The sequence below is a fragment of the Rhinoraja longicauda genome, chromosome 3, assembly GCF_053455715.1.
Source record: "Rhinoraja longicauda isolate Sanriku21f chromosome 3, sRhiLon1.1, whole genome shotgun sequence".
NCBI classification, from domain to species: domain Eukaryota; kingdom Metazoa; phylum Chordata; class Chondrichthyes; order Rajiformes; family Arhynchobatidae; genus Rhinoraja; species Rhinoraja longicauda.
Window position 1 is genome coordinate 89,958,814 of NC_135955.1, and position 211,765 is coordinate 90,170,578.

Sequence of the window (211,765 nt, forward strand, 5' to 3'; positions counted from 1 at the left end):
CTCTGTATCATCTGCAAACTGCTGTATCGTGACTCTTCCTTCATTATTAACGTGTAGTGTAAACCGTGACTCACCCTGAGAGCTTCCGATCGCATGTCAGTGTCAGCGTGGGAGACCCACCTGGCCAACAGCTCAGGCGCTTGCTGTGAAATGAATGTGCCTGGCTCTGCCAGACTAGGGCCGACTTAATGCAGGAGTTTATCTGATGTCTTTTTACAAGGACGTTTCCCCAGGACTAGAGGGCCTGAGCTATAGGGAGAGGTTGAGTAGGCTGGGACTCTATTCCCTGGAGCACAGGAGGATGAGGATTGACCTTATAGAGGTGTATAAAATCATGAGGGGAATAGATCGGGCAGATGCACAGAGTCTCTTGCATAGAGTAGGCAAATCGAGAACCAGAAGACATAGGTTCAAGGTGAAGGGGAAAAGATTTAATAGGAATCTGAGGGGTAACATTTTCCACACAAAGGGTGGTGGGTGCATGGAACAAGCTGCCAGAGGAGGTAGTTGGGGCTGGGACTATCGCAACGTTTAAGAAACTGTTAGACAGGTGGATGGATAGGACAGGTTTGGAGGGATATGGGCCAAACGCCGGCAGGTGGGACTAGTGTAACTGGGTTGTGTTGGCCGGTGTGGGCAAGTTGGGCCGAAGGGCCTGTTTCCACACCGTATCACTCTGTGACTCTATGACTCTCTGGCTAAAATAATACCAAAGTGCTGGCGAAACTCCAGTCTGAAGAAGGGTCCCAACCCAAAACGTCACCTATCCGTTTTCTCCCGAGATGCTGCCTGATCTACTGAGTTACTCCAGCATTCTGTGTCTATCACTGGAGGAGCTCAGCAGGTCAGGCAGCATCGGTGGAGGGAAGTGGACAGACATCATTTTGGGTCAGGATCCTTCTCCAGAGAGCTGAAGTAAGGGTGGAGTAAGGGTGATAACGAGAGTTTGGGGTGGGACAAAGCCTCCTTAAATTACCCCTAATCTGTAGGGAGTGGCTGCCATCCTTACAATCAGGGTGGTAAAGAAGGCTTATGGTATGCTTGCCTTCATTGCTTGGGGCTTTGCATTTAAAGTCAGGAAGTCAGGAACTCTAGAGGACTTTGGTTCGGCTGCATTTGGAGTATTGCGTGCAGTACTGGGTCACCCCATTACAGGAAGGATGTGGGGACGTTGGAGGGGGTATAGAGGTTTACAATAGGCAATAGACAATAGGTGCAGGAGGAGGCCATTCGGCCCTTCGAGCCAGCACCGCCATTCAATGTGATCATGGCTGATCATTCTCAATCAGTACCCCGTTCCTGCCTTCTCCCCATACCCCCTGACTCCGCTATCCTTAAGAGCTCTATCCAGCTCTCTCTTGAATGCATTCAGAGAATTGTCCTCCACTGCCTTCTGAGGCAGAGAATTCCACGGATTCACAACTCTCTGACTGAAAAAGTTTTTCCTCATCTCAGTTTACCAGAATGCTGCCCGGATTGGAGGGTGTTAGCTACAAGGAGAGGCTTGGATTGGTTTCTCTGAAGTGCCTGAGGTTGAAGGGTGACCTGATCGAAGTATATAAAATGATGAAAGGCATAGATAGGGTAGACAGTCAGTACCTTTTTCCCCAGGGTGGAAATGCTATGCCTTTCCAAGGGGGGCATAGCTAAAAATGAGAGGCGGTAAGTTTAATGGAGACGTGCAGCACGTTTTATACACTGTAGCGGGAGCCTGGAGCGCATTGCCAGGGATGGTGGTGGAGGCCGATACGACAGTGGCGTTTAAGGTGGGCACATGGAAGTGCAGGGGGTAGAGGGATATGGATCATGCCCAAGCAGGTGAGATCAGTTGAACTTGGCATCATGTTTGGCACTGACACGGCTTGGCATGTTCAGCACCGTTCTACGTTGAGATTTCCATCAGGATGTTAATACTTAAACCATTTTCGCACTGTGAGGATCAATGTACTGGTTTTAAAGGAAGGTGTTTAGTTCAACACAGTTCCATTTTAGTACAGGTCTTGCACGGGAATGCGCAAAACTCCACCCTAGCCATAAGTTATGACATTTAAAAAATCAGCGTGTACGAACAATGTAAACGCATGTACATTTGATTTATATGGTTGTGATAATTGGCAGAATATGGCAGAATGACTAGAACATGAAATCTGAACAAGACTTGGAATATACTTTTGCTACTCTACTGCCTAACATCCAGTACACAAAATTAACAGATGATTTTTCAACATTGGTGAGGCTTTCTTCCAAGTATTCAGAAAGATCATTATAATTGTAGGTAGAACAGTGTAAACTCTAGTGCAGGAACAGGGCCTTCTGCCAACAATATAAGTGCCAAACATGATGTGAAGATAAAGTGATATGGATTAATCTCATCTGCCTGCATGTGATCCATATCCCTCAATTCCCTGCATATCCATGTGCCTATCCAAAACACTCTTAAATCCCAATATCTTATCTGCCTATTCCAATCACTAAGGAAGACACAAACAATCTCCCAGATGTTCTAGGGGACAGAGGTCCTAGGGTGACGGAGGAACTGAAGGAGAAATTCACATTAGGCAGGAAATGGTGTTGAGTAGACTGATGGGACTGAAGGCTGATAAATCCCTAGGGCCCGATAGTCTGCATCCCAGGGTGCTTAAGGAGGTGGCTCTAGAAATCGTGGACGCATTGGTGATCAATGATCATTTTTCAATGTTCTATAGCTTCAGGATCAGTTCCTGTGGATTGGAGGGTAGCTAATGTTATGCCACTTTTTAAGAAAGGAGGGAGAGAGAAAACAAGAAATTATAGACCAGTTAGTCTGACATCAGTGGTGGGGAAGATGCTGGAGTCAATTATAAAAGACGAAATTGCGGAGCATTTAGATAGCAGTAACATGGTCGTTCCGAGTCAGCATGGATTTACGAAGGGGAAATCATGCTTGACTAATCTACTGGAGTTTTTTGAGGATGTAACTAGGAAAATGGACAGGGGAGAGCCGGTGGATGTAGTGTGCCTTGACTTTCAGAAAGCCTTCGACAAGGTCCCACATAGGAGATTAGTGGGCAAAATCAGAGCACATGGTATTGGGGTAGGGTACTGACATGGATAGAAAATTGGTTGGCAGACAGAAAGCAAAGAGTGGGGATAAATGGGTCCCTTTCAGAATGGCAGGCAGTGACTAGTGGGGTACCGCAAGGCTCGGTGCTGGGACCCCAGCTATTTACAATATACATTAATGACTTGGATGAAGGGATTAAAAGTACCATTAGCAAATTTGCAGATGACACAAAGCTGGGTGGCAGTGTGAACTGTGAGGAAGATGCTATGAGGTTGCAGGGTGACTTGGACAGGTTGTGTGAGTGGGCGGATGCATGGCAGATGCAGTTTAATGTGGATAAGTGTGAGGTTATCCACTTTGGTGGTAAGAATAATAAGGCAGATTATTATCTGAATGGTGTCAAGTTAGGAAAAGGGGACGTACAACGAGATTTGGGTGTCCTAGTGCATCAGTCACTGAAAGGAAGCATGCAGGTACAGCAGGCAGTGAAGAAACCCAATGGAATGTTGCCCTTCATAACAAGAGGAGTTGAGTATAGGAGCAAAGAGGTCCTTCTGCAGTTGTATAGGGCCCTAGTGAGACCGCACCTGGAGTACTGTGTGCAGTTTTGGTCTCCAAATTTGAGGAAATATATTTTTGCTATTGAGGGCGTGCAGTGTAGGTTTACTAGGTTAATTCCCGGAATGGCGGGACTGTCATATGTTGAAAGACTGGAGTGGCTAGGCTTGTATACACTGGAATTTAGAAGGATGAGAGGGGATCTTATCGAAACATATAAGATTATTAAGGGGCTGGACACGTTAGAGGCAGGAAACATGTTCCCAATGTTGGGTGAGTCCCGAACCAGGGGCCACAGTTTAAGAAAAAGGGGGTAGGCCATTTAAAAAGGAGATGAGGAAGAACTTTTCCACTCAGAGAGTTGTGAAGCTGTGGAATTCTCTGCCTCAGAAGGCAGTGGAGGCCAATTCTCTGGTTGCTTTCAAGAGAGAGTGAGATAGAGCTCTTAATGATAGCGGAGTCAGGGGATATGGGGAGAAGGCTGGAATGGGGTACTGATTGTGCATGATCAGCCATGATCACAGTGAATGGCGGTGCTGGCTCGAAGGGCCGAATGGCCTCCTCCTGCACCTATTGTCTATTGTCTATTGTCTAACACCCCTGGCAGTGCATGCCAGGCACCCACCACCATCTGTGTACCAAAATAAAACAACCTGCCCTGCACAATTCCTTTTTGTCTGTATCACCTTAAAGCTGTGCCCTCTTGCCTTTGACATTTCAATCCTGGGGAAAAAGATTCTGACTGTCTACCCTACCTATGCCTCTCATAATTTGATATACTTCTATCAGGTCTCCCCTCAACCTCCACTAATTTTGTATAGTCGTGATTTCGCCAGAAAACATCTCCCCTGCCCTTTAATGCTCCAATCTCTGTTAGAAAATAAGAACATAGTGGGTGGAAACGAGAGCATCACGGATAGATAGATAGAGTGGTTTAAAAAAGGCTTTTGGTACATTGGCCTTCATCAGTCAGGATTTTGTAGTTGGGGCATTATGGTACAGTTGTACGAGACGTCGATGAGGCCACATTTGGAGTATTGCGTTTAGTTTTGGTCACCCTCCTTATGGGAAGGATGTCATCGAACTGAAAAGGGCGCAGAGAATATTTACGAGGATGTTGCCAGGACCAGAGGGACCAAGCCATTGGGGACGGTTGGGCAGACTAGGACTTTATTCCTTGGAGTGCAGGAGGCTGAGGGGTGATCTGACCGAGGTGTATAAAATCGTGAGGGGAATAGAAAGGGTGAATGCACAGAATGTACCCTTTTACACTGGGTAGTGGAATCAAAAACCAGAGGACATAGGTTGAAGACAAGAGGAGCAAAATCTAATGTGAAGCTGAGGAGCAACTTTTTCACTCAGAGGGGTGGGTATATTGAACGATCTGCCAGAGGGGATAGTTGAGGCAGGTGCTGTAATGGCATTTAAAAGATGCTTGGACAGGTACATGGATAGGAAACATTGAGAGGGATATGGACCAAACACGCAAATGGAACTAGTTAAGATGGGGCATCTTGGACGGCGTGGATGGGGTGGGCTGAAGGGCCTGTTTCCAGACTCTGGAAGCATGAGTGGGTCTTAGCCATAATTCCGTATGTTCCCGGTTGATCCTACATAATACATAAGTTATAGAAGCAGAATGAGGCCACTCTGCCATTCAATCATGTAGTGTAAGAAAATAATTGCAGATGCTGGTACAAATCGAAGGTATTTATTCACAAGATGCTGGAGTAACTCAGCAGGTCAGGCAGCATCTCGGGAGAGAAGGAATGGGTGATGCTTCGGGTCGAGACCCTTCTTCAGTCTGATCTATCTTTCCCTCTCAACCCCCATTCTCCTGCCTTCTCCCCATAACCCCTGACTCCCGTACTAATCAAGAATGTGTTAATCCCCGCCTTAAAAATATCCATTGACTTGGCCTCCACAGCCTTCCACAGATTCACCACCCTCTAACTAAAGAGAATGCTCCTCATCTCCTTTATAAAGGTACGTCCTGTTATTCTGAGGCTATGGCTCCTGGTCCTAGACTCCCAGGCTAAGATCCAATTATAAAATGAATTGAAATTACATTCTCTGGAGTTTTGGTCTCTCAGATGATGCAGCCACTAATGTTGTTAGCTGTGGATCAGATTGACGTGCAGAACATGGAGGTCTGAAGGACGGTTTAGTTTACCAAAAAAAGCTTGCATTATTAGCAGTAATAAGCTGAATCTTGCAGAGCATGAATTATTCATCCCAGCTTTAATTTTTTTCAATGTATTGAAGGACTGCCAGAACACACGGTACCAAAAGATGATTAGCACACTACACAATTGTTTGGTTTTTTTTGTGCGATTTCTGCTGGTGAGTATTTCTGATCATTGTTGTGCAAGTTCTGTGTCATTACCCTCACCCACACTGCATGCACAATGTGCCACATCACCTGCCTACGCTCTGGCAAGAGCAACTTCCAAGATGACATCCTTTACCACATTGAAGGACGGAGACAGCAGGTACGAGGGAATGCTACCATTGTGGGTTGCCCTCCAGGTCACAGACTATTCATGTCCATAAGTGATGGCAGCAGAATGAGGCCATTCGGCCCATCAAGTCGACTCCGCCATTCAATCGTGGCTGATCTAACTCTCCCCCCTCAACCCCTTTCTCCTGCCTTCTCCACGTAACATCATATTTTGCATGGGCTGCTTACAACCCAGCGGTATGATTATTGATTTCTCTAATTTCGTTTAACCCTTGCTTTTTCCCTCTCTCTCCGCCCCGCCCCCACCCTAGTCCTCCGACTAGTTTCACTGTCCTCCTGATTAATTTTTCTGATTGTGTGTTGTCACCTTTCCCTCAGCCAACAATGATCCATTCTACATGTCCTTGATCAGCAGCTACTGTGATCTGTCATTTTCGCACCTTGCCCTTCCATATCTCTAGTCTCCCTCTTTCTCCTGACTCTCAGTCTGAAGAAGGGTCTCAACCCGAAATGTCACCAATTCCTTCTCCCCAGAGATGCTGCCTGTCCCGCTGAGTTACTCCGGCATTTTGCGTCTCTCTTCGATGTATACCAGAATCTGCAGTTCATTACTACACATCTTGATATGGAAACATATTATTTTTCCTGTTATCAGGCTTCTCACCGGCCCTTCCATAAGCTAAGGTACTATCCGAATCACCGCCACCCCATTGCTTATATTGGACTTTGCCTCTGGAACTGGTGAGGTACAATGCTGAGAACTATATTCATTGCAACACAGTGCACAGTAGTAGAGCTGCTGCTTTACAGTGCCAGAGACCTGGGTTTGATCCTGACTACGGGTGCTGTCTATATGGAGTTTGTCCATTCTCCCTGTGACCGTGTGGGGTTTTTCCGGGTCCTCCGGTTTCCCCCCACACTCCAAAGGTTTTAGGTTAATTGGCTATAAAATTATCCCTGGTGTGTAGCATTATCGCTGGTGTGTTTGTTGGTTGGTGCAGACTCGGTGGGCTGAAGGACCTGTTTTCAGCACTGTATCTCTAAAGTCTAAATATTCTGCACTCTGTATCTTCCCCTTTGCTCTGCTTTTTGAACTTGAGTTTGGCTTGATTGCATTTATGTATAGTATTACCTGATTGTATGGCATGCAAGACAAAGCTTTTCACTGTACCTCGGTACAGGTGACAATAATAAACCTCAACCTAAACTTAAGCACTGTCCACAGTTCTCTTTGTTTCGCATTGGTGATATGTTTATATTAAACAAAATAAGGGCTGCCTTCATCCTCGGGAAGGGCAGTTTAATTGAGTGGCCTTATGGAAACTGGACAAATGTATTTAAGGTTAGTTTAGTTTAAAGATACAGCGCGGTAAACAGGTCCTTCGGCCCACCGAGTCTACACCAACCAGAGATCCCCGCACATTAACACGATCCTACACACTAGGGACAATTTACATGTATACCAAGCCAATTAACCTCAAACCTACAAACCTGTACATCTTTGGAGTGTGGGAGGAAATCAAAATTCTCGGAGAAAACCCACGGTGTCACGGGGAGAACGTACAAAGGACGGCACGGTGGCGCAGCGGTAGAGTTGTTGCCTTGCAGCGCCGGAAACGCTGGTTCGACCTCGACTGCGGGTGCCGTCTGTACGCAGTTTGCACTTTCTCCCCGTGACCTGCGTGGGTTTTCTCCGAGATCTTCGGTTTCCTCCCGCACTCCAAAGACGTGCAGGAATGTAGGTAAATTGGCTTGGTATAAACGTAAACATTGTCCCGAGTGTGTGTAGGATAGTGTTAATGTGCGGGGATCGCTGGTCGGCATGGGCCGAAGGGCCTGCTTCCACCCTGATATCTCTAAACTAAACAACTAATAAAGAGCGACCCAAAACCCTGAACCGAGCCACCCCAAACGTCACCCATCCTTTTTCGCCAGAGATACTCCATGTCCTGCTGAGTTACTCCAGCAGCATGTGTCTATGAGCGATTATATAACACCAAGTGACAATACGAGAGTGATTATATAATACAAACTTGAGCGGGGAAGCTTTAAACGGGTCAATTGTCAACAGAAGTGCAAGTGAAGGAAGCACTCATTGAAGATGAACCTCCTGTTACAAACAATAGTCCACCTACGTGTATGAGCAATGGATGAGTTCTGTGCTGTTAAATGCCATTTTGGTGCAGACTGCTCATGGTTAATTACCAAGTCAGTAGGTGGAATTAGCGAGAAGGAGATGAAAAGAAAGTGAAAGAATAACAGCTGGCCCCTTTTGTGCTCAGTTTGAGGACATGTCCCCTTGCCTCCCACTCCTGAAGTAACTATAGTGCTGTTCTTTTGTAAGCTGTTCTTTTGAATAAAGATAGCTGGTGGAAGACTGTTATGATGCACAACATTGGTTCATCGGGTTTCAATCATAACTCGTGAATTTTTTCTTCCCCCTCCCCCTCCACTTGTACCGTTTACAATGGATGCACAATTCACAACTTTTCTCTCCCCATGCTTAACGATATGATACGATATGATACGATACAATAGGACTTTATTTATCCCATGAGGGAAATTGATCTGCCAACAGTCATAAAACACAAGATACATGAAACATGACATTAAAGTGACGAGTGGAAAGGATTGGGGATGTGCGAAGATTGGGGAGGCGGGAGGGGCGGGGGGGGGGGGGGGGGGGGAGGGGAGTCAGTCTACCCCACGACAGAAGGGGGAGGAGTTGTACAGTTTGATAGCCACAGGGAAGAAGGATCTCCTGTGTCGTTCTGTGCTGCATCTTGGTGGAACCAATCTGTTGCTGAAGGTGCTCCTCAGGTTGACCAGTGTGTCATGGAGGGGGTGAGCTGTATTGTCCAGGATGCTCCGCAGTTTGAGGAGCATCCTCCCCTCCAAGACCACCTCCCATGAATCCAACTCCGCCGCCAGGACGGAGCCAGCCTTCCTGATGAGTTTGTTGATCCTATTGGCGTGCGCAGCCTTCGCCCTGCTGCCCCAGCACACGGCAGCGAAGAAGATGGCACTGGCTACCACCGATTGGTAGAACATCTGCAGCATCTCACTGCAGACGTTGATGGAGCGGAGCCTTCTCAAAAAGTATAGACGGCTCAGTGCCTTCGTTACAGCTTGAGAACCAGAGGACATAGGTTTAAGGTAAGGGGTAACTTTTTCACAAAAAGGGTGGTGAGTTTATGGAATGAGCTGCCGGAGGAGATAGGTGAGACAGGTTGCACCGTTTAAGAGACATTTGGACAGTCACATGGATAGGACAGATTTGGAGGGATATGGGCTAAACACATGCAGGTGGGACGAGTGTAGATGGGGCATGCTGGTCGGCCTGGGCAAGTTGGGCCGAAGGCTCTCTGTCCACGCTGTATGACTCTATCACAGACAGCAGACGAGGTCTCGGGTTGATGTATTGTCTGAAAAGGCAGCACTTCCAATGGTGTTGCAAGTCCTTTTGTGTTTCACTGACGGGTGACAGTGTGGAAAAATATACCGGATGCTCAGCTGCTTTAGTGGAGATTGGGCAATAGAGTGGCTTGTCTCATTAATATATGATCTCTAACGGTGGCGCAGCGGTAGAGTTGCTGCCTTACAGCGAATGCAGCGCCGGAGACTCAGGTTCGATCCTGACTACGGGCGCCGTCTGTACGGAGTTTGTACGTTCTCCCCGTCACCTGCGTGGGTTTTCTCCGAGATCTTCGGTTTCCTCCCACACTCCAAAGACGTACAGGTATGTAGGTTAATTGGCTGGGCAAATGTAAAAATTGTCCCTAGTGGGTGTAGGACTAGTGTTATTGTGTGGGGATCGCTGGGCAGCGCAGAACCGGTGGGCCGAAGGGCCTGTTTCTGCGCTGTATCTCTAAAAAAAAAATTGTTCTTGCCATTAATATTGGACAATTATTTTAGTTTACTCTAGCATGGAAGCAGGCCCTTTGGCCCATCGGGCCTGCGTCAACCAGCGATCGCCCACACACTAGTCCTATCCTACACACGAGAGGGACAATTTGCAGGAGTCAACGAACCTACAAATTTGCACGCCTTTGGGATGTGGGAGGAACTCTGAGCCCCCAGAGAAAACCCACCCGGTCACAGGGAGAACATGCTAAGGCCGTAGAGACAGCACCTGTAGTCAGGATCGAACCGGGCGTTGTGAGGCAACAACTATACCACACTGTGACACTGTGCCGCCCTAACGAGGCAATAAGTGATCAATAAATAACACAACCATTGCACGAATGGACATGCCATAAGCATCAGAACGCAGCCATTATTTTTCAGGACCAGATATTTATATATTTAGAGTCCAGTTTCCAGATATTTTCATGCTATTGCCAAAATGGTTTTTGGCGTTATTCTGAGTAACTGGTGATTTTTTTCCCCAATGTTACTTTAAACACACGATTTATGATGGTGCGAAGAATTGGAGACACATTTGGCAAAGTTCTGCGCGGCAGAAGGTAATAGTATTTTCAATTAATGGAAATTAGTATCTTTATATGAATATCTTCTCTCCCGGGGCTGGAACCATCAAAAATGCTAATGTGCTTCAAGTCTTTAGATTTTGAATAATTGACAATAGGGAGTCATCCTTTAACCTTAATTAAGCTGCAAAATAAAACAGTTTGTTGTGTCCTCATCTTGTTCCTACGATTAGCACGTTGATTAAACATTTGTATCAATTGTTGCAGGAACTATTTTAATGTCGATTTTATTCTGTTTGCCATTGGAAAGCACAATGCCGAGCGATCTGACCTTTTTAGTTTAGTTTAGGGATACAGAGTGGAAACAGGCCCTTCGGCCCACCGGGTCCGCACCGACCAGCGATCCCCGCACACTGACGCTATCCTACACACACTAGGGACAGTTTACAATTTTTACCAAGCCAATTAGCCTTACACTCTAGGGTCAATTTACAGACGGCAATTAAACTACAAACCTGTGCACCTTTGGAATGTGGGAAGAAACTGGAGAACCCTGAGAAAACCCACTCAGGTCGTAGGGAGAACGTACAAACTCCATGCAGTCAGCACCCGTACACAGGATTGAACCTGGGTCTTTGGCGCTGTGAGGCAGCAACTCTACCACTGCTAAAGAATAGTACATTTTGGGAATTCTGGGCCCATCAGGGTTGCAGAGGCTCATACTTTTGAGTATATTCAAAAGTGATGAATATTTTATATATGAAGGGAATCGAGGGATGTGGGGTTAGAGAGAGAAGTGACAATGGGGTAACAGGTCAATTTGTACTCCCAAGCACCAAGAAGGATGAGGGGGGATTTCAATAGACAATAAACAATAGGTGCAGGAGTAGGCCATGCGGCTCTTTGAGCCAGCACCGCCATTCAATGTGATAATGGCTGATCATTCTCAATCAGTACCCCGTTCCAGCCTTCTCCCTATACCCCCTGACTCCACTATCCTTAAGAGCTCTATCTAGTTCTCTCTTGAATGCATTCAGAAATTGGCCCCCATTGCCTTCTGAGTCAGAGAATTCCACAGATTTACAACTCTCTGACTGAAAAAGTTTTTCCTCATCTCCGTTCTAAATGGCCTACCCCTTATTCTTAAACTGTGGCCCTTGGTTCTGGACTCCCCCAACATTGGGAACATGTTTCCTGCCTCTAACGTGTCCAACCCCTTAATAATCTGATGTTTCGATAAGATCCCCTCTCATCCTTCAAAATTCCAGTGTATACAAGCATAGTCGCTCCAGTCCCGCCATTCCGGGAATTAACCTAGTAAACCTACACTGCATGCCCTCAATAGCAAGAATATCCTTCCTCAAATTTGGAGACCAAAATTGCACACAGTACTCCAGGTGCGGCCTCACTAGGGCCCTGTACAACTGCAGAAGGACCTCTTTGCTCCTATACTCAACTGCTCTTGTTATGAAGGCCAACATTCCATTGGGTTTCTTCACTGCCTGCTGTACCTGCATGCTTCCTTTCAGTGACTGATGCACTAGGACACCCAGATCTCGTTGTACGTCCCCTTTTCCTAACTTGACACCATTCAGATAATACTCTGCCTTCCTATTCTTACCAACAAAGTGGATAACCTCACACTTATCCACATTAAACTGCATCTGCCATGCATCCGCCCACTCACACAACCTGTCCAAGTCATCCTGCAACCTCATAGCATCTTCCTCACAGTTCACACTGCCACCCAGCTTTGTATCATCTGCAAATTTGCTAATGGTACTTTTAATCCCTTCATCCAAGTCATTAATGTATATTGTAAATAGCTGCGGTCCCAGTATCGAGCCTTGCGGTACCCCACTAGTTACTGCCTGCCATTCTGAAAGGGATCCATTTATCCCCACTCTTTGCTTTCTGTCTGTCAACCAATTTTCTATCCATGTCAGTATCCTTCCCCCAATACCATGTGCTCTAATTTTGCCCACTAATCTCCTATGTGGGACCTTGTCGAAGGCTTTCTGAAAGTCAAGGTACACCACATCCACCGGCTCTCCCCTGTCAATTTTCCTAGTTACATCCTCAAAAAATTCCAGAAGATTAGTCAAGCATGATTTCCCCTTCGTAAGTCCATGCTGACTCAGAACGATCCTGTTACTGCTATCCAAATGCTCTGCAATTTTGTCTTTTATAATTGACTCCAGCATCTTCCCCACCACTGATGTCAGATTAACTGGTCTATAATTTCCCGTTTTCTCTCTCCCTCCTTTCTTAAAAAGTGGGATGACATTAGCTACCCTCCAATCCACAGGAACTGATCCTGAATCTATAGAACATTGGAAAATGATCACCAATGCGTCCACGATTTCTAGCGCCACCTCCTTAAGTACCCTGGGATGCAGACCATCAGTGCCTGGGGATTTATCAGCCTTCAGTCCCATCAGTCTACCCAACATCATTTCCTGCCTAATGTGAATTTCCTTCAGTTCCTCCGTCACCCTAGGATCTCTGGCCACTAGAACATCCGAAACATCATTGAAATCTACCGAATAATGAAGGGTCTGGATATGGAGAGTGGATTTGGAGAGGATGTTTCCAGTATCGGGAGAGTCTAGGACCAGAGGGCACAGCCTCAGAATAAAAGGACGTCCCGTTAGTTTGGAGATGTGGAGGTATTTCTTTAGCCAGTAGGTGGTGAATCTGTGAAATTCATTGCCACGGGCAACTGTGGAGGCCGGGACATTGGGTATTTTTAAAGCGGAGATTGATAGGTAACTTGATTAGTAAGGGCATCAAAGTTAATGGGGAGAAGGCAGAGGAATGGGGTTGAGAGTGGAAAATGGAACAGCCATAATTGAATGGCGGAGCAGACGCAATGGGCCGAATGGCCTGATTCTGCTCCTATGTCTTATGATCAACAAGGACATCATTGAACAAGTGTAGTAGGCGCGAGAGGGGCCGAATGCTGTATTCCTGTCTGAAGAAGGGTCTCGACCCGAAACGTCACCCATTCCTTCTCTCCAGAGATGCTGCCTGTCCCGCTGAGTTACCCCAGCGTTGTGTGTCTATCTTCCTACCTCCGCTGTCGTGTTTTCTTGCGTTGTTGTACTGTTCGATTTTTGCAGTAATACATTTCTAAACGTGCCTCAAGAAAGATTGCATTTCAAAATTGGAAAAAACTTTAATTGTCTTGGTTCCCTTTTCGGATCACAGAACCCTCACGAAGTACTCTCAGTGCAATGCTTTGGGGATCACCTGGGGCAATGGAAAGAATGAAATGCATACAAGTTATTTCTCTTCCTCCCTTGGTGTTCTGAGGTAACAGTAGCACGTGGTCTCGTGTGGGGGAATAAAATGACTTGATTCACAAGAACTCACAAACCTGGTCCAGGGCTTACTGTAATGCTAGCGGGCTAGAACTGTTTCACTTGCTGAAGTCTTGCAAGTGCAATCCGTGATGCAAATTAAAATCATGGAACCAAAACACAGGAGGAGGTCATAGAGACCGTTAAATCTGCGAAGACGTTTTGGAACTCTCCAATTATTCCTGCCACCGTCCTTGTCAAGTAACGTTAGTTTTATTTCTCTAGGTAGCAATTACAGGAATTTTCCAGCAGAGTTGAGATTGGCAGGTCGAGACTATCACTGTTGTTCGAGGGCTGGGTAAATAGCAACACCAGTTAAAGTCTGAAGAGCTTAAATACCAGAATGTGTAGGCAGGAACTGCAGATGCTGGTTTATACTGGAGATAGACACACAAAATGCTGGAGTAACTCAGCGGGTCAGGCAGTATCCCTGGAGCAAAGGAATTGGTGACGTTTCGGGGGGGGGAACCCTTCTTCAGACTCGGGTCTGACGTTAGGCCACTCTGCTAACTCTGCCCACATTAGAATTAGAAAAGATATCATCCTGAGAGAAGGCAGCAGAATCTCACTCCACACCCTCTTCTATCAGGGTGTCAGGGGTAATGGGGAGAAGGCAGGAGAATGAGGTTGAGATGGAAAAATGATTGAATGGCAGGGTAGACTAAATGGGCCAAATGTCCTAATTCTGCTCCTATACCTTATGAACTTTTGAAGGGCAACTCATCTGCGATCTGTTGGTGGACAACCTATTAGGCAGCTATAATACACCTTTGAACTCTTGATATCCAGAGTCATGCAGGAGTCACGTTAGAGTAATAGCCTGGAAACGGGCCCTTCAGCCCACCAAGCCCATGGCGGCCATCGATCAGCCGTTCACACTAGTTCCATGTTATCCCACTTTCTCACCCACTCCCTGCACACTTACTTGGCAATTTACAGAAGCCAACTAAGTCTGAAGAAGTTTCCCAACCCGAAGCATCACCCATCCTTTTTCTCCAGAGATGCTGCCAGGCCCGCTGAGTTACTCCAGCACTTTGTGTCTATATTTGGTATAAACCAGCATTGGCAGTTCCGTGTTTCGACATTTAACTTGCAAACCTGCACGTCTTTGGAATGTGGGAGGAAACCGGAACACCCGGAAAAACCCACGCGGTTGCACTGGGAGAACGTGCAAACTCCAGACAGACTCCCCCCCCCCCCAAGGTGAAGAGAACCTGGGTCACTGGCGCTGTGATGCTTGACAGTAATCCATGTGTTCAATACAGCGCAGAGACATTTTGAGTTGTTGCTGCAATTGATGCCACAGCAGGTGCGACATTAGTCACCAGATTTGTCCATCACTTCCATACTCCAAAAATAAGAGGTCAAACTCTCCGTACGGCGCTGAGCCAGCTTAGCGATCAATATTTCTATGCAGCTTGGCACTGAATACTGGCATTCTTACAATGCATCAAGCAGATCATCTTGTATTTACTTCAGTCTACGCCTAAAGGCTGCATATTGTAGTCTCTGTACTTGAACGGTGTGCAATCTTCCGATTAGGCAAAATGATGCCAGTTCCATCCTTATCCTTGTTCCATTGTTCGGCTTTAGTTTAGTCAAAAGAAACAGCATGGCCATTCAACCCAACGAGTCCACGCCAACCAGCGATCCCTGCACACTAACACTATCCTACACAGACCAGGAACAATTTACAATTTTACCAAACCAATTAGCCTGCAGACCTGTACGTCTTTGGAGTGTGGGAGGAAACCAGAGGTCCTGGAGAAACCCACACAGGTCACAGGGAGAACGTACAAACTCCGTACAGATGGCACCCGTAGCCAGGATCGAACCCGGGTCTCTGACGCTGTAAGGCAGCAACTCTACCGCTGCACCACCATACTGCCCTTGGTATCTTAGTTTAGTTTACAAATAGAGGGTGGAAACAGGCCCTTCAGCCCACGGAATCTGTGCTGGCCAGCTATCACCCTACACTGGTTCTATCCTACACAATAGACAATAAACAATAGACAATAGGTGCAGGAGGAGGCCATTCGGCCCTTCGAGCCAGCACCGCCATTCAATGTGATCATGGCTGATCATTGCACACTGGGGGACAATTTACAGAAACCATTTAACCTACAAGCCTGCATGACTTTGAGATGTGGGAGAAAACCGGAGAACCCAGGTCTCTGGCGCTGTAAGGCAGTAACGTTACCACTGCACCAATGAGCCACCCGTTTATCTTGATATGTTCTCAACATGTACAGATCCTTCTGTATGATAACCTCAATTCACAATGTCACAGTGTGAAACTGAGTGACGCGAATATCTTCATTACTGCTGCTTTTTTGATGTTTCTCCACTGCCTGGCTAGATTGCATTTGAATGAATGAATTAATTGATCTCAAAAGGATAAAAGCATGAACATAAGATTGGGCAGAAGGCTAGGTACATTGGAGGGAAAGAGGTACATGGTTCTGTTTTCACACTATCTGTCATTGTTAATCAGAAGAGACTGTGAGAAAAGATATGTGCGTAGAGTGTGAGAAGGTTTAAGTAAAACTAGACCGAAAGGACCCGTTGGGCCCAAACCTCTCCTGCATTGGTGCAGCACCCTCTCCTCTCCCCCTCCCCTCTCCCACCCTCCCCCTCCCTCCCTCTGCATGACCCTCCCTCCCCCTCCCTTCCCCTCTCCCCCCTCCCTTCCCCACCCCCTCCCCTCCCCCTTCCCCTCCCCACTCCATCTCCCGAAACCCCCTTATCCTCCCTCCCTCCCTCCCTCCCTCCCTCCCTCCCTCCCTCCCTCCCTCCCTCCCTCCCTCCCTCCCTCCCTCCCTCCCTCCCTCCCTCCCTCCCTCCCTCCCTCCCTCCCTCCCTCCCTCCCTCCCTCCCGAGTGTCTAGGATAGAACTAGTGTACTGGTGTCCGTGGTTGGAGTGGACTTCATGGGCTGAAGGGTCTGTTTCCACACTCTCACTCCAAACTAAACTAAACATATTGACTTTGATCCGAGGATTGGAAAAGGCAATAATAACCAGCACCACCTCCTGTGTGACACGGTGGTGCAGCGGTAGAGTTGCTGCCTTACAGCGCAGAGACCCAGGCTCGATCCTGACTGCGGTTACTGTCTGTACGGAGTTTGTACGTTCTCCCCGTGACCTGCGTGGATTTACTCCGAATCCTTCGGTATCCACCCACACTCCAAAGACGTTAAAAAAATTGTTGCTAACTAAAAGGCAGAGAGATAATGGCTAAAGGACCGGTGGTGACATTAAAGAATGGCCTCGACAAGCTGGGAAAGGTTCAAACCATGGGGAAGCCCACAATCCAGCAGAACATTGCCGATATCTTCCTCTGAATGGGGAGTCAGAGTGACTGAGGGCGGCACAGATGCACAGTGGTAGAGTTGCTGCCTTACAGCGTCAGAGACCCGGGTCTGATCCTGACTACGGGTGCTGTCTGTACGGGGTTTGAACATTCTCTCCGTGACCGCGTGGGGTTTCTCCGGGTGCTCCGGTTTCTTCCCACACTCCAAAGACGTGCAGGTTTGCAGGTTAATTTGCTTTGGTAAAATTGTAATTTGTTCCAAGTGTGCGTAGGGTAGTGCTAGTGTATGGGGTGGTCGGTGGTCGGCGCGGAGTCGGTGGGCCTAAGGGGGCTGTTTCCACTCTGTTGTATATCTCTGAAGTCTCTAAAGACTTTTCTCGTGAAAAAATTAATGACGGACCCGAGCTATCTCCAGCTCAAGCCTGGAAGACGTCAGGGCCTTAATGTTGCTTGTCACAGCCTTCATGTCTGCCAGTGGTAATGAGGTCCTTGCACTGCTCTGTAGCTGCTGGTGTGGCCACAGCAGGAGGCTAATGCTGGTAGGGGCATCCTTGTTATAGCATGCTGAACAGCAGAAGTGCTGTCACTTGCTAGGATCTAGCATCCTGTTGTGACCCTGCAGCCATCAGGCTGTACTCTGAACTACCTAAACTATTGTTGTTATTATTGCACTATTATTGTTGTTTGTTTTTAATTTGTGTGTGTGTGTGTGTGTGTGTGTGTGTGTGTGTGTGTGTATGTATGTATGTATGTCTGTCTATCTGTCTGTCTGTCTGTCTGTATGTATGTATGTATGTATGTATGTGCATGTGTATGTGTATGTGCATGTGTATGTGCGTGTGTATGTGCGTGTGTGTGTATGTATGTATGTATGTATGTATGTATGTATGTATGTATGTATGTATGTATGTATGTATGTATGTATGTATGTATGTATGTGTGTGTGTGTGTGTGTATGTGTGTTTGTATGTATGTACGTGTACATAAACACACATAACTTTTTTGTTGTTTATTATATTGATAAAAATGTACTATGTTTACGTGTTCTGTCATGCTGCTGCAAGTAAGAATTTCATTATTCTGTCTGGGACACATGACAATAAAACACTCTTGACCCTTGACACTTGACTCCGTTGCCGGCAGTGTGTTCTGCACATCATCCCTGTCACACTGTTTTCTGAAGGGAATATGCATTCACGCACCCTATTTCTTGACGTAACTACAGGTACATGTTGGGGTGCCACAGTGGTGAGGTGACAGAGTTGCTGCCTTACAGCGCCAGAGACCCGGGTTTGATCCTGACTATGGGGTGCTGTTTGTACGGAGTTTGAACGTTCTCCCTGCGACCGCATGGGTTTTCTCCCGGTTCCTTCAGTTTCCTCCCACACTCCAAAGATGTACAGGGTTTGTAAGTTATTTGGCTTCGGTAAAATTGTAAATTGTCCCTAGTGTGTAGGATGGTGTTAATGTACAGGGTGATCGCTGGTCGGCGCGGACACGCTGTAGTCTAAAGTCACTCCACGACTTGCAAAAGGGTTCTATTCTGTAAACCCTTACGCAAGTCAGATCTTGCAGAAGCCAGATTTGCCATCCCCATCCCCTGCCTGAAATAACTTGCTGAGAGTATTAACAGTCTCAGTGGCATCGGGTTGCATCCCGGGGCGCTTTCTGCAGTGAGCAGCCTTCTGGGCAAGTATGGCCGCCATTGCCAGCTTGAGTTCTGTCTCACTGTTGGGGGGCACTTTCAGCGCCGCTCGGCATTCTGCATAAGCACCGCCACCATTGCTGGTTTATTTCCCATGTAAACTTGAGCGATCGTACAATGCAGAAGCAAAGAACTGCAGATGCTGGTTAATACACAAAAGGACTCAATGTGCTGGAGAAACCCAGCAGGTCAATATGCGTAGGAAAATAACTGCAGATGCTGGTTCAAATCAGGCCTGTATACACTGGAATTTAGAAGGTTGAGAGGGGATCTTATCGAAACATATAAGCTTATTAAGGGGTTGGACACGTTAGAGGCAGGAAACATGTTCCCAATGTTGGGGAGTCCAGAACCAGGGGCCACAGTTTAAGAATAAGGGGTAGGCCATTTAGAACGGAGATGAGGAAAAACTTTTTCAGTCAGAGAGTTGTAAATGTGTGGAATTCTCTGCCTCAGAAGGCAATGGAGGCCAATTCTCTGAATGCTTTCAAGAGAGAGCTAGATAGAGCTCTTAAGGATAGCGGAGTCAGGGGGTATGGGGAGAAGGCAGGAATGGGGCACTGATTGAGAGTGATCAGCCATGATCACATTGAATGGTGGTGCTGGCTCGAAGGGCCGAATGGCCTCCTCCTGCACCTATTGTCCACACTTATTTGGTTCAGTTTTATTTGTTTAAGTGTTATTTATCGTTATTTATCTTCTTTTTTACATTTTTTGCTTTTTTGTTTTACAGAAATGTTTATATGTGTTATATATAAGATATTGTTTATTTTTGTTTATTTTTTGTGTTTATAGATATGGTTGATTTTTTTGTGTGAATGAAAATCTCCTTATGAGATTTCAGTTATTTTTTTTGCATTGTCAATAAACTTGAGAAAATCATAAGTTATTTTTTGCTTAAACCAGTTATCATAAAAATATATTATGTTTGCCTTATGAACTTTGTTTATGAAAGAGAAAGAAAGAGATTAATAAAGATATATAATAATTTATATGAGACATGACAATTATTTCAAGGGTTTCGCAAGGGTAAAACAGTGAGAAACGCTGCACTAGGGACTGAGTAGAGAATCGTTTAAGTAAGTGCGGGTGTACAGAGGTTACCTATTGCATAAGTCAGGGAGTGTCTGTCTTTTGTGCTCAAAGTGAGGAAACAAAATCCTGCCTCATGTACCATGTAATCCCAACAAATCATAACAAAAGGAGTTGAGTATAGGAGCAAAGAGGTCCTTCTGCAGTTGTACAGTGCCCTAGTGAGACCGCACCTGGAGTACTGTGCGCAGTTTTGGTCTCCAAATTTGAGGAAGGATATTCTTGCTATTGAGGGCGTGCAGCGTAGGTTTACTAGGTTAATTCCCGGAATGGCGGGACTGTCATATGTTGAAAGACTGGAGCGACTAGGCTTGTATACACTGGAATTTAGAAGGATGAGAGGGGATCTTATCGAAACGTATAAGATTATTAAGGGGTTGGACACGTTAGAGGCAGGAAACATGTTCCCAATGTTGGGGGGAGTCCAGAACAAGGGGCCACAGTTTAAGAATAAGGGGTAGGCCATTTAGAACTGTGATGAGGAAAAACTTTTTCAGTCAGAGAGTTGTGAATCTGTGGAATTCTCTGCCTCAGAAGGCAGTGGAGGCCAATTCTCTGAATGCATTCAAGAGAGAGCTAGATAGAGCTCTTAAGGATAGCGGAGTCAGGGGGTATGGGGAGAAGGCAGGAACGGGGTACTGATTGAGAATGATCAGCCATGATCACATTGAATGGCGGTGCTGGCTCGATGGGCTGAATGGCCTCCTCCTGCACCTATTGTCTATTGTCTATTGTCAAAGGTTTGCAATTTGAAACAACCATGGAAATTCCCACTGAGTTACTCCATCATTTAGTGTCTATGGAAATTATGAAATTGAATGTTATCTTCCATATCCCCCATCAGTCAAAGAATAGGTCCCCTCTTCACCCCTCCCCCCCCCCACCCCCTCCGTCTCCCCACCCCCGGGTCTCGCCAAACAAAACCTCAAATGAGTTGGATCATCAGTGTTTCGACTTCATATGAAAGCCTCCGAATGTTCTCTTGCCTCCAGCCCACCTGCTGAATCTCCATAGTGTTTTTCTAAAAATTCCCCGCGCACATTAACCATCGTGAGATACTGCAGGTTCTTAACAATTGACGTCAGTACTGGATTCTCACTTTTATATTCTGCCTAGGCAGCACTTTTCACACAAGTCATTGACAGAGCACGAGCTGACGAGGCGCTACTTGAGGTTGGCTTCTTCACAATCACAGTGAGAGTATGTCTTCCCTTTGGGTTTACACTCCTTATCAATCAGCGTGCCATGACATGTTGCCTCGGCAAGGCCAGCAGCATAATCAAGGACGGGTCACACCTTGGCCACTCCCTCTTCTCCCCTCTCCCATCGGGCAAAAAGGTATAGAAGTGTGAAAAGGCAGACCTCCAGATTCCGGGACAGTTTCTTCCCAGCTGTTATCTGGCAACTGAACCATCCTACCACAACCAGAGAGCAGTCATGAGCCACGATCTCCCTCATTGGTGACCCTCGGACTATCTTCGATCAGACTTTGCTGGCTTTATCTTGCATTAACTGTTATTCACTGTGTTCCCTTTATCATTTAGATTTTTATTTTTTTAGATTGAGAGATACAGCGCGGAAATAGGCCCTTCGGCCCACCGAGTCCGCGCCGCCCAGCGATCCCCGCACATTAACACTATCCTACACACACTAGGGACAATTTTAACATTTACCCAGCCAATTAACCTACATACCTGCACGTCTTTGGAGTGTGGGAGGAAACCGAAGATCTTGGAGAAAACCACGCAGGTCACGGGGAGAACGTACAAACTCCGTACAGACGGCGCCCGTAGTCAGGATCGAACCTGAGTCTCCGGCGCTGCATTCGCTGTAAGGCAGCAACTCTACCGCTGCGCCACCGTGCCACCGTCATGTATCTCTGCACTGTGAATGCAGAGTGTGCACTGTGAATGGCTCGATTGTAATCATATATCGTCTTTCCGCTGACTGATTAGCACACAACGAAAGCTTTTCGCTGTACCTCGGTACATGTGTCCATAAACTCAACTCAAACTCAAAAAGCAGGCTGTTCGGCCAATTGTGCTTGCAACGGTACTGCTATTGAGCGATCCATCTGGATTCTGATGACCCTCTTTCCCCACTGACCCGCAGATATTTTCTCCAAGTGTTCCCTTCCCGAAAGTACGATGGAATCCACCCTTTTAGTCAATGCATTCCAGGCACAGGTGAGTGTTAAAGCAAGCAAGTTTAGTAGATAGGACAGGCAGGGGCAAGGCAGGGAACGAGGAATGTCTGATAGATTAAACGATGAATTCAGATGAATTCAGGGCATGAATTGGCACATGGGAAGTTACAGCAGAACTTCCTTGATTTCAAACTTCATGCTTCTATTATTGAAGTCAAGGATCCCACATGCTTGACTTTCCTTCTCAGCTTCCCCTGCCACCTTCATTGATTTGTGGACAAGCAATCAAAGCGTCTTCTCTTTAATGTCTCCTTTCTTCACCCTTTAAACGAATATTGAACACATCATAATTCTCAGTGTTAAGTTGCACCTGACATTTTGCCAACTTGTGATTTCCTGCTGTTTATGAATATCTTCCAAAATACTGACAGTTTTTGTGTCACCTTTAAACTTTGAAACTATACCTCGGGCCGCTAACTCTGGTCCATATCTCTGAGTTGCGTCCATCCAGACGAGAGCGAAACCACTGCCCTCTGCCATGCGCAGGAAGGAACTGCAGATGCTGGTTTACACTGAAGATAGACACAAAATGCTGGAGTAACTCAGGCAGCATTTCTCTGGAAAAAAGGAAGAGGTGACGTTTTGGGCCGAGACCCTTCTTCAGACTGAGAGTCAGGAGAGAGGGAGTGAGTGAGGTATGAAAAGGTTCAAAACAAATCAGAGCCGGCACCGATGACCCAGGAAAGGTGGAGCCCACAATGGTCCATTGTTGGCCATGGAAGAGGTGATAATGAAATAATGATAATAATGATATATGGATGAGAACAGTGGGTTGTGGAAGAGATGATAACGAAGTGATACGGACAGTGAAACTAACGGGATGACTAGGGTGGGGTGGGGGACGGAGAGGGAGGGAATGCAAGGGCTACATGAAATTGGAGACATCAATATTCATACCGAAGGTATTTATTCACAAAATGCTGGAGTAACTCAGCAGGTCAGGCAGCATCTCAGGAGAGAAGGAATGGGCGACGTTTCGGGTCGAGACCCTTCTTCAGTCTGAAGAAGGGTCTCGACCCGATACGTCACCCATTCCTTCTCTCCTTAGAACGGCGCCCATTCCTTCTCTCCTGAGATGCTGCCTGACCTGCTGAGTCTACTTTAAAATGTCTACTTTAAAACGCATGTCTACTTTAAAATTTGCCCCTCTCACTGTAAAGCTATGCTCTCTAATGTTTGACCTTTCCGCCCTGGGGACAATGTTCTGACCATCTATGCCACTCATCATTTTATATATTATATAGGGAGGAACTGCAGATGCTGGTTTTCATGAAATGGAATCAAGGGATACGGGGAGAAAGCAGGAACAGGGTACTGATTTTGGATGATCAGCCATGATCATATTGAATGGCTGTGCTGACTCAAAAGGCCGAATGGCCTACTCCTGCACCTATTTTAGTTTTTTAGTTTTAGTTTTAGAGATACAGTGCGGAAACAGGCCCTTTCGGCCCACCGGGCCCGCGCCGCCTAGCGATCCCCGCACACTAACACTATCCCACACACACGAGGGACAATTTTTACATTTACCCAGCCAATTAACCTACAAACCTGTACGTCTTTGGAGTGTGGGAGGAAACCGAAGATCTCGGAGAAAACCCACGCAGGTCACGGGGAGAACGTACAAACTCTGTACAGACAGCGCCCGTAGTCGGGATTGAACCCGGGTCTCCGGCGCTGCATTCGCTGTAAGGCAGCAACTCTACCGCTGCGCCACCGTGCCGCCCTACTATGTTTCTATGTTTCTATCTTTCAATGTTAGACCGGAGATAGACGCAAAATGCTTGAGTAATTCAGCGGGTCAGGCAGGATCTCTGGAGAAAAGGAATAGATGATATTTCAGGTCGAGACTCATCCTCAGACTGACCCGAATTGTCACCTATTCCTTTTCTCCAGAGATGCTGAGTTTCTTCGTCATTTTCTATACTTCTCTCAGGTCTCCCCTCAACCTCTGACATTTTCGAACTTTATCATGACGGAAAACAGAAGTTGATGGTGAAAGTGAAGGGCAGCCTTAATTGTAGGTAGGGAGGCAATGACGAAGAGTCGTGCTGCCGATGCCCCGAAGCAAGACCACGGTAGTATACAACACCATATTGCGTCTGTTTAAAGTAGTGGCACACACGGTGAACTTGTCTGACCGTAGATTGTAGAACATAGGACAGCACAGAAACAGGTCTTTCCACCCACAAGGTCTGTGCTCCCCTTTTCCGGGGTTACGTCCGCGCCCGGGTGTTGCTGGAGAGGGACTTGGCGCTGTCCACGGGCACCCTGGAGTATCTCCGGGACTGCTGGGCACCGCGGGGGATTGGATGCATCCTGGATAGGGATTGTAATATAATTGTATAATAGTTTCATTTGGTATATTTGATAATAGACAATAGACAATAGGTGCAGGAGGAGGCCATACCGCCCTTCGAGCCAGCACCGCCATTCAATGTGATCATGGCTGATCATTCTCAATCAGTACCCTGTTTCTGCCCTCTCCCCGTACCCCCTGACTCCACTATCCTTAAGAGCTCTATCTAGCTCTCTTTTGAAAGCATCCAGAATTGGCCTCCACTGCCTTCTGAGGCAGAGAATTCCACAGATTTACAACTCTCTGACTGAAAGAGTTTTTCCTCATCTCCGTTCTAAATGGCCTACCCCTTATTCTTAAACTGTGGCCCCTTGGTCTGGACTCCCCCAACATTGGGAACATATTTCCTGCCTCTAACGTGTCCGACCCTTTAATAATCTTATATGATTCGATAAGATCCCCTCTCATATTTATTTGTGTTATATTCTGGTGATGGGTTCTGTTTAGTTTTACTGCATTGTAAATATTGTTTTTAAATAATTGAATACATTTTTTGATTAAAAACCAAAAACAAGGTCTCTGCTGAATGTGAACCCATGTTAAACTAATCTTCTCGGCCTACACGTTATCCATATCCTTCCATCCCCTGTATTTCCACGTGGCAATCTAAAAGCCTCTTAAATGTCACTGTCATCTCCTTCCACCATTGTCCCTGGAAGCTCCTTCCAGTCACCCACCACTCTGTGCAGCAAACAAAAAGCTTGCCCCACCCATTTCCTTTTAACAAAGCTGTGCCTTCGAGTCTTTGACATTTCCATCCTGGGAGAATGGTTCTGACTGTCGACGCTATCTGTGCCTCTCATACTTTTATATGGATCTATCAGTTATGGTATGGTACATTATTGTCACATGTAGATTCAAGATTCAAGATTCAATTTAATTGTCACATGTACCAGTGAAGGTACAGTGAAATTTGAGTTACCATACAGCCATAACTACGTGAAAAGCAACAAGACACACAGCCACGTAAAGTAAAATTTAACATAAACATCCACTACAGCGGGTTCCACATTTCTCACTGTGATGGAAGTGTAATAAAGTTCAATCAGCTTCCTCTTTGTTTACCCGCGGTCGGGGCTGTTGAACCCTCCGCAGTCGCCGCTGCCGACGGTCCGATGTCCGAGTCCTCGCGCCGGGATGACCGAACTCCGGCGTCGGGACGGTTGAAACTCTCTCCGCGGCATTGGAGCTCCCAAATCGGCCGCTTCTTACCAGAGACCACGGGCTTCACGATGTTAAAGTCCACAGGACCCATTTAAAAAAATGTTTTAATCAAAAATATTTATTCAAATATTAAAATAATATATACAATACAATAAAACCAAAACAGAACCCACCACCAGAATATTATACAAACAAATATACCAATTGAAACTATTATACAATTATATTACAATCCCCATCCAGGATACATCCAATCTCCCGCGGTGCCCAGCGGTCCCGGAAATCCCCCAGGGTGCCCGTGGACAGCGCGTAGTCTCTCTCAAGTACCACCCGGGCGCGGATGTAACCCCGGAAAAGGGGTAGGCAGCCGGCTCGGGCAGAGCCCTCTACCGCCTGGCGCCGTGACTCGCGGATGGCCAGCTTGGCCAGGCCCAGGAGCAACCCAACCAGGACATCCTCGGCCCCACCCTCTCCCCTACGCACAGGGTGTCCAAAGATGAGGATGGTGGGTGAGAAGTGCAGCCAGAAGGCAAGGAGCAGCCCCTTTAGATATTGGAACAGGGGCTGCAACCTCCACAGGCCCCATGGTTGGAGCTCTTCACAGACGATCCTCGGCAAAGGATCGCAGCTCCCGATGGTAAGTCCGTACCGAGCCCGCGGCTTGAAGCGCCGGGCCGGTCTCCAGGAAAGGCCGCGCCACTCCACAATGTTAGACCACAGAGGGGACGGAGATACGACACGCAGAAAAAAATACGCATCTCCGTTGAGAGCTACAGTGGAATTCATTTTTGTTCGATACAAGTATCACTATACATAAGCTCATAGATACGTCTTAGGTAAGCATCTCAGATACAGTAATCTTATTCATAATCATAATCAAAATCATAATCGTAATTTATTAGCAACATTCGAGGAATTTGATTTACCATTCAGTCATACCAAAAAAGCAACAAGACACTGTGAGGGAAGGCAGTAAAGTCTAATCTTCTTTCCTCCTTTTTCTCCCGCGGGGCAGTCGAACCATCCGCAGGCCGGCGATGGAAGCTCCCGCGTCGGGGCGGTCGAAGCTCCTGCGGCCTGAAGCTCCCAAAGTCGGCCCCTAACCAGGGACCGCGAGCTCCACGATGTTAAAGTCCGCAGGCTCCCGCGGTTGGAGCTCCCGATGTCGGTCCCCAGCAAGAGGCTGCCAGCTCCACGATGTTACGTCCGCAGGCTCCCACAGTTGAAGCTCCCGAGGTTGGTCCCCAGCAAGAGGCCGCCAGCTCCACAATGTTAGGCTGCAGCACGGATGGAGATACGACACGGAAAAAGTCGTATCTCCATCGAGGAAAGAGATTTTAAAAGTTTCCCCCAACCCCCCCCCCCCCAAACCACCACCACCCACTAAAAGTACAAGTGTATAGCAGAAGTACACTGAGGCAGTGTACAGCCGCCAGTTTGGCGCCATTTTCAAGTCCCAGTTGTAAGTGCAGGTCTTCCCTCAACCTCCAACCTCCAATGCTCCAGAGAAAACGATCCAAGTTTGTCCAACCTCTAGGGTCTGCTTGGTCTCACATCAGTAGCAATGAAGTATATGACACGGCTACACCAAGGTTTGAAACGTATCTATCCAGCAGTTTACATAGTGGAGTGGCATCTGTCAAAAATACTCTGCATTTTAAATTTGAATTATCTCTGGTTTGTTTAAAAATTAATGAATCAATTCCTAAGCCCTTTTTAGCATGGAATTCAGCTGAAAATAAAACTGGAAATTCAAACAAATTTATTTTAATGATTTCAACTTTGCTGCCAAGCAATCTTCTGTCCTCTTCAAAGTGGCAATGATGGGAATGGTGTTTGCTTCTTTAGAGTCATTGCAGCAATCACTCCCTGGTCAGCCATAAAAATGATGACTGATATTTAGATGGCACTTTATCACATTCGTCAGAAGTGTTTCACAAAGAGTAAATGACACTGAAATGCAGCAACTTGTGTACAAATCATGAGAGGAATAGATCGATCTGTTAGATGCACAGAGTCTCTTGCCCAGAGTAAGGGAATTGAGGACCAGAGGACATAGGTTCAAGGAGAAAGGGAAAAGATTTAATAGGAATCTGAGGGGCAACTTTTCCACGCAAAGTGTGGTGGGTGTATGGAACAAGATGCCAGAGGAGCGAATGGTATGTTGGCATTCATAGCGAGGGGATTTGAGTATAGGAGCAGGGAGGTTCTGCTGCAGTTGTATAGGGCATTGGTGAGACCACACCAGGAGTATTGCGTACAGTTTTGGTCTCCTAATCTGAGGAAAGACATTCTTGCCATAGGGGGAGTACAGAGAAGGTTCATCAGATTGATTCCTGGGATGGCAGGTCTTTCATATGAAGAAAGACTGGATAGACTCGGCTTGTACTCGCTGGAATTTAGAAGATTGAGGGGGGATCTTATAGAAACTTACAAAATTCTTAAGGGGTTGGACAGGCTAGATGCAGGAAGATTGTTCCCGATGTTGGGGAAGTCCAGAACAAGGGGTCACAGTTTAAGGATAAGGGGGAAGTCTTTTAGGACCGAGATGAGAACGTTTTTTTTCACACAGAGAGTGGTGAATCTGTGGAATTCTCTGCCACAGAAGGTAGTTGAGGCCAGTTCATTGGCTATATTTAAGAGGGAGTTAGATATGGCCCTTGTGGCTAAAGGGATCAGGGGGTATGGAGAGAAGGCAGGTACAGGATACTGAGTTGGATGATCAGCCATGATCATATTGAATGGCGTTGCAGGCTCGAAGGGCCGAATGGTCTACTCCTGCACCTATTTCCTATATTTCTAGGAGGTAGTCGAGGCAGGGACTATCCCAATATTTAAGAAACAGTTAGACAGGAACATGGATAGGACAGGTTTGGAGCGATATGGACCAAGCGCAGGCAGGTGGGACTAGTGTAGCTGGGCCGGTTGGCCGGTGTGGGCAAGATGGGCCGAAGGGCCTGCATCCACACTGTATCACTCGATGGCTCTATGACTCTAACTTTAGCAGGGTGAACCCAGGGGACAAATTTGCATGCTGCAAGATGAATGGCTGAGAATTTATTACCAATGCTCAAGAAAGTCCATTCAGTGGAAGCTAAAATTTACCATCAACTTTATTTGTACAGATCAAAGGCGTGCCCTTTATCCATGCAAGAACCAGTTGTTAGATACTTTACATGGAGCCAGAATTGGGGAGAACAAGATTTATATACACCAAGGGTTTCGACCCAAAACGTCACCTATTCCTTTTTTTTCCAGAGATGCTGCCTGTCCCGCTGAGTTACTCCAGCATTTTGTGTCTATCTTCAGGTTTTATATAGAGCTTGTAGAAACAACATTAACATTGAAGAAAGACACAAAATGCTGGGGTAGCTCAGCTTGTCAGGCAGCATCCCTGGGGAAAAGGTCCATTCAGGTTTGCAAAAGCCAAGTCAGGGTTGGTAGTGGTGTTCCACCTGCCAAAGTGGAAGCTGTCCGGTTGTTGTGGGTCAATAGACAATAGACAATAGACAATAGTTGCAGGAGTTGGCTATTCGGCCCTTCGAGCCAGCACCACCATTCAATGTGATCATGGCTGATCATTCTCAATCAGTACCCCGTTCCTGCCTTCTCCCCATACCCCCTGACTCCACTATCCTTATCGTACAGGAGTTGAACGCCGGTAGCTGAAGCCCAGTCTTCTAGTGCAGCGCCAGGAGGGGACGCTGCAATCGCTTTCCATTTTGCTGTGTTCCTTACAAAAGTGGCGATCCCGTGGGTGTCAGTCTCGGTGCAGGCAGCCAGGGTATAACCAGGGGTCTTCAGGTGGGAGCTGCCACTTTTGTGGGTCTCTTGGAGCAGGATTTGTGGGTCTGCAGCAGATGTTCAATGATGGTGGTTTTCGCCTTTGTCAGTCTGTCCTGTTCACTCACCTGCCAGCCACGCCCACCACGTTAAGCCAACTCCCCTCACCTGTTCACTCACCTGCTCCAGATCACCAATCAAGCCAGCATATAAACCCTTCCTGCACACGCATTCTTTGCCAGATTGTTCTTAGCCCTCATGCAAGACTCTCCAGCATTCTCTCTTGGACTGATTACCCGTTGCCGACCCTGCCTGCTCCCGGCCTTCATGCCTCGTCGTCGCCCTGGTGAAAGCCTCAGTCTTCTGTCCCCGACCACGAGCAGGTAGAAATAAAGCTCATTCTAAAACTACTTCCTTGGTTCCGTGTGCTGCATTTGGGTCTACCTGCGGTCCGTTACTGCCTTGGTGAGGCCTTCCGCATTCAGCTGCAGCAGGGTGATGCCACCCGGTTCGACATCCGTAGGTGCCCGCCCTAAGGAGGGTGCATGCTCCGGGTTGGCGCCAAGCTGCAGCGACTGGGGTTGCATTTGGGCTGCCAGCTGTTTTTTCTGCTTCTGCTGTCTCTGTTTGTTGTCGTTCGCCTGACTAAGGTCAGTTGACAGGGCTCACCACGCGGAGGTCGACCACATGAGCCCCAAATCGGCTTCACACACTCCAGTAGGGTGGCGTGGAAGACCTTCAATCGCCTCACCGGTCAAAGTACCCGCCCAAAGCATTGCCCTGTCACGGCCAACTCCATCGCCCACCAGTTCCTGGCCAATGGCCACTCCAAAGACGCGGACAAGAACCATACTCGTTCTGTCAAACAGGAATCCCCATATCTTTGGAAAGCTCCAGGAGCTGATGGGCCCCTGTGAGCACCCTTTTCCTCTGCAGAACTTTCTTCTGTCATCTCTCAACTGAAATGTGGAAAAGCCCAGGATCCTGATAACATCCCCTCAGAATTCCTGAAACACTGCGGTCCTAAATGCCTGGTCTGGCTCCGTGAGTTCTACTCCTCTTGCCTCGTTGGTCAGTCCATTCCGAAGATCTGGCGGAAAGCCACCGTCATTGCGCTACCAAAACCAAACAAGCCTGCGGACGACCCAAGGAACTATCGGCCCATCTCACTCCTCTGTGTCCCATACAAGCCCCTCAAACGGCTTCTCCTGGCCCGGCTCGATCCAATCGTCGACCCTCAACTACCCACTGAACAAGCCGGATGTCGGCGTGGACGCTGCACCACCCACCAAATAGTCAATGACATTGAAGACAGTTTCGAAAAGGGTGACAAACACTGGTGGACCTCACCGCCGCCTATGATACTGTGTGGCACCAGGGCCTGATCTTGAAGCTCCTCCGAACCATCCTTGACCGTCATTTAGTGCGGCTCCTAGCCAACATCCTTGCCAACCGCAGTTTTGTACTCGAGACCAGCGACGGACAATCTAGCCGACTGCGACGCCTAAGAAACGGAGTCCGCCAAGGCTCGGTACTGGCCCCCATGATCTTCAATCTCTATTAGCGATCTGCCACGCACGACCTCGCGCCAGTATGGATACGCAGATGACTTGGCCCTACTGCACTCGGACAGGGGTTGGTCAAATGTTGAGGATGTGCTCTCGGCGGATATAGAACTTGTCGCGGGCTACCTTAAGACCTGGAGACTAAAACTGAGTGTGGCAAAAACCACCACAACGGCCTTTCACCTGAACAACAAGGAAGTTCAACGCCAGCTAACCGTCACCTTCAATGAGTCACCCCTACCCTACAACCCATTTCCTACGTACCTCGGGGTGAAACTAGATCGGCAGCTGACCTGCAAGCAACACCTTGAAGCTCTCTGTGCTAAAGTCTCGGCACGGAATAACCTCCTGCGTTGCTTGGCCGGATCGTCATGGGGCGCCAGGACATCTTCTCTTCGAACCAGTGCTCTTGCACTCGTGTACAGCGCCGCTGAGTACGCCGCCCCAGCATGGTGCCGCAGCGCTCATACCAGCAAGCTAGACGCCACCCTCAACGACACCATGCGGATCATCACCGGCTGCCTACGCCCTACTCCCACGGATCTCCTGCCGGTGCTCGCAGGTATCGCACCCGCCAAGCTTCACAGAGAGTTCTTCACTCATAGGCTGGTGTGCAAGGCCCCATCGGATGCCAAACATCCTTTGCACCACCTCGCCCAGGATTCACAGCAACTGGGACCTCAACGCCTGTCATCCCGTCACCCTTTCTCCCGTCATGCAGCGACCCTCTGTGGCTCCGGTTTCAACATACTAGGAGCATGGAGAACCAGCTGGGAACAGTTCAACAGTTCAACAGTTCAACAGAGCTTTATTTGTCATTCGGTACCAAGGTACCGAACGAAACTACATAGCAGTCCCACACAAAAAAGAACACAAGACACATGACCCCAACACAAACGTCCATCACAGTGACTCCAAACACCCCCTCACTGTGATGGAGGCAACAAAACTTCCACTCTCTTCCCCACGCCCACGGACAGACAGCTCGTCCCCGACCGACCCGCACAGTCCCCGCAAGGGGATGGAAGTCCCCGCGGCCGAGTCGCACCGGGCGCTGAAACATCTCGCGGCCGAACCGTGCGATGGAAGGCCCCGCGACCGAGCCATGCGCAGCTAAGTCCCGCGGCCGAGCCGCACCGGGCGATGTTAGGCCCCGCGGCCGAGCCGCACCGGGCGATGGAAGGCCCCGTGGCCAAGCCGCACCGGGCGATGTTAAGTCCAGCGGCCGAGCCGCACCAGCGATGAAAAGTCCCGCGGCCGAGCCGCGCCGGGCGATGTTAGGCCCCGCGGCCCGGGCACTGTTAAGTCCAGCGGCCGAGCCACACCAGCGATGTTAGGCCCCGCGGCCGAGCCGCACCGGGCACTGTTAAGTCCAGCGGCCGAGCCGCACCAGCGATGTTAGGCCCCGCGGCCGAGCCGCACCGGGCACTGTTAAGTCCAGCGACCGAGCCGCACCAGCGATGTTAGGCCCCGCGGCCGAGCCGCACCGGGCGATGTTAGGCCCCGCGGCCAAGCCGCACCGGGCACTGTTAAGTCCAGCGGCCGAGCCGCACCGGGCGATGGAAGGCCCCGCGGCCGAGCCGCACCCGCGCCGTGAGGAAGAGACCTAAAAGAGAAAGGTTTCCCCCACCCCCCCCACCCACCCACACCACCACCCCCCACACCACCACCCCCCACACATACACAACCAAAAAAAAAAAAAAAACCATCCCAACACCGACACACAACAAAAAAAAGGAAAAAAGACGAACAGACTGCTAGCGAGCCGCAGCCGTTAGGCACCGCCACTTCGCCACCTCCTCAATTCACCGTCGCAACGAACACCACAGCCCCACCCGGCTCGGACATGCCCTGCAAAGAGTGGGTCACCCTGAACCGGCTCCACACAGGGGTCGGCCGGTCCAACGCCAACATGCATCGTTGGGGGTTGCGTCCATCAGCAGCCTGCGTGTGTGGAGCAGACAAGCAAACAGCGCAGCACGTCATTATCGACTGCACTGTCCTCCATCCCCCTGGTGGAGGGGTAGACCTCACGGCCCTCGACAACAGCACATTGCACTGGCTACAGTGCCTGGAGGGCGTTACATAACTTCTGCTGCCTCAAATGCAAGAAGAAGATGGAGAAAAGGAATAGGTGATGTTTCGGGTCGAGACCCTTCTTCAAACCGAAAGTCAGGGGAGAGGTTAACTAGAGGTATCAAAATGTACAGGACAGAGCAGAAGGCACCGATGGCCAAAGAGCCCACAATGGTCCATTGTTTGGCTGAGGAGGTGAAAATGAAGGGATGTGAACAGTGAAACCAGCAACACAACTAGGGTGGGGGAGGGGCGGAAACAGAGGGAATGCAAGAGTTACTTGAAATTAGAGGCGGCACGGTAGCGCAGCGGTAGAGTTGCTGCTTTACAGCGAATGCAGCGCCGGAGACTCAGGTTCGATCCTGACTACGGGTGCTGCACTGTAAGGAGTTTGTACGTTCTCCCCGTGACCTGCGTGGGTTTTCTCCGAGATCTTCGGTTTCCTCCCACACTCCAAAGACGTACAGGTATGTAGGTTAATTGGCTGGGTAAATGTAAATGTAAAAATTGTCCATAGTGAGTGTAGGATAGTGTTAATGTACGGGGATCGCTGGGCGGCACGGACTTGGTGGGCCGAAAAGGCCTGTTTCCGGCTGTATATATATGATGATGATATGATAGAGAAATCAATATTCATACCCCGTAGGGTTATAAGCTGCCCACTATAGAGCCAGAACTGGGAAGAACCAGGTTTATACATAGCTTGTAGAAACAACATTAACATTGAATTCTCTAACTTTATACTTCTAAATACAAACTGGTGGAGGAACTCCATGGTGGAAGGAACTTCTAACTTCTACTTGCACTGCCACTTCCATCCTACTGTGTCGTTTGACCAGTTCTACAGTTCCCCACATTGTGTCTCTCTTGAGATCACACCTTCCCAAGCCAACATTGGCCCTACCAGGCAACGCCCCGCCTGAAGTCATTTGTGGCCGGCCTAGTTTGTTCCTGATCTTTTCTCACCTCACCCCCCCCCCCCCCACTTTCCACATGAAGAAGGGTCCCGACCCGAAACATCAATCATTCCTTTTTCTCCAGCGATGCTGCCTGACCCGCTGAGTTACTCCAGCACTTTGTGAGTATCATTTATATGCAACTTGTACTGGACTAACACATTGGTGTAGCATTTCTTTCATTTTTTGTACTAAACCAGCATCTGCAGCGTATCTTTCATTAATTTGTTCAATATCACCCTCTATAACTCTCGTTTCCCTTTCCCCTGACTCTCAGTCTGAAGGGTCTTGACCCGAAACGTCACCTATTCCTTTTCTCCAGAGATGCTGTCTGACCCACTGTGTTACTCCAGCGTTTTTGTGTCTATCTTTGCTTTTGACCAGCATCTGCAGTTCCTTCCTGCACATTTTCCTTCACACAGAGAGTGGTGAATCTGTGGAATTCTCTGCCACAGAAGGTAGTTGAGGCCAGTTCATTGGCTATATTTAAGAGGGAGTTAGATGTGGCCCTTGTGGCTAAAGGGATCAGGGAGTATGGAGAGAAGGCAGGTACAGGTTACTGAGCTGGATGATCAGCCATGATCATTTTGAATGGCGGTGCAGGCTCGAAGGGCTGAATGGCCTACTCCTGCACCTATTTTCTATGTTTCTATTTCGTCTGCAGTTCCGTGATGTTTTGTAGACAGCTTACTGGGGATGCCCTGCTGGACTGCAACCAATGAGAATGTTTTCATTTAAAAAAAGCCTGATTGTGGGGCCAGAGATTCACAGTTGCTTTAAATAACACATACAAATTCTGGAGAGATCCAGAAAACAGCACCCTTGGAATCTTTGTAGACCATCAGGTTGGCTGGGTGTTATTCCAAGTACCGCCCAAACACAGCAAAACACAAAGTGCAGGAAGAACTCAGCAGCTCAGGCGGCATCTGTGGAGGGAAATGAGGGCCAGGCGTGGGGGAACCTCGGGGGGTGGGGGGGGGAATAAAGGTGGAGCTGGCGCGGGATGCTTTGTAACTTTGTCGGCGCCCTTTATGTGGTGACTCTTTGCATACCTTGGGTGTGCGAAACAAAGTATATCACTGTGGTTTGTCACACGTGACAATAAAGCATCATTCATTCAAGGAATGGACGGGTGACAATTCGGGCCAAGGCATAGATCTAGTAGACGGTCGGAACCTTTTATCCCTGGGTGGAAATGCCAATGACTATGGGGCACAGCTTTAAGGTGAATGGGGCAATGTTGAAAGGGAGAATCTGACTTTTTCAGTCAGAGAGTTGTAAATCTGTGGAATGCAGTGGAGGCCAATTCTCTGAATGCATTCAAGAGAGAGCTAGATAGAGCTCTTAAGGACAGCGGAGTCAGGGGGTATGGGGAGAAGGCAGGAACGGGGTACTGATTGAGAATGATCAGCCATAATCACATTGAATGGCGGTGCTGGCTCGAAGGGTCGAATGGCCTCCTCCTGCACCTATTGTCTATTGTCTATAAAAGACTTTGTGTATTCACCCTATCTAATCCCCATTGATGTTCAACTCGAGTTGAATGGAATTTCCAGGGATACCAGACGGTGGGGGTTGAAATTACAGACAGAAATCTCCCTACGCTTGGTTTGGGAACAGCTCCGTCCAAGACTACTAGAAATTGCAGCGAATTGTGGACACAGCCCAGACCATTACACTCACCGACATCCCTTTCACACCTCACGCTGCCTCGGCAAGGCCAGCAGCACAATCAAGGACCAGTCGCACCCCGGCCACTCCCTCTTCTCCCCTCTCCCATCAGGCAAGAGGTATAGAAGTGTAAAAACGCACACCTCCAGATTCTGGGACAATAGACAATAGGTGCAGGAGGAGGCCATTCGGCCCTTTGAGCCAGCACCGCCATTCAATGTGATCATGGCTGATCATTCTCAATCAGTACCCCGTTCCTGCCTTCTACCCATACCCCCTGACTCCGCTATCCTTAAGAGCTCTATCTAGCTCTCTCTTGAATACATTCAGAGAATTGGCCTCCACTGCCTTCTGAGGCAGAGAATTCAACAGATTCACAACTCTCTGACTGAAAAGGTTTTTCCTCATCTCAGTTCTAAATGGCCTGCCCCTTATTCTTAAACTGTGGCCCCTTGTTCTGGACTCCCCCAACATTGGGAACATGTTTCCTGCCTCTAATGTGTCCAACCCCTTAATAATCTTATACGTTTTGATAAGATCTCCTCTCATCCTTCTAAATTCCAGTGTATACAAACCTAGTCGCTCCATTCTTTCAACATATGACAGTCCCGCCATTCCAGGAATTAACCTAGTAAACCTATGCTGCACGCCCTCAATAGCAAGAATATCCTTCCTCAAATTTGGAGACCAAAACTGCACACAGTACTCCAGGTGCGGTCTCACTAGGGCCCTGGACAACTGCAGAAGGACCTCTTTGCTCCTATACTCAACTCCTCTTGTTATGAAGGCCAACATTCGCAGCTGTGAAGGCAACTAAATCATCCTACTGCAACCAGAGAGCAGTGCTGAACTACTATCTACCTCATTGGTGACCCTCGGACTGTCCTTGATCGGACTTTGCTGGCTTTACCTTGCACGAAAACGTTATTCCCTTATCATGTATCTATTCACTGTAAAAGCAATGTAAAATTAAAATACCGTGCCCGACCAAGCACTTACATTTTCTTATTTTGCCAAATAACTCAAAATGCGATTGCAAATAAAAACAGATTATTGTCCATTACGTTGAAGATAGACACAAAATGCTGGAGTAACTCAGCGGATTAAATGTGACACGGCGGTAGAGTTGCTGCCTCACAGCGCCAGAGACCCGGGTACAATCCTGACTGCAGGTGCCCGTCTGTACGGAGTTTGTACGTTCTCCCCGTGACCTGCGTGGGTTTTCTCCTCCGGGTGCTCCGGTTTCCTCCCACGCTCCAAAGACGGTTTATAGATTCGTTGGCTTCGGTAAAATTGTAAATTGTCCCCAGTGTGTAGGATAGTGCTAGTGTACGGGGTGACCGCTGGTCGGTGGGCCGAATGGTCTGTTTCCGTGCTGTGTCTCCAAAGGGTCAGGCAGCACCTAGTGTGAAAAGGAATATGTGAGGTTTCTGGGGCCGAGACCCTTTTACTCTCTATAACGCTGTCGTCTGAAGATTGTACACCACATTGTAAGATGTGTACGAAGGAACTGCAGATGCTGGTTTACACCGAAGATAGACACAAAATGCTGGAGTAACTCAGCGGGACAGGCAGCGTCTCTGGAGAGAAGGTCTCCGGGTCAGAAGAAGGGTCTCGACCCGAAAACATCCCCCATTCTGAGTACAAATTCGGCTTGTACTCGCTGGAATTTAGAAGATTGAGGGGGGGGATCTTATAGAAACTTACAAAATTCTTAAGGGGTTGGACAGGCTAGATGCAGGAAGATTGTTCCCGATGTTGGGGAAGTCCAGAACGAGGGGTCACAGTTTAAGGATAAGGGGGAAGTCTTTTAGGACCGAGATGAGAACGTTTTTTTTCACACAGAGAGTGGTGAATCTGTGGAATTCTCTGCCACAGAGGGTAGTTGAGGCCAGTTCATTGGCTATATTTAAGAGGGAGTTAGATGTGGCCCTTGTGGCTAAAGGGACCAGGGGGGTATGGAGAGAAGGCAGGTACGGGATACTGAGTTGGATGACCAGCCATGATCATATTGAATGGCGGTGCAGGCTCGAAGGGCCGAATGGCCTACTCCTGCACCTATTTTCTATGTTTCCATGTTTCTCTCCAGAGACGCTGCCTGTCCCGCTGAGTTACCCCCAAAATTTTGTGTCCTCCTTCGGTGTAAACCGGTATCTGCGGTTCTTTCCTACACATTGTGAACATGCCGTGTTTATCCGTGTCTCAAGATGTTTTGCAGAGTCGGAGGAGGAGGGGGGTGAATGCGGATTACTGCTTGTGCATGTTTTATGTTTCCCACCCCATGGTCGCTGGAGGCTGGACTGTTCCATTAGCTGGGATTGCCCACACGACTCTCTCAGGGCTGTGTTTATCGATCGTGCTCTCCCTCCCTCTCTCCCTCCCTCCCTCTCTTCTCCAGCACTGCAGTGGCGGAGCTGCAACGTCAAAAAACCCACCCACCCCACAGGCAGAAGCAATCTCACTTGCAGCCATTTTAGTGTGTGTGTGTGTGTGTGTGTGTGTGGGGAGACACCAGGGATAAGATAAACAAGGCAGGGGGAGAAGCAGCGAGCAGTCAGAGAGTCTGAATTTCGCCCGCCGCCTGCTGTGTCTCAAGACGTACCCTGAAGAAGCCAGCTTTAAAGTAAGTCAACCAGTGCCATCTTCACACGGTCAGTCCACCCGGCCGGGTTACCTGGCAGCGTTGCTTTAGCTGGGGCGGGTCAACGTTTCATTACATTGGATGCAGAGTCACATTTTTAAACTTTATCTGGCGATCTCTCTATCTCTCTCTGTCGCTACTAGTTCACGCCGTCGCTCGAACGCTCCGGTTAACAGGGACGCATCGTGCAGGTAGTTTATCTAAGTTTGTTTCGGCGCATCACTGTGATTTCTTGGTGAGTAAATGTTGCAGAGGGTCAACTTTGAACACGAGTGCGTGGTCGGTTGTAATGGATCTGGTTGTAATGTTCCCGGGAACTGCAGCGATCACTAAAACCCTGGGAGAGTGAAAACTGTTCCACTGTTCTAGCTGCGGGCTCGAAATAATTCCAAGACGATTTATCCCCTCTTCTGATCTGTTCAAAGCTCGTCCACGTCTCACAAGCGGTGGCCCGTTGCAAAAAGGCACCCGGTTGTTTGACCATGGTCTTGGTACAATGGTTCATGTCTGACACTGTAACTTGATGGAGTCGACCTTGTCAAATAATAGACACAAAATGCTGGAGTAACTCAGCGGGACAGGCAGCATCTCTGGGGGGGAAGGAATGGATAACCTTTCTTCAGACTGAGAGTTAGGGGGGGACACAGAGATAATGAATAGTAAGGTGTGAAAACGCTGGTCAAGAAAAATGTGGAGTAGAACATTGTTAGCTAGGGGAAGGTGCCAACGAGACACACAACGATAAAATGTAATCAGAGGTCCAGTGAAACCGGTCGGAGAACTAGGATGGGGGGAGGGATGGAGAGAGAGAGGGTTACTTGCTCAATGTGAACTTTCTAGATAAAGTTAATTCAGTTCGGAGATCCGATCTATCTATCGGAGATAGATAGGTTCTTGATCAGTACGGATGTCAGAGGTTGTGGGGAGAAGGCAGGAGAATGGGGTTAGGAGGGAGAGATAGATCAGCCATGATTGAATGGCGGACTGGACTTGATGGGCCGAATGGCCTAATTCTACTATTCCATATGACGTTATGACAAGCTTGGGGGGGGGGGGCAAAATATGGTTTTTTTTCAAAACGAACCAAGCAGCGAGTTGATTTGTAAATGTTCTTGTGTGATAGAGGCAATAGACAATAGGTGCAGGAGGAGGCCACTCGTCCCTTCGAACCAGCACCGCCATTCAATGTGATCATGGCTGATCATTCTCAATCAGTATAAGAAAATAACTGCAGATGCTGGTACAAATCGAAGGTATTTATTCACAAAATGCTGGAGTAACTCAGCAGGTCAGTCAGAAGAAGGGTCTCGACCCGAAACGTCACCCATTCCTTCTCTCCCGAGATGCTGCCTGACCTGCTGAGTTACTCCAGCACTTTGTGAATAAATACCTTCCATTCACAATCAGTACCCCGTTCCTGCCTTCTCCCCATACCCCCTGACTCCGCTATCCTTATGAGCTCTATCTAGCTCTCTCTTGAAAGCATCCAGCAGAATTAGGCCATTCGGCCCATCAGGTGTACTCGGCCATTCAATCGTGGCTGATCTATCTCTCCCTCCTGACCTCAATTCTCCTGCCTTCTCCCCATAACCCCCAGACACCCGAATGACACAGAATGTGCCGTGGTTATTGTGTGAATTGTCACCCGATCGTACTTCAGACTGATTGCGGTTGATCGGCTGTTGTCATAGAGCATCACGCCGGGGAAATGTCTTTGAGCCGATGGAAAGGGCGCTTGTGCAGTGTGGAAGGAGAAGTGTGTTTTAGGTACCCAACACACGTCCGATTGAGCCGAGGTCCGGGTTAGTCTTGTGTTAAGTTACTGCCGCAGAGAGACTGAGTCATCTCGGAGCTGTCATTTCAGCACCGCGCACAGCCAGACGCAGAATACCAGGAGCTCAGCGGGAAACACAACAAAATCCCCAAAAATCACACAAGTCTGCCTGCGTTTTTGAACGACTTTGCGATAGTGTAACTTCACGGGGTCTTAGAAAAGTTGACTTTTGTCTTTTGACTACAACGGTGCAAAAGGGAGGTGAAATTATCTTTTTTTTAAAAATCGCTCTCGTTTGACCGCGTTGCAGAAGTAAGTAGAACGCTATGCGTTTTCACTGAATGTTACAATTGCTAGTTCGCACACATGCCAGTTCAAGTATTGCTTGTTTCGGTAGGGGGCTGGTGCTGAGAGGAGGCTTCCAATGTTATTTGCAGGAGGGGGGAAATTGTGATTAGGTGCTGGCGATGTCAAAGAACGTCGTGAACTCTTTCATGGAAGTTCATTGATATAAAAATGAGTTGATTTCCCCCCCTCGCCCTCTCACTCAAAGGCAAATTGCATTATAAATGAAAGGTGTTGCTTTAAAAAAAATCCTCTCAAAACAACGCAACTCGGCTTCTTTCTATCAGCAATGGTCTTTGAGACCTCTGGATTGTTTAATTTAAACGTATGATGTATTAAAATGAAATTTGGTGTTCATCGGCTTGACAACACGTCCCATTATTGTGGCCAGTCTTCCAACGGTAGACTCCCCAATCTCCAAATTTTAACTCGATAAACTGAAGATATGTTTGGGAGGGATATTTATTTTCCGAAGAACCTCAGTAAAATGTTGAAATACCCACCCCCCCCCCCTCCCCCAAAAGCGTAAATATCTAACGGTTGCAGATTCCGTGTCAACTAATCTTATGATGGCCATTGATCGCCCGAAACCACACGTCAGTTCTATCACAAATCCGGCGAACAGAACGGATCATTTAATTTATTCCGTAAGATTTTATTAAAACTGTGCACTCTCAAGGTGATCCTTGTCAATGTTCTCAGAGGGAAGCCACTGTCTTTGAAAAGGAACCCCCGATGTACTTTGTGTACTTATTAGACGAAACTTCTAATTGTGAAAGTTTCCTTGGAGTGAAAGGAGTCGTCTTAATTATCACTGATTATGTGCCGTTAGCCTAAGGTAGAGGTTTTATTACGTCTTCTTGATCAGCCTTTAGCAGTGGCGGATGCTAAATTGTTAGTAAAATGCATTTAAATTCCACATATAATGATGGTGTCTGTATTTTGATGAATTTAAAATGCCTGTGTTCTTAGGTCAAGTCTCTGATTAATTTTTTTTTTAAACTAGTCTTTTAAAATATTTGATTGGAATTTAATTTTTCAAGGGCCATGTTTGCTTAGAATTGTCTGTAGATTCAGGTTTGAGTATTTGCTTCACGTTCTGATGAAATAATTTAATTTCATTGACCAGAAATCCCCACAGTAACACTGGGTAGTCGCAAGGTTATTTTCTCTTTCAGGGAGGTGTGTGCCTAATGCAGACTAACTTGTTACCTACAAGGGACTAGCTGCAGAATTCCTAACCCTGAAATTATAGTGACCTCTAATTTATCTGTAAGACTGCACCATTCCTAACAATCTTAGACTTGTACCGCTGCAAAGAGGTACAGATATATATATATTTTAATGCAGGACTTGCATCAAGGGCAGGTATTGCATTTAGTGAGTACTGACAATGGGATTATCCCTTTCCCAGCCATGTAGGAGTTAGCAGCATGACGACACAGAAAAAACATGGCGCTTGCAATAATAGGGCACATTCTATTCCATTGCCCTTCAAAACATTTTTTTTAAAAGGCCATCTTGAAGATAAGTATAGGTATAATCATTCCGTATATTTTGCAATTCTTGAATATCTAAATGGAGACTATGGACATCCAAGCGACACAGATAGCTTCCAGCCTGAGGATTTCTTCTATCTAATAATAATAATAATAATAATAATAATAATATTCATTTATTGTCATTGCAACGAGTACAACGAAATTACAACAGAGGTTAACAACGAGACTGTACCTTTCGTCCAAAATGTCGGAAAGAATTTAAAAATAATTTCACTTATCGTACCATCAGTTAGAATGTAGAACAGTTAGCACAACATTTGGGGTTCAAATTTTTCTGGATTAGTCAACCAGGCCACCGAATGTTCCTGACTGCACTTGGACCTGAATGGCATTTAGCAAGAAAGGAATAAGCAGTCAAAACACGAAGTTCTGAGTATTTCTGGCATCTGCACCAATTTGGATATCCGATCAGGGAAAAAAAAAGAAGAAATAAATGTATTTGTGACTCCTATTATAGTCATGTAGCCTGTGATTCCTTTGGGCTTTTGGGTCACAGACGTTTGTAGAACTATATTGCAACATGAGTTAGCATCTTCGAGTGGATGAAACATTCTGCGGGAGGAGAAATCACAACAGCGATGGGGCGTGGAAGACGAAAACCTTCCGGAGAAAATAACCAAATTTTCAGGATCTTTCGATTCCTGCCCTATTCATGACGGGGATGCCACACTGAAGAATGTAAATGGTTCGAAAAATAATAGAATCGTTTTTTAAAAAAAGATGGAGCGAAAAGATGCGTTCGTCATTGTTTGGTGCCTTAATTCATCTCTGGCACCTGAATGGCGATGAGCAGACAATGCTCCATGTTTAACCATTACTGTGCTGGCTAGTGAGCGCCTTGAAAGTCACCAGTCACGGGAGCCTCTGCACTTATAAGAATATTATGGTTTGTCGTTTGATATTCATTCATTTGAACGGTGTGATTTTAATGGGGGGGAAGTTATTTTTCCACACGGTGCTGTTGTCTGTACGATGCCATTGTAGTTACATTTCAGGCTCAGCTCTGTTGTGTAAAATGGAGTCAGGTCTTAGGAGTCTGCTGCAGAGCGTGAGTCAGAGCTGAACGCAGTCAGACTCTGCAGAGTAGACTCTCTTCAGCATCTGATGTCAACCACCTTCCGTGTAGAACGTGGACCTGCGCATTCTCATAGAGTTGAACATAGTCACACAGTGTGGAAGCAGGCCCTTCGGCCCAACTTGCCGACATGCAACTTATTTCGCTTTCTCCGTGCATGGTTTGCTCTCTGGACGATATTTTGCACTAAACGTTATTCCCTTTATCATGTATCTGTACGCTGAGGACGGCTTGATTGTAATCTCAACATAGTCTTTCCGCTGACTGGATAACACATAACAGAAAAGCTTTTCACTGTGCACGTGACAATAAACTAATGTAAGCTGAGAGGATTCGTTTAGGTTTAGTTTAGAGATATAGTGCAGAAACAGGCCTTTTGGCCCACCAAGCGATCCCCTGCACACGAGCACTATCCTGCACTATCCTACACTCTAGGGACAATTTACAATCTTTACTGAAGCAAATTAACCTACAAACCTGTATGTCTTTGGAGTGTGGGAAGTCAAGTCAAGTCAATTTTATTTGTAGAGCACATTTAAAAACAACCCACGTTGACCAAAGTGCTGTACATCAGTTCAGGTACTAAGAAACGAACATACAATGGCACACAAACATAACAGCACATACATAAACAGTTCACAGCGCCCCCTCAGAGGGCCTCAAACGCCAGAGAGTAGAAATAGGTTTTGAGCCTGGACTTAAAGGAGTCGATGGAGGGGGCAGTTCTGATGGGGAGAGGGATGCTGTTCCACAGTCTAGGAGCTGCAACCACAAAAGCGCGGTCACCCCTGAGCTTAAGCCTAGACCGCGGGATAGTGAGTAGCCCCAAATCGGCCGACCTGAGGGACCTGGAGATAGAGTGGGGGGTTAGAAGATTTTTGATATAAGGGGGGGGGGGGGGGGAATCATCCATAATGATTCAGCATTTTACGTCTCTCTTCTCTGCACAACCACCCAGCCCCCAAATGATATTTCACTCAGCTGACCTTGAAAATGTAATTTCATGTCCCATCAAAATCAAAATCCACATCATCACAAAATTATTGGAGAGTACATTGTGTTAGTTCCCCACGACTGAGTCGGTGAGTTATTTTCTGAATGGGGAGGGAATTCAGAAATCGGAGATGCAAATGGACTTGCGGGTGCTGATATAGGATTCCCAAACAGTTAGATTGCAAGTTGAATCGGTAGTAAGGAAGGCCAATGCAATGCCAGCATTTACTTTGAGAGGACTAGAATATAAAAACAGGGATGTAATGCTGAGGCTTTTGTAAGGCACTAGTCAGACCGCATTTGGAGTATTGTGAGCAGTGTTTGGGCCCCATATCTGAGGAAGGATGTGCTGGTGTTGGAAAGGGTCCAGAGGAGGTTTACGAGAATCATAAACCAGGAATGAGTGGGTTAACATATGATGAGCGTTTTACGGCACTGGGCCTGTACTCGGGGGGACCTCGTTGAAACTTACCAAACAGTGAAAGGCCTGGATAGAGTGGATGTGAAGAGAATGTTTCCACTAGTGGAAGAATCTAGGAACCAGAGGTCATGGCCTCAGAATTAAAGGACATTCCTGTAGGAAGGCGATGAGGAGGAATTTCTTTAGTCAGAGGGTGGTGAATCTGTGGAATTCACTGCCACAGAAGGCTGTGGAGGCCCTGTCAATGGATATTTTTAAGGAGGAGATTGACAGATTCTTGATTGGTGTGGGGAGTGGTGGTGGAGAGAAGGCAGGAGAATGGGGTAGGAGGGCGAGATAGATCAGCCATGATTGAATGGCGGAGTTGACATGATGGGCCGAATGGCCTAATTCTGCTCGTATAAATTATGAACTTTATGAGCTGTGCCATAAGGTTGATTTGCTTCAGAAACAATTAACGGGGGGCCATTTTCTAAAGTTGCAGAAGAAGCAGAGATCATTTCCAGCACAATATATTCTTATAACCTCCGAGGAAGGCAAAATCTTTACCTCACTCCTGCTTCAAGTCAGTTCAGATTTTCAGATGGGAGTTTATATGGGTTGTAAGAGAACAAACATTTTGATTTAAGAAATAAAGCAGTTGTGAAAAAATTCAAATTTGAAATCGCTTTAAAAAAAATTAATGTTGCCTTTAAAATCTTCATTCTTGAGACCTTCTATCACTGACACATAGGGGTCATTCCAAGTTGCCAAACCTCAGCTGCCAGAAGTCTAAAATAAAAATAGAAAATGCTGCAAATATTCAGCAGGTCAGGCAGCATCGATGGAGCCGTCAACAGATTGCATATTTTAGGTTGATAATCCATCATCTATGGCCTTTGGAAAGTTATACAGGGCCCTAGTGAGACCGCACCTGGAGTACTGTGTGCAGTTTTGGTCTCCAAATTTGAGGAAGGATATTCTTGCTATTGAGGGCGTGCAGCGTAGGTTTACTAGGTTAATTCCCGGAATGACAGGACTGTCATATGTTGAAAGACTGGAGCGACTAGGCTTGTATACACTGGAATTTAGAAGGATGAGAGGAGATCTTATCGAAACGTATAAGATTATTAAGCGGTTGGACATGTTAGAGGCAGGAAACATGTTCCCAATGTTGGGGGATTCCAGAACAAGGGGCCACAGTTTAAGAATAAGGGGTAGGCCATTTAGAACTGAGATGAGGAAAAACGTTTTCAGTCAGAGAGTTGTGAATCTGTGGACTTCTCTGCCTCAGAAGGCAGTGGAGGCCAATTCTCTGAATGCATTCAAGAGAGAGCTAGATAGAGCTCTTAAGCACAGCGGAGTCAGGGGGTATGGGGAGAAGGCAGGAACGGGGTACTGATTGAGAATGATCAGCCATGATCACATTGAATGGCGGTGCTGGCTCGAAGGGCCGAATGGCCTCCTCCTGCACCTATTGTTATCGAAAATAGACACAAAATGCTGGAGTGACTCCGTGGGACAGGCAGCATCTCTAGAGACATGGGTGGACGTTTCGGGTCAAGAAAGCTATTGACCTGTAATGTTGCTGAGGATAGCTGAGGGTTCCAGCACATTCTGCTCCATGCCCATGGGACATAGTTTGGGACTGAGGATACACAGAGACCCGACTAGATGCAAGGATTGGTAGGATATGGATCATGTACAGGTAGATGAGATCAGTTTATCTTGGCATGATGTTCGGCGCACACATTGTGGACCAAAGGGCCTGACCCTGTGCTGTATATAATTGCCTTTTATGCTATAGTAATACCAATGTGATAGTGGCACTTAAGAGGCTTCAAGACAGGCACATGGATATGCTGGGAACAAAGGATAAGCGTTGGTCGTGTCATCATGTTTGGCGCAGACGTCGTTGGCGGCACGGTGGTGCAGCGGTCGAGTTGCTGTCTTACAGCGAATGCGGCGCCGGAGACTCAGGTTCGATCCTGACTACGGGCGCTGTACCGTATGGAGTTTGTTCGTTCTCCCCGTGACCTGCGTGGGTTTTCTCCGAGATCTCCGGTTTCCTCCCACACTTCAAAGATGCACAGGTTTGTAGGTTAATTGGCTGGGCAAATGTAAAAATTGTCCCTAGTGGGTGTAGGATAGTGTTAGTGTGCGGGGATCGCTGGGCGGCACGGACCCGGTGGGCCGAAGGGCCTGTTTCTGCGCTGTATCTCTAAATCTAAATCTAAAAGGGCCTGTTCCTGTGCTGTACTATGTCCATGTAGATGGGTGTTGTAGATATCGTTCACTGGACATCGTTGTTTCTTATGCAATAATTCATCAGCACTGTTATTCCCATCATTAAGTCCTCCGATATAATGTTTTGCTTTCCCAACCACTCATCTGGAATTTGAACTCAAAATCTGAATTGCTGGGTGACACTTGAAAGAGCACTTCATCTTCCAACTTGGCTCAATCCTACTTTCCACTTTCAGTGCTGAATATAACACTTTCAGGTAATCAGCCATACCAGCCTTGAACCTTCCAAATCCAGTGGTTGTTCTCTCTTCTCTTCTGGTAAATTCAGAATATATTTGTTTAAACACTCCATCCCCACCCCTCCCCTCCCCCACCCCCACAACTCAGCTCAGCTCAGTTCAGTTCAGTTTAATTCCCTATCGCGTGTACCGAGGTACAGTCCTAACGAAGGGTCTCGACCAGAAATGTCACCCATTCCTCTCCAGAGATGCTGCCTGTCCCGCTGAGTTCTTCCGGCACTTTGTGTCCATCTTTGAGGTACAGTGAAAAGCTTTTGTTGCGTGCTAACCAGTCAGCAGAAAGACAATACGTGATTACAATCAATCCATTTACAGTTAAGGGAGTAAGATTTAGTGCAAGGTAGAGCCAGTAAAGTCCGATGAAGGTTAGTCTGAGGCTCACCAAAGAGTAGTTCAGCACTGCTCTCTGGATGTGGTAGGATGTTTCAGTTGCCTGATAACAGCTGGGAGTAAACTGTCCCTGAATCTGGGTGCCCTTTCACACTCCCACTCCCAAATATGTTCTACAACACTTATGGGCTGGTGTAAAAATAAGGAACTGCATATGCTGGTTTCGACATAAGGACACAAAGTGCTGGAGTAACTCAGTGGGTCAGGCAACATCTCGGGTGAACATGGATAGGAGGTTTCAGTTAGGGACTCTTCTTCAGACTCTAGCACTGTGTGTCCTTATGGGTGTTGCCACCTATAGCTAATTTTGAAGAATGGTTAGTGCATTGGACCAGGCTCTGCACACCAAAACATAAGCATGTTTTGAAGTGCTTGATTTCATGCCGGGCCAGATTTATCCCTGGGATGAAACCGGAGATCACGGGGGGAAACCCATGCGGTCACAGGGAGAACGTAAAACTCTGTTCAGACAGCACCCATAGTCAGAATCGAACCTGGGTCTCTTGCACTGTGAGGCAGAAACTCTATGGCTGCCTTGCTGCAGGTAGAGGATTTTGATGCTTGTTGGAGTTGGCTGTGTAGCCGACACCTGCTCCTATTCCCTCTGTTCTTTTTGAGGGTGATGTGGCTGAAGTGAGGCATGAGACTAGCAAAGAATATGTGCCAGGAGATAGCAGGGCAGCACAGTGTCACAGCTGGTAGAGCTGTTGCCTCACAGTGCCAGAGATATCCTCCCACATCCCAAAGACCTGCAGCCTTGTAGGTTACCAGGCCCATCAGCCCACGGAGACCACACCTGGTCACACTACTTCTGTGTTATCCAACTTTCTCATCCACTCCCTACACACGAGGGGCAGTTTAACTCATCCCAAAGACTTGCGGGTTTGTAGGTTAATTGGTCTCTGTAAATCCCAACAAGTGTATAGGGAGTGGATGAGAATGTTGGATACTATAGAACTAGTGTTGTTATTGAGGGAGTGCAGCGTAGGTTCACCAGGTTAATTCCCGGGATGGCGGGACTGATATTTGATGAAAGAATGGGTTGACTGAGCTTGTATTCACTGGAATTTAGAAGGATGAGAGGGTATCTTATAGAAACATATAAAATTCTTAAGGGATTGGACAGGATAGATGCAGGAAAAATGTTCCCGATATTGGGGGAATCCAGAACTAGGGGGGTCACAGTTTAAGAATAAGGGGTAGGCCATTTAGGACTGAGATGTATATAACTGACCATGTAACCTGATCAGCCAATCTTATTGCGTTTATCTTGCAAGGAAGGAATAGTCTAAATGACCACCTTGTTTACATGCACTTCTGAAGAAGGGTCCCGGCTCGAAAAGTCATTTGTCTCCACAGATGCTGCCTGACCCGCTGAGTTCCTCTAGTACTTTGTGCTTTGCTCAACATTCCAACATTTAGCTGTCTTTCTTTACTATCACTTAACTTATCTGCTTATGAATGTTGATAAGGGAGCCATTTAAACTCAGTTTGAAATTTTCATCTTTGGAATGGAGTTGCAAGATATACAATAGTTGGAGTTTCGCTTAGCGTAGTATAGAGATACAGTGCAGAAACAGGCTTTTCGGCCCACCGAATCCCCATCGACCAGTGATCCCCGCACATGAATACTACCCTACATGCACCAGGGACAACTTTACATTTGTACCAAGCCAATTAACCTACATACCTGTACGTCTTTTGGAATGTGGGAGGGAACCAAAGATCTCGGAGAAAACCCACGCAGATCACGGGGAGCACTTACAAACTCCGTACAGACAGTACCCGTGGTCAGGATCGAACCTGGATCTCTGGCGCTGTAAGGCAGCAGCTCTACCGCTGTGCTGCCCTCAGTTGAAAATAAAAGTTGGTAAAATGGAACAAACTGTGAAGTGATTGAGGCAGGTACTATGTCATGGTACACCAGTCATTGAAAGCAAGCGTGCAGGTGCAGCAGGCAGTGAAGAAAGCGAATGGTATGTTAGCATTCATAGCAAGAGGATTTGAGTATAGGAGCAGGGAGGTTCTGCTGCAGTTGTACAGGGCCTTGGTGAGACCGCACCTGGAGTATTGTGTACAGTTTTGGTCTCCTAATCTGAGGAAAGACATTCTTGCCATGGAGGGAGTACAGAGAAGGTTCACCAGATTGATCCCTGGGATGGCAGGACTTTCATATGAAGAAAGACTGGATAGACTAGGCTTATACTCGCTGTAATTTAGAAGACTGAGGGGGGATCTTATAGAAACATATAAAATTCTTAAGGGGTTGGAGAGGCTAGATGTGGGAAGATTGTTCCCGATGTTGGGGAAGTCCAGAACCAGGGGTCACAGTTTAAGGATAAGAGGGAAGTCTTTTAGGACCGAGATGAGAAAACATTTCTTCACACAGAGAGTGGTGAGTCTGTGGAATTCTCTGCCACAGAAGGTGGTTGAGGCCAGTTCATAGGCTATATTTAAGAAGGAGTTAGATGTGGCCCTTGTGGCTAAAGGGATCAGAGGGTATGGAGAGAAGGCAGGTACAGGTTACTGAGCTGGATGATCAGCCATGATCATATTGAATGGCGGTGCAGACTCGAAGGGCCGAATGGCCTACTCCTGCACCTATTTTCTATGTTTCTATGTCTATGTTTCTATAACAACACAAAACAAACCCCATTTGAACAGGTAAATGGGTAGGAAAGGTTTACAAATGGGTATCTTTCGCAGCACGGACTAATTGGGCCTGTTTCCATGCTGTGTGAATCTAAAAGTGGGGCGAATGCCATCCCATCACTTTTCACTGGGGTTGGTTAGATCAAGAAGTTCTGCATGGTTTCTGATTAACAGCTCCATCCAAGACCGCAAGAAATTGCAGAGAATTGTGGATGCAGCCCAGACCATCACACAAACCAACCTCCCTTCCATTGACTCCATCCGCATGACATGCTGCCTCGGCAAGGCCAGCAGCATAATCAAAGATGAGTCTCCCCTCTCCCATTAGGCAAGGGGTGCAGAATGGGTTAAACACATGCCTCCAGATTGAGGGACAGTTTCTTCCCAGCTGTTATCAGGCAACTGAACCATCCTACCAACAACTAGAGCTTGGTCATGAGTTACCATCTATCTCACTGGAGACCTTCGAACTATCTTTAACCAGACTTTACTGGATTATCCTGTGCCAGTACACTCTGGATGGCTTGATTGATCAGCCGTGATTGAATGGCGGAGTAGACGATGGGCCGATTGGCCTAATTCTCCTCCTATCACTTGTGAACTTGTGATTGTAATCACGCATTGTCTTTCCGCTGACTGGTTAGCACGCACCAAAAAAAAAGCTTTTCACTGAGGGGGTAACTTTTTCACACAAAGGGTGGTGGGTGTATGGAAAAAGCAGCCGGAGAAGATAGTTAAGGCTGGAACTATCCCAACGTTTAAGAAACATGGATCCGACTGGTTTGGAGGGATATGGACCAAAACGCGGGCAGGTGGGACTGGGGTAGCTGGGACATGTTGGCCGGTGTGGGCAAGTTGGGCCGAAGGACCTGTTTCCACGCTGTATCACTCTATGACTGTATGACTCTATGACTATGACTGTACCTCGGTACATGTGACAATAAACTATACTATCACCCAGCAAGTGAATTCGCATGGATTTCAGTTCTGAAGAAGTTTCCCTATGGTCCCTCTCCAAACCATATTACAATAAATCATTTATCTCTACCTCTGTTTTAAACAGCTGGAAAACTGAAAGATTAAATTTGTACATCGATCTTTTTATTTTCAAAAGTAGATTTGTCAAGATGGCTTCTTTTAAAACAAAACCATCGTCTCTCTTGGATATCCATTCCTATCAGCAGAGATATTCTTTGCTGGTTCCAGGAGGGGAGGAATCTTTCTCGTGAACCTGTGTTCCCAAAATGTCATTTCGATCAGCATGCTAAACGTGTGACCCCGTTTAAATCTCACTGCACAGGTAGGTCCACTGCGCAGGGCGTCTGACGAGAGGAGAGCTCTCATGCAACACCACACAGTATTCGTGCACGATTTTTTTTCTCCGAAACAACACAAATTGCCTTCTGCTGACTGTGAAATAAAACCATCATTTGCCTGTTTTCTAAATACTCAGCTCCTCCGGATACTGCAGTCCATAGTCCTAACAAACTTGCACCACATGGCCCGTGGTGTGAGACTAACTTACCGCTCTGCACACGAAGATCAATGCATTTTCTGTATTTTCCATTACTCCATCCCTTGGTCATCTGATTTGTTCTGTTCCTTTTCATACCCCCCCTCCCCCCAGCTTCCCTTTCCCCTGACCCTCAGTCTGAAGAAGGGTCTCGACCCAAAATGGTACCCGTTCCTTTTCCACAGAGATGCTGCCTGGCCCGCTGAGTTACTCCAGCATTTTTGAGTCTACTGCTGTATTTTTCCCCAGTTCCTTTTTGTGCAATTTGGGTGTTCTCGTGTAATTTAATCTGGCATAGCAAAAAAATTAAAATAAATCACAAACATCAGGAAATCAAAATGAATTAGAATGAAGTGGCAAAGATGACTGCATGAAATCTTCCAGCAGTGGGGAGAAAACGTGAGAGTGAAAGGATGAGAGGAGATCTTATCGAAACGTATAAGATTATTAAGGGGTTGGACACGTTAGAGGCAGGAAACATGTTCCCAATGTTGGGGGAGTCCAGAACCAGGGGCCACAGTTTAAGAATAAGGGGTCGGCCATTTAGAACTGAGATGAGGAAAAACTTTTTCAGTCAGAGAGTTGTGAATCTGTGGAATTCTCTGCGTCAGAAGGCAGTGGAGGCCAATTCTCTGAATGCATTCAAGAGAGAGTTAGATAGAGCTCTTAATGATAGCGGAGTCAGGGGGTATGGGGAGAAGGCAGGAACGGGGTACTGATTGAGAATGATCAGCCATGATCACATTGAATGGTGGTGCTGGCTCGAAGGGCCGAATAGCCTACTCCTGCACCTATTGTCTATTGTCTATTTCAACGTTGGGTTCTCCGTCGCTGCGCCCCGGGAAATCTGGAGGTGGGGGGGGGGGGGGGACTGGAGAGAGTTTGAGCCATTGACCTGGCCAATTATTGCACAAGCACTCAATGTGCGAAGCCAGCTAAACGGACAAATGCAAATTAATTCCAGTTTTTGTGAGGAAAGTCCGCATGTGGGAAGAGACCAATGCCAAATAACCGCCCCCCGGGCACATCTGCACCGTGGAACATCTGGACGAGTGCATTTTCATCAAAGTGTAAGTTCCAGGAGCAGAATTAGGCTATTCGGCCCATCAAGTCTATTCCCGACCCGATCGGTCGGTTGCCTGTCCTTTCTCTCCCCAGACGCTGTCTGACCCGTTGAGTTCCTCCGGCACTTTGTGCGTTTTGCTCATGTAATAGATACATTCAAGAGGTGGTCTTGTAGAGATGTATACAATCATGAGCAGGAATCGATTGGGTGAATGATCAGAGTCTTAAAGTTTAATTTGAGAGGGGAGAGATTTAATAGGAACCTGAGGGGCAACTTTTTCACACAGAGTAGAGGGTGGTGGGTGCATGGAGGAGGTAGTTGAGGCAAGTACTATAATGGCAGTTAAGAGACATTTGAACAGGTACATGAATAGGAAAGATTTAGAGAGATACTAGACCAAGTGGACCGTTGGGCCCAAACCCCTCCTGCATTGGTGCAGCATCCTCTCCTCCCCCCTCCCCTCCCCCCCTCCCCCTCCCTCCCCCTCCCCTACCCCTCCCCTCAACCCTCCTCCTTCCCTCCTTCCCACTCCTCCTCCCCCTCCCCCCCCCCTGCTTCCCCCTCCCCTCCCCCTCCCTCTCCCTACCTCCCTCCCCCTCCCTCCCTAGGAGATAGATATAAACTTTAAAATGTAAATAACTTAAAAAATATAACAGCGATTTCAATGAAACTTCTTCCATTAGCACCAAAGGGACGATGGTGAGCAAGGTGGGCCTAAAATTGTTGTGCTATGGTGTACCGTTTTGGCTGTAGTTCAGGAACAAACAAACAAACAAACAAGAGTTTTAGTATGTAGATGGGCCAAATGCAGGCAGGAGGGACGAGCGTAGATGGGCCACCTTGGTCGCATGGGCAAGTCGGGGTGAGGGGCATGTTTTTGTGCTGCATGGCTCCAAGATTCCTAATTTCACTACCTAAGTTCAGTCAGGAATGTGTGGCACGTGCCCTGACAGTTGGGGCTTTCAGGTTTCATATACCAATACACCTTTTGTGCAATCTTTAAAAGGGCCAGAAAAAAGAAAAATGCCATATGTGATAGGAGTAGAATCGGGCCATTCGGCCCATCAAGTCTACTCCGCCATTCAATCATGGCTGATCTATCTCCCCCTCCTGCCTTCTCCCCGTAACCTCTGACACCTGTACTAACCAAGAATCTATCTATCTCTGCCTTAAAAAATATCCACTGACTTGGCCTTCACAGATAATGAATTCCACAGATTCACCACCCTCTGACTAAAGAAATGTCTCCTCATCTCCTTCCTAAAAGAACATCTTTAATTCTGAGGCTATGACCTCTAATCTTGGACTGTCCCACTGGTGGAAACATCAGACTGAAGAAGGGTCTCGGCCCGAAACGTCACCCATTCCTTCTCTCCTGAGATGCGGCCTGACCCGCTGAGTTACTCCAGCGTTTTGTGATACCTTCTGGTGTTTGTAGTGGCGACGTCAGTGCAAGAGTTCCTGTTAAACTGCCATTATAAGTAGATAACCAGTGTCATTTCTTTGGCTCGGTATTGACCGATGATGTAAAGTGCAACATGAAATGCACTGAAGAGACAAGAAGGAACTGTAGACGTTGGCTTACAAAAAAAGACACAAAGTGCTGGAGTAACTCAGGGTGTCGTAGGTGACATTTCGGGTCGAGACTCACAGTCAGGGGAGAGGGAAACTGGCAATATGAAAAGGCGCAAAGAACAAGTGAATGAACAATGGACCATTTTGTGCTCCACCTTTCTTGGTCATCCTCGCTGGCTTGATTTGTCCTTTAGCATGCCTTTCATTCATTTGTTCTTTGTACCTTTTCAAGGGCAAGTTTCCCTTTCCCCTGACTCTCAGTCCGAAGAAGGGTCTCAACCCAAAACACTCCCTATTCCTTTTCTCCAGAGATGCTGCCTGTCCCGCTGAGTTTTGTGTCTGTCTTCGAAGTAAACCAGCGTCTGCAGTTCCTTCCAACACATGATAGGTGAATGTTTGAGGTCAGGACTCTTCTTCAGTCTGATTGTGGTGGGGGTGGGGAGGTTGAAGAAAGAGGAGGGCAAAGCAAAGTCTAGCTCAGCGCCTAATTCCTGATATTTGACCGATCATATGGGGCGTTGTGCCCATCAGAAAAGACTGGCCAAGCAAACCTCCAACCTCACGAAGGTAGGCACAAAATGCTGGAGTAACTCAGCGGGCCAGGCAGCATCTCAGGAGAGAAGGAATGGGTGACGTTTCGGCTCGAGACCCTTCTTCAGACTGCCTGCGCCTCCATCTTTTATAAACCAGCATCCGCAGTTTTTTTTCCTACACATCCAACTTCACGAGACTAGCCAAGCAGACCTCTTTAGTTGGGCAGCATTTGGAGTATTGCACGCAGTTCTGATCACCCCATTACAGGAAGGATGTGGACGCTTTGAAAAGGGTGCAGAGCAGGTTTACCAGAATCATGCCTGGTTTAGGGGGCATTAACTACAGGGAGAGAGAGGATGGTCAGACTTGGATTGTTTTCTGGAACATCAGAGGTTGAGGAGTGATTTGATAGAAGTATCTAAAATTTGCTTTACCACTATAACATTATGAGGGGGATAGTTGGGGTAGACAGTCAGAACCTTTTTCTCAGGATGGAAATATTAAATACTAGAGCACAGCTTTAAGGTGAGAGGGGCAAATTTTAACGGAGATGTGCTGGGCATGTTTTTTTTTACACAGAGGGTGGTGATTGCTTGGAATGAGCGGCCGAACGCGGTGGTGGAGGCAGATACTGGCAGTTACGAGACTTTTGGATTGGCACATGGATATGCAGGGAATGGAGGAATATGGATCATGTGCATCAGACAAAATGTGTAGGAAAGAACCCGTGTAGAAAGAACCAGTCTTACTGTCTCCGACTACATTTTATCTCTGTACTGCCCACTCCCCTGACATCAGTCTGAAGAAGGGTCTCGACCCGAAATGTCTCTCCAGAGATGCTGCCTGAGTCACTCCAGCATTTTGTGTCTATCTTCATGCGCAGCAGAGTTGGTCTTGGCATTGGGTTCAGCAAAGGCATTGTGGGCCGAAGGGTCTTGTTCCTGTGCTACTGTACTGTTCTATATTTGTTCAATGTTCTAAATGCAAACAGAAGAAAGGTTTCTCTGGTTTTCTCCAGAGATGATGTCTGAGCCCCTTAGTTACTCCAGCTTTTTGTGTCCGTCCAGATATATTGGGATGTTTATGGGCCATTCATTGATTACATTTTGAAGACACTTTTCTTTTTCCAATAACCCTTTGTCTTTTCGGCTTTAATTTGATTTCTGCAGTTTTTGAACCATGAACAATAATAACCGCATTATTGATCGAAAGCATTGAAAAACTAAAACATCCACGAAGACCTGGATAAATGTTCAGCATTAAAAGCTTCATCATCAATTGAAAGGAGGATGGATTCAGACTAAAACTAGGCAAGAAATTAACGGCAGCACAGGAAACAATTGTTAGCCGTAGAGCAACAGCGGTGATAGATGTATTCCATTAACTACCCTAAGATTCACTGTTGGTGCCCCACTGTTTTTGATTTCCATTGATGACTTCAAATGAGAAACTGAATGGAAATTAGTCCAAATGGTGCAGAATGCTAATCTGTAAAAACATGCAGGTCTGATAAGGCTGTTAAGGACAGATAAAATTTGCTTGTTAAAATCTTTTATATAGAGCACAGAATGGTGCAGACAAGGACAAACCAAGGGGCCTAACTTCAGTCAATATATGCTCTCCTTTCCATTTAAAAAGAAGCTTTTACGGCTGAACAACATCCAGGTCTTTTTGGGCATTTTAGTTTCACAACACGGGCGGCACGATGGTGCAGTGGTACGGTTGCTGCCTTACAGCGCCGGAGACCCGGGTTCGATCCTGACTACGGGCGCTGTCTGTACGGAGTTTGTACGTTCTCCCCGTGACTTGCGTCACCGAGATCTTCGGTTTCCTCCCACACTCCAAATACGTACAGGGTTGTAGGTTAATCGGCTTGGTATAAATGTAAAATTGTCCCTCGTGTGCATCGGATAGTGGGGGTTGCTAAACTCGGTGGGCCAAAGGGCCTGTTTCGGCGCCGTATCTCTAAGCTAAACGAAACTAAACAGTTTCAACCATGACAGTCATTATCATTTATAATGATCACCATGCAACGTTAACTTTCATGGTTCAAAGGTTTTTTTGAAATCAAATTAAAGATGAAAAGACAAAAGAATGCAAAGATTATTAGAAAAAGAAAAGTAAAATTCTTCTTAACTTCAAAATTCAATCAATGGATGGCCATAAAGCCAAATACTAGTGGCACAGGTGATAGAGCTGACCTCGGCCGCTATCTCTGTGGAATCTGCACGTTCTCCTTATGACTGGGGATTTCCTCTGGGTGCACCAGTTTTCTCCCACAACCCAAATACGTGTGGGATTGTAAATTAATTTTGGTCTCCAAATTTGAGGAAGGATATTCTTGCTATTGAGGGCGTGCAGCGTAGGTTTACTAGGTTAATTCTCGGAATGGCGGGACTGTCATATGTTGAAAGGCTGGAGCGACTAGGCTTGTATACACTGGAATTTAGAAGGATGAGAGGGGATCTTATCGAAACGTATAAGATTATTAAGGGGTTGGACACGTTAGAGGCAGGAAACATGTTCCCAATGTTGGGGGAGTCCAGAACCAGGGGCCACAGTTTAAGAGTAAGGGGTAGGCCATTTAGAACGGAGATGAGGAAAAACCTTTTTCAGTCAGAGAGTTGTAAATCTGTGGAATTCTCTGCCTCAGAAGGCAGTGGAGGCCAATTCTCTGAATGCATTCAAGAGAGAGCTAGATAGAGCTCTTAAGGATAGCGGAGTCAGGGGGTATGGGGAGAAGGCAGGAACGGGGTACTGATTGAGAATGATCAGCCATGATCACATTGAATGGTGGTGCTGGCTTGAAGGGCCAAATGGCCTCCTCCTGCACCTATTGTCTATTGTCTATAATAGGGAGAAGGCAGGTGAATGGGGTTGAGAGGGAGAGATAGCTCAGCCATGATTGAATGATGGAGTAGACTTGATGGGCCGAACTGGCCTAATTGTGCTCCTATAGCTTCTGAACATGAATTTGTGTCGGACGGGTGCAGGGCGAAGAAGGAATGACTGGGGTGGGACAAGTCTTTGACTATGTTGGGCGCTTTTCCAAGGCAGCGCAAAGTCAGTGGTGGGAAGTCTGGTCTGTGTGACGGACTGGGAGTGTAATGGACATGTGCAGCTCTTTTACAAATTCTTACAATCTGGGGCAGAGCTGTTCCCAAACCAAGCTGTGATGCAGCTTGCCAAAGAGTATGCCTTTGAATGTGCATCTGTAGAGGTATGTAAGAGTCACCGGAGACGTGCCACATTTGCTCAGTCTCCACGGGAAGTGAGAGTGCTGTTGTGCCATCTTGGCTGTTGCATCAATGTGGTTGATCCACAATAGATTATTAACAATATGAATGCCCAAAGACTTGAAACTCACAAGCATCTCCACTTTAGATTTTTTAGATTTAGAGATACAGCGCGGAAACAGGCCCTTCGGCCCACCTAGTCCGCGCCGCCCAGCGATCCCCGCACACTAACACTATCCTACACACACTAGGGACAATTTTTACATTTGCCCAGTCAATTAACCTACATACCTGCTTTGGAGTGTGGGAGGAAACGGAAGATCTCGGAGAAAACCCACGCAGGTCACGGGGAGAACGTACAAACTACGTACAGACAGCGCCCGTAGTCAGGATCGAACCCGAGTCTCCGGCGCTGCATTCGCTGTAAGGCAGCAACTCTACTGCTGCGCCACCGTGCCGCCCCTTCTGCACACTTGATGCTGATTGGGGCATGGGGCATGCACTCCGCCATGCTTCCTGGTAAATAACTAGTTCCTTTTAATCTGCCTTACTAAAATCCACGGAGACACCATCCACCTCATCAATCACTTTTACTTCCTCAATAGATTCAGTCAAGTTAATAAGGCATGACCTGCCGTGGACACAGCTGTGCTGACTGTCCCTAATTATCCCATTCTCTTCCAAATGAAAGCATAATAATATTGTTGATGGCAAAAAGGTGCCGGTCAGACCGCATTTGGAGCATGGTGAGTATATTTTGGGCCCTGCATCTGAGGAAGGATGTGCTGGCGCTGAAGGGGCAGGTTTTCGAGAATAGTCCCAGCGATGAGTGGGTTAACATAAGATGAGCGTTTGACGGCGCTGGGCCTGTAGTCGCTGGAGTTCAGAAGGATGAGGGGGAACCTCATTGAAACTTACCGAATAATGAAAGGCCTGCATCGAGTGGATGTGGAGAGGATGTTTCCACTAGTGGTAGAGTTTAGGACCAGAGGTCGTAGCCCCAGAATAAAAGGACATTCCTTTAGGAAGAAGATGAGGAGGCTTTTCCCTAGACAGAGGGTGGTGAATCTGTGGAATTCATTGCCACAGAAGGCTGCAGAGGCGAAGTCAATTGATATTTTTACGGCAGAGACAGATAGATTCTTGATTAGCGCGGGTGTCAGGGGTTTCGGAAAGAAGGCAGGAGAATGGGGTTGAGGGGGGAGAGCTGGATCAGCCACGATTGAATGGCGGAGTAGACTTGATGGGCCGAATGGCCTAATTCTGCTCCTATCAGTTATGAACTTATGAACAATTGCGAATGTAATACCATATGTACAGGGCATTGTGATGGACATTCGAATTAAAGGTTGCTGACTTATAGAGGTGCAAATTCATCTTTGGCATCTGGTTCTTATGTGTTTTAATGTTGGCTACCCAGTTCCCACCCTCCTTGATGACTGCTTCCATTGACGCCAACATGATGCCTGAATGTGGCAAGCATCCCAAATTGCAGTAGCAACATCTGGTAGGTGAGGATTGACAGAAATAAAAGAGTCCTGACTATATACTGCCACAGACCATAAGGGCCATAAAAATCCCTTTGGAGCTCCCTTTGCCTGCTTAGACTGTACAAAGTACAGCTTCCTGTATTCTGGAAAACCTGTTCTACACAAGATCTAAGCAGGTCCCCACCCACTGGGTAAGTTTGATATGTAAGAAAATAATGAACGGGGTTAATTCCCGGAATGGTGGGACTGTCGTATGTTGAAAGACTGGAGTGACTAGGCTTGTATACACTGGAATTTAGAAGGATGAGAGGGGATCTTATTGAAACGTATAAGATTATTAAGGGGTTGGCCACGTTAGAGGCAGGAAACATGTTCCCAATGTCGGGGGAGTCCCGAACAAGGGGCCACAGTTTAAGAATAAGGGGTCGGCCATTTAGAACTGAGATGAGGAAAAACCTTTCACGTTTCAGAATACCAATGGAGTGTTGGTAGGAGGATTAGAGTCTTTCCATTTAAATAAAATAGATCTTCTGGCAATTAATGTAGTAAAAGCAATCAACCGACGGGCTGAAAGGGACAGATGAATAGAATCTAACATTGGTAGCCCAAAAACTGCAGTGATAGGATGAGGTTGTAAATCAATACCTAAAACGACAGAAATAGTATCAAAACATTCTTTCCAATATTTTCCCAAAAGTGGACAAGACCAAAACATATGAGTCAGGGAAGCCACTTCAGAATCAATCTTTCACAAGTAGGATTTATATGGCCATAAAAACGCGCTAACTTATCGTTTGACATATGTGCCCTTTGAACCACCTTAAATTGTATCAGAGCGTGTCTTGCACAAATTGAAGAGGTATTGACTAGTTGAAGAATCCTCTCCCATTTCTCTATAGGTAAAGAAATTTGAAGTTCTCTTTCCCAATCATTCTTAATTTTATCAGATGTACCTACTTGTAATTTCAGAATCAACTCATAGATAGTCGATATTAAACCTTCCTGATAAGGGTTCAAGTGTAACATTTTTTTCTGTAATTTCGGTTTGATGTGATAACGGAAAAGAGGGCCTTCGTAAAATGTCTGATTTGGAAATATCTTAAAAAAATGTGAATTAGGCAAATTATATTTATTGGACAGTTGTTCAAAAGGACATAAAACAACCGTCTAAAAACAAATCACAAAAAGAGACTATTCCCTTCCTCTTCCATAGCAGAAAGGCTTGATCAGTACTGGAGGGTTGAAAGAAAAAATTAGATATGATAGGACTCGATAAGAGAAGCTTTCTTCAGCTTTGGTCCGAGCAGCAGACTCGTGGAGGTGCAAACAATATGAAACAATACTAAACAACAGCGACATCTGTTAGTTTATTGTCACGTGTACCGAGCGAGGTACAGTGAAAAGCTTTAGTTGCGTGCTAACCAGTCAGCGGAAAGACGATACGTGATTACAATTGAGCCATTTACAGTGATAAGGGAATAACATTTAGTGCAAGATAAAGCCAGTAAAGTCCGATCAAAGATAGTCCGAGGGTCAGCAGTGAGGTAGATAGTAGACATTTTGATATACAGGTGAAGAAAAGGTACAGCAACTATTGGAGACCCACTTGAATGTTGTTTTAGCAATGGATATCATCCAGAGGATGCTCATCCATATTTATCGTATGACGCTATGAAAGGTACTTGCACCTCCTCCAACCAATGTATCCCAATGCCTTTTCTCTGGAGATGCTGCCTGACCCACCGAGTTGCTAAAGCAGCATATTAAGATCATACCATCGCATATAGGTTGGAGGAGGTGCAAGTGAACCTCTGCCTCAACTGAAAGGACTGTTGGGGTCCCAGGATGGAGGAGGTATAGGGGCAGGTGATGCATCTCCTGCGGTTGTATGGGAAGGCACCTGGGGTGGAGGTGGTTTGGGTGGGAAAGGATGAGTTGACTAGGGAGTTGCAGAGGGAATCATCTCTGTGGAAGGCGGTAAGTGGTGGAGATGGAAAGATGCGGCTAGTTATGGGATCCCGTTGGAGGTGGCGAAAATGTTGGAGGATTATGCGTTGTATGCGACGGACGATGGGGTGGATGGTAAGGACTAGGGGGACTCTGTCTTTGTTGCGACTAGGGGGAGGGGGAGCAAGGACGGAGCTGTAGGACATCGAGGAGACACGTGTGAGGGCCTCATCTATGATAGGAGAGGGGAACCCCCGTTCCCTAAAGAATGGGCAGATTGGGAGATCATTTCGCTGGACACTTAGGATCATTCCGTCTTGCCTTTGTGATCTCCTGGTTGCCACATTTTTTAACTCCCCTTCCCATTCCCATACTGGCCTTTCTGTCCTGGGCCTCCTCCACTGTCAGAGTGAAGTCATACGAAAATTGGAGGAACAGCACCTCATATTTTGTTTGGGCAGTTTACAGCCCAGAGGTATGAATAATTTCAAGTAACCCCTGCATTCCCTCTCTCTCCACCCCTCCTCCACCCCAGTCGACTTGCTAGCTCCTTTGTTTGCATCCATATATCCCTTAATTATCCTTCTTTCAGAACCAACAATGGACCATTGTGGGCTCCACCTATCCTTGGTCATCAGTGCCGGTTCTGATTTGTTCTGAACCTTTTCATGCCTCTAGCATCCCTCGCCCCAGACTCTCAGTCTGAAGAAGGGATTCTTCACCTCGAAACGTCACCCATCCCTTTTATCCAGAGATTCTACCTGTCCCGCTGAGTTACTCCAGCATTTTGTGTCTATCATCTGTGTAAACCTGCAGTTCCTTCCTCCACCGATCACTTGCCAGACCTTATCCCCCCCACCTCTCTTTTCCAGCTTTCTCCCTCCTACACCAGTTTGAAGAACGTAAATGTAAATGTAAAATGTAAAAAAAACGTTATTGTCACAACACAAAGTACAGCGAAATTAAAGCAGTCCAGATGACGCAATCACACAAAGCAGACAGTACAAAGGATAAACCTTTATCCATAACAAGCTAAACCTAATCTACTGAATTAAACAAACTGACCTCTAATACAATATAGACAAAACAATTACAATATGGTCAAGGCAGTGTACAGTGCAATCAGGGTACAGTGTTCAGTACAAGAAGGATCCCGTCCCAAAACTTGGCCCGTCCATTCCCTCCACGGATGATGCCTGGCACACTGAGTTCCCCCAGCACCCTTGTGTTTTGCAGTGGGAACGGCAAGATCGTCCTTGCTACAAGGAGCCGTGAGCCTTGTGGCCTCGTTCTGCGCTTCAACAATTTATGACCACAGAGACATAAAATCAAGCAAAAGGGACGTTGCTTATGGCAAAAATAAAAAATAAATGTGAAGATAATGAAAGCCTGTTTCCTGCGATGTGTATATGATTAATTAAAGGATGGCTGAGCACATGGCGATGTGCCTTATCTCTAACACACAGGAAGAGTTAATGGTTTTCCCTGGTGTGCAAATAATCAATATTGAGATAAAAGCGTCTTTAGTTTGATGTGAAATAACTGATTACAATCCTGAATAGCAGGTACAATAATGGGAACTGTAGCAGGTATAGTTTACTTTGGGGAGGGGGGTATAGCTTAATTTTGGGGGGGGAGGGGTGTCCTCATTTTAGGCAAATAAGCTGCTGCGGCAAAATAACAATGGACAGAGAACAGCCATGAACGTTTGTTTTCTCTTGGTTGGGATGCAGGTGTACAATGGTGTACCCCACAGATCGGCACTCAGACTGTTTATCTTCGTATATATTCATGATTTGGCCTTTGGCACATCAGATTTTTCAAGTTTGCAGGCGTCACAAGACGTGGAGGTGCAGTGAACTGTGAAGAGAATATTAGCAGTCTTCAAGGAGAGGTAGGCAGGCTAATGGAATAGGCCAGGTTATTGGCTGGTGAAATCTAATGCAGGAAAATGCAGAATGTTGGTACTACTATGGTAAGAAGAATGATGAGAGGCCGTTTAAACTGGAGGCAGAATCCTAAAAAGGGAGGAAAAAATACAACTAGTTTGGAGGCTCTGTTTATTTTCCTTTTCTTTTTTTTCTTTTTTCTCCCTCTGGAAGTGGAGGACATGAGTTAGCTGACATGCCAGGCACAATGTGTCAGAGTTACACCTCTGGTGTAGCTAGGGTTGCCAACTGTCCCGTGTTAGCCGGAACATCCTGTATTTTGGGCTAAATTAGTTTGTCCCATACAGGACCACCGTTGTCCCGTTTTAGGCCCGGAGGGCACTGTAGGTCCGGACACTGTAGGCCCGGACACTGTAGGTCCGGACACTGTAGGTCCGGACACTGTAAGCCCAGACACTGTAGGCCCGGACACTGTAGGCCCGGACACTGTAGGCCCGGACACTGTAGGCACGGACACTGTAGGCCCGGACACTGTAGGCCCGGACACTGTAGGTCCGGACAGTGTCGGCCCGGACACTGTAGGTCCGGACAGTGTAGGTCCGGACACTGTAGGTCCGGACACTGTAGGTCCGGACACTGTAGGCCCGGACACTGTAGGCACGGACACTGTAGGCCCGGACATTGTAGGTCCGGACACTGTAGGCACGGACAGTGTAGACCCAGGAGCCCGGGTGCTGCCTAACGGAGGTTGTGTAGCAACCCGCCTCCCGGCCCGGGTTGCCACCATTAGTGGAGCGACCGCTGGCTGGGTGAGGTCACATGGAGCGCGGGACGGTGACGTCACCTTGTCCCTTATTTGGGAGTGAGATAGTTGGCACCCCTAGGTGTAGCCAGCCCTCTGTATTATGTATTGCATTATGTGCGTAATATTTGAATCACAGTTTCATGGCTGAGCTTCAGTTTAAAAAATACATGGTTTGTAGAACATAGAATATAGAACCTAAAACAGTACAGCACAAGGACAGGCACTTTGGCCTACAGTGTCTATGTCAAACTTGGAGTCATAGAGTGAGACAGCGTGGAAACAGGCCCTAATGCCCAACTTGGCAAAACTGGCCAACATGTCCCATCTATACTAGTCCCAACTGCCCCCATGTGGCCCATATCCCTCCAAACCTGTCTTATCCATACACCTGTCTAAATGTTTCTTAAACGTTAGGATAGCCCCAGCCTCAACTACCTCCTCCAGCAACTCGTTCCATACACCCACCGCCCTTTGTGTGGAAATATCATCCCTCAGATTCCTATTAAATCTATTCCCCCTCACCTTAAACATATGTCCTTTGGTTCTCGATTCCCCAACTCTGGGCAAGAGACTGTGCATTTACCTGATTACCTGAGGTGTTGGTGAGGTCACATTTAGAGTATTGTGTTTAGTTCTGGGCACCATGTTGTAGGAGAGAAGTTGTCAAGTTGGAAAGGGTACAGAGAAAATTTGCCTGGGCTCTAGGAAGAAGTTGAGCAGGCTGGGACTCTATTCCTTGGAGCTCAGGAGCATGAGGGGTGATCTTATAAAGATGTATAAAATCATGAGAGGAATAGATTGGGTAGACGCACAGAGTCTCTTGGCCAGAGTAGGACAATTGAGAACCAGAGGACATAGGCTTAAGGTGAAGGGGGAAAGATTTACTAGGAATCCGAGGGGTAATTTTTTCACACAAAGGGTGGTGGGTGTATGGAACAAGCTGCTGGAGGAGGTAGTTGAGGCAGGGACTATTGCAACCTTTAATAACAATTCGACGGGTAGGACAGGTTTACAGGGCTATGGGCCAACCCCAGGCAGGTGGGACTGGTGTAGATAGGACATGTTGGTCGGTGTGGGCAAGTTGGGACAAAGGGCCCGTTTCCACGCAGTATGACTCCATGACTCAATGACTCTCTGACATGCATCAGAGAATTGGCCACCATTCCAGCTATCCACATTGGCGCAATTAGGAAGCTACAATGAAAATGGAATTCAGGCCTCATTAAACCCTGTAATGGAATGCAAATGTGGTTAAATTGGTCCGTGAAGAATCCAATGCTTTTTGGCCTCTTGTCCCCTGCAGGGTTGATCTTCTATAGAAAGAATCACTTCCTGATTTACTGAATTCCTAAAGCTGTGTGCTGATTTGCAATTTGGTTAATTGCTTTGCTTTTTATACTACCGTTCCTGCTTTATTGATTTTATTTTGCCTTTGTTGTTCGCTGCGGCATCTTAAGTGGAACCATGCTGTGCACCGGCACTGCATTGAGCTTGTCAAAGTCTCATAGAAACATAGAAAATAGGTGCATCTCAGGAGAGAAAGAATGGATGATGTTTCGGGTCGAGACCCTTCTTCAGACTGACCTTGTCGTGCCTGGGCAGATCTAATGTAGCGATTGCCATTCAATAGAGATGCTGACAATCTTCCATGTCATCTGGTGGAGCCCAGTTTCCAATTTTGCCACCATAGCACAAGGCGTATAGAAACATAGAAACATAGAAAATAGGTGCAGGAGTAGGCCATTCAGCCCTTCGAGCCAGCGCCGTCATTCAATACGATCATGGCTGATCATCCAGAATCCAGAATCCCCATATCCCTTCATTCCGTTAGCCCGAAGAGCTATATGTAACATGGCATAGTAGCAAAGAGATTGTCTCCTTGAAGTAATTAACAGTAGCCTAGCTAATTGATCAGGAGATATACATTTATATTTCACTGTTGAATTTGGATTTCAGTAACCAACCAAAGCTGGGGCAAAAGGCCAGTCGCAGTAATTATAAACAAGACCATTTGTAGCTTATTGTTATAAAAACCTTTCTGGTTCACTACGTCTTTCAGAGAAGGAGATCTCTCAGGCTTACCTGGTGTGGCTAGTATATGACTCCAAACTCATACCCTTAGCTGTCCTTCGAAATTATCTTGTAAGGTGATCAGTTCTGGGGCATTTAGGGATTAATAATAAATGCTACCCTAGGTGGCAATGCTTAAAGCCCAAAAATAAATGAATAAGATAAAATGGGTTCCGTGAAGCAACATTGGCAGAATTTGCCACTTTATTCAGACTTCATGCACTAATGTCAGTGTCATAGAGTCACACAGCGTGGAAACAGGCCCTTCAGACCAACTTGCCCATCAACCAGCTAACAGAAGGGCGGCACGGTGGCGCAGCGGTAGAGTTGCTGCCTTACACGAATGCAGCGCCGGAGACTCGGATTCGATCCTGACTATGGGCGCCGTCTGTACGGAGTTTGTACGTTCAGCCCGTGACCTGCGTGGGTTTTCTCCGAGATCTGCGGTTTCCTCCCACACTCCAAAGACGTACAGGTATGTAGGTTAATTGGCTGGGCAAATGTTTTTAAAAAATTGTCCCTTGTGTGTGTAGGATAGTGCTAATGTGCGGGGATCACTGGGCGGCGCGGACCCGGTGGGCCGAAGGGCCTGTTTCCGCGCTGTATCTCTAAATCTAAATCTAACATGTCCCATCTACACTAGTCCCACCTGCTTGCATTTGGCTCGTATCCCTCTTAAACCTGTCCTATCCATGGACTAGTCTAAATGTTTCTTAAACGTTGTGATAGTCCCTGCCTCAACTACCTCTTCCAGCAGCTCGTTCCATACACCCACCACCCTTTGTGTGAGAACCTTACCCCTCAGGTTCCTATTCAATCTTTCCCCCCTCACCTTATACGTATGTCTACTGGTTCTTGATTCCCCTACTCTGGGCAAGAGACTCTGTGCTAAAACTTCAGTGCCCTTCCATTGCTAAAATCTTCAATTTTCTAGTGAAGATAGATTTCTAATTTACTCCATGGAAAGGAGGCAAAAGCAATCAGTGACTAACTGGTTTCCCTGGAGTTGACAATGCACATATAGTCATCATGCTCAAGATGAACAACCCTCAAAAGACTTTAATTCAATTAATTAATAAATGGTAGATAGACACAAAATGCTGGAGTAACTCAGCGGGACAGGCAGCATCTCTGGAGAGAAGGAATGGGTGACGTTTCGGGTCGAGATCCTTCTTCAGACCTCGATCCGAAACGTCACCCATTCCTTCTCTCCAGAGATGCCGCCTGTCCCACTGAGTTACTTCAGCTTTTTGTGTCAATCTTCGGTTTAAACCAGCAACTGCAGTTAGTAAATGGTGTTGAATCATCAGAATGTAATCTTACAGGTAAATGTATAAATCCTAAGGAACAGCCAGGCTAACTTTATTTTCAATCGGTGTCACTACTGCAACCATGATTAAGCCTTGGAATTGTAAACATTGAATCAGCAACAATCACAGAATTGTCCACGGCCATGATCACATTGAATGGCGGTGCTGGCTCAAAGGGCCGAATGGCCTACTCCTGCACCTATTGTCTATTGTCTATTGACTCTCTTTTTCCAATATACCATTATCTGCCATTTTTTACCTTTCAATTTCTAATACTAAAGCACTGTAGGTGGCAATAGTTTGGGAGGCAGGATTGTGACAATATTTTTCATGCTACTTTGCTAAGGTTGTACACTGTTAGTATTTACCCGGCTTTCCAGGCCTTTGTTCTAACCATCAGCCTTTCAAAACCCCCCCTAGCCTGTGTCCACCTATTATGGGCCAGGTATTGATGATCTCCAGAGATGCTGCATGACCCGTTGAGTTACCCCAACACTTTTTGTCCGACATTAGAGATGTTGGCTCTTTAAGAGATGCTCTGCTCTTTATACTCGAATCTCCGATGGTCACAGTATTCCATGCAACTGTGCGCCTGCAATCTTTGTTTGCTTTAGGTTGTGTGAGACTTTACTCTGAGTACTCATATTACAGTGAAAGCAGTCGAACGTGCATGTTGTAAACTGTCTTGGGTTACCTCGGTCAATTTGATGCGTGAGTTGTATTTTGACAGTGCAAAGCCACCTTGGGTGATCGAGGATCAATTGCAATTCCCTTTTGTAACCAGATCCTGGAGCTAATCAGTTTGCTGCAACGGAGGAGCTAGACAGTCAGGTCGTCTTCAATCAGCGGGTCAGGCAGCGTCCCTGGAGGAAAGTAATAGGTGACTTTTCAGGTCGGAAACCCTTCTTCAGACGGGTTGAGTCTGAAGTTACTGGAGTCCATACGTCTGCTGAGTTACTCCGGCATTTTGTGTCTATCATTGAACTCGAGTGTTAGCTGAAGCTCTTTGCACCAACCTCCCTACAGTGGGACATAGAAACATAGAAACAGAAAATAGGTGCAGGAGTAGGCCATTCGGCCCTTCGAGCCTGCACCGCCATTCAATACGATCATGGCTGATCATCCAACTCAGTATCCCGTACCTGCCTTCTCTCCATACCCCCTGATCCCTTTAGCCATAAGGGCCACATCTAACTCCCTCTTAAATATAGCCAATGAACTGGCCTCAACTACCTTCTGCGGCAGAGAATTCCACAGACTCACCACTCTCTGTGTGAAGAAATGTTTTCTCATCTCGGTCCTAAAAGACTTCCCCCTTATCCTTAAGCTGTGACCCCTGGTTCTGGACTTCCCCAACATCGGGAACAATCTTCCCACATCTAGCCTCTCCAACCCCTTAAGAATTTTATATGTTTCAATAAGATCCGCCCTCAGTCTTCTAAATTCCAGTGAGTATAAGCCCAGTCTATCCAGTCTTTCTTCATATGAAAGTCCCGCCATCCCAGGGATCATCCCAGGGACTGGCCAGAGGACTCGGAGACTTGGATTCTAACGACTGAGCTAAAACCAAATGACAATGACGGGTATCACAGTGAAGTGACACTTGAAGATTGGCACTGTTGGAGCTGCTGCCTCACAGCGCCAGGGACCCAGGTTCGATCCTGACCTCGCGTGTCGTTTGTATGGAGTTTGCACGTTCTCCCGCGTGGGTTTCCTCCAGATGCTCTGTTTTTGTTTACACAAATGGTAGAAGGTTTTTTTCTTTTAGATTTAGAGATACAGCGCGGAAACAGGCCCTTCGGCCCACCGAGTCCGTGCCGCCCAGCGATCCCCGCACATTAATACTATCCTACACACACTAGGGACAATTTTTACATTTACCCAGTCAATTAACCTACATACCTGTACGTCTTTGGAGTGTGGGAGGAAACCGAAGATCTCGGAGAAACCCCACGCAGGTCAAGGGGAGAACGTACAAACTCCGTACAGACGGAGCCCGTAGTCAGGATCGAACCTGAGTCTCTGACAGCGCTGCATTCGCTGTAAGGCAGTAACTCTACCGGTGCACCACCGTGCTGCCCACGGCACGTATATGGAATACGGTATATGGAATATGAAAAGGTATATGGAAAGAGCTGCCGGAGGAGGTAGTTGAGGCAGGTAATATCAAAATGTTTCAAAGACATGGATACGACAGATTTTGAAGGTTATGGGCCAAACGCTGGCAGGTGGGACTAGTGTAGATGGGGCATCTTGGTTGGTGTGGGCAAGTTGGGCCAAAGGGTCTGATTCCATGTTGTATGACTCTATGACTCTAGATTATTTGAAAAACAGGACTCTACAAGAAATAAAAGGAGTTGTCACTCAGTTCTTTTCACTGGACTGCTTGAATGATCACAATATCCCCCCTCAACTCCATCCAAGGACCCAAACAGTCTTTCCAGGTGAGACAAAGGTTCACCTGCACCTCCTCCAACCTCATCTATAGATGTCAACTTATTTACATCGGCGAAACCAAGCGCAGGCTCGGCGATCGCTTCGCTGAACACCTGCGCTCGGTCCGCATTAACAAAACTGATCTCCCGGAGGCCGAGCACTTCAACTCCCCCTCCCATTCCCAGTCTGACCTTTCTGTCATGGGCCTCCTCCAGTGCCATAGTGAGGCCCACCGGAAATTGGAGGAACAGCACCTCATATTTCGCCTGGGCAGCTTGCAGCCCGATGGTATGAACGTCGACTTCTCCAACTTTAGATAGTTCCTCTGTCCCTCCCTTCCCCTCCCCCTTCCCAGATCTCCCTCTATCTTCCTGTCTCCACCTATATCCTTCCTTTGTCCCGCCCCCCTGACATCAGTCTGAAGAAGGGTTTCGACCCGAAACATCACCCATTCTTTCTCTCCCGAGATGCTGCCTGACCTGCTGAGTTACTCCAGCATTTTGTGACTAAATCGACAGTATCTTTTAATGTACAGTAGTTTTTGGGGGGAACCATTGCTGCCACGATGGAGCCCCCTTTCTTACAGTTGTCTTTGGGACACTTGGAGGTGTTCTTCTCGAAATGCTGCTTTAACTCATTGCTAGTTTCTCGGTAAATTCCAAGAGATTCTCTTGGCGTACATTCAGTATTTCTGGAATATAAACACTTCACTTTGACACCTGCCATGTCATTTATACATTTGGTTATAGCTCAGTTGATAGGATTCAAGTCTCTGAGTCCTCTGGCCAGTCCCATTGCAGGGACAATAGACAATAAACAATAGACAATAGGTGCAGGAGTAGGCCATTCGGCCCTTCGAGCCAGCTTTGTGGCCAGCTGCATCTTGGAAAATGGCGTCAAACCTGGTGAACCTTGTGTATGGTTCTCAGTGGGCTATTTCTATACACCTTGTACTTAATCTGGATTGTGCCTATGTATGGTCATAATTTACTGCACGGTAGCGCAGCGGTAGAGTTGCTGCTTTACAGCGAATGCAGCGCTGGAGACTCAGGTTCGATCCTGACTACGGGTGCTGCACTGTAAGGAGTTTGTACGTTCTCCCCGTGACCTGCGTGGGTTTTCTCCGAGATCTTCGGTTTCCTCCCACACTCCAAAGACATACAGATATGTAGGTTAATTGGCTGGGTAAATGTAAAAATTGTCCCTAGTGGGTGTAGGATAGTGTTAATGTGCGGGGATCGCTGGGTGGCACGGACTTGGAGGGCCGAAAAGGCCTGTTTCCGGCTGTATATATATGATATGATATGATATGATATGATATTATGCGAGAAAAATGTTACTGTACCTCGGTAGATGTGATAATAAAGTCGAGGGAGAGTGTGAGACTAGAGGTCATAGCCTCAGAATTAAAGGCCGTTCTTGTAGGAAGGAGATGAGTAGGAATTTCTTTAGTCCGAGGGTGGTGAATCTGTGGAAGGCTGTGGAGGCAAAGTCAGTGGATATATTTAAAGCAGAGATAGATAGATTCTTGATCAGTACGGGTGTCAGAGGTTGTGGGGAGAAGGCAGGAGAATGGGGTTAGGAGGGAGAGATAGATCGGCCATGATTGAATGGCGGAGTAGACTTGATGGGCCGAATGGCCTTATTCTGCTCCTATCACTTATGATCTTATCATTAAGAACCAATGAACCATTGATTGAACCTTGCATTGAAGTTTTCCAGCAAATCAATTTCTCTTTTTTTCTGGATGAAAATTCTGATTTTTGACCGTTGAAGTGGAAGTCAAGAACCAAGAGTGTTTTATTGTCATATGTCCCAGATAGAACGATGACCTTCTTACTTGCAGCAGCACAACACAACAATATAATAATAATAATAATAATAATAATAATCAGTCTGAAGAAGGGTCTCGACCCGAAACGTGACCCATTCCTTCTCTCCTGAGATGCTGCCTGACCTGCTGAGTTACTCCAGCATCTTGTGAAATAAATATAATAAACAATATAACGAGAGAAAAAAACGTTTGGTGTGTACTCACAAATACACACATATATATAATATATATATATATATAAATATAAAAATATATATATATTAAAACACACACACACACACACACACACACACACACACATACACACACATATACACACACACACACACACACACACACACACACACACACACACACATACACACACATATACACACACACACACACACACACACACACACACACACACACATATATATATATATATATATATATATGCACACATACGTACACACAAAAAACAAACAGTAGTAATGCAATAATAACAATAATAGTCTATCGTAGTTCAGAGGTTATTTGAGGTTGCGGTGTTTAATCGCCTGATGGCTGTAGGGAAGAAGCTGTTCCTGAACCTGGACATTACAGTTTTCAGGCTCCTGTACCTTCTACCCAATGGCCGGAGTGAAATGTTACTGTATTACCAGGGTGGTGTGGGTCTCTGATGATGCTAGCTGCTTTTTTGAGGCAGTGACTCCGGTAAATCCCTTCGATGGTGGGGAGGTCAGAGCAGGGCCGTCTTAACGCATGGGCCCGATGGGCACTTGCCCGGGGGCCCACGAGCATAGGGGCCCCATGCTGATCTGTGTATGTTAAGTGACTTGCAATAAATAAATACTACTTTAAAAATGTAGGTTCAATAAGTGCTTTTTTCGCAACATTTTCGGTCCCTAAGTGCTTCTCACAGCGATCTGTAAGTGCTTTTCGCAACAATGTAGCACCCTAAGTCCATCGTTAAGTGCTTTTCGGTAAGTGCTTTTCACCGGCACGACAGTGGGGGGGGGGGGGGGGGGTCGACAGTGGGGGGGGGGGGGGGGGGCTGGTAGGGAAAGGGGGGTGGGGGAGAGTAACGGTAGGGGCCCCAGTACACTGCTTTGCCCGGGGGCCCATAATGCTGTAAAAACGGCCCTGGGTCAGAGCCGGTGATGGACTGGGCAGTGTTCACAACCTTCGGCAGTCTTCTTCGCTCCTGAACATTCAAGTAGCCGAACCAGGCCGTGATGCAACCAGTCAATATGCTCTCTACTGTACACCTGTAGAAGTTCAAGAGAATCCTCTCTGTCATACCGAATCTCCATAATCTTCTCAGGAAGTAGAGGCGTTGATGTGCTTTCTTTATAATTGCATCAGTGTGCTGGCTCTTCGACTAACTCATACTCAGTGGCAAGGCTCACTCCATGAAGTTGTCTTTCCTTCTTCTGTTTTGCTCTTTCCCCTTGTTCTTTAATCCTACCTGATATATTTTATTCAGGGTAGTCATGTCAGAAACTTGGGAAAGTGAGGGATAGGATTGGCATTGGACTTGGTGGGCTGAATGGCCTCCTACTATGTCGTAAAGGAACACAGAAACACCCAGCGCCCTCATATTAGGAACAGTCTCACTATTAATTTCTATCCAGTTGTGGGGAATTGATACAAATTCTGTATCACTGGAAATCAAAGCCTGACCGCGATGATTAAAGCTCTTCAAAGTGTTCTTTCAGTTCTGAGATTGCACATTCTCCCAATGACCATATCATATCATATCATATCATATACATACAGCCGGAAACAGGCCTTTTCGGCCCTCCAAGTCCGTGCCGCCCAGTAATCCCCGTACATTAACACTATCCTACACCCACTAGGGACAATTTTTTTTTTTTTTTTACATTTTACCCAGCCAATTAACCTACATACCTGTACGTCTTTGGAGTGTGGGAGGAAACCGAAGATCTCGGAGTAAACCCACGCAGGTCACGGGGAGAACGTACAAACTCCTTACAGTGCAGCACCCGTAGTCAGGATCGAACCTGCGTCTCCGGCGCTGCATTCGCTGTAAAGCAGCAACTCTACCGCTGCGCCACCGTGCCGACCATGTGTGTTTCCTCCGGGTGCTCCGTTAGGTTAATTGACCTCTGTAAAATTACCCCTTGTGTGTATTGAGATGTGGATGCGAAAGTGGGAATGAGTATGAATTGTTGATCCATGGATATGATGGGCATTTCCATGTTGTATATACCAAGTGGACCCGTTGGGCCCAAACCTCTCCTGCATTGGTGGAGCACCCTCTCCTCCCCCCCCCTCCCCTCCCCTCTCCTCCCCATTCCTCTCCCCTCCCCCTCCCCCTCCCTCCCCTCGCCTGTCCCCCTCCCCTTCTCCTCCCCCCCACTCCATCCCCCTCAACCCCTCTTATCCTCCCTCCCTCCCTCCCTCCCTCCCTCCCTCCCTTCCTTCCTCCCTCCCTAGGAGATAGATTTAAACTTTAAAATGTGAATAACTTTAAATATATAACACCGATTTCAATGAAACCTCTTCCATTAGCACCAAAGGGACGACGGTGAGTAAGGTGGGCCAAAAATTGTCGCACTATCGTGTACCGTTTTGACTCTAGTTCAGAAACAAACAAACAAACAAATGAGAGTTTTAGTATATAGATATTTCTATCAATTAATCAACCAATTAATCGATCAATCAATCAGTCAGTCATTCAGTCAATCAATAAATTAATCAACCGATCGATCAAGCATGATTTTCAATTACTATTGAGCAAACGAGTATAATAATTACTGTCTTCTACTTGCCGTTTGGAGTCAGTTTATTTAACTGTCATGGTTTTATGCCTGATTGTGGTGTCTCCATTCTTTTGATGTTCTAGGTGCTGACCTTGGGAATATAAACAAAATAAAATCCCCAATCACCAGCCGAGAACACTGAAAACCCGGTGCTAAACGCACGAGATTTTTTTGTGTGCTTTCACGAAGAACTGAATGCCAGATCCCCCAACTCCAGGCTCCGAGTTTGGACAGCAGCCCTTAATCTTTGTATCATCGCAATCGGGGTGTTCGCTGGCGGAAGGCGTTTGAGATTGGAGGAAGGATGGATGATGCTTACAGGGACAGGCCGACCCTGGCGAGGGGCGCCAAAGACATTGCCAAAGAGGCTAAGAAGCAAACGGTAAAGAAAACCAATGCAGGCGGTGGCTACGCACAGGGCCAGCACACCAAGACAGCCTACGCCAACTTTCAAGACGACGAGGGCTCCAACTATGGCAGAGGGACTTACGGAGAGGGGGCACAAGAGGACGAGGGCTCAAGTGATGCCACAGAAGGACACGATGAGGAGGACGAGATCTACGAAGGGGAGTACCAGGGGATCCCAGACAGCAGCCAGAGGAAGGAGAACCAGGTCGCCATTGGGCAACTTGTCTCTGACGAGTACAAGGAACGCGAAGAGCTAGACGCCGAGAGGAAAGCTGACGAAGAGGAGCTGGCCCAACAGTACGAGTTGATCATTCAGGAGTGTGGCCATGGCCGCTTCCAGTGGGCACTCTTCCTTGTGCTGGGATTGTCCCTCATGGCCGATGGAGTGGAGGTATTTGTGGTGGGTTTTGTCCTGCCAAGTGCCGAGACAGATATGTGCGTAGAAAACTCCTCTACAGGATGGCTGGGTGAGTCACTCTTTGTTGTATATTTCCTCTGAAGAATGTCAGCTTAAGCTATATTTTGCAACCCCCTCGTTCAGTTTTATGGTCCGATTGTGCCCTAGTCTAATGTTACAGTGGCTTTCCCATCAAAGAACGATTTTCCAAAAAAAAAAAGAGAAAATGTAACTTGTTAATGGTTGTTCAGGAACAAAGTCTGAGATAAAAAGAGTAGATCTTAGACTTTAGTGAGTAAAGTGCTCTAATCCTGTAGTTGGTTTTCTGTATTATTGACAGTCAAATGAAATGCATTTTAAAAGGTATCAATTATTTTTAATCTTGACTATGTTTGAGACCGTAAAATATGGTCAAACGAATGCTGATGAGTACCAGATGTCATCGTGCATACGTATTGTGGTTTTTTCAAATTTCAATTAAATTACTTGAAGTTAAATTAAGTTTTCAGTGTGCAGATGGTTCAAAAGTGAATTACCTCCAGTTGTTAAGATGGGCCTCATTGATCTAGTTAACTGTGAGTCGGAGTGGGTAGACACAAAATGCTGGGGTAACTCAGCGGGTCAGGCAGCATCTCAGGAGAGAAGGAATGGGTGACGTTTCGGGTCGAGAGCCTTCCTCAGTCGGAGTGGAGTGACAGAAGTTAGGATACTATCCTGATTTCTAAAACCTCAATCCACCTCCTTTGCATTAAAATGAGGGATGCTTCGTGCCTTTTTCTTGGAAAATCAAGGGAGAGTCTCTGGTGCAGAAACAAAGGAACTGCAGATGCTGGTTTTCAACAAAAAAAAAGACAAGGTGCTGGAGTAACTCGGCAGATCAGGCAGCATCTTGGAGAACATGGTGGCGCAGCGGTAGAGTTGCTGCTTTACAGCCCTTGCGGCGCCGGAGACCCGGGTTCGATCCCGACTACGGGTGCTGCCTGTACGGAGTTTGTACGTTCTCCCCATGACCTGCCTGGGTTTTCTCCGAGATCTTCGGTTTCCTCCCACACTCCAAAGACGTACAGGTTTGTAGGTTAATTGGCTTGGTATAAGTGTAAATTGTCCCTCGTGTATGTAGGATAGTGTTAATGTGCAGGGATCGCTGGTCGGCGTGGACTCGGTGGGCTGAAGGGTCTGTTTACGCGCTGTATCTCCAAACTAAACTAAACTAAGATGGACGTTTCGGATCAGAACCCTTCTTCTTACTGAAGAAACCACTGCAGCCCCACTACAAGACGACGACAATCATTCTGATGAAGGGTCCCAACCCGAAACGTTGCCTATCCATGTTCTCCAGTGATGTCACCTGACCCGCTGCGTTACCCCTGCACTGAGGGTCTTCATAGGTTCATACGGTATTGGAGCAGATTTAGGCCAGTCGGCCCATCAAGTCTACTCCACCATTCAATCATGGCTGATCTATCCGACCCTCTCAACCCCATTCTCCGGCCTTTTCCCCTTAACCCCTGACACTCGTACTGATCAAGAATCTGTCAATCTCCACCTTCAAAATATCCACCTCCACCGCCGTTTGTGGCAATGAATTCCACGGATTCACCACCCTCTGATTAAAGAAATTCCTCCTTCCATCTCCTTTCCTAAAGGTTCGTCCTTTTATTCCGAGGCTACGGCCTCTGTTCCTTGACTCTCTCACTAGTGATGCATTGTGTTCCAGAGCTTGGTTCTAATGAGACATAAACTCCATGTTGTACCCCAACATTGCTTTTCATTTCCATTTCTCGGGAAAGGTTAAGAAATGTTGGGATTAGTTTAGTCCAGTTTACTTTAGAACCACAGCGTGGAAACAGGCTCTTTGGCCCATTGAATCCATGCCGACCAGCGATCCCCGCACTCTGACACTGTCCTACGCACATTAGGGACAATTTACAATGTCTACCAAGCCAATTAGCCTACAAACCTGTACGTCCCTGGAGCTTGGGAGGAAACTGGAGATCCCGGAGAAAACCCACGCAGGTCACGGGGAGAACGTACAAACTCTGTACAAACAGCACCCGTAGTCAGGATTGAACCTGGTGCTGTCAGGCAGCAACTCTACCGCCGGGCTTCCCTTGATCTTGTATAAAGTTCCGGCTTCAAGGCTTCTAGGGGTTTGCATCCCCTTTACGTTCGACCATGGGGTTTCAGGCTTTCTCCCTCTCCTCTTCTCCAGCCCTGATGTGGGATCAGTGATCGTCGCAGACGAGGCAGCTGCACGATCACAATAGTTGTGGCATCACAGTACCCATGGTATTAGTCATCGCAATCTAGGAAATTGTAAGTTCGAGTCCAATGACGGTAATTTGCAAATTTGAATTAATTGAATCTGCCGATGTGCGGACATCCTGGTGGATGAAATAAGCTTCGAGGCTGCCAGGATCCAACTGGCTCGCCAATGTCCTTCCTTAAGAGAAAGCTGCAGTCTGGCGTACGCACGGCACCTGTTCTGCACTCCGCGTGCCTCAGGGGTAACTGGAGAAGGCCAGTGAACTCGCATGTTCACAGAACATTGTGTGGCTAATCTGAAACCTAATTAGCTGATGGGTGTTTGCGCAAGTACCTTTGCACCATTCATGAAGATAAGTGCAAACACTGCACAAATATTGCTGAGGGACATTCATGGAAAGGATGAAGAATTGCTATTGTTGCAGGGAAATGTATGTCGATGCATCAATGGAAATAAACCATGGTGCCATAATTGGATTAACTGGAATGGTCCAGGGTGTTCAATACTAACGAAATAAGCATCCTGTTAACAAAGATACTACAAGTGAACTCAAAGTGTGATTTCAGTGATAATCTTGATCTCTGCTTCAATCATTAGGCTGGGAGTCAGCTTAATATTCATACCTGGTAATATTCTTAGTTTGGTCTGAGGTAAAAACAAAAATATACTGGTTTTGTGACATATTGTTGCTCATGTAAATAATACGAAATATTTGCTTCCTTGATTTAGTGACTAAATGCAGCACGGTAATCCTTTTATTCATTATGCACCTTGCCCTTTTATACACCAACATTAAAGCATGCCTGAATATTGATTTAATCTGATATGTGGAACTGTATAAATTCACAGTCTTAAAAATACGTTTTCATCGTTAAAACAGTTTTAACATCAGTAAGAATTTACAATATTGTTCCAAATTTCTCTCATTTTCAATGTTTTGTACAGTGGCGCAGCAGCAGAGTTGCTGCCTTACAGCGCCAGAGACCCGGGTTCAATCCTGACTACGGGTGCTGTCTGTATGGAGTTCGCACGTTCTCCCCGTGACCTTCGTGGGTTTTCTCCGAGATCTTCCGTTTTCCTCCCACGCTCCAAAGACGTACTGGTTTGTAGGTTAATTGGCTTGGTATAAATGTAAGATCGTCCCTATTCTGTACAGGGTAGTGTTTATGTGCGGGGATCACTTGTGGGCGTGGACTCGGTGGGCCGAAGGGCCTGTTTCCGCGCTGTATCTCTGAAATCATCTAAACTAAACCACAAATGCAAATGAAGTCATGGAGCAGGGTGATTCTGTCTGCAGTGAATAATCGAACATGACAGGACGAGCGAGGGAGGATGATTAACGAAACTGAAAGCTGTTTTAATCCTTAAAGTGCTCTGGGTAAGTGGCTAAGCGCGTGAATGTTAATTCGTGTCCTGGCAGCTACTCTAGGTAAATCCTTTCTGCAAGTGCACTCTGGGATGATATCAACTCACTCAGGAGAGGAACAGAAAGGAAGTGGAGCACAATGCTGCTTCCCAGCAGAAGGTGTGCACAACATCATCACAGCTCGGTTTGGGAACAGCTCCATCCAAGACCGCAAGAAACTGCAGAGAATTGTGTACCCCGAACCTGACCATCACACAAACCAACCTCCCTTCCATTGACACCATTTACACTTAGCTTAGACTTTTAGTTTGGAGATGCAGCAGGGAAACAGGTCCATTGGCCCACCACGACAACCAGCGACCCCGCACACTAACACTGTCCCACACATACTAGGGGTGGTTTACCATTTTACCCAGCCAATTAACCTACAAATCTGTACGTCTTTGTCAACCATCTAGAGCTGTGTTGAATTTTGGGCCACTTTCGCCGGCACATAAAGAAACAAATTAATATGTGTAGGAAGTAACTGCAGATGCTAGTTTACTCCAAAGATAGATACAAAATGATGGAGTAACTCAGCGGGACAGGCAGCATCTCTGGATAGAAAGAATGGGTGACATTTCAGGTCGAGATCCTTCTTCAGACTGAGCGTCTGACTCGAAACGTCACCCATTACTTCTCTCCAGAGATGCTGCCTGTCCCGCTGCATGAGTTACTCCAGCATTTGGAGTCGATCTTCAAATTAATGGGTGGGACCAGAGTAACAAAAGTAGAGATGGGCAATTGAGTGGAAGCAGATGTGAGGATATCAGCAAAGCTGTTGAGTGTTCACATCAACCTGGCTGCTGGGCCTTGTTTTGAAGGCTGCCACTGACGTTTGCTATCAATACTATCAATGAAAAGTAATGCAATCTCCCTTCCTCTGCTCTGGCATATTATCGTGCATCCAACTATCCACTGCTTTATGTTTGCCAGAGCTTAACAGGATTATTCATGCTGCATTCATTCAGATGTGCCATTACATTAAATCAAACGTGACACAAAGATGCTACTGTATTAAAAGGAATGATATTTATGCAGCTAAACTGATAAATGATCTGATCTTTGGCTATTGCACACAGTGGTTTGGGGTAACAGAGATATTCGGCCAGAAATGCGAAGATGTATACGAATGAGAGAAACATAGAAAGTAGGTGCAGGAGTAGGCCATTCGGCCCTTCAAGCCAGCACCGCCATTCAATATGATCATGGCTGATCATTCAAAATCAGTAGCCCGTTCCAGTTTTTTCCCCATATCCCTTCATTCCCTTAGCTCTAAGAGCTAAATCTAACTCCCTCTTGAAAACATCAATGTGTACAATGTTCATTTTGTGCACACTTTGCTCAGCTAAAACCAAGTGAAGGTTTTACGTACTAATGCATATTGTAGTGGGAGGCTCCACTATATTCTGGGAACATTGCTAGCTTAGATGATTTTAACAAAAAGATATGAGTAAAGGAGAATGTGCAGAAGGCGAGTGGACAATTCACAAATTAGCTCTGAAGAAGGGTCTTGACCCGAAACATCACCTATTCCTTTTCTCCACAGATGCTGCCTGACCCACTGAGTTATTCCAGAATGTTGTGTCTGTGGTCTGAAGAAGGATCTCAATTCGAAACGTCACCTATTTCTTTTCTCCAGAGATGCTGCCTGACCCACTGAGTTACTCCAGGATTTTGTATCTATCTTCACAAATTAGCCACAATACTCTGGGGAATCTTAGTATCTACCCTCCTCAAACCCCCACAAACAATGGGCTGATGATCATTAGTGATGAATGATATGAAAGTAATATTACTCATATGCACTTGACTCGGGTTCAGAGATGCAGGATGTTTGGTGAAAGAGACCATTTGGACGTGTTGCGATTGCAATGAAATAAGCAAACATTGCTTCTGGACCAAAATTAAGGTGGCTTAGAGTTAAAGTAATAGGCAGAAGAATTAGATGGTGATGAGGAAAAACATTTTCTCTGAGAGCAAGGCATGGTGGCGCAGCGGTAGAGTTGCTGCCTTACAGCACCAGGGACCCGGGTTCGATCCTGACTACCGGTGCTGTCTGTACGAGTTTGTACGTTCTCCCTGTGATCGCCTGGGTTTTCTCCAGAAGCTCCTATTTCCTTTTGGTTTTGTAGGTTAATTGGCTTCAGTATGAATTGTAAATTGTCCCGGGTGTGTAGGATAGTGATAGTGCATGAGGATTACTGCTCGGTGTGACACAGGGCCTGTTTCCGCACCATATTTCTAAACTAAACTAAACTGAACTAAGCATGATAGAGGTGGGTGGGGCAGAATCCCACCATGTATTTGAATGAGACGTCAAGCTGAGTAGTTGAAGAGCCACTATCTGTAGCGCTATGGATGTTGTGCCAGGGAGCAGTGGTATAGAGAGCTGTTTCTTGATCAGCACGGACTTGATGGGCCAAATGGCTTCCTTCCAGATGAGTAACTTTACTATGATGTTTGTGATCCCAGTATTGATTCCATCTTCTCCAGTATAGTGCTGCGACCATTAACAGGCATGGTGTGAGGGGGGGGCATGGTGGCGCAGCGGTAGAGTTGCTGCCTTATGGCGCCAGAGACCCGGGTTCGATCCTGACTACAGGTTCTGCCTGTACGGAATTCCCCCTGTGATGGGTGGTGGGAGTCTCTGATGATGCCGGCTGATGACCCCTTTCTCCGGGTGTTCCGGTTTCCTCCCACACTCCAAAAACGCACAAGTTTTTAGGTTAAATTGGTTTCGGTAAAAACTATAAATTGTCCCTGGTGTTCCTAATTTCTTCCCAGCTGTTATCAGGCAACTGAATCATCCCACCACAGCTATAGAGCGGTGCTGAACTACTATCTACCTTGTTGGTGACCCTCGGACTATCTTTGATCGTACTTTACTGGCTTTACCTGGCACTAAACGTTATTCCCTGATCGTGCATCTGTACACTGTAAATGGCTCGATTGTAATCATGCGTTGTCTTTCTGCTGACTGATTAGCACGCAACAAAAGCTTTTCACTGTACCTCGGTACACGTGACAATAAATCTTTCCCCCCTCACCTTAAACCTATGTCCTCTGGTTCTCGATTCACCCCTACTCCGGGCAAGAGACTCTGCGCAACTACCCAATCCATTCTTCTGATGATTTTATCAAGCCATCTTCAGATGATCCATCTCGGAGTCCTTCTGTAAAGACCACTGGTGCACTCTTTGAGGCCCTCTGAGGGGGCGCTGTGAACTGTTTATGTATGTGCTGTTATGTTTGTGTGCCATTGTATGTTCGTTCTTAGTACCTGAACTGATGTACAGCACTTTGGTCAACGTGGGTTGTTTTTAAATGTGCTATACAAATAAAATTGACTTGACTTGACTTGACTCCAGCTATGTTCAACCAATTTATATCACTCCATGTGACATCAAGAAATGTCCAAGAATAGTGGTCACAGCAAATGCAATGGGAACTGGTCATGCAGTCCAACCGCGGTGAAGACGTCTGCTCCAGAACTGGGCACATTTCTCACCAAGAACACCCAAGGAGCTGCAGGTGGCTGAAATCTTGAGGGAAAAAGACAACTGCTGAGGAACTCAGCGGGTTGGGCAGCATCTGAAGAGGCAATGGACAGAAGGTGTTTCGGGTTGGGACTCTTCTTCAGAGTCACATTTCTCACCAAGTTCTCATTTCACCATAAAAAGGCGGACTGACCTCCCCATCATCGAAGGGATTTACAGGGTTTTTCTGCGGCACGGTAGCGCAGCGGTAGAGTTGCTGCTTTACAGCGAATGCAGCGCCGGAGACTCAGGTTCGATCCTGACTACGGGTGCTGCACTGTAAGGAGTTTGTACGTTCTCCCCGTAACCTGCGTGGGTTTTCTCCGAGATCTTCGGTTTCCTCCCACACTCCAAAGACGTACAGGTATGTAGGTTAATTGGCTGGGTAAATGTAAAAAATTGTCCCTAGTGGGTGTAGGATAGTGTTAATGTGCGGGGATCGCTGGGCGGCACGGACTTGGAGGGCCGAAAAGGCCTGTTTCCGGCTGTATATATATGATATGATATGAAAAGGCAGCCGGCATCATCAGAGACTCACTCACTCCACTCTGGCCACGCTCTCATTTCACTTCTGCCATCGGGAAGAAGGTATATGAGTAGCCTGAAAAACTGTGACGTTCAGGATTAGGAACAGCTTCTTCCCTACAGCCAGTAGGTTATTAAACACTACAACCAAATAGGCTCTGAACTACATAGACGGGGGCATTGGTTTGGTCTTTTTGCACTATTATTGTTTGCTTGCCCGATGGGAGAGGGGAGATGCTGCCTGACCTGCTGAGTCCCTCCAACACTTTGTGTTTTGCTCAAGACTCCAGCAACTGCGCCCCCTAGTGTCTCCTCCATCTCCAAGGCTTGGGTCAGGAGTGTGATGGAATACTCTCTACTTGCCCAAATGAGTGAAGCTTGAACAACACTCAAGAGGCTCGACACCATACAGGGCATAGTATGGTAGATGACTGGCCAAAGACCCATAGATGAAAAGACAAAAACTGTGAGATAATGATGGAAGAACCAGGGGTCACAGTTTAAGGAATCCAGAACCAGGGGTCACAGTTTAAGAATAAGGGGTAGGCCATTTTGGACTGAGATGAGGTAAAAATTCTTCACCCAGAGAGTTGTGAATCTGTGGAATTCTCTGCCACAGAAGGCAGTGGAGGCCAATCGACTGGATGTTTTCAAGAGAGAGTTAGATTTAGCTCTTGGGGCTAAAGGAATCAAGGGATATGGGGAGAAAGCAGGAATAGGGTACTGATTTTAGATGATCAGCCATGATCATGTTGAATGGCGGCGCTGGCTCGAAGGGCCGAATGGCCTACTACTGCACCTATTTTTCTATGTTTCTAAGAAGTGTGAATTATGAAGTCGGGGGAAGAAATATAGGTAGAAGAGGAGAGAAATGGGTGCAAGTCTAGGTGCGGCACAGAGAAGGGAGGGGGAAGAAAAATATAATTATATATATATTTTTTTTAAAAAATTATATATATAATTATATATATTTCCTTTCCCCCTGTAATTTCTAGCTTCCTTTCCCCTGTGCCCCACCAAAACTCTCATCCATCACTCTCTTTCTCACACTCCTCCCACCCTCTATTCCTTCCTCTGGCTTCACGATTCGCACCTCTACTGTCCTGATCTCACAGTTTTTGTCATTTTCACCTCACGGTCAACCCCTGCACCTATTTTCTATGTTTCCATGATAAATGTCAGGGGGGAAAGGAATGGTTCAGTGCTGGAGGGGTGGGGTGGAAGGCCATGGGAGTACAATCAGGAGGCTTCGTAGCACCTCCACAGGCACAGCCTGGCAGTAGGAAGTTCCAGCTGCCCTCTTCAGGTTTGAGAATCCCTCTCATCGAGTCATGGAGTGATACAGCGTGGAAACAGGCCTTTCAGCCCAACTTGCCCACACCGACCAACATGTCCCAGCTACACTAGTCCCACCTGCCCGCGTTAGGCCCATATCCCTCTAAACCTGTCCTTTCCATGCACCTGTCTAATTGTTTCTTAAACATTGCGATAATACCTGCCTCAACTACCTCCTCCGGCAGCTCGTTCCACACACAAATCTCAGATTAAGTCAGTAGCTAAGGCTAGAGGTTAAAAAATAATGAAAGGACAAAACTGAAAGGACTCTGCTTCTGAATGCATGCAGTGCTCAAAACAAAACAGGTGAAGTGAGAGTGCAAATAGAAATAAATAAGCATAATCTGACAGTCGAGACAGAGACTAGGCTACTAGATGATCTAGGATGGGACATGAATATTAAAGGGGAAGACACAAAATGCTGGAGTAATTCAGGCAGCATCTCTGGAGAGAAGGAATGGGTGACGTTTCGGGTCGAGACCCTTCTTCAATTAAAGGGACATCCATTTACTGAGGACAGGAAGCTAGGATTAAGTTACAGGTGTGGCTTTGATAATTAATGATATTTGATATTAGGATGAGCTAAGAAATAATCATGACAAGAATTCACACGTGGGAGTGGCATAAAGGCCCTTAACATTAATCATGCTGAAAACCATGAATATAAGTATGAAGTAATGGGAGCTTGTCAGATAGGTTTGGTGATAATAATAATCATTTCATATTCATATTTCATGTGAGATGTTAATCTGCATCTGCACTGGCAAAATCAGATGGGCAAAAGAAATTTTGTCTGAAGAAGGGTCTCGACCCGAAACGTCACCCATTCCTTCTCACCAGAGATGCTGCCTGTCCCGCTGAGTTACTCCAGCATTTTGTGTGTGTATCTTCAATGAGCGATGACTGGGATGTTTTTGGGAATGGCATTCCATAGAATGTCTGGAATGTCTGTTTTCACACACCAACACTCTGCCTGATTTGATTCATTGACCAGATCTGAAGAGGCCTCACTGGCCCAGGATACTGGGAGTGCTGGACCTCACTTCAGGTAATGCAGCGAGACAATGCTCTATCCGGATGGATGAGTACTGGGAAGTCGATCAGGGTTTGATTATTGTGTACAGTTTTGGTCTCCTAATTTGAGGAAGGACATCCTTATAATTGAGGCAGTGCAGCGTAGGTTCACGAGATTGATCTCTGGGATGGCGGGACTGTCATGTGAGGAAAGATTGAAAAGACTAGGCTTGTATTCACTGGAGTTTAGAAGGACGAGAGGGGATCTTATAGCAACATATAAAATTATAAAAGGACTGGACAAGCTAGATGCAGGAAAAATGTTCCTAATGTTGGGGGAGTCCAGAACCAGGGGCCGCAGTCTGAGAATAAAGGGGAGGCCATTTAAAACTGTGGTGAGAAGGAACTTTTTCACCCAGAGAGTTGTGAATTTGTGGAATTCTCTGCCACAGAGGGCAGTGGAAGCCAAATCAGTGGATGGATTTAAGAGAGAGTTAGATAGAGCTTTAGGGGCTAGTGGAATCAAGGGATATGGGGAGAAGGCAGGCACGGGGTATTGATTGGGGACGATCAGCCATGATCACACTGAATGGCGGTGCTGGCTCAAAGGGCCGAATGGCCTCCTCCTGCACCTATTTTCTATGTTTATGTTTCTATGTTACAATTCTCTGTCTTCTTTCAGTAAGCCAGTTCTGAATCCATATGACCAAGTCACTATTAATCCCCTGCATCTCAATCTTTTTGATCAGCCTACCATAGGGGATTTTATCAAATGCTTTACTAAAACTGTGAACATTGACTTTATCGATGCTCTTCGTGATCTTTTGGAATTCAACAAGGTCATCCTTCAACCTCCCATGCTCCAGGGAAAACATCCCCAGCATAATCCATATAACTCGGTCTCATCCTGGAAACATCCTTTTGAATCTTTTCTGCAACATTTTCAGCTTAGTAACATCCTTCCTGAAGCTAGACAACCCGAACTACACACAATACTCCAAGCAGCGGTCTCACTAACATCTTGTCCAGCTGAAACCCAAACTCGTACTTGGACTCTGGCCGATGAAGGCAAGCATATCAAGCTTGCTCAGAAAATAAATTGGAAATTGTGCTGGAGAGGGTGAGCTTGATAAGATTTTCTGCTCATTACTTCAAGATTCAAGAGATTCAAGATTCAAGATAGCTTTATTTGTCATCCAACACTGGACGAAATTCAGTCACCCACAGTCCAACAATAAAAGCATTAAATAACCATTAAAATTACACAACCCCAAAAAACCCCCAAAACACAGTCCAACAATAAAAGCATTAAATAGGCATTCAAATTACCCAACCCCAAAAACACACAAAAAAAAGAAACATCCATCAAAGAAACATCCATCACAGTGAGTCTCCTCCAGTCCTCTCCTCACTGTGATGGAAGGCCACAATGTCTTTCCCTTCTCCTGCTGTCCTCGCCCGCAGTCAGGTTGTTGTGGTTGCAGGCTGCAGGCCGCACCGGACGGTCCACAGCGGGCCAAGCCCAAGGCGCGTCGCGTCGCAGCCGCTCCCGCAGCCTCCGAAGACGGCCGGCTCCGCTGATGATAAGTCCGATCCGGGGCGAGCGAACACGCTGCTGCTGCCGCTGTTGTTGCACGTCGGGGCGGTCGTGGCTCCCGACATTGAAGCCCCCGCCCAGCAGAGAAATATCCCGCGGCCATCTTAGGCCGCGCCGGACGGTGAAATGTCCGTGCCCCAAGCCCCGCGATCAGGGGCGGGCGAGCCCGCTGCCGCTGCCGGAGCTCCCGATGTCGGCATCCACGCGGCCCGAGCCTAAGACGAGTCGCAGCCGCTCCCGCAGCCTCCGAAGACGGCCGGCTCCGGTGATGGTAAGTCCGATCCGCCCTGGAGGCCGCCAGCTCCAGGAGTTGGGCCGATGGTTGGGCCGCAGCAGGAACAGAGACACGGCCCAGAAAACAAAGGTCGAGTCTCCGTTCGGAAGGGACATCTATTTACAATGTTACTGTTCCCCCCCTCCCCCCCACATACACACAGAGTACACAAACACAAAAACACCACATCACAACTACAATCAAGACAAAAAAAACAACAAAAACACAAAGACAAATGGACCGCAGGTGAGCCGCAGCTGCTAGGGCAGCGCCGCCATTTTGCCTTGCCTGGTCTTTGAAAGGTTAGCTTAATCTTAACAATGCAACGAGTTATGCCACACTTTCATTTTGCTACTACCATCGGGAAGAAGGTACAGGAGCCTGAAAACCGTGACCGCCGGGTTCAAAAACCTATTTGTTCTATGGACCATCTATATCGATCGAACCTACAAAACCTCAATGGCGGACCAGGCAGACGAAGTTATCTTGAACTCCACGGCTGTGAAGGCGGATGAAGGCTGCAACAGATCTATCAGCTCCAATCGGCTTGGTTCCCTTGCCATTGGAATTAGTTGATTGATTTGTGAAGGACCGTGTGCTTCTTGGAGTGCAACATCAAGTACACGTCAAACAAACACACGCGCAGGCGTCTTCGTTTTGGCATCGGAACGTAGACCACCATCCTTGATCTCGAGGAATAGCCACGACAACGATCTCTCGTTTCCCCTTCCCCAGACTCTGCAGAAGGGTCTCGACCCGAAACGTCACCGTTTCCTTTTCTCCGGAGATGCTGCCTGACCCGCCGAGTTACTCCAGCACTTTGTGTCTACCTTCAGTCCAAGGACAGCTTCTTCCCAATAACGATTGCAGAACAATAATCACTCAGCAAACATTATCTTCTGTGAACAGTGCCTTTGCTTATCTTATTTCCCTCCTACGAATCATTCAGTAGAAGGGTTGTGACCTGAAACATCACCTGTCCATTCTCTCCCCAGGTGCTGCCTGACCCGCTGAATTCCTCCAGCACTTTGCATTTGCCACATTTCACTGTCAGAGGTGGGAAAGACTGTAATTACCAACACAGAACTCTAATACTCCAGAATCACCACCAGACTCAATTAAAATCCCCAAAGCACAAAATGAATTCTGAATCTCGCAAAACATTTCTGTTCTGATGCAAAGCAGATCTACGATACGATATGATAGAATTTTATTTATCCCCGAAGGGAAATTGATCTGCCAATGATGAGTGGAAAGGATTGGGGATGGGCAAAGATTGAGGGGGGGGGGGGGGGGGGGGGTCTACCCCACGACAGAAGGGGGAGGAGTTGTACAGTTTGATAGCCACAGGATCTCCTGTGGCGTTCTGTCCTGCATCTTGGTGGAACCAATCTGTTGCTGAAGGTGGTACTTGGGTTGACCAGTGTGTCATGGAGGGGGTGAGCTGTATTGTCCAGGATGCTCCGCAGTTTGAGGAGCATCCCCCCCTCCAAGACCACCTCCCAAGAATCCAACTCCGCCCCCAGGACGGAGCCAGCCTTCCTGATGAGCTTGTTGATCCTATTGGCGTCCGCAGCCTTCGCCCTGCTGCCCCGGCACACGGCAGTGAAGAAGATGGCACTGCCTACCACCGATTGGTAGAACATCTGCAGCATCTCACTGCAGACATTGAAGGAGCGGAACCTTCTCAAAAGGTACAGGTGGCTCTGGCCCTGCTTGTGCAGGGCCGACATGCCACCACACATCTTTCATGGAATCTGAAATCAGATTTAAATTTGCACCACTTTTCGGTTTTGTGAACACAATGCACAAGTTGCAGTCTCAAGCTACAAACTGGAACCTGACATCAGTTTCCCGGTTAGCTCGGTGCTGAGGTAGTGTGGTGCAGGCAGTATTTAAAATGATTAAGCAGGGGTGGCATATTTAGGAACATGGGAGCTTTGACTTTCCAGGGAGTCAGGATAAATTCCTTTGCTGAACTGACAATGTACACTCTCCATGGTATCACAAAATGCTGGAGTAACTCAGCGGGTCAGGCAGCATCTCAGGAGAGAAGGAATGGGTGACGTTTCGGGTCGAGACCCTTCTTCAGACTGAAGAAGGGTCTCGACCCAAAACGTCACCCGTTCCTTCTCTCCTGAGATGCTGCCTGACCCACTGAGTTACTCCAGCATTTTGCGATACCTTCGATTTGTACCACCATCTGCAGTTATTTTCCTACATGTACACTCTCCATTATCAATGCTGATGCTCCAGACCAAGCTTCTGATAAATCAACTTAGCTGGACAATAGAGTAAATAGACTGTATGCAGGACAATAGAATAAATCTGGTCTCCTTATTTAAATTTATTTAAATTCCAGGGATTTAATCTATGAGGCTGATTCCCTCAAGTATATGAAAGGCTTAGATGACGTTTCGTGTTGAGGCCTTCTTCAGACAGTCTGAAGGGTCACCTATTCCTTTTCTCCAGAAATGCTGCCTGACTGATCGGCTAAGTTATTCCAGCATTTTGAGTCTATCTTCGGTGTAAACCAGCATCTGCAGTTCCTTCCTACAGGTTTGGAGGGATAGGGGCTAAACTTGGGCAGGTGGGACTAGTGTAGCTGGGACATGTTGGCTGGTACGGGGGAAGTTGGGCCGAAAGGCCTGTTTCCATGCTGTATCACTCTATGACTCCATGACTATGAAAGCCATCTCAATGTTAGCATTATTTCAAGAGAGCCTATGTACAAAAACAGGGATGTAATGCTGAGGCTCTATAAGGCGCTGGTCAGGCCGCGTTTGGAATATGAGCAATTTTGAGCATCATATCTGAGGAAAGATGTGCTGGCTCTGAAGAGGGTCCAGAGGAGGTTTACAAGAATGACCCCAGGAATGAGTAGGTTAACCTAAGATGAGCGTTTGTCGGCACTGGGCCTGTACTCGCTGGAGTTTAGAAGAATGAGGGGGGAACCTCATTGAAACATACAGAATAGTGAAAGGCTTGGATAGAGTGGATGTGGAGAGGACGTTTCCACTAGTGGGAGACTCTCGGATTCGTGGTCCTAGCCTCAGAATTAAAGGACGTACTTTTAGGAAGGAGATGAGGAGAATTGCCTTTAGTCAGAGGGTGGTGAATCTGTCGAATCCTTTGCCACAGAAGGCTGTGGAGGCCAAGTCAGTGGATATATTTAAGGCAGAGATAGATAGATTTTTGATTAGTACAGGTGTCAGAGGTTATGGGGAGAAGGCAGGAGAATGGGGTTAGGAGGGACAGATAGATCAGCCATGACTGAATGGCAGAGTAGACTTGAAGGGCCGAATGGCCTAATTCTACTCCTGTCACTTATAACCTGCTGACTTTATATACAAAAGGCTTGTTGCTGGATGTTCACAGCAGCAGGAATAGAAACATACGCTGCACTGCCGCAATAGCAAGGATGTCCTTCCTCAAATTAGTAGACCGAAACTGCACACAATACTCCAGATGTGGTCTCACCAGGGCCCTGTACAACTGCAGAAGGACCGCTTTACTCCTATACTCAAACCCTCTCGTTATGAAGGCCAGCATGCCATTAGCTTTCTTCACTGCCTGCTGTATTTTCGAAGATAAAGCCACAGATATATTGGTCTGTGAGAGAGACCAGCCTCGCGCAGGCTAATATAATTTAGCTTTCTCCGAAAGCATTAGTGCGTGAAATTACAAAAAAAACTGCATGCTGCAGCTAAACAGCCCCATCTTTCCCAGGGATCGATTCGCAACCTCTCAATAGCAGGTAGAAATTAAAACGCACACATGAAAAGACCCTTTTCCCATCGAAGTCCTCTAAATCGTTTGTGCCTTTAATAAAAATCAACCACCGAACACCAAGATGAATTTAAAATGTACAGTACTTAGATTGAATTTTTTTAAATTTAAATATTGCAAGGACCTTTGAGCCTTTTCTTGTTAGATGGCTTTTAATGTAGTCTTGCACATTGTGTTAGCTGAGGTTAAACAACAGGAGATACAGTATGTGTTTTGCTCAGCAAAAGAGCACATCGTCCTACATCAATGTAGAATGCAGCACAGCACTGCATTTCTTCTCTCCAGAGATGCTGCCTGACCCGCTGAGTTACTCCAGCATTTTGTGATACCTTCGATTTGTAACAGCATCTGCAGTTATTTTCCTACTGCACTGCAAAGTGTCAAATGAGCATTTTACAGTGTAGTAGTGGTAACCTCTTCCCCCATTATCCTTTCCAAGTCAAGCCAAGTCAAGTTTATTTCTCACATGCACATACACGATGTGCAGTGAAATGAAAGTGGCAATGCCTGCGGATTGTGCACAAAAAAGAATTACAGTTACAGCATATAAATACAGTTAATAAAGTTAATACAGAGAAGACAAAATTTAGTCCCTGGAGTTATAAAAGTTAACAGTCCTAATGGCCTGTGGGAAGAAACTCCGTCTCATCCTCTCCGTTTTCACAGCGTGACAGCGGAGGCGTTTGCCTGACCGTAGCAGCTGGAACAGTCCGTTGCTGGGGTGGCAGGGGTCCCTCATAATCTTGCTTGCTCTGGATCTGCACCTCCTGATGTATAGGTCCTGCAGGAGGGCGAGTGTAGTACGAGACATCAAAGGGGATGGAGTATAAGGAAAATGTAGAATAGATCATTGTTAGCTCGGGGAAGATGACAACGAGGCATACAATGTAAAATTTAAACAGAACACTCAGACTGGTCGGCAAGGGGGGGTGGGGGGAGGGGTGGTTGGAGAGAGAGGGAAAGCAAGGATTAACTTGAAGTTAGAGAATTCAATATTCATACCGCTGGGGTGTAAGCTGCCCAAGTGAAATAGGAGGTGCTGTTCCTCCAATTTGCGTTGGGCCTCACTCTGACAGAGGAGGAGGCCCGGTTCAGAAATGTTTTGTTTTGTTATTATTTTGATTACATGGCAGACAAGCGCTTATTTTTCAAGAAGTGAACCAGGGGTAAAGGATCCCTTTATCTCCAACCTCATCTACCGTATCTGATGTTCCTGGTGTGGGCTCCTATATATCGGCGAGACCAAGCGTAGACTTGGCGGTCTTTTCACTGAAAACCTCCGCTCAGTCCGCCTTGGCCTACGCAGTCTCCCGGTTGCTGAACACTTTAACTCCCCCTCCCATTCCAACACTGACCTTTCTATCCTGGGCCTCCTCCACTGTCAGAGTGAGACCCAGAGCAAATTGGAGGAACAGCACTTCGTATTTCGCTTGGGCAGCTTACAACCCAGCGGTATGAATACTGACTTCTCTAACTTCAAGTAACTCCTGCATTCCCCTCCCCCCCCCACCCCCTCCCCCCCCCCTACCCCCCCCCCCCCCAAAGGCATCTAACCAATTCCACTGCTTGTATCCTTGTGTCCCCCTTGTAATCACACCCTGCCCAGCAACAATGGACCATTATGGACTCCACCCTTCCTGAGGTCATCTGTACCGGCCCTGATTTGTCCTGGGCTTTTCTGGCCCCCAGTTTATTCCGCTCCTCCCCCCTACCACCCCCCCCCTCCCACTCCCTCTACTTTCAGTCTGAAGAAGGGTTCCGACCCAAAACGCCACCTATTATTTTTGTCCGGAGATGCTGCCTGACCCACTGAGTTACCCCAGCATTGTGTGCCCATCTTCGGTGTAAACCAGCATCTGCAGTTCCTTCCTGCAGGTAAAGGAAATTTAGGTGATGATGATATGATGTCATTGCCATGGTATATAGTTACTACTAGACTAAGTGGACCCGTTGGGCCCAAACCTCTCCTGCATTGGTGCAGCACCCTGTCCTCCCCCACTCCCCTTTCTCCTCAACCCCCTCTCCCCTCTCCCCTCTCCCCCACTCCCCTCTTCCCCCCTCCCTCCCTCCTCCCCTCCCCCCCTCCTCCCCTCCCCCTCCCCCTCCCCTCCTTTTAAATGTTAAAATGTGAATAACGTTAAAAATATAAGACCGATTTCAATAAAACAACTTGCATTATCACTAAAGTGACAATGGTGAGTAAGGTGGGCCTGAAATTGTCGCGCTATCGTGTACCGTTTTGGCTGAGGTTCAGTCACAAACAAGATAACAAACGAGAGTTTTAGTATATAGATACTTACCTTATCTCACAGAATAAAGGCAGGGAAAACTTACCCCATCTTCCACACTCCCCCTTTCATGTTTACCCCGCTCTCTGGAGGAGGGCAGAGGGTTTTAACAAAGGAAGATAAAAAATAATAGCACACGTGAAGATGAATTGGCAGATGGTATTTTTGGACATCAGTAGGAAGGAGCGCCAGGGGGCGATTTTAAGGAAAGGCCATGAGAGAACAATGCACTTAAAAGTATACCATGGGGTGAGTTGTCTGAGCATTGCATCGGTCCACGCATAATTTAATGCTGTGAAAATTACTGTGTTTTAATCCCCATCGTTGGCATCAAACGCTGTGGAAAGCCGGCCTCAGTGAGCTGCTGCAAGGCTGTGGTTTAAATGATATTCACTGAATGAAGCCATTAGCCTCGGCCTTACAGTGTCAGTATCAATGGTTCTGCAGTGAGTAGACGACCGCTGTGCTAACACGGTTAATGGAACTGACACAAATAATGTCCTGCGACGATCTCCTGCCAAGTACAGTGGCTTGTCATTGAAAACTGTTCTGGGTTATTCAGTGTGAAGACCATGCTACTTGTGTGAAAAAAAAACCAAGATTGATTTTGTGGGGAAAAAAAATCTATCAGGAAGTCTATTGCTAATCATTGAGTACTGAACATTTTCTGTGATCGATGATTTTGTATTCCAAGAAATTTCTGTGATCGATGATTTTGTATTGTACAAAATTTCTGTGATCGATGATTTTGTATTCTATGAGATTTCTGTGATCAATGATTTGTTGTTCCAAGAGATTTCTGCGATCAATGATTTTGTATTCCGAGATTTCTGTGATCAATGATTTTGTCTTCTATGAGATTTCTGTGATCAATGATTTGTTGCTCCAAGAGATTTCTGCGATCAATGATTTTGTATTCCGAGATTTCTGCGATCAATGATTTTGCATTCCGTGAGATTGCGGCGGTCAATGATTTTATAATCCACGAGGATGCAATAAAATAGATATTTTCACAGTGGAGGTTTCTCAGAAGATATTTCTAATACTGAGAAAATGGAATGAAGAAAATAATGGAACCACATAAATATTTATTGCGGCATTTATAATGCATAGGATGCTCAAGCACTTAGACACACTCATCCCCACATACATACACACCACATTACAAACTTCAAACACTTGTGCCCACATACACACAGCATGCTTCTAAACACAAGAATATAATATATATAGCCCTAAAAGGATAATAGACATTAGGCAACAGACAATAGACAATAGGTGCAGGAGTAGGCCATTCAGCCTTTCGAGCCAGCACCGCCATTCAATGTGATCATGGCTGATCATTCACAATCAGTACCCGGTTCCTGCCTTCTCCCCATAATCCCTTGACTCCGCTGTCTTTAAGAGCTTTATCTAGCTCTCTCTTGAAAGCATCCAGAGAATTGGCCTCCATTGCCTTGTGAGGCAGAGAATTCCATAGATTTACAACACTCTGACTTAAAAAGCTTTTCCTCATCTCCGTTCTAAATGGCCTACCCCTTATTCTTAAACAGTGGCCCCTGGTTCTGGACTCCCCCAACATTGGGAACATATTGCCTGCCTCTTACGTGTCCAATCCCTTAATAATCTTATATGTTTCAATAAGATCCACTCTCATCCTTCTAAATTCCAGTGTATAATACAAGCCTAGTCGCTCCAGTCTTTCAACATACGACAGTCCCGCCATTCCGGGAATTAACCTAGTGAACCTACGCTGCACGCCCTCAATAGCATGCAGCGTAGTTATACATGGCATCATGCCACAGACACATACACACGCCTCCAGATTCTGAGACAGTTTCTTCCCAACTGTCATCAGGCAACTAAGCTACTATCTAATCATTGGGAACCCTTGGCCTATCTTTGGTCGGACTTTACCTATACTTTATCTTGCACTAAATGCTATTCATGTTATTCCCTTTATCATGTATCTGTACATTGTGGACGGCTCGATTGTAATCATGTATTGTCTTTCCACTGACAGGTTAGCACGCAACAGAAGCTTTTCACTGTACCTCGGTACACGTGACAATAAACTAAACCAAACACAAAGTCAAACTCAAACACACACATATGCACACGTGCACACCCACACGCAAAACATGTCCTTTACATTAGCACATACAAGTTTGCACACATTTGTAACATACTCCCAACATATACTTAAAGTGTGAAAGGCACAAATGGAATAGCATTTGTTCTTGGAGAGGTTTTGGGACCAGTGTGTTGATAGTCCAACCAGAGATGGGGCATGTTGACCCTTATCTTGTGGAATGTAGCCAGGCAGATCATTGGAGTGTCAGTGGAATAATGTTTTGGACATATAGTGATCATAACTGTAAATTTCAAAGTAATTATGGAAAGAAGATGTTCAAGAAATTATGGTCCCAAATTGGTGGAAGGGCCATTTCAAATATTATAAGACAGGACCTGGCAAAACTGGACTGGAAACAGTTACTTGCAGATAGGTCTACACATGATAAATGGGAAGCATTTGAATGTGAAACAGAGAGAGATTCAGGGTCAATCTGCTCCCGTAAGGGTGAGTGGAAATGATGGTATTTCCAGTGCAACCTGGATACCAGGAACAATATTGAGGACTCCTTTAAAAAACACAAGCATCCTGGACAATGCAGCTCACCCCCTCCATGACACACTGGTCAACCCGAGGAGTACCTTCAGCAACAGACTGGTTCCACCAAGATGCAGCACAGAACACCACAGGAGATCCTTCGTCCCTGTGGCTATCAAACTGCACAACTCCTCCCCCTTCTGTCGTGGGGTAGACTGAAACTGACTCCCCCCTCCCCAAATCTTTGCACATCCCCAATCCTTTCCACTCGCCACTTTAATTTGATGTTTAATGTATTTTGTGTTCTTTTGTTTTATGATTGTTGGCAGATCAGTTTCCCTCCTGGGATAAATAAAGTGCATTCGTATCGTATAGAGAACTGAAAACTAGGGAAGATCTGTAGGTCTAATGGAAAGTGTAGGGCCATGCTTAAAAACAGAGGGTTGCAAATTTATGTATGTACATTTCTGCCTGTTAGAGTCATACAGTGTGGAAATAGGTTCTTCGACCCAACTTGCCCACACCGACCAACATGTCCGATCTACACTGGTCCAACTTACCTGCGTTTGGCCCATATCCCTCCAAACCTGTTTAATCCATGTACCTGTCTAAATGTTTCTTAAATGTTGCGATAGTACCTCCTCTGGCAGCTTGTTCCATGCACCTACCATCCTTTGCGTGAAAAAGTTACCCCTCAGATTCCTATTAAACCTTTCCCCCCCTCACCTTAAAACTCTGTCCTCTGGTTTTTGATTTCCACTACTCTGGGCAAGAGACTCTGTGCGTCTACCTGTTCTATTCCTCTCATGATTTTGTACACCTCTGTTGCTTATACCTGTACATTTGCAATGGGTGATAGGAAATATAACCAAGATCAATTATATATGTTTTCTATATATGTGTATGAAAATAATATAGAATGGCCAGCAACTAATTAGCTCAATTGTAAAGCACACTACAAAATAAGACACACAACATGTGAGTCAAGGTTATTTACCGTGGACATCAGTGGGAGGTTAATTGGACAGAAACCGAATTTGTGGAACATGTAGATCAAGAAGCATAAAGCTTTGTGACAGAGAGTCATTATGGTATGAAGTGCCTGAGGTGTAGATTTGGACTGTACTTTACTCAGCATCGAGGAAACTGAAAGATCGCAGAGAATAGTAAAACAAGAAGGAAAAATTCACATAGTTGCTGTGGAATATGCACAACGCGACGAGGATTAATAAGAGCTGTCACGTTCTATATTAACTTGGGAAAACATGTACTGCTAGGTTTACAAGAATCGTCCTGTAATATCTAGCTCTAAGGGGAAATAGTCGAACAAGGAAAAAAATTGTAAGATGAGGAATTTCAGTGCATATTTCATGCTTGAGGTTAGAGCAGGTTCTCATAAACTAGAGTCATAGAGAGAGTCATAGAGTGATACAGCATGGAAACAGGCCCTTCGGTCCAAGTTACCCACACCGGCCAACATGTCCCAGCTACACTAGTCCCACCTGCCAGCATTTGGTCCATATCCCTCCAAACCTGTCCTATCCATGTACCTGTCTAACTGCTTCTTAAATGTTGGGATTGTCCAAGCCTCAACTACCTCCTCAGGCAGCTTGCTCCATACACCCACCACCCTTTGTGTGAAAATGTTATCCCTCAGATTCCTATTAAATCTTTTCCCCTTCACCTTAAACCTATGTCTTCTGGTCCTCGATTCACTTACTCTGGGCAACAGACCCTTGCATCTACCCAAACTATTCCTCTCATGATTTTATACACATCTATAAGTTCTCCCCTCGTCCTCCTGCGCTCCAAAGCCCCAGCCTACTCAACCCCTGCCTATAGCTCAGTTCCATGCTGTACCTCTAAAACTAAAACATTAGTGCAAAAAGAAAAAACTGGAGAACAAGACCAAGGCAGTGCAAGAGGTGGTTCTCAGTGTTCCATTGCCAAGGTAGGATTAGCGATGTATGTTATCGGTTCAAGAACCTGAATGCTGTAGGAAAGTCATTGTTCCTTAACCTGGTGGTGTGGGACTTCGGGCTACTGTACTTTCCACAGTATTAATGATCAAGTGTTGACCCCATAATTTTGATGTTGGGGCATTCAATAATGGTAATGCCATTGAAGGTCCAGGTCAAGTGATTGGACATCTTTGTTGGAGATTCAATATAAAGCATGCAGGTTATGTCAAGAGGTTAAATGACCAACCTGCCTCTTGGAATCATGTGGGTTGCTAAATGCCTCTTCCAAACTCCATTAAAACTGAGGGTGAATATATTGCTGCCATTTTAGGATCAAATAAAAGGTTCTTGGAATTTCCAACATTCCCACACACTTTCCCCATTGGTGGTGAAACTAATATCCCTTCATTGTATTGTATTAAATGTGTGATTAGTGAAGTCACAATGGTGCAGCAGTAGTGTCAGAAAATAACTGCAGATGCTGGTACAAATCGAAGGTATTTAGTCACAAAATGCTGATCAGTCTGAAGAAGGGTCTCGACCCGAAACGTCACCCATTCCTTCTCTCCTGAGATGCTGCCTGACCTGCTGAGTTACTCCAGCATTTTGTGAATAAATACCTTTGTGGTGCAGCAGTAGAGTTGCCGTCTTACAGCTCCAGAGACCCAGGTTCGATCCTGACTACGGGTGCTGTCTGTGTGGAGTTTGTACGTTCTCCCAGCGTGGGTTCTCTCCGGGAAGCTCCGGTTTCCTCCCACAATCCAAAGACGTGCAGGTTTGTAGGTTAATTGGTTTCTGTAAATTGTCAAGTCAAGTCAAGTCAAGTTTATTTGTCACATACACATACACGATGTGCAGTGTCCCTAGTGTGTGTAGGATAGTGTTAGTGGGCGGGGTTTGCTGGTCGGCGCAGACTCGGCGGGCCGAGGGCCAGTTTCCGCGCTGTATCTCTAAAGCCTAAAGATTAACCTTTAAAACTGACTAATGCCCTCGAGTGCCCTTGAATGCCTACTTGGTTCGTTTCTGATTGTGGTGGGGTGAAGGGAAGCCACAACAAGCAACGGTTTGCCTGAATGTACAATAAGGACGTTGGTGGAAACAGCAGCTGACAGTTCCTGTGAAGAGTCACGTTTACAAAGCGTAATGCAAAGACAATATTTGATTTAGGTGTGGCGGGACACACTTGGCTTCACATGTTAAAATCTCCAGATCCACTAATTAGCTTTATCCTATTTACCTGCACAATATCTCTGCAAATCCTTATAATCCTACGGGCTGTAGGATTGTTACGCAAGTTGTCCGTATCTACGAGTGGTGTGACCCTCTCCTGAAGAAGACAGCTGTGGGAATGGCAATCACTCTGAATAACAATGCTGGCCTTTCTAAAACCATCTGTGGATATTTTGGAATTCGTTTAAACCATTGTTGTTATGTCAATATGAAATAGTGACTGAATTTGGAAGCCTAACCTTTTGTTGTTTACCAATTGATAAATGCATGGCCACACGTGCGACCAAGCTGTGAGGTCGTTTCTTCCTCATTGAGCCTGTAACCCATCTCAGCTGGTATGGTTGTTAAAGCACACAAGCTGGCCTTAGAATGACCCTATATTCAAAAGGCCATTAGGTCATGTGATAGGATCAGAATTAGGACACTCAGCCAATCAGGCATTTTCCGCCATTTAATCTATCTCTCCCTCCTAACCCCATTTTCCTGCCTCCTCCCCTATAACCCCTGACATCTGAACTAATCAAGAATCTATCTATCTAGTATAAGAAGATAACTGCAGATGCTGGTACAAATCGAAGGTATTTATTCACAAAATGCTGGAGTAACTCAGCAGATCAGGCAGCATCTCGGGAGAGAAGGAATGGGTGACGTTTCGGGTCGAGACCCTTCTTCAGACTGATGTCAGGGGGGCGGGACAAAGGAAGGATATAGGTGGAGACAGGAAGATAGAAGGAGATCTGGGAAGGAGATCGATCTATCTATCTATCTATCTATCTATCTATCTATCTATCTATCTATCTATCTATCTATCTATCTATCTATCTATCTATCTATCTATCTATCTATCTATCTATCTATCTATCTATCTATCTATCTATCTATCTATCTATCTATCTATCTATCTATCTATCTATCTATCTATCTATCTATCTATCTATCTATCTATCTATCTATCTATCTATCTATCTATCTATCTATCTATCTATCTATCTATCTATCTATCTATCTATCTATCTATCTATCTATCTATCTATCTATCTATCTATCTATCTATCTATCTATCTATCTATCTATCTATCTATCTATCTATCTATCTATCTATCTATCTATCTATCTATCTATCTATCTATCTATCTATCTATCTATCTATCTATCTATCTATCTATCTATCTATCTATCTATCTATCTATCTATCTATCTATCTATCTATCTATCTATCTATCTATCTATCTATCTATCTATCTATCTATCTATCTATCTATCTATCTATCTATCTATCTATCTATCTATCTATCTATCTATCTATCTATCTATCTATCTATCTATCTATCTATCTATCTATCTATCTATCTATCTATCTATCTATCTATCTATCTATCTATCTATCTATCTATCTATCTATCTATCTATCTATCTATCTATCTATCTATCTATCTATCTATCTATCTATCTATCTATCTATCTATCTATCTATCTATCTATCTATCTATCTATCTATCTATCTATCTATCTATCTATCTATCTATCTATCTATCTATCTATCTATCTATCTATCTATCTATCTATCTATCTATCTATCTATCTATCTATCTATCTATCTATCTATCTATCTATCTATCTATCTATCTATCTATCTATCTATCTATCTATCTATCTATCTATCTATCTATCTATCTATCTATCTATCTATCTATCTATCTATCTATCTATCTATCTATCTATCTATCTATCTATCTATCTATCTATCTATCTATCTATCTATCTATCTATCTATCTATCTATCTATCTATCTATCTATCTATCTATCTATCTATCTATCTATCTATCTATCTATCTATCTATCTATCTATCTATCTATCTATCTATCTATCTATCTATCTATCTATCTATCTATCTATCTATCTATCTATCTATCTATCTATCTATCTATCTATCTATCTATCTATCTATCTATCTATCTATCTATCTATCTATCTATCTATCTATCTATCTATCTATCTATCTATCTATCTATCTATCTATCTATCTATCTATCTATCTATCTATCTATCTATCTATCTATCTATCTATCTATCTATCTATCTATCTATCTATCTATCTATCTATCTATCTATCTATCTATCTATCTATCTATCTATCTATCTATCTATCTATCTATCTATCTATCTATCTATCTATCTATCTATCTATCTATCTATCTATCTATCTATCTATCTATCTATCTATCTATCTATCTATCTATCTATCTATCTATCTATCTATCTATCTATCTATCTATCTATCTATCTATCTATCTATCTATCTATCTATCTATCTATCTATCTATCTATCTATCTATCTATCTATCTATCTATCTATCTATCTATCTATCTATCTATCTATCTATCTATCTATCTATCTATCTATCTATCTATCTATCTATCTATCTATCTATCTATCTATCTATCTATCTATCTATCTATCTATCTATCTATCTATCTATCTATCTATCTATCTATCTATTGTTGTAATATATAAGACAAGGGGGATGTTGTGATATTGCTGGGACTACTTTGTGTATCCAAGGACTACTTTGTATGCCTGTGTATATAAGTGATTGGTGTGATTAGGCGGTCACTCTGGATGCAGGTGGCCACGGAATAAACAGCCTGGAGTTGAGCTCCACCATGATAACATCTTAAACATGTGTACTCGTGGTCCTTCCAGAGTCACAACAAAGGTACAACAAGTACAGGACCACGAAGTACAACATCTATCTATCTATCTCTGCCTTAAAAATATCCATTGACTTGGCCTCCACTGTCTTTTGTTAGTCAAATCTGTGGAATTCATTACCACACTCAGTGGTAATGAATTCTACAGATTTGACTAACAAAATTCCTTATCTCCTTCCTAAAGGACATCCTTTATTTCTGAGGCTATGACCTCTGGTCCTAGACTCTCCCACAAGTGGAAACATCCTCTCCCCATCCACTCCATCCGGGCCTTTCACCATTCGCTAAGTTTTAATGAGGTCCCCCCTCATCCTTCTAAACTCCAGCGAGTACAGGCCCAGTGCTGTCAAACGCTCATCGTATGCTAACCCACTCATCTCCGGGTTCATTCTTGTAAACCACCTCTGGACCCTCTCCAGTGCCAGTACATCCTTCCTCAGATATGCATTTGATTAGTTGGCAATTATATGCAATGCCTGCCCCCCCTGCAGCTCTGAATGTCCATTGATGGTTTAGACAAGTTGCCATTTAAAATGTTGTTCTGAATGAAATGTGATTGTTTGCAATCTAACCCAACACAAGCCAGAGAAATGCAATTAGAGACTTCAAACATAATTGAAAGGTTTGCAATGAAATGGCTTCTGCTGTTTGAATTGTTTTGACTAGTCGCAGCAGGGTGTCATGTGAATTAGCACAACTTCACATGACGGTAAGACAGTCCTAGAGTCATAGAGACCTGGGTTTGGACACTGAAGCCGTCAGTATGACGTTTGCACATTCTCCCTGTGACCACGTGGGTTTCCTCCGGGTGCTCCGGTTTCCTCACGCATCCAAAAGACACGCGGTGTGGCGGTTCCCAAGGGTCGGGCCATACCACTACCGACCCCTCGGCACAGGAATGGATCACGTCCCAGGGGGGCCGGCCGGAGGCCGTGTCAATTGACTGCTTGAAGCCGGCCCACTTAGACATCGACCAACCGGTGCGGGTTGCTAGCCTCGCCCACGAGGTCGCCCACCTTTGCGGGTCCCACCACCTGTCTCGCCACCTGTCCCTCCAACTGTGCCTCCGCCGGCCCCTCTGTCGACTGATTACCGTACGCGGTCCGGTCGGGTTGTGCGACCACCAGTGCATTTCGTGCCTCCGGTTCTGGGGGGGGGTCCTGTGGCAGCTCCCAAGGGTCGGGCCATACCACTACCGACCCCTCGGCACGCGAATGGACCAGTCCAGGGGGGCGGTCCTTTGCTACGGATATAAGGATGAGGTTTTGGGCGCGAAGTCATTCCAGCAGACTTGACCGGTCTGATAACTGTGAAATAAAACCGAACGTCCCGAAATACCCAGCTCCTCGCCTTTATTTCGGGCCTCTTTCGACGCACCACAGCGGGGTTGTAGATTAATTAGCCTCTGTAAGATTGCCTCTCGTGTTTAGGGAGTGGATGAGAGAGTGGGATAACATAGAACTGGTGTGTGAATGGGTGAAGAAGGGTCTTGACCTGAAACATCACCTATTCCTCTTTTCCAGAGATGCTGCCGGACCCACTGAGTTACTCCAGCGTTTTGTGTCTATGAATTGGGTAATGGTGGGTCGATGAGCACTCAGTGGGCCAACAGGCCTGTTTCCACGCTGTTTCTTTCAACTAAATTGAATTGGGGGAGTTAATCCAGTCAGGTTGGGTTGGTTTCATGATCAGTGCGGTGTAGGAGTTTGAACTACACAAGATGCTCAGTCAAGTTTTCTTTAAGTTTCACTGAAGCAGGCTTCACATTCAAGGTGAAGCCTGCATCTGTTTCAGTGACCAGTGGTAATGGCATCCCAAAGGTGTATCCTGCCAATGGTGTGACACTATGTTAGAGTGGGCATCTCATGTGCTTTGGCCAGCACTTCACTCAGAGGATCTTTCACTTTGCAATAACGTTTGTTGATTTTTATTGCTAGTGTATTTTATTCCAGGATAGAATTTAAACTTCAAAAGACACAAAGTGCTGGAGCAACTCAGCGGGCCAGGCAGCATCTCTGGAGCATGCGGTTCGATCACGTTTCAGATCGGGAGCCTTTTTCAGGCTGAAGTCTGAAGAAGGGCACCGACCCAAAACGTCGTCTATCGACGTTCTCCAGAGACGCTGCCTGGCCCGCTGAGTTACTCCAACACTTCATGCCTTTTGTTGTAAAACCAACATCTACAGATCCTTGTATCTCTTAGAATTTAAGCAGGCCGGATCCGGTTCCTTTGCTTCCATTCTCAACAAACTCAACACATGCCCCATTCAATCTTGTATCATTACTCTTAACTATATTGTGCTATGGATCTCCAGGTGATTGTGTAGATATGGGACCGAATTAGGTTCACTAGGTTAATCGTAGGTTCACTAGGTTAATTCCCGGAATGGCGGGACTGTCATATGTTGAAAGACTGGAGCGGCTAGGCTTGTATACACTGGAATTTAGAAGGATGAGAGGGGATCTTATTGAAACGTATAAGATTATTAAAGGATTGGACACGCTAGAGGCAGGAATTATGTTCCCAATGTTGGGGGGAATCCGGAACCAGGGGCCACAGTTTAAGAATAAGGGGTAGGCCATTTAGAACGGAGATGAGGAAAAACTTTTTCACTCAGAGAGTTGTAAATCTGTGGAATTCTCTGCCTCAGAAGGCAGTGGAGGCCAATTCTCTGGATGCTTTCAAGAGAGAGTTAGATAGAGCTCTTAATGATAGCGGAGTAACTCAGCAGGTCAGGCAGCATCTCGGGAGAGAACCAGCATCTGCAGTTATTTTCTTATACTACTTAATGATAGCGGAGTCAGGGAGAAGGCAGGAACGGGGTACTGATTGTGAATGATCAGCCATGATCACATTGAATGGCGGTGCTGGCTCGAAGGGCCGAATGGCCTACTCCTGCACCTATTGTCTATTGTCTATTGAGAGTCTAATATTAGAAATATGGATGTTTCCTTTAACAAAATAGATCAGCTGGGGGTTAGGGACGGAGGAAGTGACTGGAAGAATTTTGACAGTCCTTTTGAGAAGCCGGCAGTCTAACAAATGTTATTAATGCTCTTGCCCTCTGTGCTGGATAACACTGACATTTTCTAATCCTACGTCACAATGTTGCATCACTGACATGCATAGAGATTTGGGTTCCATGTTAAATTTTAATGTTGACTGCCTCTGAAGTTCTTGAAGGGAGGTTCACTGCATGGTCTTGTATTGATTTTCTGAAATATTGATCCAACATGGAGGCACCTGGTGTTCAAACAGAAGGCAGCTCTCGGAAATATCAGTTGCTGTGTGTGATGTGGTAACAATCAAAGTGGCAGCCTGTGGATGTCGTTGACCTTAATGTTCTTCCTGTAAAATGCTATTAGTAATGCTCACAAGTGGTGAACTTCCTACAGATGTGTCGTGACAGCTGGCAGACATCTTTGTTTAGTTTAGACAATAGACAATAGACAATAGACAATAGGTGCAGGAGTAGGCCATTCAGCCCTTCGAGCCAGCACCGCCATTCAATGCGATCATGGCTGATCACTCTCAATCAGTACCCCGTTCCTGCCTTCTCCCCATACCCCCTCACTCTGCTATCCTTAAGAGCTCTATCCAGCTCTCTCTTGAAAGCATCCAACGAACTGGCCTCCACTGCCTTCTGAGGCAGAGAATTCCACACCTTCACCACTCTCTGACTGAAAAAGTTCTTCCTCATCTCCGTTCTAAATGGCCTACCCTTTATTCTTAAACTGTGGCCCCTTGTTCTGGACTCCCCCAACATTGGGAACATGTTTCCTGCCTCTAATGTGTCCAATCCCCTAATTATCTTATATGTTTCAATATAAGATCCCAATAAGATGCTGTTAAGAGATACAGCATGGAAATAGAACCTTCGGCCCACCGAGTCCGTGCCGACCAGCGATCCATGCACACTAGTACTATCCTTGGTATAATTGTAAATTGTCCCTATCCTTCCATCCCCTTGCGGGGGCTGTGCGTGTCGGTCACCTCGGTAGGGGTCGAGCTGCCTGTCCTTGGGCGCGGGGGGGGGGGGGGGGGGGGAGAGAGTGGAAGTTTTGTTGCCTTCCATCACAGTGAGGGGATGTTTGGAGTCACTGTGATGGATGTTTGTGTTGGGGTCGTGTGTCCTGTGTTCTTTTCTTTTTTTGCTGTGTTTTGTGACTGCTGTAATTTCGTTCGGTATTTATACCGAATGACAATAAAGTTCTGTAATTCTTGTAATTCTTGTAATTCCATTGTGTGTAGGATAGTGGTAGTGTCAACCGGGGACAATTTACAATTGTCAATTTACAATTATACCAAGCCGATCAACCTGCAAACCCGTACGTCTTTGGAATGTGGGAGGAAACCGGAGCACCTGGAGAGAACCCACGCAGGTCACGGGGAGAACGTACAAACTCCATACGGACAGCACCCGTGGTCAGGAACGAACCCGGGTCTCTGGCGCTGTAAGGCAGCAACTCTACCGCTGCACCACCGTGCCGCCCCCAAGGGACCTCTCTGTCAGGGAAATGATGTGCTTCACGGAATTGGTCTAAATTTCTCCTCCTCTTTTATCAAACTTCCTGAACATTCCTTCCATAAGCTAGGGCACTGTCCAATTCACCTCTTCCCCATTGAGAGACTTTGCATATTGAACTGATGCCCTACAAAATGCCACAATATTGAGAACTATATTCTGCACTCTGTATCTTCCCCTTTGCTCTATCTATTGTGCTTGAATTTTAGTTTCGTTCAGTTTTAGTTTAGAGATACAGCGTGGAAACACGCCCTTCAACCCACCGAGTCGGCCCTGACCAGCGATCACCCGTTGGTTCTAGTTCTATCCTGCTCACCAGGGACAGTTTACAGAAGCCAATTAATCTGCAAACCTGCACGTCTTTGGAATCGCTTGTATTCGCTGGAATTTGGAAGATTGAGGGGGGATCTTATAGAAACGTACAAAATTCTTAAGGGGTTGGACAGGCTACTAGATGCAGGAAGATTGTTCCCGATGTTGGGGAAGTCCAGAACAAGGGGTCACAGTTTAAGGATAAGGGGGAAGTCTTTTAGGACCGAGATGAGAAAGTTTTTTTTCACACAGAGAGTGGTGAATCTGTGGAATTCTCTGCCACAGAAGGTAGTTGAGGCCAGTTCATTGGCTATATTTAAGAGGGAGTTAGATGTGGCCCTTGTGGCTAAAGGGGTCAGGGGGTATGGAGAGAAGGCAGGTACGGGATACTGAGTTGGATGATCAGCCATGATCATATTGAATGGCGGTGCGTACAGGCTCGAAGGGCCGAATGGCCTACTCCTGCACCTATTTTCTATGTTTCTATGGAACGTGGGAGGAAACAGATGCACCCGAAGAAAACTCACGCGGTCACATGGAGAATGTACAAATTCCATACAGATAGAACCCATGGTCAGGATTGAACCCATGTCTCTGGCGCTATAAGGCGGCAAATCTACCACTGCACCACTGTGCCACTTCTCGGCCTTGTGGCTAAGGTCCATTGTGTGCGTGTAAAGTTTGACTTGATCGTATTCATGTGCAGTATTATCTGATTTGTTTGGATTGCATGCAAAACAAAGCTATTGGCTGTACCTCGGTACATGTAACAAGAATAAGCCTAAACTTTGCCTTAAAAAGGCAAATTTATATTCTTCTGGGGATCGCTGGTCGGTGCGGACTCGGTGGGCCGAAGGGCCTGTGTCCGCGCTGTGTCTCTAAACTAAACAAAGCTAAACTCTTTTTGGCCGACCATTATTGACAGTTAAGTCTTCAGATGGACCGCAATAAATATACTCATGAGAGTTGCTGTAACAGGTTTACGCGAGGCAAAAGGTATGAGACAATATGAACTTGAACCCTATGACAATAGGCAGTAGGTGCAGGAGGAGGCCATTCGGCCCTTCGAGCCAGCACCATCATTCAATGTGATCATGGCTGATCATTCTCAATCAGTACCCTGTTCCTGCCTTTTCCCCATATCCCCTGACTCCGATATCCTTAAGAGCTCTATCTAGTTCTCTCTTGAATGCATTCAGAGACTTGGCCTCCACTGCCTTCTGTGGCAGTGAATTCCACAGATTTACAACTCTCTGACTGAAAAAGTTTTTCCTCATCTCCGTTCTAAATGGCCTACCCCTTATTCTTAAACTGTGGCCTCTGGTTCTGGACTCCCCCAACATTGGGAACATGTTCCCTGCCTCTAACGTGTCCAACCCCTTAATAATCTTATATGTTTCGATAAGATTCCCTCTCATCCTTCTAAATTCCAGTGTATACAAGCCTAGCCGCTCCAATCTTTCAACATACGACAGTCCCGCCATTCCGGGAATTAACCTAGTAAACCTACGCTGCACGCCTTCAATAGCAAGAATATCCTTCCTCAAATTTGGAGACCAAAATGGTCTCCAAAATTAGCAATCGGAAACACAAAGAACTGCAAATGCTGGTTTACAAAACAAAAACTCGAAGTCTGGAGTAACTCGGTGCGTCAATTAGTCTGAAGAGTCAATTTGATAAAGGGTCCTGACCTCACATCCATGATGCTGCCTGACCCGTTGAGATACTCCAGCACTTTGTGTTTTTTTTAAGGTCAGCAATGAATTCATTTCAATGGTGTATTGTCAGAAATCTTTCTACTTCTAATTAAATATTGACTTAAGGTGGCAGCTGTATGTTCAGTGCATTGTTCGAACAGCAAACACGTCTTTTGATATCCTACATAATGTTCACCACTCATCGAATGCCCTCCCAAAGATGGACTAACTGAGCTATAATTAAATCAACAGAAAATGCTGGAAAAACTCTGTGAAAAAAATAGAGTGAATTCACTGTATTCGTTTAGAAGGATGAGAGGGGATCTTATAGAGACATGTAAAATTATGAAAGGACTGGACAAGCTAAATGCAGGAAAAATGTTCCCAATGTTGGGCGAGTCCAGAACCAGGTGCCACAGTTTTAGAATAAAGGGGAAGCCATTTAAAACTGAGGTGAGAAGGAACTATTTCACCCAGAGAGTTGTGTTTGTGGAATTCTCTGCCACAGAGGGCAGTGGAGGCCAAATCACTGGATGGATTTAAGAGAGAGTTAGATAGAGCTCTAGGGGCTAGTGGAATCAAGGGATATGGGGAGAAGGCAGGCACGGGTTATTGATTGTGGATGATCAGCCATGATCACAATGAATGGCGGTGCTGGCTCGAAAGGCCGAATGGCCTCCTCCTGCACCTATTTTCTATTTTTCTATGTTCTATGAATCTCTGCTGAGTATCGTGGTGTGATTAAAGGGCCTGACCCATTTAGGTGATTTTTTAGGCGACTACAGGTTTCTCGGCTGTCGCCACACGGTCTGTAGTCTCCAAAGAGTCGTAGCGTTTTTCTGGTCGTCGCTGAATTTAGAGATGTTTAAAAATTTTCAGCCACTGTTAGATTTTTAGATTTTTTTAGATTTACAGATACAGCACGGAAACAGGCCCTTCGGCCGACCAAGTCTGCGCCGCCCAGCGATCCCCGCACATTAACACTATCCTACACACACTAGGGACAATTTTTACATTTACCCAGCCAATTAACCTACATACCTGTACGTCTTTGGAGTGTGGGAGGAAACCGAAGATCTCGGAGAAAACCCACGCAGGTCACGGGGAGAACGTACAAACTCCGTACAGACGGCGCCCGTGGTCAGGATCGAACCTGAGTCTCCGGCGCTGCGTTCGCTGTAAGGCAGCAACTCTACCGCTGTGCCACCGTGCCGCCCATTTTGACGCCAATGATCGTAGCTTGACATCTCCTGATGTAGGTGCTGTCGTAGGTTGTCGCCAGGTTGTCGCCAGGTGACGTAGCTTGTCACTGGTGCTGCCTTTGGTGAATTCCATTGGCGACTACCTACGTCAACCGGCGACAGGTACCGGCGTCAAAACCGGAGGCGTAAATGACGTGAATTGTCTTCAGTTGTCGCCGAGAGGATCATAGCTTGTCGTGGGTAGACGTAGGTTGACTTCAGTTGTCGTAGTTTGTTGCCTGTGTGGTCGTAGGTTGTCATAGGCCCGGTCGTAGGTGGACGTCCTAAGAGGTGATGATTGGGTCGTCGGTTGTCGGTAGCTTGCCGTACCTTGACGTCGACTAGGTGGTAGGTTGTTTTAGCTTGTCGTAGGCATTGTCGTAGGGGGGGTCCAGTCGCCGGATTTTCAGCGACCTGCTACGACTATGACAGTCGCTGGCAGTCGCCTAAAAAATCGCCTGAGTGGGACAGGCCCATAAGCGAGAGAAGGTGCAGAAAGGATTCATAAACAAGTTACCCAGATTGGAGGGCTTGAGTTATAAGGAAGGATTGGATAGGCTGTATGTGTAGAAAGGAACAGCCGATGCTGGTATACACCGAAGATAAGACCCAAAGTGCTGGAGTAACTTGGCAGGACAGGCAGCATCTCCCGGTGCTCACCCTGGTGTTGGGCTCCCTGGGTTTAATGAGGCTGATGTGAAAATCATATGATCCTCACTGTGACATTGGCTTCAACATGGATGGACAACAGGTTTGTGGAATCAAGGAACTGCAGATGCTGGTTCATACATCAAGAGGCACAAAGTGCTGGAGTAACTCAGCGGGTCAGGCAGCATCTCTGGAGAACATGGATAGGTGACATTTTGGGTCCAACCCAAACCAGCTTTTCAGAAGAAGGGTCTTGACCTGAAACGTCACCTTCTTCAGAAGAAGGGTCTCATCCCGAAACATCACATATCATGTTCTCCTTAGATGCTGTCCGATCTGCTGAGTTACTCCTGCACCTTTTATTCAGAAGAAGGGGTCACAACCCAAAGTGACACCTATCATGTTCTGCAGAGATAGTGCCTGACCTGCTGAGTTACTCCAGCACTTTGCATCTTTAGTTGGGCAACAGGTTTGTTACCCTTGGACTAAAATAGTGGGAGGACCAATCATGAGATCCCTATTGAAATCTCACACCTAAATAACAAGTACCAACTGACATTATCTTACGTCATGGACTGTGGGTTGATTTTTGAATAACTGAAAAAAAGAAGACCGAAAAGCAGACAAAGTTAAGTGACCTATTTTTATTTCTCGTTGAATCCACTTAAATTGAACCCAGCACAAGTTAAACCCCTTTGGGGAAATGGCTACTTGTGGTGAATGATTAAAGCTCTCACAAAATTCCTTGCCTCTTTTATTGAATTTGCTAATGGATATCCTTTCATTGTGTGTTCCTAGTTATTATTTTCTACACTATTGTGCACTGCCAACATATATTCATTGAATTTCATGTTATTGTTGGAGCAGAGTTAATAATCTAGAGTGCTGCAAGGCAGCAGATTGATTGTGTACAATAGTACAATGGAAACATGATCGCCATTCAATGTGTCCAGCTTTAGAGCGTATGTAATAGGTCCAAGAATAGGCCATGAGGCTCCATGAATGAGGACCACCATTCAATAAGGTGATGGTAACAGCCCACTGTCCACTGTAATCATGGACTTCCCCCTAATCCAAATTCCATCAGTGTTAGCCTTAATATTTTTCATGACCGAGCCTCCACATCTCCCAGTGGAAGACCCCAGTAGGAGAGTCTAGGCCATAGCCTCAGAATAAAAGGACAACCGTTTAGAAAGGACATGAGATGGAATTTCTTCAGTCAGAGGGTGGTGAATCTGTGGAATTCATTGCCACAGATGGCTGTGGAGGCCAAGTCAGTGGATATCTTTGATGTGGAGATTGACAGATTCTTGATTAGGACGGGTGTCAGGGGTTATGGGGAGAAGGCAGGAGAATGGGGTTGAGAGGGAAAGATAGATCAGCCGTGATTGAATGTCGGAGTAGATGATGGGCCGAATGGCCTAATTCTGCTCCTAGAACGTGTGAACTTGAAGTCAATTCTGAAGGTTCACGAACCTCTGAGGAGAAAAACTCCTCCTCATTTCTATCTTAAATGCGTGACCATTATTCTGAAACTTCCCCGAATTTTAGATTCTTCCAAAAGCGGAAACATCATCCCTGCATTAACCCTCTCAGGTTGCCACCAAACCTACCAAACCTTTCCCTATATCATCTCCTCAACTCTATTTGATGTGCGTGGAATGGAGGGCTATGGACCATATGCAGGCAGATGAGATTAGTTCAACTTAACATCATGTTCGGCACAGGCATTGTTGGCCGAAGGGCCTGTTACTCTGCTGTAGATACAGATACAGAGACACAGCACGAAAACAGGCCCTTCGGCCCACTGAGTCCGCGCCGACCAGTGATCCCCATTAGGTTAGCACACACAACACTCGGGACAATTTACGATTTTTACCGAAGCCAATTAACCTACAAACCTGTATGTCTTTGGAGTACGGGAGGAAACCGGAGCACCTGGAGAAAACCCATGCGGTTATGGGGAGAATGTACAAACTCTGCACAGAAAGCACCCGTAGTCAGCATTGAACCCAGGTCTCTGGTGCTGTAAGGCCATACTTTTCTATGTTAATAGACAATAGACGCAGGAGGAGGCCATTCGGTCCTTCGAGCCAGCACCGCCATTCAATGTGATCACGGCTGATCATTCTCAATCAGTACCCCGTTCCTGCCTTCTCCCCATACCCCCTGACTCCGCTATCCTTAAGAGCTCTATCCAGCTCTCTCTTGAATGCATTCAGAGAATTGGCCTCCACTGCCTTCTGAGGCAGAGAATTCCACAGATTCACAACTCTCTGACTGAAAAAGTTTTTCCTCATCTCAGTTCTAAATGGCCTACCTCTTATTCTTAAACTGTGGCCCCTTGTTCTGGACTCCCCCAACATTGGGAACGTGTTTCCTGCCTCTAACGTGTCCAGATTACATCTGTTGTGGTTTCTAACGATATAATATTGAACGTACAAACTCCGTACAGACAGCACCCAAAGAATTGAAGGAAGTTGAGCCCTGGTAAGACCACATCTGGAGTATTGTGTACAGTTTTGGTCTCCTAATTTGAGGACGGACATCCTTGTAATTGAGGCAGTGCAACTTAGGGTCACGAGATTGATCCCTGGGATGGCGGGACTGTCATATGAGGAAAGATTGAAAAAAGACTAGGCTTGTATTCACTGGAGTTCAGAAGGATGAGAGGGGATCTTATAGAGACTTATAAAATTATAAAAAGGACTGGACAAGCTAGATGCAGGAAAAATGTTCCTAATGTTGGGGGAGTCCAGAACCAGGGGCCGCAGTCTTAGAATAAAGGGGGGGGCATTTAAAACTGAGGTGAGAAGGAACTTTTTCACCCAGAGAGTTGTGAATTTGTGGAATTCTCTGCCACAGAGGGCAGTGGAGGCCAAATCACTGGATGAAGTTAAGAGAGAGTTAGATAGAGCTCTGGGGGCTAGTGGAATCAAGGGATATGGTAAGAAGTTGGGCACGGGTTACTGATTGTGGACGATCAGCCATGATCACAATGAATGGCGGTGCTGGCTCGAAGGGCCGAATGGCCTCCGCCTGCACCTATTTTCTATGTTTTCTATGAGCGAGTCATCAGGTGCATTAGACAGAGGAACAGGGTTGCCGGAGTGGGTGACCTTATCTTCTCCAGTATTGACTGGAACCCCTTTTGCACAAGAGGCTTATAAATGGCAGACTTTCTTTTGGTGCATCCAGGCTGGGATTCTATTCCTTGGAGCGCAGGAGGATGAGGGTGATCTTATAGAGATGTATAAAATCATGAGGAATAGATCGAGTAAACCAACCCTCATTCCTAGGGTAGGGGAAACGAGAACCAGAGGACACAGGTTAAAACAGAGAGGGGTAAGATTTAATAGGAACCTGAGGGGTGACTTTTTCTCACAGAGGGTGGTGGGTATATGGAACAGGCTGCTAGAGGAGGTAGATGGGGAAGTTACTACCGCAACGTTTAAGAAACATTTGGGCAGGTACTTGGATAGGACAGGTTTAGAGGGATGTGGACCAATCGCAGGAAGGAGGGACTAGTGTAGCTGGGACATGTTGGTCGTTGAGGGCAAGTTGGGCATCACTCTGAGTTTGTGGAGGGGGACCTAGTATTGGGAAGCAAGCCTGGCCAAGTGACTGTTGTTTCAATGGAAGAGCATTTTGCAGAAAATGATTGATCACAACTCCTTGTTTTAAGGTAGCAATGAATAAGAATATATCTGGGCCTTGGGCGAAAGTATTAAATTGGAGGGGAAATTATAACATTGTAAGACAGGAGTTAAGGAGAGTAAATTGGGAGCAGCTGTTATTGGGTTGGTTGACATCTGACGTGCGGGAGGTAGACACTTAAGCGTGTCTTTAAATGACTCTCGCATCTCGGACAAAATGTAATAAGAAGGGACTGGACAAGCTAGATGCAGGAAAAATGTTCCCAATGTTGAGGGAGTGCAGAACCAGGGGCCACAGTCTTAGAATAAAGGGGAGGCCATTTAAAACTGAGGTGAGAAAAAACTTTTTCACCCAGAGAGTTGTGAATTTGTGCGGCCCCCGGGTCTGGACTCCCCCAACATTGGGAACATTTTTCCTGCATCTAGCTTGTCCAGTCCTTTGGTTCATACCAAAGATGGACACAAAATGATGTTGGGATTGTTGGGAAGTGAGCGGAGGGCAATGTCGGGGTTGTAGTGAAGCGATACAACGCTCCGCTGGCTTCACAACAATCCTGACATTGGTCTGGTACTTTATTCATCACATGTACCAAGGTACAGTGAAATTCATTTTTGTATACAATTCAGTGTATATCACTGTACATGAGCACTTAGATACATCTTAGATAAGCTTCTCAGATACAGTACCAGTGTATGGCAGTAGTACACGGAGACAGTATAGAGTCGCCAGTTTGGGGCCAGTTGTTGTAAGTGCAGGGGTCTTGGCCTGACCATGGAGGCCCGTTGTCATGGCAGCGTTGCAGGGCTGGCCTGTCCAAGCGTATCCGTGGTGCCCTCCGCCATTGCTCCACCACTCTAGGCCGCTTGCGGTCCACGTGCTGGGTCTGTTGGAGGCAGCATGTTGTGTCTGTCTTTGGTATAAACCAGCATCTGCAGTTCCATTTCATTACATTTTGTCCGACATGCAGGAGCCATTTAAAGGCAGGCTGATCAGAGTTCAGGACCAGCGTGTTCCAGTAAGGAGAGGGGACAAGGATGGCAAGCTAAGGGATCCTTGGATGGTGAAAGAGGTCAAAAAGAGAAAGGAAACATAGGTAAGATCTAGGAAGATGGAATCAATCCTGGCCTTTGAGGAATATAAAGAAAGCAGGAATGATCTCAACCAGAAAGCCAGGACCATGAAATATCCTTGGGAAATAGGATTAAAGAGAATCTCAAGGCAGTTTATACAAATTTTAAAAACAAGAGGGTAGCAAGGCAGAGTGCAGATCAACTTAAGGATAAAAGAGGGAATTTATGCTTGGAATCAAAGGATGTTGGCGAGATGCCACACAAGTATAAATCGATACACACCTGTGAGAAGGGTATGGAAGACAGTGAGTTCGTAGGATATGGAAGATAGCGAGCGTCTTCGCCCGCCCCGAATCACGGGGCTTGGGTCGGCCCGCTGCGGACCTTTCACCGTCCGGCACGGCCTAAATTGGGCCGCGTGATTTTTCTCTGCCCGGCGGGGGCTTCAATGTCGGGAGCCACGACTGCCCCGACTTGCAGCGACAGCATCTTCACCCAACCGATTCGCGGGGCTTGGGTCGACCCGCTGCGGACATTTCACCGTCCGGCGCGGCCTGGAACGTGGCAACTTCAACAGCCTGACCACGGGAGAAGACGGCAGGGGAAGAGAAAATACATTCTGGACTTCCATCACAGTGAGGAGGTGACTGGAGGAGTCTCACTGTGATGGATGTTTCTTTTTTTTGTTTTGTGTTGGTTTGTGATTGTGTGTGTTATTGCTTATTTTTATTGCTCTTATTGTTGGACGGTGGGCGACGAAATCTCGTCCAAAAGACTTGTTGTTTTTATGACAATAAAGGCGATTCTGATTCTGATATGGAAGATAGTGAGTTCAATGTGGGATATATTAATATGCGAGGGCATTTTGAGATCAAAAAGGAAGTGGTGTTGGGTATTTAGACTTTACTTTATACTTTAGAGATACAGCATAGAAACAGGTCCTTGGCCCCACTGAGTTCGCACCGACCAGCGATCACCCTGTACACTGACACCATCCCACGCACTAGGGACAATTTTCAATTTACAGAAGCCAATTAACCAACAAACCTCTACGTCTTTGGAGTGCGGGAGAAAACTGGGGCACCCGGAGAAAACCCACGCTATGACCGGGAGAACGTACAAACTCCATACAGACAGTACCCGTAGTCGGGATTGAACCTGCAAGACAGCAACTCTACCGCTGCACCATTGTGCCAGAGGGATAAAGCTTATCATTTTCCGCTTATTAGAGCAATGAATATTCTTATTTCCTTTTTTTTCCTAGTTAATGATGCCATTTCACAAAGTCTTAATATCAGGGCGTAGATGGGGATTCCTATTTGCATTGATTGGGTTTAATAGAAGTGGCTCGTGTGTGCTGATTTGTGATCTTCGGCTGTGGGTTTGCTTGCTTGCCTGGTTTTCAGGACGTAGTTGTTTTCTCAATCATTGATACGGTGGTGCATTGGTAGAGTTGCTGCCTCTACAGGTTCGATCCTGACTGCGGGTGCTGCCTGTACTAAATTTATACATTCTCCCCGTGACCGCGTGGGTTTTCTCCGAGAACTCCCGGTTTCATCCCACACTCCAAAGATGTACAGGTTTGTAGGTTAATTGGCTTCGGTAAAAATTGTAAATTGTCCCTAGTGTGAGTTAACGTACGGGTCAGTGCAGACTCGGTGGGGAGAAGGATTTGTTAACACGCTCTATGTCCACGCTATACTTAAAAAAAAAGACACACTGCGATGTTTCACACTCATTGCCAACATCTATCCAGGCCATGCTTCATGGCACGAAGGGGCACTGCTACACTACTGAGCACTACGTTGGCCTTCATCCAAGAAGCATCCCTTTCACACTGTTACAGGCTCTGACGTTGGAGAAAAAGCCTTTCCTGGACCGTTTCCAGGCAACACCAGAGACTTGTACAGCAACCTCAGCAAAACATCCAAATAGACATCGCAGGACTGTTGGCAAACAACATAAGACTACGAAGCACACACAGGACAGAGAGGAAACAACAGCTCTGAACTTTATCATCAGCAGATCTCAATTAATGGACATGATTGTAACACTATCAACCCAGCAGGTGTTCAAAGTCACACCATGATACCCACACCTTGAGCCAGCTGTCTGCCACTTGAACTTCATGCTTGGATTTAAAAAAAATAGCATGCTGCTGTAAATTGCCAACACACAAGATATTAAAGGATGAGAGGAGATCTTATCGAAACGTATAAGATTATTAAGGGGTTGGACACGTTAGAGGCAGGAAACATGTTCCCAATGTTGGGGGAGTCCAGAACAAGGGGCCACAGTTTAAGAATAAGGGGTAGGCCATTTAGAACTGAGATAAGGAAAACCTTTTTCAGTCAGAGAGTTGTGAATCTGTGGAATTCTCTGCCTCAGAAGGCAGTGGAGGCCAATTCTCTGAATGCATTCAAGAGAGAGCTAGATAGAGCTCTTAAGGATAGCGGAGTCAGGGGGTATGGGGAGAAGGCAGGAACGGGGTACTGATTGAGAATGATCAGCCATGATCACATTGAATGGCGGTGCTGGCTCGAAGGGCCGAATGGCCTCCTCCTGCACCTATTGTCTATTGTCTAAACCTGCCTGTTCAGTGTTGCAGCATCATTGAGGTCCATGATAATGATTGCATAGATGAGGGCCAATTGGACCATTGTATCCATGACAGCCAGAAGTGGAAATGGGATTAATTTTAGAAGGTTGCTTCTCAGACTGGAGGCCTGTGACTAGTGGTGTGCCTTGGGGTTCGTTGCTGGGCCCGTTACTGTTTGCCATCTACATCAATGATTTGGATGAGAACATACAGGGCAAAATTAGCAAGTTCGCTGATGATACAAAAGTTAGTGGTTTTGCAGATAGTGAAGATGGTTGTGAAAGATTGCAGCAGGGTCTGGATTGATTGGCCAGGTGGGCGGAGGAATGGTTGATGGAATTAAATACAGAGAAGTGTGAGGTGTTGCATTTTGGGACATCGAACAAGGGCGGGACCTACACAGTAAATGGTAGGCCTCTGGGTAGTGTTGCAGAGCTGAGGGATCTAGGAGTACAGGTGCATGGTTCTTTGAAGGTCGAGTCGCAGGTAGATAAGGTGGTCAAAAAGGCTTTGGTACTTTGGCCTTCATCAGTCAGAGTATTGAGTATAGAAGTTGGGAGGTCATGTTGCAGTTGAATAAAACGTTGGTGAGACCGCATTTAGAATATTGTGTTCAGTTCTGGGCACCATGTTATAGGAAAGATATTGTCAAGCTTGAATTGTTCAGAAAAGATTTACGAGGATGCTGCCAGGACCAAAGGGTGTTAGCTAGAGGGAGAGGTTGAGTAGGCTGGGTCTCTATTCCATGGAGCACAGGAGGAGGAGGAGGGGTGATCTTATTGAGGTGTATAAGATCATGAGAGGAATAGATTGGGTCTTTTGCCCAGAGTAGGGGAATCGAGGACCAGAGGACAGAGGTTCAAGGTGAAGGTGAAAATATTTAATAGTAATCCGAGGGGTAACTTTTTCATACAAAGGGTGGTGGGTGTATGGAACAAGCTGCCAGAGGAGGTAGTTGAGGCTGGGACTATCCCATTGTTTAAGAAACAGTCAGACAGATACATAGATTGGACAGGTTTGGAGGGATATGGACCAAGCGCAGGCAGGTGGGACTAGTGTAGCTGGGACATGTTGGCCGGTGTAGGTGAGTTGGGCCGAAGGGCCTGTTTCCACACTGTATCACTTGATGACTCTATGACTCTATAACAAAGAGGGACTAACATGACTCTAATGAGTGCTCTGAAGAGGGGTCTCGACCCGAAGCGCCAGGCCTGCTGAGTTACTCCAGCTTTTTGTGTCAATCTATTGGAACTTTGTCTGCGCCAGAAACGTGGCAACTCTTTTTGTGGACTTTGTGTATTATATGCAAAAACAAAGAATCTCACTGTCCCTAGGTGCACGTGACTAGGATATTCTTGCTATTGAGGGCGTGCAGCGTAGGTTTACTAGGTTAATTCCCGGAATGGCGGGACTGTCGTATGTTGAAAGACTGGAGCGACTAGGCTTGTATACACTGGAATTTAGAAGGATGAGAGGGGATCTAATCGAAACATATAAGATTATTAAGGGGTTGGACACGTTAGAGGCAGGAAACATGTTCCCAATGTTGGGGGAGTCCAGAACCAGGGGCCACAGTTTAAGAATAAGGGGTAGGCCATTTAGAACGGAGATGAGGAAAAACTTTTCAGTCAGAGAGTTGTAAATCTATGGAATTCACTGTCTCAGAAGGCAGTGGAGGCCAATTCTCTGAATGCATTCAAGAGAGAGCTAGATAGAGCTCTTAAGGATAGCGGAGTCAGGGGGTATGGGGAGAAGGCAGGAACGGGGTACTGATTGAGAATGATCAGCCATGATCACATTGAATGGCGGTGCTGGCTCGAAGGGCCGAATGGCCTACAATTGTCTATAGTCTATTGTCTATTGTGACAGTAAAATATAATTGAATCATTGAGTCATTGAATAGGTCACGGACTTCGTCAGCCCTAGACTCGACATTGAAAAAGTAGCTTGATTTTTCAGAACGGAGGAAGAGCAGGCCATTCCACACTTTAATGAAAATTGAAGCCCAGACAAGGTGTCAGATTAGGAAAAGGGGAGGTGCAACGAGGCCTGGGTGTGCTTGTACATCAGTCACTGAAAGTAAGCATGCAGGTACAGCAGGCAGTGAAGAATGCTAATGGCATGATGGCCTTCATTGCGAGAGGATTTTAGGATACTAAGTTGGGGGGTAGTGTGAATTGTGAGGAAGATGCAATAAGGCTGCAGGGTGACTTGGACAGGTTGTGTGAGTGGGCGGATACATGGCAGATGCAGTTTAATGTAGATAAATGTGAGGTTATTCACTTTGGAAGTAAGAATAGAAAGGCAGATTATTATCTGAATGGTGTCAAGTTAGGAGGAGGGGGAGTTCAACGAGATCTGGGTGTCCTAGTGCATCAGTCAATGAAAGGAAGCATGCAGGTACAGCAGGCAGTGAAGAAAGCCAATGGAATGTTGGCCTTCGTAACAAGAGGAGTTGAGTATAGGAGCAAAGAGGTCCTTCTACAGTTGTACAGGGCCCTGGTTAGACCGCACCTGGAGTACTGTGTGCAGTTTTGGTCTCCAAATTTGAGGAAGGATATTCTTGCTATGGAGGGCGTGCAGCGTAGGTTCACTAGGTTAATTCCCGGAATGTCGGGATTGTCGTATGTTGAAAGGCTGGAGCGATTGGGCTTGTATACACTGGAATTTAGAAGGATGAGGGGGGATCTTATTGAAACATATAAGATAATTAGGGGATTGGACACATTAGAGGCAGATAACATGTTCCCAATGTTGGGGGAGTCCAGAACAAGGGGCCACAGTTTAAGAATAAGGGGTAGGCCATTTAGAACGGAGATGAGGAAGAACTTTTTCAGTCAGATAGTGGTGAAGGTGTGGAATTCTCTGCCTCAGAAGGCAGTGGAGGCCAGTTCGTTGGATGCTTTCAAGAGAGAGCTGGATAGAGCTCTTAAGGATAGCAGAGTGAGGGGGTATGGGGAGAAGGCAGGAACGGGGTACTGATTGAGAGTGATCAGCCATGATCGCATTGAATGGCGGTGCTGGCTCGAAGGGCTGAATGGCCTACTCCTGCACCTATTGTCTATTGTCTTGTCTATTGTCTATTGTCCTACTGCAGTTGTACAGGGCCCTGGTGAGACTGCACCTGGAGTATTGTGTGGAATTTTGGTCTCCTAATTTGAGGAAGGACATTATTGCTATTGAGGGAGTGCAGCGTAGGTTCACCAAGTTAATTCCCGGGATGGCGGGAATGACATATGAGGAAAGAATGGGCCGATTGGGCTTGTATTCACTGGAATTTAGAAGGGTGAGAGGGGATCTTATAGAAACATATAAAATTCTTAAAGGATTAGACAGGCTAGATGCAGGAAAAATGTTCCTGTTATTGGGGGAGTCCAGAACCAGGGGTCACAGTTTAAGAAAGGGTCACAACCATTTAGGACTGAGATGAGGAAACACTTCTTCACCCAGAGAGTTGTGAATCTGTGGAATTCTCAGCCACAGAAGGCAGTGGAGGCCAATTGACTGGATGTTTTCAAGAGAGAGTTAGATTTAGCTCTGAGGGCTAAAGAAATCGAGGGATATTGGGAAAAAGCAGGAACGGGGTACTGATTTTAGATGATCAGACATGATCATATTGAATGGCGGTGCTGGCTCGAAGGACCCAGTGACCTCCTGCACCTATTTTTTGTATGTTTCTATGTTTCTAATGACGTATTTGAGATCGAAAAGCGGAAATTTCAGCTTGGTGTCACCTTGACGAGGGCACCGCTGGAGAAGCGATTAGAGGATTAACGTTTACTGCCTGTGGCCATTTTTTTCCCATCGGAAATTCTGATCAGAAATATAACACGCATAAATCATAGCACCAGAAATGGGAGCGATGCTAACGTTGAATTCACCCGACGTTGAACCAAGACTTGAATAAAGAGAAAGGCTGCAAATTTCCTATGCAGTTTAATCACTGGGTTTAAAAAAAAAATGTGTTAGCAGGGTGCCTCGAAGTTAAAAGCCTTTCATTTCTGCTCGCTGTGATAGTTTGTCTTCCCACTGGGTTTTGGAGATATCCTCCAATCTCTTTCCTTATCGCTGCGTACAGCTGTGCCCAGCCAGCTCTTTGTGTTTCCCTACAATCCGTTATTCATGACAGCAGCTGTGGTCTCATTGCTGCTTGTCATGGAATCACTACTTCCAGAAGGAGCCCCCCAGGACTAGAAAGTTTTGTTTAGAAATATACACCAGGGACATGCTGTGAAGTCGTATACAGACTCTGAGAAAAGGCTTCTATTATTGACAGATGAGTTTATGCCCAACAGTATAGCCTTCAAAGCCAACCAGAATACTTTCCCATAATTCCCCCTCTTGTCATGCTGAACGTTATTTTTGGTTTACTCTCGAAGCAAAAGATTGTTTCCCATCCCTGACTCCCTCTCCCTCTCCCTCTCCCTCTCCTCCCTCTCCTCTCCCTCTCCCTCTCCCTCTCCCTCTCCCTCTCCTCTCCCTCTCCCTCTCCCTCCCCTCTCCCTCTCCCCTCTCCCTCTCCTCTCCCTCTCCCTCTCCCTCTCCCTCTCCCTCTCCCTCTCCCTCTCCCTCTCCCTCTCCCTCTCCCTCTCCCTCTCCCTCTCCTCTCCTCTCCCCTCTCCCTCTCCCTCCTCTCCCTCTCCCTCTCCCTCTCCCTCTCCCTCTCCCTCTCTCCCCTCTCTCCCTCTCTCCCTCTCTCCCTCTCTCCCTCTCCCCCTCTCCCCCTCTCCCCCTCTCCCCCTCTCCCCCTCTCCCCCTCGTCTCCCTCTCTCTCCCTCTCTCTCCTCCCCTGCATCGATGTTCTTGACTTGCTTATTCTTCATTTCTCTTATTTGTCAATTGGAATCAATTTGAATTGAAATGCAACTTTGGTAATTTTATAATTTCCAGCTTCATGCACTTGGAGCGAAAGGGGTGATCTTACAGTGGTGTACATAATCATGGGGGGGGAATCGATGAGGGTGAATGCACATTTACCTGGGGAAGGGGTACCAAGAACTAGCGGAGGTATCACAAAACGCTGGAGTAACTCAGCAGGTCAGGCAGCATCTCGGGAGAGAAGGAATGGGTGACGTTTCGGGTCGAGACCTTCAGACTGACGTCAGGGGAGAGGGCGGGACAAAGAAAGGATGTAGTTGGAGATAGGAAGACAGGGGGGAGAACTGGGAAGGGGGAGGGGGAAGAGAGGGACAGAGGAGCTATCTAAAGTTAGAGAAATCAATGTTCATACGGCTGGGGTGTAAGCTGCCCAAGCGAAATATGGACATAAGTTCAAGGTGTGAGGGGGGAAAGATTTAATAGGAACCTGAGGGGGGTGACATTTACACTCAAGATGTCACTACCTGACTCTAGTAGGTATAGGGCCATGGAGTCCTGGCCCTTCAGCCCACTTTGCCCATGCCGACCAAGATGCCCCATTTACGCTGGTTTCACCTGCCCACATTTGGCCTCTAAATCTTCCTACTTGGAAAGAGCTGCCAGAGGAGGAGTTGGGGGCAGCATTTCGAAGCAACTTGGATGAATAGGAAAGGTTCAGAGGGATATGGGCCCAAACGTGGCCAAATGGAACTATCTCAAGTTTAATAGGCTTCTGTAAACCGGCTTCTACGGACTCGTTGGGCCGTGGGGCCTGTTTTCCGTGCTGTATCTCCAAAGTCTAAAGACTCTAGTTACATTAATCACAGATTTCATTTTGAACGTTAAAGAATGAATTTTCAGGGGCTTAGATTTTTTAGATTTAGAGATACAGCGCGGAACAGGCCCTTCGGCCCACCGGGTCCGCGCCGTCCCAGCGATCCCCGCACATTAACACTATCCTACACACACTAGGGACAATTTTTACATTTTACCCAGTCAATTAACCTACATACCTATACGTCTTTGGAGTGTGGGAGGAAACCGAAGATCTCAGAGAAACCCACGCAGGTCAACGGGGAGAACGTACAAACTCCGTACAGACGGCACCCGTAGTCAGGATCGAACCTGAGTCTCAGGCGCTGCATTCGCTGTAAGGCAGCAACTCTACCGCTTGCGCCACCGTGCCGCCCGGCTTGTATAATTCACCAGTGTCAAATTTCCACAGAGGATGCATTCTGGAAAATTTGCACAGCTTTGCAATGCCAAGCAGTGTGTTGCCATGGAGTGTACTGTACCAGTTACCTTATTCCATATTTAAGATAGATTGATTATTAATAATACACTCACTGCTGGTTTAGATTGAAGCAGAAAAGATCCCAGCAATTGCCAATAAGAACCAATGGATGCAGTAGCATTGATTACTTGTCATTACTAATAACCCTGATTACTAATAGTCAGTCTGAAGAAGGGTCTCGACCCGAAACATCACACCATTCCCTCTCTCCCGAGATGCTGACTGACCTGCTGAGTAACTCCAGCATTTTGTGAATAAATACCTTCGATTTGTACCAGCATCTTGCAGTTATTTTCTTACACTGATAACCCAGGGATCGGGGACAATAGACAATAGGTGCAGAGGGAGGCCATTCGGCCCTTCGAGCCAGCACCGCCATTCAATGTGGTCATGGCTGATCATTCTCAATCAGTACCCCCGTTCCTGCCTTCTCCCATACCCCCTGACTCCGCTATCCTTAAGAGCTCTATCTAGCTCTCTCTTTAATGCATTCAGAGAATTGGCCTGCCACTGCCTTCTGAGGCAGAGAATTCCACAGATTCACAACTCTCTGACTGAAAAAGTTTTTCCTCATCTCAGTTCTAAATGGCCTACCCCTTTTTCTTAAACTGTGGCCCCCTGGTTCTGGACTCCCCCCAACATTGGGAACATGTTACCTGCCTCTAACGTGTCCAACCCCTTAATAATCTTATAAGAAAATAACTGCAGATGCTGGTACCAAATCGAAGGTATTTATTCACAAAATGCTGGAGTAACTCAGCAGGTCAGGCAGCAATCTCGGGAGAGAAGGAATGGGTGACGTTTCGGGTCGAGACCCTTCGTCAGACTAATAATCTTATACGTTTCTGGGACTAGCACTATCCCACACACAAGGGACAATTTACAATTTTGCCGAAGCCAATTGACCTACAAACCTGTACATCTGTGGAGAGTGGAAGGAACCCGGAGAAAACCCACGCAGCCACAGGGAGAACGTACAAACCCCGTAAAGACAGCACCCGATGTCAGGATCGAACCTGTGTCTCAAAGCAGCAATTCTACCGCCGCGCCACTGTGTCCTTAATGAAATCTGTGACCAATACAATTAGAGTCATGTTGCTCAAAGATTTATGTTGCAGCAGTGTTGGGCACACTTGAAGTTGTTTCTTTCAGAGATTCCTGAGGCTGTATAGAATATTGTATATTGTAAAGGATTGTCTCCACTGCGCCCTTGCTTGTTTAAACAAAGCCCCTCTCTGTTTTATTGCAGGCAGTATAGTGTACCTCGGGATGATGCTGGGAGCCATTTTCTGGGGTGGTTTAGCGGACAAGATGGGCCGTCGACAAGCCCTCATTATTTGTATGTCCGTCAATGGATTCTTCGCCTTTCTATCATCTTTTGTCCAGGGTTACGGCCTCTTCCTCTTCTGTCGATTCTTTGCTGGATTCGGGTAAGATCAGTCACCATGGCTGCACCTTTCCGCTGGTGCCGTTACACTATAACTATATTTCAAAACCTGTATCTTGCTGTCAACCATTGCAAAAAAACCTTGTGCATTATGAGATGCCTTTGAGTGATAGAGTGATACAGCGTGGAAACAGGCCCTTTGGCCCAACTTGCCCACACCGACCAACATATCCCATCTACACTGGTTCCACCTGCCTGCGTCTGGTCCATATCCCTCCAAACCTGTCCTATCCATGTACCTGTCTAACTGTTACTTAAACGTTGGGATATGTTGAAAGACTGGAGCGACTAGGCTTGTTTACACTGGAATTTAGAAGGATGAGAGGAGATCTTATCGAAACGTATAAGATTATTAAGGGGTTGGACACGTTAGAGGCAGGAAACATGTTCCCAATGTTGGGGGAGTCCAGACCAAGGGGCCACAGTTTAAGAATAAGGGGTAGGCCATTTAGAACGGAGATGAGGAAAAACTTTTTCAGTCAGAGAGTTGTGAATCTGTGGAATTCTCTGCCTGAGAAGGCAGTGGAGGCCAATTCTCTGAATGCATTTCAGAGAGAGCTAGATAGAGCTCTTAAGGACAGCGGAGTCAGGGGGTATGGGGAGAGAGCAGGAACGGGGTACTGATTGAGAATGATCAGCCATGATCACATTGAATGGCGGTGCTGGCTCGAAGGGCCGAATGGCCTACTCCTGCACCTATTGTCTATTGTCTATTGTCACTGGCTCAACTACCTGCTCCGGCAGATTATTCCATACACCCACCACCCTTTGTGTGAAAATGTTACCCCTCGGATTCCTATTACATCTTTTCCACCTTAAATCTATGTCCTCTGGTCCATGATTCCTCTACTCTGGGCAAGAGGCTCTGTGCATCTACCCGATCTATTCCTCTCATGATTTTATCCACCTCTATAAGATCACCCCTCATCCTCCTGCGCTCCAAGGAATAGAGACCCAGCCTACTCAACCTCTCCCCATAGGTCACACCCTCTAGTCCTGTTTTACTTGAGTTGCTTTGATGAACTGTACTGTATGTATCCCATTTATACCTTACCTTTGAAGAAATGACATATATGGAGATTTGAGATAAGCACATGATGGGCTAAGGATAGAAAGTGAACGTGCAATCCTCTGCCACAGAAGGTTGTGGTGGTTAAATCGCTCAATATCCTTACAAAGGAGATGGATGGAAGTCAACACAAGCAGCGTCATGCATCTCTCTCTCTCTCTCTCTCTCTCTCTCTCTCTCTCTCTCTCTCTCTCTCTCTCTCTCTCTCTCTCTCTCTCTCTCTCTCTCTCTCTCTCTCTCTCTTTTTCTCTCTTTTTCTCTCTTTCTCTCTCTCTCTTTCTTGCTCGTTATCTCTCTTTCTCTCTTTTCCTTTTATCTTTTTCACTCCCTCCCCTTTCATCATATTGTAATTTGAGGATGCAGTGAGCAGGCCAGGCTGCATTAGGGAGAATCTGCTAATGTAGTGTATTTGGTTTTATTAAAATGCCTTACAGATGAGGGCAGAAGGGAAGCCCTCCTGAGTTTAGGATAATGTATAGCCTTTGATAGAGGTGGGCGTACCTAGAGCAGCACTGGAGGTAGTGTAACTGCCTCACAGCCCCAGCGACCCGGGTTTGATTCTATCTTTCGACTTTAGAGATACAACGTTGTCACAGGCCCTATGGCTCACCAAGTCCATGCTGCCCAGCGATCACCCCGTAAACCAGCACTGCCACGGTGGCGGTCACGGTGGTGCAGCGGTAGAGTTGCTACCTTACAGCGCTTGCAGCACCGGAGACCCGGGTTCGATCCCAACTAAGGGCGCCGTCTGTACAGAGTTTGTACGTTCTCCCCGTGACCGCGTGGGTTTTCTCCAAGATCTTCGGTTTCCTCCCACACCCCAAAGACGTACAGGTTTATAGGTTAATTGGCTTGGTGTAAGTGTAAATTGTCCCTAGTGTGTGTAGGATAGTGTTAATATGCGGGGATCGCTTGGCTGAAGGGCCTGTTTCCGCGCCGTTTCTCTAAACTATCCTACACACTAGGGACAATTTACAATTTACAGAAGCCAACATGTTTAAGAAACAGTTCACCAGATACACGGCTAGGACAGGTTTGGAGGGATATGGGCCAAACGCGGGCAGGTGGGACTAGTGTAGCTGGGACATGTTGGCCGATGTGGGCAAGTTGGGCTGAAGGGCCTGTTTCCATGATGTATCACTCTATGACTCTTTGACTTTCTTTCTGCACATAAATTTGAAATTGCTCTGTACATAACCACCTAGGATGTGTTCATGCATCAGCCACGCATTGATGGAACAACATGTACCCTGTTCCTGGATAAGGATGGCATATTTTCTCCCTTTGAAGTATGTTAATGAAACAGCTGGGTTTTTAAGGTTTTTTTTTGCATGACAACCATTGTTGATTATAGTTTTATTTTTTTATATTTGCTTCAGGCGATTAACAATTTAAATTCCTCAGCTATCATGATTGGGTTTGTTAAAGGCTCTCGGGTTAGTTTCGTTTTATTTTAGAGATGCAGCGTTTAAACGGGCCCCTTGGCCCATTGAACCTATACCCACCAACGATCCAGAACAAGGGGCCACAGTTTAAGAATAAGGGGTAGGACATTTAGAACTGAGATGAGGAAAAACTTTTTCAGTCAGAGAGTTGTGAATCTGTGGAATTCTCTGCCTCAGAAGGCAGTGGAGGCCAATTCTCTGGATGCTTTCAAGAGAGAACTAGATAGAGCTCTTAAGGATAGCGGAGTCAGGGGGTATGGGGAGAAGGCAGGAACGGGGTACTGATTGAGAATGATCAGCCATGATCACATTGAATGGCGGTGCTGGCTCGAAGGGCCGATTGGCCTCCTCCTGCACCTATTGTCTATTGTCTATTGTCTATTGTTACCCATACACTATTTCTATCCTATATACAAGGGACGATTTACAGAAGCCAATTGTCCTACAAATCTGCACGACTTTGGGAAATGGGAGCAGCAGAGAAGGGAATGGCAGCAGAGTGGTGCAGCGGTAGAGTTGCTGCCTCACAGCGCCAGAGATTCGGGTTCTGACTATGGGTGCTGCCTGTGGGTTCTCCCCGTGACCACGTGGGCTTTCTCCGGGTGCTCCGGTTACCTCCCACACTCTAAAGACGTGGAGGTTTGTTGGTTAATTGGCTTCTGCACATTGTCCCTAGGACGGTGCTAGTATACGGGGTGATGGCTGGCCGGCGCAGGCATGCTGTTTCTCTGAAGTCTGACGTGTCAAATCACCCGGAGAAAACCCACGCGGCCACAGGGAGAATGGAGGACCCCGGTTCTCTAGCGCTGTAAGGCAGTAGCTCTGTGTCGTCCTTTGTTTATTGGAAAGATCTCTGAGAAAACCCACGCAGGTCAAGGGGAGAACGTACGGACTCCGTACAGACAAGCACCCGTAGTGGAATGTTGGCCTTCGTGACAGGAGGAGTTGAGTATCAGAGCAAAGAGGTCCTTCTGCATTTGTACAGGGCCCTAGTGAGACCACACCTGGAGTACTGTGTGCAGTTTTGGTCTCCAAATTTGAGGAAGGAGATTCTTGCTATTGAGGGCGTGCAGCGTAGGTTCACGAGGTTAATCCCCGAAATGGCGGGACTGTCGTATGTTGAAAGACTGGAGCGCCTGGGCTTGTATACACTGGAATTTAGAAGGATGAGAGGGGATCATTGAAACATATAAGATTATTAAGGGACATGCTTAGAGGCAGGAAACATGTTCCCAATGTTGGGGGAGTCCAGAACCAGGAGTCTCAGTTTAAGAATAAGGGATCGGCCATTTAGAACGGAGATGAGGAAAAACTTTTTCACTCAGAGAGTTGTAAATCTGTGGAATTCTCTGCCTCAGAAGGCAGTGGAGGCCGATTCTCTGGATGCTTTCAAGAGAGAGTTAGTTAGAGCTCTTAATGATGGCGGAGTCAGGGGGTATGGGGAGAAGGCAGGAATGGGGTACTGATTGTGGATGATCAGCCATGATCACATTGAATGGCGGTACTGGCTCGAAGGGCCGAATGGCCTCCTCCTGCACCTATTGTCTATTGTCAGGATTGAACCCGGGTGTCATCAGCTTCCTCAATAGTTTCTCTGATGCTCATTTTGAACCCATTTCCAAGGAATGGAATGGTTAGCATAGAGTTGTTCCATAGCTACAAAGATATTTTGTGCAGTGTTTAATGGAGTTTCTAACCAGGCAACTGGATTCTCTACACTCATTAATGTTGAATTGGAAAGAAAACACACCATTTTCATCTTGCAAATATTTGTTTGAATTCTGGCGGCTAATATGGAGAAGCAACTTCCTGCTTTTTGTCAGAGATCAGTTTAACCAGAGAGTGCAGTTAATATTTCATGTTGCACTGACATGGTGGCGCAGCGGTAGAGTTGCTGCCTTACAGCGCCAGAGACCCGCGTTCAATCCTGACTACGGATGCTTGTCTTTACGGAGTTTGTACGTTCTCCCCGTGACCTGCGTGGGTTTTCTCCGAGATCTTTGGTTTCCTCCCACACTCCAAAGACCATATAACCATATAACCATATAACAATTACAGCACGGAAACAGGCCCGTTCGGCCCTACCAGTCCACGCCGACCACTTTCTCTGACCTAGTCTCATCTACCTACTCTCAGACCATAACCCTTCAATCCCCTCCCATCCATATACCTATCCAATTTACTCTTAAATAATAAAATCGAGCCTGCCTCCACCACTTCCACCGGAAGCCCATTCCACACAGCCACCACCCTCTGAGTAAAGAAATAACCCCTCATGTTACCCCTAAACTTTTGTCCCTTAATTCTGAAGTTATGTCCCCTTGTTGGAATCTTCCCCACTCTCAAAGGGAAAAGCCTACCCACGTCAACTCTGTCCGTCCCTCTTAAAATTTAAAAAACCTCTATCAAGTCCCCCCTCAACCTTCTACGCTCCAAAGAATAAAGACCCAACCTGTTCAACCTCTCTCTGTAGCTTAAGTGCTGAAACCCAGGCAACATTCTAGTAAATCTCCTCTGTACCCTCTCCATTTTGTCGACATCCTTCCTATAATTTGGCGACCAGAACTGCACACCATACTCCAGATTCGGCCTCACCAATGCCCTGTACAATTTCAACATTACATCCCAACTTCTATATTCGATGCTCTGATTTATAAAGGCAAGCATACCAAATGCCTTCTTCACCACCCTATCCACATGAGATTCCACCTTCAGACGTACAGGTTTGTGGGCTTATTGGCTTGGTATAAATATATAATTATCCCTAGTGTGTGTATGATAGTGTTAGTGTGCAGGGATCGCTGGCCGGTGGGCCGAAGGGCCTGTTTCCGTGCTGTATCTCTAAACCAAATGTAAACTAAACCTCATCAAAGGATTAGCAAAGAAGGGTCTCGACCCGACACGTCACCCATTCCTTCTCTCCAGAGATCCCCGCTGAGTTACTGCAGCATTTTATGTCTCTCGTCAAAGGACTACTGCGTAATGCTAAACTGAGAGGTAGAGGGCATAGAGCGGACATTGGACTCTGTCTCTGGAACTGATGCCCGACAATGCTGAGAACTATATTCTGCACTCTGTATCCTGCTCCTTGCTCAACGGAATCAAGGAATATTGGGAAAAAGCAGGAACAGGTTACTGATTCGGGATGATCAGTCATGATCGTGTTCAGCGTAGGTTTACTAGGTTAATTCCCGGAATGGCGGGACTGTCGTATGTTGAAAGACTGGAGCGACTAGGTTTGTATACACTGGAATTTAGAAGGATGAGAGGGGACCTTATCGAAACGTATAAGATTATTAAGGGGTTGGACATGTTAGAGGCAGGAAACATGTTCCCAATGTTGGGGGAGTCCAGAACCAGAGGCCACAGTTTAAGAATAAGGGGTAGGCCATTTAGAACAGAGATGAGGAAACACTTTTTCAGTCAGAGAGTTGTGAATCTGTGGAATTCTCTGCCTCAGAGGGCAGTGGAGGCCAATTCTCTGAATACATTCAAGAGAGAGCTAGATAGAGCTCTTAAGGATAGCGGAGTCAGGGGGTATGGGGAGAAGGCAGGAACGGGGTACTGATTGAGAATGATCAGCCATGATCACATTGAATGGCGGTGCTGGCTCGAAGGGCCGAATGGCCTACTCCTGCACCTATTGTCTATTGTCTATTGTCTATTGTCTATTGTCTAATGGCGGTGCTGGCTCGAAGGGCCGAATGGCCTTCTCCTGCACCTATAGACAATAGGTGCAGGAGGTGGCCATTCGGCCCTTCGAGCCAGCACCGCCATTCAATGTGATCATGGCTGATCATTCTCATTCAGTACCCCGTTCCTGCTTTCTCCCCATACCCCCTGACTCCGCTATCCTTAAGAGCTCTATCTAGCTCTCTCTTGAATAGACAATTGAATAGACCTATTTTCTATGCTTCCACATATTGTACTTGATTATGGATTGATATTACTCATGTATAGCATGTTCTGATTGGACTGGATAGCGTGCGAAAGAAAGCTTTTCACTGTAGCTCAGTACGCATGACAATAATGAACCTAAACTTAAACCTAACACATTTTCCTTTGTGAATGAAGGATTGGAGGAGCAGTTCCGATCGTGTTTGCCTACTTTGCTGAGGTCCTGGCCCGGGAGAAGCGGGGTGAGCACCTTAGCTGGCTGTGCATGTTCTGGATGATCGGAGGGATCTACGCATCTGCCATGGCCTGGGCCATCATTCCTCACTACGGTAAGATAACAAAACAATCATTGCCAAAGCACAGCACGGACTATTGCGAATTGCAGGAACCGTGAAATTGCAGTTGTACAGGGCCCAAGTGAGACCGCACCTGGAGTACTGTGTGCAGTTTTGGCCTCCAAATTTGAGGAAGGATATTCTTGCTATTGAGGGTGTGTAGCGTAGGTTTACTAGGTTAATTCCCGGAATGGCGGGACTGTCATATGTTGAAAGACTGGAGCGACTAGGCTTGTTTACACTGGAATTTAGAAGGATGAGAGGAGATCTTATCAAAACATATAAGGTTATTAAGGGGTTGGACACGTTAGAGGCAGGAAACATGTTCCCAATGTGGGGGGAGTCCAGAACAAGGGGCCACGGTTTAAGAATAAGGGGTAGGCCATTTAGAACTGAGATGAGGAAAAACGTTTTCAGTCAGAGAGTTGTGAATCTGTGGAATTCTCTGCCTCAGAAGGCAGTGGAGGCCAATTCTCTGAATGCAGTCAAGAGAGAGCTAGACTCCAGTGAAAACAAGCCTAGTCTTTTCAATCTTTCCTCATATGACAGTCCCGCCATCCCAGGGATCAATCTCGTGAACATACGCTGCACCGCCTCAATTACAAGGATGTCCTTCCTCAAATTAGGAGACCAAAACTGTACACAATACTCCAGATGTGGTCTTACCAGGGCCCTGTACAACTTCAGAGGAACCTCTTTACTCCCATACTTTACTCCTATACTCCTATATTTACTCCTTACTCCTATAACCTACTTTGTAGGTTAATTGGCTTCGGTAAGAATTGTAAATTATCCCTAGTGTGTAGGATAGTGCTAGTGTATGGGGAACGCTGGTTGGCGTGGACTCGGTGGGCCGAAGGGCCTCCCAAGCGCTGTATCTCTAAAGGTTCTTCTTCAGAGGAAGACATGAATAGTTCAAGTTCCAGTGACTCAGATCATCCCTGTCCACCTCATGGTCACAGAATCTTGTTGCTACTCAATAGGCAATAACTCACACATTTAGTTTGTGGTGAGTGTATGAGTGATTTTTGTTTTAAATGGCAGCTGGCATCCAAGAGAATGGTGCATTGCTCAGTCACGTTTGGGTTGTTTTTTCTGGAATGTCAAAGGCTGAGGGGGAGACGTGATTAAACTAAGGAAAACTAGCAGAGGCATAGATAGGGTGGAGCCATAGACGGGCTGAACTTTTTTCCCCAGAGTGGAAATGTGAAGGACTAGCAGCCGCAAGGTGAGAGGGGCTGAGTTTAAGGGAGGTGCACATGACAAGATTTTGACACTGAGAGTAACAGGTGCCGGGAACAGGCTGCCAGGGATGGTGGTGGATGGAGATATGATGGTGGCATTTAGGAGTCTTTTGGATAAGGACATGGAATAGAGGGATATGGGTCATGTGCTAGATGCAGGAAGATTGTTCCTGATGTTGGGGAAGTCCAGAACAAGAGGTCACAGTTTAAGGATAAGGGGGAAGTCTTTTGGAACCGAGATGAGAACGTTTTTTTTCACACAGAGAGTGGTGAATCTGTAGAATTCTCTGCCACAGAAGGTAGTTGAGGCCAGTTCATTGGCTATATTTAAGAGGGAGTTAGATGTGGCCCTTGTGGCTAAAGGGATCAGGGGGTATGGAGAGAAGGCAGGTACGGGATACTGAGTTGGATGATCAGCCATGATCATATTGAATGGCGGTGCAGGCTCGAAGGGCCGAATGGCCTACTCCTGCACCTATTTTCTATGTTTCTATGTTTCTATGTGCGGGCAGAGCTGATTAAGTTAACTTGGCATTCAGTTTGGCGTGAACATTATGTGGCCGAAGGGCCTATTCTTGAGCTGTACAGTTCTGTTCTAATGCTTCTTGTCCCCAACCTAAACGTTCTTCCGCTATTGCTGATGAAAAAATAATTGAAGTCTACAACGACACTACAGCAAATGTGCGTCCCTCAGAATAAGCATGCAAAATGAGTCTTAAAAAAGAAAGGAAAGTAGTAACAAAATTAACAACCAAGCTAACATGAATATGTTTTGGAGAAAGAGAATGGGGACCTATAAAAGATGGATGACTGTGAGACTGACGTACAAAAACAAAATAATAGAAGCATTGATTACATATATGGTACCTTTATCTGCTTTAACAGTAAATGCGAAAAAAAACTTAATGATGCACGAAAGCCTAAAATAAGTGGAACCGATTGGACTTTTGCAAAGTGAGCTAAAAGTAAGATTTCAAGAAAAACCTTGCAGCGTGTGTAAGATCTAAAGCAATCTTTAGATTTCCATCCTAACTAGCGCCTGTGGAGTGAGAAGAGCAGAGTTAATGTTATAGGTTAAGAACATATCCCCACAATTGGTCAGTCCTGCCACAAACAAGTTATTTTAAATTGTTGAATTAACAGCTGGGGTGGATAATGTGCCCAGTCAAAAAATTAGATGCTGTACCTTAAGTTTACGTTTGTCCATGTTGAAACACAAGTGTGTGTCTGTGTCGGGCATAAATTACGTGAATAGCACAAAACGTACACAACGTTTTTCACCTGTACCTTGCTACAGGTGACAATAATAAAGCCATACAAACGCTAGAGAGACCAAGAGGTCCAAAGTTGGAGAATTAAAATGACAGGCACTTAAATTTAAGGGACGCCCCCAATGACTGAACAGAGAAGTTCCTCTATAGATGAGGCTCTCACTAGGGTCTCTTCTACATCCCGCAGCTCCGCTCTTGCTCCCCCTCCCCCCACTCGCAACAAGGACAGAATCCCCCTTGTTCTCACCTTCCACCCCACCAGCCAGCGGATCCAACAAATCATCCACCAACATTTCCATCACCTACAACGGGACCCCACCACTGGCCATACCTTCCCATCCCCTCCCCTCTCTGCGTTCCGCAGAGACCGTTCCCTCCGTAACTCCCTGGTCCATTCGTCCCAAACTACCCCAACCCCGGGCACTTTCCCCTGCAACCGCACAAGATGCAACACCTGTCCCTTTACCTCCCCCCTCAACTCCATCCAAGGACCCAAACAGTCTTTCCAGGTGAGACAAAGGTTCACCTGCACCTCCTCCAACCTCATCTATTGTATCCGCTGCTCCAGATGTCAACTTATTTACATCGGCGAAACCAAACGCAGGCTCGGCGATCGCTTCGCTCAACACCTGTGCTCGGTCTGCGTTGGCCAATCTGATCTCCCGGTGGCTGAGCACTTCAACTCCCCCTCCCATTCCCAGTCTGACCTTTCTGTCATGGGCCTCCTCCAGTGCCAAAGTGAGGCCCACCGGAAATTGGAGGAACAGCACCTCATATTTCGCCTGGGCAGCTTGTATGAACATCGACTTCTCCAACTTTAGATAGTTCCTCTGTCCCTCTCTTCCCCTCCCCCTTCCCAGATCTCCCTCTATCTTCCTGTCTCCACCTATATCCTTCCTTTGTCCCGCCCCCCTGAAATCAGTCTGAAGAAGGGTCTCGACACGAAACGTCGCCCATTCCTTCTCTCCTGAGATGCTGCCTGACCTGCTGAGTTACTCCAGCATTTTGTGAATAAATACCTTCGATTTGTACCAGCATCTGCAGTTATTTTCTTATACTTATATTATATTTAGGATTCTTTAAAAAAAATATATATATATATAATAGAACCTTTCATTGCCTCTATCTACAGTGGGTTTGAAGTTGTGACTGGAGATGTAGGGATAGCACTTCAGACTACATGTAACCCAATTTCCTTGAAAGCAGTTTTCCATTTAGCCAGAGATGTGTCATAGTAGATTATCCATGCACTGTTGCACTTGTGTAACTTTATATCTGAATTGCAGTCCCTTTTGCTGGACTACAATCAGAATTACCTCCTATCTATTGCAACATACTTTTGTACAGCTAACCATCCTGTTATTTTCTTTCGTAAACAAACCGTACCTACGAGTCTGTGAAGGGCAAGCATGCAAGGGTCCTGTATCTTCCTCCCGAACAGACGGCGGCTATTTTCAGCCACGGAACAATTTGTTGGAGCTGATTATCTCGACAGAAAATACATTTTCTTGGCTCTCATCCAGACCAGTGCTTGAGAGGTATTGAACCTCATCGAGTGTCACTCCTGCCTTGCTGAAATGTTTCGTTTAGGGATACAACATGAAAACAAGCCCCTTGGCACACATTGACCATCAATCACCCATTCACACCAGAAGAAGTAGTCTCGACCCAAAACATCATCCATTCGTTCTCTCCAGAGGTGCTGCCTGACACGTTAAGTTACTCCAGCATTTTGTGTCTATCTTCAGTGTAAACCAGCATCTGCACAGAGCCACCAGTTTTGGCCCCATTTTCAAGTCCCAGTTTGTAAGTGCAGGGTTCGTGACCTGACCATGAAGGCATACAACTACACGCAATTAGCACGGTGGCAGCCCGCCAGGGTGGCATGGTAATGCAGCGGTAGAGTCGCTGCCTTACAGCGCCAGAGTCCCGGGTTTGATTCCAATTACGGGTGCTGTCTGTATGGAGTTTGCACGTTCTCCCGAAGATAGGCACAAAATGCTGGAGTAACTCAGCGGGACAGGCAGCATCTCTGGAGAGAAGGAGTGGGTGACGTTCGAGACCCATCTTCAGACTGATGTCCTTCTCTCCAGAGATGCTGCCTGTCCCGCTGAGTTACTCCGGCATTTTGTGTCTATCTTCGATTTAAACCAGCATCTGCAGTTCCTTCCTACACATTTTGTACGTTCTCCCCGTGACCTGCGTGGGTTTTCTCTGGGTGCTCCCGTTTCCTCCTCGCACAGTCCAAAGACGTACTGGTTTTCCAGGTTAATTTGGCTTCGGTAAAAGAATTGCAAGTTGTCCCGAGTGTGTAGGATAGTGCTAGTGTTCGGCAATCGCTGGTCGGTGCGGACTCGGTGGGCCCAAAACCCTCTGTCCACATTGTATCTCTAAACCAAAGATACAAGAGGAACAAGTTAGACCACTCGACCCTAAAAACCGTAGTATGTCATGGCGCCATTTTAGTAGGCAGAAACTTGCAGAAACATTTTAAAAGAAAAATAACAAAAATCTGTGAATTGATGGATGAGATATATTCTGCATGTTATGGTTTCATCACACATACTGTTCCCCCAAAACACTGATTACACTGTGAGAGGCATAGGGAATGGCGGGTTTTGCCTACTAAAATGGCGGACGTTACGCTCCTTTGCGTACTACACTTCAGTATGCGCGATTTCAACTGAGTGTTCATCTTGCTCCTCTAGTATCTTTGCTCTAAACTAAACTAAACTAAGCTAAGCTAAACCACCAATGAGAAGGAAAGATTCAAATAAAAAAGAGGGATGATAACATCAAAGGTCAACTCAAATGATTCTGCAAAGGCCGAACCCTAAACATAGTGTGGTCATTGCAGGCTTTAACTCTTCACACCTCATTTATATTCTTGCCATATCCAGCACCTCTCCCACCTGAAGATAGACAATAGACAATAGGTGCAGGAGGAGGCCATTCGGCCCTTCGAGCCAGCACCGCCATTCAATGTGATCATGGCTGATCATACTCAATCAGTACCCCGTTCCTGCCTTCTCCCCATACCCCCTGACTCCGCTATCCTTAAGAGCTCTATCTAGCTCTCTCTTGAATGCATTCAGAGAATTGGCCTCCACTGCCTTCTGAGGCAGAGAATTCCACAGATTCACAACTCTCCGACTGAAAAAGTTTTTCCTCATCTCAGTTCTAAATGGCCTACTCCTTATTCTTAAACTGTGGCCCCTTGTTCTGGAACATGTTTCCTACGTCTAACGTGTCCAACCCCTTAATAATCTTATACGTTTCGATAGGATCTCCTCTCATCCTTCTAAATTCCAGTGTATTCAAGCCTAGTCGCTCCAGTCTTTCAACATATGACAGTCCCGATAGAGTCACACAGTTTTGCGAATAGGCCTGTCACTGCTACAGAATTACCGACACGTGTGAATAAAAGATGATCACAGACAAGGATAAAGAAGTCTGTAGATCTTATGTTGGTGGGATCCAGTTATTGAACGACAGTGTAGAAATGATCCCTTCTCCGTGGATGGTAGACACAAAATGCTGAAGTAACTCAGCGGGTCAGGCAGCATCTCAGGACAGAAGGAATGGGTGACTTTTCGGGTCGGGAATCCTCTCCAGGCAGCATTTCAGGAGAGGATTCCTTCTCTCCTGAGATGCTGCCTGACCCGCCGAGTTACTCCAGCACTTTGTGTCTACCTTATTTGAACCAGCATCTGCAGTTATTTTCCTGCACATCTTCTCCACGGATTGTCACCTTGTCGTGGTGGAGAAGCTTGTGTGGTCCTGAGATCCTGAGAGCGATGCCGTCCGGAACTACGCTCCAGGTAGGGCCACCCATGGCGGTAAGGTCAAGGGTGGAGATCCCTGACAAAGAGCAACGCAACCAAGACCTCAACGGTGGAACAAGCAGAGGATGATGGCTGACTTCAGTGGAGCGTCACAACGGCTGGGAAGGCGGATGAAGGCTGCAGCAGAAAAGGGTCCCCGGTCGTCTTGGATTCCATGCCTCTGGATCCTGACCCAGATCTGTCAAGGACCGTGTGGTGGCTGTCTGTGCACCAGTCTCCGCACGTTAAACAAAGTCAAGCCCAGGCATCCTAAAGAACAGTCATACTCGCTTCGAGTGACCGCCAATGATGACGGAAATGATCCATGGGTTTTCCATGACAACAATCTGAAGCCGAACAAGAGTCCTCACAACTTTGTTTTATTTGACCCCCAAGATTACAAATCTGGAACAGTAACAGATAGAGTCAATTATTGCTCGGTCTCTGAAATCGTTGAATTGGTGCTAAAACTGTCAGAAGGTAACACACTATTTCTCAAACGTACGTAAGCAAGGACACATTACAAGGACACATTGGCTGGGGAGGTCAAGTTCACAAAATCATGATGTTCTCAGTGCAATATAAAGCAAAAGTCTCCAAAAATACGTAGTAGAAATGAAAAGTGATCCAGATTTTGCACTAAACCAAATGTCCAACAAGATCAAGGCACACCCAAAATAATTAGCATAAGTGGAGGTTATAGGAAGGCTGGAGAATGGGGCTAGGAGGGAGAGATGGATCAGCCATGATTGAATGGTGGAGTAGACTGAATGGGCCGAATGGCCTAATTCTGCTCCTGTCACTTCTGATCTTATGAAATGGTATAACGGTGTGATGGCAAATTCCCATACAAAGCCATGCTGACTATCCCTGACCAGCTCCCAGCTTTCCGTAAATGTACATAAAACCTATAACTTGGCTCACCGGCATATAGTTACCTAACTTATCCCTGCTGGGCTTCTTAAGTAAAGAAACAACATTAGTTATCCTCCAATCTTCTGCCATTTTACATGCGGTGATAAAAAGGTGCAAAAATCTCTGTAGAAACAAGGAACTGCAGATGTTGGTTAATACACAAAAAGATACAAAGTGCTGGAGTGACTCAGCAAGTCAGGCATCACCTCTGGGGAACATGGATAGGTGATGAAGGGTCTCGACCCGAAACGTCATATGTCCATGTTCTCCAGAGATACTTCCTGACCTTGCTCCATCGCTCTGTTTCCTTTTGAGCAAAAATCTCCGTCAGAACCCCATCTATCTCCTCCCTTGCTCCCCACAGCAACGTTGGATAGACCTCATCCAAAATGCTCTCAAAGCCAAATGACTGGACTCACCCTTCAGAGCTATGGGGAGATGCTCCTTGTAAAAGATTACATAGAAACATAGAAAATAGGTGCAGGAGGAGGCCATTTGGCCCCTTGAGCCAGCACCGCCATTCATTGTGATCATGGCTGATCATCCACAATCAATAACCTGTGCCTGCCTTCTCCCCATATCCCTTGAGTCCACTAGCCCCTAGAGCTCTATCTATTAAATTCATTCATTGAATTGGCAGGGAGGGCTCTGTAAGAATCCGTGTGTGCTCTGTGTCAAAGAAAGATTTTCTTTGGGAAATCTTCTTGCAATGCGGCCAAATGCCCATGGCTGCTCCTAAGGCTGAAGGGTTCTTGGGTTTGAGTTCAGTTTATTGTCACGTGTACCGAGGTACAGTGTAAAGCTTTTGTTGCGTGCTAACCAGTCAGTGAAAAGGCAACACATGATTACAATCGAGCCGTCCACAGTGTACAGATACATGATAACGGGAATAATGTGACAAAACATGTAGTGCAAGTTAAAGTCCAGTGTAGTCCAATCAAAGATAGTTCAAGGGTCTCCAATGAGGTAGACATTAGCTCAGGACTGCTCTCTAGATGTTGGTAGGATGGTTCAGTTGCCTGATAACAGATGGGAAGAAACTGTCCCTGAATCTGGAGGGGTGTGTTTTCACACGGCACGGTAGCGCAGCGGTAGAGTTGCTGCTTTACAGCGAATGCAGCGCCGGAGACTCAGGTTCGATCCTGACTACGGGTGCTGCACTGTAAGGAGTTTATACGTTCTCCCCGTGACCTGCGTGGGTTTTCTCCGAGATCTTCGGTTTCCTCCCACACTCCAAAGACGTACAGGTATGTAGGTTAATTGGCTGGGTAAATGTTAAAAAAAATTGTCCCTAGTGGGTGTAGGATAGTGTTAATGTACGGGGATCGCTGGGCGGCACGGACTTGGTGGGCCGAAAAGGCCTGTTTCCGGCTGTATATATATGATATGATATGATACTGGGATAAACTGTTGGGAATAAGCTGTCCCTGAACCTGTACGTTACAGTTAGTGATAGTAAAAGCAAGTTATTTTGCGTTGAAAATAAGCAGGGTATGTGACACGACTACCCGGATCCATCAGGAGCATCTTAATGTCTGGAACAAAAAAGATTTCTGTGAGAACACAGAAAAATGTTAAATGAGAAGACAGATTTCCCTAGACACAGAGTGTTCAAGTTTGCTGTACTCTGGGTTAACCTGATTTTCAACTGCACAGCACCACTATTGTTTGGAGTTGTATGAGAGAATTTCATGCCCCATATCTTGTAATTGGAGATTGTAAATTCAATTCTACCTACTCAGGGCAAGTTATAAATCAATACTCGTGTCTTATTGTGACCTCTGTGTGGAGTTTGCGCCTACTACCTATGACTGCAAGAGTTTCCTCAGGGTGTTCCAGTTTTCCATATGCATCCAAAAGACGTGCAGGTTTGTAGATTAATTAGCCTCTGTAGAATTGCCCCGTGTGCGTCGGGAGTTGGTGAGAAAGTGGGATAACATAGAACTGTTGTGAACAGGTGATTGGTGGTCAGTGTGGATTCAATGGGCCGAAGGGCCTGTTTCCATGCCGTATCTCCAAACTATGATCCCAATGTTGGGCGAGTCCAGAACCAGGGGCCACAGTCTTTGAATAACGGGGAGGCCATTTAAAACTGAGGTGAGAAGAAACTTTTTCACCCAGAGAGTTGTGAAATTGTGGAATTCTCTGCCACAGAGGGCAGTGGAAGCCAAATCACTGGATGGATTTAAGAGAGAGTTAGATAGAGCTCTGGGGGCTAGTGGAATCAAGGGATATGGGGAGAGGTTGGGCACAGGTTACTGATTGGGGACGATCAGCCATGATCACAATGAATGGCGGTGCTGGCTCGAAGGGGCGAATGGCCTCCTCCTGCACCTATTTTCTATGTTTTTATGTTTCTATATTTCTACGTTCTATGTTTCTAAACACCAAAGAAATAAGGAACGGTTGGCTATACGGAGCCTGCTCCACTGTTCAGTGAGGTCGTGGCAAACTCTGCCCATTAATCCGCATCTTCCTTGATACTTTTAATCCAAAAATCTGGTAATTTATGCCCAAGGCATTTTTGTTGACATCCCTTTCAGCAAATGTCCCCAGAATTCTAGGTTCTTCAAATTGAGAAAAAGGATTCTTCTTCATCTGTCCCTCCCAGAATCTCACAATCCTCAATGAAATCAGCTCTCATTTTCCAAACTCCGGTCAGAATATACCAATGAATCACCTTCTTCGGCCTAGCTCCCCAACCACCCATTTTCTGATGACAAAGATCAATAAATGTATTTACTTACGAGGATGTTGCCAGGACTCAAACACCTGAGCTAAAGGGAGAGGTTCACCAGGCTAGGACGCTATTCCTTGGAGCGCAGGAGGATGAGGGGTGATCTTACAGAGGTGTATAAGATAATTGGGAGGAATAGATCGTGTAGGAGCCATTTTGCAGTTATTAGTTGTTGTTGCTTATTAATATTATTACCTTGTATCCTGCTGTAGTCTGGACACTATAGAGTTAATGCAATGCTTACAATAGACAATAGACAATAGACAATAGGTGCAGGAGTAGGCCATTCGGCCCTTCGAGCCAGCACCACCATTCAATGTGATCAGGTGGTGATCATTCACAATCAGTACCCCGTTCCTGCCTTCTCCCCATACCCCCTGACTCCGCTATCCTTAAGAGCTCTATCTAGTTCTCTCTTGAATGCATTGAGAGACTTGGCCTCCACTGCCTTCTGAGGCAGAGAATTCCACAGATTTACAACTCTCAGACTGAAAAAGTTTTTCCTCATCTCTATTCTAAATGGCCTACCCCTTATTCTTAAACTGTGGCCCCTTGTTCTGGACTCCCCCAACATTGGGAACATGTTTCCTGCCTCTAACGTATCCAACCCCTTAAAAATCTTATACGTTTCGATAAGATCCCCTCTCATCCTTCTAAATTCCAGTGTATACAAACCTAGTCGCTCCAGTCTTTTAACATATGACAGTCCCGCCATTCCGGGAATTAACCTAGTAAACCTACGCTGCACGCCCTCAATAGCAAGAATATCCTTCCTCAAATTTGGAGACCAAAACTGCATACAGTACTCCAGGTGCGGTCTCACTAGGGCCCTGTACAACCGCGTAGGGGCTGGGCGGAGCTAGAGTGCGGGGCTGTTGGGTATGTGCGGGCAGAGAGAGTGTACGTGAGCCAAGGAGGTGCTGACAGAGGGTCAGCCAGAGGCTCTGCCAATGGATATTAGCCAAGACGTAATCGCCTGTTTTATTAACAAGAAGATTAATACAAACTGTGTCGAAGTTATATCTGGCAACCAGTATCGATCGCATAGACTGTGGTAAGATATGGAATTTTACCTAGCAAAGTAATAACCAGTCGATGACAAGACACATGCCAATATCTTTATTGCACCTTCAAATAAAGAAGACTAACTATCAAATGTCGAGGAGGACCTCTGTTATTATTTGTTCGAGTCATTACGATTATCGCTCACCCAGTCTATGCAAGTGGCAGCTTGGGAGCTAATTGATAGACGAGAAGCTGGCCGCTTCATCGTGTAAAATTCCTTCTTAGCTGAAGCGATCAGCTTGAATCCACTCCTTCGGAAAGTTCAGAGAACTTGCCTTTGCAAGAGATGAAGTGTGAGATCTTATGTGAACTGGAGTCATTCATCGTGAAATCTGCCTAAGCTGGAACGATTTATCGGAATTTACTCTTCGGAAAGTTCATAAAGCTTATCTTCGCAAGAGACGAAGGCTACAAAAGTTTATTGACCTGGGAGAGATTTATTGCCAAAAGTTGAAGCATTATATCTGTCTCTTAGAGTTGTTTGTAGAGAATTGGCTGTTGGAAAGAGACTGTGGGAACAAACAGCAGAAATCGTAGTCTGCTTTAAATTTGTTTTTTCTGTATGAGAAAACAAAGGCTGTTTTCGAATGATCAAGAGCTTGGAATGCGGACAGCGTAGCAACCACCTTGGGAGTCCCTGGTTACCAAGTCTTGTTTAAAAAATATACCAAGATAGTGGAAACGAAAGCACATCTGGCTTATGTTACAAACCACAGAATGTCTGAAATTAAATCCGATGTTCAGTCACAAGGTGGCGATAGTGGAACACGGCCTAAAGTGGGAAAAAAGGGCCATTAAGCTTACTCAAATTGGCAGAAACGGCTTATGAAAACAATGAGAAGCTGAAGAAACGTAAATATAAGATGGCTGTGAAGACCATGGAAAACATCAAAGAGCTAATAAAATTAGGAAAGAGGACAGAGGTGGAGCTCAATCTGGATCAACTTAACCACCTCAAGGACGAAATCTACAGCATCTATGGAACATTGAGAGAGCTACAGTTAGCACCAGAAGACCAGGATGTGCAAGAGAAATGGATGCAGCAGGTGGTCGAAAATGTTGATGGATTTATCCAAGATGTTGTTGAATGGCTAAGCAAAGAAGGTCATGAGGCCGCACCCTCCAATGTTGAGGGCGCATTATGCCAGGGTGGCGATGACGCAGACTCAATCAAACCTGGAGATACTGTTTCAAATATTTCGACCTCTAAGTTGAGCATCAAATCTCGTGCATCTTCGACGCTTTCTGTTCGAGAGGAGGCTGAGGTGGAACTGGCTGTTCTTGCTGAACAATCTGCGTTCATGGCACAGAAGCACGAGGGATTGAGAAGGAAGAGGGCCAAATGGAGGAAGAACAAAGGAAAGACGAAGAAGAACGGAAGAGAGGAGAAAAAGAACGGAAGAGAAGACAACTGAACGAAGAAGAAGGACAACTGAGAGAAGAAGAACAGAAGAGAAGACGATTAGATTACAAGAAGAGAGAAAGAACGATTGGAGATGGAGTCTAAAATGACAGCAGCCAAGACAAAACTCAGTGTAGTTAGCGCTCCAAGATCAAGAAGCAGCTCGATAGTATCCGATAGGATGAGTTCTTAGTCAGGACGAGGAGCTGTCCTAAGTCAGATGCCAGTTGGACGGGAACCACCCAGGACTGAATCCTGGCCTGAATGGGAGCCACAGGTTGTTAGACCAAAGCAAACAACCTGGAGACCATTGGTAAAAGCTAGTGGTACGGCACACTTTACCCCACATCCTCATCAAGGAAGGAAGACAGGATTTCATGAACCGAGGGATGAGCAGGGACGTGCTCGCACTAAATCCCCGGAACGTCACGATGAAGACCAACGTTATTTATGTGAGCTATCACGGAAGCAAAGTTTAGCGACCGAACTTCTGGCTAAACAAAATCTTTCTTCTACCCTACCGGCAAGAGACATTCCTGTGTATGATTTGTGATCCCTTGCAATATCAACCTTTTGTCAAGGCATTTGAGAGAGGAGTAGAAAGGAAGACTGATGATGAAAGTGATCGTTATCATTGTCTGGAACAATACACGGGAGGACTAGCCAGAGAATTAGTTCGTAGCTGTCAACATCTGCATCTCGACCAAAGCTATAACGAGGCAAGAAGGTTGCTTAAAGAGCATTTTGGCCATGAGCAGAAGATTGCCGCTGCTTATATATCCAAAGCATTGGCCTGGCCAGCCATCAAGCCAGGTGATATAAAGGCTTTACAAGCGTTCTCATTATTCCTCAAAGGTTGTTGTAATGCAATGCAGCAGCTTGAATACATGGATGAAATGAACGTGCACTCCAATATGTTGACCATTCTTCGAAAGTTGCCTTACAAGCTCAGAGAAAGATGGAGAGATTGGTCATATGAAATCCAAAGAACCGAGAAACGTTCGCCTACATTTCCGGACTTGGAAACTTCATAAAGGTACAAGTGGGCGTACTGACGGATCCACTTTGGGGGAATATTTTTAGAGATACAGCGCAGAAACAGGCCCTTCGGCTCACTGGGTCCGCGCCGCCCAGCGATCCCCGCACACTAACACTATCCTACACCCATTAGGGACAATTTTTACATTTGCCCAGCCAATTAACCTACATACCTGTACGTCTTTGGAGTGTGGGAGGAAACCGAAGATCTCGGAGAAAACCCACGCAGGTCACGGGGAGAACGTACAAACTCCGTACAGACGGCGCCCGTAGTCAGGATCGAACCTGAGTCTCCGGCGCTGCATTCGCTGTAAGGCAGCAACTCTACCGCTGCACCACCGCGCCGCCCTTGTTGATATTGAATATTGATGAGGTCAAAACACCAGCAGCTGCTAAATGTCCTACATTCGGTAGATCAAGAGAGAAGCCAAGGACGACCAAAAGCAGTTTTGCTATGGCTGCCGAACCCATGGAAGAACAGGCCCAAGGGAACCTGACAACTAAAGGAGAGAAAGCTGACTCACCTATCGGCAAGCAGCAAGATCCTTGTCTGTTCTGCAACATGAGGGGGTCACACACTGGAGAAGTGTCAGCAGATCAAAAAGAAGGAACTAAAGGAGAGAAGAGAATTCATAAAAAAAGAATAGAATTTGTTTTGGATGTTTGAAAGAAGGTCATATGAGCAGAAATTGCAAGAATCGTTTGACTTGTGCTGTATGCAAAGGAGAGCATCCTGAGATACTTCATTTTGAGCAAAAGGACAAAGCCTGAGCAGCCAGCCAAGGAAAAGGCGAGCCAGAGTGACGCCACTCCTCTTTCTCCGATGTGTGGACATATCGGGGCCGGTGAAGAAACTTGCATCTTCTCGATCGTACCAGTGCAAGTGAAGAGCTACGATGGGAGCACGGTGTTGCAAACGTACGCTTTCTTGGGTGGTGGAAGTTCAGTTACTTTCTGCACCGAAAGCCTGGTAAGAAGGCTGAAGACCTCAGGACAAAGGAAGAAGTTTACCCTGCATACCATGAATCAAGAGAAGTCTTATTCACAAAATGCTGGAGTAACTCAGCAGGTCAGGCAGCATCTTGGGAGAGAAGGAATGGGTGACGTTTCGGGTTGAGACAAGTCTATAACCAGTTGTGTTATTTCAGGTTTGGAAACATCTGGTCTGGACAGCAATGTTTTTGTTCAACTACCAGACGTGCTTACCAGTAAGACCATTCCTGTTTCACAGTCAAACATTCCTAGACAGGAAGACCTGGAGCAATGGCCTTATTTGAAGAATATCAAGATAACTGAAATAGACTGGTATTGACTTACTCATCAGAGCTAATGCTTCCAAGGTATTGGAACCTTGGGAAGTGGTCTACAGCAAAGAGGATGGACCATTCGCCATGAAAACCTTGTTGGGATGGGTTGTTTGTTGTCAACTGAGAGAAGACCATGACAACAGCGTTGGAAAAGGCTTTCCTACAGCGGTTGTTAATCGAATATCCGTTGTTAATCTGGAGGAACTTCTGGTCAAACAATACAACCATGACTTCAATGAAGAAACCAGCAAGGACAAGGAAGAAATGTCGAGAGAAGGGGTAAAGTTCATGGATATTACGAACCGTTCGTCAAGGATGACAGATGGACATAATTGTCTGGACTTACCTTTCAAGCAAGAGAATACCAGCATGCCTAACAATCGTTGCATTGCAGAGCAGCGTATCCAGAGCTTGAAATGCAAGTTTAATAAGGATGAAAGGTTTTGCAGTGAATACACGTCTTTCCTCACGGAAATGATCAATAGTGATTATGCTGAAAGGGTACCAATGCTGAACCATAATGATGGGAAACTCTGGTACATCCCTAATCACGAGGTATATCACTCGAGGAAAGGAACCTTAAGAGTGGTCTTTGACTGCGCGGCAGTCTTTAAAGGCACATCACTTAACTGTCGGCTGCTACAAGGTCCAGACCTAACTAACTCACTCATTGGAGTTCTCATCAGATTCAAACAAGAGCCGGTTGCTTTGATGGCGGATATTAAAGCAATGTTTCATCAGGTCAAGGTATCGGAAGAGCATGTTGACTATCTGCGATTTCTGTGGTGGCCTGACGGTGATGTGCAGCAAGATCTTGTGGAATACCGGGTGAAGGTACATCTTTTCGGAGCCGTGTCGTCACCAAGTTGTGCAAACTTTGCATTGAGAAAAGCTGCTGAGGACAATGGAGCACACTTTTTGGAAGAGATGATAGACACGGTGAAGAACAACTTCTATGGGGATGACTGTTTGAAGACCATGTCTTCAGAACTGGAAGCAGTCCGGATGGTAAAAGACCTGACTGACATCTGCCAAATGGGAGGATTTACGCTATCGGTGGATCAGTAATAGCCGTGCTGTACTAGCATCCATTCCTCAAGCAAGTAGGGCTAAAGAGATCAAGGAGTTGGACTTGGACCAGGACAATCTGCCGATGGAGAGAGCACTAGGATTATACTGATGCGTGGAAACCGATGGGTTCAAGTTCAAAATTGCTGTACAGGAACCACCATGCAACAGACGTGGCATCCTGTCAGTAGTTGGCTCTATTTACGATCCTTTACGATTTCTGGCACCATTTACTCTGCCTGCTAAGTTGATTATGCAGGAACTCTGCAAGGAGAAGCTTGGTTGGGATGACGATATACCCCACACTTTCCATCAGAGGTGGACAGGATGGCTGACGGATCTTGACAAGATGGCAGAGTTTGAGGTGGACCAGTGCATGAAGCCTACCGACTTTGGCCAAATCAGAAATGACCAGCTACTCCACTTCTCAGACGCAAGTGAAAGTGGTTACGGCACTGTTTCATATCTGAGACTGGAAAATCACAGTAAGAAAGTGCATATTGCATTTGTAATGGGTAAGGCCAGAGTGGCACCATTGAAACAGATGACCATTCCCAGAATGGAACTTACAGCTGCAGTCTTAGCTGTTAAAGTTAATGTAATGCTGCAAAAAGAATTCCAGCTTCAGCTAGACAAATCCGATTTCTGGACCGAGTGCACAACAGTGCTTAAATACATCAACAACGAAAACAAACGCTTTCAGACGTTTGTAGCGAACAGAATAGCTTTCGTGAGGGATGTTACTGATGTATCGCAATGGAGATATGTTAGTACAAAGGAAGATCCCGCAGATGAAGCAGCTGGAGGACTAACGGCTGACCGCTTCTTAAACTGGAAAAGAAGGAGACTGAAAACTCCTGGCTGATAAGCAAAATATTGGAGACCATACCGGACGCATGTGGGCACATGTGCACCGTTCAGCTGCAGACCAAGAACGATATCTTGGTGGGACCGATAACCAAGATATGTCTGCTACTGGAAGCTGATACATGGACTGATAATTTTGTTGATTAACTACTGTAATAGATTGGATGCCAATTTATAGTGCATGCTTTGATTATGTATGGAGTTTGTTTTTTGGCTCCTCCTTTTTTTGTATTAGTAATTGTTGCGCTATACACTTATAACAATTAGGGCCCGGTGTGTAGGAGCCATTTTGCAGTTATTAGTTATTTTTGCTTATTAATATTATTACCTTGTATCGTGCTATAGTCTGGACACTATAGAGTTAATGCAATGCTTACGTAGGGGCTGGGCGGAGCTAGAGTGGGGGCTGTTGGGTACGTGCGGGCGGAGAGAGTGTGTGTGAGCCAAAGAGGTGCTGACAGAGGGTCAGCCAGAGGCTCCGCCAAAAGATACATTAGCCAAGACGTAATCGCCTGTTTTATCAACAAGAAGATAAATACAAAATGTGTCGAAGTTATATCTGGCAACCAGTATCGATCACATAGACTGTGGTAAGATATGGAATTTTACCTAGCAAAGTAATAACCAGTCGATGACAAGAGATATGCCAATATCTTTATTGCACCTTCAAATAAAGAAGACTAACTATCAAATGTCGCGGAGGATCTCTGTTATTATTTGTTCGAGTCATTATGCTTATCGCTTACCCGGTCTATGCCATTGGCAGCTTGGGAGCTAATTGATAGACGAGAAGCTGGCCGCTACAGATCGGGTAATTGTAGTCTTTTGTCCAGAGTCAGGCAATTGGGAACCGGAGGACATAGGATTAAGATGAGGTGGGGGGAAAGTTTAGTAGCAATCTGAGGGGCAACTTTTTCACACAGTAGGTGGTGGGTGTATGGAACGAGCTACCAGAGGAAGTAGGTGAGGTAGGCACTATCGCAACATTTAGACAGGTACAGGGATAGGAAAGGTTTAGAGTGATATGGGCCAAACACAGGCAGGTGGGGCATGTTGGTCAGTGTGGGCAAGTTGGTCCGAAGGGCCTGTGTCCACGCTGTATCACTCTATGTGACAGTGCCCATACTGCAAGAGCAATTTATCTTTCAAAGTGCCACGATATCTGTGGTACGCTGTGAAATCATCCTTTCAACCTCGAAATGTAAGCTTGTTCTGCAGCTGCTGGTATTAAAACGGTCAAATCATTAAAATCTGAATTCACATCAAAGTGTGAAAATATGTGGCTGATAACTCGCTGTGGTCTCAGCAGTGTTCCTTGCAATGAGATCGACAGACGAAGGCGATCAAATAATCTGCTGACTTTTATCTCCTTGAGGTGGATTTTTGTTTCATATCTTTGAGCTTTTGGCAACAACGTTTGATAAGTCATGTAATTTTGCGATCCATCAGAGGAAAACTTTTTAATAGGTTTTGCATGATTTCTGTTGCTGTTAAGAACATCCTGGGAAAGCGTTTGATTTTATTACACATCATAACTTGCTGAGGTAGAAAGTATGTTGTTATGTTTTGGCCTTCGTCCAATTGCCTTTCCCCACCTGAACAGAATGGGAGCACCTGAGGGAAGCTTCCTCGCATTCTACAATTTATATCATGAATCTGACAATCTAAATTGAAAACCTTAACATTTAATTTCAAAACCAAAGAGCTACGTGGGGACACAACAGACTGCAGATGACGGAATGCTGAGAGAAAAACGAACAGCTGGAGGAACTCAACAGACCTGAGCGATACAGAGCCCCGTCTTAGTTTAGTTTAGTTTAGAGATACAGTGCAAAAACTTCGGCCCACCGAGTCCACGCCGACCAGCGATTCACCTCCACTAACACTATCCTACACACACAAGGGACGACGATTTTTTCATTTTTACCGAAGACAAACTACCTACAAACCTGTACGTCTGTGGCGGTGCTGGCTCGAAGTGCCGAATGGCCTCCTCCTGCACCTATTTTTTAATGTTTCTTTGGAGCCTGGGAGGAAACCGAAGATCTCGGAGAAATCCCACGCAGGTCACGGGGAGAACGTTCAAACTCCGTACAGGCAGCACCCGTAGTCGGGATCGAACCCGGGTCTCTGGCGCTGCAAGGCAGCAACTCTACTGTTGGACCTCCGTGCTAAACATTTTTTAGAATTCATTGAAAGGATAATCCATGTAGATGCTCCAGGGCCAACAACTAACTCATGTAAAAAGAATCATGGTCCTATACGCTTTGGGATGGTGAATTCCGATGGGCTGAAGCAATCCCATTAATTAGTGGGCGGCACGGTGGCGCAGCGGTAGAGTTGCTGCCTTACAGCACCAGAGACCTGGGTTCCATCCTGACTACGGGTGCTGTCTGTATGCAGTTTGTATGTTCTCCCCGTGACCTCGTGGGTTTCCTCTGGGTGCTCTGGTTTTCACCCACTTTCCAAAGTTGTACATGTTTGTAGGTTAAATGACTTATCTAAGTTGTCCTTAGTGTGTGGGATAGAATCAGTGAACGGGTGATCACTGCTGGTCGACGCGGACTTGGTGGGCCGAAGGGTATGTTTCCACTCTATCTCTAAAACTAAAACCAAAGTCATAGACTCGCTCCATAATTTCTCTTATGTATCTTCTTTGATTCTTTTGCCATTAACCTACACAAAGAGGACATGTTTGGCAGCTAAATAGCCCACCAGCACATCTCTGAGTTCTGAGAGACCAACAGGGGAAAACCACAGAACCGGAAGGAGATGATGAAACTCCACACAGACAGCACCCATGGCCAGGATTAAACCTGGGTCACCAGAGGCCACGTTTAGTTTAGTTTCGAGATACAGCATGGGAACGGGTCCTTCGGCCCACTGAGTCTGTACTGACGATGGTCACTCATACACTAGTTCTATCCTACACAAAGTGGGGGAGACGTTTACTGAAGCCAATTAACCTACAAACCTGCATTTCTTCAGAATGTGGGAGCACCCGGAGAAAACCCACGCAGCCACAGGGAGAACGTATAAACTTCAGGCAGACAGCACCCATGGGCAGTATCGATGGCAGGTGCTGTAAGGCAGCAAATCTACCGCTGGGCCACTGCACCATCCTCCTGTGCTGTGCTTTACAGATGTGAACCATATATGAAAGGTGCAGAATAAGTAAGCAATGGCCAGTTTTACAACACATGCTGAGAAGATATTAGCTGCCATGGTGACAAGTTGTTTATTAGCAAGTGTTCTTCACTGCCAGAACCAGTCCCATTTCTGCTTCATGCTGGGCCTACAGATGCTAGTTGTGCTAAAGGAACATCAATGAATGCCACGGTTCACCACTGGCGAAACAGGCTTTACGTTTAAACCTCACGTAGCAACAAACTCCAACAAAATCTGTTCTTCTGAAATCACTAAAGTTGTAGAAACAAGATGCTGGTTTGTACAAAAGATGGACACCAAATGCTGGAGTAACTCAACAGGCCAGGCAGCAGCTCTGGAGAAATAGGATGGGTGGCACATTTTGGGTCGGGGTCCTTCATCAGTTCCAGCCTGAAATGTCACCCACCCCATTTCTCACGAGAACCTAAGTCACTCCAACTCTTTGTGTCTATCACTTAAGTGGTGTCCCGTTGTGGAAATGAGAACATAAGAAACATTAGGAGCAAGAGTAGACCACTCGGCCCCTTGAGCCTACCCCACCTTTCTATGTGACCATGGTTGATCAGCCCAAGGCTCATCACCTCCTCTGTGCCAGTCACCTTGGTCCTCAATATCCCGATCTTTCCTCTTGAAGAGTCAAGAGTATTTTATTGGCATCTGTCCTTGATAGAACAATGAAATTCTTACTTGCAGCAGCACAACAGAATATGTAAACATAGCACACTGTAAATAATAATAATAATAATAATAATAATAATAATAATAATAATAATAATAATAATAATAATAATAATAATAATAATAATAATAATAATAATAGTCTATGTAGTTCAGAGTTTATTTGAGGTTGTAGTGATTAATAGACAATTGAGATGAGGAAAAGGTTTTTCAGTCAGAGAGTTGTGAATCTGTGGAATTCTCTGCCTCAGAGGGCAGTGGAGGCCAATTCTCTGAATGCATTCAAGAGAGAGCTAGATAGAGCTCTTAAGGATAGCGGAGTCAGGGGGTATGGGGAGAAGGCAGGAACGGGGTACTGATTGAGAATGATCAGCCATGATCAAATTGAATGGCGGTGCTGGCTCAAAGGGCCGAATGGCCTCCTCCTGCACCTATTGTCTATTGTCTATAATTGTCTTTATGTATGCTGGCGACACTGATTTTGGACCCAAGGAATTCATCGTCAAATGGTATCTGTAGTTCTCCCATGTAATGTTCACTTCTTCCAAGAGAATCCTGAACAGCAAAAATATCTTATTAATCCTGCATCATTAAACATGACCACATTTAAAATTTCCCATTCCAGGCTTGGTTCAAAGCATATTGTGCTGAGAAACAATCCTTGATGCACTCCATAAATTCCCCTTCTCCAGAACATCACCAGTTTGATTCTATATCAATTAATATGCCATAAGAAGGATGAGAGGGGATCTTATCGAAACATATAAGATTATTAAGGGGTTGGACACGTTAGAGGCAGGAAACACAATTTCCAGAGATTATAACCTTTCTTGTTCTGATTTTCAATTTTGAGCCAGGCTGTTCAGAAACATTCAACACAACCTCCTTTATAATGTGTAGGAAAGAACTGCAGATGCTGGTTTATACCGAAGATAGACACAAAGTGCTGGAGTAATTCAGTGGGTCAGGCAGCATCACTGGGGGGAAAAGCAGGAGTGGCATTTTGGGTGGGAACCCTTCTTCAGACTGAAAGTAGAGGTGGGGAGCGGGACTGGAGGTAGGAAATGGCCAAAACAAATCAGGGCCGACAATAGATGACCAAGGAAGGGTGGAGCCCAAAATGGCCCATTGTTGGCTGGGGAAGAGGTGATAATGATGGGATACAGGGATGTGACTTGTGGAACCTCAGGGTGGGAGGGAGGGGAGGGGAGGGGAGGGGAGGGGAGGGGAGGGGAGGGGAGGGGAGGGGAGGGGAGGGGAGGGGAGGGGAGGGGAGGGGTGGGGGTGGAGAGAGGGAATGCAGGGATTACTTGAAGTTAGAGAAATCAATGTTCAAACCACTGGAAGACAGACACAAAAAGCTGGAGTAACTCAGCGGAACTGGCAGCATCTCTGGAGAGAAGGAATGGGTGACGTTTTGGGTCAAGACCCTTCCTCATATCACTGGGCGGTGACCTATGTACTGTATGTTGGTGATGCCTCCATGGGCCAATAACAACACCAATAACATTTGGTGTTGGCCAAATCTCCATCCCCGACAAGTTATTTTCCAGCCCAGTGGAGATGTTCTTAAACCTGGCACCAGACAGGCCAACACAATGTTCAGAACTCTCTGCCTTTCCTTCATCTACTCTTCTCAGGCAATTCAGGATGAAGGTTGACTCGCTTCCATTCTAGTTCTGAGGTGACAGGTGAGGCCAATGTGGACCTCAAGGAGTACCCAAGAGTACTCAAGGAGGTGGTCCTAGAAATCGTGGATGCATTGGTGATCATCTTCCAATGTTCTATACAATCTGGATCAGTTTCGTGTGGACTGGAGGGTAGCTAATGTAACTCCACCTTTTAAGAAAGGAGGGAGAGAGAAAACGGGGAATTAAAGACCAGTTTGCCTTACGTCGGCAGTGGGGAAGATGCTTGAGTCGATTATTAAAGATGAAATAGAGTCACATTTGGAAAGCAATGACAGGATCGGTCAAAGTCAGCATGGATTTATGAAGGGGAAATCATGTTTGACTAATCTTCTGGAACTTTTTAAGGATGTACCAAGTAGAATGGATAAGGGAGAGCCAGTGGATGTGGTGTATCAGGACTTTCAAAAAGCCTTTGACAAGGTCCCACACAAGAGATTAGTGTGCAAAATTAGAGCACATGGTATTGGGGGTAGGGTTTTGACATGGATAGAGAACTGGTTGGCAGACAGGAAGCAAAGAGTAGGAATTAACGGGTCCTTTTCAGAATGGCAGGCAGTGACTAGTGGGGTGCCGCAAGACTTGATGTTGGGACCCAGTTATTTACAATATATATTAATGATTTAGACGAGGGAATTAAATGTAACATCTCCAAGTTTGCGGATGACACAAAGCTGGGTGGCAGTGTGAGCTGCGAGGAGGATGCTTTGAGGATGCAGGGTGACTTGGATAGGTTGGGTGAGTGGACAATGCTGTATAATGTGGATAAATGTGAGGTTATCCACTTTGGTGGCAAGAACAGGAAGACAGTTTATTATCTGAATGTTGCCAGATTAGAAAAAGGGGAGGTGCAACAAGACCTGGGTGTGCTTGTACATCGGTCACTGAAAGTAAGCGTGCAGGTACAGCAGGCAGTGAAGAAAGCTGATGGCATGTTGGCTTTCATTGCGAGAGGATTTGAGTACAGGAGCAAGGAGGTCCTACTGCAGTTGTACAGGGCCCTGGTGAGACCGCACCTGGAGTATTGTGTGCAATTTTGGTCTCCTAATTTGAGGAAGGACATTCTTGCCATTGAGGGAGTGCAGCGTAGGTTCACCAGGTTAATTCCCGGGATGGCGGGACTGACAGATGATGAAAGAAGGGGCGACTGGGCTTGTATTCACTGGAAGTTTATAGACAATAGACAATAGACAATAGGTGCAGGAGGAGGCCATTCAGCCCTTCGAGCCAGCACCGCCATTCAATGTGATCATGGCTGATCATTCTCAATCAGTACCCCGTTCCTGCCTTCTCCCCATACCCCCTGACTCCGCTATCCTTAAGAGCTCTATCTAGCTCTCTCTTGAATGCATTCAGGGAATTGGCCTCCACGGCCTTCTGAGGTAGATTTTTGCTGTGAACACGTGCGCTTCCTCTGGATGCAGCAGTTTCCTCCCACATCTCAAAGACGTACAGGTTTGTAGGTTAATTGGTCTGTGTAAAATTGTCCCTAATGTGTAGGGAGTGGATGAGAAAGTGGGATAGTATAGAACTAGTGTGAACGGGTGATCGATTGTCACCGTGGACTCGGTGGACCAGAGGGCTTGTTTCCATGCTGTATCTCCAAACCTGTTCACACTAGGTCTATGCTGTCCCACTTTCTCATCCATACCCTACTCATTAGGGACAATTTTATAAAGGCCAATCTTGCTGTAAACCTTTTGTTGTTGTCGAGTGGCTCTGTACCACAGGGATGCCGCGTAGGTTCACTAGGTTAATTCCCAGAATGGCAGGACTGTCATCTGGCGAAAGACTGGAGCGACTGGGCTTGTACACACTGCAATTTAAAAGGATGAGAGGGGATCTTATTGAAACATATAAGATTATGAAGGGATTGGACATGCTAGAGGCAGGAAGCATGTTCCCAATGTTGGGAGAGTCCATAACCAGGGGCCTTCTTAGGCCCCTCGGTCATGGCTGACCATGGGTGATGCATCCTAGTTGGCTGCTTGCTCCACACCTCGGCTAGAGCAGCATTGCTTGTGGCTGAAGAGACCAATGCGGGAGTGGCAATCTCTGTCGCAAAGGTCACATTTGTGTGTGGTCTCTGGTCTATTGAAGTTGCTGCGCTCCTTTCTGCGTGCCCGCTTGTCTGCCGCTGCCTTCATCAGTTTCTCTTCCCCCGTTTTGAGGTGTTGGTTCAGTGTACCTCTCCACCTTGTACAGTCAGCTGCAAGGCTCTCCCAGGACACCGCATCGATGTCGAGCGCCTTCAAATCCCTCTTGTGTTTAAGATTAAGGGGTGCGCCATTTAGAACGGAGATAAGGAAAAACTTTTTCAGTCAGAGAGTTGTAACTCTGTGGAATTCTCTGCCTCAGAAGGCAGTGGAGGCCAATTCTCTGAATGCATTCAAGAGAGAGCTAGATAGAACTCTTAAGGATAGCGGAGTCAGGGGGTATGGGGAGAAGGCAGGAATGGGGTACTGATTGTGGATGATCTGCCATTTCACTGGACGGACCTTGCTGTCGGTTTGTTCATGTGTGAGTTGTGAGTCACATTGAATGGTGGTGCTGACTCGAAGGGCCGAATGGCCTACTCCTACACCTATTTTCTATGTTTCTGCAAAGCATATCCTCCTTTGCTTCAGTGCATGAGTTGATGATAAATTGTAGTTTGGCCTCCAATTGCAAATATCATTGGCATAATATAGCTCCCCCACTGAGATGTAGGAGTGTAGGAGAAATAGCTTGAACAGTTTCCCATTATTTGTGAGGATTTGTTTCTCTGCAGTGTTTACTTTAGTTTAGAGATACAGCTTCAGTCCACTGAGTCCGCGCCAACCATGCCCAATTGTGCACCAGTTCTACCCTAGACACTGGGGACAATTTACTGAAGCCAAACAACTTACAAACCTGTACGTCTTTGGAGTGTGGGAGGTAACCGGAGCACCGGGCGAAAACTTACGCGGTCACGGGGAGAACATACAAACTCTGTACTGACAGCACCCGTAGTCAGGAACGAACCCGGGTCAATTGTTGGAGTCGAGTTCTTGTAGAGATTATTGCAGCCAAGTCCAATCTTTCCCAGACAGCAGATGCGCCTATAAGGAATGGGATACAGGTAGCCCAAACTGCAGTCGATCCTTTCCCTCCTCTGCCCAAAACTGCTGAGGCTATTCTATTGCCCCTTCTATTAAAGCCAAAATCATCCAATGCAAAGATAAACTGAGTTTTACTACTATGCTGTTTGTAGAGGGTATGGCACAGCTGACCATAACGCACAGTGACGTGTGAAATGGTCTGGCCAGACCTTGCTGTCCTTATGGTCAGGTGTGCATACCCCCTACAAACAGCATAGCAGTAAAACTCAGTTTATCTTTGTGTTAGTAGTGTCTGCCTATGTGTGAGCTTTGGCCTTTAACAAACGTAGCGAAATGCCTGTGGATGTGCTTGCCTCATTGATCTAAATAATGTGTGTCAGCGTTTGATTTTAATGGTCAAAATGAACGCGACTAGAATCTTTGAATGAGATGTTGTAGCGGGACGAGAAGCAGTCCCGCCAAAAACTAATCGGACACGAATTGCGTGCACTAGACGTGTTTATTCTCTCCAATACAGCTCCCTGCTCCCTACTGGTCACGGGCGTTACCCGGCCTTAAATACCAACTCAGGTACCGACCCCCGTAGCTAGCGCCTCCCACAACGAGATGCCGCCCTCTAGCGCCAATGGTTCGTTGTGCCCTTGGGTTGCCACCAGGTGTCACCACAATGTCGATAAAGTACTTAGAAATTCAATAAATTCCGACACCTATTTTAAAAAAAATCACCAAAATCAACTTTATTCAAAAACAATATATTCCTATGAAAGATGGATAACTGAATGCCAAATTATTATTTTTTTAAACGGACACTTCACACGAATGCAAAATATACCTAGAAATTTCACTGGACGGACCTTGCTGTCGGTTTGTTCACATGTGAGTTGTGCTTGTGACACCTCCACATATGTGCAGGTTTTCGTTGGTTGTCTTAGCTTGTCGTGGCCCCTGTCGTAGTGGACCTGCTAGGTAGCGAAGACTGAGTCGCCGGTTGTCGTCAGCTTGCCATCGCCTATGTGGTAGGTTGTCTTAGCTTGTCGTGGTCATTGTCGTGGTCATTGTCGTGGACATTGTCGTAGGGTTAATTTTTTCCATGATCTGCTACGACTTTGACCGTCGCCGGCAGCCGCCTAAAAAACCACCTAAGTGGCACCGGCCCTTTAAATCGTGCAAGAATTGAGAAACTAAACAATGACGTGAAAATAACCATATCTTCTCAATGGGCAATAGTTCTTTGTTATCACATGTACAGAGTTACAGTGAAATTATTTTTTTAATACAATTCAGTCAATTATTATTATACATAGAAAATAGGTACAGGAGGTGGCCATTTGGCCCTTCGAGCCAGCACCGCCATTCAATGTGATCATGGCTGATCATCCTAAATCAGTACCCCGTCCCCGCTTTCTCCCCATATCTCTTGATTCCATTAGCCCCAAGGGTGGAGAGGGTGCTGCAATAATGCAGGAGATGTTTATTAGTATCTAACTATATACATAAGTACAATCCCATGGTAAATACCATGTACAATAGTCACCAGGTTTTGGCGCCATTTTGAAAGTTCAGGCTGAGCTGGCCATAAAGGCCCGTTGTCCTGGCTGCAGGGCCTCCAGCCGTCGCCTCGACCGAGATCGGTCAGTGATCCCTCATCCCAGTCATCCCTCTTAATTTCAAAATTTAAATTCAAAACTCCTTTTCAGTGCAGCTAATTTACAGAGTCTTCGAGTCATACAGGCTTTTTGACCCAACTTGTCCATGCTGGCCAAGATCAATGCTAATTCCTCCTGCCCACGTTTGGCCCATATCTCTCTAAATCTTTCCTATCCATGTACCTGTCCACGTAACTATGGAAGCAGGGTGATAATATTGGTTTTCCACAGTTAGGTCTAATTTGCCTGGAGTTACCACTCCATTTTGACGTATGCCAATGTTGTGCCCGATTGTTCCCCAATGTTTCACATCCGGAAATTAATCATGCTAGTTGAGACTGTAACTGAACAAGGCCATAAACTGTGTCAGGGCCTTGGTCTTGGTAATCAGGCCATGCACGCAGGTCAACATGAGCCCCAGCTAAAGAAATCTAAATTGTCCCTAATGTGTGTAGGTTAGCATAGGGGGTGATCACTGGTTGGCACTAGCTCGGTGGGCCGAAGGGATTGTTTCCGCACTGTATCTCTAAAAGCAAAGAATTCATAAATCTATTCATTAGAAGGGAGTTTTTAGCAACTGCATGGAAAAACAGTGAGAAGAATTTGTTGCACGTTTTCCAATTGTATATTTTGAGTAACATTTTAATCTACTTAAATGTTTTGAAATTTTTTAGTCGATTTTTAATATTTATCAATAAAAACCCAGTTTCACCATTTGAGAAAGCCATTCAAAGGTTTTATATAATCCTGAAAATATCACTATCCTTCCAACACGTTCAAAATCAACAAGATGCTGATTTCAAATATGATTTGATAAACATTAAAAATTAACTAAAAAATCTCAAAACATTTAAAGTCCCACCTGCCTGCGTTTCCCCCTATCTCTCTAAACCTGTCCTATCCATGATCCTGTCTAATTGTTTCTTAAACGTTGCAATAGTCCCTGCCTCAACTACCTCCTCGGCAGCTTGTACCATAAACCCGCCACCCTTTGTGTGAAAAGATTTACCCCTCAGATTCCTATTAAATCTTTCCCCCTTCACCTTAAACCTGCAGTATGTCCTCTGGTTGTCAATCCCACTAATCTGGGCCAGAGATGCTGTGCATCTACCTGATATATTCCTCACATGATTTTATACACCACAGCATTGGAACACCGGCTGCATTTATATTGAGTCATTCCATGTGCAACTGAAAGTAAAACCCACCAACATTTGGGCCATTGTTTCTTGCACATAATAAGAAAGTGTGCCGCATATTCATCCAATATCTCTTCAACAAACCTACATAAAACCTGCTAACTGATAGCAAAACCCTTTTTATTGACATATTTAGGTTTGGTATAAATCAATACAGTGCATATCTTACTTATCCTTAATATTTTTTTCATGTTTTTTTTTTAGACAATCTTGTTTTCCTCTCCCAGCCCATGTCCCTCCCGTTCACCAACATTTCTTAAATATGGTCACTGGATTATAAAAACTTTACCTGAAGATGTCTGCATTGTTCATGCAGTTGTTATAGTGTTGAAGTACCTACACAAATGAAGCTTTTAATAGCAGGAGCGTTTGTCGTTGTGCTGCCGTTGAAGGTCGAAAGAAATTGGATGGATTTTCTTTGTACAAAATGGCCCCCGCAATGTGACAATCTTTCTAATAATGCATCAATTGGATCATTGTCCTGTTGGTGCCAAAAAAAATTGTATTAACAAGGTCAAAAAATTCCACCTGAGAAAGACCCAGTGGATGGATGTGGCTGTTTGTTCCAACAGAATGTATTAAATTATATCTCACATGTACTCACGCCATTATTTAATTACTTTAGCCAAATGGTTATTCAGAACATATAGATATAGCAGCAATGAAAATAAATCTGTGACGTATCATTCCATGGAGTAATATAGCACTCTATAGCACTCTAAGCAAATGCACATGCTATTAATCAAACCACTCAATATGTCTTTAGTCTAGTTTAGTTTATTGCAGTGAAAAGCTTTCTTTTTGGCTTACCATCCGGTCAGCGGAAAGACCATGTATGATTCGAATCAAGCTGTCCACAGTGTACAAATGCAGTTTAAAGGGAATAACGTTTAGTGCAGGATAAAGTCCAGTAAAGTCCAATTAAAGATAGTTTGAGAGTCTCCAATAAGGCAGATGGTCGGTCAGGAGAGCTCTCTAGCTCTCCAGATCTTATCGAAAAGTATACGATTATTAACGGGTTGGACACGTTAGAGGCAGGAAACATGTTCCCAGTGTTGGTGGAGGCCAGAACAAGGGGCCACAGTTTAAAGAATAAGGGCTAGGCCATTTAGAACGGAGATGAGGAAAAGCTTTTTCAGTCAGAGAGTTGTGAATCTGTGGAATTCTCTGCCTCAGAAGGCAGTGGAGGCCAATTCTCTGAATGCATTCAAGAGAGAGCTGGATAGAGCTCTTAAGGATAGCAGAGTCAGGGGGTATGGGGAGAAGGCAGGAAAGGGGTACTGATTGAGAATGGTCAGCCATGATCACATTGAATGGCTGTGCTGGCTCGAAGGGCCGAATGGCCTATTCCTGCACCTATTGTCTATTGTCTATTGTCTAGTTGGTGACAGAATTGCAATTCTACCAACCTCCACGTCTCAGGAATGTAGCCCACACGGTCTTATTGCATTTTAAAGATGATAATCCTATTGGCAACAACATTGTGTTATGCTCTGGGGCACACAGGAACTGGACTCAAACGCACGACTCACACACAAGAGTCAATTTGGAGAAAATAAAGGCGTTCTTTAATTTTCACATTAAAGAACACTGCGATTCGAACCAAAAACTCTAAACTTACTCAGCTACAAAAACATTAGTTACAAAAATTACTTACTAGCTATACTACGACCGAGAGCACATGAATCACAAGACAAACTGGCAGAGGACAAAGGGAGGCGTGGACTATATATACATGAGGTAAGGGCACACAGGTGGAAACAATCAAGGCGGGGCTGACAATTACAATGGCAGGAAGTCAAGGGACCTGAAATGAGAATCTAAACACAGAACATGACACAAGACTAACAGATATGACGGGACATTACACATTGGCAGATCATTGGCGCAGCGGTAGAGTTGCTGCCTCTCAGCGCCAGAGACCCGGGTTCGATCCTGACTATGGGTACTGTCCATAATACTGTGTTTGTCCATTCTCCATGTGACCACATGGGGTTTTTTCCAGGTGCTCCAGTTTCCTCCCACAACCCAAAGACGTGCAGGTTTGTAGATTAGTCGGCTTCTGTAAATTGTCCCTCGTGTGTAGGATAGAACTAGTTCGCGGGTGATCATTGGTTGGCGTGGACATGGTAGGCCAAAGGGCCTCGTTTCTCCAAACTAAATTAAACTAAACTAAACCACAGCTACACAGTAGCAAAACACAAAGTGTGAGAGGAACTCAGCTTCTGGGAAGAGAATGGATAGATGACATTTTGGTTCCAGACTGATGAAGCGTGCCGACTCGAGTCATTACCTGTTCATTCCCTCCCCAGATGCTGCTTGACCCATTGAGATCTTCCAGCACATTGTGTTTTGCTCATGATTCCACCATCTGCACCACAGTTGCAAAGTATCTTTGACTTATTATCCTTGTAGTCATCAATTCCTCTCCTGACAGGTTATTTATCCAGGGTCAATTGACATAGAAATACTAGTCTGTCACATAGCACTTTTGAAAGAAAACAATACTAATTGGTTTTATTTAAGGTTTCCAATTTTCCGTGAATAATATGTTTCCATCATAGTTATCCTTGCCGCTCCATCATTTTAACACCTGAATTGTGCCATTTCTCATTTGGTTTTGTTTTCAATAAGATTGAATTCTGTTCTATCGCCTTTTATCATAAAGCTTCAGAACTCCTCCCAAAGTTTCATAAGTTCATAAGTGACAGGAGCAGAATTGGGCCATTCAGCCCATCAAGTCTACTCCGCCATTCAATCATGGCTGATCGATCTCTCCCTCTCAACCCCCATTCTCCTGCCTTGTCCCCATAACCTCTGACAGCCGTACCAATCAAAAATCTATCTATCTCTGCCTTAACATTTTCCAGTGACTTGGCCTCCCACAGTCTTCTGTGGCAGTGAGGAAGTTGAACCCAAGGGCCTATTTCCGTGCTGATTGACTCTATGACTCTAATTCCCCTGTGAATGGGGTAGAGCCACTGAAGATCGACAGGGATTTAAAATGGTCGAACCAAATCAAAGAATAGAGCGTCGCCTTTTGAAAAATAACAGGCACAGCTCTTTGTATTTATTGATCAGCAGACAAGGGCTCAGTCTTTATTCAATTCATTCTCCGTAAGACGACAAATATTGGAAGCTTTCAATGAGAGGCTGTGTCAAGATGCAGTATTCAATTTCTCCATTCCCAGCTGAATTAAATGAAGTATGGCCGCAAGCATTGTTTGTGTTTAATCAGTGGAGTTGGCATCTCTGCTTATTCTATCACAGACGTTTCAGATAGAGATAACAAGATCCATCTTTTTTCCTGGTGAATCGAGGACCAGAGGACACACGTTTAAGGCGAAGGGGAATAGATTTAATAGGAATCTGAGAGGTAACTTTTTCGCACAAAGGGTGGTGGATTTAGATTTAGATTTAGAGATACAGCGCGGAAACAGGCTCTTCGGCCCACCGAGTCCGCGCCGCCTAGCGATCCCCGCACACTAACACTATCCTACACCCACTAGGGACAATTTTTACATTTGCCCAGCCAATTAACCTACAAACCTGTACGTCTTTGGAGCGTGGGAGGAAACCGAAGATCTCGGAGAAAACCCACGCAGGTCACGGGGAGAACGTACAAACTCCGTACAGACGGCGCCCGTAGTCAGGATCGAACCTGAGTCTCCGGCGCTGCATTCGCTGTAAGGCAGCAACTCTACCGCTGCGCTACCGTGCCACCATGTTTGGAACAAGCTGCCAGAGGAGGTAGTTGAGGCAGGGACAATCCCAACGTTTAAGAAACCGTTAGACAGGTACATGGATAGGACAGGTTTGGAGGGATATGGACTAAATGCAGGCAGGTGGGACTAGTGTAACTGGGACATTGTTGGCCAGTGTGGGCAAGTTGAGCCGAAGGGCCTGTTTCCATGCTGTGCGACTCTATGACACAATATGCACAGACACACACCAATAAGACTCCACCTCGGATTGAGAAAAACGTGTGTGTCAATTATTCTTTCAAACTGTTCTACAAATTGTTATCATTGTTGGCACCTACTAGAGACTAAATAAATATTGGCAAAGCTTTAACATATCGGCTTCGGAGTACAAAGATGTAATCAGTGGAAAAGTGAAGCTGCTCTCTCAATATCCATTAATTCAGAAAATCCACTTGAGCAGATTGAGTTTTATTGATCAACAACCTTTTGAACTCTGCACAGAATAAATCTTGAAGACTTATGTGTGGTGGTGCCCTAAGCCTATGAGCTTCATCAGTATGATTGGTGCTGCTGTGTTATAGTGTGTCCTCAGCATCGCTAAAGCAAATTCAGTCAAAACGTACGGGAGATGATTCAAATTGCTTCGTCACAGCGTACTGAATGGGGATGTTGGGCCAGAGAATTCTGCCTGCAATCAAGGACTCTCGTAGTTAGGTATTGCAGTAAATCTCGCGGGCTGATGACTCAAGCAGTCTTGCACTGAAGTCAATTATAGACCATAATCCACATAATGAGATTTGGACGGGATCGCCTGGAATGTTAACCCTCAATGACCTTTCCTTCTCCTGCCAGCAGACGAGCATTTGTGCAGAGATTGGTAAAATAAACTGTTTAGTTTAGTTTTTTTTTTTAGTTTGGAGATTACAGCGCGGAAACAGCCCCTTCGGAGCCCACTGGAGTCCATTGCCAACCAGTGATCCCCGCACACTAAAACTATCCTACACACACACACACGAGGGACAATTTACAATTTTGCCGACGCCAATGAACCTGTGCGTCTTTGGAGTGTGGGAGGAATGCGAAGCATCCGGAGAAAACCCACGCAGGTCAGGTGGAGAACGCACAAACTCCATATAGACAGCAGCCCTAGTCAGGATCGAACCCCCCTCTCTCAACCCCCCCCCCTCTGCGGCCCCCTGGCCTGTGAACCCCCACTTGTTTAAATCCCCCCCCCCCCCCCCTATTGCAGCATGTCCTCCCTCCCGGACTTGGGTTAAACTTTAACCCCCTCACTCAGTTATAGTCAGTCACCAAAAACGGACACCATCCTCACCCCTCAAGGTTCATAAGTCTAGGAGCAGAACTAGGCCATTCGGCCCATCAAGTCTACTCCGCCATTCAATCATGGGCGCTGCGGTAGAGCTGCTGCTTTTCAGCGCCAGAGACCCGGGTTCGATCCCGACTACGGGTGCTGTCTGTACGGAGTTTGTACGTTCTCCCCGTGACCTGTGTGGGTTTTCTCCGGGGTCTCCGGTTTCCTCTCACACTCCAAGGGTGTACAGGTTTGTAGGTTAATTGGCTTGGTATAATAATTGTATAATATGGTATTTTAAGTAGGCAAAGATTCTTGAATCTAGTGGGCCTGGTGGGTCTTTGTCTCACGGCTGAGTTAACTGACCTCGGTCAGGGATGCGCTGAACACGTGATGACCCCTGAAGTCCCTGCACATATAGGAGAAGAGATGGAGCTGGAAATCCTGGTCATGATTGCTAATGTTTGGGAACAGCTCCATCTAAGACCGCAAGAAATTGCAGCGAATTGTGGACGCAGCCCAGACCAACCTCCCTTCTATTGACTCCATTTATACCTCACGCTGCCTCGGCAAGGCCAGCTGCACAATCAAGGACAAGTCACACCCTGGTCACTCCCTCTTTTCCCCTCTCCCATCAGGCAAAATGTATAGAAGAGTGAAAACGCACACCACCAGATTCAGGGGCAGTTCCTTTCCAGCTGTTATCAGGCAACTGAATCATGCTAGCGCAACCAGAGAGCAGTGCAGAACTACTATCTACCTCATTGGTGACCTTCGGACTATCCTTGATCGGACTTTACTGGCTTTACCTTGCACTAAATGTTATTCCCTTATCATGTATCTATACACTCTAATGGCTCGATTTTAATCATGTATTGTCTTTCTGCTGACTCGATAGCACACAACAAGAGCCTTTCATTGTACCACAGAGAACAATGATATTGCTAAGAGTTGTGTAAGAAAATAACTGCAGATGCTGGTACAACTCGAAGGTATTTATTCACAAAATGCTGGAGTAACTCAGCAGGTCAGGCAGCATCTCGGGAGAGAAGGAATGGGCGACGTTTCCGGTCGAGACCCTTCTTCAAAAATGCTGGAGTAATTCAGCAGGTCAGGCAGCATCTCAGGAGAGAGGGAATGGGTGACGTTTCGGGTCGAGGCCCTTCTTCAGACTGAAGGTGTAAGAAAATAACTGCAGAAGCTGGTACAACTCGAAGGTATTTATTCACAAAATGCTGGAGTAACTCAGCAGGTCAGGCAGCATCTCAGGAGAGAAGGAATGGGCGACGTTTCCGGTCGAGGCCCTTCTTCAGACTGATGAGTTGCTAAGAGTTGTGTTCAGTTTTGGCTGAAACACAATATGTAGCATGTGTGGACACGATAAGAAGAAGAAGACTGCACCTCGGTACACGTGACAATAAATTAAACTGAACTAAATGACGAGGGTAAGGTCAAGCTTGCTCCTGATGTTGCACAGCTGGAAAGCAAGTCTACACTCGGGGATCACATGGACAATAAGTGGAGCGCGAACGGTATAAACACGTCCCGTGAGAATGCATCGAGCCTTCGGAACAGGAGGGACCTTCACGTGCATTGCAACGCGCGGGGCTGTTTTTAATGAAGTATTCAGTCGGAGCTGTGCACAATGCATCTCTGTCACAGTGATTCATTTGGTCATTTGGGGTAATCAGTAGAGTGAAAAGGTGATATTGAGCAGGAGGAATGCTCGGGCTTTGTCTGGCGTTCCGTTCTGCGCAATGGCCCATGGAAATTGCTCCCTGGATACAGACTAACCAATGACTTCTAACAATCTGTGACACTGCAGGAATCCAGGGCTCGACTGAAGATTAATGACTGGCCATGTATATATATCTGCTGCGGCACTTACAAACAGCAATGGTGATATTTAATCCTGTGTTGTAGACTTTTTTTTTCGCCGTGGGATGCACTTGCCTCGACGGGACCTGTAAATCCTTCGGGTCCATTGCCATTTTGGGGGCTGGCAGATGCGGTCATATCAACTCACATCAGCAACGTGCCCAATAGCCTTCACTGTAATGAGAACCAAGCCCGCTCTGCACTTCCAGTGGCAACATGCTGGAGTAACTCAGCGGGACAGGCAGCATCTCTAGGGGGTGACGTTTCGAGTCGAGACCCTTCTTCAGACTGAGAGTCAGGGGGGATAAGAAAATAACTGCAGATGCTGGTACAAATCGAAGGTATTTATTCACAAATTGCTGGAGTAACTCAGCAGGTCAGGCAGCATCTCGGGAGAGAAGGAATGGGTGACGTTTCGGGTCGAGACCCTTCTTCAGTCTGACGAAGGGTCTCGACCCGAAACGTCACCCATTCCTTCTCTCCCGAGATGCTGCCTGACCTGCTGAGTTCTCCAGCATTTTGTGAATAAATAACCTGAGAGTCAGGGGGGGATGGAGACACAGAGATATGGAAGGGTAAGGTGTGAAAACGACAGGTCAAAGCATACGATGATCATGGAATGGTTCATCGTTGGCTGAGGGGAAGGTGACAACGAGGCATACAATCAGTAAAATTAATCAGGAGGACAGTGAAACTAGTCGGAGAACTAAGGTGGGGAAAGAACGGGGAGAGAGAGGGAAAGCAAGGGTTACTTGAAGTTAGAGAAATTAATATTTATACCACTGGGTTGTAAGCTGCCCAAGCGAAATATGAGGTGCTGTTCCTCCAATTTGCATTGGGCCTCAATCTGACACTGGAGGAGGCCCAAGGCAGAATGGTCAGTGTGGGAATGGGAGGGGGGAGTTAAAGTGTTTAGCAACTGGGAGATCAGGTAGGCCTAGGTGGACTGAGTGGAGGTGTTCAGCAAAACGATCGCCAAGCCTGCGTTTGGTCTCACTGATATACAGGAGTCCACACCTGGAACAGTGTATACAGTAGATGAGGTTAGAGGAGGTGCAAATGAACCTCTGCCTCACCTGAAAAGACTGTCGGGGTCCTTGGACAGAGTCGAGGGAGAAGGTTTAGGGACAGGCGTTGCATCTGCTAGAAACATAGAAACATAGAAATTTGGTGCAGGAGGAGGCCATTCGGCCCTTCGAGCCAGCACCACCATTCATTGTGATCATGGCTGATCATCCACAATCAATAACCCGTGCCTGCATTCTCCCCATATCCCTTGATTCCACTAGCCCCTAGAGCTCTATCTAACTCTCTCTTAAATCTATCCAGTGATTTGGCTTCCACTGCCCTCTGTGGCAGAGAATTCCACAAATTCACAACTCTCTGGGTGAGAAAAGTTTCTTCTCACCTCAGTTTTAAATGGCCTCCCCTTTATTCTAAGACTGTGTCCCCTGGTTCTGGACTCCCCCAACACTGGGAACATTTTTCCTGCATCTAGCTTGTTATAATTTTATATGTTTCTATAAGATCCCCTCTCATCCTTCTAAACTCCGGTGAATACAAGCCTAGTCTTTTCAATCTTTCCTCATATGACAGTCCCGCCATCTCAGGGATCAATCTCGTGAACCTATGCTGCACTGCCTCAATTACAAGGATGTCCTGCAGTTGCTGGGGAAGGTACCCGGGGAGGAGATGATTTGGGTGAGTTAACCAGGGAGTTGAGGAGAGAACGGTCTCTGTGATGAGAACCGTGAATGAACAAACCCACTCTCCACTTCTTGTGGCAAGCTTATCCTACCTTTTATTGATTTGTGTGAAAATGCAATTATAGATGCTGTTTGTTCATGGACTCACACACTGCCGAACCTTATGGGAAAAGGGTTTCAAAGACTGATTTATTGAACGCCGTAGAGAGAGGTTAATCAAAACCCCTTTCTGACTCTCCAAATGTACTTCATAAAGTAAGAACTAGGATGACATCATTGGGATTCAATTAGTGTGCAGCATTAGTGCATGTTGGGTGATAATGAATTAGTAACGAGGCCTACTCGGTTTCTTCTCCAGCGATTGAGTCAATAATGAATAGTGAAAGGCCTGGATAGAGTGGATGTGGAGAGGATGTTTCCACTAGTGGGAGAGTCTCGGACTAGAGACCGTACAGTAGACTTAGAATTAAAGGACGTAACTTTAGAAAGGAGATGAGGAGGAACTTCTTTCGTCAGAGGGTGGTGAATCTGTGGAATTCATTGCCACAGACGGCAGTGGAGGCCAGGTCTTGGGTATTTTTAAAGCAGACATTGACAGGTTCTTGATTAGTAAATGCATCAAAAGTTACAGGGAGAAGGCAGGAGAATGGGGAAGAGTTGGAAAGATAGATTAGCCATGATTGAATGGCAGAGTATACTTGATGGGCTGAATGGCTTAATTCTGCTTCTACAACTTATGAATTTATGATTTCAAATTGAGACTTCCCAAACAGTTCCATCTGAGGTTTTCGGGGACTGAGAACCATTGTAGGTTGATGAGATCATAGAAACATAGAAACATAGAAAATAGGTGCAGGAGTAGGCCATTCGGCCCTTCGAGCCTGCACCGCCATTCAATATGATCATGGCTGATCATCCAGCTCAGGAACCCATACCTGCCTTCTCTCCATACCCCCTGATCCCTTTAGCCATAAGGGCCACATCTAACTCCCTCTTAAATATAGCCAATGAACTGGCCTCAACTACCTTCTGCGGCAGAGAATTCCACAGACTCACCACTCTCTGTGTGAAGAAATGTTTTCTCATCTCGGTCCTAAAAGACTTCACCCTTATCCTTAAGCTGTGACCCCTGGTTCTGGACTTCCCCAACATCGGGAACAATTTTCCCGCATCTAGCCTCTCCAACCCCTTAAGAATTTTATGTGTTTCAATAAGATCCCCCCTCAGTCTTCTAAATTCCAGCGAGTATAAGCCCAGTCTATCCAGTCTTTCTTCATATGAAAGTCCTGCCATCCCAGGGATCAATCTGGTGAACCGTCTCTGTACTCCCTCTAAGGCTAGAATGTCTTTCCTCAGATTAGGAGACCAAAACTGTACACAATACTCCAGGTGCGGTCTCACCAAGGCCCTGTACAACTGCAGCAGAACCTCCCTGCTCCTATACTCAAATCCTCTTGCTATAAATGCTAATCAAGGGCTGATGAGTAAACAGGATGAGTAAACAGGACTACGTTGAAGCGGCTTTTAGAGAGTCACATGCATATGTCTGGAGGGATATAAACCATGTGTCATACAGTGTGGAAACAGACCCTTTGGCCCAACTTGCCCACACCAACCAACACGCGCCACCTACACGTCCCACCTGCCTGCGTTTGGTCCAAATCCCTCCAAACCTATCCTATCCATTTACCTGCTTAAATGTTTGTTAAACATTGTGATAGTCCCTGCCTCAACTACCTCCTCTGGCAGCTCGTTCCATACACCCACCACCCTTTGTGTGAAAAAGTTACTCCTCAGGTTCGTATTAAATCTTTCGCCCTTCACCTTAAGCTTATGTGATTTGGTTCTTGATTCCCCTGAGAATGTGCTTTTACCCTATCTATGCTGTCTGACTATGACCCAATGATTCTATGACTATGACTCTATGACCCAATGACTCAATAGACAATAGACAATAGGTGCAGGAGGAGGCCATTCAGCCCTTCGAGCCAGCACCGCCATTCAATGTGATCATGGCTGATCATTCTCAATCAGTACCCCGTTCCTGCCTTCTCCCCATACCCCCTGACTCCGCTATCCTTAAGAGCTCTATCCAGCTCTCTCTTGAATGCATTCAGAATTGGCCTCCACTGCCTTCTGAGGCAGAGAATTCCACAGATTTACAACTCTGTGACTGAAAAACTTTTCCTCATCTCAGTTCTAAATGGCCTACCCCTTATTCTTAAACTGTGGCCCCTTGTTCTGGACTGCCCCAACATTGGGAACATGACTCTATGAACCCTATGACGCTATGACGCTATGACCCTATGACTCTGACTCTATGCCTCCATGACCCTATGACCCTATGATCATGACCATATGACTCTATGCCCTATGCCTCTCTCTCTCTATGACAAGGAGATCTGCGTTGGAGCGCAGAAGGCTGAAGGGTGATCTGATGGAGGTGTATAAAATCATGAGGCAAATAGATGGGGCGAATGCGCAGAGCCTTTGCCCAGAGAGGGAGAATAGATGAAAAAAAACAGGGGACATAGATTTAATAAGAACATGAGGGGCAACATTTTCACCCAGATGAGTGATGGATGGGTGACGGGACAAACTGCCTGAGGAGGTAGTTGAGGCAGGTGGTACAACAGCATTGGACAGATTCATGAAAGGTTTAGAGGGATATGGGCTGAACGTGGGCAAGTGGGGCTAGCCTAAGTGGAGCATCTAGGTCGGCATGGGCAAGTTGGGCTGAAGGGCCTGCTTCCGTGCTGTATGGCTCGAGAACTCAATGCAATGCAGTCCTCATTCCGACCATGACATTCTGCCAGATCAGTGGCATTGCATAAATGCAGCACTTTAGTAACAGGTTTGCGTCTGTGTAATGAAATAAATCTGCTTTGCAGTCAATCTCAGTGAAGGGAGCTGACTTCACAGTCAATCTGCTGATCAGGGACATGAGTCAACCTTTCTTTGGGCAGTTTCTGCCTCGCATGGAACCGACTGACAGGCATTCGAATGGGAAAGTAACTTGGAGTGCCCTTGTAGTTAATGAGTCACCTTTCTCTGCAGATCAATCTGCGGAACTTTATTTCTAGAATAAATTTTTCTTACATTTTGAAGTGTGCAGAATCTATTTTAAGAATATTTATCCCCTGACGCATCCATTGGGAAATGGACTGGCCTGCAATTCTGATTTTCAACTCACTGCAGCACAGGCGTGGGAGGGAGAGGATAGAGAGGGTGTTGTCCTTTTCCAGCTTTCCCATCGCCTCTATAATTTAGACAATAGATAGACAATAGACAATAGGTGCAGGAGTAGGCCATTCAGCCCTTCAAGCCAGCACTGCCATTCAATGCGATCATGGCTGATCACTCTCAATCAGTACCCCGTTCCTGCCTTCTCCCCATACCCCCTCACTCCGCTATCCTTAAGAGCTCTATCCAGCTCTCTCTTGAAAGCATCCAACGAACTGGCCTCCACTGCCTTCTGAGGCAGAGAATTCCACACCTTCACCACTCTCTGACTGAAAAAGTTCTTCCTCATCTCCGTTCTAAATCATCATCATCATCATATATATACAGCCGGAAACAGGCCTTTTCGGCCCTCCAAGTCCATGCCGCCCAGTGATCCCCGTACATTAACACTATCCTACACCCACTAGGGACAATTTTTACATTTACCCAGCCAATTAACCTACATACCTGTACGTCTTTGGAGTGTGGGAGGAAACCGAAGATCTCGGAGAAAACCCACGCAGGTCACGGGGAGAACGTACAAACTCCATACATGGCCTACCCCTTATTCTTAAACTGTGGCCCCTTGTTCTGGACTCCCCCAACATTGGGAACATGTTTCCTGCCTCTAATGTGTCCAATCCCCTAATTATCTTATATGTTTCAATAAGATCCCCCCTCATCCTTCTAAATTCCAGTGTATACAAGCCCAATCGCTCCAGCCTTTCAACATACAACAGTCCATTTATAATGGATTTACGTTTCATTTTAATTTGTCCAGGATGTTTTTGGGCAAGGTCAACTTTTATAGTTCATCCATAAGTGCGGCATGATGGCGCAGCGGTAGAGTTGCTGCCTTACAGCGCCAGAGACCCAGGTTTGATCCCGGCTACGGGCACTGTCTGTACAGAGTTTGTATGTTTTTTTGTTTTATAAAAAAAATTGTTTTTTAGAGATACAGCGCGGAAACAGGCCTTTTCAGCCCACCGGGTCCGCGCCGACCAGCGATCCCCGCACATTAACACTATCCTACACCCACTAGGGACAATTGTTTTTTTTTAACATTTACCAAGCCAATTAACCTACATACCTGTACGTCTTTGGAGTGTGGGAGGAAACCGAAGATCTCGGAGAAAACCCACGCGGGTCACGGGGAGAACGTACAAACTCCGTACAGACAGCACCCGTAGTCGGGATCGAACCGGGTCTCCAGCGCTGCATTCGCTGTAAGGCAGCAACTCTACCGCTGCGCCACTGTGACTGCCTGTGTTTTCACCAGGTGCTCCGATTTCCTCCCACACTCAAAAGACGTACAGGTTTGTAGGTTAATTGACTTGATATAATTGTAAATTGTCCCTAGTGTGTATAGGATAGTGTTAATGTGCGGGGATCACTTGTCGAGTGGACTCGGTGGGCCGAAGGATATGTTTTTGCGCTGTATCTCTAAACTAAACTAAACCTAAGTACCCTTGAACTGAATAGATTGTTTAGCCATCTCAGAGATCAGCTAAATGTCAATTACTTTACTGTAGATCTTGATTAGTACGGGTAGGAAAAAAACAACTGCAGATGTTGGTTTAAATCAAAGGTAGACACGAAATGCTGGATTAACTCAGCGGGTCAGGCAGCATCTCGGGAGAGAAGGAATGGGTGACGTTTCAGGTCGAGACCCTTCTTCAGACAGATCAGTCTGAAGAAGGGTCTCGAACCGAAACGTCACCCATTCCTTGATTAGTACGGGTGTCAGAGGTTATGGGGAGAAGGCAGGAGAATGGGGTTAGGAGGGAGAGATAGATCAGCTATGATTGAATGGTGGAGTAGGCTTGATGGGCCGAATGGCCTAATTCTAATCCCAGTCAGTTTCTAGATAATCTTATGATCTAGAAAATACAGGTATACAAAGGCTGCTTAGGGTAAAAAGGGTCTCAACCCGAAACGTCGCCCATTCCTTCTCTCCCGAGATGCTACCTGACCTTCTGAGTTACTCCAGCATTTTGTGAATAAATACCTGCTTAGGGTAAGGATAGACAATCTTCTTATCTGAACAACATTAGTGAACACGATTACTTATTTTATCAATCCAGGCGTTTCATGTGGCAGAGTAGAGCATCTAGTCGAGTCTTTACCTCACAGCACCAGAGATTCAGGTTCAATCCCAACCTTGGGCGCTCTCTGCGTGGGGTTTGCACATGGTTTCCCTGTGAGTTCTCCAGTTTCCTTCCATTTGCCAAAAGATGTGCGGGCATGTAGGTTAATTGGCCACTGTAAATTGTCGTGAGTGTGTAGGCGAGTGGTAGAAACTGAGGGGAGTTGATAAAAATGCGGTGAAAATAAAAAAAATGGGATTAAGGTGGAATTGATGCAAATGGGTAGGCTGAAGAGCCTGTTTCCACCTGGTATCTCTCTATGACTCTGGTAACTCAATTACTAAAACTAGCTATTTCCTCCAGATTTCATTTAATTGCTTTCATTTTTAAATTTATACCTCTTAGCTGTCATGAAGGTGGAAGGAGAATTCAGCTTCAAAATGGAGAACAGTGACACTTATAATGGGAAATAAAGAAATGGCAGAAGAATTGAGTAATTATTCAGTGTAAGAAAATAACTGCAGATGCTGGTACAAATCGAAGATATTTATTTCACAAAATGCTGGAGTAACTCAGCGGGTCAGGCAGCATCTCAGGAGAGAAGGAATGGGTGACGTTTCGGGTTGAGATCCTTCTTCAGAATTATTCAGCATCTGCCTCCATGGAATAAGACATACAGTATACAACTTGCTGGATATGTCAGAGAATTCAGAGGACCAGAGGCCATAGCCTCAGAATAAAAGGATGTATCTTTAGAAAGATGAGGAGTAATTTTTTTTAGTCAAAGGGCGGTGAATCAGTGGAATTTTTGCCGTAGACGGCTGCGGTGGCCAAGAAAATGGATATTTTTAAGGTGGAGATTGACAGATTCTTGATTAGTGAGGGTGTCAGGAGTTATGGGGAGAAGGCAGCAGAGTGGGGTTGAGGGGGAAAGATAGATCAGCCATGATTGAATGGCGGGGGGTCGACTTGATGGGCCGAATGGCCTAATTGTGCTCCTTTCACTTATGAACTTATGAAAAGACTGGAGAGAATGAGGGACTGAAGGACTTAAATATTAGACAAAAAAAAGATAGAGAAATTAGTGAACTGATGGCTGATGAATCCCAGGGATCGACATCCTAAAATGGATGCCCATCCTAAAATGTGTGGACAAGCTTGGATTGTTTTGTGTGGAATGCTGGAGGTTGAGGGAAAACCTGATAAACGTATAAAAAATGATGAGAGGTATGGATAGGGTTTAGTTTAGAAAGGAACTGCAGATGCTGGTATGTACCGAAGATAGACACAAAGCGCTGGAGTAACTCAACGGGTCAGGCAGCATCACTAGAGAACAAGGATCGGTGATGTTTCAGGTCGAGACCCTTCTGGTCAGAAGAGTTTGGTCGGGACCCTACTGAGTCCTTTTTCTCCAGAGATGCTGCCTGACCCACTGAGTTACTCCAGCACGTTGCGTCTATCTAGCGTTTAAGTTTAGTTGAGTTTAGTTTACGCCATCTACAACTTTGCAGATGACCCCACCGTAGTGGTACAGATCTCAAATAATAATGCCGCGTAGTACAGAAAGGTTTGTAACAGGATATCAAGACAACAACCTCTCCTCAATATCAGCACGAGCTCATCATCAACTTCAGGGTGGTGTACCTCTCCCAGGCAGCGTCAATGAGGCTGAAGTGGAGATAGTCACGAACTTCAGGTTCCTGGGCATAAAAAGCACCGCAATTTGGCCTGGTTCATTCACATTAAGCCACCATGCCACTACGGGTTATTTTTTTAACTTTACGTTGCCTATTGTACTTGTGTCATAGAGTCATAGAGTTATACAGTGTAGAAACAGGCCCTTCGGCTCAACTTACCCACACCGGCCAACATGTCCCACCTGCCTGCGTTTGGTCCATATCCCTCCAAACCTGTCCTGTCCATGTACCTGTCTAACTGCTTCTTAAAGGTTGGGATAGTCCCTGCCTCAACTACTTCCACTGGCAGCTTGTTCCATACACACACTGCCCTTTGTGTGAAAAAGTTACCCCTCAGATTCCTATTAAATCTTTTGCCTTTCACCTTAAACCTATGTCCTCTGGTTCTCGATTCACATACTTTGGGCAAGAGATTTGTGCATCTACCTGATATTCCTCTCATGATTTTATACACCTCTATAAGATCACCCCTCGTCCTCCTGCGCACCAAGGAATAGAGTCCCAGCCTACTCAACCTCTCCCTATAGCTCACACCCTCTAGTCCTGGCAACAGGTGTCAGAGGCTATGGGGAGAAGGCAGGGGAATGGGGTTTAGGAGGGAGAGATAGATCAGCCATGATTGAATGGCAGACTTGATCCAAATGGCCTAATTCTGCTCCTATTCCTCATGACCTTATGACATCCTCGTAGGGAGAGGGGAGGAGGGGGGGGGGGGAGAGGGGAGGGGGGAGTGGGGGAAGCGAGGGTGCTGCACCAATGCAGGAGAGGTTTGGGCCCAACGGGTCCATTTGGTCTAGTAATCTTCTAAACTTCTACAAGATCACTCCTCCGTGCTCCAGTGGAATGCGAAAGCACAGGAGGTTCAACTCTTTCCTTCCCACCATCTTGGGGTCCAAACTCCAAGAAGGAAGGAAAAACAATTTAATTTTAGTTATGCAACATGGAAACAAGCCCATTAGCCTGCCGAGTCCACACCGACCAGCATTAACCCCGTGCGACTGCACTATCCTACACACAAGGGACAATTTACAATTAGCAGAAGCCAATTAACCTACAAACCTGGGGACGTCTTTGGAGTGTGGGAGGAAACCGGTGCGCCTGGATAAAACCCACGTGGTCACAGGGAGAACGTACAAACTCGGCACAGACAGCACCCGTAGTCAGGATTGAACCCGGGTCTCTGGCGCTCGAGCAACTCCACCACCGTGGTACATCGCCGCCTCAACGTTCGAGAAGCCTCCAGATCTAGCGACAAAGAGGGCCATGCTAAACCATTCAGGAGAAGAATATGTATATGCTGGGAGCCTTGCAGAACCAAGTGTCTCCGAGAAAGAGCAATAAACAAACAAAAGAGCAATAAACAAACAATAAGCAATAAACCCATCCTGTGGTTCAGGAACAAACAAACAAACAAACAAACAAACAAGCGTTTTAGTGGAGGAGCTCAGTGGTCAGGCGGTATCTGTGGAGAGAAATGGGCAGGCGGGGTGTCAGGTGGGAACCTTCTTACATAGAAACAGAGTAACATAGAAAATAGGTGCAGGAGTAGGCCATTCGGCCCTTCGAGCCAGCACCGTTCATGGCTGATCGTCCAGAATCCAGAATCAGTACCCCGTCCCTGCTTTCTCCCCACGTCCCTTGATTCCGTTAGCCCGAAGAGCTAAATCTACTTCTCTCTTGAAAACTTGCAGTGAATTGGCCTCCACTGCCTTCTATGGCAGAGAATTCCACAGATTCACAACTCTCTGGCTGAAAAAGATTTTCCTCACCTGGCCAACATCTTACCCATACCAGGGTGCCCAGGACTGAATGCAGTACTCTCAGTGCGGCCTCACCAATGACTTCAGACTGATGAAGGAGTCTCTGCGAAAGGGTTAGGGTATGAATGCGATCAACATGCATATGTACCGGACACAAGACTTGGGGGAGAGGGAGTGTTTGGATGTTGGAGAGTGACATTAACTTTAATAGCGGTTTGCTAAAATCCGAAATGACATTATTTCTTTGTATTTTAAGCGCGGGCCAGAGGCGCAGCTGGTAGAGCAGGTGCTGCCTCACGGCACCAGAGGCAGGTTCGATCCTGACCTCAGGTGCTGTCTGTGTGCATTTTGTACGTTCCCCTTGTGACTGCGTGGTGCTCCGGTTTCCACCCACGTCTTAAATATGTGTGGGTTTGTAGGTAGATTGCTCCTGGTGTGTAGGGAGTGGTTGAGAAAGTGGGATAAACATGGAACTCGTGTGAACGGGTGATCAATGCTTGGCGTGGATTCGGTGGGCCGAAGGGCCTGTTTTTCCGTGCTGTATCTCTAAACTAAACCAAACTAAATTTAAACTCCCTTTATCCCCATATTCTAAGTGCTCTTAGAATATATGATGTTAATGTACAATTTGCAAAGAAAGCAATCTACGTGCATCCATCAAAATGTATTCCCATTTTATTGCCTTAAGCAGTTGGCTTTTTCAATTCAGATTTCATGTCGCTATTTTAATCCTGGCATTGAAAATTCGCACCATTTTAACTGCGAAGCTCACGTAACTGCGTTGCCCATATGTTCTGCCATTTGTTAAGATGCCAGGTTTTGGGGACTTGAGTCACTGTTTCCTGATCAGGTTTTGTTGATTTGGCACTTTGCCACTCACAGGAAGCACTCCATAAAGTTGATCTTCGAAAATAGAGGATTACGAGGAACAGCAAGGATTTGTTAAAAGGTTCTGACTGAGTTGCAATTCCAAACAATTTATAGGCATACTGATGAAATGGGAAGTGCAATGGCAATAGACAATAGACAATAGACAATAGGTGCAGGAGTAGGCCATTCAGCCCTGCGAGCCAGCACCGCCATTCAATGCGATCACGGCTGATCACTCTCAATCAGTACCCCGTTCCTGCCTTCTCCCCATACCCCCTCACTCCGCTATCCTTAAGAGCTCTATCCAGCTCTCTCTTGAAAGCATCCAACGAACTGGCCTCCACTGCCTTCTGAGGCAGAGAATTCCACACCTTCACCACTCTCTGACTGAAAAAGTTCTTCCTCATCTCCATTCTAAATGGCCTACCCCTTATTCTTAAACTGTGGCCCCTTGTTCTGGACTCCCCCAACATTGGGAACATGTTTCCTGCCTCTAATGTGTCCAATCCCCTAATTATCTTATATGTTTCAATAAGATCCCCCCTCATCCTTCTAAATTCCAGTGTATACAAGCCTAATTGCTCCAGCCTTTCAACATACGACAGTCCCGCCATTCCGGGCACAGATGAATTGAATTGAACATGAGAACATGAATTGAAGGGCCAGTAGGAGGGTGAACAGGGGTAGTGCCTCCAGCTCCTTCAAGGTCAGCTGCAGGAGGAGCCCCCGGGGACACAAAGATGGCCGGGCAAGGGGAGGAGAGGAGAGGAGGGGAGACGTCGGTTTGCAGGCTGATCCGGTCAAAAGTGACGAAGAAAGGCCATGCAGGATCCTGGGGCTTACCTGGATCAGGGACCGCTCCAGTAGACTGAACTTTGGAAATGGCGCCAAAACATGGCGTCGCCCGCATTTGAAAATATGCAAAAAGAATTAGGGCGGCACGGCGGCGTAGCAATAGATTTGCTGCCTTACAGTGAATGCAGCGCCAGAGACCCGGGTTCGATCTAGACTACGGGCGCTGTCTGTACGGAGTTTGTATGTCTCTCCCCGTGCATGGGGCAGACGATACAAGGCCTTCTACGCCCGCACCTCCAGACTCAGGAACAGCTTCATCCCCAGGGCCATAGCTGCTATGAACCGGTCCTGCTGAGCCGGATGGTCACATCGCACAGTGATCCGGCACAGATCCACTTGCACTTTATTCTGTCTTAAAACTGTTACAATTTGTTTCGTTGGGTTGTTGTTGTTTAAATTAATTAAATTATTGGCATCGTATGGGAGGCGCATTCCCAATCTCGTTGTACCCCGGTACAATGACAATAAAGATATATTGTATTGTATTGTATTGTATTGTATTGTATTGTGACCTGCGTGGGTTTTCTCCGAGATCTTCGGTTGCCTCCCACACTCCAAAGACGTACAGGTTTGTAGATTAATTGGCTTGGTAAATGTACAAAATGACCCTAGTGCGTGTAGGATAGTGTTGATGTGTGGGGATCGCTGGTCGGCACGGGGTACTGAGAAGGCAGGAACGGGGTACTGATTGAGAGTGATCAGCCATGATCGCATTGAATGGCGGTGCTGGTTCGAAGGGCTGAATGGCCTACTCCTGCACCTATTGTCTATTGTCTATTGTCTATTGTTTCCGCGCTGTATCTCTACACTAAACTAAAAGTCACTGTGCAGTTGCGCATGTGACATATAAAGCACAACTGGGCCACGAATGAACTTAATTAACTTGCTGTGAATGTGCTTGTTTCCCGGGCAGGTTGGAGTTTCAGCATGGGTTCTGCATACCAGTTCCACAGCTGGCGAGTGTTTGTCGTTGTCTGTGCTCTACCGTGCGTCTCCTCAGTCGTGGCCCTCACCTTCATGCCTGAAAGTCCTCGATATCTGCTGGAGGTAAGGTGCTTCCACTTCCTGCACGGACTCAGAATACAATAACAATCCATAATAATACAACAAAATGTTGGAAAATATAGAATCATAGAAAATAGGTGCAGGAGGAGGCCATTTTGGCCCTTCGAGCCAGCACCGCCATTCATTGTGATCATGGCTGATCATCCACAATCAGTAACCTGTGCATGCCTTCTCCCCATATCCCTTGATTCTGCTAGCCCCTAGAGCTCTATCTAACTCTCTTTTAAATTAATCCGATGAATTGGCCTCTACTGCCTTCTGTGGCAGAGAATTCCACAAATTCACAATTCTCTGGGTGATAAAGTTTTTTCTTATCTCAGTTTTAAATGGCCTCCCCTTTATTCTTAGACCGTAGCCTTTGGTTCTGGACTCCCGCAACATTGGGAACATTTTTCCAGCATCTAGCTTGTCCAGTCCTTTTATAATTTTATACGTTTCTATAAGATCCCCTCTCATCCTTCTAAATTCCATTGAATACAAGCCCAGTCTTTCCAATCTTTCCTCATATGACAGTCCCGCCATCCCGGGGATTAACCTCGTGAACCTAAGCTGCACTGCCTCAATAGCAATGATGTCCTTCCTCAAATTAGGAGACCAAAACTGCACACAGTACTCCAGATGTGGTCTCACCAGGGCCCTGTACAACTGCAGAAGGACCTCTTTACTCCCACACTGCACGGCAGTATAAATTCTCAGCACATCAGGTATCATTAGTGCAGGGAGAAGCAGAGTTAACATTTCAGGTAGACACACAATGCTGGAGTAACTCAGCGGGTCAAGCACGATCTGAAGTAAATGGATAGGTGATGTTTTGGGTCAGGACCGCTTCTTCAGACTGATTGCAGGAGGGAGCAGGAAAAATTAATTTCATTTCAAATTTGAAAGAAACATTTCACAGCAGCACGTTGGCGCAGCAGTAGAGTTGCTGCCTCACAACTCCAGAGACCCAGGTACGATCCTGACAGCGGGTGCTGTCTGTACGGAGTTTGTATGTTCTCCCAGTGAATGCGTGGGTTTCTCCGGGTACTCCGGTTTCTTCCCACATTCTAAAGATGTACAGAATTATAGGTTAATTAGATTCAGTAAATAGTCCCGAGTGCGTAGGATAGTGCTAGTGTTCAGGGTGGTAGCTGGTCAGCACAGACACGGTGGGCCAAAGAGCCTGGTTCCTCGCAGTGTCTCTGAAGTCTAAAGTTTCATTTCAGGTTGTTGGACTTTAATGGTTCAGACATTTACTGAGAAGACCCAGCATTTTCTGTTTCGTTTCTGGGATCCAGTAGCATTGATAGTTTGCAGTAACAATCAATGTTGTCTTTGTTTGAGGAACATATTTGTGGACATATTTGACACCATTTTGCACTCGATATTTCCTAGTTTTCTTCCCTCTACCCGACCCTGTTCCCCTCCCCCAATTTTCCCTCAAGACTTGGAGATCCTCACAGCCATTCTATGATTGATTTTGACTGTTGGAAAATAAATGTACTCTGAGGAACATTCAATTCATCCCAAAACCTTCCTGCATTAAGTTTAGTTTAGAGATAGAGCGCAGAAACAGGCCCTTCGGCCCACCGAGTCCATGCCGACCAGCGATCCCCGCACACGAGCACTATCCTACACACATTAGGAACAATTTATAATTTTACCATACCAGATTATTATCTCAATGGAGTTAGGTTAGGTAAGGGGGAGGTGCAACGAGACCTGGGTGTCCTTGTACACCAGTCACTGAAAGTTGACGTGCAGGTACAGCAGGCAGTGAAGAAAGCTAATGGAATGTTAGCCTTCATAACAAGAGGATTTCAGTATAGGAGTAAAGAGGAATTTTTAAGTGTCATCTGTACGACAGTTAAAGTATTTTCCCCAGGGTGGAAATGACAAAAACTAGAAGGCTTCGCTTCAGGGTGGGAGGGTCAACGTTTGAAGGACATGTGCAGGGCAAGTTGTTTTACACAGAGAGTAGTGGGGTGCATGGAACGCACTGCCAGGGGTGGTGGTGGTGGCGGTGGCAGATACAATACAGCAGATACAATTGACGAGGCTTTTAGATGGGCACATGGATATGCAGGGAATGGAGAGATGTGGATAGTGTGCAGGCAGGGCAGATTAGCTTAAACTTGCCGTCATTAGCTTAAACTTGCAAAGACATTGTGGGCCGAAGGGCCTGTTCCTGTGCTGTACAACTCCTCCCCCTTCTGTGCTGTACAACTCCCCCTCCCCCCAAATCAATCTTTGCACATCCCCAATCCTTTCCACTCCTCACTTTAATTTCATGTTTCATGTATTTCATGACTGTTGGCAGATTAATTTCCCTCCTGGAATAAATAAAGTTCTATTGCATCGTATCGTATCGTATCGTGTCGTATCATATCATATCGCATCGTATCGTACCGTTCTATGTTCTACGTTTTGATGATTAGAAGACTTCGGTCTCCGAAAGGGATGAAGTGTCACGGCTTTGGGTCTGTCTGTGTTTCACAGGTGGGAAAGCATGACGAGGCCTGGATGATCCTGAAGCAGATCCACGACACGAACATGAGAGCCCGGGGCCAACCAGAGAAAGTGTTCACAGTAAGTGTGAAACGATGAAGTGTTCCCAGAGAAAGGGTGGGCTAGGAGTGATGCTTCAGAGTCCTGACAAGGTGAAATGAGTTCAGTTTAGTTTTGGGCAGCCACGGTGGCACAACGGTAGAGTTGCTGCCTTACAGCTCTTGCAGCGCCGGAGACCCGGGTTCCATCCCGTCTGTAAGGAGTTTGTACGTTCTCCCCGCGACCCGCGTGGGTTTTCTCCAAGATCTTCGGTTTCCTCCCACACTCCAAAGACGTACATGCATGTAGGTAAATTGGCTTAGCATGAGTGTAAATTGTCCCTAGTGTGTGGAGGATAGTGTTAATGTGCGGGGATCGCTGGTCGGCATGGACCCAGTGGGCCGAAGGGCTTGTTTCCATGTTGCATCTCTAAACTTAAAAAGATACAGCATGGAAGAAAAAGAAGTAGAAGGGTCTGAAGTACTCTGGCCTATGGAAGGACCGTTCAGAAACCTGGGATGAAGTCGTTCCTGAATCTGATGGTGTGCACTTTCATGCTTCTGTACCTTTTGTCTGAGGGGAGCAGGGGGAAGAGAAAAATGACTGATGTGGGTCAATTTTGATTATGCTGGCTATGCTATATGTTATGTGTAGGCTTATCTTTATGCTTCCAACATTCACTTGTACTGCCTTGAGTTTTGAACTGATCAGAATGGATATAAATGAGATTGACTATTCGTGGCACATTTACTTTCTTAGTTTAGTTTAGTTTAGAGATACAGCGTGGAAACAGGCCCTTCGACCGACCGAGTCCGCACCGACCAGTGATCCCTGACCAATTAACTTACAAATCTGTGCGTCTTTGGAGTGTGGGAGGAAACCTAAGATCTCGGAGAAAACGTACAGACTCCGTACAGACAGCACCCGTAGTTGGGATTGAACAAGGGTCTATGACCCTACAAGGCAGCAACTCTACTGCTGCGCCACCATGCCGACCATAGAAGGTGGTTGAAAACGTGAAATTAAAAACATAAAATCCTGGAAATACTCTGCAGGCCAGTCAGCTCTGTGGTGAAACAGCCAATGTTTCAGATCCCTGACACTTCATCAGCCCCTTCCGGCATTTATAGAGTCATAGAGTGATACAGTGTGGAAATAGGCCCTTCAGCCCAACTTGCCCACACCGGCCAACATGTCCCATCTGCACTGGTCCCACCTGCCAATAGAGTCATAACGTGGAAACAAGCCTTCCAGCCCAACTTTCCCTGTTTTTATTTCAGGGTTTCACTGGATAAATTTAAAAGAGAGTTGGATAAAGCTCTAGGGGCTAGCGGAATCAAGGGATTTGGGGAGAAGGCAGGCACAGGTTACTGATTGTAGATGATCAGCCATGATCACAATGAATGGCGGTGCTGGCTCAAAGGGCCAAATGACCTCCTCTTGCACCTATTTTCTATGTTTCTATGTTTTCAGTATCTGCAGTTTTTGGTTTTCATTTAGGGTTGAAAATCCAATCTGTCTCAGGAAAACATAGAGCAGTGAAGTGTGTTTTATTTACCAGTATTTGTTTCTGCAGGTCAATAGAATCAAGATCCCGAAACAGATCGATGAATTGATAGAGATACAGACGGACACAGGCACCTGGTACATGAGATGGTTTGTTCGAATCAAAACGGAGATGTATGGAGTAAGTAAAACTGGCCTGTGATGTCCTTTCTGGCGATATCTTTCCTCTTGTTTAGTTTTAGTTCGGCTTAGAGATACAGTGCGAAACAGGCCCTTCGGCCCACCGAGTTTGTGCCGGCCAGAGATCCCCGCACGGCAACACTATCCTACACACACTGGGGATAATTTTACATTTCTACCAAGCCAATTGACCCTCAAAAGTGTGTGTCATTAGACTGTGGGAGGAAAGCAAAGACCACGGAGAAAACTCAAGCGGGTCACGGGGAGAACATACAAACTCCCTACAGACAAGCACCGGTAGTCAGGATCGAACCCGGGTCTCTGGCGCTGTCAGGCAGGAGCTCTAGTGCCATGATCCAAGAGACTGTGCACAGGAGAGTAATATTTCACCCGCCATTTGTGGAATCCACGTTGAACGTAGATAAATCTCATTCTGAAATGGCAAAGGCCGAGAGAGTAGTTTTAACAGATAAAAATCAGACCTCCAGTTTAAGGCGTATTGGAAAGATTTCAGCCTGGATTAAAATTTTGGGGCCTCCTGAAAGTGCAACTGGATGAATGATCCCCTTTCCCTGTACAAAAAATCATGTTAGGAATAGATCGGTTAAATGCACAGAGCCTCTTGCTCAGAGTAGGGGAATCGAGAACCAGACGACATAAGTTTAAGGTGAGAGTGGATAGATGTAAGAGAAACTTTTGTTACATAAAGGGTGGTGGGTGTAAGGCACGAGCTGCCGGAGGAGGTAGTTGAGGCAGGGACTTCTGTAATGTTCACGAAACATTTGTTCAGGTACATGGATAGGACAGGTTTAGAGGGATATGGACCTAACACTGGCTAGTGAATGAATGAATGACACTTTGTTATCACATGTGACATGTTACAATGAAACTCTTTGTTTTGCACACCATACACAAGTATGCTAAGAGTCTCCATGTATGTAGATGGGACATGTTGGACGGTGTGCGCAAGTTGGACCGAAGGGCCTGTTTCCACGCTGTATGACTCCATGACCCTTCACGTCCTTTGAAGGGGAGTCAGTATTATTTGCAGGTTTCTGGGAAATCCTGACACCAAAAGGCAGATCTTGTGAAAAGAAAATAAAGAATATGGTTCATTGTGAGCATAAGAAAGGTTCTGTACGGTATCCTGTCATGTTAACTTCCAATGGCGTTATGGTGAACTTACTCTGAGGTGCCATAGAGGCAGGTAGTCTGGTACCGGCACTTGTTCAAGTGAGTGATCATCCCTGGAGGCAGAGCAGACTTGAGCAGTTGTCTTAATTAAACCTAATTAGTCTAGTTAGTTTAGAGATACAGCACTGAAACAGGCCCTTCAGCCCACCGAGTCCGCGCCGACCAGCGATCCCCGCACATTAACACTATCCTACACACACTAAGGACAATTTTACACATGCACCAAGCCTATTAACCTACAAACCTGTACGTCTTTGGAGTGTGGGAGGAAACTGAAGATCGCAGAGAAAACCCACCCGAGCACGGGGAAAACGTACAAACTCCGTACAGACAGCATCCGTAGTTGGGATTGAACCCAGATCTCTGGTGCTGCAAGTGCTGTAAGGCAGCAACTCTACCGCTGCGCCACCGTGCCGGCTGAAAATGAGTCCATTTTCAGACATGCTTCATCTTCCCACCTCAGGAGTACTTTGCAGCCACAAGTCCCATTTCTTATTTAAAAACAATAAGCTCCCAACCCGCATGGCAGCTTCTACTTAGCTCCCTGCATCAGCAGCTGCAGGTTTAATTAAATACCTCTTGAGTTTGACGATGTTGTTCTGTTTTGTTTTCACAGATTTGGTTGACATTCATGAGATGTTTTGACTACCCTGTCAGGCGAAACACCATTCTGCTGATTATAGTTTGGTCAACCTTGTCATTTGGGTAAGGCTTCCTGTACTCACAGCCCATTAAACATAACTTATCTGTGATGTAAACTGTTCTAAAGTATCACTCAACCTACTTGCCTCCTTGGTTACCCACAGACTCTCTTTGATTGGACTTTGCTGGCTTTATCTTGCACTGAACGTTATTCCCTTATCGTGTATCTGTATATTGTGAATGGCTCGATTGTAATCACGTATTGTCCTTCCGCTGACTGGTTAGCACGCAACAAAAGCTTTTCACTGTACCTCGGTACATGTGACAATAAAACTAAACTGAACTGAACGTGTCCTGTTCAGGAATGTGATGCCCGAACCAATATGGGTAAATCAATGGCTGAATGATACATGTCACTGTGAAATTCTTTGTTTTGCCCACCATACACAAAGTATGTTGGGGAGCCCAGTGGGGGTCCCTCTATGCAGGGATTCTACCCCTCTCGATCAGAGACCTGGGGTGGAGGGTACTGCACCATTGGGTCCCCTACAAGCTGGCTCGAAGGGCCGAATGGCCTACTCCTGCACCTAATGTCTATTGTCTATTGTTTCTCTCGCGGTTCACAGACTCGCCAGCCGCCTGCCACTGTTGTGGGCTGGACGAGTCTGTGTACCACATGTACATGGAGTGTGTGAGTCTGTGTACCAGGTGTACATGGAGTGTGTGAGTCTGTGTACCACGTGTATATGGAGTGTGTGAGTCTGTGTACCAGGTGTACATGGAGTGTGTGAGTCTGTGTACCAGGTGTACATGGAGTGTGTGAGTCTGTGTACCAGGTGTATATGGTGTGTGTGAGTCTATGTACCACGTGTACATGGAATGTGTGAGTCTGTGTACCAGGTGTACATGGAGTGTGTGAGTCTGTGTACCACGTGTATATGGAGCGTGTGAGTCTGTGTATCAGGTGTATATGGAGTGTGTGAGTCTGTGTACCACGTGTACATGGAATGTGTGAGTCTGTGTACCAGGTGTACATGGAGTGTGTGAGTCTGTGTACCACGTGTATATGGAGCGTGTGAGTCTGTGTATCAGGTGTATATGGAGTGTGTGAGTCTGTGTACCATGTGTACATGGAGTGTGTGAGTCTGTGTACCACGTGTACATGGAGTGTGTGAGTCTGTGTACCACGTGTATATGGAGTGTGTGAGTCTGTGTACCACGTGTATGTGGAGTGTGTGAGGTTGCAGCCCCTGTTCCATTATCTAAAGGGGCTGCTCCTTGCCTTCCGGCTGCACTTCTCACCCACCATCCTCATCTTTGGACACCCTGTGCGTAGGGGAGAGGGTGGGGCCGAAGATATCCTGGTTGGGTTGCTCCTGGGCCTGGCCAAGCTGGCCATCCGCGACTCGCGGCGCCAGGCGGAAGAGGGCTCTGCCCGAGCCGGCTGCCTACCCCTTTTCCGAGGTTACATCCTCGCCCGGGTGGTGTTAGAGAGGGACTACGCGCTGTCCACGGGCACCCTGGGGGATCTCCGGGACCGCTGGGCACCGCGGGGGATTGGATGTATCCTTGACAAGGAGTGTAAGATAGAAGTATAGTAGTTTATCATTTGTCATGTATTATGGTGGTGGGTTCTGTTTTGGTTTTATTGTATTGTATATATTATTTTAATATTTGAATAAATATTTTTGATTAATAATTTAAAAACATACACAAAGTATACAAAGAGTTGCTAAGTATAGGGTGCCAACAAAGTTACAGTGTTCAATGTAGTCCCAATGGTCCATCTTCAGTGTGGATGGACTGATAACTATATACGAGTGGCACAGATGGTAAAGCTATTACCTCACAGTGCCAGGGACCCTGATTCAATTCAGACTTTGGGTGCTGAAGGTATGGAATTTGCACCTTCTCCCTGTGACCGCGAGGGTTTCCTCCGGGTGCTCTGGTTCCCCCCCCCCCCCTCCCCCCCCCCCCCCCCCCCCCCCCCCACATCACAAAGTTGTGCAGATTTGTCGGTTATGTGGTCTCTGTAAATTGCTCGTGGTGTGTAGGGAATAGTTGCGGAGATGGGATAACATGGAGCTCGTGTGAACGGGCGATTGATGGTTGGTGTAGACTCGGTGGGCCGAAGGGCCCGTTTCCATGTTGTATCACTAAAGTAAACTAAAGTAAATTAAACTAAGTATGCATCTTTTGATGTGTTTATGCTTTATTTTTCATTGTCAACTGTATGTTTGTGTTGTCATTTGTGAGCGGAGCACCAAGGCACATTCCTTGTATATGCACATACTTGGCCAATAAACCTATTCATTCATTCGTTCATTCATCAAGATTATTATCTGAATGGTGTCAAGTTAGGAAAAGGGGACATACAACGTGATCTGGGTGTCTTAGTGCATCAGTCACTGAAAGGAAGCATGCAGGTACAGCAGGCAGTGAAGAAAGCCAATGGAATGTTGGCCTTCATAACAAGAGGAGTTGAGTATAGGAGCAAAGAGGTCCTTCTGCAGTTGTACAGGGCCCTAGTGAGACCGCACCTGGAGTACTGTATGCAGTTTTGGTCTCCAAATTTGAGGAAGGATATTCTTGCTATTGAGGGCGTGCAGCGTAGGTTTACTAGGTTAATTCCCGGAATGGCGGGACTGTCGTATGTTGAAAGACTGGAGCGACTAGGTTTGTATACACTGGAATTTAGAAGGATGAGAGGGGATCTTATCGAAACGTATAAACTTATTAAGGGGTTGGACACGTTAGAGGCAGGAAACATGTTCCCAATGTTGGGGGAGTCCAGAACCAGGGGCCACAGTTTAAGAATAAGGGGTAGGCCATTTAGAACAGATGAGGAAAAACTTTTTTAGTCAGAGAGTTGTGAATCTGTGGAATTCTCTGCCTCAGAGGGCAGTGGAGGCCAATTCTCTGAATACATTCAAGAGAGAGCTAAATAGAGCTCTTAAGGATAGCGGAGTCAGAGGGGTATGGGGAGAAGGCAGGAACGGGGTACTGATTGAGAATGATCAGCCATGATCACATTGAATGGCGGTGCTGGCTCGAAGGGCCGAATGCCCATCTCCTGCACCTATTTTCTATTGTCTATTGTCTATTGTACATTGCAAATGGCTCGATTGTAATCATGTATTGTCTTTCCGCTGACTGGATAGCAAGCAACAAAAGCTTTTCACTGTACCTCGGCACATGTGACAATAAACTAAGCTAAACTCGATGCTGTCTAATTACCCGTGCAGGATACTCGAGTGAGTGCATCCAAGGTGAGGTGAGATACACTGCTGTGCTGGCCTGAACTCAACACATCTTTATTTCACAGCAATTAGGCACTTGCGCCTTCCTGAGCAAATTGAACGAGACAATGCAGGACTGCCTGAGGGTGCAGCAAAGGAGGGAACATATTTTCATGAATAAAAAACGCGTTTGCACTTTTTTTCCTTGAAAGTCGCTGGAACGGTGGAAAGAAACCAGTGTTGGCATATTTGAAGCCCAGTTATTTCCTACCCACGGATCGCAGTAGTCGGTTAATTAATCAATTATGAAACCATCCATTATGTGTGTTATCACATCATGCATTCCATTATTTCCTCTCAAGCATCACTAAACAGATTTAATTGCATAAACAGCAAAGAGTTGGAGCAAATTGCTTCCTGTGCATCAGAGGAATTGAAAACAACATCCTTCTGTTCTGATTTGTACACCTTCTGGCAGACGCAAGTCTCTTAGCCCACTCTTTTACGTTTCAGTTACTATGGTCTCTCTGTCTGGTTTCCTGACGTCATCAAGCACCTTCAAGCCGATGAGTATGCATCCCGGGTGAAAAGGTTTTATGGAGAAAGAGTCGAAGATTTTGTGTTCAACTTTACACTGGAGAACCAAATCCACACCAATGGAGAGTACATAAAAGACAGGTCAGGTTCGGCTTGGTCATTTATCTCATTGCTTGCCAAAGGCCAAACACATTCATAACTTCATTAGTTCCAGGAGCAGAATGAGTCCATTCGTCCCATCAAGTCTACTCCACCGATCAACCATCAAGTCAAGTCAAGTCAATTTTTATTTGTATAGCACATTTAAAAACAACCCACGTTGACCAAAGTGCTGTACATCTGATTAGGTTCCAATGGAAAAAAAGAAATGAAACATACAGTAGCACGCAAACAGTTCACAGCGCCTCCTCAATGAGCCTCAAACGCTAGGGAGTAGAAATAGGTTTTGAGCCTGGACTTAAAGGAGTCGATGGAGGGGGCAGTTCTGTTGGGGAGAGGGATGCTGTTCCACAGTCTAGGAGCTGCAACCGCAAAAGCGCGGTCACCCCTGAGCTTAAGCCTAGACCGCGGGATAGTGAGTAGCTCCAAGTCAGCCGACCTGAGGGACCTGGAGTTAGCGAGGGGGGTTAGAAGATTTTTGATGTAGGGGGGGGGAGTGTCCATTTAGGGCTTTATACGTGAATAGGAGGAGAATAGAGAACCATGGCTGTTCTCTCTCCCTCCGAACCCCATTCTCCTGACTTCTCCCCATTACCTCTAACACCTGTACTAATCAAGAATCTATCTAGCTCTGCCTTAAATATATCCACTGACGTCCTCCAGAGCCTTCTGTGGCAAAGAATCCCACAGATTCACCATCCTCTGACTAAAGAAATTCCTCCTCATCTCCTTCCTTAAAGAACGTCCTTTAATTCTGGGGGCTATAACTTCTAGTCCGAGACTCTCCCACTAAACAGAACCTTCGGCCCAACTTGCCCACAACGGCCAACATGTCCCAACTACATTAGTCCCACCTGCCTGCTTTTGACCCATATCCCTATTAACTTGTCCAATCCATGTACCTGTCCAAATGTTTCTTAAACGTTGTGATAGTCCCTGCCTCAACTACCTCCTCCAGCAGCTCGTTCCATACACCCACCACTCTTTGTGTGAAAAAGCTACCCCTCAAGTTGTTCTTAAACCTTCCCCCCCCCCCCAACTCTGACCCCCCCCCCCCCCCCCCGCCCCACACCCTTCACCTTAAACCCATGTCCTCTAGTTCTCAATTCCCTTAACACCTGTACTGATCAAGAATCTATCTACCTCTGCCTTAAATATAAAGATTCTAGTCTGGGCAAGAGATTCTTCTTCAGAATTTTTTTGAAAATCAGCATCTACAGTTCCTAGAAGGATGAGAGGGGATCTTATCGAAACATATAAGATTATTAAGGGATTAGACATGCTAGAGGCAGGAAACATGTTCCCGATGTTGGGGGGGTCCAGAACCAGGGGCCACAGTTTAAGAATAAGGGGTAGTCCATTTAGAACGGAGATGAAGAAAAACTTTTTCACTCAGAGAGTTGTAAATCTTTGGAATTCTCTACCTCAGAAGGCAGTGGAGGCCAATTCTCTGGATGCTTTCAAGAGAGAGTTAGATACTCTTAATGACAGTGGAGTCAGGGGGGATGGGGAGAAGGCAGGAACGGGGTACTGATTGTGGTTGATCAGCCATGATCACATTGAATGGCGGTGCTGGCTCGAAGGGCCGAATGGCCTACTCCTGCACCTATTGTCTATTGTCTATTGTCTGTTGTTTCCCCGTAAGCAATAAAATATATATTTCCTTTTTTTAATAGGTTCAGCGTCATGAAGTTTAGATCAGTAACCTTTGAAGATTCCCTCTTTAAGAACTGCTATTTTGAAGATGTGACATCTTTATTGACTTATTTTAAGAACTGCACATTTACAGAAACTCTTTTCTATAATACAGGTCAGTGTGTAAATCAAGAGTCAAGAGAGTTTTATTGTCATTTGTCCCAGATAGAACAATGAAATTCTTACTTGCAGCAGCACGACCCGAAACGTCACCCATTCCTTCTCTCCCGAGATGCTGCCTGACCTGCTGAGTTACTCCAGCATTTTGTGAATAAATCGATTTGTACCAGCATCTGCAGTTATTTTCTTATGTAAAGATAGTACTCTGTAAACAATATAACACACAAAAACCAAAATTCAGTGTATGTGTGTGTGTACATGCATAATATATACATAATATACACACACATAGGTATATATATAATATATATATGTGTATGTATGCACGCATTTATGTGTATTATATATATGTACACACACGCACACACACACACACACACACACACACACATATACACACACACACACACACACACACACACACACACACACACACACACACACACACAAACAGACACACACGCAAACACATATACACACATACATACACATAAAAACACACAATAATAGTGCAAAAAGACAAAATCCAATGCCCCCAAGTCTATGTAGTTCAAAGCTTATTTGGAGGTTGTAGTGTTTATTAGCCAGAGCAGCAGGACTATGATCTCCTGTGGTTGCCATCTTATCAATTGCACCGTGATCACCTCCCGACCCAACACTGTCCTGGTTGGCAACTCATCAGCTACATTTCAGTGACATGTCCAGCGTCCAAACCAAGCCACAGAGAATGGTCTGCTCTGTGAAACATCCTTACCTCTTCAAAGACCTGGTCTGTACCCTTCAGTTCCAAGGCCCATAATAATCCTTCTGAACATGGCGCCGCAGCGGTCGAGTTGCTGCCTTACAGCGCCAGAGACCCGGGTTTGATCCTAATACTCGGGTGCCGTCTGTACGGAGTTTGGACGTTCCCCCCGTGACCTGTGTGGGTTTTCTCCTGGATCTCCGGTTTCCTCCCACATTCCAAAAATGTACAGGTTTGTAGGTTAATTCGCTGTGTGTAGGATAGTGTTAGTGTGTGGGGATCAATGGTCGGCGTGGACTCGGTGGGCCGAAGGGCCTGTTGCCACGCTGTTTCTCTAAACTAAACTAAACTAAACCAGTTAGCCTGCATTCACCTAGTTTACAGTTGCCACTTCAACTATGCTTCATGGAAACTTTAGTCCATTTGCTCCTTTGTGAATGGGAGGTAGAGATTTCACCCCTTATAAAGTAGTCTGAAACATCACAGAAGTGGTGACACCCCTTGCACTGGACAAATAGCAAGTAACTGATGAAATTACAACAACTTTCAGAACAGTCACGTTTCACCACTAGTTAAGAGATTGAATATAATTAGATCCCGTTTTCAACATCATCAGTATATTGAAGAGAGACACAAAATGCTGGAGGAACTCAGCTGGACATGCAGCATCTCTGGAGGAAAGGAATGGGTGACGTTTCAGGGCAAGACCCTTCTTCAGACTGGTCATCAATACACTGGTAGCTTCAACCATAGCCAAGCATGAAATTGTCAGTGAAGTATACCTACTCTGAGCATTGAATGAAATTGAATGCAAATAGAATCTCATTGTGTACACACAAGGAACTGCAGATGCTAGATTACAAAAAGAAACATATAAAGTGCTGGAGTAACTCATCAAGTCAGGTAGCATCTCGGAAAGACATGGATATGTGATGTTTTGGTTCTGGACCTGTCTTCAGATGGGGGGTAAGTGGGGGGGGAGGGGAGAAAGCTGGAAGAGAGGTGGGCACAGGACAAAGCCTGACAAGTGATAGGTGGACACAAAATACTGGAGTAACTCAGCGGGTTAGACAGAAGAGGAATAGTCACATCACCTATTCCTTTTCTCCAGAGAGGCTGCTTGACCCGCGGAGTTACTCCAGCATTCTGTGTCTATCTTCAGTATAAACCAACATCTGCAGTTCCTTCCTGCACAAGTGATAGGTGGATACAGGTGACGGGGGTTTTAATTGGCAGATAGGTGGAGAAAGGCTAGAGATGAACAAAAAAGCTATAAGATTTAGTAGAGAAGAGGAGCGAAATGTGAAGCCAGAGGAATGGATGTAGGTGGAAGGGGTTGGTGGGGAATGGGAAAGAGGGGGTGGGATAGTGGGAACTTGAACATGAGGCGAGAAGAACATTTCCACGTCCGGATTTCAAATTTACCTCTTGATGTAATATATCAGTGAGGAAATCACACTGTGTGCGATCTCATCAAAGACAAAACCACTTATTCACACATCTTCCTTCAATAACCAACAGAGAAATTCTAGAAGCTAGACGCAAAATGCTGTCGTAACTCTGCGGGTCAGGCAGCATCTCTGGAGAAAAGGAATAGGGTGACATTTCGGTTCGAAATCCTTCGTCACATTAAGGGTCAGGGTTGGAGGGAAACTAGAGGTATGAAAAGCTTCAGAACAAATCAGAGGTGGCACCGATGACCAAGTAAAGGCGGAGACCACAATGGTCCATTGTTGGCTGTGAAAGAGGTGACAACGAAGGGATATAAGGATGCAAACAGTAGAACTGGCAGGACGACTAGGGAGGGGCAGAGAGAGAGGGAATGCAAGAGTTACTTGAAATTAGAGAAATCAATATTTATACTGCCGGATTGTAAACCGCCCAAGCGAAATATGAGGTGCTGTTCCTCCAATTTGTGTGGGGCCTCACCCTGACAGTGGAGGAGGCCCAGGACAGAAAGGCCAGCGTGGGAAGGGGAGTTAAAATAGAGAGCAAACAGGATAGAACTTGGTGGACCAAGTCACGTGTTCAGTGAAATGGTCAACAAGATTACGCTTGGTCTCAACTGGGAGATCCTATAAGTTTGGGACTATATATATATATAAATATATATACAGTAGCTATTTCACACTACATCTCCCACCCAGGGGAATATAGCACAGCCAATCATCTACAATAAACAGTACGCCTTGTGAAACATTAACCTGAATGCTGTCTACAGAGTTTGAGCGGAAATATTTTCATAATTAACCGCATAGTTTTCCAGTGTTTCTCCCTGTGCTTACCCACTTTGATTTTTCTTGGCAGCCGTTCACACGGATAATGAGGAATAATAAGGCGGAAATACCCCGACCGTCAAGTTATTTGATTCATAATTTCACCTTTGAATCATTGCCAAGCATAAAATTTACTTGCATTTTCTTGATTTTCTTCAGATCTTGAAGAATCTAAATTCATTGACTGTCATTTTATCAACACTACTTTCCTACACAATAAGAAAGGATGTCAGATTAACTTTGATGAAGACTACAGTGCCTACTGGATATATTTTGTCAACTTCCTTGGAACGTTGGCTGTGTTGCCAGGAAATATTATCTCCGCGTTGCTGATGGATAGAATTGGACGTTTGACAATGTTAGGTAAAGTCTCATGCGATTTTCCGAACATTTCAGTTGATTGGTAATGAGCACTTGGTAGTTTCACAATCCCACCTCATTTAATGGAGTGTTAAGAATGGAATTGATTCCAGTTTGATTCCAACCATCTTGTTCAGGTTCCTTTGCTTCTTATTTGGAAAGAGAACTTTGCTCTCAACCTGACCCTGGAATGAATTAAACAGCAGGTTTGCTTTCTAAATTGTTCTGAATTAGCCAATTTTACCCAGCGCAGTATTCAAACTAACACTAATGGGCTTATTGGCTCTCGTGGCAAAGAGCAAAACAGGCCAAAATTCTTGTTAGTATCTCAGTCTAAAGGTCATGTGGGTACCTGGATAAGACAGCATAAAGCTTGTTTATGATCCCTCTCTCCTCTTGCTCTCACTTACAGTCCAGTGGGATACAATCAGGTAGTCAGGACAGAAAATTCTTGGAATTCCACTTGGCTGAAATTCTGCCCGTTTGTTGGATTTCTCGTCATGCAGCATGGAAACAGGCTCTTAGGCCCAACTCATCCATGCCGAACAAGAGGCCCCATCTAAGCTGGTTCCATTTGACCGCATTTGGTCCATATCCCTCTCAACCTTTCCTGTCCATGTACCTGTCCAAGTGCCTTTTAAATGGTATTGTATCCGCCCCAACTACCTCCTCTGGCATCTTATTCCATATACGCACTATCCTCAGAAATCCAATATGTACCCCTGGGTTAAACTGTAAATATACTTTTCACAATTTACAACGTTGTCACATGATCATTTTCACTCGAAGTTTAACGTCCTGTGAAAACAGAATGTGGTATGTTAACAACCCGCTTTGCTTGCAGTCATCTCAATCGGGATGTTACCACATTCTCATTTCTCAAAGCATTCTGTTAAGACTCACAGGATATTTTTAGTGGCATGGTGGCACAGCGGTAGAGTTGCAGCCTTACAGCGCTTGCAGTGCCAGAGACCCGGGTTCGATCCCGACTGCGGGCGCTGTAGTTTGTACGGAGTTTGTACGTTCTTTCCGTGCCCTGTGTAGGTATACTCCGAGATCTTCAGTTTCCTCCCACACTCCAAAGACGTACATGTTTGTAGGTTAATTGGCTTGGTGTATGTGTAAATTGTCCCTAGTGTGTGTAGGATAGTGTTAACGTGCGTGGATCGCTGGTGGGCACGGACTAGGTGGGCCGCAGGCCCTGTTTCTGCGCTGTATCTCTAAACTAAACTAAACTAAACTAAGAAGCTCTAGATTTTAAAGTAAAGTTGTTTGCCACAAAATGGAATTCGGAAGGAAAAATGAATTTGCCGACCTTTTGATGAACTACATCAGGAGGCATGATGGGAAAAGTTGGCGTTGAATTAATCGGACAATTACATTATTTTACTTGAAGAAATACAAGAATGTTTCTTGCTTTGGCAACTGGGACCCTTTTTGTGCATAGATTAGTTTCCCACCTAACAATAACTATAAATCAATATGTGCCTCATTAGCTGTAAGGATTTTTAGGAGTTGGCACAGTGGTGCAGGGTTAGAGTTGCTGCCTTGCAGCGCCAGAGACCCGGGTTCCATCCTGACTGCAGGTGCTGTCTATACTGAATTTGTACGTTCTCCCTATGATCTGTGATCCCTGTGATCTGCGGAGAGTAGTGCGTTCGGCTGAACGCACTATGGAACTACACTTGCCCCCCTGCAGGACCTATACATCAGGAGGTGCAGATCCAGAGCCAGCAACATTATGGGGGGCCCCCTACCACCCCAGGAACGGACTGTTCCAGCTGCTACGGTCAGGCAAACGCCTCCGCTGTCACGCTGTGAAAACAGAGAGGATGAGACGGAGTTTCTTCCCACAGGCCATCAGGACTGTTAACTCTCATATCACCGGGGACTAATTTAATTTACTGTATTAATTTATTTTTTGTGTTAAAATTTTTTTTTCTATTCTGTTTTGTAGTTTTAGCACAATCCGCAGGCGTTGCAACTTTCATTTCACTGCACACCTTGTATATGTATGTGACAAATAAACTTGACTTGACTTGACTTGATGACGTGGGTTTTTCCAGGGTGCTCCGATTTCCTCCCACACTCCAAAGACTTACAGGTTTGTAGGTTGATTGGCTACAGTAAAAAATGTAATTTGTCCCTAGTTTGTGTAGGATAGTGCCAGTGTATGGGGATGGCTTGGGCCGAACGGTCAATTTCTGCCCTGTATCTCTAAACTAAACTAAACTAAACTAAACTAAACTAAACTAAACTAAACTAAACTAAACCTTGGAAGTCATGAAAATGCAAATGTTTTTCTTGTTTGGGCAGGTCATCTTGTGATTGTTATTATTCCCATAAAGTCATTGCTATCCTTGATTGTTATTTTTTCCTTCCCACACACGTTGGCGATGCCATGCATTGCAGCGTTTTCTGTGCCTGTTTCACATTGAAACCTGTTGCCTTTCCAACCTCTGTAGGTGGCTCCATGGTCCTCTCTGGGATCAGCTGCTTTTTCCTGTGGTTTGGGAACAGTGAAGCCATAATGATCGGAATGCTGTGCCTGTACAACGGTCTCACCATTTCCGCGTGGAACTCCCTTGACGTGATCACCGTAGAGCTTCTGCCAACTGACAGGAGGTCGGTCTGCAACCCAGCTTTCTTTTGCAAATGTTCATGTTCATACGTTCATAAGTGATAGGAGCACAATTAGACAATAGACAATGGACAATAGGCAATAGGTGCAGGAGGAGGCCATTCGGCCCTTCGAGCCAGCACCGTCATTCACCATGATCATGGCTGATCATGCACAACCCCGTTCCTGCCTTCTCCCCATACTCCCTGACTCCGCTATCATTAAGAGCTCTATCTAACTCTCTCTTGAAAGCATCCAGAGAATTGGCCCCCACTGCCTTCTGAGGCAGAGAATTCCACAGCTTCACAACTCTCTGAGTGAAAACGTTTTTCCTCATCTCAGTTCTAAATGGCCTACCCCTTATTCTTAAACTGTGGCCCCTGGTTCTGGACTCCCCCAACATTGGGAACATGTTTCCTGCCTCTAACGTGTCCAACCCCTTAATAATCTTATACGTTTCGATAAGATCTCCTCTCATCCTTCTAAATTCCAGAGTATACAAGCCTAGTCGCTCCAGTCTTTCAACATATGACAGTCCCGCCATTCCGGGAATTAACCTAGTAAACCTACGCTGCACGCCCTCAATAGCAAGAATATCCTTCCTCAAATTTGGAGACCAAAACTGCACACAGTACTCCAGGTGCGGTCTCACTAGGGCCCTGTACAACTGCAGAAGGACCTCTTGCTCCTATACTCAACTCCTCTTGTTATGAAGGCCAACATTCCATTGGCTTTCTTCACTGCCTGCTGTACCTGCATGCTCTGTACCTGTAATTCTCTTTGACTAAAATAACGTTCTGCGTTTTCTTTCAACAGAGCCACAGGATTCGGATTCCTGAATTCCCTGTGCAAAGCTGCTACTGTACTTGGAAATCTAATCTTCGGCTCCTTGGTGGGTATAACCAAATCGATCCCGATTCTGTTGGCGTCCACCGTCCTCGTCTGCGGTGGCTTGGTGGGACTCCGACTTCCTGACACAAGAAACCAGGTGCTCATGTGATTCGGTACAGCCTTCCATTGGATTTTTTGGTGCCCAATGGTCGTGGTCAAGTGAAATGTTTGGATAACAAGATCTGTTGTGTGGACAAACAACTAATTGTTACACACAAGTACTTCCTCTTTGCTTTCCCTTTAGATTCTGTGCAGTTTACATTTTGCTTTCTCGATTGTACGCACTCTCACTTAATTCAAAGCCATGTATTTGATAAGGCTGCAGCCCACGATTGTCCGTATTACTGATAGACCAAGACGCGACAGAGGACCTAGTCTGACAGAAGGGTTTTTAGCCAACATGTCTCCGCTTATCAGATTTATCCTCTCATCTATATACCTAAGCCAATTTGAATTCTTCAGTCACAATGAATCATATAATCTGTCGCATTAGTAAAGTTTTGAGGCAATACTGATGGCAAATAATGGCACATAATTCATCCTAACAAGATGTTTATAGAATCCGTGATGTGAAATAATTCAATTTCTTAATGTTCACTAAATCAGTGAGTTGCATTTTTCATTATAATTTCAATGGGCAATGTCGTTATAGATAGAAGTAAAAGATTTTATCATGAGAAGTTAGTCGTCGTCTCTAATCCTTGTTGTTAATTTCATGCCATTGTAGACTACATACTTGCCCTTGGCTCTAGATTCCACTCCGGTAGTAATGATCAATGAGCCACTTGCCAATTGGAAGCCGTCTCCCAAAGAAATGAAAACTGTGGACTTGTGCATTTCCACTTCTGTTCCCTAATGGTGTATTAACCACTGTCCAAACACATGAATTAACAACAGATCTGAAACATCAAACCACTTTGATAAAATTAATTCTTGAGGGGTTTTTTCAGAAATTACAATAGGATGTTGGAGGCAGATGGGAGGAACTTTTGGCCATAGCTTTGCATTTGCCAACTTTATTTTTTCAGAAAATACAGTACAGTGGCTGTACAATTACCAGTACTATTATAATGCAAAAATTGAACTTTTTAAACTTAAATTTTCTCATTTGATATAATATTGCTGTAACATTTTCCTTTTTATTTTTTTCTGCAAAGTAATAAATTAAAGCAGTCTGATTTTCTACCAAAAATGCACTAAAAATAAATTTTAGAATAAACACACATTATTCAATTAATTATATTATTTTACATATATTATTGTATGTAAAGGAATTTCATTGTGCATTCCTTTCCTACATGAAAATAATTACCTTGGAATTTATTTTTAGCCATTGTATCAACCCCTGATAAATAGGTTCCACTGAAGTGAAAAAAATAATCATTTCAGGAAGCAGAGGATAACAATCAGCTATTATTATTTTAGAGATCTTCAATAATATTCCAAAATCAAAAGATTAATTAGATTTCATGAAAGACATTGACTGTGTGACCAAAACCCATATAGAGTGTTCATTTGAAACCTGAATGGCCTTCGACCTCATGTTTGTCTGTAAAATATGCATTGTGCCTCTTGTAGTTTGAATTATATATAAAATATTTCAAGTGAAATTGTAAATGCGGAGCAGAATAGGAATGCCTAAACATTAACACAATTTCATGATGATCCCAACATTTATTTCGCCCAGAGGTACTCCCTTCGTAGCGTAGTTTTGTGGTGAATCGTCAAACATTAGCCCGGGATTTCCTTGGAGCGACTCTTGCATCCTTCTCCTGGCTTTTAAGTATGACTTTAGTTTAGTTTAGAGATACAGCACGGAAACAGGCCACTCGGCCCACCGAGTCCGTGCCGGCCAGCGATCCCGGCATACTAACACTACCCTACACACACTGGGGACAATTTACATTTTATACCAAGCCAATTAATCAACAAACCTGCACGCCTTTGGAGTGAGGGAGGGAACCTAAGATCTCGGAGAAAACCCACGCAGGGCACGGGGAGAACGTACAAACTCCGTACAGACAAGCGCCCGTAGTCGGGATTGAACCCGGGTCTCTGGCGCTGTAGGTGCTGTAAGGCAGCAACTCTACCGCTGCGCCACCGCGTCGCCCCTGATAGAAAGTCTACAGCAGAGGCAGCTGGGAGGAATGTCTTACCATAGTTTTGCATTTGCCAATTTATTTCTTCCATTGGACATAGTGAACCACACAGCTCGTTTTCAGATTTGGACTCTCTCCTTTGATGGACTATTGGTGTGCATTTTTCCTTCCTCATGCCCTTCTGAAAAATAAACAGGAAATTAAAGCAGTTTGATTTTGTACCAACATAACCCAATGGAGATCAATCCAGCTCACTAACAGTACAGTGTTCATACCATTTTCGATAATCAGGGACAGGAATAACACTCCAGATGGCTGATTATTTTTTCCACTCAGAGCAGCAAGCACCTGAAACCATCTAAAAACGTCCCAAAGTTATTCTCAAAAAACAAAATTCTTTTTTGTTTAAATTGCAAGACCAATGAATACAACTTTTAATTTCAATGTTGCATGGAAATTTAGCTATTCTGTGATTTATTCAGCTGTCCGTCGAGCCTTCTACTTTCTAGTGAATAAATAGTTTTAAAAAACACACAGGTGTTGAAAATCTGAAATAAAAAGAGAAATGTCAAACACACTCAGCAGGTCAGACAGCTCTGGAAGGAGAAATAAGAGACCACCTTTCAGATCACCCTTTGAAGTGAAGAGGGAAAGATTTAATAGGAATTTGAGGAGTAATTTTCTCACACATAGGGTGGTTGGGGTATGGAACAAGCTGCTGGAGGAGGTAGTTGAAGCAGGGACTAACCCAACATTTGGAAACAGTTAGACTGGGTACATGGACAGGGCAGATTTGGAGGGATATGGGCCAAACGCGGGCAGGTGGGACTAGTGTAGCTGGGACATGTTGGTCGGTGTGGGCAAGTTGGACCGAAGGGCCTGTTTCCATGCTGTATCACTCTATCAGAACGTTTAACAGCAAAAATAAAACCCAAGGTGCTTCTCAAAAGCATTTCCAAAGAAAGATTAATTGACAAGACCAATGAATGTACTTCACAAGTCTTTGTAAGAGAGTTTAATGTTGGTCGGAAATTTAAGCGTTCTTGGGTTTAGGCTTATTATTGTCGTGTGTACTGAGCTACAGTGAGAAGCTTTGTTTTGCATGCTATCCAATCAAATCAGATAATATTACACATAAATACAATTAAGCCAAACTCAAGTACAATAGGTAGAGCAAAGGAAAGATACAGAGTACAGAATATAATTCTCAGCGTGCAGTACATCAGTTGCGTAGATGAAGTCCCTTGTCCACAATGGGGGAGAGAGGAATCAGACAGTGCCCTAGCTTCCGGAAAGACCATTCAGAGACCTGATAACCGTGGGGAAGAAGTTATTCCTGGTAAAAAAGTCTTTGATCTGAAACGTTAACTCCTATGCTCTTTCCATGGATTTTGCCTGACCTGCTGAAGTGTTCACAACGTATTTTGTTCTTCCTCCTTTCTTGTGAAGTCAGGGGAAGGAGCAAAGGAATTAGGTCGGGTTTGGACAGGCTAAAGCATAGGAATCAGGTCGGGTTTAGACATCCCTCTTCCGTCCAGCGAGATTGCAAATCCTGCCCATTAATCCCGTCCTTTACTCAAAATGCAAGGTAGTCGTTAGAAAATTGTTGCTGCAAGCTATCAGCAGAAGTGTGATGATTGTGGCTTTCAGCAGGGGAATACAACTAAGTATTCCACGGAACTGGAAACATGAGGCAACACGTTAGCAAACATGTTCCCAGCATTGCAAAGCTGGGCGTGATTCTTGGATATTCTGTTTCCTTAACTTGGATCCACATAGGCGTTTGGCAAAGGTTCTTCCAATGACAAGTATACTTCTTCTATTTCAACTCTTCTGCTCTGTTGAAATCTTAACCTGGTCAAAGGAATTTAATCTGAGGGGTAACATTTTCACACAAAGGGTGGTGGGTGTACGGAATGAGCTGCCAGAGGAGGTAGTTGAGGCAGGGACTATCCCAGCGTGGATAGGACAGGTTTGGAGGGGTACAAGCTGGTGGGACTAGTGTAGCTGGGGCATGTTGGTCGGTGTGGGCAAGTTGGGCCAAAGGGCCTGTTTCCACACTGTATCACTCTATGATTCTATCTATGGATTTTGTATCACTGTATCACTCTATGATTCTTTCTATCAGAAATGGATTTTGGGCTTGCTTACTTTTTATTACTTTCACTGGAAAATGGAGTGCAAGGGAGAGATGGCCTCTATTCACTCTAAGCCGTTTTACTATTCCCCCGATCACCTCAATGGAGTTTATTTCCGAGGAAGTGTGTCACACGCTGATGTGACTTCACGGTGTTTTTAGCACCATTGTCTGGGAATCAGTTTTGAGGCTAATGTTTGCAGGATTCTGACCTCCAGTGGACAAAGCAAACATGGCAATACAGCGTTGTCCCTCCTCTCCCCACCGCTCTCTTCCAGCTTTCTCCCCTCACTCCAAGCAGTCTGAAGAAGGGTCCTGACCCAAAACATCGTCTGTCCATCCCCTCCACAGATGCTGCTTGACCCGTCGAGTTTCTCCAGCACTTTCTGTTTTCTTTAAAACATTACAACAAATTGGCTCAATATTTGAACCAAATAGTGACCTGTCTGAAGAAGGGTCTCGACCTGAAACGTCGCCTATTCCTTTTCACCAGAGATGCTTCCTGACTTCACTGAGTTACTCCAGCACTTTTCTAACTCTGGCTCAACACAACATTGATTCAGCTCAAGAATGCATTTCCCTGCAGGATAATATTTTTGCACCTTTTAAAAGTTTTCAGCAAATTCATTCTCAAGATAAGTCGCTCCAGTTTTTTATCTTCCATTTTTTTTGTTGCTACATGTTGATTTGAACTGAAATTTAAACAAGCATAACGTTGAATCTGTGGAGGCTCATTTATTTTGTCCCTAATTCTTCCTCTCATGTCTTCATTTTGAACATACTTCTGACATTTTGCTCGAGATTCATTTTCTGAGCAACTATATCTCTGTAGAATTTGTATTTCTTTTTTTTTTAATATGGTTTGTGTATGAGCGGCACAGTGGCGCAGTTGGTAGAACTGCTACCTCTCAGTGCCCGAGACCTGGGTTCGATCCTGCCCTGGGGTGCTATCTGTGTGGAGTTTGCATGTTCTCGCTGTAGACCATGTGGGTTTCCGCTGGATGCTCCGGTTTCCTCCCATATCCCGAAAGAGGTGCAGGTTTGGAGGTTGAAAAGCCTCTGTAAGTTGCCGTTGGCGTGGAGAAATTGGATGCAAAAGTGGGAACTAGTGCGGACTAGAGTGATCGATGGTCGGCATGTTTCTCATGCTGTGCCTTTCAATCAATTCACTTAATCAAAAACAATATAACAATTCTAGCCTAATCCTCTAAACAGCCAGAATAAATTGAGACCATAAGCTCATAAGAAATAGGAGCAGAATTAGGCACTTTCGGCCCATCGAGCCCACTCTGCCATTTGACCATGGCTGATCTATCTTTCCCCCTCAATCCCACTCTCCCACTTCCTCCCCGGAATCTTTGACACCCTTACTAATCAAAACTTTTGGATTAATTAGGAGTGGTCTAAAAAAAGACAAAACATCCAAGAACATCTTGAAGAATCTTTTAATACATACTTGGCGTTCTCTTTTGTGACTTGGATACCAGGTTTCCATTCTGAACTCCATATCCAGAATGTTCTATCTAAATATTCCGATCAAGGCAGCAAATTTTCCTTCTTATTGCCAGGTTAAAATCTTATGGGTATCAGAGCTGTCTCCTGAGAAATGCAAGAGAATTGCAAACTTCGCGTTATTCTGCATAGAACGATATTTTCCTGCCTCTGTGTGAAAACTGAAATATTTTGTCTTTAACTTCCTTGTGTCCTAGTGCTTTAAGTACGTGTATGCGTCTGTAGATCTAGTCTAGTATGTAAATGTGAGAACTCACTGCAGTTGTTCCTCTACATTTGTGAACGTTAATCTATCTCTGCCAGGGTCATCGCCAGAATTTAGTTGGCCAGAGGGACAAAGCGCTTTAGAAAGACTATAGTATAATATTTCAACAATGAAATTTGTGTAGTATACAAATTTATAAGATTGTACAGTCAACTCCTATAGATTCTAACACACGATGCATATGCAATTTGTAGATTCATCAATAGTAACAAAATAAAGACCTACAACTGCTAAATAACCATTCGACAAACTATTGATAAATTATATGTAACCTATTTAGAGTCTTATAACTTAAATCCAATGCTATCCAATAGGATAAGTGAAGAATCCTATGGGTGTTCTTGGTATTGCCTATAAATCTTGTGTATATAGATAAGAGCAACGCAATACTACCATTAGTCTTGTTAGGACATTTTCTACAAAATATAACGGGGATGGGGAAAACACGACTGTAACAGAATTTGTTAATCAGAATGCATCTGTAAAACAGATCTCACGTTTGATGTAAGTATTTCAGCACAGTCACTTTACTAGCTTCTGAATATAGTTCGGCATGCAATTTGCAGTGTGGCGTTTGGGGGGGGGGTACACTTTGTACGTGTTTGCTGAAAAGATGGACGGTAACTTTTGTACATTAATGGAAAGTTATTTTGTGTCTACTCACCCTTTAGTGGAAAGGGCACACGATGTGGTGCAAGTGTTAACACAAGCAAAAACCAAGCAGGCTAGCTGTATATCTTTACTGTGTAGATCATGCGATGCGGTTAACAACAATTTGTTCTAAGTTGTAATGCAACTGATAACTGAAGATGCAAACGGTGGAGTTTGAGCAAATTAATGTATATTCTGTTTTCCGATGTTTTGAGATATATTTTCCTTTTTGAGCAGTGTCATTAATTGAAGAGGTAATAACTGTTGATTGATACTTATGGTCGACAGCCTGCAAATGTATTCAACTGCCCTCATTGAAACTATAAAACATTAATGATGAATGCAAAGATTATTATGCAGATGTGAAACGCACCCTCTGTGATCGTATAATATAACCATGCTCTAAACTAGAGTCTCAAGCCAAACTGGGACACTCTAAACCCAGGTTACTCATGATTACCTGAAAAATGAATAAATGAAAAAAATTTGGGCCACAATTTGGCTTCAGTAAATAAATACATTCATATCCAACTCTTTTAATTCCTTCTTCAGACCGATGTCAGGGGAGGAGGTGGGACAAAGATAGGATGTAGTTGGAGACAGAAAGACTAGTAGGAAAACTGGGAAGGGGAGGGGATTGAGAGGGGAAGCAGGGAGTTCCTGAAGTGGGAGATCAATGTTCATACCGCTGGGGTGTAAACGGCCCAAGCGAAATATGAGGTGCTATTCCTGCAATTTGCGCAAGGCCTCACTTTGACAATGGTGGAGGCCCAGGACAGAAAGGTCAGATTGGGGAATGGGAGGGGGAGTTGAAGTGCTGAGCCACCGGGAGATCAGGTTGGTTGAGACGGACTGAACGGAGGTGTTCAGCGAAACGATCGCCGAGCCTGCGTTTGGTCTCGCCGATGTAGAGAAGTTGACCACTGGAACAGTGGATACAATAGATGAGGTTGGAGGACGTGCAGCTGAACCTCTGCCTCACCTGGAAAGAAGTACAAGTTGCAAGAAGCTATGGGCACAGATTTAAAAGTTGCCTATAGGAAGTCAGAGAGACACACAGAATTTTTGAATGCAGAGACTGTATCTGAATTGAAACTCACTACCTTTAAAGATGAAGAAAGCAGAATCATTTTTAAAGAGGCGGGGAAGAAAAGAAGAGAATATTTGTCAAAATATGTGGAAAGTAAGGTTTTTTAATGTAGAGGCTAGTTCAAAGAAAATTGGGAAGAGAATAATTTGCAAAATATGTGGAAAGACTGAGGAAATGGTATTGGTGGGAATGGAGTAGGTGGTTTAGACTTGATGGGCTGAATAACCCCATTGTGTGCCATAACAGTTCTATGATTCTGAAATATTTTCCCTGCAACCTCAATATTCTTCTTTTAATAAGCAGTGTCTTTGAGCGATTGATTGTACATTTAAGCAGGTCAAAAAAGCTCGATTAACGATAGATAATGAACAGTCGCTAGGCTTTCACACAACTGTATTCACACCAATGGTGCTGTCAAATTTAACACACGAAGTAATAGATTCGCCCCTCTCCATCCACTCCCCCGCTTTCAGTAACTTTCAGCTCATGCCATCCATTGATGGCACATTTTAAATGGAAAGCTGAAAGTAAACTGTGAAAATGGATGATCAGTCTTATCAGTCCATGACACCGTGTGTGAGACCATTCACGGGAGGAGCCTCCAAAGAAGACACTGTCGAAGCAAACAAACAATACTTTACAAAGTTATGTTTCTCCTTTGCATGCAGGATCAAAGAAATTGGTTTTGAATGCTCTCAGGATAGTTCTCCAATTTTCAATCATAATGTTCTGATTTCTTTCATATTATTGTACAGTTTGTCTTATAGCCATGATGTGATAAGGATTCATAAAAATATATATTTTATGATAACTAGACCAGATTACATTTGATAGAATTTATTATGTTTGTAAAGTACAATGTGTGGTAATTTACAAACTTAGAGATCAAGTTGGGTATTGCTTCCAGCAATAGCGTTACACTACTACGATTTAGTTTAACTTTGTCTGAAACCGACTAATGTTGTTCCATTTTACGGTCAATGATGGATGAGGCTCCAATATGTATTGTCCTTATATTCTTTCTCATGGTATAATATTAAAGAATAACACACATGTGGCGGATCAGGCCAAGGGAAGGCGTGGACCATCCCTACGAGAACTACGCTGTGGGCACCAGCTCACAGCCTAATAAAGAATCTAACTAAACACTGCCTGGCGTCTTGCCTTTTCTCTGGCCTCCGCCAGGCCACTACATACACGTAAATATAACCTATTGGACCAGTATGTAACATAGGACAGATACAAAAGAGATGATTTAAGGGGCTTAAGAATATCTATTACCTTAATTTTAAAAAAGTACTATATTTGACTCTCCTATTCTTAATGTTGGCGATGTCCCTGACTATGCATCTGTCCATAGTCAGGTTTGGGCAAAACAAAACACCCCCGGTCATCTACTCTATACGCTTGCTATTGTGTGTCAGCTGGTTGTGTACAATTTTTCCTTTATCTTTCTGTTAATGTTATCCAAAAACTGGGATATGCATATTGCTTGTATGCTGCAACTAATCAATTGGATTTCAGTGCACTAGATCTACAGTGTGTTGATTGTGGATCTCCTAAGTTGTGTCTATACTTGTGAAAGGGCATGTGAAATGTAGAATGACTGTATGTACAGTGTGAATTAAAAAAATTGTGGGATCGTGTATAAAAAGAATTGCCAAAATAAATATCATCGGTGTAATGAATAAAAAGGTTCAACGCGAGCCATTTGGAAACAAGAGTGTTTTTGCTCGATGGTATTAAAATAAATAAAATCAACAATGTTCTAAGTAGAAACGATTTGAAATTGTGTTTTTGTTGAGCATCAAGTTCATGAGCTGTATATTAACTGGATAGAAGGGATCACAGAGGAGGGAACACATTGGCAGCAGAATAAAAATATATTCTTTTTCAATACTTCCAGGATTTTGTCGCATCAAATATTATAGTCATTGAGTCATAAAGCATTGAATCAGGCCCTTCGGCTTACAGCATGGAAACAGGTCCTTCGAGAAATCGAGAACCAAAGGACATACGTTTAATATAAGAAGATAACTGCAGATGCTGGGACAAATCGAAGGTTTTTATTCACAAAATGCTGGAGTAACTCAGCAGGTCAGGCAGCATCTCGGGAGAGAAGGAATGGGTAACGTTTCGGGTCGAGACCCTTCAGTCTGAAGAAGGGTCTCGACCCGAAACGTCACCCATTCCTTCTCTCCCGAGATGCTGCCTGACCTGCTGAGTTACTCCAGCATTTTGTGAATAAAAACCTTCGACATACGTTTAAGATGCGGTGGGAAAGATTTAATAGGTATCTGAGGGGTAACTTGTTCACACAAAGGGTGGTGGGTGCATGGAAGGAGCTATCGAAAATGGTAGTTGAGGCAGGTACTATCGCAACGTTTAAGAAACATTTAGACAGGTACATGGATAGGATAAGTTTAGAGGGAGATGAGCCAAATGCAGGTAGGTGGGACTAGTGTAGATGGGACATGTTGGTCTGTGTGGGCAAGTTGAGCCAAAAAGCCTGTTTCCTTGCTGTAAGACTCTAACTACGACTTTATCCATGCCCCAACTAAGCTGGTCCCATTTGCCTATGTTTAGCTTATATCCTCAAAACATTCCTATCCACGTGCCGGTCCAAGTGTCTTTTCAGAACAATGTTCATTGGTCCTTTTTATAATATGATCTAAAGAACAATTTACTGATCTCATTCTGTAACAGATATCTATTTGAAATGCCAGGTCCCCCTTCGTTCTCAGTGGCATTAAAATGTACGGAAGAACTTTTTCCTCTTCATTTATATCTTTTGGACCTGGGCTTTGTGTTAAGGCCAGCATCTGCCTTGACCAGAAAAGAATAGTTTAAATATGTTAAAATATTTTACATTTCAGTCTGAAGAAGGGTCTCGACCTGAAACGTCACCCATTCCTTCTCTCCAGAGATGCTGCCTGTCCCGCTGAGTTACTCCGGCATTTTGTGTCTATCTGTATTGACCATCTGTAAATGCCTTGGAGAAGGCAGTGGTGTGTTCTTGTTTTGAACAACTGCAGGTTTTAATGTGAAATTAACCCCAGCTGTCCGGGAGGGAGTTCCAGGATTTAAACAATAGACAATAGACAATAGACAATAGGTGCAGGAGTAGGCCATTCGGCCCTTCGAGCCAGCACCGCCATTCAATGTGACCATGGCTGATCATTCACAATCAGTACCCCGTTCCTGCCTTCTCCCCATACCCTCTGACTCCACTATCCTTAAGAGCTCTATCTAGCTCTCTCTTGAATGCATTCAGAGAATTGGCCTCCACTGCCTTCTGAGGCAGAGAATTCCACAGATTCACAACTCTCTGACTGAAAATGTTTTTCCTCATCTCTGTTCTAAATGGCCTACCCATTATTCTTAAACTGTGGACCCTTGTTCTGGACTCCCCCAACATTGGGAACATGTTTCCTGCCTCTAACGTGTCCAACCCCTTAATAATCTTCTACGTTTCGATAAGATCCCCTCTCATCCTTCTAAATTCCAGTGTATACAAGCCTAGTCGCTCCAGTCTTTCAACATATGACAGTCCCGCCATTCCGGGAATTAACCTAGTAAACCTACGCTGCACGCCCTCAATAGCAAGAATATCCTTCCTCAAATTTGGAGACCAAAACTGCACACAGTACTCCAGGTGCGGTCTCACTGGGGCCCTGTACCCAGCAATCGTGATTCTTGAGTGCCGAGAGCGAGGGGGACCATCGAGGGAGAAGGGAGATAGTGAGGAATGAGATGGGCCGTCGAGAGTGAGATAAACTGCCGGGGGGGGGGGGGGGGGGGGGGAGGGGAGGCCGAGAGTGAGGTGAACTGTCGAGGGTGTAGGGGGACCCGGCTGGGGGCCGCTGAGAACAAAGGGGGGACCTGCCAGTGGGGCTACGAGAATGAAGGGGGGCCCCATTGGGGAGCCGCCGAGATCGACAGGGGAACTGGTGGAGAGCAAAGAAATGAAGCATTTCACTGTTACCAGTGAACCCATCAACCCAGCTTAATCAGCCATCTTTTGTGGTATTAAAAAGACGAAGTCGTAGAGCCAATCAGCCAAGGGAACAGGCCCTTTGGCCCAACTTGCCCATGCCGACCAAGATGCCACATCTACACTGGTCTCACACGCCCCCTTGTTTGGCCCATATCCCTACAAATGTCTTTTAAAAAGACACAAAATGCTGGAGTAACTCAGCGGGTCCAGCAGCATCTCTGGAGAAAAGGAATAAGTGACTTTTTGAGTCAAAACCCTTCCCCAGACGTAGTCTTTAAAATGTTGTTATAGTACCCGCTCTAACTATTCCCTCTGGCAGTTCGTTCCATAGACCCACCACCCTCTGTGTGAAAAAAATGAAAGTGAAAAGAAATAATCCATCCAGAATGCGTTATAATTTTTCCATTCTGTTAAGTTAAACACCCTTTCTTTGAGTGCCCTCTTGCCTTTCAGTTTCAGACAGTTTCAAAAGATTCTTGATTAGTACAGGTGTCAGAGGTTATGTTTAGAGATACAGTGTGGAAATAGGCCCTTCGACCCACCGAGTCCACATTGACCAGCAATCCCCACACATTAACACTATCCTACACACACTAGAGAGTTGTGAATCTGTGGAATTCTCTGCCTCAGAAGGCAGTGGAGGCCAATTCTCTGAATGCATTCTAGATAGAGCTCTTAAGGATAGCGGAGTCAGGGGGTATGGGGACTGATTGAAAATGATCAGCCATGATCACATTGAATGGTGGTGCTGGCTCGAAGGGCCGAATGGCCTACTCCTGCACCTATTGTCTATTGTCTATTGTCTATTGACAATTTACCCCATACACCAAGCCAATTAACCTACATAACCTTCATAGGTTATGGGGAGAAGGCAGGAGAATGGGGTTAGGAGGGAGAGATAGATCAGCCATGATTGAATGGCGGGGTAGACCTGATGG

General features: G+C 45.8%; 1 protein-coding gene across 2 annotated transcripts; it reads left to right on the top strand.

Moving 5' to 3' along the window:
- Positions 1–38,104: 38,104 nt before the first annotated feature.
- sv2ca (synaptic vesicle glycoprotein 2Ca) lies at positions 38,105–208,602 on the top strand. 2 transcript variants are annotated; one of them, XM_078396641.1, is made up of 13 exons: positions 38,105–38,362; positions 74,674–75,465; positions 125,093–125,273; positions 131,879–132,030; positions 180,238–180,371; positions 182,868–182,957; positions 184,492–184,602; positions 186,412–186,500; positions 190,190–190,354; positions 192,049–192,182; positions 195,365–195,568; positions 198,031–198,190; positions 199,002–208,602. In XM_078396641.1, the coding sequence occupies exons 2-13, from the start codon at positions 74,895–74,897 to the stop codon at positions 199,183–199,185; spliced, it is 2,175 nt and encodes a 724-aa protein (XP_078252767.1). In that variant the 5' UTR covers positions 38,105–38,362; positions 74,674–74,894; the 3' UTR covers positions 199,186–208,602. The 2 variants fall into 2 exon arrangements, with proteins under 2 accessions (XP_078252767.1, XP_078252768.1); XM_078396642.1 differs by lacking the exon at positions 38,105–38,362 and adding an exon at positions 40,247–40,466.
- The last annotated feature ends 3,163 nt before the right edge of the window (positions 208,603–211,765 follow it).

What these genes read in the sequence shown, in the direction of transcription:
- sv2ca (XM_078396641.1), top strand. Translation starts at nt 74,895, where the DNA reads ATGGATGATGCTTACAGGGACAGGCCGACCCTGGCGAGGGGCGCCAAA. An exon ending in GTCCTCGATATCTGCTGGAG is followed by an intron (nt 180,372 to 182,867) that starts GTAAGGTGCTTC and finishes TGTGTTTCACAG; the next exon opens with GTGGGAAAGCATGACGAGGC. An exon ending in TCAAAACGGAGATGTATGGA is followed by an intron (nt 184,603 to 186,411) that starts GTAAGTAAAACT and finishes TTGTTTTCACAG; the next exon opens with ATTTGGTTGACATTCATGAG.